Genomic DNA, 246,715 nt, shown 5'->3' with positions numbered 1-246,715 from the left:
GAGTCTTCATGGGGTCCGGGCGGCTCCCCTACTGATCGGAAGGTCGCTGATCCCAGTCTGGCGCAGGGGAACCACTCTCTAAGATCTGTGGTGGGTGAAACCCTGGGTCCTGCCCCCTTTTCCGGGAAGGGGAGTTGGGCTGACCTCCAGGGCCAGTGGGGCGGAGGTGCGTCTCTGGGTTCCCTGCTTGGTCGGTGTAAGCTGTGAGGTTCTTCCAGCAGGAGTCTGAGCGCGAGGCGGCAGCGCTCCAAGCAGGGTAGTACGGCGCCCTCTCTCGGGAGTCCAAATCAAGGAGTGCAAGGTATGCCCCCAATATCTCTGGGAGGGGAGCACGAGGGATGTGGGGGTAGCGCTCCGGTCCCTCTAAATCTCCTTCCTCTTTTCTCCAACTACGCACAGAATCAACATAAAGAGCTGAGTCCTACCGCGCCTTCCAGTGTGATATCTGCTCTGGAGGCCCCTTCCCACCCCGCCCCAGCAGAAATTCTGCCACTTTTTTTCCCGGGACCAGAAAGCATCCCAGTCAGTTAATAATACCCGTCGTTATTTATAAAGTGCTTATCATGTGCTCTCAAGGGTCCAAGTGATGTATAATCACAGTCTTACCAATCCTTCTCCTTCTCCCCTACCAAAGACCCTGTGAGGTGGCTACCATCATTACCCCCAATTTACAGATGATAACTCAGAGGCTCAATGAAACCCACATCACAAGGCTAGTAAGGGGTAGGGGCAGTATTTCAGTCACTGTCCCTCTGACTCCAAAACTATCTGCTTGTAGCACTTCCTCCTGTCTCCCCCACACCCCTAACCTGCTGCTAATTCCCATTTATCCCATGTTCTAGTTAATATGTCTATTTATTGGGCAAGCGTAATGGGATGAATGCTACTTAGCAGAGCAGATGCCTTCTGAATCATCACCCCTTAAAGTGTTTATACGCTTAGGGAAGCTTTAAGAGTTAAGCTTTAAGATTATCATTTAATCTTCTGGAATGTGATGATCCATGTAGGAACAGAGTTAAAACAAGAATATAGAAATAAACAAGAAAATTCCACTGGCCCAATTGCCCGGTTATGACAAATTGATACTTTGCATTGCATTTCTAAGTTAATTTGTTAAAGCCACTTTAATTTACGCGTAAAACAAATTTAATTTTTGTGAAACAAAATTGAGTTTTACCAGAAGGAATTTCTTTCATTACGTTCCTAATTTTAAGAGAACCCTCACAGGCTTTTTATACCAGTTGTATTAATTACAACAAGCCAGTGAGGTAAAATCAGCAAGTTAATTATCACAAAGCCAGTGCATAAAATCAATCTTCTATGACAAATACTATTTACAGAGGACTTCCCTGGTGGACCAGTGGTTAAGAATTCGCCTTCCAATGCAGGGGATGTGGGTCCAATCCCTGGTCGGGGAACTAAGATCCCACTTGCTGCAGTACAACTAAACCTGCTTATAGCAGGGAAGACCCAGCGAAGTCAAGAAACAAATACTCTTTACAAATTGAATGAACTGTGTTCTGCAACAAATATTCAAAAGTGTGTAACTGTCTATATCAAGCATTTATAACATCAAGGACACTAATCAAATGAAGTGCTTGCTCTTACCAGAAAACTCCTCATACCTTTTGAAGAAGCAGAAATTCAGAACATATACTGATATAACTTAAAATACTCTTGGACTTCGCTGGTGGCACCGTGGATACGAGTTCGCCTGCCAATGCAGGGGACACATGTTGGATCCCACCTACTGAACTCGCGAGCTGCAACTACTGAAGACCTCAGGCCTAGAGCCTGTGCTCTGGAATAAGAGAAGGCACCACAATGAGAAGCCTGAACACCACAACTAGAGAGTAGCCTCCACTGGCTGCAACTTAGAAGCGTGTGTGCAGCAATGAAGACCCAGTGCAGCCAAAAATAAATAAACAAAAATAAAGTCATAATAAAAGAATACTCTAAAGAATTTGCATCAGGCCAAAAGAAAGTGATATCAGATGGAAAGTCTGAGATGTAAGGCATTATAAAGAGCAAAAAAAGTGGTAAATATATGGACGAATGTAAATAAATATATAATGATAACATTATGAAAGCAATGTGAAGCCAAGGGGCAGAGTCCATATCAGCTCACCCTACCTTATGACACCAAATATAAGTTTGGGGGTCTCCAAGACCACCCTTTGGTTTGATAACTTGCTAGAAGGACTTGCAAAACTCGCTGAGAGCTGTTACATACTCACAGTTGTAGCTTATTACTGCTAAAGGATGCAGACTAGAATCAACCAAGGGAAGAAATGCCAAGGGCAGAATCAAGGGAGGTACCAAACACAGAGCTCCGGTTCGTCCTCTCCCCATGGAGTCGGACAGCATGACTTTCCGTCGTTGAATTATAATGATATTCGTGGAGGACTGCCAATGAGGGGAGCTTACTCAAGCCTTGGTGTTGAAAACTTTTTGCAGGGGGTTCCATCACATAAGTATGGTTATTGCCCTTGTGGCTGATCTCAATCTCCAGATCCTCAAGAGATCACATTGATATCACATGACCCAAAGTCCCTACGTCGAATCATGTTGTTATTATATGGCTGGCCGAAGGCGAAACAAAACAGAACACTCCTATCAGAAGTGATATTCCAAGGGCAAAGGATGACTTCCCAGCAGCCCAGGGTTAAGGTCAGACTTTCCTTTGGGCAAGTTAAATTATTTTCAACACAAATGTCTAACAGGTTTAAAATTTTCACCAGCATGGCAGGCCCCTGAATCTTTGTAGGGCTTAGATCTCGCCTTCTGGCATGTATGTGTCCTACCAGGGCATCTAGAATACCTGGAATTTCTTACTCAGTGGGTGTAGATAGCATGATGTTATCAACAGTACCCCAGTGGGATGTTCTGCATAACATCCAGACAATGAAGTGTTCTTTGGACCTATACTGTCCAACATGGTAGCCACTAGCTACGTGCAGCTTTACAGCACTTGAAATGTGAGTAGTTGAATTAAGATGTGATGTGCTGTAAGTGTAACTTATACACCGGATCGCAAAACTTGAAATGAAAATATAATGTAAAATAGCTCATTAACATTTTATATTGATTTCATGTTGAAAAGATAATATTTTAGATATATTGGGCTAAGTAAATACAGGTATTATTAATTTTGCTTGTTACTTTTTGATTTTTATTATTATTTTTAGTGTGGTAACTGTTAAAATTAATAATAAAAGGAAACCTAAAATTGGAGTTAGGAAGGCCTGCAGAGCGAGCTTTCCCACCTTGCCCCTCACAATTAACTACCCCAACAGGAAGGCATCAGTTCTTAACTGGGAGATGTAGAGAAGTACTCCCAAACAGGAAGTGTAACTACCCAACTACCCTGTTGCTGCTGCTGCTGCTAAGTCACTTCAGTCGTCCAACTCTGTGCGACCCCATAGACAGCAGCCCAGCAGGCTCACGCGTCCCTGGGATTCTCCAGGCAAGAACACCAGAGTGGGTTGCCGTTTCCTTCTCCAATGCATGAAAGTGAAAAGTGAAGTCGCTCAGTCGCGTCCGACTCCCAGGCTCCTCCGTCCATGGGATTTTCTAGGAAAGAGTATTGGATTGGCTTGCCATTGCCTTCTCCGAACTACCCCTGCAGGAGGAAGGAAGACTTTCTTCTCACCCAGCAACAACCCCAGCCAATGGAAAACACAGATGAGGAACAAGCTCAGCCAATGAGAAGCTGCCATCCTCTGAACTTTTTGTTTGCTCCAGTGAATTTTGATTTTTCCCTTGCAGATTTGGTGTCTGCTGAGAGCCAGGTTCCTGGTTCATAGATGGCTGTTTTCTCCTCTGTGTCCTCACAAGGCAGAAGGCACAAGAGAGCTTTCTAGGGTTTCCTTTACTTATTTTTTAAAAATGTTTTAATATTTATTTAGTTAGTTAGTTCAGTCGCTCAGTCGTGTCCGACTCTTTGCGACCCCATGAATCACAGCAGGCCAGGCCTCCCTATCCATCACCAACTCCCGGAGTTCACACAAGCCCACCTCCTTCGAGTCAGTGATGCCATCCAGCCATATCATTCTCTGTCGTCCCCTTCTCCTCCTGCCCCCAATCCCTTCCAGCATCAGAGTCTTTTCCAGTGAGTCAACTCTTCACATGAGGTGGCCAAAGTATTGGAGTTTCAGCTTCAGCATCAGTCCTTCCAATGAACACTCAGGACTGATCTCCTTTAGAATGGACTGGTTGGATCTCCTTGCAAGAGTCTTCTCCAACACCACAGTTCAAAAGCATCAATTCTGCGGTGATCAGCTTTCTTCACAGTCCAACTCTCACATCCATACATGACCACTGGAAAAACCATAGCCTTGACTAGATGGACCTTTGTTGGCAAAGTAATGTCTCTGCTTTTTAATATGCTATCTAGGTTGGTCATAACTTTCCTTCCAAGGAGTAAGCGTCTTTTAATTTCATGGCTGCAATCAGCATCCGCAGTGATTTTGGAGCCCAAAAAATAAAGTCTGACACTCTTTCCACTGTTTCCCCATCTATTTCCCATGAAGTGATGGGACCAGATGCCATGATCTTTGTTTTCTGAATGTTGAGCTTCAAGCCAACCTTTTCACTCTCCTCTTTCACTTTCCTCAAGAGGCTTTTTAGTTCCTCTTCACTTTCTGCCATAAGGGTGGTGTCATCTGCATATCTGAGGTTATTGATATTTCTCCCGGCAATCTTGATTCCAGCTTGTGCTTCTTCCAGCCCAGCGTTCCTCATGATGTACTCTGCATATAAGTTAAATAAGCAGGGTGACAATATACAACCTTGACGTACTCCTTTTCCTATTTGGAACTAGTGTGTTGTTCCATGTACAGTTCTAACTGTTGCTTCCTGACCTGCATACTCCTTATTGTCAAATTCAGACTTAAATGGAAGAAAGTAGGGAAAACCACTAGACCATGCAGGTATGACCTAAATCAAATCCCTTATGATTATACAGTGGAAATGAGAAATAGATTTAAGGGACTAGATCTGATAGATAGAGTGCCTGATGAACTATGGACGGAGGTTCGTGACATTGTACAAGAGACAGGGACCAAGACCATCCCCATGGAAAAGAAATGCAAAAAAGCAAAATGGCTGTCTGAGGAGGCCTTACAAATAGTTGTGAAAAGAAGAGAAGTGAAAAGTAAAGGCGATAAGGAAAGATATAAGCATCTGAATGCAGAGTTCCAAAGAATAGCAAGGAGAGATAAGAAAGCCTTCCTCAGCGATCAATGCAAAGAAATAGAGGAAAACAACAGAATAGGAAAGACAAAAGATCTCTTCAAGAAAATTAGAGATACCAAGGGAAAATTTCATGCAAAGATGGGCTCAATAAAGGACAGAAATGGTATGGACCTAACAGACACAGAAGATATTAAGAAGAGGTGGCAAGAATGCACAGAAGAACTGTACAAAAAAGATCTTCACGACCAAGATAATCATGATGGTGTGATCACTGACCTAGAGCCAGACATCTTGGAATGTGAAGTCAAGTGGGCCTTAGAAAGCATCACTACGAACAAAGCTAGTGGAGGTGATGGAATTCCAGTTGAGCTATTTCAAATCCTGAAAGATGATGCTGTGAAAGTGCTGCACTCAATATGCCAGCAAATTTGGAAAACTCAGCAGTGGCCACAGGACTGGAAAAGGTCAGTCTTCATTCCAATCCCAAAGAAAGGCAATGCCAAAGAATGCTCAAACTACTGCACAATTGCACTAATCTCACACGCTAGTAAAGTCATGCTCAAAATTCTCCAAGCCAGGCTTCAGCAATACGTGAACCGTGAACTTCCAGATGTCCAAGCTGATTTTAGAAAAGGCAGAGGAACCAGAGATCAAATTGCCAACATCTGCTGGATCATGGAGAAAGCAAGAGAGTTCCAGAAAAACATCTATTTCTGCTTCATTGACTATGCCAAAGCCTTTGACTGTGTGGATCACAATAAACTGTGGAAAATTCTGAAAGAGATGGGAATATCAGACCACCTGACCTGCCTCTTGAGAAACCTGTATTTTATTATTTAAGTAATTTATTTGTTTGGCTGCATCAAATCTTGTGGCACTCGGGATATTTGTTGCTGTGTACAGTGTCTTTAGCTGCAGCATAAGAACTCTTAGTTCTTTAGTTTCAGCATGCAAATTCTCGGTTGCGGCATGTGGGATCTAGTTCCCTGACCAGTGATTGAACCCAGGCCCCCTGCTTTGTGGAGTCTTAGCCACTGGGCCTGGAGAAGACAATGGCACCCCACTCCAGTACTCTTGCCTGGAAAATCCCATGGATGGAGGAGCCTGGTAGGCTGCAGTCCATGGGGTCGCTAAGAGTTGGACACGACTGAGTGACTTCACTTTCACTTTTCACTTTCATGCATAGGAGAAGGAAGTGGCAACCCACTCCAGTGTTCTTGCCTGGAGAATCCCAGGGACGGGGGAGCCTGGCGGGCTGCCATCTATGGGGTCGCACAGAGTTGGACATGACTGAAGTGATTTAGCAGCAGCAGCAGCCACTGGACCGCCAGGGAAATTCCTGGGATCTCCTTTATCTGGGCACTGATCCCAGTCATGGGGGCTCTCAGATGACCTAATCACATTTTAAAGGTATCTTTTCCATGATGGCTTATCTCACCACTTTGAATACAGTCCCCTGTGCTATACAGTAGGACCTCATTGTTTATAATAGTGCTTTTATTGCTGTTATACTAGTGAATAATCTAACTCCCACATTTCAACCATAGAAAGTGAAGCTTGTGGCAGAGGGCTCCTGGCAGGGCTGCGTAAAGGGCCCCTTCCTAGGGGAGGAGTGAGGGGTGGGGGAGTAGGTGGGAAAGGAGGCAGAGCCAGTGGGGGACAGTGTTCCTGAGTGGGCTGCCTGTGATCAGGAGGGCCTGCTGGGTCTGTGGGGCTACACCCTGAGAAATGTATGAACTGCACCCACGGCTCCCAGTCTTCATAGGTCAGGGGTTCACTCCACAGGGCATTGAGTCTCCTGCACTTTAGGCCTGTGGGGACAGACCACAGGGCATGATCAATATGGGAGCCCAGAGCAGGGACAAGAGCACAATTGGGCCAGGAGGTGAGGTGCTGTCAGTGACCCCTGCATGAAGCTGTCCAGAACCCATGTGGAACTGACAAGGGAGCCAGTGGAGAAGAGAAAGGTCCAGAATGGCCCAAGTCAGGGATCAGAGGAAACTGGGCAAACACCACATGCACCACTCTACTCCCCATGCCAGACCAGCCAGTTCAGAGTGACCAGGAATGCAGCCAAGGGAATGGGTCTATAGGGTCTCACAGTTGCACAGATTCCGGAGATCTGTAGGGCCTGGAGATTTGACTGCCTGTTTCTTAAACAAGCTAATTTAAGGTGATCATTTCAGTTCTCATCTTTGAGCACCTACCAGACATACTTTTAAAAAATTTAATTCCCATAGGAGCTCTTATTTGGCAGATGAAAAAAATCTCAGGGACTTCCCTGGTGGTTCAATGGTTAAGAATCCATCTTGCAATGCCGGGGACAGGGGTTTGATCCCTGATCTGCAAAGGTTACACATGCTGCTGGGCAGCTAAGTCCGAGTGCCACAACTACTGAAGCCTGTGAGCCCTAGAGCCTTTGCTCTGCAAGAAGACTGAAGCCACTGCAGTGAGAAGCCTGTGGACCTCAAGCAGAGAAAGCCTGAGCACAGAATGAAGACCCAGTGAAGCAAAATAAATAAATAAAACAAATTAAAAAAAAAAAGAAAAAGTCTTAGGTAGGCTCTAATTCAACCAATCTGAATGATTCTAAGGACTATAATGTAGACTGGACATTTAATTCCAAATTGTTTGTCTCCCTCCCACCAAAGGGCTTCCCTTGTATCTCAGCTGGTAAAGAATCTGCCTGCAATGCGGGAGAACCCAGTTCAATTCCTGGATCAGGAAGATTCCCTGGTGAAGGGATAGGCTACCCACTCCATTATTCTTGGGCTTCCCTGGAGGCTCAGCTGGAAAGAAGCTGCCTGCAATGTGGGTAGACCTGGGTTCGATCCCTGGATTGGGAAGATCCCTTGGAGAGGGGAAGGATTACTCACTCCAGTTTTCTGGCCTGGAGAATTCCGTGGATATCCATGGGGTTGCAAAGAGTCGGTCATGACTGAGCAACTTTCGCTTTCACTTTCTCCCACCAAAAGGAGACTATGAGCCCAAACCTTTAATTGTCCCCTCTTGTCTCCCTCCTTTAATTTCCTGTGTACCATCAAACTTATTCATTTAAAATGAATTTGAGTGGCATCTCTCTCAAATTCTGCTGCTATGAGGATCCATCCTCAGAGGCTCAGGATCTAGATGGAAGGATGGAGATGAGACTGCAATGTATTCAGTGTGCACTGAATGCCAGATATTGTCCAAGGGACTTTTTATTCCAATAAAGTAATGTTACATTTAATTCTCACAGCAGCTTGAGATTATTGTTGAGGTGCTTTATTTGCCTCATTTTGCAAATGAGTGAATGAGTCTTCAGAGAGGGTAAATGAATTGCCTAAAATCTTTCAGCTCTAAACGCAGAGTGAAGGAGTGGAACACAGTTTTGCTGCCTCTAATGCCCCCTTTCTTCTTACTACGCTATGTAAAGTTTTCGTTTGTCAAATATGATATTCAGTTGACTCAAAAACAATAATCAAATTTTGCATGGGTGTCTTTTTGAGAATGGGAAGTGACTGAATGGTTTTTCAGTTCCCCATTCTCTTTGCCCTGACTTGAGAGAGTCAGAAAGTAAGTATAAACCCTGGGTCTGTAGCAGATATGCAAGCCACCCTCGGACAGCGTTCATTTCCAAGTCAGGCAGAGCCACAAGTGGAGGATGAAACCTGCCTGATCTGGGATTCCTCAGACCAAGGTGCTCAAGGGTGGGCTTTGCATCTGAAGACTCCTCAAGCCTGCACATGCTTTTGGGCACAGATGTTTGTAAGAATTTTTTCTTTCTTTTTGGCCACACTGCATGGCGTGTGGGATCTTAGTTCCCTAATCAGGGATAGAACCTGAACCCCCTGCAGTAGAAGTGTGAAGTCCTAACTACTGGGCAGCCAAGGGAGTCCCTCTAAGAAAATTTTTTATAACGGATGAGTGTACAGAGAAGCTGAGATTTGCCCTTGCTGTGTCAGACAAGTCAACCGCACTGCCCAGCAGAGAAAACAGCTAGCAGCCCGGTCTTGTGCAAATCTGCTGTTTGCAGGCTTTTGGAACCCAGCTGGCTAACTGTGCCACCTGGGAGCTGGGACGTTCGAGGACCAGAGATGTCTTGCTCCCAATGCAAGGGGAGAAGAGGGGTGGTGAGGCCAGGTCCTTGAAAAAGGAAGGCCCTGTTTGGGAAATGATGCTGGGAAACATTGAAGGCAAGAGGGAAGAAGGGGATGACAGAGGACAATATGGTTGGATGATATCATGGACTCAATGAACATGAGTTTGAGCAAGCTCCAGGAGATGGGAAAGGACAGGGAAGTCTGGCATGCTTCAGTTCGTGGGGTCACAAAGAGTCCGGCACGACTGAGCAACTAAACAACAAGGGGCCACCGGCAACTGCCGGGCAAAGTGAGTCCATCTCTTAACTATTGGTTTTATAGTGGCAACCATCAGATTATGAAGGAAGACTGACTCCACCAGTTCCTAAATGTTTCCTGAGGGTCTCTTTTGTCTGTTATGTCATACCAGAAAGAACGTAAGTCTGGGAAGTGATTTGGACATCTACCCCAGCCCTATATTTGTCCTTGGGTCAATTATTTACCCTTGATGAGTAACATCTGTAAAATGGAAATATCACCGACCTCATGGGTGGTTGTGTATTTAAAGGAATATATTAGAAGTGCCCGGGCTTCCCAGGTGGCACAGAGTAAAGAATCCCCCTGCCAACCCAGGTGATGCAAGAAATGCAGGTTCGATCCGTGGGTTGGGAAGATCCCCTGGAGGAGGAAATGGCGACTCACACCAGTGTTCTTGTCTGGGAAGTCCCATGGACAGAGGAACCTGCCGGGCTACAGTCCATGGGGTTGCAAAGACTGAGTGACTGAGCAGACATTAGAAGTACCTAGGGCAGAGTTGGGCCCATAGAAGTTACTTAACTGGTAGTAGCTGTTGCTGCTGCTGTTACTATTGCAATGATCCGATTGCTTTTTTTTTCCTGTTTATGCTGAAGGTCTAGGTCCGGGGGCATGACAAGGAGCTCATCCTGACATTCACGGGAATTCAGGGCAACTGGGGGCAGAGACTGTGGCTCCCAAGAAGGAACCAGCAATACAGGGGTCCCTGTTTTGGAGGAAGGTCAGGGAGGTCTGGGGGCTTAACTCTACTAACCATTGGCTGCCCACTTGACCACCATCCCTGACCTCCTATTGCTCCGGCTCCAGGTACATCACCCTGTTCTCTGCAGGTGCCAGCAGCTCGTCCATAGCACAAATCCAGAGGGAGTCAGCCGCCTGCTCCATGTGCTGTCCAGGGCTATGATCACCCAGAGAAGAGTCTGCAGAGGCGGGGAGAGAGGGGCATGGCTGCTTGGGAGCACAGAGGCTCTGAGAGGAGCCTGTGGCCAAGGGGTGTGAGGCGGGAAGCTGGCACCTGCAGAGCTGCAGGACTTGAGGACGCTGAGGAGGAAATCCTGGGCAGGTTTCAGAAGACTGTCCTGAGAAGGGAGCACAAACCCACACGCTCCCAACACCATGTGATATAAATACACAAAGTGTGTTGGGGACTGGGGCTTCCCTGGTGGCTCAGACGGTAATCTGCCTGCAGTGCGGGACACACAAATTCAATCTCTGGGTCAGGAAGCTCCCCTGGAGAAGGGAATGGCTACCCACTCCAGTATCCTTGCCTGGAGAATCCCATGTAATCTGCCTAGCAGATTACAGTCCAGGGGGTCGCAAAGATGCAGACACAATTTAGCGACCAAACAACAACAACATAAAAACATCCAATGTGACATGCAGGAATGTGTCCCCATGTGAAAAAAATCTGAGGTTGTAGTCAATTCCCACATAACACAGAGATTCTTAACTGGAATCGCTGAACCTGGCGATTGTCTTGGTGGGGGGCAGGGGGTGTCCCAGGATCTTTGGAATTATATAGGATTGGTTTGTGCATTTATCCAAGAGTGTTTATTATTTCATCACATCTTAACATGAGCCCGTGACCCAAAGTGCTATGAATTCCTGCATAAAACATCTATAAGTTTATATTAAAAATTCCAAATAATTTTGCTTTGTTCATTTAAAAGCAGTCACCACTTTGGGGCCCTGAGTTTCAGAGCACTTGTGTGTGTGTGTGCTTATTAGTGGCTCAGTCCCACTCTTTGCGATCTCCTACTTCAGTACCAGATTAATCCTCTAGGTGGCAGCAAAACCCTCAAATGGATTTCGTACTCCGTAGTTCTGCCGTGTCTGACCAGTTGCGTCTCCATGGGCTGCAGCCTGCTAGGCCCCTGTCCATGGAATTTCCCAGGCAAGAATACTGGAGCAAGTTGCCATTTCCTTCTCCTGATTTTTGAATTATATCACTTTTGTTTTCACAACAAGGATTGAACCCAAATCCTGAGCTTGTTTCAGCTCAGTGTTTCATCTTCCGTTCCGTCGCTCAGTCGTGTCCGACTCTTTGCGACCCGGTGGACTGTAGCCTATCAGGCTTCTCCGTCCATGGGATTCTCCAGGCAAGAATACTGGAGTGGGTTACCATTCTTACCAAAAGCTAAATATACTGAGGTGCCTACTACTGTGATTGCTGGAACCAAGTTCTGACTGCTGGATTAAAAAAATTTTTTTATCTGACTGTGCCAGCTTTTAGTTGCAGCATGGGGAATCTAGTTCCCTGACCAGTAAAGTAAATCTAGTTCCCTGAACCTCCTGCATTGGGAGTGCAGAGTCTTAACCACTGGACCACAAGAAAAGTCCCCTGATTACTGGGTTGATTAGGTGACTTGATAGTACAGATGTGGAAATCCAAAGTACAGATTTTCCTCCAGTTAACGAGAAGCACCCTTACTATGCCTTTGACATTTGTATTCTCAGTCCTTGGAGCAGAGCTAGTTAAACAAATGAGTGAGGGTATGTTAGGCATTGCCTGGCTAGGAGACTCCCTTGTGCCAGCCAAGGTCCTTGCTGGTAAGCAACAGAGGTCACTTCTGGCTGTCTTAAGTAGAAAAGGAATTTACTGGGACAATATGGGAATTGATCACAGAGTCACGAGATAGCAGTCAAAATACAGACTGTTGCCTCACTTTGCATCACTTGTTCCAGACTTTTGGCAGATGGTCCTTTGATAGACCCGCTGCCAAAGCGGGAAGACAGGAAGAATCCTCTTGACACAGCATCTCAGGGAAGCAGGGCCTGTGCCCCCTCATAACATGCTTGGCGCCCCAGCCTCACCCAGTGGAGTGTCTCAGGGCCTTTGCCAGCTTCTGCCCCATCTCAAGTGTTTTTACTACCACTCATTTCTTCTTGACTTCTTGGAATAGCAGTGAAGACTGAAGACACTCTCGACTTGACTTTTCTTGGGAATGCTTTGAATGTTTCACCATGGAGTGAACATTTAATGAGGGGCTCAGGTAGCTAGATTTTCTGTCTGGCTTAGGAATTTCCCTTGTGTTCCCAGTTTGCTAGGAGTTTTTGAAGACTGAAACTGGTCCTGTATTTTGTCAAAGAATTTCTGGGCACAAAATCCTTCTCTCAGGTGTCTCTACAGCGAAGGACACACACAGACCTTTCAGTGTTTAATCAGCCTCTTCGCCTTGGGGAGATTAACTCATGCAACCATCCATCCATTCTGCAAGTCCTGCATACCTGCCGTGAAAAGCAGTGTCCTCAGCATTGGGTGTGGACAAAAATGACAACAAAGTGCCTGCCTGCAGGGAGCATGCACTGCAGCTGGAGGGAGACAGACAAGTTTTTGAAAACACAACATGTAAAGTATGTCTGAGAGTGATGAGTGTCCCATGATCTGCAAATCCCTCTTTATCCTCCTGTACTCTGGGCGTCTCCACATCTCCACCTCTGCCTGGATGGAAACACTGCCCGGCCTGAGAACCTCTGAGGACACCTGATTGAATCTATTCTTCTTCAGAGCACCCTCCTGTGCCTCCCCTGCACTCTTATACAAGCTTTCAACTGTTTGCCTTCACCGCTCACCCCTCTCCTCTTCCTGATGTCTCTCTACTTTGTTATTCGCTGGAGATGTCATACACAGCAGTGCACGTGCAAGGTGTGCAGGTGGTTTGAACATCCAAGTGCATGACCTTGGTCTCTGGTTCACTCCACACCTCCCCCTGGTTGTGCAATTGATATAAGGGTACTCAGTGGTCCTGCCTCCACCCCATCCATCCTCACATCTTGACCTGGGCATCTGAGACCATCGTATTTCCTTACCAAAAACTCCTCTCTACCTTGTTTTTTCAGTTACTCCAATAAGACAAATAAATCACTGACCCCTCCTCAAAACATCCAGTCTGTCCGACCCACTGCTTAATCCCAATCATCCAGCTTTCTCTTTTCTACTATTTTTCTGAGTATGATTTGCTTTATTTCTCTTTGACTATGTTTAAAAAAACTGAAAAAGCTACTGTGTTAACTGATTTCAAGTAAAAAAGTATCCAGAAGGAAAGATAGTGCTTGAGCTCTTTTATTTATCAAATGAGGAAAAGTGCAGAGAAGAAGTGACTAATGTGCCTAGTCACTGTACATTTAAATTTGATTTTTTTAAAGAAAATTACACTAAATTTATGAGTATTAACAAAGTTTTAAATCTGAACAATTTTATAAATATGGGCAGCAGTTAATGTTTCCTTTGTAAAGTGTTGACTTTTAACTATTTATTTGAAAATAAAACAGCAGGGCAGAAGGCATAATGAAATGGCAAAAGAAAAGGACATCTTTTAAACATATTTTCTGTAATAATACGGTTGTTGTTGTTATTCAGTGGCTAAGTTGTACGCTAGTCTTTGTGACCCCATGAACTGAAACATGCCAGGCTTCCCTGTCCTTCCCTATCTCCTGGAGCTTGCTCAAACTCATGTCCACTGAGTCAGTGATGCATCCAACCATCTCATCCTCTGTCACCCCCGTCTCCTCCTGCCATCAATCTTTCCCAGTGTCAGGGTCCTTTCCAATGAGTCAGCTCTTTGCATCAGGTGGCCAAAGGATTGGAGTTTCAGCTTCAGCACCAGTCCTTCCAGTGAATATTCATAATTAATTTCCTTTAGGATTGACTGATTTGATCTTGCAACCCAAGGAACTCTCAAGCATCCTCTCCAGCACCACAGTTGGAAAGCACTGTACATGTGCAATATGAAGCACATTTTGGGAAAAAAAGAAGAGGAACAACTCCCTCCTACTTCTCATCTTGCTCAGTTTAGATTTGGCATCTCACACACACACACACACACACACACACACACACACCTGTCTGTTCTCACAAACAACTTCCTCTCTTCCTTTGTCAGGGCTTCTCAGCTTCCACACTTTTGGCACTTGGGTCAGATCATTCTTGGTGGTGGGCCCATCCTGTGCCAACATTATATGTTGCAGCATCCGTGGCCTCTACCCACTAGATGGCGGTGGCACCCCCCAGTGTGAAAACCACGATGTGTCCACCCTGGTGGGGGTGTGGGACATATGGCCCCTGAGAACCTCTAGTTCTGGCTCATTTCCCTACTGATGCTGAGACTCCACCTGTACCATCGCATACATACAACTTCTTAGGCATCATTTGTGTGAGATCTCTTTTTCTTTCCTGTGTAGCCCACAGCTCCATCTTAACTGGATTCTTCATAAATACTTAAACATCTTCAAACAACCCTCCCTCAACAACATTTCCAGGGAACCCCTAAGGCAGCACCTGTCTTTCTGTTCCATCCACGTGTTGAGGGGTTTGTATTTTCCTGGCTTCATTTCTTTCTCCTCTTTCCATCCTCCCTCCCTCAAGTATGATTCAGGGCCTGCCATTTGGCTCCTGAAGCTTCCACTAAGGTCTTAGATGACTCCCCAGTGGACAAATGCAGTGTCCATGAGGCTCACTGGAGCAGAACCAGATGGAGGCAGTGTGAGTGTGGTGTTGACCTTGCTGAGTTTTGGCTTTTCAGAGGCATCCTCGAGGAGACGTTGGGTGGACACTGATAGGTGAGGGCTGGTGTGAGAGGGGTGGCCTGGGCCACCAGTGCACCTGGGGATGGACCAGTGTGTGTGTACATATATATGTACCTGATGCCACAGGTGAGATGAGGTCCCTTGGAGAAGAGTAGGTGCATGGGACTTACAGCTGCTGCTGCTGCTGCTAAGTCGCTTCAGTCGTGTCCGACTCTGTGCGACCCCAGAGACGGCAGCCCACCAGGCTCTCCTGTCCCTGGGATTCTCCAGGCAAGACCACTGGAGTGGGTTGCCATTTCCTTCTCCAATGTGTGAAAGTGAAAAGTGAAAGTGAAGTCGTTCAGTCATGTCCGACTCATAGCGATCCCATGGACTGCAGCCTACCAGGCTCCTCCATCCATGGGATTTTCTAGGCAAGAGTACTGGAGTGACTTGGACTTACAGCAGATGTTCTCAAACTTAAGGGAACTTAAGAATCAACTGAAGGGCTTGCAAAAGGCAGATTGCTGGGCCCCACCCTCAGAGTTTTTGATACAGCAAACCCTATGTAGCCGCGGCGAGGGGGCGTTTGAGTTTCCAACCAAGTCCTCCCGAGATGTTGAAACTGCTGGTCGGCTACCACGCTTGGCGGTCCAGGTACCAGCTGGGAGGTTCCGGTACCGCGCTGAACGGTCCTAGTACCGAGCTCTGCGGTTCAGGCACCGCGCTTTGCGGATCCGGTTCCACGCTTAGCGATCTAGGCACCGAGCTTTGCGGTCTAGGCACGGCGTGGGCGGGATACGGCGCAGGGCCGCGGGACTACATCTCCCAGGCTGCCGTGCGCCGCTCGCGCGCGCCCCCTGCAGGCGGCTCGGGGCGCCGCTCAGCGGCTGGGGCCCCTCGGGAAGTCCGTGAGGGAGCGCGGGAGCCGCGGCGGCTACTGGCTGCGGAGCGGAGGTGGCGGGTGAGTGGGGGCGGCGCCGACCACTGTCGCCTCGCGTCTGAGCCGCGTGGTCATCTCGGGCGGCGGGTCCCGGTCTAGGTCCGGAATGGGGGTCCGGGGTGCGGGGTCCGGGGTGCGGGGTCCGGCGCGGGTGGCGGGGCTGCCCCTCGCAGAGGCGGCGTCCGGCCCGTCCAGCCAGGGCGGCCGGACCCGTGTCGCAGGTGGCGCGGCAGGAGACCGGCCTCCCCTCCGGGCCGGGGGTGTCCAGGAGCGCTGGACGGAGCCCGGCGCCGCGGACACGGGGCCCCAGAGGCGCCCCCGGCGCGGCCCCGCGGGCGCTGTCCCGGGTGCTGCGAGGCGGGGCGGGCCCCCCGTGGGGTCCGGGCCCCTGGGAGCCGTGGGCCCCACTGCGCTGGCCCGGCCGCGCGGCGCACCTGGACCCAGGCGCCGTTGGGATGCCCGGTGGCCCGGGATGCGCAGCCTGTCAGGAGCGCAGGGGGACGCCTCCTCCCCGCGCATCCGGGGAACGCCGTTAGTTTTGGAATTTTTTTTTAAAAAGGGAATTCGGACCCTGAATATCTCATTTTTGAGGTGTGGGCACTGCGTTTGCCAGCAGGTAAGTTTATATAATGAGAGCTGCTCGCTTGGAGAGACGCGTTCCCGGAGGCTGCTCGCCCTTGCCCTCTATCGGGAGCATTTCGCCCGCCGTGACGCGCTTATCCATCAGCAGCAGCTGCGGGCGCTGCAGGCAGCAGATAAAGCGCCGCTGAGTCGTCACAAGTCAAATTTTGGTTTCAGAAGATTTCTGTCATCTAGTTTAAAACAAGATGCTGTTTCATTTAAGATGGGAGACGAGGTTGGGGGTGGGGACAAGCCTGTCATCCCCGATGCTTTACTCTGCAGAAAATAGATTTGCGGGACTAAGTCTGGAAGCAAACTAAGTTTGATTTGGTGCCCCCAGCTAGACCTGGAGCCTCCTCTCTGAGGTCTCTTCGTTTTAATCGTTTTTTTCCAGATGATTTGTCTGCTTGTTGTACATGGACATTCTTCTTTTCTGTTAAACAACAGAGGTCTCTTTCTAATGTTTGTACTCATTTCTTGTTTTCTATGGACCACCTCTCCAGAGCCTTGACTATTAAATAGGACATTTTTGTCTTGGGCTTGGTTTTAAGGGAGTGTTGCCAGTGTTTCCTCACTAAGGATCTTCTTTATCAGATTAAGTCAGTTTCTGTTTTGTGGATTTCCAGCCCCTCCCCAAATGCTTCTGTATAGCATGTATTGATATGACCATGTAGTTTTCCTCTTAACATTGTTAACATCACAGGAGATTATTTTGCTAGTTTTTTCTGTCACCAAAATCCTGGGATAATTTAAAGTGCACGTATGGGTTGTTTGATAGAGTCTGTTAGCTGACATTTTATTTAGGATTTTGGGATCTGTATTGATAAGAGATTGGTATTATGTTTTTTCACCCTCCTCCCATGTCTGACTTCATAATCAAGGTTATGCTGTCCTCAGTGGTAGAGAGGGGAAAGTTTTCTTCGTGCTCTGAAGCAGAAGAATGATCTGATCATGAAGTCTGGCAGAATCTGACTGCAGACCGCCTGGATTGCTGGTGGTGGTTGTTTTTGCTTTTTTTAAAAAAGAAGTTGGTGTTAGTATTTAACTACCTTTCCGTTTTTTCCATCATTGGCTTTTCTAAGGTTTTCTGCCTCTTCAATCTAATACTTTATGTCCTCTTAGAAAATCATTAGCACTGTTGAAATTTAACATATGTTAACGTAATGTTATGTCTAGTAGTCTGCTATAAGAGAAAAAGTCTTCCATGTCGGCAGTGCACTGTTTCCTGTTTATACTTACTTGTGTGCGTGTGTATGCATGCATGTGCGTCCACCTTTTCTCTTTTTTAATTGGCCAGACTTGCTTAGTGCTTGCTTACTTTTCAAATAACCAGCTTTTGGATTTATTGACTAATCCTATTGATTTTTTCCATGTCATTAATTTCTGTTCTTTTTCTTTCTCCTTAACTTGGGTTTATTTTATTCAGATTTTAGCCTTTTGAGTGGAAAGATTCAATCATATAATCAATCAGTCCTCCTGATGGAGGCAAGGACCCTCTTGTTTGGCGTTGGCTCTATTCTTACTTTAACTCTTCGAAGTAGACATTATTGCTGTTATTATTTTCTAGGTTAACATTTATTAAATTTATCTATATGTTTACCATTGTCCTCACTTTTCATTCCTTCCTGACCACAGATGCCTTTTTTTGGATCACCCTCCTTCTCCCTGAAGTACCTTCTTTTTGAGTTCTCTCAGTGATGATACATTTTTCTGTTTTTATAATATCTGAAAATGCCTTTAGTTTGCCCACATTCTTGAATTTTGGCTTCAACTGTTTTCTCTAATCCAGTGAGTCCAAAGTTTCATATATGTGTGTGTGTGTGTTTAGCATTTTTAAAAGATAGTTTGTAGGTGGAAGGTTTGGGGACTTCATTTCTGCCATAGTGCTGAAACATGAAAAATAGAAATTAATCTGTAGTCTAACAAGCTGTCAATTTTAGTGACTTTTCCCTGTACAAAATTATGTGTTCATCTCACATTTACTCAGTATAGTTTATATTTTCTGGACCCTTATTTTTTGCTTGACCTATTGATTCTGAGAATTGTGTTAGGAACTTCCACTGTGATCCCTAGTGGTTTTCTTTTGTTCTATTCGTTTTTGTAATATTATTAAATATATACATTTATGAGCCAGCCATAGCAATGTTGTTGCTTAGTCACTAAGTCGTGTCTAACTCTTTTGTGACCCCATGGACTATAGCCCACCAGACTCCTCTGTCCATAGGATTTCCCAGGCAAGAAGATTGGAGTGGGTTGCCGTTTCCTTTTCCAGCGGATCCTGTGTTGACAGGTGGATTCTTTACCACTGAGCCATCTGGGAAGCCCTATAAGCAATGTGTATGCATGCCTTGCTGCTGCTGCTGCTGCGTCACTTCAGTCGTGTCTGAATCTGTGTGACCCCATAGACAGCAGCCCACCAGGCTCCCCCGTCCCTGGGATTCTCCAGGCAAGAACACTGGAGTGGGTTGCCATTTCCTTCTCCAATGTGTGAAAGTGAAAAGGGAAAGTGAAGTCGCTCAGTCATGTCTGACTTGTAGCGACCCCATGGACTGCAGCCTACCAGGCTCCTCCATCCATGGGATTTTCCAGGCAAGAGTACTGGAGTGGCTTGCCATTGCCTTCTCCGATGCATGCCTTAGTGCTAAGTTATTTCAGTTGTGTCTGACTCTGTGACCCCATGGACTGTAGCCCTCCAGGCTCTTCTGTCCATGGGATTCTCAAGGCTAGAATGGGTTGCCATGCCCTCCTGGAGGGGATCTTCCCGACTCAGGGATCAAACCCAGATCTTCTGCAGCTCCTGCTTTGCAGGCAGATTCTTTACTGCTGAACCACCAGGGAAGCCCTTTATCTGGCATATCTTCTAGTAATATTAATTTATTTTTGATTTTCTGTATTTTGTTTTAGGTGTTACTAATCATAATCACAGGAAACTAGTTGATCTGATCACATGGACCACAGCTGAATGTGGTCCACTGGAGAAGGGAATGGCAAACCACTTCAGTATACTTGCCTTGAGAACCCCATGAACAGTATCAAAGGGCAAAATGATAGGATACTAAATGAGGAATTCCCCAGGTTGGTAGGTGCCCAATATGCTACTGGAGATAGTGGAGAAGTAACTCTAGAAGGAATAAAGGGATGGAGCAAAAGCAAAACCAATACCCCGTTGTGTATGTGACCGATGATAGAAGCAAGGTCCGGTGCTGTAAAGAGCAATATTGCATAGGAACCTGGAATGTTAGGTCCATGAATCAAGGCAAATTGGAAGTGGTCAAACAGGAGATGGCAAGAGTGAACATAGACATTCTAGGAATCAGTGAATTAAAATGGACTGTAATGGGTGAATTTAACTCAGATGACCATTATATCTACTACTGTGGGCAGGAATCCCGTAGAAGAAATGAAGTAGCCATCATGGTCAACAAAAGAGTCCGAAATGCAGTACTTGGATGCAATCTTAAAAACGACAGAATGATTTCTGTTTGTTTCCAAGGCAAACCATTCAATATTACAGTAATCCAGGCCTATGCCCCAACCAGTAACGCTGAAGAAGCCGAAGTTGATCAGTTCTAGGAAGACCTACAAGACCTTTTAGAACTAACACCCGAAAAAGATGTCCTTTTCTTTTTTTTTTTTTGTCCTTTTCATTATAGGGGACTGGAATGCAAAAGTAGGAAGTCAAGAAACACCTGGAGTAACAGGCAAATTTGGCCTTGGAGCACGGAATGAAGCAGGGCAAAGGCTAATAGAGTTTTGTCAAGAGAACGCACTGGTCATAGCAAACACCCTCTTCCAACAACACAAGAGAAGACTCTACACATGGACATCACCAGATGGTCAACACCGAAATCAGATTGATTATATTCTTTGCAGCCAAAGATGGAGAAGCTGTATACAGTTAGCAAAAACAAGACCAGGAGCTGACTGTGGCTCAGATCTTGAACTCCTTATTGCCAAATTCAGACTTAAATTGAAGAAAGTAGGGAAAACCACTAGACCATGCAGGTATGACCTAAATCAAATCCCTTATGATTATACAGTGGAAGTGAGGAATAGATTTAAGGGACTAGATCTGATAGATAGAGTGCCTGATGAACTCTGGACGGAGGTTCCTGACATTGTACAGGAGACAGGGACCAAGACCATCCCCATGGAAAAGAAATGCAAAAGAGCGAAATGGCTGTCTGAGGAGGCCTTACAAATAGCTGTGAAAAGAAGAGAGGTGAAAAGCAAAGGAGAAAAGGAAAGATATAAGCATCTGAATGCAGAGTTCCAAAGAATAGCAAGGAGAGATAAGAAAGCCTTCCTCAGTGATCAATGCAAAGAAATAGAGGAAAACAACAGAATAGGAAAAACGAGAGATCTCTTCAAGAAAATCAGAGATTCCAAGGGAACATTTCATGCAAAGATGGGTTCGATAAAGGACAGGAATGGCATGGGCCTAACAGAAGCAGAAGATATTAAGAAGAGGTGGCAAGAATACACAGAAGAACTGTACAAAAAAGATCTTCATGACCAAGATAGTCACGATAACGTGATCATTGACCTAGAGCCAGACATCTTGGAATGTGAAGTCAAGTGGGTCTTAGAAAGCATCACTAGGAACAAAGCTAGTGGAGATGATGGAATTCCAGTTGAGCTATTTCAAATCTTGAAAGGTGATGCTGTGAAAGTGCTGCACTCAATATGCCAGCAAATTTGGAAAACTCAGCAGTGGCCACAGGACTGGAAAAGGTCAGTCTTCATTCCAATCCCAAAGAAAGGGAATGCCAAAGAATGCTCAAACTACCGCACAATTGCACTCATCTCACACGCTAGTAAAGTCATGCTCAAAATTCTCCAAGCCAGGCTTCAGCAATATGTGAACCGTGAACTCCCAGATGTTCAAGCAGGTTTATTTTTTTTTATTTTATTTTTTTTAGGTAATTAATTTATTTTTTATTGGAGGCAAATTATTTTACAATATTATATTGGTTGGTTTTGCCATACATTGATTTGAATTCGCCCCGGGTTTACATAAGTTCCCCCTCCTGAACCCCCCTCCCACCTCCCTTCTCCCTTTATCCTCCCTCTGGGTCATCCCCGCATGCCAGCCCCGAGCATCCTATAACATGCATTGACCCTGAACTAGTGATTCGTTTCACATATGACAACATACGTGTTTCAATGCCATTCTCCCAAATCATCCCACCCTCACCCTCTCCCATAGAGTCCCAAAGACTGTTCTATACATCTGTGTCTCTTTTGCTGTCTCGTATACAGGGTTATGATTTGCATCTTTCTAAATTCCATATATATGTGTTAGTATTCTGTATTGGTGTTTTTCTTTCTGGCTTACTTCACTCTGTATAATAGGCTCCAGTTTCATCCACCTCATTAGAACTGATTCAAATGTATTCTTTTTAATGGCTGAATAATACTCCATTGTGTATATGTACCAAAGCTTTCTTATCCATTCGTCTGCAGATGGACATCTAGGTTGCTTCCATGTCCTGGCTATTATAAACAATGCTGGGATGAACATTGGAGTACACGTGTCTCTTTCAATTCTGGTTTCCTCGGTGTGTATGCCCAGGAGTGCGATTGCTGGATCATATGGCAGTTCTATTTCCAATTTTTTGAGGAATCTCCATACTGTTCTCCATAGTGGCTGTACTAGTTTGCATTCCCACCAACAATGTAAGAGGGTTCCTTTCTCTCCACATCCTCTCCAGCATTTATTGCATGTAGACTTTTGGATAGCAGCCATTCTGACTGGTGTGAAATGGTATCTCATTGTGGTTTTGATTTGCATCTCTCTGATTATGAGGGATGTTGAGCATTTTTTCATGTGTTTGTTAGCCATCTTTATGTCTTCTTTGGAGAAATGTCTGTTTAGTTCTTTGGCCCATTTTTTGATTGGGTCATTTATTTTTCTGGAATTGAGCTGCAGGAGCTGCTTGTATAATTTGGAGATTAATCCTTTATCAGTTGCTTCATTTGCTATTATTTTCTCCCATTCTGAAGGCTGTCTTTTCACCTTACTTATAGTTTCCTTTGCTGTGCAGAAGCTTTTGATTTTAATTAGGTCCCATTTGTTTATTTTTGCTTTTATTTCCAATATTCTGGGAGGTGGGTCATGGAGGATCCTACTGTGATTTATGTCGGAGAGTGTTTTGCCTACGTTCTCCTCTAGGAGTTTTATAGTTTCTGGTCTTACATTTAGCTCTCTAATCCATTTTGAGTTTATTTTGGTGTATGGTGTTAGGAAGTGTTCTAGTTTCATTCTTTTACAAGTGGCTGACCAGTTTTCCCAGCACCACTTGTTAAAGAGACTGTCTTTTCTCCATTTTATATTCTTGCCTCCTTTGTCAAAGATGAGGTGTCCATAGATGCGTGGATTTATCTCTGGGATTTCTATTTTGTTCCATTGATCTATATTTCTGTCTTTATGCCAGTACCATACTGTCTTGATGACTGTGGCTTTGTAGTAGAGCCTGAAGTCCGGCAGGTTAATTCCCCCAGTTCCATTCTTCTTCCTCAAGATTGCTTTGGCTATTCGAGGTTTTTTGCATTTCCATACAAATTGTGAGATAATTTGTTCTAGTTCTGTGAAAAATATCGTTGGTAGCTTGATAGGGATTGCATTGAATGTATAAATTACTTTGGGTAGTATACTCATTTTTACAATATTTATTCTTCCAATCCATGAACATGGTATATTTCTCCATCTATTAGTGTCCTCTTTGATTGCTTTCAGTAGTGTTTTATAGTTTTCTATGTACAAGTCTTTTGTTTCTTTAGGTAGATATATTCCTAAGTATTTAATTCTTTTCGTTGCAACAGTGAATGGAATAGTTTCCTTAATTTCTCTTTCTATTTTCTCATTATTAGTGTATAGGAATGCAAGGGATTTCTGTGTGTTGATTTTATATCCTGCAACGTTACTGTAATCATTGATTATCTCTAGTAGTTTTCTGGTAGAGTCTCTAGGGTTTTCTGTGTAGAGGATCATGTCATCAGCGAACAGTGAAAGTTTTACACTGTTCACTTTACAATAGACCAGTTAGACCTAATTGATATCTATAGGACATTTCACCCCAAAACAATGAATTTCACCTTTTTCTCAAGTGCACATGGAACCTTTTCCAGGATAGATCACATCCTGGGCCATAAATCTAGCCTTGGTAAATTCAAAAAAGTTGAAATCATTCCATGCATCTTTTCTGACCACAATGCAGTAAAATTAGATCTCAATTATGGGAGAAAAACTATTAAACATGCCAACATATGGAGGCTGAACAACACGCTGCTGAACAACGAACAAATCATAGAAGAAATCAAAAGAGAAATCAAAATATGCATAGAAATGAATGAAAATGAAAACACAACAACCCAAAACCTCTGGGACACTATAAAAGCAGTGCTAAGGGGGAAGTTCATAGCAATACAGGCACACCTCAAGAAACAAGAAAAAAGTCAACTAAATAACCTAACTCTACATCTAAAGCAACTAGAAAAGGAAGAAATGAAGAACCCCAGGGTCAGTAGAAGGAAAGAAATTGTAAAAATTAGGGCAGAGATAAATGCAAAAGAAACAAAAGAGACTATAGCAAAAATCAACAAAGCCAAAAGCTGGTTCTTTGAGAAGGTAAATAAAATTGACAAACCACTAGCCAGACTTATCAAGAAACAAAGGGAGAAGAACCAAATCAATAAAATTAGAAATGAAAATGGAGAGATCACAACTGACAACACAGAAATACAAAGGATTATTAGAGAATACTATCAGGAATTATATGGCAATAAAATGAATAACCTGGAAGAAATGGACAAATTCCTAGAAAAATACAACTTTCCAAAACTGAACCAGGAAGAAATAGAAAATCTGAACAGACCCATCACAAGCATGGAAATTGAAACTGTAATCAAAAATCTCCCAGCAAACAAAAGCCCAGGTCCAGACGGCTTCACAGCTGAATTCTACCAAAAATTTAGAGAAGAGCTAACACCTATTCTACTCAAACTCTTCCAGAAAATTGCTGAGGAAGGGAAACTTCCAAACTCATTCTATGAGGCCACCATCACCCTAATCCCAAAACCTGGTAAAGACCCCACAAAAAAAGAAAACTACGGGCCAATATCACTGATGAACATAGATGCAAAAATCCTTAACAAAATTCTAGCAATCAGAATCCAACAGCATATTAAGAAGATCATACATCATGACCAAGTGGGCTTTATCCCAGGAATGCAAGGATTCTTCAATATCCGCAAATCAGTCAACGTAATACACCACATTAACAAACTGAAAAATAAAAATCATATGATTATCTCAATAGATTCAGAGAAAGCCTTCGACAAAATTCAACATCCATTTATGATAAAAACCCTCCAGAAAGTGGGAATAGAAGGGACATACCTCAACATAATAAAAGCTATATATGACAAACCCACAGCAAACATTATCCTCAATGGTGAAAAACTGAAAGCATTTCCCCTAAAGTCAGGAACAAGACAAGGGTGCCCACTCTCACCACTACTATTCAACATAGTTCTGGAAGTTTTGGCTACAGCAATCAGAGCAGAAAAAGACATAAAAGGAATACAAATTGGAAATCAAGCAGGTTTTAGAAAAGGCAGAGGCACCAGAGATCAAATTGCCAACATCCGCTGGATCATGGAGAAAGCAAGAGAGTTCCAGAAAAACATCTATTTCTGCTTCATTGACTATGCCAAAGTCTTTGACTGTGTGGATCACAATAAACTGTGGAACATTCTGAAAGAGATGGGAATCCCAGACCACCTGACCTGCCTCTTGAGAAACCTGTATGCAGGTCAGGAAGCAACAGTCAGAACTTTACATGGAACAACAGACTGGTTCCAAATAGGAAAAGGAGTGTGTCAAGGCTGTATATTGTCACACTGCTTATTTAACTTATATGCAGAGTACATCATGAGGAACGCTGGGCTGGAAGAAGCACAAGCTGGAATCAAGATTGCCGGGAGAAATATCAATAATCTCAGATATGCAGATGACACTACCCTTATGGCAGAAAGTGAAGAGGAACTCAAAAGCCTCTTGATGAAAGTGAAAGAGGAGAGTAAAAAGGTTGGCTTGAAGCTCAACATTCAGAAAACGAAGATCATGGCATCTGGTCCCATCACTTCATGGGAAATAGATGGAAAAACAGTGGAAATAGTGTCAGACTTTATTTTGGGGGGGCTCCAAAATCACTGCAGATGCTGATTGCAGCCAGGAAATTAAAAGATGCTTACTCCTTGGAAGGAAAGTTATGATCAACCTTGATAATATATTAAAAAGCAGAGACATTACTTTGCCAACAAAGGTCCGTCTAGTCAAGGCAATGGTTTTTCCCGTGGTCATGTATGGATGTGAGAGTTGGACTGTGACGAAAGCTGATCGCCGAAGAATTGATGCTTTTGAACTGTGGTGTTGGAGAAGACTCTTGAGAGGCCCTTGTACCGCAAGGAGATCCAACCAGTCCATTCTAAGGGAGATCGATCCTGGGTGTTCATTGGAAGGACTGATGCTAAAGCTGAAACTGCAATACTTTGGCCACCTCATGTGACGAGTTGACTCACTGGAAAAGACCCTGATCCTGGGAAGGGTTGGGGGCGGGAGGAGAAGGGGACGACCGAGAATGAGATGGCTGGATGGCATCACCGACTCTGTGGACATGAGTTTGAGTGAACTCCGGGAGTTGGTGATAGACAGGGAGGCCTGGCGTGCTGTGATTCATGGGGTCGGGGAGAGTCGGACACGACTGAGCGACTGAACTGAACTGAACTTTGTGATTAGCTAACAGCAAGATTTTGTTTTATTCCTTAATGTTTGTCTTTTTTAAAAAGTTAGGGTCAATACACATATCATAAAATTTACCATCTTAGTCATTTTTAAGTGTACAGTTTACTAGTAGTAAATATATTCGTGTTGTTGTGCAGCCAACCTGCAGAACTTTATCATGTGCAATATCTAAACTGTTCCCATTAAACAATACATGTCCCACCCTGCCCCCAGCTCCTGGTAACCACCACTGTACTTTCTGTCTCTGTGAAATTGCCTGTTCTAGGTACCTCATGCAGAATTTGTCTCTCTGTGACTGGTTTATTTGTCTTACCATCGTGTTCTCAAGGTCATTCCATGTTGTAGCAGGTGTCCTTTCTTTCTTTATGAGACTGAATACCGTTCCATTGTGCGTACAGACCACATTTTGCATATTATTTCATCTGGGTTGCTTCCACATTGCAGCTTTTGTCAGTAATGTTGGTCTGAACATGGGTGTACAAACACCTCTTCAAGACCCTGCTCTCTGTGCTTTTGGGTATTTACCCAGACATCAAATTTCAAGATTGTATGATCATTTTGTTCTTAATTTTTGGAGGTATCACTGTATTATTTCCCCAGCAGCTTTACCTTTGTACATTCCTGAAACAGTGCGCAAGTTTCAGTTTTTTCTTATCTTTTCCAATGCTTGTTATTTTCTGTTTTTTTTGTGTGTGAAAGTAGCCATTTTAATGGGCATGAAATCTTTATCTTTCAATCAATGACTTTAACCTATTTATATTTGATTAATGTTATTTTGGGTCCTATTCCTGCCGTCTTGTTTTATGTTTTCAATTTCTTGTGCTTATTTCCTGACAGCCTCCGCCCTTTTCCTATTTTTTGTTGGGTTGACTGAGGTTTTTTATTTTTTTTTTCATTTTGTTCTATTTTATCTCTCTAGAGACATGGAAGTTACAAATACTGTTCTTACTCTGCTTATGTTTGGTACCCTTGAATTTGGAGACACCTTTTTATTGTGGTATAACATGAACATGTAAAGGTATACACATCTTACAGCTTGATGAATTTTGACCGACTAAATACATGTATAACCAGCAGGCAAAACAAGAAAGAAACAAACAAACAAAAATAAGAAAAATCTTTCCCACATTCCGGATTCCGTCCTCCTGCTGCTCATTGCCAAGGATAACCCATGCCATTTCTGACAATAGATTGGTTTTCCTGTTTCTGTACTTGCTAGCAATAGAATTGTACAGTACGTGCTCCTTTGTATTTAGCTGCTCTCTGTCAGTATTGCATTTGTGTTATTTATAGGATTCTGGAGTGTGGTTGTGGTTTGTTCATTCCATTGCTGTATACAGTCCACTGTTTGTATGTGTCACGATGTGGCTATCCATTCTACCTCGACTGGATTTAGGTGGTTTGTAGTTTGGGGTTATCATGAATAGTGCTGCCGCGAACATCCTAGTACATGTCTTTGCTGGATGAATGTGTGCATTTCTGTTGAGTATATTATCTAGAAGTGAAATTGCTTGGTCATAGAATGTGCATATGCTCAGTTTTTACAGATGCTGCCAAACAGTTTGCAATAGTGGTTGCGTCAGCTTATGTACCCAAGAAGCATATGTGGTTGCCTCACATCCTTGCCAACTCTTGGTAATTTCTTTTTTATTTTAGTCATTCTGGTGGGTATGACATTGCGGTTTTAACTTGGCTTTCCCTGATGATAGATGAATTTGAGCTCTTTTGGTATCCTTAAGTTTTCACACATACCTAAGCATTTTTCCTCTTGATGTTTAAAGATAATCTGTATATATGAGATTTGGGGGTTTTGTACATTATGTGTCAACAGTTATAAGTTTAAGTGATTATTTGTTCATCATTGACTGTTTTATCTTGTTTTTCTCATTTTTGGAGTCATTAGTTGTTTTGATTGCATGAGTCCTTCAGTAAATATTTTTTCCATAGAGATTCTATGGATGGTAAACTTTCTGAGCCTTCATAGTTTTAAAAATATTTAAAAATTTTGCTTTTCCCTGTGAATACTCTTGACTGGGTATAGGATTCTAGGTTAAAAATGTCTGAGTTTCGAAGTTAATTCTTTATTATCTGCTGGCCTCTAGTGTGGTTGATGAGAAGCCTTTGTAATCTGATTCTCACTTTTTTGTTTGTTTTTTTGTTAACCTGTTTATTTCTCTGAAGTTCTACAATTTTTTCTTTTTTCCTAGTATTCTAAAATCTCACCACTATTTGCCTTGGGGTGGATTTCTCTTGTTCTCACTTAGTTCTCGGTGGTCCCTTTCATTCTGTAGATAAATATAATATTTCTTTGGCCCTGGGGAAGTTTGAATGAAGTTTCCCTGCCTCCTCCATTCTCTTCATTTTCTGCTTCTGGAATTACTGTTAAATGGGTATTAGAATTTCTTGGGACTTCTCTGGCAGTCCAGTGGTTAAGACTCTGTGTTTCCAGTGCAGGGGGCACGGGTTTGATCCCTGGTTGGAGAACTAAGATCCCACATGCTGTGTGACCAAAAAATAAAATAGTATGAAAATGGATATTAAGATTTCTTAATTTATCCTTCATGTTTCTTGACTTTTCTGTCAAATGTTCTATCATTTTTGGGCTGCATTCTGGAATTCTACAAATCTAGCTTAGCTTTGTCCCATCAACTCTTTAGCCCATCTGTTGAGTGTTTGTTTTTTTTAATCATGTATTCAATTTTCAAGGTTTCTACTTTTTTAAAATTTAATTTTTAGAATAGATAAGACATTCAGTGTTCAAAAATTATACTGTATTACAAACTATAAGTAAAAGGTGCCCCTCTGTCTCCCCACTAAGTTCTCTGTCACCTCAAAAGCAGGTAACCATTGTTATTAGTTTCTTATATATCCTTTCAGAAACTCTTTATGAAAATACAAGTAAATATGAATTACATTCTTAAGTCCTCCTTTTTTTGCACAAATAGACTGCCTTTGACCCTCCTTTTTTTTTGGCTATACCCCAGGGCTTGAGGGATCTTAGTTCCCTGCTGCTGCTAAGTCACTTCAGTCGTGTCCGACTCTGTGTGACCCCATAGACGGAAGCCCACCAGGCTCCCCCTTCCCTGGGTTTCTCCAGGCAAGAACACTGGAGTGGGTTGCCATTTCCCTCTCCAATGTGTGAAAGTGAAAAGTGAAAGTGAAGTCGCTCAGTCGTGTCCGACCCTTAGCGACCCCACGGACTGCAGCCTACCAGGCTCCTCCATCCATGACCAGGGATCAAACCCGGACCCCAAGCAGTGAAGGCATCGAGCCCTAAGCACCAGGGAATTCCCTTGACCAAGCTTTATTTTTCTTTTTTAATCTTGTTTTGATGTGGACCATTTGTAAAGTCTTTATTGAATTTGTTACAATATTGCTTCTGTTATTTATGTTCTGTGGTTGTTTTTTTTTTTTTGGATCTTAGCTCCCCAAACAGGGATCAAACCCTCACCCTCTACATTGGAAGGCAAAGCCCTAACCACGGGACCGCCAGGGATGTCCCTGACTGTACTTTTTAATTTCACCATGTAGAGATCTTTACCCATCAGTTGGCTCTTGCTTTTCATAGTCATGCCTCCCTTTCATTGTTCCAAAAACATTTAATAATTTCTTCTACATGCTTCATTGGACTTCCTAGGTGGCTCTGCGGTAAAGAACCTACCTGCAAGGCAGCAGGCGCACGGGTTCTGTCCCTGGGTCAGAAAGATCCCCTGGAGAAGGAAGTGGCAACCCACTCCAGTATTCTTGCCTGGAGAATTCCATGGACAGAGGAGCCGGGCAGAATACAATCCACGGGGTCACAAAAGAGTCAGACACGACAGTGACTGAACAACAACAGCGTGCTTCATTAACTCCTCTCTCAGGCATACGTCTTCCTGTTGACTTGGTGTCCCCATTTCATGACATTGAGTAAAAACCTGGGGAATCTGCCTTTAGGTGCTCATACTCGAGCATGAGGGTTCCTGTTTGCCTGCCTGTCTCTTTGCTGCCTCTGGTGATTGCTGGAGGCTGACGTGCTGCTACGTGGAGTGTGTGGTCCAGGGCAGGGGCTCATGTCACGGCCGCTCACTGTGCAGGGAAGAGTCCCAGGGCCCTGGCCATCCTGGCTGCTATGCCCCAGTTCATCTCCTTGTCAGATCCCACCCCTGCCCTTCATTCTCTCTGCTGATCTTGAGCCTGAAACCCTGCATGACGGGCTCCTCCCAGGCTGGTGCCGGGCTGTGGTTCACTCGGGAAGTCTGACCCTGAGTATGCTATGCCTCTCAGAAGTGTCTTAGGTACTTTCGTTGGCCACTGGTCTTGTTTCTTGTTCCCCAGGTCTCTTATTGATTTAGTGGTTTAAAAATATTTCTGTCATTCCAAAGAATTTTAGGATAGGAAAGCAGAAGTATGTATTTAGTTCAGTTTCCCCCACTGTTTCCACAAGTCCACTCTCCAATATTATCTTTTATCTTGAATTAATTTCTGTTGTTGAGGGGGTCCCAAAGACTGCCCCCAGGTTCAGAGATTGCCTGGAAGGTCTCACGGGACTCCTCACATTCTCACATTGTCATTCCCGTGGCTGTGACTTATCACTGTGAAGGATACAAAGCAAGACCAGCAAAGGGAAGAGCCCAGAGGGGCTAAGCCCTGGGGACCAGGCTCAGGTTTCTGAGAGTCCTCTCTTGGGGAGCCACCCGGCAACGAGTTGTGCAAACCCAGCTGAAGCACTGTCTTCCAGGCAGCTCTACTGAGACTGGGCCCCAGGGTGTTTTCTGGGTGCTGGCCACACCGGGCACCCTCTGCCTAGCATCCACCCAAACTCCAGGCTCCCGGAAGGGAAGCAGGTGTTGAGCATAAACCACAGTGTTTGCACAAACAGTTTAGGGGCAATCAGAGCCTCTCTTATCAGTCCTGCAAACATCAGGAAGCAAAATCCAAGTTCCCAAATGCCAGCCAAGGGCCCACTGGCTCAGGCCTGTCTTAGGCCTGCTCTGTTAACCCTTTGTTGTAAAATGGCCCTCTTGTTTTCCACAGGAAAAAATGAATACTATACCTGGAGATGACTTCTCCCAGCCAAATTACCAAGTGCCTTTTGCCCTCTCTCGGGAGAGAGAAGCATTTCTGGAGTATTATGGGTAAAGCACTGTTTTCTGGCTTTGGAATAAGCTGAAGTTTGTTGCATGGCAAGCAGCCTTGAGGGGCAGAGCATGGGATGGCCACTGGGCTGTTAAATGATTGGCTGTCTTGCTGGTCTTTGGTCACCAGTTTCAGGGCAACTGGTGCAGGGCATGTGACCATCCCTAGTGTCATGCGTATCTTTTCCTAGATCATTCAGGTCACCTCGTCCACCACAGGCTCTGCTCCCCAAACTCTGGCCATGGCTCCACCCATGGGGCATTTCATCCCTTACTTCTCTTCCGTGACTGTGTTCAGTGGCTTTTCTTGCTTCACTTTGTGTCTAAGTTTAATCTCCCACAAGACTGAGAATTCCCTGAGGACCAAACAGCAAACCACATGTAGCTATAGACCCAGAGCCTCGCTGGCAGGGTGAAGCACTTACGCTGGTATCTGTTAGTGCTTCTGGAAGGAGCAGCTGCAAGGACATGGAAAGGCATCTCTTCTCCTTCCTTGATCCACACATCGCTGACTTTGTGTTCTGTGACGAGGATGGTGTTGTAAACCTGTGTGTGTATGTGTGTGTTTGTGTGTGCTCAGTTGTGTCCGACTCTTCGTGACCCCATGGACGGTAGCCCACCAGGCTTCTCTGTCCGTGGGATTTCCCAGACAAGAATACTGGAATGGGTTGCCAGTTCCTTCTCCAAAGGAACAGCTTCTCTGTCCAAGCCCCTATCTTGTCTTGTGTGCTTTTTTGTGCTTTCATTGGTTTATAGTTTATAAATTTATAATTTATTCCTTTTTCTTCTGTGTAGCCCGCTCTCTCATTCTCTCCCCCCACCCCCGCTGTGGCCCACTATTCTAGTATGTTTAATACACATGCTTTTGTTGTATATATTCTTTTTTTTAAGCATCATTGTAGTTTTATTTGTTTGAATTTGCCCAAATGTAACTGTTATGAATTAAGTCTCTCGATGTCATCATGACATAACGTGCTCACATCTTCCCAAAATACTTGCATTTGAGTGATGATCTCTACCCTACCAAATATCTCCATGTCTTGTGTGTATGTATTCTTAAGAATGTATTGTGTGCATGTTTTTTCTTATTTTTTTTCTTTTAAAAAATTTAGTTTGTCATTTCCTTTGTTTCTTCTTTCTTTGTCTATGTGGACTCTTAGTTGCAGTACACAGGATCTTTTGCTGTGGCACTTGGGCTTAGTTGCCTCGAGGCATGTGGGATCTTCATTCCTCACCAGGGATCAAACCTGCGTCCCTTGCATTAGAAGGCTGGTTCTTAACCACTGGACCTCCAGGGACGTCCCCATGGGAGGATATTTTTAATTTACATAAATGGTGTCATGTTAGACTTTTCTAGTGTTATCACTCACCGCCATGTTTCTGTGACTCATTCCTGTTGCTATGGTGACTATCCAGTTTGTGTATCCACCACATTCTGCCTCTCTTCCTCCTGGTGATGGACACCCATGTCGATTCCTATGCCCAGACACTACAAACAGTGCTGAGGGAACCTCTCTTACATGTCCCATATGGACTTCTGGGAGAATCTCTCTGGACTTGGGCCAGGAGCAGAACTGCCTGCTCACAGTGTGTGCCTGTACTTAGTATTTAGGACCAAGTACCACTGATTGCTTCTGAGTGAGGCCACACCATTCTGCATCTCCCCAGAGTGCATTGGATTCCAAAGACCTTTCTCTCTGCAAACACTTGGCATTGTCCAGCTTTCTAATTTTTAGCAGTCTTACTCTATTTACATTTCTCTGGTTACTACTGAGTGTATGCTAAGTCGCTTTAGTCGTGTCCAACTCTGTGCAAACCCATAGACGGAAGCCCACCAGGCTCCCCCATCCCTGGAATTCTCCAGGCAAGAACAATGGAGTGGGTTGCCGTTTCCTTCTCCAGTGCAAGAAAGTGAAAAGTGAAAGTGAAGTCGCACAGTCGTGTCTGACTGTTAGCGACCCCACGGACTGCAGCCTACCAGGCTTCTGTGTCCATGGGATTTTCCAGGCAAGAGTACTGGAGTGGGGTGCCATACACTTGAGAATATGTATACTTGCTACCTTGTTGTGTTTTCTTTAATGTAAATTGCCTGTTCATGCTGTTTCCCCATTTTTCTTTTTTTGGCCTTGCCACATGACTTGCGGGATCTTATTTCCCTGACCAGGGATCAAACCCTGACCCATAGCAGTGAAAGCCCCAGTCTTAACCACTGCACCATCAGGGAATATCCTCCCCTCAGTTTTCCAGTTGAGATTTCTGACTAGAATATTTTTTAGACATTAACCATTTACTGATTTTTAGACAATGCAAGTGGTTTCTCCTAATACATGATGTCCAGTTTGTTGTTAGTATCTTCGTTGAATAGAAATCCTTAATTCTGTAATCAAAATAACCAATTTGGGGGGAGGTAGGGGAGGGAATGGAGAAGGCAATGGCAAGCCACTCCAGTACTCTTGCTTAGAAAATCCCGTGGATGGAGGAGCCTGGTAGGCTGCAGTCATGGGGTCACTACGAGTCAGACATGACTGAGCGACTTCACTTTCCCTTTTCACTTTCACACATTGGAGAAGGAAATGGCAACCCACTCCAGTGTTCTTGCCTGGAGAATCCCAGGGACGGGGCTGCGGTCTATGGGGTCACACAGAGTCGGACACGACTGAAGTGACTTAGCAGCAGCAGCAGCAGCAGGGGAGGGAAGGATTATGAGTTCGGGATTAGCAGATGTAAACTATTACGTATAGTATGGATAAACAACAAGGTCCTACTGTAGAACATGGGGAACTGTATTCAGTATCCTGTGATAAACCATAAGGGAAAAGAAATATGAAAAGAATATACATATATATATATATAGTGTTTCTGCTGTACAGCAAAGTGACTCAGTTATATATGAGTTTTTTTATTTGCCTCCAGATACCAAGATAAATTCTTGTGTTTGTTAATTGACAACATGTTAATAATCAAGATATTTCACATAAATATCCAGATTTCTAGCCTCTGTTGAATCACCTGTGTTTCAGTGTCAGCTGTAGTAACCGAGTGGTGGACTGTCCCCCACCCGGCGGGCCTCACTTGTTCCTGTGACCTCCTGGTCATGTGGTCTTCTGAGTTTACGATCAGTCCCTGCTGTGTGTGGAGCAAAACCTTGAAAATAAACAAGCGTGATGATAGTTGGTGTCAATGAAGGTGCTATCTGAATGCGATTCTGGGGTGAAGTGGGCTTGGAGCTGAGAGCACGGTGCGGTGGCTGTTATCATGATGGCAGTGAGTGTCAGCACAGGAAAGAAAACCAGCTGCACTAGTAAATATTCTAGGCTTTTTAGGAGTCATAGTGTCTCACAACCACTCCCCTCCCGCTCTTATAGCTCGAGGGGCATGCATGCATAATCAGTCGCTTAAGCGTGTTCAACTCTTTTGCCATGCACTGTAGCCCACCAGGCTCCTCTGCCCGTCAGATTCTGCAGACATGAATACTGGAATGGGTAACTGTGACCTCTTCCAGGGAGGGTTCCATCTTTCTGACCCAGGGATCGAACTTGTGTGTCCTGCATTGGCAGGCAGATTCTTTACCATCTGAACCACCCAGGAAGCCCATAGCTTGAAGGCAGCCATTGACAGCATGTCACTGAATGTGGTCCATTTGTTTGGTCCAGACTTGCCCCGCAGACTGTCATTTTTTGACAACATTTTCTCCTGCTGTTTCTAAGGTGCCGGCTCACAGCATTTGCCTGATCACTGGGAAGCAAGTACCTGCTTGTGCCATTGCCGAGGTGGTACTGGTGATGAAGAACACTTTCAGTCTTCAAGCTCCAGCTCTGGGTAGGGAGACAGACAAGTGAGGTGAACAGGCCAGGATGGATCTATAGCGGAACGTATCAGGAAGACTTTCTGTAAGAAGGAAGGATCGAAAATGAGCGGGGAGAGGAATTAGGCAAGACAGAGGCAGGGCCTTTTGTGCTTCGTCTGTAAAACCCAAGAGGTGATAGTTTCACTTACTGTGGCTGGAAAACAGAGACCCGGTTTTGTGGCGGCAAGGATGGAGGCTTGGGGTAGAGGTAATGGGGGGTGGTAACCAGCCCCAGAGTGGGTAGCAGGAATGACAGGACAGAGAGCGGGTAAAAATTCCACACAAAATCCTGAGTCTTTAAATTATCAGACGTTGATGATGACAGTACCCATGCGATCAAAATGCGTCAGAAAATAAGAAATCACAGAACTTTAAATTCACAAAACCAAAATAATCCTGATGGAGAAGAGTACAAGCCCACAAAAGTCAACCATAGACAAAGATGGCATATGGCTATATGCAAATATCCTAAATAAAACAGCAAGATGAATTCAGCAGAATTTCAAGTAGGTTCTCTTCTGGGAATTGAAGATTGCTTTGATATTAGGACATAGGTTAGTTTAATCCATTGTGTACATAATGAAAGGGGAACGCTATATAATCACCTTAAGAGAAACTGAAAAAGCACTTGATGGAATCTGACTCTGAACCTTTTATGTTTCCTTGAAAAGTATTCACAGTCCTGCCTTCAGGCGTGCAGGCTCCCTGCCTGCCCAACTTCCTCACCTTTTTGTTTCCTTGGCAAACCTCGGCTCATTATTTCTTTTTTCTTTCTTAACTTTTAGCCGCACTGTGTGAGGCATATAGAATATTAGTTCCCCAACCTGGGATCGAACCCATGCCTCCTGCCTTGGAAGGCAAAGTCTTAACCACTGGACTGCTGGGGAAGTCCCTGTATCTTTTCTTCCTTTCAAAATATTTATATTTATTTGGCGGTGCTGGGTCTTAGTTGCAGCATGTGGGATCAAGCTCCCTGACCAGGGATTGAATGCAGGCCTGCTGCATGGGAAGCATGGAGTCTTATCCACTGCACTGCCAGGGATGCCCCCTGCTCATTATTTCTTCACCTTTTCCTTCCCCATGTCCTTTGTGACCCTCTCCTGTGTCCTCGGTGTGGAGTAAGTTACCTCTTCTCTCCAGTCTTGGGAGTACTATGCAGACCTCCTGTCTTGCATTTTTGGTAGTAATTCTGTTTCTCTCTATACTTAGTTGATTTCCTTCTATCACAACGTTGTCCCGGGGTGGGCCCTGGAGATACTGGTCATTTGGCTCTTCACCCCCAAACTGGTCCCCTTGCTTCCCTGGCCACTGCCTCCAGCTAAAGGTACAGGTGGAGGGCCAAGGGGAGACCAGGATGTGAGAGGAGGGGGAGCCAGGGGATTTCTGTCCCCTGTTTTCTGCCTTGGAGGATGTCTCAGGGGTGGTCCCAGCTCCAGCTGAGGGATACTTGCCTCTGACCTTTGTCCCACTGAGACAGGCTAGGACAGGAGCCTTTGCTGCAATGCTTGCACCTGGACACACCTCTCCAGCAACAAAGTACAAAGCAATTATATAGAGCTAAAAATAACTGTGTCTGTGCAGTTGGGGTAAATTCTGGACAAAAGATACAAAGAGACCAAAAAACCCAGCAGCCACTTTTGAAGAGCCTTGAGCAAAAGCAGTGTTGGGAACAAAAGCAGGGTATTGAGCATGCCCCCTGCATTCAACACCACCCTCACCTAACATGAGAAACAAGCTCACCCCCACTCAGGGAGCGAGCAAGGGAACCTATTACTTGCTTTCAGTATCCCCTGCTGCAGCAGTTCATTTCCTTTCAGTCGCTCAGTCGTGTGACCCTTTGTGCTCAGTCATGTGACTCTTTGAGACCCCATGGATTGCAGCACACCAGGCCTCCTTGTCCATCACCAACTCCTGGAGCTTGCTCAAACTCATGTCCATTGAGTCGGTGATGCCATCCAGCCATCTCATCCTCTGTCGTCTCCTTCTCCTCCTGCCTTCAATCTTTCCCAGCATTAGGGTCTTTTTAAATGAGTCAGTTCTTTGCATCAGGTGGCGAAAGTATTGGAATTTCAGCTTTAGCATCAGTCCTTTCAATAAATAATCAGGACTGATTTCCTTTAGGATTGACTGGTTGGATCTCCTTGCAGTCCAAGGGACTCTCAAGAGTCTTCTCTAACACCACAGTTCAAAAGCATCAATTCTTTGGCGCTCAGCTTTCTTTATAGTCCAACTCTCAGTCCATACATGACTACTGGAAAAACCGTAGCCTTGACTAGATGGACCTTTGTTGGCAAAGTATTATCTCTGCTCTTTAATATGCTGTCTAGGTTGGTCATAACTTTTCTTCCAAGGAGCAGGCGTCTTTTAATTACATGGCTGCAGTCACCATCTGCAGTGATTTTGGAGCCCCCCAAAATAAAGTCTGTCACTGTTTCCACTATTTCCTCATCTATTTGCCATGAAGTGATGGGACCAGATGCCATGATCTAGTTTTCTGAATGTTGAGCTTTAAGCCAACTTTTTCACTCTCCTCTTTCACTTTCATCAAGATGCTCTTTAGTTCTTCTTCGCTTTCTGCCGTAAGGGTGGTGTCATCTGCATATCTGAGGTTACTGATATTTCTCCTGGCAATCTTGATTCCAGTTTGTGCTTCATCCAGCCCAACTGCAGCAGGGGCTCTAGCACAGCTTTGCCTGAATTTCTTGTCTGGCCTCTGGTCAATTTCTATGGACTGGAGAAGGCTAAGAACCTTGATTGGTATCACCACCTCCTTTCTTTGCTCTTCCAGTCTTATTAAACATGCTGGAGGGCTCCAACTGTTGTGAATCTCTGGTTTGCTCTCCACCCCACTTAGTGTTTTAGTCATTCCCCAAACCTTTTGGGGCTTCCTTGGTGGCGCAGTGGTAAAGTACCTCCAATGCAGGAGGTACAGGTTTGATCCCTGGGTTGGGAAGATACCCTGGAGTAGGAAATGGCAACCCACTCCTGTATGCTTGCCTGGAGAATCCCATGGACAGAGGAGCCTGGTGGGCTACTGTCCATGGGATTGCAAAGAGTTGGACACGATTGAGCATGCATCACTTGCTTCACTTGCAAACCTTGTGACCAGTTCCCATGTTAAATTCCCTCCGCTGAGCTTGTTGTTGTTGTTCACTTGCTAAGTCACATCTCTTTGCAACCCCGTGGACTGCAGCACTCCAGGTTTCCCTGTCCTCCACTGTCTCCTGGAGTTTGCTTAGACTCATGTCCATTGAGTCGGTGATGCTATCCAACCATCTCATCCTCTGCCGCCCCCTTCTGCTTTTGCCCTCAATGTTTCTAAGCATCAGGGTCTTTTCCAGTGAGTCAGCTCTCTGCACACAGGTGGCCAGAGTATTGGAGCTTCAATTTCTGCTGAGTTACAGCTCTTGAATTTTGTTTTCCAGATCGGACCCTGCCCAGTATAGAACAAGAACCCCACTTCTAGATTCCCACAGTCTTACAGGATAGACATAGAAACGACTCTGACTTTTGTCTGTTTCTTGCTGCTTTCTACCTTCTTCTGGAAGTAGACCTCACCTTGGGCACAAGGATTGGCCATCACACAGACTGACACCATCATAGGACTTCACACTCCCTGTTCACAGAGGCTTTTCCAGGGGTCATGTCATGTCCCCAAACCAGGGGACACTTTCCTCTGAGTTGTTTGAAATGGGTCTGGTGCAGCCAGAGCCCCCTCCCCTCTTGGGAGTCGTAGGAGGTGTGAGTTCTGTGGAAACTTGGTCTTTGGTGGTTTTGTTTGTTTTTTTAAATTTATGAGCTTGATCTTTGTTTGGTTAAGTGTATGTCTCCAGTGCATAGTGAGTGCCCTGTCAACCCAATTTCATAAAATCTAAGGTGCCATCCGTTTTCAAACAATTATTTTGTGTTCTACTAAGAAAGAAAAAAATACTGTTAATTAAACCATAACATAGTTTTTTATGTGCACTTTTTATTTTAGACATATGAAAAGATTGTTTGGACATATTTAAGACGGTTTATATCATATAGTTTATATCATCCAGTGTTTTTATTTGTATATAAACAGGAAAGTGTAAGTGCTGTTAGCTGCTTAAGGCATTTCTAAAACCTCTTCTTTTTTAATTTTTTCATACTAAAAATTTACTAACTTTTAATACCAACAAATATCCAGTTACCAAATTCCTATTAAACCCTCCTCTTTTTTAAAAATTTATTCATTCATTCTTTTATTTTTGGCTGCACTGGGTCTTCGTTGCTGTGTGCGTGCTTTCTCTAGTTGTGGGAGCCGGGGCTACTCTTTGATGCAGTGTTCAGGCTTCTCAGGTGGAGCACGGGCTCTAGAACATGGGCTCAATAGTTGTGGTGACTACCGGTTGCCCTGCGGCATGTGGGATCTTCCTAGGCCAAGGATAAGAACCAGTGACTCCTGCTTTGGCAGGCAGATTCTTAACCTCTGGAACCCCAGGGAAGCCCTAAAACCTTCTCTTCTAAGTCACTTTTGACTCCAGGTCGTTTGTGATTTTTCACAGATGAAGTCCCCTCTGCCACCAAGAACACTGGTGACATGTTGTGTGTGGTTGTGAAAGTGTTCCACGTTGTCTCCAGGGTTTTCTTTTGAGCTTGTGACACCCATTCTGTGAATTTGATGCTGGCCCTTCCTTATCTCACCTAAAGGGATCTGCAGACTGAGTTGATAAAACAACCAGGACTCACACTGCTCCTTCGATGGTCCTCTTTGGTGTGAAGCCTGAAATAGTGTAGGACTGCGGTCAGCTCTGAGGCCACCTGGAGTGAAAGCCAAGTTACTGTGCTTTTCAGAGAGTTTATCCTGGACTGAGCAGTATTGATCAGCCAGTGGCGACCATATGAGGTGTGCTGACCTCAGGGATATTAACATGGATGTCTTAGCATTGATGGATTGTGATATTTGCACAATTAATTAATCAATGAATCTGGTTGGGCCTGAACCCACCCTCACTGAGAGACAGGCAGAAAGACATGGGGAAAGAGTCTCCCCCGGTCCAGTGGTTCCTTGGGCCACATCCACCCATGCACTTTCCAGGGTTTATTTACGAAATCTGGTCCTCCTTTCCTTTTCTTTTGTGAAACTAGTTCAGATTAGTTTCATGTCACTTGCAACCTAGCAAATTCTGACTAATCCAGAAGCTTATAAAATGATTATAAACAGTGTGATGTGTGCAGGAATTAAGTGTATTCAGGCTCTGAAGTAGCATCAAGGAGAGAGAGAGACCTGCTCCGTTCGAGGAGGTCAGGCCGCGACTCTAGACTCTCTGAGGTGAGGCGGGGCCCACCTCCTGGGTGCCTCCCAAAGACCCCGTGTATACTCCGGCTTCCAACCACTTGCTCCCACTGTCTTTCTCACCACATAATTAAAAAAAAATCAGTTCAGAGGAGGATGAAACCTGTGTTTTTTACTCCCATTTATAATTGCATAATTACCTTTACTTCTTGGATTTTTGTGTGTGTGAATTTGAATTTCCTTCTGGGCTCACTTGCTCTCACCTTGAAGAACTCCCTCCGGCATTTCTTGTAAGGCTAACAACAAGTTCTCTGCAAGATGGCAGACATTTTATTGGCTTCTGCGTGCCACCATGGCTATAATAAGATCTGAGGCTGGTCTTGCAGGTAATAGTAAAGCAGTAGAACATGACTCACCTGGAATGAATCATTCCATTGCTAAAGGTTGACTTTTGAAACTTTACGGCTCACCCTAAAGGTGATAGTACACCACTGGTGTGTCTAGCCACCAAGCTATAGATGAACTAGGGTTTTCTTTTCTGCCAGACAGTCTTTCTGTATTGCTTTGTGACTCCCCCCCAACCCCGCCACTTGCCCTGTTTCAAATGTTTATCTTTACCATCTTTATTTATGTATTTCTGGCTATACTGGGTCTTCGTTGCTGCGAGTGGGCTTTCTCTAGTTTTAGTGCTTGGTCTTCTTATTATGGTGGCTTCTGTTGTGAGCGGGGGCTCTCGGATGCAAGAGGCTTCAGTAGTTGTGGTGCATGGGTTTAGTTCCTTTGTGGCTGGTGGGATCTTCCTGGACCAGGGATCAAACCCATGTCCCCTGCATTGGCAAGTAGATTCTTAACAGCTGGACCATCGGAAGTCCCTGCTTTGTGACTTTTAAGTCATTTGTTCAATTTCTCTTATTTTTTTCTTTAAATTTATAGTGCAGAAAATTTCAAACATTCACAAAAATACACAGCCTCATATGGTACATTTTCATGTACCCATGACCTGGCTTCAGTGATGATTTAACTCACAGCCAAATTTGTTTTATAAACTTCCACCTAATCATCCTCAATATTATTTTGTAAGTCGCTCAGTTTCTTTTCCTCATTTTTATCCAGGAGAGAGTGTGACAGTATCCTGAACAAACTGAATTAAGGTGTAAAGAGAAAACCCTGTAAAACCCTTTGATGTGTAGTGAGCAGATGAAAGCTGTATTAAAAGTGTGGGACTTAGTCACTCTAAGCAGCAGCAAAGGATGCCTAACACCATGTGCTGGGTTTGTTTTTCTTTAAAGGAGCTGTAGTCTGGCATTTTAACAAGAGTTACAAATGACAGGGTGGTGTAGACTGAGTATAGCTTTGAGACTGTAATGATACAGGACTGTAAGCTCACAGCTTTTTCAGTTGACTGTGTTAGACATTTGAAAATTTAGGGCTTCCCTGGTGGGCGAGTGGTTAAGAATCTGCCTGCCAATGCAGAGGATGTGGGTTTGATCCCTGGTCTGGGAAGAGCTCACATGCCTCAGAACAACTTCATAAGCCCCTGCGCTGCACCTACTGAGCCCAAACGCTGCACCTGACTGAGATTGTGGGCCGCAACTACTGAAGGCTGCACACCCTAGAGCCTGCGGTCCTCAGTAAGAGAAGCCGCCACAATGAGAAGCCTTCAAACCGCAGCTAGAGAAAACCCACATGCACCAATAAAGACCCAGCACAGCCAAAAATAAATTAATTAAAATATTTTAAGAATGTAGTCTTATAATTTAAAAAAATACTAATTTAATAAAATTATTTGGGAGAGAAATCATGTTGAAAGATTTTAGTAGTATGCTCAGAATAAGATGTTTGAAATGGTTCTTCTGGACATAACCTTCTATTCATTGTGAGGACATAGGTTTACTTACTAGCTTCAAATTGATTTTTCTGAGAGAAATAAGGCCTTTGGTTGGTCATTCTACATTCTCTCACCTGTCTCCTCAGTGATATAGGAAATGCATTTGCAGGGTTGGCAGAGGAAATTAGGATTTTTGTTGTTGTTGTTCTAGAGTATATTAACACTTAGGCTCATACTTGATAGCTTCACTTCAGTGAGCATCCTCCTTTAGTTAAACTGGCCTTGGGTTTTCTCCAGGGAAAAATAGATTTTTACATTTTTTTAAACACAAATGTGTGCATGAATTGGTGAAGAAGAACTTCCTTTAGTCACAATTTCAGAGTTACAGAAGCACATGTTTGTTATTATGATCTTTCAAGTTTGCTAACTGCTTTACTGAAAATAGTACATGGAAAAATACAGCACAGTATGTCCCAAATAAGCCCGTGGGTATTTCTTTTTAAAAATTATAATTTAAATTCTGTCTTGAACTTGTCAAATGCTTTCTTTTACAATACATGTTTATATAAGCATTTGCTTTAGTGCTTTTGTGATTGAACCAAAAGGGCTTCCCTGGTGGTAAAGAATCCGCCTACCCATGCAGGAGACTTGGGTTTGATTCCTGGGTTGGGAAGAGTCCCCTGGTGGAGGAAATGGCAACCCACTCCAGTATTCTTGCCTGGAGAATCCTGTGGACAGAAGAGCCTGACGTGCTGCAGTCCATGGGGTTGCAAAAGAGTTGGACGTGACTTGGAGACTAAACAACAGTTGAGCCAAACAGCAAGGAGAATGGGCAGCTTCTGCTCAAAAGACCAAAACTCCCCCAGGTCTCTCAGGGAGGGGTTTTTAAAGACAGTGTTAGTGGTGGGGATTGTAGGGGGTGTGATCAGCTTGTACATAATTCTCTGACGGTTGGTGGCGAGGTGACCAGGAGTCAACATCCACAACCTTCTGGTTCCAGGGGGTCTGAGGGCTATGTGCCGGTGGGTTGCATGCACTTAACTCCAGCTGGTGGGGGTGTCAGTCTCTGCGCCACTCAGAGGACGTGGCTCAGTTGCTATCTAGAGCCCTCGAGGAGGAACTGAAGGTCCGGCACCTGTGCTGTGGCTTAACTATTATTATTTTGTCTTCAGTTCAGTTCAGTCACTCAGTCGTGTCCGACTCTTTGCGACCCCATGAATCACAGCACACCAGGCCTCCCTGTCTATCACCAACTCCCGGAGTTCACTCAAACTCATGTCCATCGAGTCGATGATGCCACCCAGCCATCTCATTCTCTGTCATCCCTGTCTCCTCCCACCCCCAATCCTTCCTAGCATCAGAGTCTTTTCCAGTGAGTCAACTCGACGCATGAGGTGGCCAAAGTATTGGAGCTTCAGCTTTAGCATCAGTCCTTCCAATGAACACCCAGGATTGATCTCCTTTAGAATGGACTGGTTGGATCTCCTTGCAGTCCAAGGGACTCTCAAGAGTCTTCTCCAGCACCACAGTTCAAAAGCATCAATTCTTCGGCGATCAGCTTTCTTCACAGTCCAGCTCTCACATCCATACATGACCACAGGAAAAACCATAGCCTTGACTAGACGGACCTTGGTTGGCAAAGTAATGTCTCTGCTTTTCAATATGTTATCTAGGTTGGTCATAACTTTCCTTCCAAGGAGTAAGCGTCTTTTAATTTCATGGCTGCAATCAGCATCTGCAGTGATTTTGGAGCCCCCAAAAATAAAGTCTGACACTGTTTCCACTGTTTTTCCATCTATTTCCCATGAAGTGATGGGACCAGATGCCATGATCTTTGTTTCCTGAATGTTGAGCTTCAAGCCAAACTTTTCACTCTCTTCTTTCACTTTCATCAAGAGGCTTTTTAGTTCCTCTTCACTTTCTGCCATAAGGGTAGTGTCATCTACATATCTGAGGTTATTGATATTTCTCCCAGCAATCTTGATTCCAGCTTGTGCTTCTTCCAGCCCAGCGTTCCTCATGATGTACTCTGCATATAAGTTAAATAAGCAGGGTGACATATACAACCTTGATGTACTCCTTTTCCTATTTGGAACTAGTGTGTTGTTCCATGTCCAGTTCTAACTGTTGCTTCCTGACCTGCATACAGGTTTCTCAAGAGGCAGGTCAGGTGGTCTGGGATTCCCATCTCTTTCAGAATGTTCCACAGTTTATTGTGATCCACACAGTCAAAGGCTTTGGCATAGTCAATGAAGCAGAAATAGATGTTTTTCTGGAACTCTCTTGCTTTCTCCATGATCCAGCGGATGTTGGCAATTTGATCTCTGGTTCCTCTGCCTTTTCTAAAACCTGCTTGAACATCTGGAAGTTCACGGTTCACATACTGCTGAAGCCTGGCTTGGAGGATTTTGAGCATGACTTTACTAGCGTGTGAGATGAGTACAATTATGCGGTAGTTTGAGCATTCTTTGGCATTCCCTTTCTTTGGGATTGGAATGAAGACTGACCTTTTCCAATCCTGTGGCCACTGCTGAGTTTTCCAAATTTGCTGGCATATTGAGTGCAGCACTTTCACAGCATCATTTTTCAGGATTTTAAATAGCTCAATTGGAATTCCATCACCTTCACTAGTTTTGTTCGTAGTGATGCTCTCTAAGGCCCACTTGACTTCACATTCCAAGATGTCTGGCTCAAGGAGAGTGATCACGCCATCGTGATTATCTTGGACGTGAATATCGTTTTTGTACAGTTCTTCTGGTATTCTTGCCACCTCTTCTTAATCTCTTCTGCTTCTGTTAGGTCCATACAATTTCTGTCCTTTATCGAGCCCATCTTTGCATGAAATGTTCCCTTGATATCTCTAATTTTCTTGAAGAGATCTTTTGTCTTTCCTATTCTGTTGTTTTCCTCTATTTCTTTGCATTGATCGCTGAGGAAGGCTTTCTTATCTCTCCTTGCTATTCTTTGGAACTGTGCATTCAGATGCTTATATCTTTCCTTTTCTCTTTTGCTTTTCGCTTCTCTTCTTTTCACAGCTATCTGTAAGGCCTCCTCAGACAGCCATTTTGCTTTTTTGCATTTTTTTTCCATGGGGATGGTCTTGGTCCCTGTCTCCTGTACAATGTCACGAACCTCCGTCCAGAGTTCATCAGGCACTCTATCAGATCTAGACCCTTAAATCTATTTCTTATTTTGTCTTACTTAACTGTTTTCCTTTGTTTCTGCATTTTCTCACTTCTCTGATTAACTTTGGAACTCAGGGAAGACCTGGGAAGCTATAGTTTTTCTGCAGACAAGAGGCAGGGGACACGGTGGGATGGGGTGGGGTTTCTGTTCCTGGGAAGCCTCTGCAGAGTCCTGCTCAGTTTAACTTTTCCTTTGAATTTGCTTTATTCGTCTGTTAGTTCAACAAATATTTGCTGATTCCCTGATCCATGCTAGATAATGTTCTAGCTACTGATGATGGGTCGGAAGTGAAGCAGACACGGACCCTGCTCTCAGTGAGTTTATAATCTAGTGGGAAGATAGGCAGCCAATAAGAAAACTTCAGGCTGTGGTCAGCCTGTGTGGAGGACACTGAGCCACCAGTAGTGTGAGAGTGAATGAGCTCGGTGGCAATACCTGCTCACGGTATTTATACTTTAGTTGCTGTTTATCAAAGCAGCAATATTGGAGAATGGAAAAACCATGGACTTTTTCTGTGTAAACCTTAGGTTTTCTAACTCACGTTGTGTCAACTTCAGAAAATTACATAATCTGTCTGATTCCCAGTTTCCTCAACTACTCCAAGGGTAAAAGAATACTACCTAGTTCAGAGGGGCTTTTTGAGGAATGAATATGACAATTTAAGAAAAAACCCTAGGAAAGTGTTTGGTCTCTAACAGTTGCTTTATAAACAGTAGCTAACATATTACTTGGAGAAGGCAATGGCAAGCCACTCTAGTACTCTTGCCTGGAAAATCCCATGGATGGAGGAACCTGGTGGGCTGCAGTCCATGGGGTCGCTAAGGATCGGACACAACTGAGCGACTTCACTTTCACTGTTCACTTTCACACATTGGAGAAGGAAATGGCAACCCAGTCCGGTGTTCTTGCCTGGAGAATCCCAGGGATGGGGGAGGCTGGAGGGCTGCCATCTATGGGGTCGCAGAGAATCGGACATGACTGAAGCACTTAGCAGCAGCAGCAGCATATTTTTAGAGGCTTCCCTGGTAGCTCAGCTGGTAAAGAATCTGCCTACAATGCAGGAGATCCTGGTTTGATTCCTGGGTCAGGAAGATCCACTGGAGAAGGGATAGGCTACCCAATCCAGTATTCTTGGGTTCCCTTGTGGCTCTGCTGGCAAAAAGAATCTGCCTGCAATGTGGGAGATCTGGGTTTGATCCCTGGGTTGGGAAGATCCCCTGGAGCTTAATTGCTTTCTTCATTAAAATTAAAAAAATAAGTTCCCCCATGATTTCATCTATTTTTGTATCTGGTGCCTAATGAGATGTTTTAGAGAGAGCACCTTAAATAGCCATTCATGCCCATGGTCACCATGGTAACTGCTAGCATGGGAACTTGCTTCTATAGGCTTATTCATTTCCATGAATCGTCACAATTTAATGTGCATCTTCTGTTGGTCAGATTTTGTTGAGGTCATAATTCACAGGAAGGGAACTACATTTGTATTTAATGCAGCAAAGTTTTGTAGAATTGAAAGGTAATAAATACATCAAGAATCTGGACACCAAAGCAGGGCTCTAGTGCAGAAACAGCAGCACCACTGCAGTTTCTTCTGTGGGAATACAACACATTGTGATTCAGAGGAGTTTTACTACCCCATCCAACTAGGGGTGCAAGCCACAGACTGGGAGCAGGCAGAGACCCCAAGATACCAAGTCTCTCAGGGCGGCTGATGGGAACTTTCCATAGAGGAGATTCCAAGGCCAAGGTGGTCATCTTCTTAGATAGACAGCCAATTAAACACCTTAGAAGAGCATAGGGCACAGGGAAGCAGGTACATCAGAACAAGGAAGCCTACAGCTAGCCCAGGAGACCTGGCAGGGTCTGCAAACAACAGCGAGAAAAGGTAGGACAGCTCAGGGAGCTACTAAGCTGACTTGAGAGTTTCTCAACCTGCGGGCACATCTGTGTTCCTAACAACACATTTTGTCCTGGGTCTACTTGTCCTGGAGACAGGATCAAGCTAAATAGCACCCTTTCTTCCTTTCCTTCTCTCTCCGGTAAGGAGGTCTCTCCTCTGTCCCAAATCAGTGGTCAACAGGTCCGACCAAGACCTTGGTCAATTACTCCCTCCTCATTGACACTCTGACTTCTCTCTCTGTACTGATTTTTTTAAAATAGATTTATTTATTCTGCCGTGTCAGGTCTTATTTGTGGCCCTTCGGGATCCAGTTCTCTAACCTGGGATCGAACCCACGCCCCCTGCATTGGGAGCGTGGAGTCTTGGCCACTGGACCACTGCTAAGTCCTTCTACTGATTTCTTCTCTCTCCACCTACAAACATGCTCAAAAGTTTTCTATCTTAAAAGGGAGTCCACCCAAACTCTCTACTCTGACCTTTAACTGTTGACTTCTTTCATGGCTAAGTTTTCAGGAATCGCTTGACTTTGTCTCTCATTTCCTCTTTAACTCTGTGACTTTGCTTCTTTTTGAAAAAAATTAATTTTGGCCACAATGAGTCTTCCCTGGTGCATGTAGACTTTGCTCTAGTTGCGGTGAGTGGGGACTAGTTGTGGCGAGTGGGGACTAGTTGCGGTGCTCGGCTACTCCTCCTGGGGGCTTCCCTTGCTGCAGAGCATGGCCCCGAGCGCAGGCTGAGTAGTTGTGGTGCACAAGCTTCATTGTCCCATAGCATGTGGGCTCTTCCTGAATCAGGGATCAAACCAGTGTCCCCTGCATTGGCAGGCGGATTCTTAACCACTGGGCCCCCAGGAAAGTCCTGTGACCTCGCTTCTAGCTCTGTCTTCTGTAGACTTTGTTCTTGCTACGTTCATCAATGGCTATGTCCGTCCGTCCTCTGTACTCTTCCAGCTGAGTGTCTCTGCATTTCAAATTCAGCAAGAAATGAACTCATCATCTGCTTCAGTGTTATGATGGTTTGAAAACATACCTGCAAACTCTTTGATACTTTTCCTTTCAAGTGAAAAAGTGAAGTCGCTCAGTCGCGTCCAACTCTTTGGGACCCCGTGGACTGTAGCCTACTAGGCTCCTCTGTCCATGGGATTCTCCAGCAAGAATATTGGAGTGGGTTGCCATTTCCTTCTCCAGGGGATCTTCCCTGACCCAGGGATCGAACCCAGGTCTCCTGCATTGCAGGAAGATGCTTTAACCTCTGAGCTACCAGGGAAGCCCTTTCAAGAGGTGGGGCTTAATGCCCTGTCCATGAACATGGCTGGAATTAATCACTCCCTCCTAATGAGTGGAATAGGGCAGAAAGGATGTGTGAGACGTGAGGGTCATTAAAAACATTGTGGCCTCCTCCTTGCTCTCTCTTGGGTCACCTGGTACAGGGGACAGTGTGTACCATAACTGAAGGATATTCAAGCCACCTACAGAGCGGTTCACTGGGCAAGAAACAGAGGTCTGTCAACAGCCAGTGGTTACTTGCCAGCCATGTGATTTGAACTCCTCGGAGCTCCCCTGCCAGTCAAGTCTTCAGATGGTGCAGCCCCAGCTTAAGTATAATCCAGCAAAGCTACTCCTTGATTCCTCACCCACAGAAACTGTGAGATGATAAATGATAAATATAATAAAATTTAGCAAGCTGCTAAATGTTATGGGTATTTTTTACATGGCAGTAGATGAACAGTGCACATGGCAAACCTTGTCTTTTCACAATCTCAATGAATTGTTTTCAAACCAGAACACCTCCTTCCTCCTCAAAATTCAACTGATACCCAAGTTCTGTTATTTATATTTAGGTATCTATAAGGTCATGACATCTGGTCCTATCATATCATGGCAAATAGAGAAAAAGTGAAAACAGATTTTAGTTCCTTGGGCTTCAGAATTACTGTGGACGGTGACTACAGCTATGAAATTAAAAGACACTTGCTGCTTGGAAGAAAAGCTATGACAAACCTAGACAGTGTATTAAGAAGCAGAGACGTCACCTTGCCGACAAAGGTCTGTCTAGTCAAAGCTATGGTTTTCCCAGTAGTCATGTATGGATGTGCGAGTGGTATCATAAAGAAGGCTGAGCACCAAAGAATTTATGTTTTTGAGTTGTGGTGCTGGAGAAGACAATTGAGAGTCCCTTGGACTGTACGGAGATAGAATCAGTCAATCCTAAAGGAAATCAACCCTGAATATTCATTGGAAAAACTGATACTGAAACTGAAGCTTCAATACTTTGGTCAGCTAATGTGAAGAGCTAACTCAGTGGAAGAGACCCTGTGCTGGGAAAGATTGAGGGCAAAAGGAGAAGGGGGTGGCAGAGGATGAGATAGTTAAATGGCATCAATGACTCAGTGGGTGTGAATCTGAGCGTACTCCGGGTGAGAGGGGAGGACAGAGGAGCCTGGCATGCTGCAGTCCATGGGGTCGCAAAGAGTCGCACACGACTTCACAACTGAACAACAGCAACAGTTTGTTGATTCAGTCTCTTATGAATTTCTCTTTCACTCTCCATGTATAGTATCTCATCTAGACTGTTTAAATTGCCTGGAAGCGGGTTTCTTGCTTCCAGCTTTACTCCCTTATAATCTGTCCTCCATGCTGACATCAGAGCAGTTGTTCTAAAGTATGAGTTTTATCTCCTTGCTTCTTTGCTTAAATCATCCTCATTGACTATACAGTCCGTGAATTTCTCCAGGCCAGAATACTGGAGTGGATAGCCGGTCCTGTCTCCAGGGGATCTTCCCAACCCAGGGATTGAACCCAGGTCTCCCACACTGCAGGCAGATTCTTTACCAGCTGAGCCACAAGGGAAGCCCCTCACTGACTAGGGCTTATCAAGTTCGGACACCTTAGCCGTACAGGTAAAAGCCATTTGAGGTTTGAGTGCTTCTTCCTCTTCGCTATGGCATGCCATATGTATTCCTTGAAATTCAGAGCATGATTTGATAGAGGAATTCTGCTAATAACATCTTGTTCTGTTTTCCCTCTGGCCAAAACATGTATCATTAACTTTGGGGCAGTTCTAAAAACACGTTCCGTTAGTGTGTGTGCTATACCGGTTTTATCTCTGAGGGGTGCAGCAGTAAATGAGGCCTCTGTTGTTTTCCTTTGAAACTCATAGGATTTTTCATAGAGAAACATTATTCTACCCTTGAGGAAGAACTTGGTTGGTTTACCAAAGAGGCCATGGTGCTTTGTCTGAAAGTCATGTGGGAAGCATGCATGGTTTTCTGCCACTATTTCAGGAGATTCATAAAAACTTTGAAGTGTTCTAACCCTTGGGAACAAATGCATCAGGGGACCAATAAACTCCCGTTTTTCAGTATTTACTGCTGTGCTTCCTGCCTGCACATCCCTGTTTAACTGGCTGTCTGGCCACATAAAGGACACACCATGAAGGACACGTACCTCTCCAGCTTACACTTCATTCCTGTTCAATATGACCCTTCCAATCAACTATACAACAACCAAAAAACTGATTAAAAATAGAAAATAAAAAAAAACGAGCCTTCTAACTGTCGAGTCATATTTATACTGTCAGCATGACCTTTATGTTTCCTTGAACCACTGTCTCTGGGCTTCCCTGGTAGCTCACACGGTAAAGAATCTTCCTGCGATGAGGGAGACCTGGGTTCAATACCTGAGTCGGGAAGATCTCCTGGAGGACGGCATGACAACCCACTCCAGTATTCTTGCCTGGAGAATCCCATGGAGGGAGGAGCCTTGGTGGGCTACAAAGAGTCAGATATGACTGAATGATTAACACTTCACTCTGCTCTATCAATTTTTCTAAACTGATGTAATGCTACAAAATAGTAAAAGAGGAAAACTGTGAATTTTAACAAATATGAACACCAGCATACAAATATTATTAAAATATTTGGTGAAAATATAGTAACAGGCTAACTAAGATGAACCACATCTCTTTAAAAAAAATATTTATTTACTTATTGGGGCTTTCCAGTTGACACTAGTGGTAAAGAATCTACCTGCCAATGCAGGAGACCCTGGAGATATGGATTAATAAAAAAAAAATTATTATTTTGGACTGTGCTAGGTCTTCATTGCCGTGTGGGCTTCCTCTAGTTTCGGTGCACTGGCTTCTATTGTGGAGCATGGGCTCTAGGGTGGGTGGGCTTCAGTAGTTTCAGCCCCTAGACTCTAGAGCACAGGCTTAATAGTTGTGGCGCGCGGGCTTAGTTGCTCCAAGGCATGTGAGATCTTCCCGAACTAGGGATCGAACCTGCATCTCCTGCATAGGCTGGTGGGTTCTCTACCACTGAGCCACCAGGGAAGCCTGAACCACATCCCTGTAACTGAAGGTTAGATGCAGAAAAATAACCAAAGTGTAAATTTCAAACTTAATGGTTATATGAAGAATGTAACAGGATTTCAGGGAAAAGAATAATCTTGCATTTCAAGATAATAAAATACTTGGGCTTCCCTCATAGCCCAGTTGGTAAAGAATCTGCCTGCAATGCAGGAGATCTGGGTTCAATTCCTGGGTTGGGAAGATCCCCTGGAGAAGGAAATGGCAACATAGTCCAGTATTCTTGCCTGGAGAATCCCATGACAGAAGTCTAGCAGCCCATGGGGTCACAAGAGTTGGACATGACTTAGCAACTAACCCACCACCACAATTAGTAAAATACACTTGAGTAAAATTGTTGCACTTTTTTCTTTTGAAGTTGAAATTCCCAAAGTAGCTTTGGATATATGAATCCCATTTTTCTTTCATGTATTCAGCAAACACTTACTCAGTGCCCTGTGCTGGGCTCTCAGCGAGGGGCAGAAGGAAGAGGACAGGGCTTCTGCCCTCACGGAGCTGGGGTTTGGTTTTCTTCTGCATCATATCCAGTCTGTACTCTGCTGCTTATTTTTCTATTTCTCCTTTTTCTTACCTCTTATGTTTCAGATCCATAAACTATTTTAAGTCTATGTTCTCATTTCAAAGAACTTTGTTCTCCAATCTAAACAGATAGTAACAGTTGTGGTATTAGTCCTTGTGTGTACAGGCTTAGAAATTCCATGTTTAAAGCACATTCTTATAAAAACTCGTGGAAGTGCAGAGAGTAAAATGTGAAAGGTCTCCCTTTATTCTTTTAATTAAAAATAGATATATTTATTTGACTGAGCCACATCTTAGTTGTGGCATGTGGGATCTTTGGTTGCATTGTGCAGACTCTTAGCTGTGGCAGGTGGGATCTAATTCCCCAACCAGGGATGGAATCTGGGTGCCCTGCATTGGGAGCGTGCAGTCTTAGCCACTGGACCACCAGGTAAGTCCCAAAAGTCCCCTTTTACAATCTCCTCTCCAGCTGCTTCCCAAGATCCATGCATACAAGTATGTGAAAGTCATATTTCCCACATTTTTGCTGACACTGTTATCCCTTTAAAAAATATTAGCCCATATGATGGCTTTAAAAGTATCTTATTGCTCAGTCCATGCCTGCTGGGCACTGGGTAGATGAAGCATCTTGTCATGTGTTTATTAGTCTTTAGTATTTCTCTGAATTGCCTTTTCCTACCCTTTGCCTTTTTTCCTCTGGAACTGTTTTGTTTCTTCTTGAGTTAATTTTGGTAATCTGTGTTTTCCTAGAAAATTATCTGTTTCGCCCAGTTTACAAATCCATATATATAATTATGTCCTCTTTCTTGTTTCTAATTTGGATGCCTTCTTTTTTTCTTCCTTGATTAAATTTGTGTGAAGTTCTATCTTGTTAGTCCTTTTAAAACACCAGCTTTTACTTTTATTAGTCTTCGGGACTGTTAAAAATGTTTTTGGTTTCATTAATTGCTGCTTTTTCTTTATTTATTTCTTATTTGTACCTTCCTTTTTTATAATTTATTTATTTTTGGTTGCAGTGGGCCTTCATTGCTGCATGAGGGCTTTCTCTGGCTGCAGCAAGTGGTCTCCTTGCAGTGGCTTCTCTTGTTGAAAAGCACAGACTCTAGGCACACAGGCTTCAGTAGTTTTGGCACGTGGGCTTGTTAGTTGCCCTGTGGCATATGGAATCTTCCTGGACCAGGGATTGAATCCGTGCACCCTGCGCTGGCAGGTGGATTTTTAACAGCTGGACCACCAGGGAAGTCCTCTTCCTTGCATCTTTTGTACCTTTTTTGGGAGCAAAGTTTCAAAAGTTGTTGCTGAGTGTTGGGAGAGGGGCATCAGCCCTGTTCCCTGCCCCCATCCCCCATCACCAATACAGAAAGTTCAGAATCAGGAAGAAACAAGTCAGACGTCAGGTGGAGATCATGTAGGCTTTGATAGTAGTAAGGCTGGCTTGAAGAATAATGCCTGACCTGCAATTAGTCAGTCTAATGACCTTTCCCCTCTGAGTTAACAAGAAATTATTAGAATAAATGCTTTTCGGGAGGTTCAACATGAAAATAGTTAGAGCTGAATAAATCAATTGCTCAGTAGCAATGATGGCTTTCCTGGTGAGGTGGTTCAGATGGTAAAGAAATGCAGGAGACCTGGGTTTGATTCCTGGATTGGGAAGATCCCCTGCAGAAAGATGTGGCAACCCACTCCTGTATTCTTGCTGGAGAATTCCATGGACAGAAGAGCCTAGTGGGCTACAGTCCATGGGGTTGCAGAGTCAGACATGACTGAATGACTAACACTTTCAGGGGCAATGAGGGCCATGTTCCCTCGGGGGAGTTCAGTCTTCATAGTTCCATCCGGAGACCCAGATTGGAAACAGAAAGGTGGTGATGTGTCAGATCCCAGTTGGTGGCTGGCTGAGCAGGGAGCTGATGGGGAGCCTGGTGGAAGGAGGTGGTCTTGGGATTCAGACTGGATGGGGAGTCTTTGGGAACCCGAGTCTGGGAAGGGTGCAAGGGTTTCAGCTTAACCAGCAAACCAGGCTGGGAGGGAGGAGGTGAAGGGCCGCTGGACTTCAGAGAGGGCCTTTCGGTGTCAGAATCCCTATGGTAGGAAAGTCAGGTGGACGGGTACATCCCCAAGAATGCTGGGAGCTGTGAGGGACCAGGGCTGAGTCATCCTGCAGGCTCTGGGGCTCTTGTTCTTCCCATTTAGCTCAACATCTGCTTTGAAGCCAAAAGATTTGCTGCTTTCCTATTCCTGGCTAATTAAACAGTTCAAACATATGCATCGCCTCCCTCAGCATCCTCACACAGGAGGTGCTGTGTGGGTGGCAGGTGTGTGGTCCTGGCAGCAAGGGGTGGTCGGGGTGGGGTGGGAGGAGAGTGGGGAGGGGCCAGCCCTGGAGCCACACTCGCCTCATGGCAACCTGACCTGTCAAGGCTCCTTTGGGGCTGTGAGTTCATCTGACCCTCCAGGGGTGTTTTTATGACAGTATATCAAGGCATAAACTGTAAGCCAACAGGCCTATGTTCCTAGCCATGTGTTCACAGAAGGAGTTTGATCTTCCTGTTTCCTCAGGGAGGGTGCAGTGACCCCTGTCCAGAGCTTGTTCAAAGGGCAACCTCACTAACCATCTCTCTCCCTATGCGGTGTGTCTCCCTCTGTAATTACTTCTCTCTATGTAATTTCCTACAGTGAAATTTGATGCTTTAGAACTAAATTAAAAAGTCATCTAAGGAGATGGTTGGGTTAACATAAAAGTCAAGTTCCTTTAAGGAGGAATGATTTTTTACAGTCAGGTCACACAGATATTTACAAAGAAGAGCAGTGTACTGGGTTGGACAAAGTGTTCATTCGGGATTTTCGTAAAGATCTTAGGAAAATCCCAAATGAACATTTTAGCCAACTTCGTACTATCTCACATGCTGATGTCAGGTTTCAGAGTCTATGTATGCAGGGAGGGCTTCCAGCGTGGCTCAGGGGTAAAGATTCTGCCTGCCAAAGCAGGAGACACAGGCTTGATCCCTGGGTCAGGAAGATCCTCCGGAGGAGGAAATGACAATCTACTCTAGTATTTTTGCCTGGGAAATGCCATGGACAGAGGAGCCTGTCAGGCTGCAGTCCACGAGGTTGCAAAAGAGTCGGACACAACTGAGCGATTGACCCACCACCATCAGCACATCACGTAAACGGTTTCTGTTTATACTCATTTTCCAGCAATAAGCGCATCTGTTCCAGCTGCACGAAAGGTAGAGACTGTGAAGAGTTTGCAGCTGTTTTTGCCACTGGGAGGGTGTCCTTTCATGTATTTCATCACAGGTCCTTGAGGGCATGTCTCCACTATAATGCAAGGGTCCTAAGGACTCTGACAGTCTTTGCAAAGATTCATCAAACATCTCTTTGAAACCCACTCAGAGTCATTTTCATCTTTTGGCTTTGTCCTAGGTATTTTTAGGGTTGATAGATTTATTTTTTCCAAGAGCAAACAGAACATTTTAAGGCTTTGATTTTTGGCTAAGGCTTAGTAAATTCTGTTCCATGGAGAGTGGGCAGGTTTCCTGCTGAGGCGCTTATGAACTTGGCTGGCACAGAGATCTCCTCTCAGCGCTAACTTGGAGTCATGGACCCAGCCCAGGAGGTAGACCACCCTTGTCTTGTGCAGCTTCTGCGCCTGTGGACACCTGGACACACTGTCATGGTCCATCACCTCCCTCTGTTCTGAGGTTCCCTGTCCCGACAGAGGACATCTTGTTCAGGGTTCTACACTTAAGAAAGCCTGCCTGGGATCATGTTGAACTTAGTCTCTGCAGAATAAGCCATCAAGTCATAGAGTCTGCTGCTCTCAGAATGCCTAATGGTTATTGTGCTTAAATAGTATTATTAAAATGATAAAACAAGCCATGTTCATCTCAGCTAGTGTCAAAAAAATCTTAAGAACATAACAACAATTAGAACCTTCCATCATTTCAGCACCCAGAGGTAATATCCTCTTTTTTGTAATTTATTTTCTAAACTTTTATTTTACTGTGATAAGAACACTTAACTTAAGATCTACTCTCTCTCGCTTTAAAAAAAAAATTATTTGACTGTACCAGGTCTTGGTTGCAGCATATGGGATCTAGTTTCCTGACCAGGGATTGAACCCAGGCCCCCTGCTTCGGGAGCATGGAGTCTTAGCCACTAGACCACCAGGGAAGTCCCAAGACCTACTCTCTTAAATGTTTAAGCATACAATAAATGATCGGTGATTAGAGGTACAACACTGTACAGCAAATCTCTAGAGCTTACTCATCTTGTTTGACTGAAACTTTATGCCCCATTTCCCCTCCCCCAGCCCCTAGCAACTGCCATTCCACTCTTTAATTCTGTGAATTTGACTATTTTAGAGTTCCTCAGATATGTGGAGTCAGGAAGTGTTCTTTCGTGACTGGTTTATTTTACTCAGCATAATGTCCTCAGGTTCATTCATGTTGTCACATACTGTGGACTGTCCTTTTTTTAAGGCTGAATCACAATCCATTGTATATACGTACCATCTTTATCCATTTGTCTGCTGATGGACACTTTGGTTGATTCCACATCCTGGATATTGTGAATAGCACTGCCGTGAACAAAGGAGTGTTAATGTCTCTTAGAGATCCTGATTTCAGTTCCTTTGAGTAAATGCCCAGAAGTGGGACCATATGATATTTCTACAGTCGACCCTTGAACAGCTGGGCTTGTACTGCATGGGTCCACTTACACAGAGATTTTAAAAAATAAATATACAGTTGACCCTTTGTAGCCATAGGTTTTGCATCTTCAGTTCAGTGCTGATGCAAGCTTAATACATAACTATATGTTCCACTAAATATATGGTCATCTTTGTTCTACCTCATCTAATATTTTACAGTATCACTTGTGAAATTTATATAAATCACATCATAAAATTCACTATTTTGAAGTATACAATGCAGTAATTTTCTTGTGTATTGACAAAGTTGTGCAACAGTCACCACTATCAAATTCCGGAACATTTTCATCACCCCAAAAGGGAGTCCTGGAGCGATTATCAGTCACTCCCCATTCTAACTCCTCCCTTCATCCCACGGCTACCACTAATCTACTTTCTGTATTTATGGATTTGCTATTCTGGAAATTTCATATGAATGTATTCATACAATTGTGACCTTTTTGATGTGGCTTCTTTCACTCAACATAATATTTTCAAGGTTCATCTATGTTGTATCATGTCCCACTACTTCACTCCTTTTTTTTTAAACTTCATTCGTTTTTACTGATGAATAATATTCCATCGTATAGATCTCACATTATGTTTATCCATGCATCACTTGATGAAGATTTTTTTCCTACTTTTTGGTTATTGTAAATAATACTGCTGTGAGCATTCATGTACAGATTTTTATTTGAGCTTCTCTTTTCAGTTCTTTGGGGGTGCATACTTAGGAGTGGAATTAACTGGATCAAAGTGGTGACTGTCTTTATCTTTGAGGAAATGCCACATTTTTTTTCACAGATGTCATGGCATTTTATTGGAGAAGGAAATGGCAACACATTCCAGTATTCTTGCCTGGAGAGTTCCATGGACAGAAGAGCCTGGCGAGCTACAGTCCATGGAGTTGCAAAGAGTCAACATGACTGAGCAACTAAACAAACAACAATACCATTTTACATTCTCACAAATAATGTATGGAAGTTCCATTTCTCCATATCTTTGCCAAAACTTACTATTGTCTTTTTTTAGCTGTAGTCATTCTAGTAGATGTGAGGTGCTATCTCATTGTAGCTTTGATTTTCGTACCACTGCTGCTGCTAAGTCACTTCAGTCGTGTCCGACTCTGTGCGACCCCATACACGGAAGCCCACCAGGCTTCCCCGTCCCTGGGATTCTCCAGGCAAGAACACTAGAGTGGATTGCCATTTCCTTCTCCAATGTGTGAAAGTGAAAAGTGAAAGTGAAGTCGCTCAGTTGTGTCCGACCCTTAGCAACCCCACGGACCACAGACAACCAGGCTCCTCCATCCACGGGATTTTCTAGGCAAGAGTACTGGAGTGGCTTGCCATTGCCTTCTCCGTTTTGTACTGCTAATGCCTAATAATTGCAAATATCTTTACATGTGCTTATTGGTATGTTTCATATTTTCCTTGAAGAATTGTCTGTCTGGCTCCTTTGCCCATTTTTCAGTTGGGTTGCTTGTCCTTTATATTCTGGATAATAGACCCTTATTAGATATGTGATTTGTAAATATTTTCTCCCATCATGTGGATTATCTCCTCACTTTCTTTTTTTTTTTGGTAATTTTATTTATTTATTTTTGGCTATGCTAATTCTTTGTTAGGTCCATACCATTTCTGTCCTTTATCGAGTCCATCTTTGCATGAAATGTTCCTTTGGTATCTCTAATTTTCTTGAAGAGATCTCTTATCTTTCCTGTTCTGTTGTTTTCCTCTATTTCTTTGCATTGATTGCTGAGGAAGGCTTTCTTATCTCTCCTTGCTATTCTTTGGAACTCTGCATTCAGATGCTTATATCTTTCCTTTTCTCCTTTGCTTTTCACCTCTCTTCTTTTCACAGCTATTTGTAAGGCCTCCCCAGACAGCCATTTTGCTTTTTTGCATTTCTTTTCCATGGGGATGGTCTTGATCCCTATCTCCTGTACAATGTCACGAACCATGGGGTCAGAAAGAGTCGGACACGACTGGGCGACTGAACTGAACTGAGCTGAAGTCTTTGTTGCCATACAGGCTTTTTCTCTAGCTGCAGTGTGTGGGGGTTACTCTCCAGTGGCGGCGTGTGGATTTCTCATTTTGATGGTTCCTCTTGTTGTGAAGTACAGGCTCTGTAGCACTTGGGCTTCAGTAGTTGGGACCCTAGGGCTCAGTAGTTATAGCTCCCAGGCACTAGAGCACAGGCTCAGTAGCTGTGACACACAGATTTAATTGCTTTGTGGCATGTGGGATCTTCCTGGATCAAGGATCAAACCCGACTCTTCTGCATTGACAGGTGGATTTTTTTTTTTAACCACTGAGCCACCAGGGAAGCCCTCACTTCTTGATAGTGTCCTTTGAAGCACAAACATTTCTGATTTTTACGAAGTCCAACATATCTGGTTTTTCTTTGGTTGCTTGTATCTCGTGTGTGATATCTAAGAAAACATGGCCTAGTCCGAGGTCAAAAAGTTTTATACTTATATTTTCTTCTAAGAATTTTCTATTTTTTAGCTCTTACATTTTGAGGTATTTTTTGCATGTAGTGGGAGGAACTTCATACTTAGTAGAAGTCTAACTTCATACTTCTGCATGTGGATGTCCAGTTGTCCCAACACCACTTGTTGAAAGACTATTCTTTCCCCGTCAAATGGTTTTGGTGTCCTTGTCCAAAATCAACTGCCCATAAACGTAGGAGTTCAGTTCTATTTATCTGCGTATGTCTAGCCCTGTGCCAAATATCACATGGTCTAGATTGCTGTAGCTTTGTAGTAAGTTTTGAAATTGGGAAGTGTGAGTCCTAACTTGTTCCTCTTTTTCAAAATTGTTTTGGCTATTCTGGGTCCTTTGCATTTCCATATGAGTTGTAGAGTTAAGAGTCACTGCCAAGAGCCACAGACTTTGTCAGGGGAGGGGCCCTGAGGCCTTGCTGACAGAGGTCCGTATAGTTAAAGTTATGGTTTTCCCAATAGTCATGTACAGATATGAGAGTTGGTCTGTAAAGAAGACAGGACGCTGAAGAATTGATGTTTTTGAACTGTGGTGCTGGAGAAGATGCTTGAGGGTCCCTTGGACTGCAAGGAGATCAAACCAGTCAATCCTAAAATCAACCCTGAATATTCATTGGAAGAACTGATGCTGAAGCTGCAATCCTTTGGCCACCTGATGCGAAGAGCCGACTCGTTGGAAAAGACCCTGATGCTGGGAATGATTGAGGAAAGGAGGAGAAGGGGGCAGCAGAGTATGAGATGGCTAGATGGCATCACTAATTCAATGAGCATGAGTTTGAGCAAACTCTGCGAGATGGTGAAGGACAGGGAAGCCTGGCGTGCTGCAGTTCATGGGGTAGCAAAGAGTCGGACTTAGCGACTGAACAACAACACCTCTGCAGAGCAGACTGGCTTTTTTTCCCCTTCTTCTTCTGTTTGATATCTCAGGGAGCAATCAGCAAGAAAGCAGTCAACCTACCTCTTTAAATCCTATGTTTCAGAGACATTCAAAGGAAGCGCTCAGGCACCAGTAGGGTAGAAGTGATTTTGCAGTTTATGGGAGGGGGTAGAGGGGAGGGAGAGGCAGGGGGAGAGGCCCAGGAGAGCAGAGCCCGCCTGCTTCCTGAGCAAAGTGTTGCTCCAATGCTCGGCGCCTGGCCCCTCGAGTGTGGTTTTCCTCCCGCCAGCACCAAACCCTAAAATAGTACCACTGGCTTGCTGATGAGGTCAGCCGCTCCCAAGAAGCAGGAGAAGGTTTTGGAGTAAGTACCTAGCTGGTTATTATTTAAGGTGGGGGCGGAAACTCTCAGAACAACAGCGCTATCTGGGGAAAGAGGTTCTTCTGCTGTGGGTGTAACATCTCAAGTCTCCAGTGACTCCTGACGTTATTAACACATCTTCATGGGCTGGGCAAGTGTGTGCTACATGCTTGTTTGGGGGCTGACGATGGATTTCCAACATCTTCTGACAGCCTGAAAACATTGTTTTTTCTCACTGCCTGTCATTTTTCTTATCTTGCCAAGTAAGGATAATTAATACTGCTGCTGCTGTTGTTTAGTTGCTCAGTCGTGTCCGATTCTCTGCGACCCCATGGACTGTAACCCACCAGGCTCCTCTGTCTGTGGGATTTCCCAGGCATGAATCCTGGAGTGGGTTGCCATTGCCTCCTCCAGGGGATCTAACTTTAGGTTCAAGTCTAAAGGTCTTTGGAAACGGACTTCTCCCCCTGGGTACTAGTTACTGGCAGCGTGGAGATGTGTTCACAGCCGTGGTGCAGAGCCTGCTTGTGTGCGTGTTGTTGCCAGGCATGGGAAATCTGAAGTCCCATGGCGGGGGACCTCCCACTGGACCGGTTCTAAGGCTTCTTCCCTGGAATCCAGCTCTGGGGAGTGCCCCCTCCCTTCCTTGCAGAAGGCCAGATAATGTCCCTATGCACAGTATCTGGGCCAAGCGCTGTGCTTGCGAGGCCTAGATGGCAGAGTCTCAAAGATATGACAGAGATAGAGGTTTTTCTAGGAAGTTACTTGCTACGTGGTTTCTGTTTAGACGTCTTTTGTCCCCACCCCCTGGGCAAGGGGCTCAAGTTACTCTGCATCCTCTCCACCACTCTGGTGGCTGGAAATTCAGTTCTGGGGGATTCCCCCTTTTCTTCCACTGAGTCTAATCTCTTATTAGAATCAGACCGTTAGCTCTGTTTCGCAGGACGTTCGTCCTTTAAGTTGACTCAGAAATGGGCTTGCCCTCTCATTAGGACACAGAGATAGGCACACATGTGCTCCTCTGATCCAGTTCTGTCCCTCCGGCTCAGCCCCACAGACTACATCTTCTGTGGCTGTGCTCAGAGCAGCCGTTTCACTTCCCTTCATCTCTCCTCTGCCACATGAGTTTCCGTGTGTCCGTGTCGTCTCAGCAGGAGACACCCATGAAAAGTCTTGCAAAACAGGCAGACTGTACCTTCACTGGGGAAAACCAGTGCATGGAAAGTATCTTTTCCCATGGCTTCAGTTTTCTTTTTCAAACATGTCGATGTCTTTTAAAATGATGAACGTGAGACTGTGGCATGCCGACTGCGTGGCAAATGAAGCAGTCCAGTTCTCCTAGAGGATCGTTTCCTCTGACTCCCACGAGGCACCCACATGCTCTGCCCTCTCTTTCAAAGTGGGGAAACTGAGGCATGGAAAGGTGACCAGGAGTTGCCAGAGGAGGCTCTGGGAGAACACTGTGGCCAGAGAGGTGGCAAGCATGCAGGCCTAGAGCTGTGGTGGTGCTTGTGGGGAGCCGTGCACAGTCCAGCCAGGAGCGGGTCTGAGTGGTGGGTGAGAAAGAACGCAGAGAGGCACGTGGCACTTTGTCTTCACCCTGGAAGGGGTGGAGGTGGGTGGTCTGTGATCAGAGGGATCTAAATAGGGGTTCGAGGTGGGGCATGATCGGTTCTGCGTCTGAAAAGCCTGTTGGCACAGGTGGCCGTGGCCCTGAATTCTGGGCAGGAAGACCAGCAGCAGTTCTGCCCCTGGCAATGTTGCCAGGCATTGGGAGTAATGAGTGGGAGGAGGATCCAGGAGAGATTTCCGAATCAGAAGACAGAACATGGTTACAGTGTAGCCACGCGGGTTGGAGGACAGCGGCAGCATTCCCGTTAGGGTCCTGGGTTCCGAGTCTCAGCACATGCCCTCTTGTTGAACACATATAACTCGGTGACTTTTGATAACTGCACACACCCACAGAACCGCCACTGCCATCAAGATACTAAGCATCTCCTTCACCCCAAAATTTTCCTCAGTGTCCCTCTAGTCCCGTTCCTAGCCCACCAGCCCCAACCCCACCACCATACCCAGGCAAACACTGATCAGCTTCCTGTCACTTTGTTTTGCTTCTTCTAGAACTTCATATCTATGGAACCATACACTCGTAGTATTTTGTGTCTGGTTTCTTGTCAGATTCATCCATGTTGTTCTGTGTGTCAGTACTTTATTTCTTTGTATTGCCAGGCATGGATGTATCACAGTTTGATGATCCAGTCACATTTCTGTCATATGTATGTGTCGCTTCTGTACAGATTCTCAGAGCTGCCCTTTTTTTAAAAATCATTACCTGTCAATGAGTCTCCTGCTTTATGGCTGTTTAGGCAGCTAAGTCTCAAGCTTGGTTGCTCAGAGACACCCTGGGAGTTTTATTAAAAATATTGGAAGCAAGGGACTTCCCTGGCAGTACAATGGTTAGGACTCCGAGCTTTTCACTACCAAGGACCTGAGTTCAATCTCTGTCTGGGAACTAAGATCCCACAAGTCACACAGTGTGGACCCCCACCAAAAAAATATATATATATATACACATATATGAAGCAAAACTTACCCTTGATGGGATTGAGTCAGGGTCTCAGGGAGTGAACCCCAGGCCTGCATGTTTTTAATCAGTCTGTCAGGTGGTTTTGATCAGCTAGGTTGGGGAACTACAAGTGACTATTAGGAGAACACACTATTAGGTGTGGAGTTTTAACCCCCATAGTCCTGTTTGCTTATCACCAAGAAACCATCTCTCTGAACTCCTTGGTGATGTTCTATTTCCCAAGTGCTGACCACACCCGCTTCATTGGCCACGGATCACTGTGCCTGCTCATTTCATCATTAATTCATCAAACAGAAGAATCCTGAGCTCTTACCACATGTAATGTGTCCCTCGAGATGCTGTGTCTGTATGTAAAACCATATTTTCTGCTTTCAATCCCTTTGAGAGGCGTGGTCTTCCCATACCCAGTCAAACAAGAGAAGGCGGTACCTGTGAGAGCGCATAGACAAAGTGCCTGGGCTTCAGAGGCACATCCAGTCATTTCCAGCTTCTTATGGATGTGGGGAGTTGGCAGTCAGATAAGGTTCCAGGGAAGAAGTCACATTTGATCTGGGGCTGGAAGGATGGGTGCAATTGGTGTGAAAGGAGTGAGGGTAGGAAAGGCAGCCGAGGAGGAAGGAACAAGAAAAAAAGCGGGAGCTGGACATCCTGGCTGCTGGGGGCCAGGGCGGCCTAGTCTGAGACGGGCAAGGAAGTGAGGTTGAGGTCGGAGCAAGGAGCCCACGTGAACTCGCCCAGCGCGTGCTCAGTGTGATCCCACCACGATCTCCCCCAAGTCTCTGGTTCGTCTTCGTACTCAGCCTCTCTGACGTGTCTTCCAGCCACCACTGAGCCGTGAAGTCAGTCCTGGTGCTGTCTGCCTGCACAGAGTGTAAGGCATAGTCCCACAGGGCTGGCTTTTTGCTGTTATGAACTGTTGATGAAAAAATTAATCAGTAGTCAATCTAAGGAAATGGAAAGTTTATTCGAGCCCCCCGAGGATTGCAATGTGGGAGATAGCCTCTCAGGTAGCTCTGAGGACTGTTCCCAAGAGGTAAGCAGGGGAGGCCAGTACATGTGTGGTTTTGGTGAAGGGGGTGCATGCAATGATCACCCATCTCAGTAGGAGGTTGCTGCTGGTCACGAGGAGCAGACACCTCATTCAATGCTTTTTTATTTTTTAAGTGCTTTTCTAAATACAGGAAGATACAAGAATCCAGGTTCATAAAAATTTCTCCTGAAAATATCTAACTGTCTGAGGGCTGGTTCTGCCAGTTTTCCTAGAGCACAGAGTGGTTCATCCTGGTCTTTGCTCAGAACATTCTTCAGGGTGTCCTGTAGGTCATCATCAGCAGTGGCTGATGACTTGGTTCTTATGGAACTGGATAGTGGGCAATGTTCTATATTTGACAAGCCTCTCCCTTTTGGTGTTAGTTTTGACCAAGGTTTGGTAGGCATTTAGTGACCAATTTGTCTTACGGCGGTAGGAATGCTTGTTCCTAAGTCAGGCAAGGATTTCATTGATGGGCCACTCAGTATGCTATTAGTGGACCAGGCCCTGTTAACAGTACACCAAAGCCTCTGGATCCCCGTCTTAACAGTCTATTAGGTCCAGGAAACGATTTCCTCTTGTTGCTCCCTCCCACATCTAGAGTTACACTTAATAGGACTGTATATTTGGTCAATTGTTTCAGACCACCTAATCATCATTTATTTTATCTGAGTCTCAGTCACACATCATTTGGTGATGTAAGAAACAATAATTTTGTAAAAAGGCAGAATATAAGTAATATAGCTAGTGATACTAATATAAGGTCATAAGTAAGCGTTTAAGCGGAGAACTTTCTCCAAGTGGGGCCCGTTATCTCCCTAGGTCATCTGACCATTCTTTCCTGCACCAGTCACTGTCTGGTGCAGGAAAGGGAAGTACTGTAGTGGCCTTGTCCATGAAATCCGCCACCAAGATGTCTGCACAAACAAGGTGAGTGGTGCTCATTGTGTTCCCAGCAGGACTGAGAATGGAATGTTACCTTCTAGAGTTACATGACTGGTACCAGAAGGAGAGGGGCTTCCCAGGTGGCTCAGTAGTAAAGAACCTGCCTGCCAATACAGGAGACATGGGTTTGATCCCTGGGTTGAGAAGATCTCCTGGAGAGGGAAATGGCAACTCTCTTCAGTATTCCTGCCTGGGAAATGCCATGGACAGAGGAGCCTGGCGGGCTACAGTCTGTGAGGTCACAGATTTGGACATGGCTGAGCAACTAAACCCAAAACAACAACCAGAAGTAGATAAATTTTGTTTTGTTTTTTAACTTTTTTTAGATGAAGCCCTAATGGCTCAGCAGGTAAAGAATCTACCTGCAATGCAGGAGACACAGGAGACACAAGTTCAATCCTGGGTTGGGACGATGCCCTGGAGAAGGAAATGGCCACCCACTCCTGTATTCTTGCCTGAAAAATCCCATGGATGGAGGAGCCTGACAGGTTACAGTCCATGGGTTGCAGAGTCGAACACGACTGAGCAACCAAGCACATAATTGATTGACAGAATTATGTTAGATTCAGGTATACAGCAAAGTGATTCAATTATACATATACATTCTTCTTCAGATTCTTCTCCCTTACAGGTTATGACCAAATGTTGAGTATAGCTTCCTGTGCTACACAGTAGGTCCTTGTTGTAGGAGGAAAAATGTTGATTTTATGGTTGAGCAGGTATTTCTGCCATTGGTGGTGGGGAGTGCAGGGGTCTGGTTAGTGTAGACGCACATGTACAGTAGTGGGGAGGGAGGAGGCAAAAGTAGAGTAAAATTATGTTTAAATTTTTCTTATCTTGCTTTAAAACATGAATTTTATTTTATCAGGACAAAGCCTATGAATTACTTCCCACTCAGACACCCTTTCATTTCTCTTGGGCAAATACCAAGGAGTGGGATTATTATATATGATCAGTGCAGGTGTAATTTTATACTGTTAAAGACAAGGGGCCCCAAATGGAGTCACTGATGCTGAGCCCCCCATCACCAAACCAAGACTTCACTACAGTTTCATCTTATCCCCAAAACAGATTCTTAAAACCAGTGAATCAGGAATTCCCTGATCAGCACTGGCTGAGGTCACTGGCCTGGTGGACTCCCACCTCCCCTAAAGGGAAGTGACTTCGCAATAACCACCCCTATTTTCTGCTGAGCATGGCTTCCTGTTCCTGCCCATTCTCCCTGTGAAGATCTTGTCCTCTGTACACCTCCTCGAAGCTCCTTTCTCACTGCTGGCTGGGCTTCTACCCCATTCGTGAATCATTGAATAAAGCCCATGAAGTTTACAGTTACCTTTTTTGTTTACTTTAACAATAAGAAATGACTAAATTGATTTGCAAACCTGCTGCACATTTTGTATTTGCACCAACAATGAATGGGAGTTCCAGTTGCCAGCACTCATTTTTATGTTTCTAAATTTCAAGCCATTCTAATTAGATATATAGTAATGGGCTGGAGGAGAAGGGGACGACAGAGAATGAGATGGCTGGATGGCATCACCGACTCTATGGACATGAGTTTGAGTGAACTCTGGGAGTTGATGATGGACAGGGAGGCCTGGCGTGCTGTGATTCATGGGGTCGCAAAGAGTCGGACACGACTGAGTGACTGAACTGAACTGAACTGAATGTCTCCCTGTGGTTTCAATTTGCATTTACTTAATGACTCAGGATGAGATGGTTATATGGCATCACGGACTCAATGGAAATGAATTTGAGCTAACTCTGGGAGATAGTGAAGGACAGGGAAGCCTGACATGCTGCAGTCCATAGGGTTGCGAAGAGTCAGACACGACTTAGTGACCAAGCAACAACAATGACTCTTACATTGAGCATCTTTCCAGGCGTTTATTTGCCATCCAATTATCTTCTTTGGTGAAGTGTTTGAATCTTTGATCATTTTTTATTGAGTTGTGTGTTCTGTTGTTGTTGAGTTCTATGTGTTTCTTCATAAATTCAGGAATCAGGTCCTTGATCAGTTTTGTGTTTTGTGGATACTTCCCTTCCAGCCAGTGGTTTGACTCTGCACTTTCTTGACAATGTCCCCTGAAGAGCAGAAGTTTTAAATTTTGATGAATTCCAATTTATCTATCACTTTAAAAAATTTTTATCTATGAATCATACTTTTGGTGTTGATGCTAAGAAATCGTTGCCTACCTGAAGTTCACAAAGATTTTCTCCTGCATTCTTCTAGGAGTTTGCTGGTTTTACTGAAATTTCTATCTGTCTTTAACCAACATTGATGACAGACGGGACAGTGGTCCCAGAGCTGTGGAGCCAGAGGAACGAGGCAGTCGTTTGCTTTAGGGTGCTCTGGGTTGAAGAGCTGGAATGGGGCATGAGTCAGCAGGGAGTCAGCCCGGTTAGGGAGCTGTGGACGCTTCTTGTGGTGGGAAGACAGGACAGGACTGTAGGGGTCAGGTTGAAAGTAGGAATGGGGGTGGGAAGCCATTGTCCTGGGTGTAGAGTGGCTGCGGGGAGGCCTGGAGGCAGGTGACAGAGCAGCTGCCTGTCCTTCAGGTCTGAGTGCAGGGCACCTGGCAGTCGTGGGCAGGGCTCTGGGTGGGCCTCACCCCAGAACAAAAACGAGGTGGGGGGCAGCTTGGTGAGGGCGGGGGACTGTCGCTTTGCACTGAACCGCTCCAGTCAGACACATCTGTGTCACAAAGAACACATCCTCAGGGGGAGGCCACAGTGCTGTAGCATCATTGTGCCTGGGTTCCACCCTGGGGACCAGTCACAAGCCTGCTACTGTCCTGTGGTTCCTTGTAGACCTGCTCCTGAGGTCCCTGCAAGGCCCCGCGATGACAGGGCTGTCCCGGGAGCAGCCTGGACGTGATCCCTCACGTGTACAGCTATTGTGTGTGTGTTTAAAACGCGATCCGAGAGCATTGTGTGCTGGAGCGAGATAGGGCCTGTTCCAGGCGCTGAATAAATTAACCCTGCCAAGTGCAGCAGTTGCTTTCATGAGCCAGCTGGCGCTCCAGGAAGAGCTGAAGCCTGTGGGTTAGCAAAGAACATTTCAGGAATGTGAAAACAAAAAAGAAATCAGCACATTCAGTGGTTTCACTTAATCTGGTAACAATAAGAAAATCCATAGTGATGGCCGACTCGGCAGCTGGTTGGAAGGCTGGACTCTGCCTACTACCCAGAAGGGGTGTCCTCCAGGCCCTGAGGTGGCCAGGGTGCCGGTGCAGCCCTGAGGCTGGCCCTGCACACTCTGTACCTGTGGAAGTTCCAGGAAAGTTCTGTCTCCCCCTCATTTCCTCCAGTGGTCTAGGAGCCAACACAAATGCTGACAGGCTTGATGGCTATGTGGTCCTCCCCTCTGTCCCTCTGTCCCTCCCCACCCTGGGGTGGCTGCTGCTGTCATGTCCATGCACTGGAAGCCTCATTGCCCACTGTCCTCAGACCTGGCTCCTGGACCCACAGATAGGGTCTGGCCCACCGCTGGCCCTCCTCCATCACCGCCAGGTCCCCCAAGGCTTCCATCTGTCCCAAAGACAGAATGTAATGAAAGGGCCCTTTCAGTGCTTCTTCTTGGCCCAGTTCCTGCCTCCCCGCAGCCCAAAGAATCAGTTCTCCCAGGAGGATCTTTAGTGCCTTGGAGAGACCTACAGACAGACTGCCAAGGGCCATCCTGCCAGCCTCCAGATGCCTGGGCCACAGTGCCCAGCATGGCTATGATCCAGCTGAGACCCTGCTTCTCTGACCTTTCAACCAGACCCAGGGCTGCCTTTTCAGAATACAGTCATCATTACAGAAAACCCACAGCCACTGCTGGGGTCCTTGGTGAGTCTATCAGGGACCACAGGCTTCTGAAGGTACCCATTGGGGGAGAAGCCTGCCCGCTGAGCAAAAAGCAAGAAAGAACCGGAGTCCGTCATAGTTTCTTCCCTCCACAAGGTCTTTATTTTGTTGAGCTCAAGATTTACTTTGGCTTTTAAATTGAGTGTTCCCAAACTCCTATGTTCACCAACTCAATGGACATGAATTTGAGTGAACTCCGAGAGATAGTAAAGGACAGGGAAGCCTGGCATGCTGCAGTCCATGGGGTCACAGAGTGGATATGACTTAGCAATTGAACAACAGCAACAACAAAACTCCTAAGTTAGGAGCTTGGGGCTAACATATACAGACTGCTGCTGCTGCTGCTGCTAAGTTGCTTCAGTGTGTCCAACTCTGTGCGACCCCACAGACGGCAGCCCACCAGGCTCCGCCGTCCCTGGGATTCTCCAGGCAAGAATACTGGAGTTGGTTGCCATTTCCTTCTCCAGTGCATGAAAGTGAAAGTGAAGTCGCTCAGTCGTGTCCCACTCTTCACAACCCCATGGACTGTAGCCTACCAGGCTCCTCCGTCCATGGGATTTCTTTCCCAGGCAAGAGTACTGGAGTAGGGTGCCATTGCCTTCTCCACATATACACACTACTATATATAAAATAGATAGGGCTTCCCTGATGGCTCAGCGGTAAAGAATCCACCTGCAATGCAGGAGATGCAGGAGACTCGTGGTCCTCCTGGCTTCTGTTTCCCGTTGGACTGAGGCCTTGTGGCTGAAGTTTAATGAGCCTGGGGGCGAGGCGGGGGGGCAGTGGGTGGGGGAGGGGACTTGTGCACCCCCCATGTCTGTAGGGCAAGTGCACTGAAGTGAGTGGGTGGAGGGCATGGGGTTTTGCTGGGGGCCTGAGGGTGGAGTGGCATGCCCTGTAGTGTTTGCATTGTTTCTGGAGGAAACAGAACAAAATGAGTCAGAAGTGGCCACTGGTTTCCTTGGAAGCTGTGCCACTGACATCACAGGGTTTGCCCCTTGTCCCACCTGGCAGAGAGGGGGCCCCCAGAGGAACACAGAAACAGAAAAGGTTGCACAAAAGGTACTTAGATTTGAGACTTTAAATTCTTGGGCCCCTAACCCAGTGGTTGCCATTGGCTGCTACTTAGCAAGGCATCGAACATAAGTTCCTGTATTGTGGTGTTTCAGTTAAGATGTCTGAAATCTTAAAGCATAAAATTGTAAAATATTGTTGACCATTACAGTGAAATTGGGATTATAGCACACATTTTTTTTTTTAAAGCCATCCTTTGGGAATAAAGTCAGGAATGGAGATGAATCAGTAGATGGTTTTAGAGATTTGGTGTAGAGTGACTTCAAGAACTATTTTCCCATACGTTACAAGTTAGTGAGATTAATCTCATAAGGCTGATGCTGATACATCCACTTGAACTCCGTTTTCAATATACTGGTGCTGGAAGGCTCTACATCAATATCCATGGGGTTCTCATCCTGAGAGCCTTTTTAGTTTCCTTGGTAATTATTTAGAGGTATCTATAGGTCTTACAGGAGGAGGACTATCATTACTTTGTGGTTCCATTTTGTTGTTGTTATTGTTTAGTCACTCAGTTGTATCTGACTCCTTATGACTCTATGGACTATAGCCCGCTGGCTTCTCTGTCCATGGGATTTCCCAGCTAAAAGTAGTGGAGTAGGGAGTATTTCCTTCTCCAGGGGGTTGTCCCACCCCAGGGATCAAACCCGAGTCTCCTGCATTGGCAGGCAGATCCTTTACCACTGAGCCACCTGGGAAGCCTCCCTCCATTTTGTATTCTCCAATTAATTCAGCACTGATTTTGTGAATCTAGGCACCTGGCTAATAGTGGACGAGCAAAGAGACACTTGCACACGTTTCTTCAGTGAAAGAAGGGCTCTAGCATTCATTCCGGAGAAGGCAATGGCAAGCCACTCCAGTACTCTTGCGTAGAAAATCCCATGGACGGAGGAGCCTGGTGGGCTGCAGTCCATGGGGTCGCTACGAGTCAGACATGACTGAGCGACTTCACTTTCACACATTGGAGAAGAAGGTGGCAACCCACTCCAGTGTTCTTGCCTGGAGAATCCCAGGGACGGGGGAGCCTGGCGGGCTGCTGTCTATGGGGTCGCACAGAGTCGGACACGACTGAAGTGACTTAGCAGCAGCAGCAGCGTTCATTCACCAGTGTTTGCTGAGCACCTGCTCTGTGCACCGGGAACACCGCGATGAACTGAGAGGTGAGCTGTGTCGGGTGGGTGAGGCAGATGATCAGTGAAGGATAGACAGTGGCACCCAGAGTCTCCGTCTAGTGGTAAATCTCTGAAGAAATGAGTGGTAAACTCATGCAGAGATTTGAGGGAAAAGGCCTTTTGGAGGAAGACCCTCCCACCCCGTGTGAAGAGGTGGGGGACCTTCCAGGTGTGACGCTCCTCCAGGGGATCCAGTTGGGCACGTCCAAGGTGGGGCCCTCTGACAGCACAGACGGGGTCTCTGGACAGAGGTCTCAGACCTGGGGGTTGTGACAAAGGTCTTGGATTTTTATTCTTAAGTATAGTGAGAAGAAGCCACAGGAAGGTTCTCCACAGGGAGGGACATGGCCTGACTTCTATGTTTTTAAAAAAATAATTTTAAAAATTTAAATTGTACACATACCATAAAGGTTACCATCTTAGACATTTACATGCTTTGTGTTTTTAAAAAGCCCTCTGGCAGCTGAGTGGTCTTAACTGTCCTGGGCAGGATGGGCAGGAGCTGAGACCGTCTGTCCTCTGCGGGTCTTGGCAGCGAGAGGAGGGGGTGGGCCGGGGCAGGGGAGTGTGGGGAGAGACACTTGGTGTGGGGCGGTGAGTATTAGAAGGCCTTGTTGGCAGAGCCTCACAGGAGGGACTGGAACATTCATAGAGGGAGGTCTCTGAGGAGGGTTGTGGGGACTGCAGGTGCATCAGTGGGGCCTCACTGCCCCTTGGGGTGTGGCTGGCCTGGCTGGCAGAGCCCAACTGGGCTGTCCCTTGATTGGGAACAAGGTCGAGCCTGGGTCCGTCCCGGGAAGCGCTCAGGCTCGGGCACATCAGCAGAACTATGGATTTGTGTGGGAGCAGCGGCCCCAGCCAAATGCTGAGGCTGAATCGGGCAGGAGTGCGGGGAAGGGAAAGCCAGGGCTGCACCCAGTCCACCAAGAAGGAGGCAAGGAGCGTGGGGATCCACACAGGAGCTGGACCCCCAGGCAGCTGAGGATCTGAGGGGCAGCTCCGGGCCCTGGGGGAGGGAGAGCGGGAGGAGGCCCAGCTGACAGTAGAGATGGGAAGTCAGGAGAAGCTGCTGACTCAGGCCAGTCTGTGCTGGGGCTGGCGACTCCCTGGAAGGCGACAGGCCAGCTGCCCAGCAAGTCGGTGGACAGACGAGGGTGGGGCCCTGAGGAGGCTTCTATAGGGAGACCCCTGAGCTTACTCTGTTTGTCCCTCCACATCACCAGTCTCTTGCAGATGCTGCATCTGTACCCCGCCACCACCCCCAACCCCCCACCCCTACTTCTCGGTGAGCCCTGAGCAGCAGTGGAGGTCAGGAGTTGGGGAGAAAGCCCTTCTGTCCCCAGCTCCTCCCCCATCCCAATCCTCCTGAGTGGTTGAGTTGGCTGCACTTCTCTGCTGGGGGCTTAGCTTCTCCTCTGGTCCAGCTCCCTCAGGGGCTCGGCTGCTCCATCCCCAACCCGGCAGGCTGGGGGTGATCTTGTCCTGGCCTGGCTTCTGCACCTCCCCTATACTGCTTTTCAGACAAGCCACTCCCCTGTAAAGGGTCCTTTCTGAGCTCTCCTGTTTCCCAGCTGATGTCCCAGACAGAGGCAGGGGCATGTGACTGAACAAAGATTATGACTCAAGATGTGTGTGTGTGTGTGTGGGAGAGTGTGTGTGTGCACATACATGTGCGCTTGCATGCTTAGTCGTGTTTGACTCTTTGGGACCCCATGGACTGTAGCCTGCCAGTCTCCTCTGTCCATGGGATTTCCCAGGCAAAAAGACCGGAGTGGTTGCCATTCCCTCCTCTAGGGGATCTTCCCAACCCAGGGATCGAACCCTTGTCTCCTGCATCTCCTGCTTTGCAGGCAAATTCTTTACTGCTGAGCCATGATTCAAGATGCTTCTGCCTAAATTGAGATGAATCCAGTTCCTTCCTCCACTATAATTTTTGCTTTGTTTTGTCTTTCTTATCACATTTTTAAAACTTGTTGTGGTGAAATACACGTAATATAAAGTTTACTGTCTTCACCATTATGAAGTATTCAGCTCAGTAGCATTAAGTACATTCATGCCATTTTGTAACCATCACCACCATCCATCCACAGAACTGTTTCTTCTTCAGAACAGAAACTCTGTCCCCATCAAACAATTACTCCTGTTCACCACCCCCACCCCCCACAGCCCCTTGCAACCACCATTTTACTTTCTGTTCCTATGAATCTGACTGCTCTAAGTACCTCACATAAGTGTAATCATACAAGTGTTTCTGTCTTTTTCTGCCCGGTTTATTTCACTGAACACAATTTCCTCGAGATTCATCCATGCTTTTTCTTTCTTTTGAAGACTGAATAACATTTCGTTGCATGCATAAACCACTTTTTGTGTATCTACTCATCCATCAGTGGACGTTTTGTTCGCTTCCACTTTTTGGCTGTTGTGAATAATGCTGCTGTGAACATGGGTGTGCAGTAATCTCTTTGAGACCCTGCTTTCAGTTTTGGGGGGAATGTACCCAGAAGTGGAATTGCTGGATCATACGGTAAAATCTGTTTTTTATTTTTTTTCAGGATCCACCATACTGTTTTCCATAGCAGTTGCACCATTTTATATTCCCAGCAACAGTTCATAAGAGTTCCAGATTTGTCCACATCCTTGCCAACACTTGTTATTTTCTGGTTTGGCTTGGCTTGGCTTGGTTTGGGTTGGTAGCAACTATCCTAATGAGTATGATATTGTATCTCAGTGTGGTTCTGATTTGCATCTCCATGATGCTGAGCATCTTTTAGTGTACTTTTGACCATGGGTATATCTTGTTTGGGCTTCCTGGTGGCACAGTGGTAAAGAATCTGTCTCCCAGTGCAGGAGACGCAGGAGGCTGGGGTTCAGTCCCTCAGTTGGGAAGATCCCCTGGAGAAGGAAACAGCAACCCACTCCAGTATTCTTGCCTGGGAAATCCCATGGACAGAGGAGACTGCGGGTTGGAGTCCACGGGGTCGTAAAAAGTCAGACATGACTGAGCACACACGCATATCACCTTTGGAGAAGTATCTATTCATGTCCTTTGTCCATTTTAGTTTTTGTTATTGAGTTGCTGTTGTTGAGTTCTTTGTATATTCTGGATGATATCCCTGCCTTAGTCTGCCTGGGCGCTCATAACAGAATACCATAGACTGAATGTCTTAAACAGCAGAAATTGATTTCTCACTGTTCTGGAGGCTGGGAAGTCCAAGGACAAGGTGTGGCCAATGGGTTCTTGGTGAGGGGTCTCCTCCTGCCTTGCAGGCGGCCGTCTTCTTACTATGTCCTAGCGTGGCTTTTCATCAGTGTGTGTGCAGCAGAAAGGTCTCTCTCCCCCGCCTCTCCTAATGCACCAATTCTACGGGATTAGGACCCACCCTTATCACGTCATTTAACCTTAATCCACCCTCCAAAAATCCCTATCTCTAAATGAAATCACTTTGAGAATTAGGGTTTCAACATATACATGTGGTGGCAGGAGGGGCACAATTCAATCCACAGCAAACCCTTGCCAATGTTTTCTTCCATTCTGTGAGTTGACATTTCACTCTGTTGCTTGTGGGTTCTCTGATGCATCAGTTCAGTTCAGTTCAGTCGCTCAGTCGTGTCCGACTCTCCGCAACCCCATGAATCACAGCACGCCAGGCCTCCCTGTCCATCACCAACCCCCGGAGTACACTCAAACTCATGTCCACAGAGTCGGTGATGCCATCCAGCCATCTCATTCTCCGTCGTCCCCTTCTCCTCCCGCCCCCAACCTTTCCCAGCATCAGAGTCTTTTCCAGTGAGTCAACTCGTCGCATGAGGTGGCCAAAGTATTGCAGTTTCAGCTTTAGCATCAGTCCCTCCAATGAACATCCAGGGTTGATCTCCTTTAGAATGGACTGGTTGGATCTCCTTGCAGTATAAGGGACTCTCAAGAGTCTTCTCCAACACCACAGTTCAAAAGCATCGATTCTTCGGCGATCAGCCTTCTTCACAGTCCAACTCTCACATCCATACATGACCACGGGAAAAAACATTGCCTTGACTAGACGGACCTTGGTTGGCAAAGTAATGTCTCTGCTTTTTAATATACTATCAAGGTTGGTCATAACTTTCCTTCCAAGGAGTAAGCGTCTTTTAATTTCATGGCTGCAATCAGCATCTGCAGTGATTTTGGAGCCCAAAAAAATAAAGTCTGACACTGTTTCCACTGTTTTTCCATCTATTTCCCATGAAGTGATGGGACCAGATGCCATGATCTTTGTTTTCTGAATGTTGAGCTTCAAGCCAACCTTTTCACTCTCCTCTTTCACTTTCATCAAGAGGCTTTTGAGTTCCTCTTCACTTTCTGCCATAAGGGTAGTGTCATCTGCATATCTGAGGTTATTGATATTTCTCCCAGCAATCTTGATTCCAGCTTGTGCTTCTTCCAGCCCAGTGTTCCTCATGATGTACTCTGCATATAAGTTAAATAAGCAAGGTGACAATATACAACCTTGACGTACCCCTTTTCCTATTTGGAACCAGTATGTTGTTCCATGTCCAGTTCTAACTGTTGCTTCCTGACCTGCATACAGGTTTCTCAAGAGGCAGGTGAGGTGGTCTGGGATTCCCATCTCTTTCAGAATGTACCACAGTTTATTGTGATCGACACAGTCAAAGGCTTTGGCATAGTCAATGAAGCAGAAATAGATGTTTTTCTGGAACTCTCTTGCTTTCTCCATGATCCAGTGGATGTTGGCAATTTGATCTCTGGTGCCTCTGCCTTCTCTGATGCATAGAAGTGTTTAATTTAAAAAAAAATTTTTTTTCTATTTACTTGACTTTTTGTCTGCATTGGGTCTTCACTGCTGTGCATAGGCTTTAGTTAGTTGCAGTGAGCAGGGGCTACTCTCTCTTGCAGTATATGGGCTTCTCATTGCGATGGTTTCCATGCTGTGGAGCACAGGCTGTAGAGTGTGAGCTCAGCAGTTGTGGTGTATGAGCTTATTTGCTCCATGGCATGTGGGATCTCCCCGGACCAGGGATTGAACCTGTGTCCCCTGCATTGGCAGGCGAATTCTTACCCACTGGATCACCAGGGAGTCCCAAGTGTTTAGTTTTGTTGTCATCTAGTACATCTTGTTGTATGCACTTTTGGAGTCATGTTTAAGAATCCATTGCCAAATCCAATGTCATGAAGCTTTTCCCCTGTGTTTTCTTCTGAGAGTTTTACAGTTTTGGCTCTTACATTTAGGTCTTTCATCCACTCCAAGTTAACTTTTGCCTATGGTATAAGGTAAGGGTTCCACTTCATCCTTTTTGTGTGGATGCCCAGTTTTCTTAGCACCATTTGTTGAAAAGACTGTCTTTCCCTCTGAATGCTCTTGGCACTAGACAACAGTTTATATTCTTACTCTTTCAATAGACCTTTTGAAACTGTTCCTATAGAAAGAGCTCTTGAAGTACTTTATTTCCATCTCCTTTTGTATGGCCTTAACTCTTTCCTATAGTTCTTTGATGTGAAGCCACATTCTAGGTAAGGAAACAACTACTGGTTAGTGGCCACCAGCTCTGTGGGACGCTGGCTTCTTGGTTCAGCTTTGGAGACAGAAGGATGGCCCAGGGCAGTATTTCTGAGGGTTTGATCTCAATATAGCTCCCAGATTATAGCCTCTCTCCAGGATCTGCGTTTCATTTTTAAAGTCCAGCGCCTCCTGTTTTTTGTTATTTTTGAGTTCCAGATGATACCCTATTCGTTACGGTCTCCACCTTGTGCCAGTCAGTCATAGTTTCTGCAAGTCCCTATTTCATTTCCAGACTGTTTTCAGCTTGAGATGGTAGGGCCAGTGCTATGCAGTTGTCCTTTTCTGTTCAGTTTTGTTTCACCCCTTCTTGGTTCTCATTTTCTTCCGATGACTTCTGCTGATGGGATCAATGAATTTTTGTTAAAATTTTATGTATTTATTTATTTTTGGCTGAGCTGGGTCTTTATTGCTGTAGGCATTGTCTAGTTGCGGTGAGCAGGGGCTGCTATTGATTGTGGTGTTTGGGCTTCTCTTTGTGGCGGCGTCACCTGTTGGGGAGCACAGGCGCTAAGCTCACAGACTTCAGCAGTTGTGGCCCAAGGGCTCTAGAACTTGGGCTCAGAAGTTGTGGCTCGAAGGCTAAGTTGCCCCGCGGCCTGTGGAATCTTTCCAGACCAGGGATCGAGCCTGTGTCCCCTGCATGGGCAGGCGGATTCCTATCCTGCCTCTGTACCACCAGGGAAGTCCTCCATGTGAATTTGCCTTTTCCCTTCTGATGCTGTGTAGAAATTTGTTCTTTATATACTGGGAAGGATTGAATCTAAACAAAATGGGATGACTTTTCATCTCGAGACCAACAGGAAATAATAAGCTTTGAAGAGCTTCCTTTGGCCTCCAGCCGGAGTCTGGGATTCCCTTGGCTGCTCCCGGGCCAGGTTTTCAGCGTAAACATTCCCAGGTTGGGTGGGAATCAAACCAGGTGCCGGTTGAGGAGCCTGGCTCTTCCTCTGAAACTGAGTTTCTCAACCTGGGGTCCTGACAGCTTAGGCAGGATCATTCTTTGGTGTGGGGCTGCCCTTCGGGTACTGGGGTGTCCAGCAGCATCTCTGGATCCACCCCCAGCACCACCCCGCCAAGCTGTGACAGCCCAGAACAGCTGCACACACTGTCAGATGTCCCCCGGGGGCAGAATCCTCCGCCCACCCCACTGCAGAGGTCAAGAGCAAGCCCAGCGCGGGTTCTAGAAAGCTCTTGCTGGATATTTTCAGCGTGCCATTCACTTGCCTTCTGTTTCCTGCCGAGTCCCCTGGTAGTTGAGCTATGTGAACATGCTTATTTTGTTCGTTCTCAGACTTGAATGCCTCCGCTCTCGGCTTCCTGGGGCTTATTGTACTTGGAGTGCAAAGCTGAATGCCCTCTCCCACCCCCAGACACTCCTTATTATTTGCGATGGTCCAGAATGGTTTCCTGGCTGCCTTTCGATTTTCTTGCCTTAAAAGGGTAACCAGTCTGAGGCCCGAGACACCCGCCCCCCAGCACAGCTCTGAAGGCGGCGCTGAAGCAGCTGAGCCGCATGCTGTCTGACCCTCCCGCTGCATGGACCATATCGTGCTCCTGACTGTTCTCTTCCTCTCCTTCTCTTCTATCTTTTTTACTCAACTCCACTCAATTTATGAGTTATGGTTTAAATAGAAGTCTTACACCATTCTAGAGAGGAAAGAAGCTTGATAAGAATATAAAATGAACAATTTAAGGAAAACAGCCCTGGGAAGACCCTCTCCCTGCTCTTGTGGAGTGAGTTCCTAAGTTTAAGTGTACCTCGGATCCTTAGATAACAGGGGTTTGAACTGCATGGACCTACCTACAAGTAGGTTTTTTCCACAGCGGATCCTTCAGTACCTCTCGGTACATGGTTGGTTGAATCTGTGGATACCAAGGCACCACAGACTCGGAGGGACCACAGATGTGGAAGGACCACAGATGTGGAGGGAACCACAGACATGAGGGATCACAGACATGCAGGGGCCCAGACATGGAGGGCCGACTATAAACGATGGATAAATTAAGCCCCACTTTGTTCAAAAGTCAACTGTAATTTCTTGATCAGTTGATCCTTTTGAGTTGGTTAGAAGAATTTTTAGGAATCAGGGAATTAATCATAGAAATCTATTTTTTTTTCATCATCTTGTGCTTGGCTAGAACCCATCTGTCTGTTTTCTGTTATGAACTCATAACCCTAAGAGAAGTATCGTTCATCAGCATGCACACGGTGTTGCCTTTCAGCCGCTGGGGCCAGTCCTAGTGACTGTGGGGTGTCTGCGTGTTGTTCACGCTCATCTGCACTGTCCCTCTGTCGGGTTTCCAGGTGAACACAGGCTGCTCTGTGAGCAAGGAGAGACCTTGCTTACGTCTGGAGTGTCTGTCTGGTTCCAGCCACTGGACGTTGAGTCCGTGGATCCATCCCTGGGTGTTGCTGAGCCGATAAAGCCAAGCAGCTCTTGGCTGAACACCGTGAGCATTTGTGAGTAGGCTGCTGGTGCTCATTGAGTGTCTTCTGTTGTCTGATGCAGGCACCAAAAATTCCGTTTATCAGGTGAAAATGTTGGGAATCGTAGTGTTTTGAAAAGCATGCCTGAGCCTGTGCAGTGAGCAGTGGAGGTGGAATCGGACCAGGAGCTCTGGATCCGGAAGCCTGTGTGCTTTCCTCAGAACCCTACCCAGGGAGGCCATACCCATCCCTGGTGTGTAAGAGCCAATGAAAACTGGATTTGAACCCTGGCTGTATCGTAAACTCTTGGTTTGGGCAAGTTCCTTAACCTCCTAAACAGAACCAAGTGTCTGCATCTTAGACTGAGGGTGATGCTACCTTATAGGGTTATGATGAGGGCTTGATGACACATGAAAAGGGCTGAGCAGTGCCAGGCCACGGGTCAGGGGCGAGAGGAGGGTCGGAGAGGAGGCAGTAGGAAGCGGATCGGGTGAAAGTCTGCAGAAGCTGGGAGTGGACATGGTGCCCTGCCCAGTTCCAGCAGGAGGATCCCGGGGAGTGGACAGCGAGCAGGGCCAGAGCAGGCCGAGCACTGTGGGTGGATGGCTCCAAGGATGTTCCTTTTGGGGTCCATTCCTGGAAAGCCCAGGGCTGGATGTGGGCAGAGCAAAGGAAAGAGGAGGCCTCGGAAGATTTGGGGAACACGAGGACAAGCCGGTCCTGCTGGAAAGGGCAGGGGATGCTTGACGAAGTCCTAGACGTGGAGAGTGGGGAGCAGGGCGCCAAGCTGGCCTTCAGCCCGGCTGGAGGCTGAAGCGCCCCCACCAAGCACCCTCGTCCTCTCCTCATCCCAGGAAACTGGCACTGCTCTGGTGAAGCCTGCTACCCCTCAGGGTGTATTCCCCCCAGCACAGCAGCCACCCTAGGACCCCTCCCCCGGCACTCTCCCTACCAATAGGACTCTCTTCCTGGTTCAAGGGGAGACGTTACTTATTTCATTTCTGTATATTTTGAATTCTGGAAGAAGATGGAATTTGAAGAGTCTGGCTGATGCATGAGTACAATATAGATGTCTCCATCTGGGAAAATGAAGGAAAGACGTGTGAAGGGAGCCAAGGATGAAGAGTCAGGCAGTGTGGAGGGGCCTAGGGGAGGAAGGTCCTCTGTGTACCTGCATCTGGGAATAATCAGATTGGGCTCAAGGTTCTAGGAGAATAAAGATGTGATGATGCAAATGAAGGAACCCTGAGAATTTTGCCTCAGAGCAAGCAATCGCAACCTTCGAGAAGTGGCTGCAGGTCTTTCAGGGGACTGTCTGGAGGGCTGTCAGGTTTGTTGCCAGAGATTAAGAGTTTAGATCTGGAATTTTGACTGAGATGCGTTTTCCCGCTTTCCTTTCTCTTTTCTTTCTCCCTACCCCCTCCCCTTTTTCCTCCCTTCCTTTTTTTTTTTTTTTTAAAGATTTATTTATTTTTGGCTGCTCTGGGTCTTCATTGTGGTGCACTGGCTTCTCATTGCTGTGGCTTTTTTTGTTGTGGAGCACGAGCTCGGTAGTTGTGGCTCATGGGCTTAGTTGCCCTGTGGCATGTGGGATCTTCCTGAGCCAAGGATTGAACCTGTGTCCCCAGCACTGGCAGGCTAGACCACCAGGGAAGCCCCCTTCCTTTCTTTTCCTTTCTTTTGTTACGCCAAGGACTTAGGGAAACATTGGGAAGATTTTCTATCACCTTCCTTCTGCTTTTCCTCTTCAAGGTCTTATCTTTTTTCTGGGGAATGAGTACGATGCCTTTCATTTCTGGGTTGATGGGTAGATTTTGGAAAGCACAGATGTGGTATAGAATCACCTATGTTTTCACCAAGTAAGTCCTGCAACAGTCATCTCTAAGTAGTTGCAATCATCACCTGAAAGGATGCCTTGATTAAAAAGATACTTTGTTTTTTGTCTCCATGAGTCAGATTGACATGTCAATGGTTGGTTCTGCAGTCATGGGTAAAATTCATCAGTAATTCTCTCCAAGAATCATTCAGGCCATGTTCATTCATTTTATATTGAGAGTCCTAATAAAATGAGTTGCTATATAGGTCTTTACCTAGGAATTCTTCCATTGTTGCTGTGGAAACAAGCATTAAAAATTGTGGGCCAAGAAAGAAAAATAGCTGGTGCTAAACATTCGTGAAATACACAAGAAGTGGTTGTTTAAATACAGAATCTTAAAAATCGTGATACCTGGAATCAAGTTGAGACTAATAAACTATTGAACTAGTCATATGACTGAAATCGTGAGTAATTTTTCTAAGAAATGCTTTAGAAAGCAAATCGCTGTCTTAAAATATTATTTTCACCTGTAGTCACATTGGCACAGCTGCCAGGATAGCAGTGCTCAGAACGAGTGCCAGGTATAGTCTTGGACACTGGCCACCAGCTAAGCTGTTTAAGTAGGAGCAGGGGCTGGGTGGCCCCAGCTGGGAGGCCATCGGTTGGAATGGTGTCCCCTGGAAAGGAGACAAGAACAGGAGGATGTCCCCGCTGCGCCAGGCTGGGGGAGGCAGCCTGTTCCTTTTCTCGGGGGCAGAACGGGGTGTCCTGGGATGCAGTGAGGGGAGAGGTGGCCCAGGGCTGCTGAGCACCAGCTACAATCTGGGAGGTGAGCAGTTAATTAGACCCGGCTCCTGCAAGTGCTGGGGCTTCCTGGGTGGCGCAGTGTTAAGGAATGTGCCTGCCAACGCAGGAGCCACAGGAGACGAGGATGCGATCCTTGAGTTGGGACGATCCCTTGGAGGAGGGCATGGCAACCCACTCCAGTATTCTTGCCTGGGAAATCCCATGGACATAGGAGTCTGGTGGGCTACAGTCCATGGGGTCACAAAAGAGTTGGACATGATCGAATACCTGGGAGTGCAGTCACTGGCGTCACTGTCATCTGGTGGGTGGTTGTGGTTTAGTCGCTCAGTTGTGTCCAACTCTTTGTGACCCCACGGACTGTAGCCCACCAGGCTCCTCTGTCCGTGGGATTCTCCAGGCAACAGTATTGGAGTGGGTTGCCATTTCCTCCTCCAGGAGATCTTCCTGATTCAGGGATCAAACCAAGGTCTCCTGCATTGCAGGTAGATTCTTTACCAACTGCGCCACCAGGGAAGTCCAGTCACCTGGTTGTGTTTTTTTAAGTGCATTTTCCAGTTTATTTCTTATCTGCAGTTTTGGTCCTTGGCCTCACGTCCCTGGTCGTGAGCATCCACAAGAACAGGCAGAGTTGGAGTCCCGTTGTGATGCTGAGAGGGAAATGAGCTCAGAGGTTCATAACCAGCTGGCCCACGTCCTCAGCAGTGATGGCAGGACACAGGCCACCTTCCTCGCCTTTGGACATGGGTTTCCCCCAGGTTTTTAACCACATCCTGCTCCTTTGCACCAATTGTCTTTCCTAGAATATTTTAATTGAGTAACTGTACCCTATAATGGCGGGTCTGCCTGATCAAAATCTTCCCAATTAATTTTTAATTGATACCATTTTTGTCCAAAAGAAGAAAAAAAAGCTGTGCTGCTGTGAAATTGAATTTTCAAGTAACTCATTTATGTCTATTTGGAAATTATGTAAGTTGCTCGATTGTCAACCCTAAAATGGCAAGGTTTACAGACATAGTGTGTCTCGACTCCAGCTGACCTGTTTTATGTAGGGAGATACATGTATTTCCACGTTGCTGAAGAGTAACGTCATAACGTTTCTCTTGTAGCTCAGTCAGTAAAAAATCTGCCTGCAGTGCAGGAGACCTGGGTTCGATCCCTGGGTTGGGAAGATCCTCTGGAGAGGGAATGGCAAGGCACTCCAGTATTCTTGCCTGGAGAATCCCATGGACAGAAGAGCCTAGTGGTCAGTACATGGGGTTGCAAGAGTCAGACACGACTTAGTGACTAAACCACCACAGCCCATGTCAGAACATCGGTAATGGTCCACGTGTGTTTTCAGTAGTTCAGTGAGAGCTGTTGTGAAGCTATAGAAAGGAACCTGGTGGGAAGGTACCATCTCAGGAGGAAGGTGCTCTCTGTGCATCCTCATCTGGAGGCTTGTTCTCCATGACAACAGTGATGCCCATGGTGCGTGGGGGTGAAGCTCTGTCAAGTGTGGACACACGGGTTTTCTTTTCTACTCTTTGTACAGAAGGACTCCCTGGGACAAACATGAGGAGTGCAGCCAAGCCCTGGAGTCCAGTGACCAGGGCAGGGAGCCATGCGGTGGACCGCCCCCGGCCCCTCCCCGCCCTCTCTCCCGGCATGAAGAGCTCCAAGTCTTCTACCTCGCTGGCTTTTGAGTCCCGACTCAGCAAGGTATGGATGGAACACTGGGCGGGGCTGCTGGGTGCCCTGAGGCAGTGAGCAGGGCTCCAGGAGGGCCCCAGCATAGCTTGACCTGAGGCACAGAGCAAAGGGGGTGTAGTCGGGGTGCCCTGGGCTCGAGAGGAAATCTGTAGTTGGACAGAGATGGGGACCCCCCTCCATGGACCATGTGGACTCTCCAGCCAGAATCTGACCCCAGCGTCCACTGGACGGGCTCAGGGTCACCACGGTCCTCATAATCCAGGTGTCACTGCCCCACTGGCCTGCATCTGGGCTTCTCCTCTCAGGGTTCCCCTCCCCCAACCAGGGCAGCCCCTGGGGGTCTCCCCTGCTGGCTCCTCCTCACCCCTGGGGTTCCTAATGTAAGTGGACTGGGGCACCTCCTTACACCCTGAAATGAACTCAGAGACCTTGTCACTGACCTACACACACACACACTCTGCAGAAATCAGTGTAGCATCATAACTATAGAAGAAACAAAAGGAACATCATTTATAATTAAATCATCACATTTCTACCCGCAACTGCCCGTGCATGGCTCCACTGAAGAACCTGTGATGCTTCTTGGTGCCCCATGGATGTGGCCTCTCTGGGCAGACAGATTCAGGGTTATCGTGTTGATGACTCAGGCACCAGGAAGGCTGGGGTGATGGTTTGAATGCTGAGCACTCTTGGTGAAGTTGTGAACCCAAGTGCAGTCTTCCCTTGTTTTTCTTAGAAAGCCAAGTGTATCTTAAAGTCTTACAAGAAATACATTGTCTTTATACGTAAAACAAAGGGGTGTTCTCCACTCGGATAACAATCAAAGATGCTCCAGCTCTGTGAGTGTCTGAGGGATCTGTGAAGCATGTGAATGCAGACAGTTCCTTGTCTGTCAGGCTCTCAGAAGGACGTCTGGGGTCTCCATCCTCCCACCCGGTAGACGCCAGTAACGCCTCCAATCACAGTGGCAGCTAAAGACGCACCCACAAAATTCTGACACACTCCCTGAGGAATGGCACTGTTCCCGGTGAGAACAGTTCTTGTAGTTGACAGCGTCCACTCATGAATTCTGACACTGCATGGGGATGACACATGGATCTGTGTCTGCAGCCAGCGCTCCTCCGGCTGCCTTTGTGACCCACCTCCTGGGTGTCTGGAAGGCCTTGTGAAGGTGACATACTCAACATTGACTGCTCTCCTTCCCCTCTGCCTCTCCCCACCTGCAAACCTGCTCCTCTAGACTCTCCCCATTCCAGTAAATAGCAACTCCCTCCTGTCTTCGCTCAGGGAGAGCCCTGACATCATCCCCAGACCCTCCTTTCCTCACATCCCATGGTCCACCTGCAAAACATCCCAGGGACCACTTGCCTGCTCTTGACTTTGCAGCCTATGCTCCATTCTCAACAGAAGCCGGGTGGTCCTTTCAACAGAAGTCAACACAAGTTGCTCCTCTGCTTAAAATCCTTCAGGTTCTCCCCACCCATTCAGAGGGGAGTAAAGTGTCCTCCCACCCCGCCAAGCCTGGCTCCCTGGGCTGTGTGCACACAGCTTCTGGGCTCCCCCTGTGCTGTCCTGTTGCTCCCTGGCTTTGCTCAGTGTGGGCTGAATGCCCGGCAGGGAAGTTGGGTGTAGGAACAGCTCACTGAGGAGGGGGTCAGACAGGCCCCAGCTCTGCCCACTCCTGGCTGTGGAACCTCAGGCAGGCTGCGTAGCTGCTCCGAGATGGGGTGAGGACTGTATCTGCCCTGAGACATAAGTGTGGATATTGTCCTGCACATAATTTTGTTTATCATTATTCTGTTATCCTGGCCCTGACCATTGTTTCCATCGTTTTAATTTTTATTGTCTTTGACCTATTGGGAAACATCTTCAGTGTGGATTTTAAATGAATACATACATTTCCCCCATAACTGACCCTGAGAACTTCTGGAATGTATTAAAATATTTTCAAGCAGCGTTTAATCACAGGTGAAGCTCAGGTGTGTCTCCTACTGATGATGAACCACTACAATGGTTCTGCCTTTGATGGATGTGTGTTTTGGAAACTGGTTCCAGTGGGAGGATGTGGGGGGAGATGCAGATACTCCTCTGGAGGCTCTCGGCTCATATCCTGGTCCTTGGGGTCGCCAGGCCTGAACCTGTGAAAGAGGGTGATGGGTTTGGGGGAAAGAATAGCCGAGAGCTGCACCCCCGTACTCTTGGACCCTCCTCTCCTCTCTCTGCCTCTGTGGGTGGAGGAAGAAGACAAAACCCAGAGTACAGACGAGAAAGAGGCAACAGACAGTGACAGAAAAGCAAGTGGCTTCCCCCTCGAGTATTTTACTGCTGAAATCTGAGCATTCAGAGAAGCTGAATTATACACTGAACACAATGTCCCACCACCTGGACGCCATGGTCAACATCTCACTACAGCTGCTTTACAGGACTTCCTGGGTGGCTCGGTGGTAAAGAATCCACCTACCAGTGCAGGAGATGTGGGTTCAACCCCTGGGTCAGGAAGATCCCCTGAGGAGGATCTTGGCAACCCACTCCAGTATTCTTGCCTAGGAAACTGCATGGACAGAGGAGCCTGGTGGGCTACAGTCCGTGGGGTCACAAAGAATCAGACTCGACTGAGCACGCACACATTACCTACGACTGCTTTGCAGGAGATGGACACATATAAGTGTAGACAGATATGTTTTCACTGGCCCAAAATAGGAAAACTAAAACACATGCACCAAAAGTAGAATGAAAGACCCTGCTTCAGATGCTGGCCTGAGCTGTGAAGCCATGAAGGAGCAGATATGTGTGGGGAGGAACAGGAGCCTGGATGGGATGGTGGGGGTAGGGGGACTACTGTGAGTCCTCCTCATGTCACTGAGCCCAGCACAGGGAGGCAAGCCCCCCGAGCTCCCTGATGCAGACAGGCCACGTCACACCAGCCACTAGAAGGCCCATGTCTATTAGTCGGACTCTCTGAGTCACAAATGACAGAACATTGACTTGAACAGAAGAGAAATCTATGGAAGACATCTGAGATTCCGGGTCACTGTGTGCAGGACAAAGGTGCAAGACCGGAGCATAGAGAGACCGGGACCATGGACCGGGACTCCCAGGGACTTCACGTCACCTTTCTCTGCTTCTTTGTCACGTGGTGTGAAGTCTGGCTGTCAGTCCTGCCCATGCCTCCCCCATTCCTTGGAGGGCCCAGCTAATGCTTGCTTCTGGATGGTTAAAAGAAAGCAACAAGCAAAGTATTGGGAAAGGTCTCTGCTTGGTGAGCACGAGTCATGTGTTAACCCCATCCAGTTTCCTGTGGCCGGGGCTCAGGGTCCCTGTAAAGCAGTCTCATGGTTTATGTTCTCCTTGAGTCCTGGGGACTGGGTCAGTCCTGTTGTTGTATTCAGGAAAGAATGCTCCACAGTTGCATTGCCTGAAGCAGGAACCACCAGCCTGTGTGGTGGTGATGAGCCCTGAAGTGTGTTGTGAGTGCAAGACACACATCAGGTTTTGAAGAGCGAGTGCAAAAAAAGGAAAAGACCTCATTGACGTGTTCTACATTAATTGCTAATATTTTGAATGTATTGTGTCCAGAAATATATCACTAAATTTAAGGTTGCCCATTTCATTTGTTTTTTAATATTCCTCCCAGAGCATGTAAACTTAGGTCCATGGCTTGTATAATATTTCCACTGACAGTGCTACTCTAAAACTTTTTGGTTCTCAAAGTGTGGAACACACAGTGGCAGTATCAGCATCCCTTGGAAACTCATCCGAAATGCAGCTCCTCATGCCCCACCCAGACCTAGGGGATCAGAAGCTTGGTAGGGGCGCTGGGGCTGGGGTGCAGGGATCCGTCTGAGTTTTAACAGACCTTAGGATTCTGACAGACCCTGAAGTTTGAGAACCACTGCTCCAACTGTTGACATGTTTTCCACAGTGAAAGACCAGATTGTGTTTTGTGCGATTATTTGAGAACTTTGACTTTCCCCGCCCCCATCTTTGTGAAATTGAAGGAATATCTTAGCTACATGAATCTGTGAGCTGTTCATACATTTTCCTTTTTTAAGCTTTCATGTACAGGTGCTCAGCAGCTTAAATATCAGTGGAAGCGTTGGTGAAAATACTTATTAAACACATCAAAGCAAGACCGATGCTTTCGTAGGGATCTTGTATAACAAACCAGAGATCTCAGGTGGTGCCGAAGCTGCATTCGATGACCAGGAAACAAAGCCAAGAATGCAGCCATGAACAGAGAAAGATGAATTAGTAACCTCACTCCGGCGGTGTGGCAGGCGTCTCCTGGCTCATCTTAGGCTCTGGCCCAGTGGAAATGTTCTGTCTGATATTGCCTCCAAGAAATAATAAGAGAGGCTTCGGCTGTTTGCCTCAGAGGACAGGAAGGATCAATCTGGGGTCTCTATGTCCTGCCTCTGGGGAAAGTACTAAGCAGTGAATCTTTATCCAAATGAATTCCTCATGGAAGGTGCAGGAGAAATGAAGGACTCCCTGTAAAAGCTTTGCTGCCACCCAAACAGGCCATACTGCATTAGGGAGACAGCATGCCACTGGCCTGGAGCACGTCTGTCTTATCCTTTTGCCAGAGAAGGATGGAATCAGATCTTTTTATAATACAGGTTGGGACCCTGAAGTCCAAGAAGAGGCCGAGGAAGTTGGGTACAGCTGGTAAAATGGAACTCAGAAGTGGGCTTCAGTGTTCACTCAAATCGTACCATGGCTTGATCTGTTTATCAGGTGAAGAAACAAAAGCACAGAAAAAAAAAAGCACAGAGAGGTAAAGTGATTTGCCCTGGGTCACACAGCCAGTAAGAGGCAGAGCCAAGATTCCAACCCAGGATTCCAAGTCTGGACTTAGAGCTGGTGCCCTAAGCTGCCACCCTGTGCCGCCCACGTGACATGGCTTTCCTCCAGCCTGTCCACAAGCCCTGGTGGTGTGCCTGGCGTCTCCTGGCTCCTCTTGGGCTCCAGCCCAGTGGAAATCTTACAGGCCTTGGAAGCGCACTCCTGGGCCTGCCTCCCAGTCCTGCCTCACCCACGCAGCCTCGAACGAGTTAAATAATGCGCTTCGTCAAGTCCAGTGCAGTCGAGTTATGCTTTGAATCAGAAGTAAAATGTGAGTCAGGGACCTGGAAGGACCCAGGCTGCCGCATGTCATCAGCTCCTGTCTGTTCCCTTAATTCTGACTCTGACCCTCCAAACAGGCTTACCGCCCAGTCTTCACAGCAAAAACTTGACTTTCCTCCCACCCTTGCCTGCCCTTCCAGCTGCCTCCTCTCTCCCCTCCCCCACCCCACTCGATCCCTCCTTCACTACTGCTCAGAGGGGTCTCAAGCAGACTCAACTGGATGGCTCACCTGGCTGGAACACATGGGTTTCCCTCTTGTCTGCTCATCACGTCCGAATCCTTGTCACTGCTTCTCCTCATCCTTATTTCTCCGGGGAGCCGGGAGGGTCCTGCCCTGGTCCCATGTGCTCCCCCTTCCTTCCCCACCCTGCTCCTTGCCCCCAGCTTTTAGCATATACCTGCAGCCTCAGGGACACCCCATCCACTTGGTCCTCCAGGCCTGGTCCAGGGCACCTGCTCCATGAGGACGCCCACACCTCCTGTTTTTGTTTTCTTCACTGTTCATGACGTGTTCTGAGTCACTGCACAGGAACAAGCCCCTTTGCTGGTTGTTGACCCTAAGAGCAGGCCGCCCACTCTGCTGTGACCTGGTGCACCCTGGCCCGTGGATTCATCACATTGCATGCTCTGAGGGTGGACACCCAGAGGCCTTCGGAGCACTGTGTCCAGGATGGTGGGAGCAGCTCTAGGGGCTGTGGTGAGAGGGGAGGGGCCCCAGGCTCTCTGTTCCACCCCCTCCCTGTTCTCCCTCTCTGGGCTCCTTAACCTTCAGGAAATGGCCCTAGAGCAGGATGGAGCCCCTGACGAGTGTGGTGGCCTGGGCCTCCTGCTCCAGGTCTCCGTTGATTCGAGGGAATTTTCATGCTGTTTCTCTGAGTGTCGTGTGTTTGCGGAGGCTCCGGACACCTGTCTGTCTTCTAGAAGGATCCCCTTCACAGCCGTCTTTAACCAAGACTCTGTGGTTGGGAGAACTTATTTGTGGTTTTTCTCCTTCAGCTCAGGTATTGCTTACCTGGGCCAGAGAGCGAGTTCATTTAGGGCTGCCCCCCCCTAATACTTCAATACCTTTCAGCAAATGTTTGTTCTCTGCCTTCCCTGCGGGGGAAGAAGGCAGACAAGGAGCAGGGGTCCTGCTGTCTTTCTGCCATCCCTAACCATTCTTCTAGCTCCACAGAAGTCCCTCTCCTCCATCTGAACACGGTGTGTATGGGGTCACCTGCCAGCGCTTGGGGTGGGCACCTGTGGATGTTCACCTGTTTGTATCTTTTCCCTCTGAGAAGGGAAGCACCTCCAGAGGTTTTTGTGCTACTTTTCATTGTCTTTGAATTTATTGTGTATCGCTCTATCCTGACTTCTGTGTGCCATATAGTTATTTTTTCGTTGGTTCCCAGTCTTTTAAGGAAAAAACAATAATACATCAGGACCATCCTGGTGGTCCAGTGGTTGACTCCCTGCTTACAATGCACAGGGCATGGGTTCCATCCCTGGTTGGCCTGCATGCTGGGGGCAGGGGGTGGCGTGTCTCAGCCAAATAAATACATAAAAATACACATCATATTTTAAAAACTTCATTATTTGAATGTGATCGATGGGTGGTGACCACCCACGACCTTACACGGATCTCTGAAGCAGTGCTGGAGGACCGCGCCAGGACCAGAAGGCATCCGGGTTTGTCCACTCCGCGCTGTTCCCTCCGGCCCCGCCGCTGCCCGAGGAGCGGGGTGGGCAGGTGGGGCTCGCTCCCTGCTTTGCCGGTTTATGGCGCTCCTTCCTGAAAACGCATCTCTTCACCCTCTCTCCTCCACCTCTCTCAGCTCAAGCGGGCCAGCAGCGAGGACACACTCAACAAGCCCGGGGCGGTCGCCGCTTCCGGGGCGGCAGCTCGGCTGAAAAAGACGTCCACGTCCGGGGCCATCTCCGAACTCACCGAGAGCCGCCTGAGGGGCCCCTCAGGTAGGCGGGATTGGGGACAAGGAGAGACTCAGGCAGCGGGGGCGGGCAGGTGGGAGGGTCTCAGGGAGGTGGGGGCAGGTGGGCGGGGCACGTGGGGGCAGCCCAGGGCGGGGTGGGGAGGGGGAGCCCAGGGCGGGGCACATCGGGGGAGCCCAGGGCTGAGGAGCCCAGGAGGCCCTTTCTTGTCCGTTTGAAAGCATCTTAGGGCTTCACTCTCCCTTCCCCGTCAGGTCTATCAGGACCACTTTGAGTCAGGAGCTTTTAGGCGACAACATTTCATAGCGGGGGGCGGGGGGGGGGGGCGGGGAGCGGTTTCTGTGTCTCGAGGAGACAGACACAAGGGGACACGGAGGCGGTGGGGAGCCCTGTGTGTCTCTCCTCCCCTCTGCTTGTCCGTCACTTTGCACGTGTGGCCTTCGTGGGGATCCAGGCACGGTGGTACAGGCTGTGGGGCTGTCTTGGGGTCTTGGTGCTGCAGTGTAGAGTGCGTGGGCCCGCAGGTCCCTGGCCAAGCTGCCCAGCCTTCGTCCTGGGTCCTGTGAAGACCAGGAAGATCTCAAGGCTGCTTACAGTCGCTCAGACACCGGTGGGCGCTGAAAGACGTGGGCATTCTCTGTGTTAGCAGTTTCTTGAGAAACAGAAAAGGTTTTTTTTAAAATACATTATTCAGAGCATTGGAAACTTAAAACATCAAAGAATATATTTCATTTTCTTTTGCAGCATGTAGGTAAGAAAACGGAGCTTTTCGTGGTCCAACTCACGATGCAGGCCCATAAATAATAGTAATGTATTGCCCAGTCGTCCAAGATGGGAACAGCTGAAATGTTCATTTATGATAGGGGTTTAATGGTAGCCTGCTTATGACTTTTTCACTTTTACGTAAAATATCACAGATTAGCTTTCCAAAGGTATATTTTAATTTACTCAGTTTTCAAAAAGTTGAATCTGTAAAGAATATATGTGACTTTTTTTATGATGTGGGAATGGCCTCATGTTTCTCTACAACTGTTTTACTTTTCAAAAGACTGGTTTCATACTAACTATACACACATTTGATTTTTCTAAATAATTTTATTTATTAATTTTCGGCTGCACTGAATCTTCACTGATGCTCAGGGCTTTACTCCACTTGGGGTAAGCAGGGGCGACTCTAGTTGCTGTGCTCAGGCTTCTCCCTGCAGTGGCTTCTCTTGTTGCAGAGCACAGGCTCTGGCATGGGCTTCAGTAGTTGTGGCTCCCAGGCTCTCGAGCATAGGGTCAATAGTTGTGGCTCACAGGCTTAGTTGCTCCACAGCATGTGGGATCCTCCCATATCAGGGCTGGAACCTATGTCTCCTGCATTGACATGTGGATTCTTTACCACTGAACCACCAGGGAGGCCCTCACACATTTGTTTTTAAAATACAGCATATGAAAGTACAATATATTTTTATCAAGCCAGCCTAAGACTGTTTTTATAAGTTAACAAAGCACCACTAAAAAAACTAACTGACTGACCTCACTCTCAAATATTGATGTAAAAACGTGAGGTGAAAATTTTAGCAAGTAGAATTCAACAAATTAACAGCAGTAGTGCATATCAAAACCAAGTGGATTTATGCCATCCAAGATTGGTTTACCGGGAAATTCAGGAATATAATCCATCACACAATATTAATAGGCTAAAGAAGAAAAACCATGAGGTCATTCAGATAGAGATGGAACATGCCTTGGACAAAAAGAGCAGTCTTTGATTTCACTTTCACTTCTTTCTGATTAAAAAAAAAACTCTTGGTAGATTACAAGTGTATGGGTACTTCTTTAGTGATATGAAATGTATGTATCTCCAGCCAAAACCAGCATTATGCTGTATGGTGAAATCTTAGACGTATTTCCATTAAAATCAAGAATGACTTAAGGTTGCCCATCACCAATTTTTTCTGCAAGTATTAAGCCAGGCAGTGAGACAGGAGAGCTATAGGAGGGTTTTCATGTTAGAACATAATGGTGATTTTATGCAGACAATAACATTGTATGGTTCAGTTCAGTTCAGTCGCTCAGTCGTGTCCGACTCTCCGCGACCCCATGAATCACAGCACGCCAGGCCTCCCTGTCCATCACCAACTCCCGGAGTTCACTCAAACTCAAGTCCACAGAGTCGGTGATGCCATCCAGCCATCTCATTCTTGGTCGTCCCCTTCTCCTTCTGCCCCCAACAATTGGTTAGACTTTCCTGAAAGTTGTATCATTAGAAAAACCTTATCATGTCCTGAAAATCTGTTAGGTATGATAGGAGTTCAATGTGTGGCTGATTATAGAATGTGAAATACCAATAGCTTTCTCATCAGTAACTAGTTAGGAAAGATAATAACGTAAGAAATAATCCCATTTATAAAAGAATGAAAAAGGTAAAATACCTAGTAGTAAGCTTAATATTGGGACTTCCCAGGTAGCGCAGTGGGTAAAGAATCCACCTCTAATGCAGGTTTGATCCCTGGGTAGGGAAGATCCCCTGGAGAAGGGAATGGCTGCCCACTCCAGTATTATTGCCTTGAGAATTCTGTGGACAGAAGAGCCACAGTCCATGGGGTCGCAAAGAGTTAGACACAACTGAGCATGCATGCACACAAACAATATGACCAGGGCCTATATTTTAAAAAATCTTAAAACTCTTTTTAAAGGACATAAATGAAGGTGTGCATAAGTAGAAGGTTATATACCTGGTTCTTGGATAAGACTAAATATAACAAAGATTAAATTTAGTAGATATGTTAAACAAATGTCTGAGGTATCCTATGAATTTGTCTTTATCTCAGTTATAGTATCAGTGGGAATTCGAGAGCAGAAACACTGATAAAATGAGACCGATGTATATGAAACAGCAGTTCTCAACCTCAGGCGATTTTGTCCTTCACCCCAACTCAGGGATCCACTGGCAAAGTCTGCAGACAGGTTTGGTTGGCATCACTGGGGGTGATACTGCCATCTAGTGGGCAGAGGTCAGTGGTGCAGCTGAACTTCCTGCAAGGCACAGGATAGCCCCTCACAGAAGGGAAGGGTCCTGCCAGAAATGTCAGTAGTGCGCTGTTGATAAACCCTAATCTAGAAGAATAAATACTCTCGGATAACCAGAAAGTTTCTGAAACATCAGTGATCGGGGAGGACTATTCAGTGGAGCAAACAGTCCACAGGATCGGAGGATTCCGTGTAGGATTACAGTAGTATTTTCTACAAGTAATGACTGATTGGGTCTTTAGGAAAAAATAAAGCTGGATCCCTATCTCATGCCTCTCATCAGAATAAATTCCAAGTACATTAAAATTTAAAACTTAAAAAGTGAAACCATGAACGTGCAGAGAGAAAACATCAGAGAATCAACTTGTGGTCTAGGCCTTGGAAAGAACAAGCACAAAAGTCATAGTCAAGCACAAAAGTCAACTGGTGAAAAAAAATCACATAAATATTAAAAACTGCTTTGTAAATAAGGGGAAATTATTTGCAATACATGTAACACGGGGGCTTATTTACAATGAGTTTCTGTAAATCAGTAAGAAAAATAGTACAAAAGAAAAATGGGTAGTTCATATAAAAAGGAAATACAGATAGCCACTAGAAAGATGCTGGGACTTCCCTGGTGGTCTAGTAAGAATCTTCCTGCCAATGTAGGGGCACAGATTCAATCCTTGGTCCTGGAGGATCCCACATGCTGCGGGGCAACTAAGCCTGTGCCCCATGACTACTGAGTCCGTTAGCCCTGAGCTTGAGCTCCACAAAAAGACAACAGCAACGAAGACCCAGCACAGCCAACAGAAAAAAGATACTAAGTCTCACTTAGAGGTAAAAAGATATAATTTGGAGCAATGTTTATGATATGTGATTTCCCCAAACAGATTAGTAAAAATTAAAATGATTGAGGAACTTTCTTGGTGGTCCAGTGGTTAGGACTTTGTGCTTCCACAGCAGGGGACACAGGTTCAACCCCTGGCCAGGGAAATAAGATCCCACATGCTACGCAGCACAGCCAAAATAAATTTTAAAAAAGAACTACAAAATGATAATTTTTGATTTCATTAAGGGTGAGGGGAGCCACACCACATATTGCTGATGACAAGGACAATCTGGTAAGATCTATCTACGTTTGAAACATGTATGGTCTTTCACCAAGGATTTCTACCACTTAGCATTTAGCATTACTGATATACTTGAAAAAGAATGCCTATATACATGAACAGGATGTTCGGTTGTGGCATTATCATAACAGTAAAACACTGGAAATACCCAAGTGTGTATCAGTCCAGGGCTGGTTGCATAGTGAGGTTTTGGTATAGCCGAATAGTATTCAGCCATGAAAACGGACACGGTAGATTTGTATCTACTGACAGGGAAAGATTATTACTAAGTGGGGAAAATAAGATGGTGTGTATAGTCTGACCTCATGTGTTTTGATTTTTAAATACATGATTTAATTTTTGAAATCATAACTGTTTTCCTGGAAGGATATACGGCTGTTACTTTGAGGAGAGTATTGAAAGTGGTGGGGGAAGGAGACCTTCCATATTAGATCTATCTATACTGTTTCAAAATGTTAAAAACACCTGCAGACATTGCTTTAAAAATTAAAAACAGAATCATTTCAGTTCAATTGCTAAGTTGTGTCCGACTCTTTGCGACCCCATGGACTGCAGCACACCAGCCCTCTCTGTCCATCACCAACTCCCGGAGTTTACCCAAACTCATGTCCATTGAGTCGGTGATGCCATCCAACCATCTCATCTTCTGTTGTCCCCTTCTCCTCCCGCCTTCAGTCTTTCCCAGCATCAGGGTCTTCTCCAATGAGTCAGTTCTTTGCATCAGGTGGCCAAAATATTGGAGTTTCAGCTTCAACATTAGTCCTTCCAGTGAACACCCAGGACTGATCTCCTTTAGAATGGACTGGTTGGATCTCCTTGGAGTCCAAGGGACTCTCAAAAGTCTTCTCCAACACCGCAGTTCAAAAGCATCAATTCTTCAGTGCTAAACTTTCTTTGTAGTCCAACTCTCACATCCATACATGACTACTGGAAAAGCCATAGCCTGGACAAGACGGACTATAACCTAAATTTTTTTTTTTTTTGCTTTAGCCCAAACCTTCCTCTTCTACTTACCTTTTAGTGTGTGTCCTAACCATTTGTTTGTCAGTAATTTAACTGCTTAATCACAGCACATGTTCCCTTTATTCAGAATTCTAGAGAAAGACTTCGTAAAACCAGTTTTGCTGGTTTCCACACTCCATGGGCTTTAGTTTTCTTATTTTCACATTGAGGAAATACATACAGATCTTCAGCTCAGTGATGTCATAGCAAAGGTCTGTGAATACTTCGTAAACTGTGATGGGCTATTTGGAACGTATTCCAACAGTTATCATTCAAATTCATGAATGTAATGAGATTACCTTGATTGTAATGAAATTACATCCTTTGACTTAATCAAGTTGGATTAAAAAATTGGCTTGTCTCTGGAACTTTTGGGTTTTAAGTGCGGGTAGTCCTCAATATTTTCATATCAGCTTTTGTACAGCTGGCACTTTTGTACATGGTCACATATCCCCAAACTGCCTTATTCCTGTGAATTCAGACCCATGCATCAGCTGACAAACCGGCCATTAGGAGCACTGGCCGGCAGGTCACCCATCAGCAGGTCTGTCTCTGTGGCAGGTGCCAGCACCCCTGCCATTGTGCAGTCGTGTTAGGTGGTTCTGTGAATATCAGCTCACACTTTGTCTTTATTTTACATGCATGAAAACCAAGGGAATGAGAGCACTGGCACTAGTAATAAGTGTGGGTTTTAATATCTCAGTACCATTGAGACAAAGAAGGAGGTGACTCACTGTTAGAAAGGGCATCCCCATCAGGAGCTCACTGGAGTCACCACCACTCTATAGATTCATCTGTAAAGACAAAAATGAAACTAAAGAAAAGAAGGAAAATACTAGCAGTTCGTGATTGATTTCCTCCTAAAGGAAAGATGTAATTATAAACTGTATGTAAACACTTAGGGGACAGAATTCTTTTTATGGCCGTCAACATTTGGCTTTGGGACATGTTTTCGGTAATGGCGTGGGATGGTATAATTTGTTTTCTTTCACGTATATTAATTTTGGAAGGGATCCTGTCATGAAACAATTATACAGTGTTGTAGTTTCAAATTCATTGCAGTTAAACCTGTGATCAGCCTGTATTGTACCCTTTGCCGGGAATTGATCTGTCCTTGGGGAGGAGCCCTCAAACCTAGCACAGAAGAAGATACTCACTCTTTAGGTAGTATTGATCATATGATAGCAACTGCTGCCAATGCACTGTCTAACCTGGGTGCTGGGGGAGCTTGGCGAAGGGGCTGGATTGTCTCCGGGTTCTGATGTCCAGGCCTGAGCATCCCCAGGGCCCTGTCACCATCTGCAGTACCCAGAGCAACCACTGGAAGGCAGGGAGGGGTGTGGACAGGGCAGGTGGTCCAGCGCTACCCGGTACCCTCCCCCACCCCACCCCACCCCGTGCCAGGTGTTGGCCTTGCTCAGCCTCACCACAGCCTCCAGGAGAAGGCAGTGTTTCATCCAGATCACGACACTTCAGGGAGGTCACACGAGCATTACTTTGTCTTCTCCATGCCCACCCACTTCCACACTGAACACTTGCTCCTCCCAACTGATTTTGAGTCAGTATTATAACATCTGTGTGGTAGAGTCCAGCCCAGACACCTGCTTCTTCCTTTTCTCCCTCCAGTGTCTGTGATGCAGATCTGGTCTTAACTGATGGGCATGGACTTAGAGAATGGGGTGGCCCCTGGCGGTAGATGGCTGTCCTCCCTGATACCCCCTCACTGCACATCCCAGGGCCCTGAGAGATGCTGAGCCTTTTAGGTACCCCCCTGCCAAAGCTGCAAGGGGGTCCCACCACTAGATGGCAGCCTCGTCCACACACTGACTTACGTTCTGGGAGCCCCCACTCTGACTAGAGGTCCTTTTGACATTCATGCAATTAGGTTAGCAAACATTTTTGAGTGCCTGCTGTGTGTCTGACACTGTTTTACGCAACAGGGCAACTTCACGGGGCAGGGCAGAGATCCCCCATCCGTGGAGCTCCATGAATAAACATGGACGAGAACAGTGCGGGCACATGGCTACAGCCAAGGTGGGAGGGGTGCAGGGCAGAGGGCTGGGGTTGGGGGCTGAGGGAAGGAGGAGTGACTCACCTGACCTCATTTTATTTACTTTTTATTTTTATATTGCAGTATAGCCAGTAACGGTAGCTATACTGGTGGTTCAGACGATAAAGAATCTGCCTGCAACACGGGAGACCTGGGTTTGATCCCTGGGCCGGGAAGATCTGCTGGAGGAGGGAATGGCTAGCCACTCCAGTATTCTTTCCTGGAGAATTCCATGGACAGAGCAGCCTGGCGGGCTACAGTCCATGGGATTGCAAAAGCATTGGATACCACTTAACAATTAACAAAGACTTAAAAAGAGTTGGATATCAATTAACAATGTTGTGTTAGTTTCAGATGGGCAGCAAAGGGACTCAGTCATACATATACGTGTATCCACTCTCCCCTAAACTCCCTTCCCATCCAGGCTGCCACAGAACATTGAGCAGAGTTCCCTGTGCTATACATTTTAAATATAGCAGTGTATACATATCGATCCCAGACTCCCTAGCTATCCCTTCCCCCCACCCTGGCAACCATAAGTTCGTTCTCTAAGTCTGTGAGTCTGTTTCTGTTTTATATCATGTGTTAAGATTCTACATATAAGGGATGTCATACGATATTTCTCCTTCTCTGTCTGACTTATTTCACTCAGTATGACACTAAATCCATCCATGTCTCTGCAAATGGCATTATTTCATTCTTTTAAATGTCTGCTGCTGCTGCTGCTGCGTCACTTCAGTCATGTCCAACTCTGTGTGACCCCATAGACAGCAGCCCGCCAGACTTCCCCGTCCCTGGGATTCTCCAGGCAAGAATAAATGTCTGAGTAGTGTTCTATTGTATATGTGTACCACATCTTCTTTATCCATTCTTCTGGACTTGACCTCATTTTAGAAGGAACATTTTGGCTGCCTGTGCAGACTGGACTAATGGATGGGGGGAGACCCAATCAGAGGCTATGGCCAGGCCCTAGGAGAGAGTCTTTTCAAGGCTGAATAATATTCCCTTGTATGTAAACCACATTTTCTTTATCCCTCCGTCACTGACTGACCAGGAAATAGCTTTAACTTTGGCAGTGTCCAGGGTGATGCCACTGTGAGGAGGTTCTGAACTTGGTACTGCTATTATAAAGTCTTGGATTCTTTGAGGGTACCTGGCAGTTTCATGACCCTGTACTTCCCATAGGTACATGGTCATCAGGGTTTGGTGGCTTTCAGGCTTCCTTTCTGGGAACCTGTGGTTCAGAGGAGGGCACTCTCCCTACTTGTCCCTCCAGAAATACTGATTTTTTTGCAAAGTCTTTCTGTCCAGAAATGTGGCCGCCTCTCTGAGCCTTCCTTTTTGTCTTTCTCTATAGTCCACATATTTCTTCTCCTTTTTCTTCTGTTTGTTGAGTTTACGCCCAGGTTTATACTTTTATTACTTTTGTGGGTGGGATTGCTTTTTCTTCTTTTTTAACGTGGAAAACTTCATGAACGTGCATGTCATCCTCCACACTAATCTTCTCTGTGTCCTTCCAATTTTAGGATGTGTGCTGCTGAGATGAACATTCATTGTATTTTTTTAATTAGATATTTTTTAAACTATCTAATTTGTAACTGACCCCTTTCCTCCCTGGTACTGATGGTTTTCAGTTGATTCTCCCATGATCTCCAAGTGGACGATTCTGTCAGGTGCAGATAGCAAAGCCCTTTGTCTCCTTCATCCCTGTGGCTGTGTCTTTTCTTTCTCATTCCTGCTGTGTCGTGTGTGTGACGCTCGGGTTGTGTTAAATGCTAGTGATGTCCTTGTTCTCATTTTACTGTGATTGCTTTTGATCTTTCCCCATTAAATCAGATGCAGAAAGTTGGCTTGAGATATTGATTTGCAGGTTCAGTTCTTCCTTTTCTCTTTTGCTTAAGAGTGTCTAGATTGGGTGGTAGATTTATTGAATTCCCTCAAGGCATTCTGTTATGACTTTAATTATTGGTCTTCTCTTTACCCTGGAGCCTCCTTCACGGAATTCAAATATGTGTATATTCTGTCTCCTGAGTATGTCTTCCCCATCACGTATTAATATTTTCTTTAATCCTTTTGATTACTTTCGTGCAGCCTCTGATTTTTTCTTTTAAAGTTTATCATCTAATGTGCTTCGCTTTCTTAACTTCAGCTATTGTGTTTTTCATCTTTTGTCTGATTTATCTGATCTCAAATTGTTTCTTCTTCATAACCTCTTGCTGTAGCTTCACAGCTGTAAAAGCTCCTTGAATTTCAATGAGGATACACATTAGAGATTTTCTAAAATTTCCTATTTCTTCCAGTAACTGTTTCATAGTTGCTTATTTATCTGGATTTCTCAGTTGTTTCCCTTCTTATGAATGGCCAAGACTTTCCGGATAGATCTAGTGATTTTCTAGAATCATTCATCTTCGCAGAGGGAAATCTGTTGTATCATGTTCTGGGGGCTGTGTCCACACAGGTGACTTTCTCTCACGCTGAGACTCAGGGTAAACTTCTGAACAGTGACTCAGTTTTCTCCCATCGGTGTCTTTACTCATTGGGGGATCAGACCCTCCCCCTTGGAGAAGATTCTCCAGTTTCCTCACCCATGGGTCAACCACACCCATCTCAGGAAGTGGTGAGAAGGAAGTGCAGTGGCCTCTGTGAGGAAGCAAGAGTAGAGCCTAACATGGAGCTGTCTTTATGAAATGTGCTTTTTTCCTCGAAAACCGTTTTGCGTGACAGGACCTTAGAATCAGGAATTATGGCGATTAGATAAACCCACCTGCCGTGGGCTCTGTCTGGCACATCTTGCCCAGGAGCTCTCAGCTCTGCATTACGATGTGCTTTTTTTTCCTTCCAAAGCTACCATCCCTTGCACTTGGTCAACAATTCCTTTTTCAGTCAAAATTAAAGTTATCCTTTTTGGTTTGAAGCAATAAAATTTGGGTCAGGTTTTGACTGAATATATGAAAGAATGGGCTTCCCAGGTGGCACTAGTGGTAAAGAACCTGCCTGCCAATGCAGGTAGATGTAAGAGACACAGGTTCGATCCCTGGGTCAGGAAGATTCCCCTGGAGGAAGGCACGGCAACCCACTCCAGTATTCTTGCCTGGAGAATCCCATGGACAGAGGAGCCTGGTGGGCTGCAGGCCATGGGGTCACAGAGAGGACATGACTGAAGTGACTCAGCACACACACACACACACACACACACACACGCATGGAAGAATGTTCCAGCAGCCACAGCACATCGGAAGTGCTCAGCCCCAGGAAATGAAGAACTCGCGGTTACTGAAGTGAAGGTTTCATTCCATGCCGACTCCTTGATGGGGATGTTGGAGGGTGATTGAATCAGATTCTTACTGACGTCCTTCCTGACTTCAGGAGGTTGCTGTTAAGCTCACAGACCTCCTCCTGCATATCTTCTTTTGTCCCCTCCCACATGGGAGACACTCTTTCGGGCCCTCAGGCCAAACCTGCGTTTCCACCCCAAAGTGAACCTGCCTTCCAGAAACGCTACCCCAACAGCCGACACTGTCTATCCATTCGTTCCTTCATCAAGTGATTGTGTCTACTGAGTCCCAGGCATCTTTCCAGGTGCCAAGGAGGCAGCCATGAGCAACACACAGAAAGCCCCGGCTCTCCTGGGTCTTCTGCTGTGTTCTCATTCTCATGGGATTTTTCTGAATGGTGCTCACTTCTCACTGCATGGGCTTCCAGCTTCCTCTAGCGTCTGACTCCTCCAATGGCAGTCACCCAGATCAGCTGTCCTGTTTTCTGTCAGCTTCCTTTCTTGAGTGTGTGACTGTCTTTGTCACCACATTTGCCCACTTTTCATTTCCTCTGGGTTCCCCTGGACCCAACCTGGCCTGGCATCTCTCACCTGAAAAGCACAGAGGCTTCTTGATTTGGGTTGGGCTGCAAAGGGTTCCCTCATAATTTATATAGCAACTTTGAACATTTTTTTTTCTTTTTTATTGGAGGCTAATTATTTTACAATATTATCTTGGTTGGTTTTGCCATACATTGACATGAATCCGCCCCGGGTGTACGTATGTTCCCCTTACTGAACCCCCCTCCCACCTCCCTCCTCCCCTTATCCTCCCTCTGGGTCATCCCCGTGCACCAGCCCCGAGCATCCTGTATCATGCGTTGAACCTGGACTGGTGATTTGTTTCACATATGATAATATACATGTTTCAATGCCATTCTCCCTGAACATTTTTTAAAATTGAGGTTTCTTGGGCTCCAGTATCACTGAGGATGGTGACTACTGCCATGAAATTAAAGACATTTGCTCCTTTGAAAAGAAAGCTATGACAAATCTTTTTAGATAGTGCATTAAAAAGCAGAGACATCATTTTGCCAACAAAGGTCACTAAAGTCAAAGCTATGGTTTTTCCAGTGGTCATGTACAGATGTGAGTTGGACCATAAAGAAGGCTGAGTGCCGAAGAATTGATGCTCTCAAATTGTGGTGCTGGAGAAGACTCTTGAGAGTCCCTTGGACTGCAGGGAGATCAAACCAGTCAATCCTAAAGGAAATCAACCCTGAATATTCATTGGAAAGACGGATGCTGAAGCTGAAGCTCCAATACTTTGACCACCTGATGCGACTTATTGGAAAAGACCCTGATACTGGGAAGGATTGAGGGCAGGAGGGGAAGAGGGCAACAGAGGATGAAATGGTTGGATGACATCATCAACTCAGTGGACATGAATTTGAGCAAACTCTGGGAGGTGGCGAAAGGCAGGGAAGCCTGACATGCTACAGTCCATGGGGTTGCAAAGAGTTGGACACGACTGAGTGACTGAACAATACCTCCTGTCTTAACAGGAGGGTTTTGAGGAAGCAATGTCTCTCTCTCTTTCTGCACTCCTGTTTCATTGGTTTACAGAATAATTAAGTAATGTAACTAAGATCATTGGTACAACTAGCATGAACAGGGTTGAAACAATCTACCTACTCTCAGTATGCTGATGTCCCAGGTGGAGGGGCTGAAGTGCATGCTTGTTCTGGGAGGAGCCTCCCAGCTGCCAGTGCCCAGGACACTGGTCAGTGCGCCCTGTTCAGATGGGCGCCTCAGTGATCTTGGTGGGTTGGCTGTGGGTCAGTGCTGGAAGAGGGTGGATGAGAGGGCAGGTTTTGCATTAGCAGGGCCCTTGTCCTGAGCTGCAGCTTTGGCTGCCCCAGCCCCATGCTCAGATACCTCAGACAAGATCTCCGCCTCGGCTGCATAAGGGACTTGGGCAGAGCTCCTGCCTGGACCCAGTGCAGTCCCGCTGTAGCCACGTCCCAGTCCTTTTCTTGCCTTGACTCCAGTCCTGGGCCACAGAGGGGCTGGTTCTCCAAACACACTCAGGACTTGGCCACAATCAGGCCTTTGTCCTGATGAGCCAGACCTGGCCCTGCCGCTGGGCCTGCTCCTCCATGCCTGGAGCGCCTACCCTCTCTGCTGCCACCCTCCTGCCACACTGGATGTTGACAGTAGTTCTATCACCAGGAACAGACCGGCTTGTAAGCATCACCTCCTCCAGGAAGCCTTTCTGGATCCCTCGGTGGGCTGTGCTTTTTTCTCTTTGAAGGACACGCTGCTTGTGTCCTTCTGTCCAGCCCTCCTGAGTTCTGCCTGGTGCTGATGCTCTGTCCTTCCTCCTCATTCTATTCTGCTCCCGGGACCGTGTGTCGGACCCGCTGGCAGCACTCAGGAAGAAGGCCCATCCTGCTCGGGGGTGAGGCCTCTCTCTTCCCTTTTATTTCATCTTCTTCAAAGTGTGTATCTTTCTAGCCTTGATTCTTGGTAGCGAGGCACCCCTGGACTTCAGTCACGCTAATTGATTCACAGTGAGGACGAGGCTCTTTTTAGTTCAGAAATAATTCATAGAGTCCTGAAGGCTCATCTATTTATCTCCCTTGACTTAAAAACCCAGCCTTATGGAAGTATAATTTACATTCTCAAATTCACCCATTTAAGATGTGCAGGCTGATGATTTTTATGCAATTTTCCGAGTTACAACCATCCACCACGACTGGGCTTTAGAACATTCCTGTCACACTGGAAAGATCCCTCACGTCGTTTCCAGACAATTCCTGTTTCACTCCAGCTGCAGGCAACTGCTTTCTGTCCCTATAGAGCCACTCTTAGCTTCGCGTGCTGCCTTCTGGAGCATTCTTCAGACCAGCATATACGCTGTTTGCCTTAGGAGTTTCTTCTGATTCAATTACTACACTTCATTCATCACCCTCTCTTTGACTCTCCCCATGTTTGAGTTTCTCTTGGTTTCTCTTTGTATGAACCTTGTTGGCCTTTGACTTATTAGGAAACCCGAGTTTCCCCCTTTCCTTTAGAAAATGGAAAACTTGGAGTGTCAGGTATAAAACACGTACTGGATAGTATTGACTGAGTAAAGCAACCTTAACCCCTCAATCCTGGGACTTCCAGAAACCATTGAGGGGAAGTTTGAAGTGGGGTGAAGTCAAGTTATAGTAATAAGTGAGCTGTGATACCCTGTGATCTACCTAGTCTTCCTCACCTTTCTTCCTTCAGACATTGGCAACCGCTGATCTTTTTACTGTCTTCATAGTTTTGCCTTCTCCAGAATGTCATATGGTGTTTCCCAGGTGACTCAGTGGCAAAGAATACGCCTGCCAATGCAGGAGACACAGACTTGGGTTTGATCCTGGAGATGAGTAGGGCAACCCATGCCAGTATCCTCGCCTGGAGAATCCCATGGACTGAGGAACCTGGTGGGCTACAATCTATGGGGTCTAAAAGAGTCTGACATGACACAGAGACTCAGCACACACACACAGAATGTCTTATGATTGGAATCATTACGGATGTAACCTTTTCAGACTGTCTTCTTACACTTTGCAATCTACATTTAAGGTTCCTCCATGTCCTTCTGTGGTTTGACAGCTGGTTTAACTCTGAATAATAATATGGATGCACCACAGTTTGTGTATCCATTTATCTATTCACCACCTTGAATTTGGATAAATATCAAGGAGCTTGATGGAGTGGTGAGGATTTGTTTACTTTTGTAAACTGCCAGGTTGTCTTCCCAAGGGGCTGCACCATTTTGCATCCTCACAAACAATGAATGAGAGTTCCTATTGCTCTTTATCATTGCCAGCATTTGGTGTTGTCAGTGTTTGGGATTTTTGCCATCCTAACACATGTACTGTAGTATGGATCAAGATTTTTAAAAATCTTGGTACAAGCAGAAATTTGAAGTTTGATTAGGTATTTGCTAAGAAATTATTGTCAGCTTTTTTCAGTTGGGATAATGGAACTGTGGTTTGGTTTTGTTTTTCTGCTGCTGCTGCTGCTGCTAAGTCACTTCAGTCGTGTCCGACTCTGTGCGACCCCATAGACGGCAGCCGACCAGGCTCCCCCATCCCTGGGATTCTCCAGGCAAGAACACTGGAGTGGGTTGCCATTTCCTTCTCCAATGTGTGAAAGTGAAGTCGCTCAGTCGTGTCCGACCAGTAGCGACCCCATGGACTGCAGCCCATCAGGCTCCTCTGTCCATGCGATTTTCTAGGCAAGAGTACTGGAGTGGCTTGCCATTGCCTTCTAAAGCGTCCTTATCTTTGGAACACAAATTGAAACATTTGCCAATGAAATAGGGTGTCTGGGATTGCTTCACATTACTTGGGAATGGGGGGAGGAAATGGATGATGGTATTTGAAACAAAGTTGACTGTGAATTGATACGTTGAAACTGGGTTGATAGAGGATCATTATAACATTGCTTTCTATTTTTCATATGTTCAGTTCAGTTCAGTTCAGTCGCTCAGTCGTGTCCGACTCTTTGCGACCCCAGGAATCAGAGCACACCAGGCCTCCCTGTCCATCACCAACTCCCAGAGTTCACTCAAACTCGTGTCCATCGAGTCGGTGATGCCATCCAGCCATCTCATTCTCTGTCGTCCCCTTCTTCTCCCACCCCCAATCCTTCCCAGCATCAGAGTCTTTTCCAGTGAGTCAACTCGTCGCATGAGGTGGCCAAAGTATTGGAGTTTCCGCTTTAGCATCAGTCCTTCCAATGAACACCCAGGATTGATCTCCTTTAGAATGGACTGGTTGGATCTCCTTGCAGTCTAAGGGACTCTCAAGAGTCTTCTCCAGCACCACAGTTCAAAAGCATCAATTCTGCGGTGATCAGCTTTCTTCACAGTCCAACTCTCACATCCATACATGACCACTGGAAAAACCATAGCCTTGACTAGACGGACCTTTGTTGGCAAAGTAATGTCTCTGCTTTTTAATATGCTGTCTAGGTTGGTCATGACTTTCCTTCTAAGGAGTAAGTGTCTTTTAATTTCATGGCTGCAATCAGCATCTTCAGTGACTTTGGAGCCCCAAAAAATAAAGTCTGACACTGTCTCCACTGTTTTTCCATCTATTTCCCATGAAGTGATGGGACCAGATGCCATGATCTTTGTTTTCTGAATGTTGAGCTTCAAGCCAACCTTTTCACTCTCCTCTTTCACTTTCATCAAGAGGCTTTTGAGTTCCTCTTCACTTTCTGCCATAAGGGTGGTGTCATCTGCATATCTGAGGTTATTGATATTTCTCCCAGCAATCCTGATTCCAGCTTGTGCTTCTTCCAGCCCAGCGTTCTTCATGATGTACTCTGCATATAAGTTTTGTATGTTAGAAATTTTTAATAATAAATGTTTAAAATTAAAGTAGCTCATGTTATTAAAATACGGTGGACTCTTTGGTGTTTAGTAAGAATTTCAGCCTGTCTTCTAGCATCACCTTCAGAGTAAGCTCAGTCCTTAATGGCATCATGGAGAAGGAAGGGATATATGTTCAACAATTGTACATGTACTGGGTTAATATTTAAAGGATCCTCCTAGAAACTAAAGAATCCTCTGGTAATATACACAATTTTCAGTTCAGTTCAGTTCAGTTCAGTCGCTCAGTCGTGTCCGACTCTCCGCGACCCCATGAATCACAGCACGCCAGGCCTCCCTGTCCATCACCAACTCCCGGAGTACACTCAAACTCATGTCCACAGAGTCGGTGATGCCATCCAGCCATCTCATTCTCCGTCGTCCCCTTCTCCTCCCGCCCCCAACCTTTCCCAGCATCAGAGTCTTTTCCAGTGAGTCAACTCGTCGCATGAGGTGGCCAAAGTATTGCAGTTTCAGCTTTAGCATCAGTCCCTCCAATGAACATCCAGGATTGATCTCCTCTAGAATGGACTGGTTGGATCTCCTTGCAGTATAAGGGACTCTCCCTGACATTATTTAGAGAATATATGTGAATTTTTTAAATTACAAAAGTAAAAGCAGTACAATGTGCACTAGAGCCAAATAAAAAACATACGGAGAAGCAAAAATAATAATAATAAAAAAGAACATAAAGGACATAGAATCTCACCCACTGCATTCAAAGAGAGCCACTCATTCTTCATCAGAACCTTGAGGTATAGCTTTCCATCTGTGTGTTTGTGTCCAGATGTTTTTTGTTTGTTTATAAACAAAAAATAAGATTTACGTCCTTGATATATGTACCGTTTCACTTTCTAGGGTAGCACATCTGACACATTGTTCAGGGGCTGCATAGGCACAATTGTATGGTTGTGCCATCATTTATTTAACCATCATTTATTAGCCCCAGTGTAGGACTTCCTTGGTGTCTCAGATGGTAAAGAATCTGCCTGCAATGCAGGAGACCCGGGTTCTGATCTCTGGGTCGGGAAGACCAGACTGAACGACTTTTCTCTTACCATGTTAAACACTGAAGGTTTTTCCCAACTTTTTGCTGTTAGAAACAGAAGGGGTCTTTATATTCAATGAAGATTCCTAAAAGCCTTTTCCCGTGCCCCCCCCCCGCCCCGTCTTCCATAAATAACCATTTCAAATAGAGATAAAATAGAAAATACATAATTCCAAGGGGTTTTTTTGGAGACAATTCAGGAAATTTTAATATGGACTGTGTTGTTTAGTCGTGATCAAACCAAAGTTGGCAGGCGGATTCTTTACCGCTGAGCCATCAGGGAACCCCATGGACTGTGTACTATACACTATTTTGAAAGTACTATTTTGTGTAGGTTTGATCGTGGTATGATAGGAGTGTTCAGGAGATTGTGCTGGAACTGGTTGGAGGTGAAATGTAATGATGTCATGTTGTCTGCAACATACTTCAAATGAGTCAATGAAGAAGAAAATGGAGAGGGATCAAGATAGAGGCAAATGTGGTAAAATGTTTCTAGTGTGTAAACGAGGTGATAGATATCGAAGGTGTTCAGTGTAGTTTTCCCTTTAGTGTTCACTGTAGTGTTCTGGCTGAACCTGTCTATGAATCTGAAAATGTTCACAGTGAAAGTTCGGACAATAGAGAAGGCTTCCCCCCCTTTAATTTTATAAAATATTCATCCATGTTTACTTCCAGAACTTTTATATTTTCATAGTTTACACTTAAATTTATATTGAATTGGAATTTATTTGGGGCATAAAGAGGGAGATATGGCTGTCACTTAATTTGAAGTGCTGATGCTGCTAAGTCACTTCAGTAGTTTCCGACTCTGTGTGACCCCACAGACGGCAGCTCACCAGGCTGCCCCGTCCCTGGGATTCTCCAGGCAAGAACACTGGAGTGGGTTGCCATTTCCTTCTCCAGTGTGTGAAAGTGAAAAGTGAAAGTGAAGTCGCTCAGTCGTGTCCGATCCTTAGGGACCCCACAGACTGCAGCCTACCAGGCTCCTCTATCCATGGGATTTTCTAGGCAATAGTACTGGAGTGGCTTGCCATTGCCTTCTCCGATTTGAAGTGCTACTTTATGTTTAATTCTTTTGAGAATTTCTGTTCTGTTGTAACCACACTGTTTTTCTGATGTAATTTTATGGCATATTTTTCTTTCTTTCTTTTTTAATTATTTTTTTCTTTTTGGCTGCCCTAGGTCTCCGTTGCTGCAAAGACTTTCTCTAGTTGCCGTGAGCAGGGTTCACTGTTTGTTGCAATGCTTGGGCTTCTCATTGCAGTGGCTTCTCTTGTTGCAGAGCACAAACTCTAGGCAAGTGGGGTTTAGTAGTGGTGGCGCATGGGCTTCATTGCTCCATGGCATGTGGAATATTTCCTGACCAGGGATTGAACCGGTGTCCCCTGCATTGGCAGGTGGACTCTCAACCACTGACTACCAGAGAAGGCTGCATGTTTTTATTTCTAATAAGGCAAATCTCTCCTCTTTATTCTTCCTTTTGCAAACTTTCTTAGGCTTTCTGATGCTTTATTCCTCCAGGTGAGTCTTGGAATAAACACATCAAGTTCATGATTCATTTGAATTTTGATAAAATTATATATTTTAACTATTTGGGCAGACTTGATGTCTTTATAATGTTTATTCTTTTCACTTCAATGACATAGTATTTCCGTGGAGAGCAAAGAATCCTTCAGAAGCTAAGTGACCATCACAGAACTATTTTGTTTGTTTGAGAAATTAGTGGCATATTATAGAGTAAGTAAATATGTTATTTACTTCAGTACTTATTAGATGAGGATGCAAAAAGGAGTAAGACAGCATCCTTGCCACTCGTGGAGTTCACAGTATATAAAGAATAGTTTAAGTAACGTGGTTCTGTGGGAAAACACAAGCATTTCCAAGGACAGCAGCACCGAAAGGGAGTATTTGATGCTGGCTGGGGTGAGCAGGCCCCCAGGGGAAGTGATACCTGACCATGAATTTAGAGCAGAGAACCCACATTTTCCAGGTAGCCAGGTTACAGCAGAGTTAAACCAGAGTGAAGAGAGCATATAGGAAAGCATAGGGGCTGAGACAGGAGGGTATGTGCAGGGCACCACAGCTGGCTTCATGATGCTGGGAGGTACAGGGAGGCTGTACTATTATTTTATTTTTAATATTTATTTATTTGGCTACCCTGGGTCTTAGTTGTAGCATGAGGGATCTTTAGTTGTGGCATGTGAGATCTAGTTCCCTGGGGACTGAGCCCAGGCCCCCTGCATTGGGAATGAGGAGTCTCAGCGACTGGAGCACCAGGTAAGTCCCAAGGGATGGTATACTTTTGAAAGTTATTTTGAGGCCGGAGTAACACAGTGGGAGGGTGCAAGATGATACCATGCAGGAGAACTGGGGACTTTATGCTACCGGTAGAGGAGAGCCCCAGATGGCTCGAGTGGTAAAGAAACTTGCCAATGCAGGAGACGTAAGAGCGGTGGGTTTGATCCCTGGGTTGGGAAGATCCCCTGGAGAAGGAAATGGCACCCCACTCCAGTATTCTTACATAGGAAACCCCATGGGCAGAGGAGCCTAGCGGGCTATAGCCCATGGGATTGAAAAAGAGTCGGACACAACTGAAGCGACTTAGCAGAGCCTATAAACTCACTCATCCGTTCATTCGCTGCTCTCGTGATGTTTGCACTCTGCTGGAGAGACAGTAAACAAGTCCACTAAACAGTGGAAATTGTCACAAGGTCCACAAAGCCAGGAAGTGTGTGTGTTGAGGGTCTGATTTACTCTTTCAAGTGACAAGAGAAACCCCTCTTAAGTGAACAAATGGTATTTGACCAGAGATCTAGGAAGTGAGAGGTCCGTGTAATGTTGGAATGTGGGGGAAAGCATTTGGGTCAGAGGGAACAGTGAGTGCAAAAGCCCTGGGGTGGGAGCACCTTGGCTGATCTGGGGAACAGCAAGGAGGTGGTGCAGCAAGATTGGGGCGGGGGGGCGGAGGCAAGTCCACAGTGGAGGGACAGGGAGGGAATTCAGGGCCTTGGAGGCCATGGTAAGAGCTTAGCTTTTCCTCTGAGAGACAGAAAGAGTGTGTAAGTCGGGGGACTTGACCTGGGTCTTAGAAGCGTCTCTCTGTCATGTGAAGGTCAGACCGTAAAGGGGCAGGGGCAAAAGAAAGGAGGCTGGACTGGAGGTGGTGGCAGAGATACTGGTGGGAGGTGACTATGGGCTGGACCGGGTGGCAGCGGTGGAAGCAGTGAGCAGTGCTGAGATATGGTGGCATTAATCACGTACATCCTGACACATCCAGTTTACGGAAATGAGGGAGGCTTTGTGAGACACTGATGGTAAAAAACCTAGAATTGGGTTTTGTTCCCATTAAACTGAGGAACCCAAGTTGGAGGCATCAAGACTGTAGTTGGGTAGATGAATCCAGAGTTCAGAAGGCAGGACCAAACTTAAGACACACAGGCAGGACTTAAAAGCCACAGCTTGGCTGCAAAGGCCAAGTTAGAGGCCCCGAGCAAACTGGACGGAGGTGACCAGCCATTAGAGTACTCAGAGGTCATGGAGATGAGAAAGAAAGGAAGGGGATGGAGAGGAGGATGTCAGAGGAGGCAGAAAACTAAGTGTGCTGTCCAGGAAGTGGAGGGAATAAACTGTTATGAGGATTCAAGTGACCAGGGCGACCTGAAATGCTGAATGAGAGCTGAGGTGAACCAGTGTTCAGGGGATGCAAGAGCTGGAAACCGCCATCCTGCTTATGATTTTTTTCCTATTATGTATTTTCACTGCAAGAATTAGCGAGTTCTAAGTGTTTTCACTGCAAGGCTGGCTATGAAAGTCATTCAGGGTGAAAAGTCGTTTAGGGTGATTTCCGTAACTCAGTCATTTCAGAGAGCAGATCCTGCTTGTGACTGACATGCATTTTTATTTTTAGTGGCAGCATTCATCGTGGAGAATGTTGTTAAAGTGTCTTCCTCACCACCTCCGCCTCAAAACTTGCTTGTTGGTCTATTCATTTATCCCAAAACTTAAGTCAAAACATACCCAGAAATACTTAGGAAGCGCCTGTCGTATGCAACCCCAGGTTTTTCCCCATGGTCTGATATCTTAGACTGTGCCTTCCTCGTGACACCTGGCCTCGGCCTCCCCGCAGTGGGGTTTTTCCAGCCCGCAGTATCCAGCTGCAGATGCCAGCGGCCGCCCCTAGAGGCCGGAAGTCGGTCGTCAGGCGCGTCCCTCCCCCGACCTGGGAGTAAGACTCTGGGAGCCCCAGAGAGATATGCAGATAAGGGGGCGGGGCAGCCCGAGTCGAAGCGGACGGCCTACCGGGGGAGGGGCGGTATGCAGATGAGGTGGGCGGGGCGTGCGGGTGCACGGGACGCGGGAGTCGAGGTGGGCGGGCCGCATGCAGATGAGCGAGCGCGGAGCGGCCGGCGGCCGCGGGGACTGAGGCGACGGCCCTTTCTTTGACTGGAGCGGACCCGCCAGACGCAGCTGCTTCGTCAGCCCGAGCCGGCGCGAGCGGCCGCGCGGTGGACGCGCCGTCCGAGGCGGCCGGCCGGCCGCTGCCCGAGGCGGCCGAGCCATGGGCAACCACTCGGGGCGGCCGGAGGATCCCGAAGCAGGTCTGTGCTGCGTGCCGGGGGTCGCCTCGCCCCCTCGCGGCCGGGCTCCCTTCCCCCACCGCCCCGGGCCGGGCCGCGCTGCCCGCGGGCGCCGGGGGGCGCGAAGGCGAAGTTCCCGGACGTGAGTCCAGTCTCTGGAATGCGCGGCGGGGGTGGCAGGCTCACCTGTGCCCGCGCCGCGACCGGGGAGCGCCGCCGGCTCACCTGGCGGCCAGACGGCGGAGAGGGGCCGCGGGGAGGGGATCGGGGGCGCCTTCGAGCCGGCGGAGGTCCGTGCGGACGTGTGGGCCCCGGCCGCGCCCGTGTCACACACTTTCCAGAGCCCAGTGGCCGGTGCGGGAGGTCAGCAGGTCTGTTACTCACCCTCAAACGGGGGGCCGGACGGTGACTGTTGCTCACTCAGAATAGCGGGGGCCGATTCCAGCACCCGTGCCTCCGGGCCTCACACGGGCACTGCTCAGAGACGGCTGGCTTCGTCCTCAACCCCTCAGGTCAGCCTGGCCTCCCGCAGACCTAGACGCTGCTGGCCACTGGGTCGCGTTTGCGGACGAATAGGATGTTTCTGCCCTGTCACACATGCAAACGGTTTACTTCAACGTCCCCAGTGCGTGCTGGCCGGCAAAGGAGATGGTCCATCTCGGACTGGAGTCTGGGACTGGCAGGTCACCGGTCTGTAAATCTGGGACAGAGTCAGAAATCGAAACTCTTTTCCAGGGGGTGATTTTTAAATTTGAATTTGAATGAGGAAATTGCCCCGGCTTGTCCAGTTGACTTGTCCCCAGATCCAGATCCGAGGCAGGGCTGTCATTAAGACCTGGGTCTCTTAGCCTCGGTTCACTGGTCTCCACTCACCTGGGCAGGGAGGCCAGGCAGGGGCAGGCAGTGTCCTTGAGGCTGGGAGGAGGCGGCTCTGGTACATTGGACTGGTACAATCAGGATGGGAAACTTGGCCAGAAGTGGAAACCATGGAGGAAAAACTATAGAGATGGGGTTACTGCATTGATTATGACAGGGTGACTTTCTAAACTGCACAGCACTCATCCAGCCTTCTTTGGGCAAAATAGCCAATATTTGCAAATTAACGCATGTGTGCCTGTGTCATAAACAGCCCTGCGATAAACTATTAGGTATGGGCTTCCCTGGTGGCTCAGCAGTAAAGAATCCACCTTCCAGCACAGGAAACTCAGGTTTAATCCCTGGGTCTGGAAGATCCCCTGGAGGAAGAAATGGCAACCCATTCCAGTATTCTTGCCTGGGAAATCCCATGGACAGAGGAACCTGGTGGGCTATAGTCCCATGGGGTCGCAAAGAGCTGGACATGACTAAACAAGAAAAGAATATGTAACATTTTAAACACATCTCATTAATATCCACTTGCCCTGTGTATTATTTCCTTGGTGTCAAAACTATGAAGAGACTGTGCCCCTTGTTAGTTTTTAAGTGTTATTTGGGTGCTTGTGTTCCAGTTTCTAAGTGACCTTGCTTTTCAAAGCAACCTAATGAATAGCGGATGAAAAAGACATTTTTATGACAGTGACTTATTTTATCGCACTTTTCCGAGTGCATACAATTTCAGTATCGGAACTCAAGTCTGATTTGCTGCAAGTAAAGATACCCAGTTAGAAAGTCTTAGGAAAGACTGTCTTGCTAGACTATTGTCAGCTGAAAATGTGCGTATAACTTTAAGTGATCTCTGTGCTGTGATGAAATGCTATAGAATGCACCAATGAGATCCCGGAAATGAAAGTTTTGTTAAAGATTAACACATCCTCAATCTGTTTTACCACCTTGCATGAGACTGGGAGGGCAGGGCCTCCCACTGGCAGGTGTGGTGCATTGGACTAAACTCAGAGCAGGTGCTTCGAGGGTCTTCAGAGGAGGGGGCCCAAAGGTAAGCGGTGGAGGTGAGGAGGAGACAGGCACAGCAACACCCACACCTGATTTCTACACCAGTCCTATGTCAGCTTTGTCCTCTGAGGCGCAGACCCTTAAACAGAATCGGGAATGAAGGAGGGTTCCGTTCCGTTCCGTCACTCAGTCGTGTCCGACTCTTTGCGACCCCGTGGACTGTAGCCTACCAGGCTTCTCCGTCCATGGGATTCTCCAGGCAAGAATACTGGAGTGGGTTACCGTTTCCTTCTCCAGGGGATCTTCCCGACCCAGGGATTGAACCCGGGTCTCCCGCATTCGAGGCAGACACTTTAACCTCTGAGCCACCAGGGAAGCCCCTGAAGGAGGGTTATTAGAGGGTAAAACCCCTGAGAAAGAAGGGGTGGGAACCTGAATCAGGCCGGGAGAGCCATTGGACCAGCACCCAGAAAAGGAAAAGGCAGCAGCAGTTTTGGGCAGAGAACCTGCAAGTCTGACCAGGTCCTGCCAGGGAGCCCCTGAGAAGACTGCCCAGTAGAGGAGACCTGCTCGGGCGGTGAGAGCCAGGCTCTAGTCCTCTTGCTGGGTCAGGCCTTGCTGAGGCTTCCTGGAGACATGTGCCTTCAGCTCAAAAGCCAGGCTGAGTCCCAGTGGCACTGGCCACTGGAGTGTCAGTTCATACCTGTCCTTGCAGCTGAAGCCACAGTCTTTCTCGGAGGGAGATCCAAGCGGCACATCTCCTGGCTGACCCCCTCGAGACCTCAGTTGCTCCAACAGGAAGGGGCCATTAGAGGGTAAATGAAGCAGAATCCCCATCTCCACCCCCCATTCCACCCCATGACCCTCTGCAGGCAGGCCTGAGGCAGAAATCAGGTTCTCAGCTGCGGCTACCTTTCCAGCCTTGAAATTATCCGCCATGGCAGCAAGAATTCTCTCTTGTGGGGGTACAGTCCTCGGAGTTGAGTCACTGTGACTGACTGGCATTATGGGACGGACGAGAGAAATGAATCAAGCAAGAGACATGAGAGTCTGCGTGAATGAGGGCAGCTGGAGTCTGAACCTGTCAAGGGCCACAGCCCTTACTTCCTCAAAGGTCTCCGTTTCCAGCCAGGTTTTCAGTGCTTGCAGATCAGAGAGGGCTGCTGGGTATAGTCACGCAGGTTGTGCACTGCTCAAAGGCAGCTGGGGTTAAAGAGTGAGTGGACCAGGGATTGTATTGCTCCAGAGGAATGGTGCCATTTTATATTCACACATAGGTGCCCAATATGCTAAAGAAACCTTATTTTCTGCTTAGAGTTAAAACCGTAGAAGGCTTTTCCCAGTGTCACCATGAGCTGACAGCTTCTTAGTCTTGCTTTAAATCTGTGTGTGTTTTTAAACAGTGGATACCAGTGATAGGAAACAAAAGTCAAAGCTTCAACCCCCACTCCCTCGGATTCCACTCCCTGTTGGTTATAGTTAATGCTAACTGTGGCTAAAGACGAATCCCAGAATAGCCTCTTAAGACATTAAAAGTTGATTTCCCTTCACGCCCTGGTCCAGGGTGAGGTGGGGCCCTGTGAGAGTCATATGGTTGTTAGAGGCTCAAATTGGTGAACGTGTCTTCAGGGTCCAGCTCCCGGGTTCTGCTGGCTCTGATGGTGGTCAGGAGAGGGGAGAGGACATGAGGGTCCTGGAGGGGCTGGGCCCGGACAGGGTGCCCGTCATCCCTACAGCATTCCATCTCCCCACCCCTACCAGGCTCCGGCACCCAGCTCCACCCGGTGTGGAGCGGCTAAAAGGAGGCTCGGCCAGTGCCGTGAAGAGGCCAGCACGGATGTGAGGTCCACTCTCAACCACATCTGTGTCAATATTTTCTTAGGAAATTTTAGTCAGAAAAATTGAAAGGTATGTATAGCTAGCACCCATAGACCTACCACAGAGTCTACAGCTAACATTCTGTTCCCGTTGCTTTATCCTTCTGTTCATCCTGCTGTCCATTTGTCAGTCCCTCTTATTTTTGATCCATTTCAAGGAAATGGTGGTTATCTCTATAATTCTACATAATTTTGTCTGTCTGTACTGTTTCCTGATTTATTAGTTTTGAAGGTTGTGTAGAGTGAGGAATTCAGTGCATTTTTAGTACTGTATTTTTCTCTTCCTCTTTTCCTGCAAGCCATACTAAAAATTTCCTGAATTTATTGTTCAGTTCAGTTCAGTTGCTCAGTCGTGTCCGACTCTTTGCGACCCCATGAATCACAGCACGCCAGGCCTCCCTGTCCATCACCAACTCCCAGAGTTCACTCAAACTCATGTTCATCGAGTCGGTGATGCCATCCAGCCATCTCATTCTCTGTCGTCCCCTTCTCCTCCTGCCCCCAATCCTTCCCAGCATCAGAGTCTTTTCCAGTGAGTCAAGTCGTCGCATGAGGTGGCCAAAGTATTAGTAGTAAAGTGTTAATGGTCGGTTACAGTTGTGGGTGTCTAGTTGTTCACTGTAAAACTTTGCTATATGAAATTTTCATTCAAAAAACAAAAATACTAAGGAAATCTTTTATTATTTATCACTTGTATTTCTTGACTAACCAGTTTAAATGGTGTCCTTGGCTCAGTAAAAAAGGATATGCTATCTCTACATTTCTTCTGCCATTTCCCCTACCGACTCCATACCCTCTTCCCAGTCTACTGTCAACCTTTTACATGGCAAGAACATTCTGTCTCCTAATTAGTATCATTAAATCTCTGCGTGTTTGTAGGTTGATTCTAAAAGTTGAAAACCAATCAGCATATAAAATACTAGGCTTGAATATGTATCATGTACTGGAAAATCAGGTAGTGCATCTAGAGGTAGAAGAGAAGGAAATTCAGGCTTACATGATTTAATTTATAATCTGTGACAGGCAATATTACTTTAAAAGAAAATAGGGATTTCCCAGGTGGTCTAGTGGTTAATTACGACTGTCTTCTTCCAATGCAGGGGACTTGGATTTGATCCCTGGTCAGGGAATTAAGCGGAGAAGGCAATGGCAAGCCACTCCAGTACTCTTGCCTAGAAAATCCCATGGATAGAGGAGCCTGGTAGTCTGCAGTCCCTGGGGTCGCTAAGGGTCGGACACGACTGAGCGACTTCACTTTCACTTTTTACTTTCACACACTGGAGAAGGAAATGGCAACCCACTCCAGTGTTCTTGTCTGGAGAATCCCAGGGACGGGGGAGCCTGGTGGGCTTCCATCTATGGGGTCACACAGAGTCGGACACGACTGAAGTGACTTAGCAGCAGCAGCAGGGAATTAAGATCCCACATGCCATGTGGTGTGACAAAAAAAAGAAAATTAAAGGAAATATAGAAGGAGTAAGGTGATGCAGTGGTAAAGAATCCACCTGCCAATGCAGGAGACGCAAGAGATGTGGGTTTGATCCCTGGGTTGGGAAAATCCCATGGAGAAGGAAATAGCAACTCACTTCAGTATTCTTGCCTGGAAAATTCCATGGACAGAGGAGGCTGGCAGGCTATATAGTCCATGGGGTCAAATAGAGTCAGACACGACTGACTGAGCCCATAGTCACTATAGTTTTTTACTCCTAAAATGATCTTAACCTGCTTTTACCCTCTAATCCGGCGTCTTAAGTCTACAGATTGTTGTAGAGATTCATTCTCTTCTTAAACACAGACGGCATGGTGGTTAAGAGTTTTAGCTCTGGAGCCACACTGTGTTCACATTCCCAGTTTTGTCCCTTAGTTGCTCTGAGGCTTTGGGCATGTGAGTTAAGCTCCAAGAAAGAGGAGAGTAGTACAGCCTGCCTCATAAGGTTGTCGCAGTTGTTAATAGCTTGAAGCACATGATGGGTTAGAATAGGCTCACGCATCACAGAAAATGCCAGGTAGCTTCACTAATGACTATTCCTGTCCTTCTGACTTAACGTTTCCCGTTCAGACTTGGTTGCCTTCTGGTCTGGCTTTGCTCTCAGGTGAGCTCCCTGCTTCTTGAAGCCTTTTTCTCTTTTCGTACATTCCCTTTTCTCTGACTGGAGTATTTCCTGTGATTCTGTCTGGCGCTGAAGTTTTGTGTATTCTATCATCTCTGTGATCCAACCAGTCCATTCTAAAGGAGATCAATCCTGGATGTTCATTGGAGGGACTGATGCTAAAGCTGAAACTGCAATACTTTGGCCACCTCATGCGACGAGTTGACTCACTAGAAAAGACTCTGATGCTGGGTAAGGTTGGAGGCGGGAGGAGAAGGGGACGACGGAGAATGAGATGGCTGGATGGCATCACCGACTCTGTGGACATGAGTTTGAGTGTACTCCGGGAGTTGGTGATGGACAGGGAGGCCTGGCGTGCTGTGATTCATGGGGTCGCGAAGAGTCGGACAAGACTGAGCGACTAAACTGAACTGATCATCTCTGTGCTCACCTTTTTCTTCCAGCTTTTCTTATTGACTTTGAAATTTTCATCAATTATATTTTTTATTTCCAAAATATCTTTTTGTGCTTTGTTTTGTCTTACTCATAGCAGTTCAGAGTTTTGAGTTAAGGGGAAAGGGAGTGGAGCTGGTTGGTGGGCTTGAGCAAATTAGTTAATGGGCTCTCTTGTCCTTAGTTTTAGATTTCAGGGATTCATCAGAGTTTTGACAGCATTCACAAAGAGGAGAATATAGCATGTATTTTTCTCAGATGTATTTTGTTCCATAGAAGAATTTTAGAGTGAGACTAGTGTCCTGAGAGACATACTTGGAAAATGCAGCCTTTTAGGATTAAAAAAAAAGATGTATGTTAAAGATCAGTGATAACACATAATAAAAAAAGTTGAGAATAATAGATATATCTGTTACTATAATAAATGGGTTAAACTCACTTAGAAGAAGAGCCCCCGCCTCTGGATTAACACAAAAAGCAAAATATATAAGCTGCATAAAAGTATATTCAGATGGTAGTTTGATTTTTAAAATTAAGTTGGTTAAAGTTTTGAATAATAAAAATCTAGTTCTAAAGAAAGCTTTCAAGTTCAACATCAAGTCCAGTTCTTATCTTATAAGTCTTTGTGCTTGTTGTGCTAACGTGAATTATTCTTAAAAATATAGTGATTCTTAAGTCCTTATATACATCCCCAAACATTCATACATTCTCTCTTGTGTGTGTGTGTGTAAACGCACACTGTCAATTACATACTTTAAATTAGAATCATGAGGCTGCTCTTCAACTCTTGGAAGATTCAGTTCTCTTAAACATTAAAGTAACTCCAAAATACAGGTATTTCTTAATTTATAATACTGTTGATACTTGTTTATTTAAACTACTTCTCTACTTGATTCTAAACCTTTCTTGAATTAAAAGATGTTTACTTACATGCTTTATTCCAAATAACAACTGGTGTTGGAATTTTATCCCATATAATTTTGGGGTTGCCTTCTCAGTTTGATGAGGTTTTTTAACCAACAGAGATTTCCGGCAGGAACAGGATTCTTACCTGACACCATACCAGCAGAGCACCGTTTGCTGCAATTGGGGCACAGTCTGGAGCAGCTGGGTTTGCACCCATACAAAGATCATCCATGCGTGATGCTGTGTCTCACCCTTGATCTGACGATCTCTCTCTTTTGCCTTCAGCCTTACTGATAGTTTCCCTGGGCAGAGAATTGTAGGTTCAAAATCCTGGTAATCTCTCTGTGACACCGACTCCAGAACTTGGTCTGAAGAAAGTGGTCATGATGCCCACGTCCCTTAAATTCAAACTGCATTTGATCTTGGAGCTCATGATAGGTGTCTGAGACATCTGTTCTAACAGCCATATCATTTGATGAGGGTTTTCACTTCTTTGGCACTTAAAATATGTAACTGTCTTCCCATCTGACTCAGAAGACCTTTGACTTGATAGAACACTGCCTGCTTTTCTTAAACATTCTGTGTGGTAAAGCAGTATCTGTCTTGATAGTGAAGAAAATGTGATTTAATTGTGACTATCTGTCTCTCATGCCTTTGTCTGACTACTGAAACAATCGTACTAGTTAAAGATACATACCACAAAGCACCTTAAATCAGACAGGACCTTCAGTATTGATAAGAATACAATTCAAGAAGAAAAAGTAGCAGTTACAAAATGAGTACACTAACTAGACAAACCGTGGAAGTGCTTAAATGCGAAAACTATTAAAACTGCCTGAAAAAACTCACATGTGAAATGAGAGACTTCAATGTGTGTTTTACTGTTTTTCTAGGTTATTCGTGAAATGGTTAAAACATTGATCTCTTCTAGACCAGAAAGAAAACCTTGTTACAGTCTCTTAAGAGAAATTTTACCGGTCACTGTGTGTCACAATGCAGTAAAACTGTAGGAGTAGAAATTGAAATTTTAAACAGTTAATCCATCTTGATACAGCATGGTGTGGCTGTAGCTAACTGTACTGTATTGCGTGTTTGAAAGTTGCTGGGGGTGAATCATTTTATAACTGCACTGTGACCGACGGTAACCATGCTTATTGTGGTGATCACTTTACAGTGTATACAAATATCTGTACATCATTATGTTTTAAACCTGAAACAAGTATAGTGTTATCCATCAATTATAGATAAAGAAAACTGTTTGGAAATTTTGACCCAAATAGGGTCTGAAAACTATGATTATGGGTCATTTAGAAAAATAATAGTGAAATACTTTAAATAGTTACCAATAGCAAGCCAGTTTAGTTCTCCAAAAACTTTTATCATAAATACAGTAAGTACTAGACATAGAAAATCAGAAAATAAAGGACAAAAGAAATCTGGGGAAACAGGAGGGAATTTTATACGTGTATGTAATGTATTTAGTCTTGGCTGTTCTGGGTCTGTGTTGCTGCGCGTGGACTTTCTCTAGTTGTAGAGAGTGGGGGCTGCTCTCTGTTGCGGTGCTTGGGTTTCTCATTGCGGTGGCTTCTCCTGGTAGAGCACGGGCTCTAGGCTCGAGGGCTTCAGTAGTTGCAGTGCATGGGCTTGGTAGTTGCGGTGCATGGGCTTAGTTGCTCCTTGGCCTGTGAGATCTTCCCAGACCAGGGATCGAACCCCTGTGTCCTGCATTGGCAGGCGGATTCTTGTCCATTGTACCACCAGGGAAGTCCGGGAGGGAGTTTTTTTTAAAAGGGGACGGAAATTAATGAAGTAAATTTTGACAGCATCTGTTTCCTTGCTTCTACTCTCATCACCTGGCCTGTGACCTGGCACATGGTTCACAGTCAGTATTTGTTAAATGAATATATGAAAGAAGAAAAAAAGAAAGAAAACTCACTAGAATTGAAACATGTAAGAATAGACCCTTTGTTAAAACAAGGAACTAGATAAAGCTGTAGTTAAAGAAAAAAAAAACAACCCACAAATATTCCAAATAAGCAATACAAGAATGTGTGTAATCAGAGATGTGGAGATTTTAAAAAATAGAATAAAAATAAAAATTTTTGATGAAATTTCCTAGGAGAAAGAAACTGCTAAATTCACGAAGTAGTGAAACACTTGGGCAGAATATAAAGTGACTAAGGAAAAAATTTCAGAATGGTGAACTCAGATGGTGTTATATGCAGAGTTTTTCAAAGATCAGAAAAATAGATTTCTGTGCTATTTAAAGTCGTCAAATGCATCGTTTCCCAAAGATTATTATTGCATTACAGAGGGTGCACATAATGGTTTAAGGTATATACCAATGGCTAGTTCTTATTTTAGTAATTAAATTAAGCTGTGTTAGAAAAATAGCAAGTAGCTCATTGAATCTGTGTTGCTCAGGACAAGATTAGGTTTTAAAAAATGAGTCAACATTTAGTTTATGCAGAAAAATATTAAAGATGTAACAGGACATGCATGCTCAGTTGCTCAGTCATGACTGATTCTGCGACCCCGTGGGCCGTAGCCCACCAGGCTCCTCTGTCTGTGGGATTTCCCAGTCAAGAATACTGGAGTGGGTTGCCAGTTCCCTCTCCAGAGGATCTTCCTGATTCAGAGATCAAACCCGGGTCTCCTGCATTAGCAGGTGGATTCTTTACTGCTGAGCTACCAGGGAACCCCCAGGTAATAGGACAGGTAAATGCAAATATAGCCAAAATTGTAAAGTGTTAGTCACCCAGTTGTGTCTGACTCTTTGCGATCCCATGGACTGTAGCCCACCAAGGTCCTCTTGTCCAGGCAAGAATACTGGAGTGGGTTGCCATTTCCTTCTCCAAAAATTGTAAAGGTGATACTCAAATAATAGAAACTTGAAAAACACTCCAGAAGACAAAAGATGAAGGACTTTGCAGTTTATTTTAGCAGAGGCAGTGCTAATACTGTTAACACTACCCCTGATACCAAAGCCTTTCAGAGACAGAGGGGAAAGAAAGCCAGAGGATAGTGTGGCAGTGCACATCCTGACTGAAAGATAAGCCACATTTACTCCAGTCAGGCCTTTTCAAAATATTACACTCACTTGTTACAAAAAAAATGGTTCATTCCAAGAATGCAATAATATTATAATACAAATTTACAACATCAGTACATTTAAAGAGAAGAAATTCATCTTACTGTATATGTCAGTAGTGCATTAATAACACTTAACATCTACCTCATAAACATTTAATAGGAATGAATGGATTCTTTCAAAGATAATAAATAAAATGGTCTGAAAGCCACATACACCATGTTTAACAGGAAACTAAAAACATTCCTGCAGAGGTCAGGAAAAAACAGGTGCCCACAGAGGACATTGTTTTCAGATAGACTAATCAAGGCAGTAAGATTTTTTTTAATGTTTATTTTAAAAATGAGTCAAAATTAGCATTATTTATAGACTGTGGGCTTCCTAAGTGGCAACAGTGGTAGAACCCATTGCCTGTGCAGGAGACATAAAGACCTGGGTTCAATCCCTGGGTTGGGAAGATCCCCTGAAGGAGGGAGTGACAACCCACTCTAGTATTTTTGTCTGGGAGAATCCCAAGGACACTGGAGCCTGACTGCCTGTCGTCCATGGGGTCGCAAAGAGTTGGATGTGACTGAGACGATTTGGCATGCACACGTAGGGACTGTAACTCTCCTGTTAGAATAGTTAAGAAGATCAACTGAAAAAACTGTTAGAACTAGTGAGAATGCAGTAACCAGCTTGGTAGTACATATGTATATTCCTATATGTGTGAGCATGCATATATATGCATGCATGTGTGTTTGTAGATGTATGTAGAACAGTAGCTGTAAGTGATCACCAGAAACAAGGGTTAGTTTATTAAAAGGTCACATTCTTAGCGTGACCACAGTGGATGAAGCCTGGGGAAAATGGGGTGTGTGAGGCCGTCTTTGATTAGCTGTGAGCTTCCCATGCAGAGCTGGACGCCCAAGATCACGAGATGGATGTACCCTGTTACACGGAGGAATTATCCTTCATATGTTTTGGGTTTTTTAAGTCAGAAATGGTTGCTGAATTTTGTAAAATGCCTCTTGGGCCTCCCTCTCGAGATTATGATTTCTCTTTTTAGTTGTAGTGATGTGATGGATTTGAAATGTTTCACTGTATAATGGAATTTTCAATCAGGTTTTTCTAAATCCTCTTTTTGGAAAATAATTTTAACACGAGAGCTGAATTTCCAGTTACAGTTTTTCTTGGTCTCTTGTTGCTTTGTATGTAAAACAAAAAAAAGGAGGTGTGACTCTGGTAGACTTTTAAATGACTTTCTCATTCAGAGAAGAGTTTGGGGGCAGAGGAGACTGGGCTTTCACTTGGGGAGTGTGTTACCTGAATGTGCTTTATATATGAGAGTTCTAGTCTGTTGAATCTTGTTTTACTTTCTCTAAGTGTTGATATGGCTCCAGTCAGCTGAGACCAGCCTGAATAGTGGTATCATAGAAGCAGCATTAAAACACGGAGAATTTCAAAGGTTTCACTGTGTCCTTATGAAGACCGTGAAGGCAGCTGTCCCTTGTATTACCAGGGAATTTTTGAATTCTTGAGAGACAGTAGGTTTGATATTTCAAAATTAATGTGGTTGGCCAAATATTTAAAAGTGAGATTAAAGCAATCATTTAATGTTATGAAATTCAGAAAAGCTTGTTTCACAGAAAGAGTTTTCCGCATTCCAGGCCACTGGAGAGATAACCCCGATATCCTGGGCTGGGGACTCCCTGCAGGAGCTTGGGTCATCACCCCTCACCCACTGTCTCGTTCCCTGCCTGTCACCACACCACCCCCAGGTCATAACTCTGATCTATTCATGACAGCTTTCTTTCCAGTGCCCTTCTGCTTCTGCTCATTTAAAAAGCTCTTGCTCTGTTTCTCTAGAAAAACTAGTCTTTTCTTCTTCACTCTTTGTCCTCCCTCATCTCCAGCTGCTTGTTCCAAATTAAACCTAATTACAGATGAGCGTTAAGATTAGGGGTTACGATCAACCTGGAAAGTAAAGTTGTAAGTTTTGACCTGAAACTCTATTCAGCAAGAAACCAGTGCCAGCCACCTCCAGAGCCCTTGAAAACACCCTTTGTTTTATCTGCCAGAGAATTCATCTCCTTCCTCTAATTGGTCCTGCTTTTCTCTCTGGCCTCGGCAGCCACGTTAAAAACAAAACAAAAAAACTTGGAAGGTTAAATTATCAGCAGTCTAACCTTCTCTTCTGATTTATAAACAGATAAACAGAGAGCCTATTCACGGGCTCATGTGGGCATTGAACTGTTAGGAAAATTATGTTTATAGTTATATTTTGGTCTCTTCTGCTCTCATTTCAATCTGAGGACATTACAGTGTGCCACAGTTGTGTGGAATGACATGCTTGCAGGCTGGACCAGAGATGTGGTAGAATGGTGTCTTTGTGCAGGTTAACAACATGGGGGGAGTGTGTGCCTTTGTGTGTGTTGTTTGTGTTTGTCCCTCACAACTTCCCTGACATCTAATCTTCTGTGGCTTTCTGCTTTTGTGCTTTATGCCTTGGTGGGGACTTCCAATCAGTCATTGTAGGTGATTAAAAAAAAGAAAAAATGCAAATAAATGGATAACAGTGATTCCATTTTAATGTAATCTGTACATTAAAATGGAGAAGGAAATGGCAACCCACTCCAGTATTCTTGCCTGGAAAATCCCGTGGACAGAGGAGCCTGGTGGGCTGCTGTCCATGGGGTTGCACAGAGTCGGACACAACTGAAGTGACTTAGCAGCAGCAGCAGTACGTTAAAATGACCTCTTCCTTGTAATAAATTCTGGAATACAGAGCCTTACACTAACCATTTCAGATACAAAATCATCCTGAAAGTCTGACCAGCGTGCTGTTTTTGTTTACTCAGTTCATCACTGTTCTTGTCAAATCTGTCACCAGCCTTGACTCTGGGGGGTGCCCTGGGGCTTCTCAAAGGTTGTGGTCAGTCTGTGTGGGGTCATATGCTGCTCACATTACAGACCCCCCCCCCCCACTTATCTGTTGCTGCCTATCTGTGCCCATGTGCCTGGAAACCAGTAACCAAAGCTGCCAGGTGTGTCTAAACCAGAGTTTCTTCTTCTAACAGTGAAAGAGTGTGATGTTTGGAGTACAGCTTGTGTATTAGCATCTCTGGACATCTCTGCCTGTTAATGACAACATCGTATGAGGCTAAAGGGCCGGCAGGTGAGCTTAGCCAGCTATCAGGGCGCCCCTGTGTGTCACATGCCATTCCTGAGTCAGGTGTGTCTTCTGTGTCCCATGACCCTCCTCCCTCTTGTCCTTGCCCTGTTCCTGGAGTGCTCCTCTAAAGGATTCACAGCCACCCCACTGCAGTTGTACTGTAAATCTGTCTGCCATCACCCCCTTCACTCCTGTCACCAGGTGGTTTATTCCTGTTACGTAACTCTCAAAAGTGCTGCCATGTGGAAGATAAACGATACCTTCAACCCACTCCTCATCCTCCCAGGCCTCAGCTCCTTCCCAGGGATGGGATGTCACCTCCCCAGGGGGACCTTTCCCCTCCAGCCCGGGCAGGTTCCCTTCTCTCTGGGGGTGAGATTCATTGTCCGGCTGAACGCCTCCTACAGCCGGGCTTTCGGAGAAGTAGAGAAATTTCGGCTTCTTTCCATGACAGGACTGAGAGGACGGAGCAGGGCCAGCCTTGGAGGAGGTGAGAGAGGAGAGGTTTTAGGTGGCTGGGCGCTGGGGGGCGGAGTGAGATGGAGGAGGAGAAAGGGCAGACGAAACATGGGGACGTGGTCTGTGGGAGCCACTGATGTCATGTGAGTTGTCCCTCTGTGAGAGGATTCTTATCCCTTCTCCCCAATGAGGCTGTTGTGTCAGATTTGAGGGTTTAGAAATGAGATAGGAGTGGGCACGATGCAGGGAGAGACTTCCCAGAGGTTGATTACACACAGATCGAGTGAAATAAACAAACTGCATCTTTTCTTGGTCATCAGTCAGGATGAGAGACAAAGCCCTGGATTCAGAGACAGACACTGAAGGTTTATTGCTCCTTGCTTGATCTCGGTGGGTTTTCACGTTGGTGAAATGAGGGCCTGGACTGTCTCCATGATGTCCCTTCCACCTTTTAATAGTGCGGGATTCCATGGGAAGCTTGCATTTTGCGTTTCTAGGGTACTTTTTTTGTCCCCAATTGCAGGCCAGAAAGGAAAACTTCCAAATAAGGGTGTATGAGCTACTCTGGGAAACAAAGGGAAACAAGTAAAATACAAGTCTGGCCTTTGCCCTGGCATGAAAAGAATGCAGACTGCCGACTGACCTAAAGGTTTCTGTTTTATTTCATATTTAGGTGAAATGGTCAGCTTTGACCATTACTCCCAAAGAAGTTTCTATTTAGTCTCTAGGGATGTTTGTATAGCATGGAGTGGGTTATGTTATCCTCGAGAGCCGTGTGGTCACTTTTATCTATGAAGCTACCCTGCTCCATCGTGTATGTACCAGGAGCAGTGCCTGGAAACCAAATTTAGAAAAATTAGTCTAGGCCCACAAATGTTGACAGTAGACATTCAGTCAACACCCCTATCAGATTCTGTCACAGGCGTCACTGGGTCATGTCCTCACAGTGCTGCTGTCTAAACAGAAGGAGTGGTTCAGTAATCGTGATTGGACTCACTGGATAGCACCAGACATCGTTCAGACAGAAGGGTCAGGATCACATCCAAGGTGGAGAAGCCTGCCATGTAGAGGGGATGAACAAAGCTGAGTGCAGAGCTGTATGTGTGCTGATCTCGTCTGTGCTGACTGGAGGACCAGCCTCCTTCTCTCACGGCACATCTGGAAGTTACAGGCTGGTGCCTGAGCACTACACATGCCGTTTCCCTTGCTCACTCTGGCTCCTTTCTGACATCTGTTTATCCATGTGGATCTCTTGGCAGTTGAGTTTTTTATCTCTGATTTTAAAAAAATAGACTTATTGAAATGAAATAAGATAAATAAAGTTTATTTTAAGATACAGTAATTCATGGGGTCGCGGAGAGTCGGACACGACTGAGCGACTGAACTGAACTGAACTGAACTGAATCTTAAATGGAGTGGGTTGCCATTTCCTCCTTCAGGGGATCTTCCCAGTCCTGGAATTGAACCCTAATCTCTTGTGTCTTCTTCATTGGCAGGCAGATTCTTTGCCACTAAGCCACCTGGGACGCCTAAGAAAGATTATTTTAAAATAAAAATAATTAAACGAATATACTACAGATGTATCATGAGGTTATGGATTATTGTGGTGGCTTCCTGGGGAAACTGGCCTCGATCTGGTCAGAGATTTGTGGGCAGTAGGTTTCTGGGGTGGGTCCCTGTGAGAACAGTACCTGTGAGGGAGCGCATGGGGTGTGGTGCAGTCACAGGTGCCAGCCATCTGTCCATCAGTCCCTAGAGAGCTGGAGCTGGGACGTCCCCACACAAGTCCTGCATTGAGGCGGGGGGCAGACCTTTGTGTGTCCTTCTTCAGCCAGGGATGACCTCAGGGAGACTGTTTCCTGGGTTGTCCAGCAGTCTTTCCTTTTCAAATTCTGCCCTGAGGGGGCTCCCGGATGGGCCTGGTCATTCCTGGGCACCTACCTCCACTTCTGCTCTTGCTGTGGGTCCATAGCACTTGGCGGCACACCGGTGGTCCTTGTAGTTGGTGATCCCTGAGGCTGGCTCACCCCTGTTCATATCTCAGGGTAAACTTCTCCATGGCTGTCTTCTGCCATCTGGCTTTACCACCACAGCCACGTTGTCCTTTCTGATCTTCCTCTGTGTATCTTAATTTTAAAACAAACTTGTGTTCATCTCATCCCTCTTTTCTCAGAATTCTGAGTGAATTTCCTTAATTGGTTTTCTAACTTATGGACTGATTGCCAAGCATCCATGTTTAGCATCTGAAAGCAGTCTTTCCTGATGCCGGGTTTTACCCTTTGATGAAGGTGTTTTTCTATCACGTCTCACTAAAAACATGAATGGGAGACTTTTCAAAGCTGTGTTTACTCCACTGGTCTAGGAACTGTGACCGAATTGCTCCTGGAGGGTCAGTGCTGCCTCTGGCTTCTGGTCACCTACCTCCCTTCCACCAGTTTTCCTGACCAAGAAGAATGCTTCTTACAGGTCCTGTAACTTGTCTGACCACTGTCAGCACAGGTCCTTGTGTGGAGAGCGTACTCTAAACCGATGGACATGGTGGACAGACAGGGCAGGGGTGAGAGAGAGGGTCGGAGGCCGGGAAGGATAGACCCCAAGCAGCGTCCCCACAGCCTTCAGATGCCCCTTCTGCATCTGGCCATCGGGTGTTGGGCAGGTGTGAATCAGACCATGCAGAAACAGCAACCCAGAGCTTGGCACATCAAATAGCGACTAGTCCTTTAATAAGTTCAGCCTGATTTAAACTATTTTTAGTCCTTGTGGCTCATGCAAATGTACAAATTCCTGCAGGTCTCTCAGTGTATCCACTGTTACTTCTTAATATTTACCAGCACTGGCTCTGGAGGAGAATTCCTGCATTCTTATTCTGGCTTCCCTGTTCACCAACTGGGCAGTCCTGCGCCAATTGCTTCATTTCTTGTTTTCCTTCTCTATGAAATGGGGATAATAGCACTTCCTTAAAGGAATTCTCGGGCTTCCCAGGTGGCCCTAGTGGTAAATAACCCGCCTGCCAATGCAGGAGACAGACAAAAGTTTGATCCCTGGGTCGGGAAGATCCCCTGGAGGAGGGCGTGGCAATCCACTCCAATATTCTTGCTTGGGAAGTCCCACGGACAGAGGAGCCTAGCGGGCTACAGTCCATGGGGTCACAAAGAGTCGATACAACTGAAGCAACTTAGCACACACGCACACACAAAGGAATTCTCAGAACAACGTAACGTTCTTACAATGCCTGGAAGGGAATGAGTTCTCAAAAAATGTTAATGACTGTCTAATTAGCAATAACCTTTAATGTTGTGGTGAATTAACCCCTTCTTCTCTTTCTCCTCCTGCCTCTCATTTTTCTAGTTTTTTTTTTTTCTGTCATTTTCCTTGAGGTAGACGACGTTTCATTTATCGTCAGGTATTGTCACAGTGCGTCCTCTGCCTCCCTGTCCCCCCCTCCCATCCCCTCCTGAGCCTGCCCTGAGGTGCTTTTGGTGTCGTCCCTGCCTCCAATGTCCCCTGTTTCTGCCTCTCTGACCACCCCCATCCCCTCCTGAGCCTGCCCTGAGGTGCAGTGTAGTCAGTGTAGTCAGGAGTGTATTAGTTTCTTGTTGCTGCTCTAACAAATCCACACACTTACTGGCTTGAAGATCCAACCAGTCCATTCTAAAGGAGATCAATCCTGGGTGTTCATTGGAAGGACTGATGCTAAAGCTGAAACTCCAATACTTTGGCCACCTCATACGAGTTGACTCCTGGAAAAGACTCTGATGCTGGGAAAGGTTGAGGGCGGGAGGAGAAGGGGACAACAGAGAATAAGATGGCTGGATGGCATCACTGACTCTATGGACATGAGTTTGAGTGAACTCCGGGAGCTGGTGATGGACAGGGAGGCCTGGTGTGCTGTGATTCATGGGGTCGCGGAGAGTCGGACACGACTGAGCGACTGAACTGAACTGAACTGAACTGGCTTGAAAGAGAATAGCTTTACTTCCCTACAGTTCTATAGTTAGACGTCTAAAATCGAGGTGTTGGCCAGGCCTCTTTCCTTCTGGGTTTTTCAGGGAAAATCTGTTTCCTTGCCCTTTCCAGCTTCTAAAGGTCACCTGCCATTTTCCTCCATCTTCAGTGTTCATCCTCCAACCTCTGGCTCTTTGGTCACATCATCTTTTTCCTGACTTTGACTCTCCTACCTCCCTCTTATGAGACCTTTGTGATTATATTGAGCCCCCTAGACATTGGGCTTCCCTTGTGTCTCAGCTGGTAAAGAATCCGCCTGCAATGACCTGGGTTCAATCCCTGGGTTGGGAAGATCCCCTGGAGAAGGGAAAGGCTACCCACTCCAGTATTCAGTTCAGTTCAGTTCAGTCGCTCAGTCGTGTCCAACTCTTTGCGACCCCATGAATCACAGCATGCCAGGCGTCCCTGTCCATCACCAACTCCTGGAGTTCACTCAAACTCATGTCCATCAAGTTGGTGATGCCATCCAGCCATCTCATTCTCTGTCGTCCCCTTCTCCTTCCGCCCCCAATCCTTCCCAGCATCAGAGTCTTTTCCAGTGAGTCAACTTGTCGCATGAGGTGGCCAGAGTATTGGGAGTTTCAGCTTTAGCATCGGTCCTTCCAATGAACACCCAGGATTGATCTCCTTTAGAACGGACTGGTTGGATCTCCTTGCAGTCCAGGGGACTCTCAAGAGTCTTCTCCAGCACCACAGTTCAAAAGCATCAATTCTTCGGCGATCAGCCTTCTTCACAGTCCAACTCTCACATCCATACATGACCACTGGAAAAACCATAGCCTTGACTAGACGGACCTTGGTTGGCAAAGTAATGTCTCTGCTTTTTAATATACTATCTGGGTTGGTCATAACTTTCCTTTCAAGGAGTAAGCGTCTTTTAATTTCATGGCTGCAATCAGCATCCCCAGTATTCAGGCCTGGAGAATTCCATAGACTGTATAGTCCATGGGGTTGCAGAGAGTTAGACACGACAGTGAGTCTCATTTTCACTTCACTTTCAGACCATCCACGATAATCTCAAGTCAGGACCCTTAATTCAATCCCTTCCGCAGAGCCTCTTTGCCAGGTAACATGTTCCCACATCCCAGGGCATCACTCAGTCTGCCACAGAGAGGAGGTTGACATGTGGTCAACCTGAAGCTAACGTGCTTCCTCCACAGGGCTGCCCTGAGCCAAGGGGTGCAGAACCCACACCAGGAGGCAGCATTTCTCCTGGGGTCTCTGGGGAAGGGTTTGAAGAGGGTCCTTCAAGGGAGTCTTACAGGTTGAAGAGGCCTTTGCTGGGGGTGGAGAGAAGGGTTTTTCGGCAGAGGAAAAAGCACCTGCCAAGAGGTGGTGCTGTGCGAGAATCCAGCAGCAGTTGAGGACTGGTTAGATCTTTGATGTTGCTGGAGCGTTAAGGAGGGCTGGTGGACAAATATATGTAAAAGGACAGTGCACTTCCTGTGACAACACGTCTAGAAGGTGTCCTGGGAGGAGAGGGGAGTCAGTGCAGCTGTCGCAGTGTTTTCTTTACTAAAAGTATTTTGTCTGATTGCAAAAGTAATATGTGCTCATTTTATAGAAATGAAGAAACTAAAGAAACACACCCAGAGAATAAAAATGACTCATAATCCTGCCACTTGGAGATCACAACGCTTGACATTTCTGTGAGGTGTGGTTACTGAGCCTTTTTACATGGACTTTCACATAGTTAAACCATACTGTGTATTCAGATTCATATCATGACTTCTTTAACAGTATCATAGGGCTTCTTTAGATGATTGACTATTCCTGAATTTTCTTAACATCTCTGTAGTATTCTATTGTACATATTACTATAGTATTTTTAGTCTTCCTATTGTTGAATCCAATATTTTTCTCTATTTTAAACAATTTAAATATGTAAATCTGTGTTTAAGTTTCTGAATATGTCCTTAGGCCAAATTCTAGATAGATAGTTCAGTTCAGTCGCTCAGTCACGTCCAACTCTTTGCGACCCCATGGACTGTAGCACGCCAGGCTTCCCTGTCCATCACCAACTCCCGGACCTTGCTCAAACTCATGTCCATCGAGTCAGTGATGCCATCTCATCCTCTGTCGTTCCCTTTTCCTCCTGCCTTCAATCTTGCCCGACATCAGGGTCTTTTCCAATGAGTCAGTTCTTCGCATCAGGTGGCCAAAGCATTGGAGCTTCAGCTTCAGCATCAGTCCTTCCAATGAATATTCAGGATTTACTTGGCAAAAATATAATTCATTTGTAAACCTTTTGATTTGTAAGCCTCTTCTGTGTTCATTTTGGAAGAGTTATAAAATACAGCTGTGTCAGAGAGTATTGTTCTCATGGTAGCCTTGCCAGCGTCAATATGATCGAAAATGATTTCCCCTAATTAGGCAAAAAAAGTATTTCATTGTTTTAATTTGAGTATGTATTGAATTTCATATATTTATTGGTCATTTTTTTCCTGTGATTTGTCTGTTCCTCTCTTTTCTCAATTTTCTATTCAGTTCAGTTCAGTCGCTCAGTCGTGTCCGACTCTTTGCAACCCCATGAATCATAGCACGCCAGGCCTCCCTGTAGAGTTTTAATAATTGTTTTTGTTTCTTTTCTGGTATGTTAACACTATCAATCCATTTCCATTACAGATAGTTTGTCCTTTTTTTTAGTAGAGTATTCAGTTATTCAGGTTTTTTTTTTTTGAAATATAGAAGTCTAAGACTGTTATGAAGCAGATTTATTTTTTCCGTTGTGATTTCTTACATTGTTTCTAGGCTTAGAAATATTTTTCCTTCCCAGAGGTCAGATGTTTTGGGGTTTCATGTTCCCATTTTTTAATATTTGTGTCTTTAATCCATTTGGAATGTACTTTAACATGACGTAGGAAAATGTATTTAGAACACTTGCCAGTTATTCCTACAACGTTTACTGAACAAGATTTCTTTTCCTTAGTGGTCTGGATTTGCCTTTTTTTGGTCTGATGTTAGATGCATGTATCTTGGATGTATTTGCTGCTCTCGGTATTCTGCTCATTGATTGTATGACTTAAATTGTAGCCTTGCAGTACTTAATATCTGGCAAATCAAGTTTTCTTCATTGTAATTTTTAAATTTTTCTTGTTTATTCTTTCAAATGAGTATTTGAGTCACTTTTTTGGTTTCTAAAAAGTCCAGTTTGAATTTCAGTGAAATTTCAGTCTTCTGGGAGGGAATTAGCACATTTTCCAGGGTAGAGATTTTCCTTCTAGAAATGTGATAAATATCTTCATTAATTATTTTTTGGACTATCTAGTAAAAAATTTAACTTCCTTCCTGTAAAGGGAGAAATAAATTCAAGGCGCTGTATGAAGAGAGTGATTGGGAAAATGGTGCTGTCGAGAAAGAGAGAGAGAGAGATGCCAAAACCGGGGGAGTTAGGATGAGGGTGTGAGAGACAATAGGAAGCATTCACTTTTAGGGATTTTGAGGTTTAGCCCATAGGCACATCTGAATGAATCTGCTATCTTCTGTTGAGCTTCCATTGATTTGTGGTGGGGAAGTGGTTGCTGGGTCAAAGGAGAAGGTCTAAATACTTCCCACCCAACCCCCTGGGACACCTCTTTCCACCAGGTGGTGGTGGACATGGTAATAGCATCTTCCACAGTTCATTGTACAGGAGTGCGTTTGCTGTCATCTCTGTGTCACTGCCCCCACGCATCAGAGAGTCCTTTCTCCTCTTCACAGCTCTCTCAGGATGACACTTTTCAAGATGACTGGTGAGTCGAGCTCTCTCCTTTGCTTCTGAAATGCTGGTGTCTTCTTTGTTTATTTCGTACATGTTGCTGATTTCACTGGGCTTGTAGCTTCATCTCTCTGCTCCACTTCTTCATCCGAAAGTCCAGCTCTCTGTCGGGATGACCTGCCTCTGAGCTCTCACTGGTGTGCCCTCAGCACCCAGCTTAATTGTGATCCCTTCCCTGACCGCCTTCCTGATCCCCTGGGCTGGACACAGTGTCCGTCTGTGTTCCCAGGACTCTGTTTGCTGCACTGTATCGAAACCACCTCCTTGGCTGTCTGTGACATAAGTTCCTACATCAGTACCTTTTACCACAGTGCTTATCATGTACATGTTCTTCAGGAAAGCTTTGTTAAATGCAAGTACAGATCTGAGCTGCATTCATGGCAGGATGTAGATGTGGAGAAATTACACAGGTGGTGGAGATATTAGAGCTGGGGATTAATATTTGGGAATCATTCTTGTGGCATGTCTGCTGGAAGCTTCAGAGGCAGTTATGGAAAAGGTGCTGAAAGGGAGGAGTGGAGTCAGCACTGCCCCCGCCCACCTTCCCCCACTCTCGGCCCCTCCCATCTCCAGGTGAACCTTATTTACCTCCAGAGTCTGATGGGTGGAGACAGTGTGGCCCAGGCCTGGTCGAGTCCTTTCCCACTGGTCAGGACAGAAGCAGTTTTCAGCACAGGGAAGTGTGTCAGGTGGAACAGCTTCCCCCACCACTTCAGTCTTGAAGGGCCCCAGTCCCATAGATCCCAGGAGCCTGGAACAGGAGGAGCTGGCAGTTGGAAAGGACTGCGTCTCCTCTGTTAATTTTCAGAGACCTGTGCTCAGAAGAAATGTTCCCCGAGGCTGAGTGGAGGGCATCTTGGTGTGCCAGGCCATTCACAACTCTGCTTGATGATATCCACTGCCCAAGAAATGTGGCTGTGTTTGGATGCAGGGGGGCCAAACCCATATTTTACAGAAAACAATTCTGATCCACTTTCAGAGAGATTTAATTTCTTGAGCTGGGAGAACTGTAGCTGAATGTTTAGAATAAACAGACAGAAGAAAACGTTCACCAAAAAAAGTGACAGCTCTCGAAGAGTTAGTATTCCTAATGAACCTTTTACAAGATGAAATACAAAGGATTGCAACCCCTCAGAGAGCTGAGTGAGTTTTCTGGAAGGAGTGTCTTGTAAACACAAAGATGTCGATTGACATCATGAGCTTAAGAAGGGAAGATGCTTGAGGTCCATCCGGGAAATCTAATCACTGGACACTAGGATTTCTAGCAGGAAAAAGGAATAGGTGGAGGAGACATCACTAAATAAAAGGAGGAGGCCTTTGGAGCTGAAGATGATCTTAGATGTCAGAGGAAGGGGGCTCACAGAAATCTGGAAGAAGACATAGCTCAGTGGCTAGGCTGCAGCAATAAAGATAAAAATCCTCCAGGCTTCTCGACAGGAAGACCAGTCTACCTTTGAGGAGTGAGGGGGTGACACTGGGAAGCTAGCCAGAGTCACATCACGTCTGTAGGGACCGTTGACTCTGAAGAGCTCTGAGTCTCTGTACCAGCCCTGTTCACCTGGGCTCAGCCTTGTAGACCCGGAAAGGTGCTTTTGGTAGCTTGAGGAAGAAGATGAGTTCTTAAAGGCTATTGAGTTGTTGTGGAATAGTCCCAAGGGCTGATGAGCAAGGCTTAGGGATGCTGCAGCTAGGAACAGTGCCTGGAATCGCAGGCAGGGGTGGCTGAAGCTGGACACGCCACTGTGTGTGTGCAGGAGCGTGGCCAGTGCACCTGCCCACCAGACACTGTAGCCACCAGACACCCTGGCACTGGGGTCACAGCATGCACCCAGGCTACCACCTGCCAGTACCTGGGTCTTGCTGCAGCCAACACAACTGTGTAGTCCTCGCTGTGCAGCGGGAGTTCCCAAGTCAGGGTCCAGAGCAGGCGCACACAGTGGCAGGTCAAGGGGCCTCCCTGGCTACAAAAGGAAGGGTGGCAGCTGAGAAAGCAAACATGTGATGTTCTCAGCTTATTTAAGGGTAGGTGGGCCCTGTCTTCACTTGAGCAAGAGTCATCAAGCGTGGACATCCCCAAGCATACAAGGGAAACGTTGACGAGCCGGTGGTCGGAAAGGATGCCAGGTCAGTTTCTCCTGCCAAGATGACTCACCCCAATGACTCCGGGCAAAAGAAGGGTGTTTGCAGACGTGAAGAATTTTTGTTCCCTATTTGAGCAAATGCTCACATGTCAAATGAGACATTGGCCATTGGATCAGTAGGAAAAGAAAGGAGGAAGGTGAAGAATTTAGGAAATAGTAGTGAGCATGAATCTGGCAGCAGGAAACACAGTGTACACAAGTAGAGTATACTAATGTGGCTGAAAATGCATGAAGTGTAAAGTAGGATTCTTGAAAAGAAGGATTATTCTCTCAGGGAGAATCTAGGGAACAGCTCAGAACTAACTCTAGCCTACCTCAGCAAAACCCAGGATTGCGGCTGGGGGCATTCAAGACATTCAGATGTAAAATTACTGTGAAATGAATTTCGTCTTTGTTGGCATGTGATTAGAGGCATAGTTACTTAATTTTGATGAAGGTGTGGTTAGGACTGTTAACGATGACTGGTAATCACGAACACAATAGAAAAGCTAGTATTCCCCCAATAACAGGGATTGAGTATGATAATGAGAGGTGAGCAGGCCACAGAGGAATAGAGAGAAGCAGTACTGGAAACAATAAAACCACAGAAACAGCCTCAGTAAGTATTCTTAAGCCAAATCCATCTATTAAAAAGAGAGAGAGAGCAATATTAGTGTCAGACATAGAGGAATGCAAGAACAAAAGGGTTGAACAGGACAAAGAGTGATATTATATGATAAAAACTCCAAATATGTGACCATCTTTAATCTTTAAGCAACAAAATAGGTAGAACAAATACTGGGGATAAAAGAAGAATTTAGTTTTAAAAAAAAAAACATGTTATGCCAGGAGATGTTAATTATGTGTCTTTTCTAACGTGAAGGACCATGGGGATGAGGTTGTTGATTTGGATGCCCATGGGAACAGCTGGGCAGCGTGAATATGTGAGTTCCTGGTGTAAGACAGCAGAGAAGACAGAGTTACAGAGGAACTGGAGAATGCATGCCTTGCCTAAAGGCATTGAGAGTCATACATTTTAAAGCACTTTGCCAGCCAAGCAAAATGTATCTGTACCTTGCAGGCTGCCAGTTTTCAAGCTCTGAAACAAACAAAAAAACCAAGCATATAGGTTTTAAATAACACACTCAGCAAGTATATACATTCTTTTAGACCTGGGATTGTTTACAGAAGTTGATCATGTGCTTTCTCACAGAAAACAAACAGTAGAGTATAAACATTGTGATTGTATTTGCAATAATCTGTAGTCTTAACCCAGTGCAATTAGTGGTTTTTAAAAAAAAGATGATTATTTTAAAAACTGCCTTGGAATTCAAAGACACTTTTAAAATATTCTCTGCACCAAAAGGAAGTCAAGCCAGAAATGACGAATCATCTAGAGATAAACGGAGGGAGGAGAGTATTGTAGCAAAAAGCAGGGATTAGAACTAATGCCGTACTCAGAGGAAAATGTATAATCATAGATGCTTTTATTAGTATATAAAGAAGACTGAAACTGTGTGAGTGAAATGTTCAACTTATAAATGGGAAAAAATAAAAGAGAAGTAAGTTAATAATGATAAAAGTTAATAATGATTGAAATAGAAATCATAAAATGGTAAAGAAGATAAGGCCAAACACTAATTCTTTGAAAAGGAAAATAATGGAAATATCTCTGATTAAACAAAAAAAGAGGAAAAATATTAAAAATGAGTAAAGGAAAAAATAAATAAAAATGAGTAAAGGTCTACTGCTATACGTATGAAAATGAAAAATTCAGTCTACATTTGAAAAACTGAGGGAAAAAGATGAATTTCCCTCAAAATATAAATTCACAAAACTGTTTCTAAAAAAAAAAAAAATAGAAAATTTGAAGTGTTATCATTAGTATTTAACATTGTTTTGGTATTAATGCAATTAAGCAAAAACATCTTTTGGTTTAAATATTAAAAAGAAACAAATTAGGACTAAGAATAAGGAAATTTGTAAGTGATTGTATATAAGATAAATATAAAAAGAATAATAAGTTTTTTCTATACTAGCAGTAACTGATTAGCCCTGGAAATTGAAAAAAATAAATCACAGGTGCCATAAAATATCTAGGATTAATTTTATCTAGAATATTATAGGCCATAAGATAAAAAGTATTCAGTCTCATTGTAATTCATGAAATAAGATTTGATATAGAAACTATGCTGTGTTCCAGGGTAGACAGATTTAATATTATAAAATTATTAATCTCTCAAGCCTGGATATGAGACTAATTTCTCCCCAGAATTGCTTCTTAGGTAAAAAAGGAAGCTCCTTACTCTCAAACCTTACAAAACATCACTTTTAACTGGGCATATCCTTAATTATTTTGTTCTGAATTATTAGGTACTATTTGGGGAAGACAGACTAAAATAACCTCAATCTGATTTAATTCTAAATTTATAATTATATAGGTGGCTTAGAAAACAAGGAGACAGATTTAGTATTTATGCCATGAGATATGATCTCAGAGTTACAAGTGTTATAGATTGTTGAGGCCTTGAAAGATTGTATGACAGTACAGTAAGTGCTTAGGTCGTAGAGGTAAACATATACTCACAGGAAGAATTGTTTTTTAAGAACTGACCTGAGGGTCTTCTCTGGTGGTCTTCTGGCTAAGACTCTGAGCTCCCTTTACAGGAGGTCTGGGTTGAATCCCTGGTCGGGGAACTAGATCCCACATGCCACAACTAAGACCTGGCACAACCAGGTAAGTATTATTTTAAAAGAATCGGCCTGATGTCATGCAAATATGTATTAGTATAAAATTTTCAGTGACAGCATGATACTGTTACTGGATTCAAAAAGCACTGAATCTCAAATGGCTTTGATGGTTCTCTTGCAAATTGGTATAGATGGTTGAGAAGTAGCTCTAGTTGTGATGGAGACAGTGATACAGAACATGCTTGTGACGAATCTGGACAACCTTTTTCTTGAAATGTGAATATGGGGTCAGTATTTCTGGATGAATATATTTTGTTTGGGGTTTTTGTTTCTTTGGCTGGGCAGCATAGCATGTGGGATCTTAGTTCCCCGAACAAGGATCGAACTGCTTGTCCTGCATTGGAAGCACAGAGTCTTAACCACTGGACTGCAAGGAAGGTCCCTGAATGGAGATATTTTATATAATATGGTTTTAAATACGAACATAAAATAGAAGTTTAATGTATTCATATGTATTATATAATTCAATTAAGCATTATATATAATTATAACACATTATAATACAGTATTAGAGGGTTGGACTTCCCTGGTGGCTCAGCGCTAAAGTAAATGCTTGCCAATGCAGCAGACATGGTTCGATCCCTGGGTCAAGAAGATCCCATGAAGAAGGAAATGGCAACCCACTCCAGTGTTGTTGCCTGGGAAATCCCATGGACAGAGGAGCCTGGCAGGCTACATTCATAGGGTCTCAAGGAGTCGGACATGACTAAGTGACTAAACAACAACATAATACAGTAACACGTATAATAAACATGTAAAGGACATTTTATATAGACATGGAATAAATACTAAATATTAAATATTTATAATATATGAATTAAAGATAGGGATCTGCCTCCTTTGTCTGCAGCAATAAAAGCTTCCTCAAGTTGGTCAAGAAGCTTGTATTCTGTCTTTTGTTTTTACTCTTTGGGACGTGGGTTTCTATCACCTTATATTCAGAGTCACTCTACATTAGAATTAAATTTGACTGTAAGGACAAAAGACCAGCCCCCCAAATAATAGAGGTTGATACAGTCCTGAGTTTATTTCTCATGTAATAGTCTGGATGAGGGGGTCCAGGCTGCCATGAAACTTAGGGTGCTGGGTCTTGGCCTACTGTGTGAAACCCTAACCTCATGGTCCCAGATGTGACACTCACATTTCAGGCATAAGGATGGAGGAAAGGGGCGTTAAGGAGAGCTTCCAGAAAATGCTTCGTCCATTGTCCAGAATCCAGTCACCCAGCCACACCCAGCTGCGAAGAGGTTGGAAAGCCCTACTTCTGAAGCCACGTGCCCAGTAGAAAGTCGAGTTACCGAGGAAGAGAAAGGGAAGGACTTCTGGGGCACAGCCAGCCTCTACTTACAGATATGTTGTAATTTGGAGGGATAATGCAGGATGCCCTGTGTACCTGAGGTCAGCCTAGAAACGAACAAGGAAGAGCCAGATGCCAAAGGAGGTAGTGGTCCAGATCAACCGGAAACAGCATGATCAGCAAATAAAGAACAAAAGGAAAGAAAAGAAAAAACAAAGATATTGAACATCAGTTGCACCAGAGAATGGAAGTCAAATGCAACCGTTTTCCACCCATCCAGAAGAGTTATAGCTTCCTGTGCTGCACAGGGACTAGAGAAACAGTTCAGTTCAGTTGCTCAGTCGTGTCCGACTCTCTGCGACCCCATGAATCACAGCACGCCAGGCCTCCCTGTCCATCACCAACTCCCGGAGTTCACTCAGACTCGTGTCCATCGAGTCGGTGATGCCATCCAGCCATCTCATTCTCTGTCGTCCCCGTCTCCTCCCGCCCCCAACCTTTCCCAGCATCAGACTCTTTTCCAGTGAGTCAGCTCGTCACATGAGGTGGCCACAGTATTGGAGTTTCAACTTTAGCATCAGTCCTTCCAGTGAACACCCAGGATTGATCTCCTTTAGAATGGACTGGTTGGATCTCCTTGCAGTCTAAAGGACTCTCAAGAGTCTTCTCCAGCACCACAGTTCAAAAGCATCAATTCTTCGGCCATCAGCTTTCTTCACAGTCCAACTCTCACATCCATACATGACCACTGGAAAAACCATAGCCTTGACTCGACGGACCTTGGTTGGCAAAGTAATGTCTCTGCTTTTTAATATACTGTCTAGGTTGGTCATAACTTTCCTTCCAAGGAGTAAGCGTCTTTTAATTTCATGGCTGCAATCAGCATCTTCAGTGACTTTGGAGCCCCAAAAAATAAAGTCTGACACTGTTTCCACTGTTTTTCCATCTATTTCCCATGAAGTGATGGGACCAGATGCCATGATCTTTGTTTTCTGAATGTTGAGCTTCAAGCCAACCTTTTCACTCTCCTCTTTCACTTTCGTCAAGAGGCTTTTGAGTTCCTCTTCACTTTCTGCCATAAGGGTAGTGTCATCTGCATATCTGAGGTTATTGATATTTCTCCCAGCAATCTTGATTCCAGCCTGTGCTTCTTCCAGCCCAGCGTTCCTCATGATGTACTCTGCATATAAGTTAAATAAGCAAGGTGACAATATACAGCCTTGACGTACTCCTTTTCCTATTTGGAACCAGTCTGTTGTTCCATGTCCAGTTCTAACTGTTGCTTCCTGACCTGCATACAGGTTTCTCAAGAGGCAGGTCAGGTGGTCTGGGATTCCCATCTCCTTCAGAATGTTCCACAGTTTATTGTGATCGACACAGTCAAAGGCTTTGGCATAGTCAATGAAGCAGAAATAGATGTTTTTCTGAAACTCTCTTGCTTTCTCCATGATCCAGCGGATGTTGGCAATTTGATCTCTGGTGCCTCTGCCTTTTCTAAAACCTCTTGAACATCTGGGAGTTCACGGTTCACATATTGCTGAAGCCTGGCTTGGAGAATTTTGAGCATGACTTTACTAGCGTGTAAGATGAGTGCAATTGTGCGGTAGTTTGAGCATTCTTTGGCATTGCCTTTCTTTGGGATTGGAATGAAGTTTTGGATTGGAATGAAGTTTTCCAGTCCTGTGGCCACTGCTGAGTTTTCCAAATTTGCTGGCATATTGAGTGCAGCTTTGCAGCCAAAGATGGAGAAGCTGTATACAGTTAGCAAAAACAAGACCAGGAGCTGACTGTGGCTCAGATCATGAACTCCTTATTGCCAAATTCAGACTTAAATTGAAGAAAGTAGGGAAGACCACTAGACCATTCAGATATGACCTCAATCAAATCCCTTATGATTATACATGGAAGTGAGAAATAGATTTAAGGGACTAGATCTGATTGATAGAGTGCCTGATGAACTCTGGACGGAGGTTTGTGACATTGTACAGGAGACAGGGACCAAGACCATCCCCATGGAAAAGAAATGCAAAAGAGCGAAATGGCTGTCTGAGGAGGCCTTACAAATAGCTGTGAAAAGAAGAGAGGCGAAAAGCAAAGGAGAAAAGGAAAGATATAAGCGTCTGAATGCAGAGTTCCAAAGAATAGCAAGGAGAGATAAGAAAGCCTTCCTCAGTGATCAATGCAAAGAAATAGAGGAAAACAACAGAATAGGAAAAACAGAAGATCTCTTCAAGAAAATTATAGAGATTCCAAGGGAACATTTCATGCAAAGATGGGCTCGATAAAGGACAGAAATGTTGTGGACCTAGCTGCAATACTTTGGCCACCTCATGCGATGAGTTGACTCACTGGAAAACACTCTGATGCTGGGAAAGGTTGGGGGCGGGAGGAGAAGGGGACGACAGAGAATGAGATGGCTGGATGGCATCACCGACTCTGTGGACATGAGTTTGAGTAAACTCCGGGAGTTGGTGATGGACAGGGAGGCTTGGCGTGCATTCATGGGCTCGCAGAGAGTCAGACACGACTGAGTGACTGAACTGAACAGAACTGAACAGAAGCAGAAGATATTAAGAAGAGATTGCAAGAATACACAGAAGAACTGTACAAAAAAGATCTTCACGACCAAGATAGTCACGATAACGTGATCACTGACCTAGAGCCAGACATCTTGGAATGTGAAGTCAACTGGGCCTTAGAAAGCATTACTACGAACAAAGCTAGTGGAGGTGATGGAATTCCAGCTGAGCTATTTCAAATCTTGAAAGATGATGCTGTGAAAGTGCTGCACTCAATATGCCAGCAAATTTGGAAAACTCAGCAGAGAAACAGTTACTCCTGTGCATTGGCAGTGGCAGCATGAATGATGGCAGTTTTTTTGGAAAGCAGTCTGGCAGTAGCTGTTGAGATTGAAAAATATACATTTCTTCTGACACAGCAGCTCTGTTTGGGGGGTTTTGTCCTCTAGAAGTAAAAGCAGCACTACTCAAGTATGCAGAGAATGTATTTAAAGTTTGTCAATTGCAGTACTCTTTTTTTTTTTTGTAGTGGCCCAAGTCTAGAAACAGTGAATAAATTGCAGGACATCATTCTTAGGATGTATTATATTATTAAATAGAGCAGCGAGATGTCTTCCCACTGTCCTGGAAGGCTGTAAATGCTTGTATTCTAATGAGATGAAATAGAATTCACAAAAGAGCGTTTGCAGCTTTATGTCATGTATGTGCATATCATGATCCCAAACAAGAGACTAAGCTCTTTTGTCTCCACATGAAAGAATGCATTCTTTCCATGTCTCATATTTCATGTCGATGGCTCAGGAAAGTAGGGAGTTTTGGTTATTTCAGTTTTAGAAAGAGCATTGTTTTCTCTGTATGCCCTTGCATGTGTTAATAGTAAGGAAGTGGGACTATCTTGTCCAGGAAAGTGCAAGCCACCCAGAGTTGTGTGCCTAGCAGAATGGACTTTACCAGAGTCTTCTTGTGCCTTAGGGGCTAGCGGACCGTCAGGAAGCCGGTTGTTGGCTTCACGTCTAGGTGGCACAGTGAGCAGTTTGGGGAACAGGTGCACAGTTGGTGTGTTCCTCTTTATAAAATGCAGCTCTGTTTCATCTACCTGCTGGGGTGCTCCGACCACTAGATACAACAGAAGTGACGCCGTGTGACCTCTGTGGCTGGGCTACAAGAGGCCGTGAAGGTCCCCTGTTTTCAGAAACAGGGATGCTGGGAACCCTGAGCCCACTATGCCGAGAGGCCATACCCTATCGGGACTCCCGCCAGACCCAGCCGAGCTCCCCGCTGCTGGGCCATGGGACTGAGCCAGCCCAGCCTCAGCCACCACCCCTCCTGAGTTCCTGCCCACAGAACCACAAAGTGTAATGGTTGTCTAAAGCATTGAGGTTATGGGAGACTTGTCCTGAACAGTGGCACAAGCTAGAATCAAGATGCTGGGAGAAATACCAACAACCTCAGATATGCAGATGATACCACCCTAATGGCAGAAAGTGAAGAGGACCTAAAGAACCTCTTGTTCAGAGTGAGAGAGGAGAGTGAAAAAGCTGGCTTAAAACTCAACATTAAAAAAACTAAGATCATGGCATTCGGTCCCATCACTTCATGGCAAATAGATGGGGAAAAAGTGGAAACATTGTGTGAAAACATTGACATTGTGTTTTCTTGGACTCCAAAATCATTATGAACAGTGACTACAGCCATGAAATTAAAAGACACTTGCTCCTTGGAAGGAAAGCTATGACAAACCTAGACAGCGTATTAAAAAGCAGAGACATCCCTTTGCTGACAAATGTCTGTATAGTCAAAGCTATGATTTTTCCAGTAGTCATGTACGGCCCTGAGAGTTGGACCATAAAGAAGGCTGAGCACTGAAGAATTGATGCTTTTGAATTGTGGTGCTGGAGAAGACTCTTGAGAGGCCCTTTGGACTTCAAGGAGATCAAACCAGTCCATTCTAAAGGAAATCAACCCTTAATATTCATTGGAAGGACTGATGCTGAAGCTGAATCTCCAGTACTTTGGCCCCCTGATGCGAAGAGTTGACTTATTGGAAAAGACTGATGTGGGAAAGATTGAGGGCAGGAGGAGAAGGAGGGGACAGAGAATGAGGTGGTTGGATGGCATCACTGACTCAGTGGACATGGGTTTGAGCAAGCTCCACGAGTTGGTGATGGATAGGGAAGCCTGGGCTGCAATCCATGGGGTGGCAGAGTCAGACACAACTTAGTGACTGAACAACAACAAAGTATTAAAGTTATAGGAACACTGGTCCGAAAACAGCAGTAACTGCAGCATGAGGGTTTGGTAAATAGTAGCTTAATTGACAGTGGTCATACTCTCAGGGCACATGAACCTTCCTGGATCTGATCCCAGCTATGTGTTGGATGCAGGTAAATGAAATGGCTCGGTTGTGTCTGACTCTTCGCAACCCCATGGACTGTAGCCCACCAGGCTCCTCAGTCCATGGAATTCTCTAGGCAGGACTGCTAGAGTAGATTGCCATTTCCTTCTCCAGGCAATCTTCCTGAGTCTGAGATTGAACCTGAATCTCCTGCATTGCAGGCAGATTGTTTACCATCTGAGCCACAGGGGAAGCCTGCATGTAGGTAAACCATCAGTAAACAAGAAAGGTTTGCCTAGTTATAATCAGTACTCTTAAAATTGACTATCTCACTTAGTCTTTTTTCATTTAAAGTTTTAAGTATTATGTATGCATGCATATGTGCTGAGTTGCTTCAGTCGTGTCCATCTCTTTGTGATTCCATAGACTGTAGCCTGCCAGGCCCTTCTGTCCATAGGGTTTCCCAGGCAAGAATACTGGAGTGGATTGCCATCTCCTCCTCCAGGGGATCTTCCCAACCCAGGGATTGAACCCTGGTCTTCTGCATTGGCAAGTTTATTCTTTAGCACTGCATCACCTGGGAAGCCCAGTGTTATGTATATGTATTATATATTACACATTATATGTGCTAAATGTATGGCAAACAGTATATATTTTAAAAAGTTTTATTGAAGTATAGTTGATCTACACTGTTTTGTTAATTTCTGCTATACTGCAAAGTGACTTGCGTTGTGTTGAAAGTCGCTTAGTCATGTCCGACTCTTTGCCACCCAATGGACTGTAGCCTGTCAGGCTCCTCGGTCCATGGGATTTTCCAGACAAGAGTAGTGGAGTGGGTTGCCATTTCCTTCTCCAGGGGATCTTTCCGACCCAGGGATCGAAACCGGGTCTCCTGCATTGTAGGCAGACGCTTTACCATCTGAGCTATCAGGAAAGCCCTTAGTGACTTAATTATACATATATATATATATTCTTTTTCATATTCTTTTCCACTATGACTTACCCCAGAATATTAACCATATTAATAATAGTTTCCTGTGCCGTACAGTAGTACTTTGTTGCTTATCCATCCTATATGTAATAGTTTGCCTCTGCCAATCCCAAACTTCCCCTCTCCCCACTCCTCCCTCTCCCTTGACAACCACAAGTCTGTCCTCTATGTCTGTGGGGCTGTTTCTGTTTTGTAGGTATGTTGACTTGTGTTGTATTTTGGATTCCACATGTACGTGATACCGTATAATATTTGTCTTCCTCTGTCTAACTTCACTCAGTATGACAGTCTCTAGGTCCATCCATGTCGCTGCATATGGCATTATTTCCTTCTTTTTATGGCTGAGTAATATTCCATTGTGTGTGTGTATATATCTCTCTCTCAATCTTCTTTATCCGTTCCTCTGTTGATTCACAATTTCCATTCTTAATTGATGCCTACTGTCCCCTGCTGGGGTCTGAAGCCTTTATTGTTTCTTTGAGTTGGAATGAATTGTGCCATTTTCTCTATGTTGTATTCCAACATTAGTGTACTCTACCAGGAAACTTACGCAGCTCTGCTCAGACCATGGTACAAACACTTTCTGAAACTTTGGTGTCTGCGCCCAGCATCTCGTTCCCTCTTCTTTGAGGCATTCTCCTTGCCTGATTCACCATTTCTCCACTTTCAGCAGGTCAGCTGATACCTTGGCCTCAATGAGTCAAGGATGGTTCAGACCCTCAGATCGAGATGTGAGGAGACATTGTTGGGGCTTCTGGGAGAGAGAGTGTTCTTCATTGGATTTGGGATGTGCAGACATGAGGCCTGGAGCTGCCTGAGGCATCCTGTGGCCACAAGGCCAATGCACCTGTCCAGGAAGCAGATGTGAAGGCTGGAGAGAAACAGGCCCCAAGGACATTTTCCTGCTGAGCCGACCTGAAGACGGGCCGCGCCTTGACTTCCAGTTCTGCAAGCATTTCCTCTCTTCTTATGACTGCAAGCCTGAGTTGAGTTTTCTGCTATGAAAACTCCGAGTGACCACATCTGCAGCGTTTTGAGATTTTTAAAACAGCAGAGGGACTTTGCTCTCTCAGATGCAGAACTCAGTCTCCAGGCAGTTCATCCAGTGACTGGCCCCAGAACCTGGGAGGCTGGGCTGGAAGGGTTAAGGATGTCCTGCTTCAAGAATAGAAGGCCAGGGGGGATGAAAAGTGGCTCTCAGTGTTCAGACATCATGGGGGACAGGAAAGCCGTTTGTTCTTCATGGTTCCAGATTGTTTCAGAACTGGAACCCATGTGTACCATGTGAACCAAGACTGCGTTCAGCCAGTTGGAAAGAAAGAAGGATTGTTTGGCTCTTTGAGCTGCTCAGCAGTGGAAGCAGCTGATGCCGAGTTCAACGTAAGAGTTTAAAATAGCAACAGAAGCTGGATGCTGTCGATACTGCTGCTGCTGCTGCTGCTACTACTGCTGCTAGGTTGCTTCAGTCGTGTCCGACTCTGTGCAACCCCATAGACGGCAGCCCACAAGGCTCCGCCATTCCTGGGATTCTCCAGGCAAGAACACTGGAGTGGGTTGCCATTTCCTTCTCCAATGCGTGAACGTGAAAAGTGAAAGTGAAGTCACTCAGTCGTGTCCGACTAGTAGCGACCCCCCATGGACTGTAGCCCACCAGGCTCCTCTGTCCATGGGATTTTCTAGGCAAGAGTACTGGAGTGGCTTGCCATTGCCTTCTCCGGCTGTCGATACTACTTTGCATGAAAGACCAGGCCGCATGATTTCTGTGTCTTCCGGTTCTGAAATAACACTGTTTCGTGCCTCCTTAGGGCTTCTCACATGGCTTGGCTTGTAAAGAATCTGCCTCACAATGCAGGAGAAGTAGGTTTGTTCCCGGGATTGGGAAGATTCCCTGGAGGAGGGCATAACAACCCACTCCAGTATTCTTGCCTGGGAATCCCATGAACAGAGGAGCCTGACAGGGTATAGTCCAGGGGGTTGCAAAGAGTTGGACATGACTGAGCAACAAGAAAAGCTGTCAGAAGACATACTTATTATGTGACCCTTGGGCAAAATGTGAGACCTGTCAGACTCTCCTTTTTCTTGTCCGAAAAGTGAAGATAGCAATATGTTGCCAGCTGACTTTTGTGAACCTCATATTATGTAGAAAATGCTTTGAGAACCAAAGTGCCCCACAATGTAAAGAACTGTTGTAACCGCCTGCGTGGTGAACTCCAGTTTAAAGAATGTGGACAGCGCTTTAAAGTTCTTTGTATGTTTTGACCTATGGGTGGTTTAAAAAAAAAAAGAATAGAAAAGAAAAAAGTGATGCTAATTCAAGTAAATAGGATTCAGCTTGCCCAGTTGACCTAATTCTCTTGTTGCTCCACTCGCAAATTCAGGTAAATTTCATCCCTTATAATGGTGGAACTTGGAAGTTTCTCAGTGACCACTGTGAGATAGAGCCACATGTCTCATTTCAGAGAAGTATTAGTGTTTAGTCACTCAGTCATGTCAGACTCTTTGTGACCCCCTCCCCTCCAAGGACTGCAGCCCACCAGGCTCCTCTGTCCATGGGATTTCCCAGGCAAGAATACAGGAGTGGGTTGCCATTCCCTCCTCCAGGGAATCTTCCGGCCTAGGGATCGAACCTAGGTCTCCTGCATTGGCAGGCAGATTCTTTGCTGTCTGAGCCACCAGGGAAACCCCATTTTAGAGAATTAGAGTTAAATAGTGATCCAGGATGGGTCATTCTGCTCTGTGTCAAGCCTCATGCTGCTGCTGCTGCTGCTAAGTCGCTTCACTCATGTCCGACTCTGTGCGACCCCATAGACGGCACCCCACCAGGCTCCCCCATCCCTGGGATTCTCCAGGCAGAACTGTGGAGTGGGTTGCCATTTCCTTCTCCAGTGCATGAAAGTGAAAAGTGAAAGTGAAGTTGCTTAGTTGTGTCTGACTCTTCACGACCCAATGAACTGCAGCCTACCAGGCTCCTCCATCCATGGGATTTTCCAGGCAAGAGTACTGGAGTGGGGTGCCATTGCCTTCTCCGGCATCAAGCCTCATAGAGTCCATCTTTTTCCATCTCTGCTGTCCAGGGAGGGGCAAGTCTTTGCTTTCACCAAAGCTCCACCACCCCCGTCCTCCTCACTCAGCATTTGCTGCCTGGAGACACCAAGGGTGCTGGGGGATTCCTGTGTGGAGTTGCCAGCCCTCAGGTCAGGTGGGGAGGCTGGCATTTGACCTGCACTGTGGAGCCGGAGGCCCACTTGGCCTGCAGAGCAAATCCCGGGCCACTTGGGTCTCAGCGAAACCAGATGCCTCTGCCCCTTTCAGCCAGCCTGCTGGAGCAGCCCATCCAGCGGTGGTTTGCATTCTGGCTCCTCCTGGAGACAACGAACTGAGCGTCATGTGGGCTGCCTGCAAGAAGCTCTTCTCCAAACACTGCTGCTTTGTCTCCTGCCCCATCTCACTTTGAACCCAGTACAGAGCAGCCACTGTACAGGCCAGAGCCCCCTCTTAATGTTAGGGGTCTTTTGTTTGGAAGCCACCTAGTTCTGGAGCTCTATGTGTGGTGGGTCTTTGGGAAGGAGAAGAACGCACATTTACGGGTGTTTTTTATTTTTTTTTAATATTTAAATTTTTATTTTTTTCATCTTGCTTATTCAACTTTTTTTTTTTTTTCAAAAACAATTTTAGGAATCTTTACTTAAAAACAACCTTATCTTAAAATGGAGTAACTTTGGTTTTACGAGCAGCAAGCAAAGTACAGAAGCAAAAATGCATTACAGGAGCATTAAGTTCTACATTAGGTCACAGCGTCTAATCTGAAATCACACCCATAATATCATTTTTCAGGATATCTGGGAAATAGTTATTTCCCAGGATGTCTGAACCATAGCTACTGTATTTTGACTTTTAATTGTAAAAAAAAAAAAATTTTTTTTTAATATCCAAAGCAGATTTCACCATTAATGACGTCAGTGTTTTTCTAGGTATGAGAAGATGCAAGAATTGGAACTCAAAACCTTTTTCTGAAAAGATCTATCTGAAGGCCTGTTCTGCCAGTTTTTGTTTTTGTTTTTTTTTCAGAGCACAGAGTGCCTCATTCCTGATTTTCACCCTGAACTTCTTTCAGGGGGTGTTGAAGGTCAGCAACTTGCAGTGGTCATGATGTAATCTTTGTAGAGGCAGCTGGCAAGTACCAACTTCCAGTCAGCAGGGTCCCTTCATAGCCACATATCTGACCATGTGATACCATTTCATGGCCATTGTGTCCCGCGGTGCTGGGAAGGCTCATTCCCAGGTCTAGGGAAGTGATGGGCCACTCAGTGTGCTAAAATTGGACCAGGCCTTGCAAGTAGCAAAAGTCTCTGGACCACTGTCTTACTAGCCTCCTGGTCCAGGAAAATATTTCCTCTTGTTGCTTTTTCCCATACCCAGAGTCACATTATTACAATTATTGATCTCATATGGAACTGTCAGTTCAGCATTATATCATAGGCTCAGTGAAACAAGTGACATAGAAAATAATATAGCCATCAGTCAGTCAGTCAGTTCAGTCACTCAGTCGTGTCTGACTCTCCGCGACCCCATGAATCACAGCACGCCAGGCCTCCCTGTCCATCACCAACTCCCGGAGTTCACTCAAACTCATGTCCACAGAGTCGGTGATGCCATCCAGCCATCTCATTCTCTGTCGTCCCCGTCTCCTCCCGCCCCCAACCTTTCCCAGCATCAGAGTCTTTTCTAGTGAGTCAACTCGTCGCATGAGGTGGCCAAAGTATTGCAGTTTCAGCCTTAGCATCAGTCCTTCCAATGAACACCCAGGATTGATCTCCCTTAGAATGGACTGGTTGGATCTCCTTGCGGTACAAGGGACTCTCAAGAGTCTTCTCCAACACCACAGTTCAAAAGCATCAATTCTTCGGCCATCAGCTTTCTTTACAGTCCAACTCTCACATCCATACATGACCACGGGAAAAACCATAGCCTTGACTAGACAGACCTTGGTTGGCAAAGTAATGTCTCTGCTTTTTAATATATTTTCAAGGTTGGTCATAACTTTCTTTCCAAGGAGTAAGCATCTTTTAATTTCATGGCTGCAATCAGCATCTGCAGTGATTTTGGAGCCCAAAAAAATAAAGTCTGACACTATTTCCACTGTTTTTCCATCTATTTCCCATGAAGTGATGGGACCAGATGCCATGATCTTTGTTTTCTGAATGTTGAGCTTCAAGCCAACCTTTTCACTCTCCTCTTTCACTTTCATCAAGAGGCTTTTGAGTTCCTCTTCACTTTCTGCCATAAGGGTAGTGTCATCTGCATATCTGAGGTTATTGATATTTCTCCCAGCAATCTTGATTCCAGCTTGTGCTTCTTCCAGCCCAGCGTTCCTCATGATGTATTCTGCATATAAGTTAAATAAGCAGGGTGACAATATACAGCCTTGATGCAGTCCTTTTCCTATTTGGAACCAGTCTGTTGTTCCATGTCCAGTTCTAACCGTTGATTCCTGACCTGCATACAGGTTTCTCAAGAGGCAGGTCAGGTGGTCTGGTATTGCCATCTCTTTCAGAATGTTCCACAGTTTATTGTGATCCACACAGTCAAAGGCTTTGGCATAGTTAATGAAGCAGAAATAGATGTTTTTCTGGAACTCTCTTGCTTTCTCCATGATCCAGCGGATGTTGGCAATTTGATCTCTGGTTCCTCTGCCTTTTCTAAAACCTGCTTGAACATCTGGGAGTTCATGGTTCACATATTGCTGAAGCCTGGCTTGGAGAATTTTGAGCATGACTTTACTATGCTACTGGAGATCAGTGGAGAGGTAACTCTAGAAGGAATAAAGGGACCAAGCAAAAGTAAAACCAGTACCCAGTTGTGGATGTGACCGGTGATAGAAGCAAGGTCTGATGCTGTAGAGAGCAATATTGCATAGGAACCTGGAATGTTAGGTCCATGAATCAAGGCAAATTGGAAGTGGTCAAACAGGAGATGGCAAGAGTGAACATAGACATTCTAGGAATCAGTGAATTAAAATGGACTGGAATGGGTGAATTTAACTCAGATGACCATTATATCTACTACTGTGGGCAGGAATCCCTTAGAAGTAATGGAGTAGCCATCATGGTCAACAAGAGTCTGAAATGCAGTACTTGGATGCAATCTTAAAAACAACAGAATGATTTCTGTTAGTTTCCAAGGCAAACCATTCAATATTACAGTAATCCAGGCCTATACCCCAACCAGTAACGCTGAAGAAGCCGAAGTTGAACGGTTCTATGAAGACCTACAAGACCTTTTAGAACTAACACCCAAAAAAGATGTCCTTTTCATTATAGGGGACTGGAATGCAAAAGTAGGAAGTCAAGAAACACCTGGAGTAACAGGCAGATTTTGCCTTGGAGCATGGAATGAAGCAGGGCAAAGGCTAATAGAGTTTTGTCAAGAGAACGCACTGGTCATAGCAAACACCCTCTTCCAACAACACAAGAGAAGACTCTACACATGGACATCACAAGATGGTCAACACCGAAATCAGATTGATTATATTCTTTGCAGCCAAAGATGGAGAAGCTGTATGTTCTGTTCTGTTCTGTTCAGTCGCTCAGTCGTGTCCGACTCTTTGCGACCCCGTGGACTGTAGCCTACCAGGCTTCTCCAGGCAAAAATACTGGAGTGGGTTACCATTTCCTTCTCCAGGGGATCTTCCTGACCCAGGGATCAAACCCGGGTCTCCCGCATTGGAGGCAGACGCGTTAACCTCTGAGCCACCAGGGAAGCCCCTTGGAGAAGCTGTATACAGTTAGCAAAAACAAGACCAGGAGCTGACTGTGGCTCAGATCTGTTCCGTTCCGTTCCATCGCTCAGTCATGTCTGACTCTTTGCGACCCCGTGGACTATAGCCTACCAGGCTCCTCCATCCATGGGATTCTCCAGGCAAGAATACTGGAGTGGGTTACCGTTTGATCATGAACTCCTTATTGCGAAATTCAGACTTAAATTGAAGAAAGTAGGGAAAACCACTAGACCATTCAGATATGACCTCAATCAAATCCCTTATGATTATACATGGAAGTGAGAAATAGATTTAAGGGACTAGATCTGATAGATAGAGTGCCTGATGAACTCTGGACGGAGGTTCGTGACATTGTAAAGGAGACAGGGACCAAGACCATCCCCATGGAAAAGAAATATAGCCATAGCTAGCAGTTATTAGTAAAATAAAAATTATAAGTCAAGAACTTTCATTAGATAAAGCCTGGTATACCCCACGTCACCTGACTTCATTTGTTAAATGATTATAGTCTGGTGTTAATCTCCTGGTTGTACATTATGGAGCATCTGACCTTTATCTGAAGATTGGTTACTGAGATAAGCCTTAGAAACTAACCTAGAGTGTCCTTTTTAATAACTTAATTAAATCTTTTAGCAGTATCACGTAACAAGGAACTGTCTCAGCAGTGAGTCTTAGTAAACACTGCTGCTGCTAAGTCACTTCAGTCGTGTCCGACTCTGTGTGACCCCATAGACGGCAGCCCACCAGGCTGCCCCGTCCCTGGGATTCTCCAGGCAAGAACACTGGAGTAGGTTGCCATTTCCTTCTCCTACGGGTGTTTTTTAGACTCACCCGAGTTGCTGACCAAGTAGATCGTGACAAAATTCTGTGTTCTGGAAAAAGAAAAATGAAGATGAGACAAAACATGTATCTGGTTGCAGAAATCATCTCTGAATGTGGGCCGTACTGGTTGCCTTTAGTGAAGGAAGCAAGATGAGCAAGTAGTCTGGCTCACTTGTGTGTATTTTTTCCTGTTTGGTTTGCAAAGGGAGTTTCCGTGAACTTTAATATGAGGAATGTGTGAATCTCTAGGAAACACTCTACTGAGACTCTGCAAAAGGCAGCCCATGGAAATACTTCCTACCACAGGCAAGGTGGAGCTGGAGATGTGATAAGAGACCTGGTTCCTTATGGCTGCACTCGAGTTGCCTCAGGCTTTCCTGTTTTATCTCATTTGTTCTAAGTCCAAAGGACCAGCACTGCCTATAAAACCAGCTGCAGATTACCAGCTTCCACAGCATCCACAAACACTCATTTCTTTTCCTTAAATCTTATTAACAAAGTAGGAGATGCACTGGTTAAATAGTGAAATAGGGCAAGACCTTTACCATGAAAGGGCTTTCCTAGTGTCTTCTCAGTGGTAAAGAATCTGCCTGCAGTGCAGGAGACACAAGAGATGTGGGTTTGATCCCTGGGTCAGGAAGATCCCCTGGAGGAAGAAATGGCAACCCACTCCAGGATTCTTGCCTGAGAAATCCCATAGAGGATCTTGGCAGGCTACAGTCCATTGGGATCACAAAGAATTGTAGATGACTTAGCAACTGAACAACAACAACAGGGAACTTTAGATCCTGCATGCTGCAACTGGATACAACTAGATCCAAATAAATAAAAATCCTCCCTGCCCTGCCTATTCCTACCCGCTTCCTTTAAAATCCTGGCAATCACTGATCTTTTCAGTATCTCCATGCTGCTGCTGCTGCTAAGTCACTTCAGTCATGTCCGACTCTTTGTGACCCCATAGACGGAAGCCCACCAGGCTCCTCCGTCCTGGGATTCTCCAGGCAAGAACACTGGAGTGGGTTGCCATTTCCTTCTCCAGTGTGTGAAAGTGAAAGTGAAGTCGCTCAGTCGTGTCAGACCCTTAGCGACCCCATGGACTGCAGCCTACCAGGCTCCTCCATCCATGGGATTTTCTAGGCAAGAGTACTGGAGTGGCTTTCTATTGCCTTCTCCATAGAGGTTTTTTTTTTTCCAGAGTGTCATATGTTAGTGGTTGGACTCACACAGAATGTGGCCTTTTCAAATTGGCCTCATTCACTTAATTGTATGCATTTAAGGTTCTTCTGTGTCTTTTTCGCAGCTTGACAGCTCATTTCTTTTTAGTGCTGATTAATGTTCCACTGGCTGATGTACCATAGCCATTCACCCACTGAAGGACATCTTGGTTGCTTCCAAGTTTTGGCATCTATGACTAAAGCTGCTGTCAGTATCCACTTACAGGTTTTTGTGTGGACGTAAGTTTTCAGCTCATTTGGGGAAATACCAAGAAGTACAATTGCTGAATCCCCTTCATGGATTAATGGATTACAGCCTTATTGTGTTGAAGGGCTTGTGTAACTCCATGAAACTATGAGCCATGCCATGCAGGGCCACCCAAGATGGACAGGTCATAGTGAAGAATTCTGACAAAATGTGGTCCTCTGAAAAAGGAAATGGCAACCCACTCCAGTATTCTTGCCTGGAGAACCCCATGGACGGTAAGAAAAGGCAATAAGATATGGCGTCAGAAGATGAGCCCCCTAGGTCAACAGCAAGAACAACAACAACAAAGAAACCACCTATCTGTCTTTGCAAGTGGCTGTACAATTTTGTGTTCCCACCAGTAGAAGTATGACTTCCTGTTGCTCCACATCCACACCAGCATTTGGTGTTGTCAGTGTTTCAGGCTTTAGCAACTCTAATAGGTGTGCAGTGGTATCTCCTTGTTTTAATTTGCAATTCTGAGGGAGATCGATCCTGGGTGTTCATTGGAAGGACTGATGCTAAAGCTGAAACTGCAATACTTTGGCCACCTCATGCGACAAGTTGACTCACTGGAAAAGATTCTGATGCTGGGAAGGGTTGGGGGCGGGAGGAGAAGGGGACGACTGAGAATTAGATGGCTGGATGGCATCACCGACTCTGTGGACTTGAGTTTGTGTGAACTCCAGGAGTTGGTGATGGACAGGGAGGCCTGGCATGCTGTGATTCATGGGGTCGCGGAGAGTCGGACACGACTGAGCGACTGAACTGAACTGAACTGATGATGTATGAGCATCTCTTCACCTGCTTATTTGCCATCTGTTTATCTTCCTTGGTGAGGTTTCTGTTCAGATATTTTGCCCATTAATTAGGTTGTTCATTTTCTTATTGTTGAGTTCTTTGTGTGTTTTGGCTAACAGTCCTTTATCAGATACGTCTTTTGCAGATTTTTTTCCTCCTAGTCTGTGGCTTGTCTAATCATTCTATTGACATTGCTGTTTTTTAGTTTTTCACATGTAGACATTTTGTTGACCCTCACAATGATAGATGAAAATTTAACTCATGACTTTTTGCCTCCTCCCAGTGTCATATCACTGTTTTTAATTCCTTTCTTGGTTACCTCTTATTTTAATAATGTAGTTCATCTTTTTTTCTTGTTTTGCCAACTATATTTAGTCTCTTTGACTCTCCATTTATGAGATGAGGTTGGAAATTGTTGTCACAACCCTTTCTGCCAGCTTTCTTCACCTGGTCTTCTACCTCTCAATTTCTTCTATTGGTACTTGAATTTATTTTTTATTGACAAGTCAGGATGATAGTATTCCAATGTTCTATAAAACAGTCTTTCCTACTTCGGTATAGGTAAATTTAAGTAGTGCTAATGTTATTATGACCAGTGCATTCTCTTGACAAAACTCTATTAGCCTTTGCCCTGCTTCATTCCATGCTCCAAGGCAAAATTTGCCTGTTACTCCAGGTGTTTCTTGACTTCCTACTTTTGCATTCCAGTCCCCTATAATGAAAAGGACATCTTTTTTGGGTGTTAGTTCTAAAAGGTCTTGTAGGTCTTCATAGAACCGATTAACTTCGGCTTCTTCAGCATTACTGTTTGGGGCATAGGCCTGGATTACTGTAATATTGAATGGTTTGCCTTGGAAACAAACAGAAATCATTCTGTCGTTTTTAAGATTGCATCCAAGTACTGCATTTCGGACTCTTTTGTTGACCATGATGGCTACTCCATTTCTTCTAAGGGATTCCTGCCCACAGTAGTAGATATAATGGTCATCCGAGTTAAATTCACCCATTCCAGTCCATTTTAATTCACTGATTCCTAGAATGTCTATGTTCACTCTTGCCATCTCCTGTTTGACCACTTCCAATTTGCCTTGATTCATGGACCTAACATTCCAGGTTCCTATGCAATATTGCTCTTTACAGCATCGGACCTTGCTTCTATCACTGGTCACATCCACAACTGGGTATTGGTTTTGCTTTTGCTCCATCCCTTTATTCCTTCTAGAGTTATTTCTCCACTGAGCTCCAGTAGCATACTGGGCACCTACCGACCTGGGGAATTCCTCATTCAGTATCCTATCATTTTGCCCTTTGTTACTGTTCATGGGGTTCTCAAGGCAAGTATACTGAAGTGGTTTGCCATTCCCTTCTCCAGTGGACCACATTCGGCTGTGGTCCATGTGATCAGATCGGCTAGTTTCCTGTGATTATGATTTCAGTGTGTCTGCCCTCTGATGCCCCCTCGCAATACCTACCGTCTTATTTGGGTTTCTCTTACCTTGGTCGTGGAAAATCTCTTCACAGCCGCTCCAGCAAAGTGCAGCCGCTGTACCTTACCTTGGATGAGGGGTATCTCCTCAAGGCCGCCCTTCCTGACCTTGAACGCAGAGTAGCTCCTCTCGGCCCTCCTGCGCCCCTGCAGCCACCGCCTGTTGGACATGGGGTAGCTCCTCTCGGCCGCCGGCCCTGGCCTCAGGTGTCGGGTAGCTCCTCACGGCCGCGCCTCTTTGCGTGGTTCGTTCGGTGTCTCTCGCGTCTGCGCCACCTGAGCCGGCGTCTCTCACGTCTGCGCCCCCTGAGCCGGCGTCTCTCACGTCTGCGCCCCCGGGACCGGTGTCTCTCACGTCTGAAGCAGGGCAAAGGCTAATAGAGTTTTGTCAAGAGAATGCACTGGTCATAGCAAACACCCTCTTCCAACAACACAAGAGAAGACTCTACACATGGACATCACCAGATGGTCAACACCGAAATCAGATTGATTATATTCTTTGCAACCAAAGATGGAGAAGCTGTATACAGTTAGCGAAAACAAGACCAGGAGCTGACTGTGGCTCAGATCATGAACTCCTTATTGCGAAATTCAGACTTAAATTGAAGAAAGTAGGGAAAACCACTAGACCATTCAGATATGACCTCAATCAAATCCCTTATGATTATACATGGAAGTGAGAAATAGATTTAAGGGACTAGATCTGATTGATAGAGTGCCTGATGAACTCTGGATGGAGGTTCGTGACATTGTACAGGAGACAGGGACCAAGACCATCCCCACGGAAAAGAAATGCAAAAGAGCGAAATGGCTGTCTGAGGAGGCCTTACAAATAGCTGTGAAAAGAAGAGAGGCGAAAAGCAAAGGAGAAAAGGAAAGATATAAGCGTCTGAATGCAGAGTTCCAAAGAATAGCAAGGAGAGATAAGAAAGCCTTCCTCAGTGATCAATGCAAAGAAATAGAGGAAAATAACAGAATAGGAAAAACAAGAGACCTCTTCAAGAAAATTAGAGATTCCAAGGGAACATTTCATGCAAAGATGGGCTCGATAAAGGACAGAAATGGTATGGACCTAACAGAAGCAGAAGATATTAAGAAGAGGCGGCAGGAATACACAGAAGAACTGTACAAAAAAGATCTTCACGACCAAGATAGTCATGATAACGTGATCACTGACCTAGAGCCAGACATCTTGCAATGTGAAGTCAAGTGGGCCTTAGAAAGCATCACTACTAACAAAGCTAGTGGAGGTGATGGAATTCCAGTTGAGCTATTTCAAATCTTGAAAGATGATGCTGGGAAAGTGCTGCACTCAATATGCCAGCAGATCTGGAAAACTCAGCAGTGGCCACAGGACTGGAAGAGGTCAATCTTCATTCCAATCCCAAAGAAAGGCAATGCCAAAGAATGCTCAAACTACCGCACAATTGCACTCATCTCACATGCTAGTAAAGTCATGCTCAAAATTCTCCAAGCCAGGCTTCAGCAGTATGTAAACCGTGAACTCCCAGATGTTCAAGCAGGTTTTAGAAAAGGCAGAGGCACCAGAGATCAAATTGCCAACATCTGCTGGATCATGGAGAAAGCAAGAGAGTTTCAGAAAAACATCTATTTCTGCTTCATTGATTATGCCAAAGCCTTTGACTGTGTGGATCACAATAAACTGTGGAACATTTTGAAAGAGATGGGAATCCCAGACCACCTGACCTGCCTCTTGAGAAACCTGTATGCAGGTCAGGAAGCAACAGTTAGAACTGGACATGGAACAACATACTGGTTCCAAATAGGAAAAGGGGTACGTCAAGGTTGGATATTGTCACCTTGCTTATTTAACTTATATGCAGAGTACATCATGAGGAACGCTGGGCTGGAAGAAGCACAAGCTGGAATCAAGATTGCTGGGAGAAATATCAATAACCTCAGATATGCAGATGACACTACCCTTATGGCAGAAAGTGAAGAGGAACTCAAAAGCCTCTTGATGAAAGTGAAAGAGGAGAGTGAAAAGGTTGGCTTGAAGCTCAACATTCAGGAAACAAAGATCATGGCATCTGGTCCCATCACTTCATGGGAAATAGATGGAAAAACAGTGGAAACAGTGTCAGACTTTATTTTTTGGGCTCCAAAATCACTCTGGATGCTGATTGCATCCATGAAATTAAAAGACGCTTGCTCCTTGGAAGGAAAGTTATGACCAACCTTGATAGTATATTAAAAAGCAGAGACATTACTTTGCCAACCAAGGTCCGTCTAGTCAAGGCAATGGTTTTTCCCGTGGTCATATATGGATGTGAGGGTTGGACTGTAAAGAAAGCTGATCGCCGAAGAATCGATGCTTTTGAACTGTGGTGTTGGAGAAGACTCTTGAGAGTCCCTTAGACTGCAAGGAGATCCAACCAGTCCATTCTAAAGGAGATCAGTCCTGGGTGTTCATTGGAGGGACTGATGCTAAAGCTGAAACTGCAATACTTTGGCCACCTCATGCGACGAGTTGACTCACTGGAAAAGAGTCTGATGCTGGGAAAGGTTGGGGGCGGGAGGAGAAGGGGACGACGGAGAATGAGATGGCTGGATGGCATCACCGACTCTGTGGACATGAGTTTGAGTGTACTCTGGGAGTTGGTGATGGACAGGGAGGCCTGGTGTGCTGTGATTCATGGGGTCGCAGAGAGTCGGACACGACTGAGCGACTGAACTGAACTGAACTGAACTAATGTTATTATGACTACGAAGATAGGCTTCTGAGAAAGATTGAGGAAAAAAGGAGAAAAGGTAGCAGAGGATGAGATGGTTGGATAGCATCACCTATTCAATGGACATGAACTTGGGCAAACTCTGGGAGATAGTGAGGGACAGGGAGGCCTGGCATGCTGCAGTCTATGGGGTTGCAAAGAGCTGGACATGACTTAGGGCCTAAACAACAGCAAGATAGGCTTCCCTGCAGAGTGCAGTCATGTGCTATGATTTTGTTACCTTTATGCCGTTTCTTGTTTTTGTGAGGTTTCTGTTTTTTCACTATTTTTATTATATCCTCTTTTTTTTTTTTTTTTTCACTCTTCTTCCAATGAGGTGTTCTATTAAAGAAACCTCCCTTCTTAGACACTTTATCCTCTCATCCCAGCATGGACTAGTTCTCCAGACTTGCTCCATGGAAACCATCCGAGACTTCCCTTGACTGCTTTCCTCTGATAAGGCCAGGCTTCCTGGATGACTCATCCTCTTCTGTTTGGTTTGCTTCATTGTTTTCCTGGAGCACATCCTCGAATAACTTCCTCAGAAAAGGTATTGGCAGTTTTAATTTTCTGAGTCTGTGCATGTTTTGACATGTTTTCTGCCTCTCCAATTGATTTGTAGTTAGGTTGGGTGTAGAAATCTAGGTTAAAAATCATTTTCCCACAGAACTCTGTAGGCATTTGCTTTGTTGCCTTATAGAATTCAGTATTGCTAATACTGGATTGGCCAAAAAGTTCATTCAGGTTTTTCTTTAATATCTTATGGAACACCTGAACAAACTCTTTGGCCAACCCAATACATGATGATGGCCAGGCTCATTCTCAGTTCACACCCCTTCCCCAAACTTTTACACATTCTTGGTGTTCTGAAACTTTAAAAATATTTATCTATCTCCTGTGGATCTTTTTTTCTTTTGTTTTGCCTGACATAAATTCTATAGACACCTTTCTCAAATTTGGGGAATTGTCTTACATCAGCTATTTGATTATTTCCTCTGCTTTGTTTCCACTCATCTGTAGTTCTGGAATTTCTGTTAATTGATTATTTGATTGCCTGGTTTGGCCCTCTGTGTTTATCTTTTCAATTTTCATCATTTCCATTTCGTTGTACACACTGAGAGAATTCCTTCATTTTGCATTGTATTCCTTCCATTGAATCTTTTAATTTGACAAACATATTTAAACTTTCTGAGAGCTAGAGCTTTCTCTATTACTTTTTCATAGCATCCTGGCCTTGTTTTAGGATGTGTATAATCTTGAATTTCAATGGTGAGATCTGCCCTGAGCACCCTATGGCCATTAGCCGCCTTTCTCATCAGCCCCTCCATGTACTCCAGGGCCTTTACACATTGTTCACACTTTCCTAGTTTTTCTTTCTCCGTTTTATCTAGTTTGAGATATTTTTGTGATAATTCAATTATGCTTATCAAGTGAGTAGTTTGATATTCAGATGTTGTCAGGGGAGAGATCCATATAAGAGAGTTGATGTGAGTCATCAGAATACAGGTGGTATTTAAGCTCATGGGATTGAGTAGAAGCACCAGGAAAATACTTGTAATAAGAGAAGGGGAATGGCCCAGGACCTGGATCTGAAGAATTCCAGCATGCAGAGAGTGGGGGGAGGGGGGCCACATGGGGTGGCTGCTGAGGTCAGAGAGAACTAGGTCAGTATGACATCAGAGACCCATGTCAAAAAGGACAGTATTGTTCCAGCCCTGCTGAGAGGATTGGAAACACCCGCTGCATTGGATGTTGCAGTGGAAGCCAGTGATAAGCTCAGCAGTGTTTGATTGAGTAATGGGAGTGGGCAGAGGAGGGGATGAGGGGGAAGAAATGCAGACATGCACTGTGGGGCCGGATTCTGCTGGGACAAGTAGGGACAGATCAGAGACTAGCTGAAGGAAGGTGTGGACTCAGATACTCTTTTTTTTTTAATTCTTAAAAAAATTTTTTTTCTTTTATTAGAGTCTAGTTGATTTACAACGTTAGTTTCAGGTGTAAGCAAAGTGATTCAGTTATACGTATAAATATATCCTTTTTCAGATTCTTTTCCATTATAGGTTATTATTAATACAAGATAGTGACTACAGTTCCTTGTGCTATACGGTAGGTCCTTGCTATTTATCTATTTTATATATAGTGGTATGTTTCTGTTAAGCTCATAATTTATTCTTCTGCTCCCCTCCCCTGCTTCCCCCTGGTAACCATAAGTTTGTTTTCTATGTCTGTGAGTCTATTTCTGTTTTGTAAATAAATTCATTTGTAATTTTTTTAAGATTCCACATGTAAGTGATTTTACATGATATTTATCTTTTTCTGTCTGACTGACTTCACTCAGTATGACAGTCTCTAGGTCCATCCATGTTGCTTGTTGTTGCTCAGTTGCTAAGTCATGTTTGACTCTTTGTGACCCCATGGACTGCAGCATACCAGGCTTCCCTGTCCTTCACTATCTCCCAGAGTTTGCTCAGATTCATGTCTATTGAGTCAGTAATGCTATCCAACCATCTTATCCTCTGCTGCCCTCTGCTCCTTTTGCTTTCAGTCTTTCCCATGTTGCTACAAATGGCATTATTTTGTTCTTTTTTATGGCCGAGTAATATTCCGTTGTGTATATACACATGGGGCTTCCCTGAAAGCTCAGTTGGTAAAGAATCCACCTGCAATGCAGGAGACCCCAGTTCGATTCCTGGGTTGAGAAGATCTGCTGGAGAAGGGATAGGCTACCCACTCCAGTATTCTTGGCTTTCCCTTGTGGCTCAGCTGGTAAAGAATCCACCTGTAACGTGGAGACCTGGGTTAGGAAGATCCCCTGGAGAAGACAGTGGCTACCCACTCCAGTATTCTGGCCTGGAGAATTCCATGGACTGTATAGTCTATGGGGTTGCAAAGAGTCAGACACACTGAGTGACTTGCACTTTCACTTTCATATATGCTATTCTTTATCCAGTCATCTGTTGATGGACATTTAGGTTGTTTCCATGTCTTGGCTATTGTGAATAGTGCTTCAGTGAACATTGGGTGCGTGTGTCTTTTAATTGAAGAGAATTGAGTGTGTTTAAATTCTGGTTAGAAGGATCCAGTGGGAAGGGAATGACATTTCCACAAGTCACAGGTGTATTGGGGACCCTGGGGACACTGACAAAAAGCTCAGTGAGGGTTGTGGGGAGCAGAAAGGCCCAAATGATGAGTATGTTTGGCTGTGGTTAGCGATTATGCGTGATCTTGAATCCACAGGAAGAAGTTTGACTGGAAATACGTACAGAGTCTGGAGTAGCAAATGAGAGTTACTTAAGGAATATGGATCCAGAACATCTCACAGGTGGGGGAGGCTGGAACCAGGAAGACCTGTGAGAATGTTTCAGAAATTTCAATGGAAGGTTCCAAGGACCTGGACTAGAGACAGACTGAAAGGAAAGGAAAAACATGGAGACCCTCTCAAAGCTAGTTAATACATCTGTGTGACTGCCTGGCTGGTTAAAAAAGAAAGGGGGAAGGAGGCTTTAAATATGTTCTTCTGTGATGGGGGAAACTGAAAGATTTTTGGTACCACTGTCAGAATATTTTGTGACTGCAGAGAGCAAAGATTCTCAAAAGTGAGCCACCAGCCAAGAGCGGAAACTGATGAGTCCGGGGAGATTAGATTTGACAGTAAAGAAATTACTGGAATTTTCCAAGAAAAAGGTTATGAAAGGACTTCCCTGGTGGCTAAGACTCTGTGCTCCCAGTGCAGGGTGCCTGGGGTCCATCCCTGGTCAGGGAACTAAGATCCCACATACCGCAACTAAGACCTGGCACAGCCAAGTAAATAAAAATAAATATTTTTTTAAAGTGTATTATCTTACTTTTTAAAAAAGGTTATAAAGAGTTATAATACAGAATAACCTGGTAGTTTTAGATTTTTAGAGACAGAATGAGCAAGTCTGCTTGTGTTAGGAGACCAGGCAGGCGGCATGCGATCTTGTGAATTGTGTGTCTCTGCAGAGCAGGACTCGAATCCCTGGTGAATAAATGAAAGGTTAATAGTTTACTTCAGAATGGCACCCTTTCCCCGCACCCCACACATGTCACACAGAGCAGCCCCAGGAGCAGATTCTTTGGGTAAGATGAGGAAATCAGAAAAAGACTGAAAATGTTTTATCTTCAGCTTATGAGAACCACTGCTTAAAACCTTATCAATAATTTAAATGACTTCACTGTTGTTTATTTTAAACATGCTTTTTGTTCTATGGAAAGATTTTTTTCCCACCCCATTTTCTCTCTGTGTATTGTTATGATAGGATTTTTCCCTCTTTTTAAAAACAAAAAAAAGTTTTATTGGAGTATAGTTGCTTTACAGTGTTGTGTCAGTTTCTGCTGTACAGCAAACTGAATCAGCCATTTGTATACATATATCCTATCTTTTTAGATTTCCTTTGCACTTAGGTCACCACAGAGTAGTTCCCTGTGTTCCCTCTTTCTTACTTTATGGCATAAATATAACGTAAAAAAGAATCAGGAGAACTACTCACTGTCGACTAGCTCAGCACTCCCTGTCCTCCGTGTCCTCTTCCCTCCTTGTGCGTGTGTATGTGACACACACTTTGATGCACCGGTGATCAGCCACAAGATAATACAGTTTCTCCTCTGGTGTTGTGAAATGTAACATGTCAAACATGGTTTAAAAATATTATCGTATTAGGCAGAGCTTGCTTTTATTTTTACTTCTTGTAGCTGGACAGCCATCCTCGGCACAAATAAGCAGTGATCAGAAGAGGAAAGACGTAAGGGTGCCCGCCATGCCGGGCCCTACCCATCAGCCTAGGCTCCAGCCACCCCGGCTGTCTCCCTGCTCAGCTCTCCTGTGCTGGGGAACCTGCCCAGGCTGAATGGCTCTGAGCTGACGCCTCTGAACTCAGTTCTTGAAGGAGACTGGGAGGAAGAACCCTTCTGGTTTATGACGTGATAAGCTGGGGGACTGCCCCCATCCTGCCAGTGGCTGTGGTGGGGTTTCTTGATGCAGGTGGGGGAGTAATACTGCTTTAGTTTGGTCCAGTGATGAATTTTAGCAGCAGTCTCAACTCATGCTCAACTAATGATAGTTTCTGAAAAGATGTGTCCACAGATGGGAAGAGCCTTTTAAAGAAGATAAGGAGGCAAGTACACTGATCGTCAAGTGATGAAGCAGTGAGAACCAAAAAAAGAACAGATGTTGTGAAAGTACAGCTGGATTGTGCGCTTTGTAATCCACAACTGGATGTAATTCATAAATGGCCTTGGGTTTGATGTAAACAAATTCCTTGTAGTTTAGATAAGGCGTAAGTAACACCCAAGCAGCGGACAGACTGTCAGCAAAGTGAAGCTGTCACTGCCACGATGGCAGAGGTGGTCTGCTGCTGTCCACATCGTTCTTCCCAGTCAACGAACAGCTGAAAGCAGCCTTACTTTAATGGCGTTGTCAGGAATGCAGATGCCCATGACAGTCAGTCCTGGGTATTCAGTGTTACATGTCCTCACTATCATTAGGTTGAAACTTTAGTCATCCCGTTTTCATTCCGGTCCTTGCCAAGGTTACTTCACTCCAGAAGACTGGTATGATGAAAAGGTTTATTGCTTAGTGATTTCAGTCTTCGCTTTACAAGGATATTTAAACACATCTTTTCTTCACTGAGCATTTATTGTGGTGTACTGGAGCCATCGGGACACAGCCACGCATCACACGTGTGTTACCGTGCTCTTAGCTTTCCAGTAACTTAATTTAGAAAGGTTAACTTAAAACCCTGAGTCTTATTCTATGTGACTGTAACAGCTTAGCCTTCATCATGTCAATGTTTTAGACGCACCAGTCCATCAGACACTCAGCGGTGTCCACCACCTGCCTCCGCATCTCCCCCTCGGATTCCGGGGCACTGGAAGACACAGTTACTCATGACTTAGTGGCTGTCTTGGCAGTGGGTTCAGAGCTGTTTCACCACAGTGGTTCCTGCTTCTGCCTCGGCCGGCTGGGGCCTCTGCCAGGCTGTGGATGTGTCCCTGCCCCCCACCCTCCCTACACAGCAGAGGCCTCTGGTCCACTGTCCATTGTTGTGTAAGTTGCTGCAGTTGGCCTTGATTCATCAAACATCTTTGAGTTTGTAAGACGTCCAGATTTTTCATTTTATACTTTAACCTCTGAGGAGGGTTTCAATTTTGGAGCATTTAGGAGATCGATGCCTGAGTTTTCACCCATAGATTTTTTTTTTTTTTTTTACATTTTCCATAGTAAACAGTATAAGTGAAAATTTAAAATGTAGTATAAGTGAAGGTTAAAAAATAACTGTAGTAGTATAGATGAAAATAAATTCCTTACCTTATTTTCTATTGTAAGTTCTAAATTCTGTATCATTTCCACATTATGTAAATCTGTTTGGCATTGAAAACCGTACTACAGATGAATGTGCTGTGCCTTCATCGTGTTGGTTTTTCTTTCTTTGTGAATACAAATGAGCACAGTATTCCCACTTACGTTAAAAACAATAGGTCATTGAATCAGATCAGCCTGTGCCTAGTACAATATTATTTGGGTCTTCTGATTTCTTCATGGAATTTGTTCAGTCAAAATGCAAATGGTACATTTTTTGAGTGTTTATTTAAGAATTCACAATGATCCTGTATTTTGCTTAGTTGCCAGAACTGTCAATTCAGTTGTATTGTGTTTCAAGTTACAGAAAACCTAGTTTAAGGTGACTTATGAAAGGTGACTGTTGGCTTGTGTGGTTGGAGGACCAGTCTCAGGTTGACTGACCCACAGCTCCACAGCGCCACGAAGAGCTTGGTTCCTTCTTTCTTCTCTGCATCTTCACCTTTCTCCTGTGATGATGGTTCCCAGCCATCCCCAGACCCACCTGTGACCAGTATGTTTATATGCTCACCCAGGAACCTCTCCTGGTGTCTCTTTGACCTTGACTGTGGGGCTGGTGTGTGCTTTGAGCCAGCAGCCATTGCTGGGGACGGGGTGATGCTGAGTACCTCAGCATGGCGTCAGCTCTGCTGAAGCACAGGGCTGAGGGCAGGGGTGCAGAAGCCCCAGTTGGAGCTGGGTAGGTACCCCCGGGAGGGTGTAATGGAGGAAGAGTGGCAGCCATGCTGCCCACGTGCCCTGAGAGCTGAAGCTACTGGGTTTCCTTCATAAAAGTGCTCGCTTTGTTTCACTGGTTTCTTCTCTTCAGGGGCCGTGTCAGCCACCAAGAGGACAGGCATTCCTGCCCCTCGAGAACTTGCCGTCACTGTCTCAAGAGACAGAACTGTGCCACGTGGTCCCTCCAACTCAAGGAAAGCGACGACCAGCCCCACCTCTTCTGGCGCGCCCACCCCCACCAAGCACGTGCGGGCTGCTCCCCCAAGACCCCGGGCGGAGCATGAAGGTGCAGAGAAAGAGAAGGCTGTGCTCGAGTCCCAGGTCCGGGAGCTCTTGGCAGAAGCCAAAGAGAAAGACAGTGAGATCAATAGGCTCCGAAGTGAACTCAAGAAATGGATGGAGAAATGGACTCAGGACAGTGAAGGTGGGGACGCTTTGGACCCCAGTGTGGACAGAGCATCGGTCTCGCCAGGTGACTCGGAACCTTTGATCCGAGTCCTTGAGGAGAAGAACAAGAGCTTCCAGAAAGAGCTTGCAGAGCTCGAGGAAGAAAACCGGGCCTTGAAGGAGAAACTGACTTATTTTGAGCACTCCCCAGATTCAGAGGGGGGAGCAAGTCACCCCGGGGACAGCAGCTGCCCGACGTCCATAACTCAGGAGTCCAGCTTCGGGAGCCCGACAGGGAATGAGGTGTTGGGTGAAATTGATGCATACAGAAAAAACCTGCACGAGGGTGCTCTGCGGACATCAGGCTCTTCCAGCAGTGACGTCACCAAGGCCTCCTTGTCCCCGGATGCCTCTGACTTCGAACACATCCCGCCAGACACCCTGGGGCCCCTGTCCCCTACTGGGAGCCTTGTCAAAAGCTCCAAGTGCTCGGCGGCCGGCAGCTCCCCAAACACAGCGAGCGAGCTGTCCTTGGCGTCCCTGGCAGAGAAGATCCATAGGATGGAGGAGAACCAGCACAGCACAGCCGAGGAGCTGCAGGCCACACTGCAGGAGCTGTCTGACCAGCAGCAGATGGTGCAGGAGCTGACGGCTGAAAACGAGAAGCTGGTGGATGAGAAGACGCTTCTGGAAACGTCCTTCCATCAGCACCGGGAGAGGGCGGAGCAGCTGAGCCAGGAGAATGAGAAGCTGATGACCCTCCTGCAGGAGCGTGTCAAGGGCGAGGAGCCTGGTGCCCAGGAAGGCAAGATCCTGGAGCTGGAGCAGAAGTGCACAGAGATCCTGGAGCAGGGCCGCTTTGAGCGTGAGAAGCTGCTGAGCATCCAGCAGCAGCTGACGTGCCGCCTGCGCGAGGTCGAGGAGGAGCACCGCGGTGCCCTGGAGCTGGTCCGGCACCTGCAGGAGGAGAACGGGGAGCTGACCACCCGCCTGGAGCTGGAGCGACACAGCAGTGGCCCCACAGCCAAGACCCCAGCAGTACGTCAGCTTCCCGTGGAAGGGCTCCAGGTAGAGAATGGGTCTCTGCAGGCCTCCCTGGAGAAGGAGGAGCAGAAAACTGAAGGGGCCAGCCCCCTGGGGCCCATGGCTGAGGGCTGCAATGTCCAGGAAATGCTGACCGTGGCTCGAGCCGAGAAGGACCAGCTGGAGCAGTCGTGCTCGGAGCTCAGGCAGGAGCTGCTGAAGGCACATGGGGAGGTGAAGCGCGTTTCAAGCCTGCTGGCCAAGGTAAGGAGCTTTCTCTCCGCTGGGGTTTGCTCATCCTCATCTGCTTGGCCCTCCTCGGCCTGAGAAGCACAGGGCACAGAGGACCAGGTACTCAATTACGTTCACAATCCAGCACTCTAGCCTGAAGATCTGTCAGAGTCCACGCAGACTGAGCATGCGACAAGATACCCCAATTTCTGGCTACAGTAGTGGAATGTGTCATGGGGATACAGTGAGTCTGATGATGCAGGAATAAAGAACATCGCAGAAGCCAATCCAGAGTCCAGTCCCCAGGGAAGCACCTAGAATAACGTGGGTAAGGGAGGGTAGTGCAGGAGGACTTCCTGGAAGAGGTGGCAGTAAGCCAAGTGTTGAAGAGTGAGTGATAGACATCCAGTTTCCTGGTTACCATGCTTTGGGTACCTAGGAACAGAAAACTTAAAATCACCCCAAGTTTCCCCACCAGGTAATACAATTATATAACTACAATTTTGGCATTTTCTTCCAGATGTACTAATGTATATGTGTGTATGTTTATCTCACAAGTTAAAAAATTGTTCTATACACACTAACTTTTTAAAAATCTGATGTTTTGTGAGCACATTCTCATTGTTCACTATTCTTTGAAACATGATTTTGAAGGCCAGATAGTATGCTGTTCTAGAAATATTTCCTAAGTACTGCTCACCTATTGTTGAACATTCATGGTTTTTTTTCCCAGTCTTTTGATAGTGTAAGTCATTTTTTATCTCTTTGATTATTTCCTTAGGAAAAATTCCTAGACATTGACTCACTATGTCAAGAATGTGACCGTTTTTAAAGACTTTGCATGCATTTAGCCAGATTGGCTGCCAGCAGTAAGACACAGGTGTAATCCCACCAGTGGGGTGGGTGGGGTTCTGGACCCTTTGCTGACATTTTTGTACCTAGCTGTTGGGTAATTCAGATCTGGTCCCTGTTTCCTCTTTTCCCCTCCCCATTTCCACTCAGAAAGATCTTCCCCAACCCCAGATCAAGTAAATGATCATTTTAAAAATAATGCTTTAATCAGCCTGGACTTTGTTCTCTGGTAAAGACCGTTGGTGATTGTATAATATTCTGCCCACCCTCAGAGTAGTGCTGGAAAGGTATAGATAGGTGGCTTCCGATTTCCCAATTCCTCTGAGCTCTGGGTCTGATTTTGGGGTCCCTTGCTGAGAGGGACTAAAAACATCCTCCCGCCTCATTTCAGGGGCTGTCACTCTCTTGATATAAATTACGCCCTGAATTCCCAGAGGGTTTGTCTCTCCTGCTTCATCTGCCTTAAGAATGGTCCATTGCAACCTGATTCTCTGGTCGTTAATGGTGTGGATATCTTACAGGCTTTCTCTTCCTCTCATTTCTTCATCTTCAGCTGGGTTCGAGTATCTTCAGGCTTCCAGCTTCTCTGACCTCCACCCTATAACTTTGTTGGCAGCTGACTGTGTGATCGTACAACCTGCCTGTGCACAGCTTTGTGGGGCTGGGGCAGGGGGGTCTTGTTTTCAAAGAATCCTCAAGTCTTAGGCTCCCGCCACCACACACACGCCTTCCCTAGCTAGCCAGCAGTGTGGAGTTGGACCACATCTTTGTTTTTCCAGGTTATAATGCAGCCTAGGTCAACTTGTCAAGATTACAGTCGTTTGGGATCTTGATTTTAAGCTGGAGAATTTTTATAAGTCTTGGAACCTAGAAGTTTTAAAAAGAAAACACTGATTTTTCTCTTCCCGTGAGGTTGACAACATGTAGGTAGAAATTCAGTTCCTCCTGCAAAGCTCAGGCGTTTCCTCCAGTGGAGTAAGGGGGTTGTAAAGAAGCACTTGCCTGAGTGGCCAAGGAAAATGAGAGGTGACATGATCATTGTGTGACCAGCGTTGTCACCAAGACAAAATGATTAGGGTAGCGACTGGTCACAAATGGCCAGAGCAGAATTTAAGAGAAGATGTGGCAGGTCAATGGCCCCGTCACTGTGACTGAGGACAGGACCCTACAGGGATGGAGAGACCTGGACCCTGGCTGAAATGGCAGGTGGTCCGTGAGCATGACTAGCTGGTGCTTTGGACAGTGAGAACAAACCCTGGTGTTGGGGCCCAGGTTGGCGGATGTGTGTCCTGCTCCATAACCTGCAGTCTGGGGGTCGAGGCTGGTGGTGGGGTCTAGGCAGTGTAATGTCACCGCTCCAGGCTGGCAGCTGAGACCCTCTCTGCCTTCCTGCTGGAGGTGCAGGCGAGCATGGTGCTTTCAGCATCTGGTCCCCACAGTCCTGTGGGAGAACCTTCCCTGGGAACCCCCTTATACCTGGGCAGGACTGGGTCACACCCAGTGACCTGGTGACCCTCCCTCAGGTCACCTTCCCTGAGACTACAGGATCACAGCCTGATTTCTGAACAAGTTAAGGGGTCTTAGTAAGAAGAGAAGGGGGAGTGGCATCTGGGCAGGTGAGAGCGCCATTGGCCACAGCCAGCAGGACTCCGCCTGGTCGGTCACTTCCCCACCCCATCTGCTTTCCCCTCCAGCCCCTTCACTGCCCTCTGCCCCCTCTGCCAGGCCCAACCAGGCCCGGTTCTTGCCCTCAGGTGTCTGGGGGGCCATATCTGCCCCCCTTACCTCCCCCACAGGTCCTGTCTGAAGCTTTAGGTCTCAACCTCAGTGTTCCTTTTTCAGAGACGCTGACCCTCAGCTCCAGAAGGGCTGTGGGCTTGCGGACCCAGGAGGCCACATCCTGGATGGGCTGGGACTTCTTGGCTAGCCCAGTGCCTTGGTGGTGCTGAGTTGGGCCTGAGCTCCAGTCTCTTTCTTAAACTTGACTACAGGACTGGTCTCTGGGGCCTCTGGCTGCCCCAGCATTTGTCTCCTGGTTGAGACCTTGGAAAGCACCTCAGGGAACATCACAGCCCTGCCCCGAAGTTGTCCCAGAAGGCCTCAGTGAGATACAGATGTTTGCCCTCTTCCTTGAGTTTTCCGTCCCATCTTTCTTTTTCCATAACAAAAGTGTAAACTGAACTAGCATATTTCCTCCCCTTTGGCAGAGTAGTATTGTAAAAAAGATAGTGCAGATGGAAGCTGGCATGAATGAATCATGGCTCCATCAGAACAGGGACAAGGATTCAGCAGAAGGGAATAACCAAATTAGATGTAAAACAAACATAACAGAGACTTCCCTGGTGGTCCACTGGGTGAGAATCTGCCTGCCAGTGCAGGGGACACAGGTTTGATCCCTGGTCCAGGAAGATCCCACATGCCTTGGAGCAGCTGAGCCCCGACTCTAGGGCCTGAAAGTCACGACTGCTGAAACCCATGTACCCTAGAGCCCGTGCTCTGCAACAAAAGAAGCCACTGCAATGAGAAGCCCGTACACCACAACTAGAGAGTAGCCCCTGCTTGCTGCAACTAAAGCCTGAGCAAAGCAACGAAGACCCAGCCCAGCCAAAAATAAAAAAAAATTTTTTTAAACATCTGCTGTCCAATGCAGGAGATATGGGTTCAATACCTGATTGGGGAGCTAAGGTCCCACATACTGCAGGGCAGCTAAATCCACATGCTGCAACTAGAGAGAGCCCCTGTGCAACAGCGAAAACCCAGCACAGCCAAAATTTTAAAAATAAAACACACACAGCAAGATAACGCACACTCACTCATGGTACAGTTACTTAAGTATGTACATCACAGTATGTACAGTCTTCAGTTCAGTTCAGTCGCTCAGTTGTGACCGACTCTTTGCGACCCCATGAATCACAGCATGCCAGGCCTCCCTGTCCATCACCAAGTCCCAGAGTTCACTCAAACTCATGTCCACAGAGTCGGTGTTGCCATCCAGCCATCTCATTCTCTGTCGTCCCCTTCTCCTCCCGCCCCCAACCTTTCCCAGCATCAGAGTCTTTTCCAGTGAGTAACACGTGACAAATAGCTATGAAAAGAAGAGAAGCGAAAAACAAAGGAGAAAAGGAAAGATCTACCCTTCTGAATGCAGAGTTCCAGAGAACAGCAAGGAGAGATAAGAAAACCTTCCTCAGTGATTAATGCAGGGAAATAAAGAAAAACAATAGATGGGAAAGTCTTGCGATCTCTTCAAGAAAATTAGAGATACCAAGGGAACATTTCATGCAAAGATGGGCTCAATAAAGGACAGAAATGGTATGGACCTAACAGAAGCAGAAGATATTGAGAAGAGATGGCAAGAAAACGCAAAAGAACTGTATAAAAAAGATCTTCATGACCCAGATAATCACAATGGTGTGATCACTTACCTCAAGCCAGACATCCTGGAATGTGAAGTCAAGTGGGCCTTAGGAAGCATCACTACGAACAAATCTAATGGAGGTGATGGAATTTCACTTGAGCTATTTCAAATCCTAAAAGATGATACTGTGAAAGTGCTGCACTCAATATGCCAGCAAATTTGGAAAACTCAGCAGTGGCCACGGAACTCTAAAAGGTCAGTTTTCATTCCAATTCCTAAGAAAGGCAATGCCAAAGAATGCTCAAACTACTGCACAGTTGCACTCATCTCACACAGTAGTAAAGTAATGCTCAAAATTCTTCAAATCAGGCTTCAATAATGTGAACCACGAAATTCCAGATGTTCAAACTGATTTTAGAAAAGGCAGAGGAACCAGAGATCAAATTGCCAACATCCGCTGGATCATCAAAAAAGCAAGAGAGTTTCCAGAAAAACATCTATTTCTGCTTTATTGACTATGCCAAAGCCTTTGACTGTGGATCACAATAAACTGTGGAGAATTCTGAAGGAGATGGGAATACCAGACCACCTGACCTGCCTCTTGAGAAATCTGTATGTAGGTCAGGAAGCAACAGTTAGAACTGGACTTGGAACAACAGACTGGTTTCAAATAGGAAAAGGAGTACGTCAAGGCTGTATATTGTCACCCTGCTTATTTAACTTATATGCAGAGTACATCATGAGGAAAGCTGGGCTGGATAAAGTAGAAGCTGGAATCAAGATTGCTGGGAGAAATATCAATAACCTCGTATACAGATGACACCACCTTTATGGCAGAAAGCAAAGAAGAACTAAAGAGCCTCTTGATGAAAGTGAAAGAGGAGAGTGAAAAAGTTGGCTTAAAGCTCAACATTCAGAAAACTAAGATCATTGCATCCAGCCCCATCACTTTGTGGCAAATAGATGGGGAAACAGTGGCAGTCTTTATTTTTTGGACTCCAAAAATCACTGCAGATGCTGACTGCAGCCATGAAATTAAAAGATCCTTACTCCTTGGCAGGAAAGTTATGACCAACCTAGATAGCATATTAAAAAGCAGAGACATTACTTTGCCAACAAAGGTCCGTTTAGTCAAGGCTATCGTTTCTCCAGTAGTCATATATGGATGTGAGAATTGGACTATAAAGAAAGCTGAGCACTGAAGAACTGATGCTTTTGAACTGTAATGTTGGAGAAGACTCTTGAGAGTCCCTTGGACTGCAAGGAGATCCCACTAGTCCATTCTAAAGGTGATCAGTCCTGAGTGTTCATTGGAAGTACTGATGTTAAAGCTGAAACTCCAATACTTTGGCCACCTGATGTGAAGAGCTGACTCATTTGAAAAGACCCTGATGCTGGGAAAGATTGAAGGCGGGAGAAGAAGAGGACAAGAGGGGATGAGATGGCTGGATGGCATCACCGACTCAATGGACATAGGTTTGGGTGGACTCTGGGAGTTGGTGATTGACAGTGAGGCCTGGTGTGCTGTGGTTCATGGGGTTGCAAAGAGTCTGACACAACTGAGTGACTGAACTGAACATGTGACTTCTTCCATGTGTTAAGCATCTGGTAAATGCTTGTTGAGTAAATTGAATGAAGGAATGAATGTCAGAGAAACTTGCAGCGAATTAGGAGAGAAAGGCTGCTAAAATTATATCAATATGTTAAAAGTTTATCATATTTTAATCATAATAGCTACTGTTCTAGTGCTTTATATGTGCCAGACACTCTTGCTTCCTTTAGGTCATTTAATCTCACTTAGTCTGATGCTGGGAAGGATTGGGGGTGGGAGGAGACGGGGACGACAGAGAATGAGATGGCTGGATGGCATCACCGACTAGATGGACATGAGTTTGAGTGAACTTGGGAGTTGGTGATGGACAGGGAGGCCTGGCGTGCTGTGATTCATGGGGTTGCAAAGAGTCGGACACGACTGAGCGACTGAACTGAACTGAACTGTCATAATTGTATGCTTCCCTGGTGGCTCAGAGGTTAAAGCATCTGCCTGCAATGTGGGAGACTGGGTTCGATCCCTGGGTCGGGACGATCCCCCGGAGAAGGAAATGGCAACCCACTCCAGTGTTCTTGCCTGGAGAATCCCATGGATGGGCTACAGTCCACGGGGGTGGCAAAGAGTCGGAGACGACTGAGCGACTTCACTCAATTGTCATAATTTTAGGGTACAGATACTGTTTTTATCTAGTTTTTGTTTTTTTTTTTTTCCCGTTGACCCATCTCAGGGTTTATTGAGGGGACTGAGGCAGGGAATGGTTAAGTTACTAGGCTTAGTTCATTAACTAATGAAAGCCAGGGGCTGACCCCAGAACTCTTCTTGGTTGCTTGTTTGTTTTTGAAGAGGCAAATTTTGTTGGACCCTGTTTGCAGTTTTTTTTTTGTTTGGGTTTTTTTTTTTTTTTTTTTTGCTGTTCTATGCAGTGTGCAGGAATCTTAGTTCCCCGACCAGGGATCTAACCTGTGCTCCCTGTGGTGGAAGCACAGAGTCTTAACCACTGGACCACTAGGGAAGTCCCAGAACAGGTATTCTTCATCCCTGATTTATGCTGCTTCCTGGCTACATGAAAATAAAGAAGGGAGAGAAAATCATCTAAAGCAGATGCAAGGGCTCAAATACATAGCAGTCTTAGAGCCAGGGCCTTTAGGTTTGATAGAAAGCAACCTGCCAAGTCTCTTTGAACTAGGAAAGATGTTCCTGCTTGTCTACAGAGTAGGGAAATTCACAGCGAAAACTCATGTCATCAAAACACGTCCTCTTGTTTGATTTAGAACCTGAATCTTGAGGGGGAGTCTGGGTTCACCAGGTGTGTTGGTGGGGCAGGACAGCAGGAATGTCATGGAGAGACAATTGCAAGTTCTCACCCGTCAAAGAAGTTACCAGTGGTTTGCAGTTTCTGGAGTGCACAGCAGCTGCTTACAGTCGGGCTGGAGGAGACCCCATCAAGAACTTTGAATTGTACCCTCAAGCCAGTGGGAGCCTCTGGAGAATTTTTTCACTACCAGCTTTATTGACGTAGAATTCATTTAAAGTGTACAGGTAAGTGGTTTTTAGTATATCCACAGAGTTGTGCAGCCATCACCACAATCAGTTTTAGAACATTTTTATCATCTTGTATCGAGAAGAAAGGGCTTCCCAGGTGGCTCAGTGGTAAAGAAAACACCTGCCACTGCAGGAGACTCAAGTTTGATCCCTGATTCAGGAAGATGCTCTGGAAAAGGAAATGGCAACCCACCCCAGTATTCTTGCCTGGAAGATTCCATGGACAGAGGAGTCTGGCAGGCCACAGTCCATGCAGGGTCTGTTTTCCTGGGGACAGGCAAATGACGATACCATTCCTCAGATTCAGTGTCTGACCAGCCAGAGGAAAGGCAGTGACCTTTTTTAGATCCCAGCCCCTGTTGGCTCAGGCAAGCCCTGCAGGACAATCCCTCCCAAGTGGTCTCTGCTGCCACCTGCCTTTAGTGCTTGTCTGAGCATTGGGACTGGCTTAAAGCACCCCACTCTGGGGAGGACTGGGGCTCCCAGGAATTATTTGACCAATTCGTGATGCAGTTCTGCATGGCCCATTTCTAGAGAAAGTTTACTTCTGAAGAGGAGATGTGCTTGATATGCGTGAGAGTGATTTCTGTTTTTAAAAGGGAAGCCTTGCAAACCATGTCGCTGCTTGTCAGTTCTGTTCTTGAACCAGAGAAGCTGGACCCTGGTGACCTGGCCCAGGGAACAAGGAGCCAGGGGTCAGCTGGCATCCTGTATTCATCAGGGGCAGGTGCTGGGCTGAGCTGCTGGCCGAGCTGCTCTTTTCTAACGATCTAATTTCTCCCTCCATTAGTTACTCTGAGAGATGAGCCTAAAAATACCTCCCCAGCCCCTACCGGAAGCGTGATAAAGCTAAGTGTTTTGTTTTGTTTTTAATAAAAGAGCTTTTCCAGAATGCATTGCTAAACTTGAGAGAATGTTCCAAAATCAAGAAGGAAGAACGTCATATGTAAGTGGACCCTCGTGCATTGGTCTGTGTGTTTACCCACTCAGCCGTGCACGGCACCCAGCACAGGCCCTCCCATACCCGCGCCTGTGCTCACGACCCCAACATGAAGAACGTAACGCAGGCCAGAGCTCCTGAGAGGCCGGCAGCCTGAGCTGCACGCGGAGACCCTTGGGTCCTCAGCCATTCCTCACCTGCTCGCATCCTCCCATTTTAGTCCCAGTCAAGCAAAGGACATGTTTCTAGACCCCAGGGAGTGGCCCTTAACCTGAGGGTCTGTGAGGTGGAGCCTGGTTGCTCTGCAGAAAGCCACGATCTTCGAGAGGCAAGGCCCACAGGTGTCTTCTCTGACTGCTTGTTAAAGGCTGTCAGACGCCAGCCTTCCAGGAGCTAAAATGCAGTGGCTTTTTCTCCGTAAGAGTTGTCTGTCTTCTGTTTATTAAAGTAGCTATCCTAGGACATAAGACTTTTGGTCTTTTACGTGTGTTGTAATTTTCTTGAACTTACATACTTGGAGACAGAAGTGATAAACTATGTAAGTATTAAGTTCCATTTAATTGTTCAGATAAGGACACCAGAGCAGGGAGATGGATGGATGCAGGGCTCAGTCTGGTAGAACTGACATTTACACGCCGCAGTCTGGTCCAGGTCCGTGGCCCCACCCCTAAGTGCGACTCCTGCCCCTCTCCCCCGTCCCCCCACAGGCACCTGCACCCTTTCCCCTCCGCAACACAGACACTCTCATTTTCTCCCTCAGTCCCTTCCTTCCTTATCCTTGATCAAAACCTCCCAATTGACAAACAGTGCACAGCTTCCCTGGTGGTTCAGTGGGAAACAATCAGCCTGGCAGTGAAGGAGATGAAGGATCAATGGCCAGGAAGATCCCATGTGCCTCGGGGCAACTAAGTCCGTTCACCACAATTACTGAGCCTGTGTTCCAGGGCCCAGAAACCACAACTAAGAAACCGCAACTACTGAAGCCCCCTCACCCTAGAGCTCGTGCTCTGCAGTGAGAGAAAAGCCACCACAATGAGAAACACTCGCACTGCAACCAGAGAGTAGCCCCTGCTTGCCGCAACTAGAGAAAAGCCTGCACAACAGCAAAGACCCAATCCAGCCAAAAATGAAATAATTAATAAAACTGTAAAAAATAAGAATGTTTTACCCAGAGTAGATATTTTAATAAAATGCAGTACCGTCCTCAAATACCCACAGATTCTACATATGAAATGCAATTGGGAAAAAAATTGGAGACTTCCCCTTCCAAATCTGGAAAGAAACCTACTAGGTGTCATGCTTACATAACCTGCTAAATATACAGCTGTTAATAACAAAGGGCTGTAGAACCAGGATACAGCTTAAAATAGTAAAGTGATTAGTGTATTCAGGCAGTAGGATATTATGCAGTATTTAAAGTAATGACCTAGTGAATTCTCTGGCAGTCCAGTGCTTAGCACTCAACGCTTTCACTGCCAGGGGCCTAGGTTCAATTCCGAGTTGAGGAACTAACAGCCCACAATCATGGTGCATTAAAAAAAAATAGTAAAGCTTTTATTTTTCTAAAAAAGGTACTGACTAGAACAGTGTATATCATGAATATTTCTCAAAAACATAGTTGAAAGCAAGTTACAGAAGTGTAATCAACACAGTATATACAGGACACAGAATAATAATACAGGACGAGAGCATCTTACATAAGATACAATGCAGTATATCGTACAGTGCCCTGCAGAAGCCTAAGACAGTGTGATATCATTTTTGTAAAAGTTTTAGAGCATCCAGAACAACACTGTGTATTGTCATGGGCACATCCACACACAGTAAACGTGGGAAGCTCTTCAAAGAACAACCACATGCCAATTTCTGGACACTCTCTGGTGTGGGAAGGAAGGTTGAGGCTTTAACAAATCTTATTAGGGTAAAAGAAGATTTAGCAAACATGGCAAAAATTAACAGTTGGTTTGCCCGTTTTGGCACACGGTTATCTCGTCCCCTTTGGTGCTTTTCTGTGTGTTGAGAATGTTACTGATTAAACTTGAACTGGTGAAGTGAGTGTGCTGTGCACGTGTCTGTGTCTGGTGTGTGCACATTTCTGCTGTTGCTGTCCCATTCAGTTCAATTCAGTTCAGTCGCTCAGTCGTGTCCGACTCTCCGCGACCCCATGAATCACAGCACGCCAGGCCTCCCTGTCCATCACCAACTCCCGGAGTACACTCAAACTCATGTCCACAGAGTCGGTGATGCCATCCAGCCATCTCATTCTCCGTCGTCCCCTTCTCCTCCTGCCCCCAACCTTTCCCAGCATCAGAGTCTTTTCCAGTGAATCAACGCGTCGCATGAGGTGGCCAAAGTATTGCAGTTTCAGCTTTAGCATCAGTCCCTCCAATGAACATCCAGGATTGATCTCCTTTAGAATGGACTGGTTGGATCTCCTTGCAGTCTAAGGGACTCTCAAGAGTCTTCTCCAACACCACAGTTCAAAAGCATCGATTCTTCGGCTATCAGCTTTCTTCACAGTCCAACTCTCACATCCATACATGACCACGGGAAAAACCATTGCCTTGACTAGACGGACCTTGGTTGGCAAAGTAATGTCTCTGCTTTTTAATATACTATCAAGGTTGGTCATAACTTTCCTTCCAAGGAGCAAGCGTCTTTTAATTTCATGGCTGCAATCAGCATCTGCAGTGATTTTGAAGCCCAAAAAAATAAAGTCTGACACTGTTTCCACTGTTTTTCCATCTATTTCCCATGAAGTGATGGGACCAGATGCCATGATCTTTGTTTTCTGAATGTTGAGCTTCAAGCCAACCTTTTCACTCTCCTCTTTCACTTTCATCAAGAGGCTTTTGAGTTTCTCTTCACTTTCTGCCATAAGGGTAGTGTCATCTGCATATCTGAGGTTATTGATATTTCTCCCAGCAATCTTGATTCCAGCTTGTGCTTCTTCCAGCCCAGCGTTCCTCATGATGTACTCTGCATATAAGTTAAATAAGCAAGGTGACAATATCCAACCTTGACGTACCCCTTTTCCTATTTGGAACCAGTCTGTTGTTCCATGTCCAGTTCTAACTGTTGCTTCCTGACCTGCATACAGGTTTCTCAAGAGGCAGGTCAGGTGGTCTGGGATTCCCATCTCTTTCAGAATGTTCCACAGTTTATTGTGATCGACACAGTCAAAGGCTTTGGCATAGTCAATGAAACAGAAATAGATGTTTTTCTGAAACTCTCTTGCTTTCTCCATGATCCAGCGGATGTTGGCAATTTGATCTCTGGTGCCTCTGCCTTTTCTAAAACCTGCTTGAACATCTGGGAGTTCATGATTTACATACTGCTGAAGCCTGGCTTGGAGAATTTTGAGCATGACTTTACTAGCGTGTGAGATGAGTGCTGTCCCATTAGTGTTCCTCTAAAGAAACACTAGCCCCAGGTACTTGATGACAGAGGTTTGGGGCATGTCGTGTCGGTTAGCCTTCTGGCTTCCCAGCAGAGGGCGCTGCTCCATTGTGGCTGTGAGGCGAGTGGCCACTGTCCTGGCACAGCTCCAAGGAAGGGGAAGGAAAGAGGGGTACTTAAGCAGGTGCAGCTTTCTTTAGGGGCTTCTCAGGTGGCGCTAGTGGTAAAGAACGTTCCTGCCAGTGCAGGAGACATGAGAGACTCAGGTTCGATCCCAACAAGGTTTCTTTGACGCCGCAGGAAGGGGCCCAGAATCCATCCATTCGGCCACTGACATCCATCACACTTCTCTGCCTTGGCTGTTTTTGAGGCCAAAAACACAGAGACGGTGCCAGGCAAACATGTTCCCAGGGATTCCTTTGCTGTTGCATCAGTGAGCCCAGCGTGGACATAGGGGGAGCTCTTTCCTGTTCAGGTGACCATGGCACCTTGCTTTCTTTCTAGGTGGAAAAGGATTACTCTTACCTAAAGGAGATCTGCGATCACCAGGCAGAGCAGCTGAGCAGAACCAGCCTGAAGCTACAAGAGAAAGCGTCAGAGAGTGACGCAGAGATCAAAGACATGAAGGAGACCATATTCGAGCTGGAGGACCAGGTGGAGCAGCATCGCGCTGTCAAGTTGCACAACAACCAGCTCATCAGTGAACTGGAAAGTAAGTGGACCCAAGTCCCGTGTGAGCATGGGTCAGGACGGAGGTGGGGACACTGGTTGCCAGGTCTTCCTTCTGAGCGCACTGTGGTCTCCCAGGAAGAAAGGCCAGTAGAAGATACAGAAACATCGGTCTCCTGAACTGAGCCACAGAACAGCTGATGAAGAAGAAAGGCTGTTGGTCGTGGGTGGAGCATGTGGGGCGTTAGGAACACATGGCAGGTGCCAACAGGTGTTACCGTTGGGATCTGCCTGGTAGAAGGTTGGGGGCCGGGGGTCGACCTCAGGAGAAAACAGCCCCATCATGGGTCCCCTGGACAGTAGGATCAGCTGACTTTGAGACATCACCCACGTGTTCCTGAAGAGGCGCTTGTGTGTTGCTAGCTCTGAGTAGGGAGGGATGTTTTTCAGAGATTAGGTAAACACTGCCTGCTTTGTCCAAATAAGCTTTATCAAATGATCCCATCTAATGTGTTTTCCTTGAGTAACAAAAGACTTAGTGTGCAAGCTTTTAGCAGCACCCGCTTTGCTGAACATAGCACAGTTGGTGGCCTGAAAGGTTCCCCAGTGGGTACAGTCCCTCCATCCTATTCTTGGAACTCTTACTGGTGGTGAATCTACCTGCTTGCCAAAACTTTCTTGTAAACCCCATCCCCCCACCCCCACCCAAATCAACACCGTGCTGCCATAGCTGCTGGTGCCCTGCAGACAGGGAAAAAGTCTGAGTCTCCCAGAGGGCCTCCCCAGCTTGGGTGGGACAAGGTGACCCCCCCTTTTCTGTTTCAGCTTGGACCATCCACAGGTGTCTTTTACAGCTGATTCAGTGCCATGTGTTTTGCATTTTTGTGCTTGGATGTTGGTGATGCCTCTGTTTAAAATGTGCCCCAAGGGACTTCCCTGGTGGTCCAGTGGTTAAGAATCCACCTGCTAAGGCAGGCGACATGGGTTTGAGTCCAGGTCGGGGAAGATCCCATGTGCCATGGAGCAACTAAGTCTGTGCGCCACAACCACTGAGTCTGTGCTCTAGAGCCCATGCACCCCCACAACAAGAGATGCCACTGCAGTGAGAAGCCTTCGCTTCATAACAGATTAAAATGGCCCCAAGTGTCGTTCTGAAATCCCATCCACTGTCCCCGGCACAGGAGAGCCGGGACACATCACGTGCAGGAAATCCAAGCCACGGGGGAGCTTCATGCCAACCAGAAATGCAGTGCCCTCGTGTGGACCAAACCTCCAGAGACCAGGAGGGGACCTTCCCAGTCTGCCCCCGAGCCGCTTGGGAAAGTGCTGAGTGGAGCAGATGGGAAAGTAGTGACATTGGTAGATTCATGAGATTTAAAAAAGAACCAAAACATGGAACAACATGTGGTTGTGAACCCAATCAAAGAAGCGTATAGTCAGATTCCCAGGAAGGTGTGAAGCCCTCTCGTCCAGCGCTGGTACCCACAGGAGGGAAGTTCCAGCCCAGCAGAGTAGGCAGTTCTGAGTGCCCCGGGCTGTAGAAGTGTCTTTCAGATGCCTGCCAAGTGTTACATGGGAGAAGGATTCTGGGGGTGAGCAGGTTCCAGAACCCATGGGACGGACTCTTTTCCGCAAAGATATCGACCAGCAAGCTAGTTTAATGCAGACAGCATTAAACTTTGATGAAAACATTGGGATCAGAGGCTCAAGGGAGCATAACCCGTCTTTGCTCCAGAAGCTGATCCTGTGTGCCTGGCAGCTGTCTGTACCTGCCTGGACTATAGACACCCCCAGACCCTGTCTCCCTGGGAAACCAGATTCCATGGGTCAGGAGCTTGAACATCTGTACTTCTGAAAAGTTTGCGCAGCTGATTCAGAGTTTTAGCTGCAAGTCAGTTCCAGACTCTGGAAGCTGGTCTAAATATCACAGTAGTAATAACCATCCATTCCTGCTGTTACTCAGAACCCCTCCCTCAGGGAGGCTGAAGAGGAAGGGAACACATGTACACTTGTGTCTGATTCACATTGTTGTATGGTGAATTGTACGGTGTATGGTGTATAGCAGCATTGTAAAGCAGCTATCCTCCAGTTAAAAATAAATTTCAAGAAAAGCTGTTCTTCCACATCACAGCAGTGAAGGATGTTCAGATTGCCGTGCTCCTTCCAGGCAGTTGGCGTGTGAGCGTGAGTGACTGTTGGTTCTCTTCCTGTAGCGCTGTGAGTTTGTGCAGCCTGTCTCTGAGGCTGAACCCTGACTTCACATCACTTACGTTCCCACTCATCCTGTCTCTCTTGGAGGAACCCTTTGCCTCTGGCTCCCATGCTCTGGGCACTAAGCTGGGAAGCCCAGCCACAGGGGCAGGTCTCGGAGCCCGTGGCAGGACCTGAGGATGCCCGGCTCCTGAGCTCAGCTCCCCAGAGGCTCAAGACATTTCTAACTCCAGTCTGCCTGTTCCTTTCCAGGCAGCGTGATGAAACTGGAGGAACAGAAGTCAGACCTGGAGAGGCAGCTGAAGACTCTGACAAAGCAGATAAAGGTGAGATGCCGTCAGAGCCAGAGAGCATCATTCTACCTGAAGTATCCCCGTTAACTGAGATGTGGACACCTTTGAGACACACCCTGATGACTCTCTGGCCCTGCTTTGTATAGTAAATTTGCAGGGCCTGGAACCACAGTTTGGCCAGGAGGGAGGTTCAGGCGGCCTCAATTTCAGGGCTGGGACTCCCGCACCTGCAGGTACAGCCCCACTGTGCCTTTTCCCAGCACCAAGATCCCAAAGCCCGTCTTTCCTATGGACACCCCTGGGCCCTGCAACCATGGCTGGGGGGTCAGTCTGAAGAGGGCACCAACCTGGCTCTTCCAGGACGAGACGGAAGAGTGGCGGCGCTTCCAGGCTGACCTGCAGACGGCAGTAGTGGTGGCCAATGACATCAAGGTCGAGGCCCAGCAGGAGCTGCGCGCTGTCAAGCGGAGGCTGCTGGAGGAGGAAGAGAAGAACGCCCGGCTGCAGAAGGCACTGGGGGACGCACAGGCCCGCGGCAGGTGGGTCCCGGCTGCTCTCCTCACCCAGGCTGCAGGGGTGTCTCTGCCCTTCACCTTCCTTCCAGGTCCCTCTGCTGCTCTGTCCCCGCCCATGCCCAGGTTATAACTTAACTCTGTGGCCAGGTTATAACAAATCCCCTGGCGAGGTTATAGCCAACCCATAGCTGGTGAATAACTAACCCCATGGCCAAGTTATAACAAGCTTCGTGGTAGGAACAGTCCACCTAGCACCATGAGTGCCATTCCTGGTGATGAGGAGCCTGGTTACCGTGAGGACAGAGCTCCAGCCAAGTCCTCTCTGGGGTTTTGAGGAGCGGCTGCTCTTCCATCTCAGTGTTGGTTCAGCACCTCATGTGGGTCATCCTCCCTCAGTGGGAGAAGCTGGCCCGCTACCCAGCCTGGCTGGTGGGTGCATACGCCACCCACTGTCCTAGTGCAGGGTGTGCCCTTTCTTAGCAGCTCCTGTATGCTCCCTGCAGAAGAGCATGAAATAACTCACTTTATTTCAAAGGGTCAGCATGGAAAACACACATCGGGCCGATAAGAGATTCCCTTCTTCTTTTGGGGGGATGGTCAGGGGAGGACATCACAGACCGCGTTTTCCCAACAAGCCCGTCCTAACAGCAAGCTTTCAGGTGAAGCTGTTCACAAAGTGAGCTCAGAGTTGCTTATTGTTTAAAGTTTAAATGATGTCCAGGCAAGATTGTCACAGTGTTTTAGGCTTCAGCTCATGCATTGCTTTCTTTTTGCTGTCAGGAATAGATGTCCTTAACATTGAGGTTCTTGGTTATTAGAAGTTATTTTGAATTTTCAGATGTCTCTCAATATAAAACAGTAGAATTTAAAAACCCTTAGTAGGTTCTGGATACAGATTTGTACAGCTTGCACTTTATAACTGTTTTCCAGGGTTGCTTGAGGCTGGATTCCCAGCCTCTGGATCTGATGTAGTGTCATGAATTTCATCGCAGTGGAAGGGGTAGATTTCTGCTCAGAATTCTGTTTTGATTCTCTTAACAAACTTGCTTTAGTCAATCTCGTGGCCCTTTGTTTATGAAAATCAAGATTATGATTGTGTAGTGAAACCTATACTTTCTGGCCACCAAAGTGCATGAATTTTCAGTTCAGGGAGCAGCCAAGTAGGAAAGCAGATTTCGTGGTGTTCCCTGTTGAAATGACTGTGGGTCGTTCTGGTTTGCTGTGGTGTCTGCTTTTGTTTGCTTGTCCACGTGTCTTGGTTTTCTATTGTGTGTCTTTGGAGGAAGAACCACATCATAACTTGCATTGCTTCATATATACGTCATCTCACAGATAAACAGTGAAAGACAAGCCCTGAGTGTAAGATGTGGCCCTCAATAAGTTATTGTATAGATTCTAAGAAACAGGTCAGATTATATATACAAGCCTGATGTCACAGGATGCCTACATGTCACATGACCATGTAGGGCCCCCTATTTGCTCCACCCAACATTTTCAAACTTAGGGGCACTGTTTTTAAAAACGTAGTACATTCTCTTTTGATTTTCCAGTGATTTGCAAACCTACCTCCCAAATACAGCAGTTTAATCCCTTATCACACAGTATTTCAAAATTCGAGAACTGACACATTACTGAATCTGTGCCATCAGTGGGTTTCTTGGCCGTCATTGCCTCAGGCCACCCTCCAGACACTTGCCAGAGTGGTTTCTTACCTGGCTCTGGCCACCCTGACCAGCCACCTCTTCTAAGTGTTGGCCTTGAAAAAGTTACTTGCCAGCGGCCCCGCCTCTCCCTGAACACACCACCTGAGCCAGACCTGGAACCAGCTCCCACCCTCTGAGGTCCCGGATCAGCGTAGTGCTTCCATCTTCGCTGCCTGGGTTCTTGACTTTGATAGTCATCTAACGAGAACTCAGAAGTCATCCTTGGCTCAGCCACGGCCAAAGAATGTGCAGAAAATTCTGACGAGGTCCTCCAAATATTAGTAGAAGAGAAGGTAAGAGCGTCGTAGGAGAAGCACCTCCATCGTGACTCCAGGTGGACTGATTCGCCTTCTCATCAGCTGGCTGCCAAGAGAACACAGGCCAGCAGGCAGGTGGGCGGCAGGCCTGGGTGTGCAGACAGGTTAGCGTTTGTTCCCAAGAACTCAGTACCTAAAACAATGGAACATTTTACTTAGCATACTATTTTTAGATGACTGAAACTTAGCTCATTAGCTGTCTTCAGCCCTGTGACGTTTTCAGAGGTATTTTTATTTTGGAGTCAGAATAATTGATGTTAAGATACATGGCACAGTTAGGCTCTGATCTCACCTTTGCAGGTTTTCTTCCCAGACCAAGCGCCTTCGCCTCTTAAATGAGGAGGTAAGAGTAGGTCAGGTTTTAAGGCCCCTCCCTCCCAGGCTCTGCTGTTTTCTGAGATGAGTTGATGGGCTGACCTTTCTCTGATGGGGAGTCGTGGACTTGCATGCCCACTGAACCATCTTCCTGACAGAAGCCTGGGGTTTCCCTTACATATGGCACCTCCACGCAAGGTTGTGGACCTCATCTTTCTCTTCCAGAAATCTGAACAAGCTTGTGTAGTTTTTGAGGACCTGAAAGTGGGCAGTTTTGCCAGACACATAAATTATTGGACGAAAGGATCATGAGTAACTTTCAACTCTGGCTGTTTCTTGTTTTGAACCATTAAGAGAAATACAATGAAATTAAAACTTTCATCAAAATTGAAAGAACAGATATTCTTCCTGAAAAGTTGAGTCCTTGGACCTGGCAGTTTCAGAGAACACACATGCAACTCAACTTACTGCCTCAATGGGCCACATGCAGCCTCTCTAACAAAAGACCCTGTCAGTGAGACATGCATGACGTCGGTGTCTCAGACCAAAGCAGGGACAGACCTCTGTGTGTCTGATCTTACTGTGAAACTGTTAAAACCATTGTTTGTAGGGGACTTACTCGATTTCTGCTGTAGTTATTGTGTGACACCAATGAACAACCATGGGAAACATCTTAAAAGAGCGAAACACGCTGAAGGTCTGTGCATAATTAGCTGTGCCAGCTTCCAAACTAGGACATTTCAGGTGCACGATGCATCAGGCTGTGCTGCTGGTTCTTGCATTGCCGCCCCTGAAGCCAGCAGCATGCGGCCTGTCACTGCCAGCCTCCCTGGGGTCGGCTGTTAACTCTGTGTGTGCACCTGCATTCTGACGTCGGTTGTGTGCCTGTGTGCGCCCTGTGTTGTTCTCACAGCTGTAACATGTCACACCGCTCGCTGGGTGTCTGGGGCTGTCACTGGAAGGGAGGTGGGGCATTGGAGGTGTAGCTTCCTGGGTCCCTGGGATTGTCAACATGTCCAACCCCCTCCCCATCCCCATCTTGGAGAGAGACCAGTTCTCAAGGGGATTCCCGCACACTTTCTGAGCAGACCTCACATATGTACCTCCAACTGTTGGGCTGCTGGCATTTTATTTGGCCCTCAGGGCAGAAACTGGTCCTCCAGTATCCCGGCAGGCATCACCCTTTGACTCGCACAGACGTGCATTTTCATAGCTTAGCTTCGCACGGTGGCATCAGAGAAGCCGCCTGTAGTTCTGCAGAGCTGCATCTGCTGGCCTGCTGCCCGGCCCTGTCTACAGATTCACTTTGCAAAGTGGGCCGAGGATATGTGCCTCCCTGAAGCCTTTAACACTTGTGTGCTGTGCCAAGTCACTCAGTTGTGTCCGATTCTTTGCAACCCCATGAACTGTAGCTCACCAGGCTCTTCTCTCTGTCCATGGGGTTCTCCAGGCAACAACACTGGAATGGGTTGCCATTTCCTTCTCCAGCACATGTGTATACAGCACATGTGTATCATAAAAGAAGTCCTTTTTCTTTTTTACTCTTAACTGTAGGACAGTAGAGGGACCCACAGGCCATTCTGTCAGTCACAGGGGCCTGATGTGATTGGTCTTCGTCATCTCTGCCGACACCTTTGTCTTATCAGCGAAGGTCTAGTGGGAGGAGCCTGTTCATGGCATTCTTTCTGTCTGAAGACCTCTTGACTTCCACAAGGGATGGGAAAAGTCAAAATCCAAGCGTGCTGATCCTGTTCTGAGTCTGAGCTGTCCCCCCGGACACTGCCAGCTGTCAGTTCTTAGGTGTAGACTGCGGTCGTGTTACGTGGAGTAACCCCTTTACCAGCCTGTGCCTCCTGTTTCTATCTTCCAGCTCCATGGTCTCTGTCAGCTAGCAGAGCAGGTGGAGGAGGAGAGGCCGCCCAGCCCTGCCGTGATGGGGAGCCACAGCCATTTCTGTGTGAGAGGGGGCATGTGTAGAGGAGGAATGCCCTTTTCATAAAGAACCAAACGGTCTCCTTAGAACAGCCATTGTCTCGAACAGTCATTGCCAGCAAGTCTCTCTGCCTTTTTTTTTTCTTTTCTTTTTCTGCATTTTGGAATCAACTCTGCACAAAGATGATCCTTCCCTCTTATTTTACCCCTCTTTCTTCTCAGAAGATTCAGCAGTCTTTGAAGCACAAAATGAAGTTGTTCTGAAGACAAAAGACAAAAACCACAAAGTATGAGTCTGTCATGAAAACATTTTTTTAGATGCAGCCAGAGTGCTGAATGAGGTCCGTGGCTTTGCATGAGAACACAAACCAGGCCACACTTTACTTTTTGGAGTTTATTTTTATGCTTCCTTTTAAATACGGTATCCGATAAGCTTGGAGTTAACACTAGTTTAGGTGAAATAGGAAGCTGTCCACGTGACGTCTCTGAAGAAGTTAGAAAGCCCTACTTCCCCATGTTAAGCCTTGATTTCGCCTCTTCAAGCTGAGGTCAGACTTCCTCACCTAGTCCAGAAAAAGCCACTGCCACGTGTTGGGCTGACTTCCAAAATCTCTTTGGGGTTCTGTTAGATGTTTGCTTGATCATTAAAAGCTGTGGTTGAATCAGAAACTTCCACATGGTGACAGTGCTGATCAGAACTGCATTGAGAACTCACGAGCATTGGCAAAAGCCTCGTGAATCTACTCACCTTGGAAACTAAAAGACTTTTCCAGTCCAGAATTGTGTAACTCAGAGGGATCTAAGGTTCAAAATGAGACAGTAAACTGTTGGAAGTGCATCCATTTGTGAAGATCTAAGTCCAGGTCAGCAGCTTCTGCCAGGCAGAGACCACTGCAGCCCTCGTATGAGGAGCATCTGGACCATCAGCTATCATATAGGAGATGAGATGAGAAAGGACTTCCTTTCTACTCCGCAGAAACTTAGGCAAGCTGATCAATTCAGGAAAACGTTGTCGGGGGTCAGGCCCGAGAGCCCAGGGTCACTAGAAGACTCAACTTGAGAGGTCACTGTCCTCTCTGTAAGAATAGTTTCGATAGCCGCTGTAATTGTCCTTGTGGGATAGAAATTGATATATCTGTAAGTTTACCTCAGATTGAAAGTCCTTACGATGATATAAAATTCACTTGCCTGGTGTTTTCAAATATAAACAAGAAAAACACAACCTCAGCTTCAAATGCACAGCTGTCTCTGCCCCACATATTTTGAGCTGTATTTCTTGGGAGACTGTTGACTATTTTTATATGTAAGTGTTTATGAAGTGCTAAATAAATATGTAATTATTTAGAAGAGTCTGTTGCCTGATTTTTCACGCCTGGCAGGACCTCCAGGTCACTTTATTCCCAGTTTTCTGGCATGTGAAGTTTCAGAACTTAAAAGCCACACAGATGACTAGAACCAAGGCAGAAGCAAAGCTGCATTTTCAGTACACTTTGTAGACAGGAGGTTGACTTTTAAGTGCAAATGTTATTTTTTAATGATTTCATTATTGGAAATAAGAGGGCACAGAGGGAAGATACTAATTTTGCATAAATGAGTTTTTTAATTAAAAATTCTGAAGTATCGGAAAATACAGTACATGGAATTTGAGGTCCAGAGTTGTCTTGTTGAAATCTAAAAACAGATTGTTTGGTGATTGACTGTATTGGATTTATTCTTAATTGTGAAGTATTATTTAGGTGAACTGATAATTAAATGAAAGTGTTAAACCCCTCTGGTATCATCCTGGAAGACAGTCCGTGTCAGCAGCGTTCTCCACCCATGGAACTGAAATCCCACATTGACATCGTTCATTTCATTCATTTTCAGAAAGACTTTCCCAATATGCCCTTGTTCCTTTTTCTCTTAAGCTGGTTCCCCTTGAAAATATTTTCCTGCCCTTACGAGACTGCTAATTTTACAGCCTAACATTTTGCATCAGCCTTTCATTTTACATTGTCATCTTTTGTTTATTTTCTTGGTTTTATTGCATTCTCAAGGCAGAGGCTTTTCAGTGTCTGAGTCTGTTTCTTGTCCTTTATTTACACATCTGCTCTCCCTCACGTGCAGTGAGTCTCTTCATCTTACGCCATGAGATCTGTCCGTGCAGCAGGGCCTGTTTTGGCCCATCTTGCTTCAGGGAATCCAAGTGTGTCGGGACCTGTTCTCTGCTCAGGATCAGTGTCTGGATTCTGCCTTCATCTGTGCTCACTCTGCCCAACCACTCTTGAAATCTTCCTGTATCTTAAGCTAGAGGAGAGGCTCTTTAAAGTAAGTCTCTGCTGAGTGTCAGAGATACAGGCACTGAAAGAAATGCAGCAGAAAAGGTGTCAGTGAGGAAATTCACCAGTGTCCAGTTTTTTCTCTGTTTGTCGCAGGTGGCATGCGGGACCCAGCTTTGGGGGTCTGTTTTGCTTGGTCATTATCCATTTTAGGCATGTCCTGTGGCTTTTTGTTACCGTCCTTTGTGCCGTGGAACAACCACCCTGGCCTCCTCAGATGGTCTTGTCCCAGTGTTCCTGACCTTTTGTGAGAGGAGTGCTCTGCATGTCCTCCAGGTGCCGCTCCCAAGCTGGCCCTCCCTCCAGGACCAGGGCTGTGAGGGACTCGGTGGGCTGTCCTGCACCTTCACTCTCCTTGCAAAGGAATTAGGGTGAACTGGTAGTATTTTCTTCTTTCCCCACTCATTCTCTGTGTAGCAGAAATTCTTCACAGTCTGAGGCCTGTTCATGCCGTCTTTCAGTAGCTTCAGGGGCCAATGCAGGATTTTTACAAAATGTTCCTGTGGTTCTTAAATCGCCATGTTACCCTGGTGGTTTTTATTGTCCTAGAAATGCTTATGTTGCAATTCAGAAGTGAAATTCAGAGGACACTTGATACCTGAGACAGAGTGCTTCCCGATTCCTGTCTCATGTGGATCAGCAGACTTCTTTCAGAGTGTCTTGTGTATAACTGAAGACACAGTTTGGGAAGAGTACCTTACAGGTAGAGATATGGAAAAGCAAAGACCTGGAGGAAGGACAGAGGAATAGAGCTCCAGACATCCAGGCTTTGGTCCAGAAACCAGGCAGGGTGCAGGGAGTCTGTGCAGCACCAGGAGGGCCTGGGCTGGGCTCCGTTCAGTAGCTGAGAAAAGAGCCATCATGAGCAGATCATCAATGTGCCCAGTTGGTCTTCTTTACAAACCTTGATCTGGTGATTGTGAAGACAGCAGTGGTATAATGCGATGTTTCCCAAAAGTCATTAACGTTTGAATATTTTAGAACTAATTGCACACAAGAACTCACGTGTCCTTGGAGCAAAACTGACAGCAACGCCAAGCAGTGACACAAGCTGCAGAAAACCAACAGTGCTGAAAGATCCTGTTCCGAAACCTAACAAGGAAAGTAGTGCATTAGGGGGGTTGCTCAGTCCTCAGTCATGTCTGACTCTTTGTGACCCTGTGGACTGTAGCCCACCAGGCTCCTCTGTCCATGAGATTTCCCAGGCAAGAATACTTCCCAGGTGGTTCAGCAGTGAAAAATCTGCCTGCCTCTGTAGATTACAGAGTTCTTACTCTTCCTCTGAACAGTGGAGAGATCATGCTTTATTGCTGGACTTGTTGCTGGTTGATCCAAAACCATCTGAAGACAGGCTGGTGTCTCTGCTTAGGATTAAAGTGCTAATGAGATCAATAGCATTCTTAATGATTGTGTTCTGTAGTTCTTCATTTCAGGCTTTGTTTTGTGGCTCCCAAGACACACTCACACATGTACACACCCACACGCATGCACACATGTGCAAACACACGCACACACATAGCCGTTACATAATGGGGTGGGTCTTTAGTCCTATAGCATCTCTAATCTGCTTAAACTCCTTGCAGGGTTTCCTCACCCTACTTCTCCCAGCCCAGCAGACGGAAGGTGTGGAGTGTTGCCCATCGTTCCTGCAGGCAGGCGAGGTGGGAGTGGTTCCAGCATCCTTGCTACTCTCTTAGGCTTTGAAATGAGTCCTGTATTATCTGATGTTGTGAATCACATAGAAGTTTAAGTAGTTGAAGGGAACACCTCAGCAGAATGTTGGATTCCCCATTTTATTCTTATTAAATTATCAAGGAGTGAAATGAACATAGGCTTTTTAAAACAACCTTCCTTTGTCGGGTGCCCTAAATCTCCCCAGTCCCTGAAGGCAGATCATGTACCTGGACGGCTAAGAAGGTGCCCACTTTCTCACATTCCTGAGAATGGCCAGGACAGAAATGAGAGGTTTTCCTCTGCCTGTACCTAACCTGATTCCACTCATTCTGCATATTCACCATCTGATTTGTCCTATATGATATAATAGGGAAAGTAACCAAAACCAACCCTATTTGATGTAAAAAAAAAAAAAAAAAAAAACCCTTACCAATTTCTGAAACACCTGATGTTGTTGTTCAGTTGCTCAGTCATATCCAACTCTTTGCAACCCCACGGACTGCAGCACTCCAGGCTTCCCTGTCCATCATCATCTCCCAGAGCTTGCTCAAACTCATGTCTATTGAGTTGGTGATGCCATCCAACCGTCTCATTCTCTGTCACCCGCTTCTCCTCCTGCCCTCAATCTTTCCCAGCATCAGGGTCTTTTCCAATGAGTCGGCTCTTCGCATTAGGTGGTCAGAGTATTGGAGCTTCAGCACCAGTCCTTCCAATGAAAATTCAGGACTGATTTCCTTTAGGACTGACTGGTTTGATCTCCTTGCAGTCCAAGGGACTCTCAAGAGTCTTCTCTAGCACCACAATATGAAAGCATCAATTCTTTGGCACTCAGCCTTGTTTATGGTCCAGATCTCACATCCGTAGATGACTCCCTGATACTAACTTCCCAGAAAAGTCATTCATTACTGATCTTTTTTTTTAACCTCAAAAGAAGGTAAATACAAAAGTGTAGGGCAGTGTGATTTAAAGCGTGTTTTAAGTTCTGTTTTTCCTAAATTTATCCTACTCACGTTGATTACAGAGCAACAGGAGAAAGCTTTGAGAATCAAAGACAAGTCAGTTCAACCATGGAAGCTTCCGAGTAGCCAGATTTCTTCTGAAAAAGATCAGTAAATAAATATTTTAAACTTCCATTGACCTTATTAAAATATGCTGCCAGAAGTATTCTGAGCTATTCTCATAAATTAGTCATCTTCTTGTAAAACAGCTGTAGCAATTTTATATAATAAAAAGAGCAGTGATTTAGAAATTGGAAGTTGGGCAATGTCTTGGCTCATGCACAAGGAGCTTAAGTGACAAGCTAATGTCCCCTGGATGAGGAAGGTTGACCCTGATGGTCTGTCTTTAAGAGGCTCTTCCATGAGTCTGGGGGCTTCCCTGGTAGCTCAATGGTAAAGAGTTCACCTGCAGTGCAGGAGACCTGGGTTCGATCCCTGGGTCAGGAAGATCCCATGGAGGAGGAAATGGCAACCCACTCCAAGATTCTTGCGTGGGAAATCCCATGGACAGGGGAGCCTGGAAGGCTACAGTCCACGGGGTCACAAAGAGTTGGACACGACTGAGCAACTAAACAAGAGTCTATGAGTCTGTGCTCCAGCTTGGAGACCACAGGGAAGACTGACCATGATTGTGCAGGAGAGCTCAGGAGAACCACTGCCTCACAGGGAATTGCGGTATTGTTCCAGAGCATGGTTACCATTCCTGTTCCTAGGGGTGGGATGGTTCACGTGTGAGTCAGGACTCTGATGTTCCTGAGAGATGGCAGCCTTGTGGGTTTAAGCAAAAGGGGCTTGCAGGATTGCTGGGGGACCCTCTGGAGAAACAGACCCAGGCCGAGCCTCCAGGAACAACTCTGAAAGTTACACACACAGCTGGGTTTCTAGGAGAGTGGCTGCTTTTGCCCTGAATGGGAATCTGACACCAGGAAGCTGCCGGCCCGGTCTGAAGCTGCCACTAGTTTCCAGCAATGGGAGCACCTTGTCTTTGCTTCCGTCCATCTCAGCGTAGTGAATGCCCTGTGCGCTGCCTCTCCCCAACTCAGGAGTCTACATCTGGCCCAGTCTTCCTGGCCAGTGGGGTCTAAACCCTTATCTGAGATCCTCCCTGCAGGGGGTGGGCTCCTGAGGTGTCGTCTTTCCAGCCTCTGTGCAGCAGGTGGGGGTTGGAATTCACACTAACTCACCAACCTGTTGTATCCACTGTAGACAGTAAAATAACTATTTCATGATAAATAACATTTGTTTTTTTTTACATATTTATAGTTTACAGAGTAGACATACATCCTTTTCATTTAGAGCTCACGTCAAGTCACTCCACATATAAAAATGCTATCTCTGGCCATTCCCGAGAAAATGTTGAGTGGTTACTGATATAAGTTGAGTGGTTACTTCCTGGAGATGCAAAGCTAATACAGAGAGCAGGATTTTCAGTTTGGGTTTCTCCTCCCAGACTCATTCTTCTTCTCCACGTTGGCTGTTTCCATCTGTGTCCTTCCCCGAATGGGTACGTCCTCCGGCTTTTCAACCTGATTTGCTCTTTGCTGTGCAGACCAGTGAAGGAAGAGCCCGAGCCCTCGGAGGCAGACACTCCTGGCCGGTGGCCCATTGCCTACGTGAACAGGACTTCTCCAACACCTTCAGAGTCTGTAACCACCGTGAAGTCCCTCATCAAGTCTTTTGACTTGGGAAGACCAGGTATTGTGTCATTTTGTTTGATAAGCAAAACTCAATTTCAGACCATAGCCTCATGGATCCAGCCTGTCCTCTGCTGCCCTGGCCCCACATTGGTACAACCAGGGGGCCGTTCTCAGACTGTCCATGTGCAGACACGGTGTGCAGTGCTCGCTGGGGCTGCCTGAGATGACAGAGGGGAGTTGGCTCTTCTCTCCTCCCAAACTTCCCTTCGGTTCCTGCTGGACCCCTTTCCTTTTCTTCCTCTCTGTCCATTAAATCCAGGTCACCACTGTTTGCCTTTTTACCGTCTCCTGAGGATTAGCAGGGTTGGACAGAGGCTTGTCTCCCGGAAAAGGAGGCGCTGGTTCCATGCATTGGGCTGGCTGGCTGGCACCTAATACAATCTGTCATTCCTGATCGTGGGACATTCCCACATTTCCTGGAAATGTCTCACTGATCCACAGCTCACTTTTGTTTGCCATTATCTGCATATGAGAAAAATGGATCTCTACCTTGTCTACTCTGAACTTCCATGAGCACTGTTCTTAGAAGGAACCTATATCTAAAACACGATGTATGTGTTTCCTTGATTGCAACAAATATGTCCATTGTACCAGGGGCCAGAGTAACAGCCAGTCCTAGGACATTGTCTCTGCTGAAACAGTTTGCGGCTGAATTGGATTAAGATGAGCCCGCAGAGACAGAATAATACGAAGGCCCAGTGACAACGTTTGGTTGTGAAAGTGGAAAAGGAAAGAACAGTGTGGTTTGTCTAAGAGTGTCTTCTTGCTGTGGCTGCCTTGTTACCTGTACGTTCTCCTGCTCCTCGTGTGTCCTTGTCTAAGACCAGCCCCCATCTAGTTAACCCCCGACTCACTCCCCAGTTCAGCATGAGTCCAGACCGGAAGAGGGTGAAAGAGCATCAACAAGGTAGGAAGTATTATTTGCTGTTTCGAACTGGAACAGCATAGAAACATCCTGTCTCTTTTCTTGGCAGGTGGAGCTGGGCAGAATATTTCTGTCCACAAGACCCCCCGGAGTCCCCTGAGTGGGATCCCTGTGAGGACGCCCCCAGCTGCTGCTGTTTCTCCAATGCAGGTATTGGTGCCCATAGGGTGCGGGTGGGAGCCTGGGCAACAAAAGGGATGTGGAAACCAGCTTGTTTATTTTTTGAGGTACAGTGATCATATTTTTTGTTTATTTATGTATTAATTTTTGCCATGCCACATGGCACGTGGGATCTTATTTCCCTGACTAGGGATCAAACCCAGGCCCCCTGCAGTGGAAGTGATGCGTCTTAGCCACTGGACTGCGAGGGAAGTTTCTGAATATTGTTTTTAATAGGCCTAAAATAATAATAATGAAGCTTTCGTCAAAAATTCCACTCCAGTGCCTGGTGAGGGTCTGAGAGAGATGCTGTAAGCATCATACAGTTTTGTTGATGCCTCTTTCTTGGTTTTCCATAAGATGACACTGTCAAAGTTTTCAGTTAAGTGAAGATTGCATTTTTTATATTAGAGTGGGCTTGATCTTTTTCTCAAGAATTTTTTTTTTAAATGCTCAGAGAGAGTGCTTGCAATTTATAAATTCTTAAGGGTTCACTGTATGTAACCCTATGTCGTGTTTGCCATCTCCTAAAGGTCTTAGACCAAAACCCCCTGGCATTTCTGAGACAAGGGCTTTTTTCTTGCCTGGAGAGTCCCAGGGACGGGGGAGCCTGATGGGCTGCCGTCTATGGGGTCACACAGAGTCGGACACGACTGAAGTGACTTAGCAGCAGCAGCAGCAGCAGCAGTAGCAGCAGCAGCACTCGGCATTCTGCCTCTACGGAGCTGAGGTTGATGTACTTGCCAACAAGCTCTGTTGTCTGACATCCTTGGTAGTTATGTGTATTGTTTGGAATCTCTTATGCTTTAAAAGAAAATTTTTATTTTTTTTTACTTTTTCATCCTTGAAGGTAATTTCTACCACCTTCTATGTAAAACCAAATACAAGTTATTTATTTTTTATGATAATCATTGTTTAATACAAGTGAAAGAGGGCATGCTTCATTTTCACCTATTTGTATTGAGCTATAACACAAGTTTGCTGGTAGATGTTTAACAACTGGCTGTTTAGGAGAAAGAGCCCTGATTTGTGGCGTTTGCCAGTTTCTCTGATGTCAGTGTTCCCATCATTGTCAATTTCTTTATCCACTCATCTGTTAATAGACATTAAGGTTGTTGCCACATCTTGGCTAATGTGAATAATGTTACAGTGAACATGGGTGTGCAAATATCCCTTCAAGACCCTGTTTTGTGTTCCTTGGGTAACCACCCAGAAGTGATATTGCTGGATCACATGGTAGTTCTGTTTTTATGTTTCTGAGGAACCGTCCTGCTGTTTTCCATATCACCTGCATGGTTTTACATTCCCACCAACAGTACACAAGTGTTCTAATTTCTCACATCCTCACCAATGCTTGTTTTTCCTATGGTTGTTTTCTGCAATGACCATCCTCACAGGGGTGAAGTGATAACTCATTTTGGTTTTGATTTGCATTTTCCTAATGACTAGTGATACGGAACATCTTTGCATGTGCCTGTTGGCCATTAAAAAACAGTATGTTTACACACGTCCTTAAATATACATAGAATATTCCAGGAAGATGTTCACAGATGTGATGAGTAATAGTTGCCCTGGGGAGAACGGGGTGATGGGAATGAAGGGGAGACTGTGCTTTCACTCCATGTCCTTTCTGTTCCTTTTGAGGATCCTGCCAATTGCGTCTTGGCCCACTCCCATATCCTTGCCTGGAAAATCCTGAGGACAGAGGAGCCTGGCAGGCTACTGTCCATGGGGTCGCAAAGATTCAGATATGACTGAGCAACTGAGCAAGCTTGCATGCGTGCACACCAATTGCAATTATTACCTGTCCAGTTAAAGCAGTTGTTTTAGAAGGCCCCGCCTGGTGATTCTAATGAGCTTGAGAACTGTTGTATGTACACACACAAGCACATACACACACCACATGTTCCTGGTGTGACCTGTGTGATGCCCTTCGGTTTCAGAGGCATTCTGCCTTCAGCGGTGCTCGGCCAGCCAGCAAAGGAGTGACTCAGCGCTTGGATCTCCCAGACCTTCCCCTCTCAGGTAAATCACTGTAACACATTATTGGCTAGAGACATATTAATACATCTTTTGTTACCCAAATGTTATTGACCAGAGTGTTTCAATATTCACTTACATAACAAATCACCCGCCACAGGCATTAGTTTCTGTTTCTGTGAAAATCCCCCAGTCACTAAAGAGTTAAATAGAAAGTGCTTTCGACTTATGTGTTGTAAGGTTAACTTTTCTTCGCTCCTTTGCATGAAACTGAGCTTAGAAAAAGAATCAGGGGTGTTTGTTGCAAATGATTCAAACTCTGGATATGTATATTATGGCTGTGAGATCCCAGCTGTGTCCTGCTGGCTACAGGGTGCCTGAGTCTGGGAGAAATGTCAGGCTCTGGAGGTCTTTTGCTTGTTTTACTAAATCTCAAGAGCATATCTCATCTTTAAAAGTAACTATTTTGAGAAAAAATTCTTATCTGATTCTGAAGGTCTATTGCTCCCACAATTCCTAATATATGCCTGAGATCTTTGTCTTTGAGTGTAGACCTTTTCCTGTTGCTATGCCTTGTTTTTAAAAATTTAAATCCCCATGATGAAGCACCGCTGTGTCGGCACGCCTCACGTGTCACATTTTTGCTCCTTCTGCATCTGCCATGCTGATGGCTGATGTGAGGGAGCCTTGGAGGGAGGACTGGGGCAGATGGCTTGGGCTTGAATCTTGGCCCCGCCACTTACAGTCTGAATCTGGCCTGGTAATCCCAGTTCCCGGTGCTGTGGTTCCCTTGTCTCTGAGACAGAAATCCTGTAGTCTGCCTCTGGGATGGCTTGGAGGATTGAGTGAACCCGGCCAGGCTGGTGCCAGAGCCTCAGAGGGACTGACTTTTGCCACCTGCCAGAGCCCCAAGGCCTTGGCTGGGGTTGCCATCATCTAGAATGTGCACATGTGCGTGAGGTCACTGCTGTGAGGAAACACGGAAAGAACACTGACTACCTGGTTCTTCGTGCCTGGAAGAAGGAGTTGTTCGGTTGCTAAGTTGTGTTCGGCTCTTTTGACCCCGTGGACTGCAGCATGCCAGACTTCCCTGTCCTTCACCATCTCCCAGAGTTTGCTCAAACGCATGTCCATTGAGTCAATGATGTCATCCAACCATCTCTGTCACCCCCTTCTCCTCCTGCCCTCAATCTTTCCCAGCATCAGGATCTTTTTCAACGAGTCGGGTCTTCGCATCAGCTGGTCGCAGTATGCCTCAGCTTCAGCACCAGTCCTTCCAATGAATATTCAGGGTTGATTTCCTTTAGGATTGACTGGTTTGATCTCCTTGCAATCCAGGGAAGAAGGAGAGAAAGCCAGAAACCTAGACCACATAGAGAGAAATCCTTTATTTCTAACTGTAAATGTTTCTGTGACAGTGAATAAAAAAGGAAACCCCACTCTTCTCATTTTTGATCATGGTCGAGCACAGATTTATCCCGTAAAACGGTTGTTTCTGTGACTGTAAACTCTTTCACCTCACCAACTTATTTTTTTCCCTTCTGAATTTTGTTTTCTTTTTTCTTGGACTTCAGTTCAGTTCAGTTCAGTCACTCAGTCGTGTCCGACTCTTAGCGACCCCATGAACCACAACACGAAAGGCCTCCCTGTCTATCACCAACTCCTGGAGTTCACTCAAACTCATGTCCATCGAGTCGGTGATGCCATCCAGCCACCTCATTCTCTGTCGTCCCCGTCTCCTCCTACCCCCAATCGCTCCCAGCATCAGAGTCTTTTCCAGTGAGTCAACTCGTCGCATGAGGTGGCCAAAGTATTGGAGTTTCAGCTTTAGCATAAGTCCCTCCAATGAACACCCAGGATTGATCTCCTCCAGAATGGACTGGTTGGATCTCCTTGCAGTCCAAGGGACTCTCAAGAGTCTTCTCCAGCACCACAGTTCAAAAGCATCAATTCTTCGGCGATCAGCTTTCTTCACAGTCCAACTCTCACATCCATACATGACCACGGGAAAAACCATTGCCTTGACTAGACGGACCTTGGTTGGCAAAGTAATGTCTCTGCTTTTCAATATGCTATCTAGGCTGGTCATAACTTTCCTTCCAAGGAGTAAGCGTCTTTTAATTTCATGGCTGTAATCAGCATCTGCAGTGATTTTGGAGCCCAAAAAAATAAAGTCTGACACGGTTTCCACTGTTTTTCCATCTATTTCCCAAGAAGTGATGGGACAAGATGCCATGATCTTCGTTTTCTGAATGTTGAGCTTCAAGCCAACCTTTTCACTCTCCTCTTTTACTTTCATCAAGAGGCCTTTGAGTTCCTCTTCACTTTCTACCATAAGGGTGGTGTCATCTGCATATCTGAGGTTATTGATATTTCTCCCAGCAATCTTGATTCCAGCCTGTGCTTCTTCCAGCCCAGCGTTCCTCATGATGTACTCTGCATATAAGTTAAATAAGCAGGGCAACAATATACAACCTTGACGTACTCCTTTTCCTATTTGGAACCAGTCTGTTGTTCCATGTCCAGTTCTAACTGTTGCTTCCTGACCTGCATACAGGTTTCTCAAGAGGCAGGTCAGGTGGTCTGGTATTCCCATCTCTTTCAGAATGTTCCACAGTTTATTGTGATCCACGCAATCAAAGGCCTTGGCATAGTCAATGAAACAGAAATAGATGTTTTTCTGGAACTCTCTTGCTTTCTCCATAATCTAGCGGACTTAATAAGATTTTATTTTAGCCTTAGATAAACACTGACATTGAGAATTTAAAGATGACCTTGGCCTGTTCCTTGCATTTTACAAGTGAGAGGCTCAGGCCCTAAAGAGCTTAATCAATTTACAAGAGCCACACTGCTTGTGAGGAGCTCGGACAGGAAGGACTTTCCCTGACTCTTTTTGCCACATTGCCTTCTGTTGATGAGGCTGGTGATCACTCCGATTAGCAACTTCATAAAGAAGTGTGCATGGTTCATATAGGACTTTGGGTTGTCATAATGACCCCCAGGAAGAGGGAAGTGGTGACCAAAGACCATGGGTAGTCCAGGGTCAGAGGAGTAAGGAATCCAGAGAGGGCATCCATATTGAGTTCTTCATACTTGCTATATAATGTGAAGTAGGAATAACTTGGTTATAAGCTCAGTGCTGCCCCTGTTATTTTTTAACATTGTGATAAAATATCTGTGGCTTCTCAGATGGCTCAGTGGTAAAGAATCCACCTGCCAATGCAGGAGACGTGGGTTCAGTCCCTGGGTCATCAAGATCCCTGGAGGAGGGCATGGTAACCCACTCTAGTATTCTTGCTGGGAAATCCCACGGACAGAGGAACCTGGTGGGCTACCATCCATGAGGTTGCAAAGAGTGGGACATGACTGAGGGACTATACACACACACACACACACACACACACAAAATACCTGTAAAAGAGGTTTACCATCTGAACTGTTTTTAAGTGTGTTAGGTGATCTTTTGTTGTTAGTATTGACATCTCTGTTCCTCCAGCTTTAGAATTTCCCTTTTGTAGAGAAACCGTTCTTTCATCGACAAGATAAATACTGACACTGAGATTGCCCAGAAGTAGTAACTCATCCTCAGCTCCCTTCTTTCTCTCCTCCCTCCCCCCGCCCCACAGGCACCTATCCACCTGCAAGATTGTTTACTTGGCTCAGAAAGGCCTGCACCCTGGAAATTGCCTATTTTCCAGCCAACCGTGCAGCATCATGTCCCTGGAAGCTACAGGACCTGGGGTTAATGCACTGTTTTTTGTTGTTCCCTTTAGTGATGTAAATGCTGTGATTCTTTGCTCTTCCCAGCTCGTTAGCCACACTCCCAACCTGACCACCATAATTGATGCTAATAGCTGTACAAGTGTTGTTTTCCCCACTGTTCATGGTGTCGAAGGAGGGGACCGTGGGCTCGGCCTGGTCACTGGCTGCTCGTGGCATCGAGCAAGTGACAAGGTTCCCTCTCCCCAGTCATCTGTATGTCCAGCTGGACAGTTGCAGGAGTCTTCTCCTGATCTGTACCTCAGTGGTCCTCTAGTAAATAGCTTCAAGGCGGTTCAGCCTGTTTCCTTAGCTGTTTTGCCTCAGACTACAGTGACAGCAGAGATGAGCCTCGGAAGAATTGTTCTCACTGATTCCTAGAGAGCTGGGACCTATGGCTGGTATGGTGTCCTGTCCTGTGAAATGGGCCTCATTCCTGGTGCCCAGCATTTCCGCCTGATGACCTACCAGGTGTCTTCCTGCCACACTCTCCCCCAAGTGCCCATCAATAGAACATGGGCTTTCCCTGGGGACAGGCTGGTCTGGTGGCCCTGACTTTGTGCACCTGTGGAGGCTCTTAGGAGCAGGGCCTCTGATCAGTGCATTGCTGGTGCCATCTTGAAGCTCAGAGTAACTGTTGAACAAGGGCAGCTTGGCATTGGTCCCTGTGAATCATGGAGCCAGTCCTGCCTGAAGAGTGCTTTCTAGAAAACACCATGTCCCTGTTCGCATTTTTATCACCCAGTCCAGAACATGTCATTTGTATATCTCTATCCGAATCTGGGGTGTGGTTTTTTTTTATAGTTTTACTGGAGTAGAGTTGATCTTCCCAGATGGCACTAGTGGTAAAGAACCAGCCCACCAACAATGCAGAAGACAAGAGACGTGGGTTCATTCCCTGGGTTGGGAAGATCCCCTGGAGGAGGGCATGGCAACCCACTCCCATATTATTGCCTGGAGAATCCCATGGACAGAGGAGCATGGAGGACTACAGTCTATGGGGTCGCGAAGAGGCGGACATGGCTGGAGTGACCCCACACACACAGAGATGATTTACAGTGTTGTCTTGGTTTCAGGTGTGCTGCACAGTGATTCAGCATCTGTTGTGTGTTCTTTTATACAATTTTAGTGGAAGGTAGCTGGTGTAAAAGAGATGGGAATCCCAGACCACCTGACCTGCCTCTTGAGAAACCTGTATGTAGGTCAGGAAGCAACAGTTAGAACTGTACATGGAACAACAGACTGGTTCCAAATAGGAAAGGGTGTACATCAAGGTTGTATATTGTCACCTTGCTTATTTAACTTATATGCAGAGTACATCATGAGGAAAGCTGGGCTGGAAGAAGCACAGGCTGGAATCAAGATTGCTGGGAGAAATATCAATAACCTCAGATATGCAGATGACACTACCCTTATGGCAGAAAGTGAAGAGAAACTCAAAAGCCTCTTGATGAAAGTGAAAGAGGAGAGTGAAAAGGTTGGCTTGAAGCTCAACATTCAGAAAACAAAGATCATGGCATCTAGTCCCATCACTTCATGGGAAATAGATGGAAAAACAATGGAAACAGTGTCAGACTTTATTTTTTTGGGCTCCAAAATCACTGCAGATGCTGATTGCAGCCATGAAATTAAAAGACGCTTGCTCCTTGGAAGGAAAGTTATGACCAACCTTGATAGTATATTAAAAAGCAGAGACATTACTTTGCCAACCAAGGTCCGTCTAGTCAAGGCAATGGTTTTTCCCATGGTCATGTATGGATGTGAGAGTTGGACTATGAAGAAAGCTGATCGCCGAAGAATCGATGCTTTTGAACTGTGGTGTTGGAGAAGACTCTTGAGAGTCCCTTGGACTGCAAGGAGATCCAACCAGTCCATTCTGGAGGAGATCAATCCTGGGTGTTCATTGGAGGGACTGATGCTAAAGCTGAAACTGCAATACTTTGGCCACCTCATGCGACGAGTTGACTCACTGGAAAAGACTCTGATGCTGGGAAAGGTTGGGGGCGGGAGGAGAAGGGGACGACGGAGAATGAGATGGCTGGATGGCATCACCGACTCTGTGGACATGAATTTGAGTGTACTCCGGGAGTTGGTGATGGACAGGGAGGCCTGGCGTGCTGTGATTCATGGGGTCGCGGACAGTAGGACATGACTGAGCAACTGAACTGAACTGAACTGAGCTGGTGTACAGTGTGTACTGGTTTCAGGTGTGCTGCACAGTGACTCGGTACCTGTTGTGTGCTTTTACATGACACTGACGTGAGGACTGAGTGTACTGGACAGTGTGACCTTTTGGGTCTCTCCTCCTCCAGGAAAATAATCGTATTGTCGTCCCCACAGATCTCCTGAAGGGAAGAACTGAGGACATGAAGCCAAACCCTTATCTCCGCAAGAGCCCCTCTCTCGAGTCTCTGAGCAGACCCCCTTCTTTGGGCTTTGGGGGCTCCAGGCTGCTGGGCACCTCCCCTGGGGGCTGGAAGCCTCAGAGCAAACTCAGGTACCCATCAGAGCCTGTACCTCCCACCTTGGCAGCACCACACCAGCTATTCTGACGACTTACAAGGCTCCAGCAAGAACTATCTTCCTTCTGTCCTTCATGCTTCTCCTCCTCAGTCCAGCCTCCCCTGAGGTTGCAGCCCTGCCCGACAGCACAGACACCCCGTTTTTTGCCTGTGCTGTCTGACCTCTGTTTGTGTTTAATTCCCTGCTGTGCACTGTGTGTGCTTTTGTCCTCACTTGGGCTGTAATTTAGTGGACAGCAAATACTTCATCCTGACGCTCGGATCGCTCTCAGGCCCTCTTGTTGTGCTGCACAGAGCCGCTTACTCAGTAAATATTTACGAATAGGCAGGTGGATAAATGCGCAAAATTGGCTACTTGAGGAGTAATGGCTTTTTAACAAACATTAGAACTACCATTATGAGTATTAGAAAAGGGTTTTATAAAAGTCTGAACACCTCAGTTCAGCCGTTGTCAAATCTTTGGGTGTGGTCTGTTTCTGGACCCAAATAGATGAAGTCATATCTTTCAGAGGTTTAATTTAAAGCCCCAGTTGTTACATTTCTGTCTTGTTTATGTGCAGGGGATTTAAATAATTAAAGCAGGTTTTCAGGACCAGAATTAGTGCTATCCCAAAATTATTCTTTTCTTTGTACCAGAAATGCACACAATGTGTATTTATCGTAAAAGGTCAGATTAGTGAGGTTAGTTTATTATTTCATTTTTATATTCATGTCATTGAGACAAGACAATAATAGAAATTTACTTTGGTAATTTTTGTATTATTATTATTGCAGCCATGTCTGTTTTTTTTTTTTTTAAAGAAAACTGGTAAATGTTTCATTTATTGAGAAACTCTTTTCCAAGCCTTCATTGTAGCCTTCCCTAATTTGTCATGCCTAGAAATTTGTTGAATTAAGACCAGACATAGTGAACACTTGCAAAGTCACAATAATTTCATTGTTAATGGTAACGCTGACCATATAAACTCCATTCCCATCACCTCCCATAAGCAACTAGTCTGGTGTTTTTAAAATGCTCTTCCAGTGTACCTTATATATGTTATCGTAGAAATAGGTGTAGCTTTGGAACATGTACTGTTTCATATATGTGTTTTTAATTTAAATGATGCTGTACTTAATAAATAAAAGGCTAGAAGAATAGAGAAGCAGATGGATTAAAATAAACCCTCACCAGACTCCTGAAAGCCAGGAAGTACAGTTCCCTTTCTGCTTCATACCGTGAAATGTAATAAAAATGTGCTGTTAATGGTACTGGTGGATGATTTCTTTAGAGTCTGGTTGGGCAGACCTCGACTTTTGCTTTTCTCATCTGGTTAGTTATTTCCTGTGTATTTGTGGACTCTAAATGTCAGCATCTCTGCTTTCTAACTAGTGTGGAAAGAAGAGACCCTCTGGCGGCCCTGGCCCGGGAATACGGCGGCTCCAAGCGCAATGCTCTCCTCAGGTGGTGCCAGAGGAAGACAGAAGGCTACGCGGTAAGGCCAGGGGCCATCAGCGTCCAGCAGGCTTGGGCGGGTGGCAGCCTGTGTCCTGTGTGTGCACCAGGCTGGGTGGGCCCGTGTGCCTGTTGGTGTCAGCTCTGTTCTCCCAGGCGGGGCTGCTGGTGGGTGGGGGTGGGGGCAGGATAGGATCCCGAGGACCCATCACAACTTCCAGCAGACATGACCTCATTGCGGGCCTGCATCCCCTAGGCTGTCCCCTAGGATGGACTCTTTATTTGCTCAGAGGATGAATAAACCCCCAGCAGTGCTCCCGACCGGCTGCTCCGCCCAAGGAGGCAGCTTTCACTAGATCATCTTCAGAAGATGGTGCCTTTTTCTGATTCACACAAAGGCCCCACATGGTAGGCCTTCAGTCTCTTCTGAAGTTAGGAGTTGCTCATATTTAGCTGGAGAGTTTCCGTTTTTGTTTTCTGTGGAGGTTGAACAAGGAAGGAGTACTTGATATAAGTTTGGTTTTTTATAATGAAATGTCATACACAAAGATAAAAGTGTGTAAATCATAGTTTATCGAATGACTGTGGACGTGAAAACCCATAGAGTCACATCCAGGAGCGGAGCATGGCTGAGCCCACACCACTCATGTGACTTTCCCTTCGTAGCCCCCATGACTTTCACAAGTGACTCTGTCACTAGTTCTGTTTCTGCTGGTTTTCTATAAAACTTAGGGTCCCTAAATGCCATATCCATTTTGCCTGCATTTGAACTTTATGTAAATGGAATTAAAACCTGTAGTATTTCCATCTTTGTTTTTAAATTGAGATTTGCCTGTGAGTATGGTTTATTCATTTTCTTCTCCGATAGTAACCTATGATATGATCACATCATTGTTTACTTACCTGTTCTGTTGTCAATGGGCAGGTGAGTGACTTCCAGTCTGGGGCTCTTAAAAATCAGGTATGTTCTGTTGGTGTGTTCTTGTAACACCTCTCAGAACCCACATGTGTCCATTCCTTCTAGGTCTACACCTAGAAATGGACCAGGTGGGCCACAGGTTGTACGTGTGTTCCAGTGTGGTAAACCGTGCCAGACAGATTCCCAAAGCAATTGTACAGTGTTATCACCCACCAATGGCTTGTGTGATTTATGTTTTCTCTACTTTTGCCACAGCACTTGCTGCTGTTGGTTTTGTTGCTTCCAGTCACTGGGGCGTGTGTGATGAGAGGTCTCACTCAGGCTGTGGCTTGCTTTCCCGGCTGGCAGGTGAGGTCGAGCTCCTCTCTTGTGCCCCTTGGACGTCCTGCTGTCTTTCCTTGGATGCCTGCTCAGGCCTTTGCCCATTTTTAGAATCAGATTGTCTTTCTTTGCTTGTTGCTTTCAGGGATTCTTTATACATTCTGCAAACAGGTCCTTAGTCAAATAGACAATATCATCTCCCAGGGTGGTTGAATTTTCACTCTTCCTTTAAACACAGTTCTTCATTTTAATTGCTGCTGCTGCTGCTAAGTCACTTCAGTCGTGTCCGACTCTGTGCGACCCCATAGACGGCAGCCCACCAGGCTCCCCCGTCCCTGGGATTCTCCAGGCAAGAACACTGGAGTGGGTTGCCATTTCCTTCTCCAGTGTGTGAAAGTGAAAAGTGAAAGTGAAGTTGCTCAGTTGTGTCCGACCCTTAGCGACCCCACAGACTGAAGCCTACCAGGCTCCTCCATTCATGGGATTTTCTAGGCAAGAGTACTAGAGTGGCTTGCCATTTTGAGTCTAATTTATTAGTCTCTTCTCTGATGATTAGTGCATTTTGTTTCTGTTTAAGAAATCTTTGTTCCACGGTCATGACACATGTCCTGTGTTTTCTTCTGGAAGTTGGACTGTTTTACCTTCCTATTAAGTAGGTGTCCTCCTTAAAACTGCCACCTCCTCCACTCTCCTTATTCAGGCTCAGCCCCCTCCCCCACATTTTTACCCTGTTTTTCTACAAATCCTACAGTTGGCACCGTGACACTCCTTTCCCAACATCCCGCTTTGAGGGGCAAGAAGACCAGGTCTCGGCTGAGTCAGCCCAGACGGCCAGGCAGAGCCAGGTTCTCTGTGCAGCAGCAGTCAAGTATCTCCAACTCAGACTGCACCCAGGAAAAAAGTGGCCCGTATCTGAGTCTCCATTTTCTGTTAAAAATGTAAAGAAAAAATCAGGGTCATGACCAACAGTAGAGGCCCCCCATGTACCAACGTGCTTCTGGCCCGTCATTCTCTTGGCTCCTCTGTCACTCTCTGCATCCTCCCTTTCTCAAGGTTCAGACACCCTGCAAAGGCAGGTGCCTGAGTGACAGCATCCCCACCAGGACAGGAGTCGGGGATGAAAGCTGGTTACGGGAGGTTTCAGGGTGAGGGAAGTGGGCCTGGTGACCAAAGTGGAAGACGGGTAGGACTCATCAGCCAGGCACAAGGTCTGACGGCAGTGAGCCCCACGAAGTCATGGTGGTCAATGGCAGTATCGTTTCTCGTTTTACAGAAACGGGTGAGGGATGTGCTGGAATGGTTATGAAAAGAATATTAAAAATTTCAGAAGGAATCGGCCCTTGAATGCAGAAGGTCATTGTAATTAGGTCACAAGAGGGTTAGACAAGATATTTCCAGCCCTGAGAGTGAGAATGATGTTTCTTGCTGTCTTGCTTTCTTTTGCTTTGTTTTCTTTTGTGAACTTCTTGAACTTGTTTTTTAAAGCATCTCACATTGGATGAAGCCCAAACTTATTTTGCCTGAAGAGTATCTTTCATTCATTGTTAAATCTCTGTAAACTTAGAGAGAAATACAAATCATATGTGTCTGATTTATCTACTCTTCAAAAAATATCCTCTGTCTAGACCTGTTTGTCTAAGACAGCCCTCTAAAGCTTGTTCTCTCCGACTTGGGAAGCCATAAATAAACTGGAAAACTCAAAATGGTTCAAAAACCATCCTTTAAAAAACCGATAACCATGTAATTTTGACTGAAAATGATTTATTTTTACCAAAGTATAGTGTGATAGGTTAGATCAGAATCCTTCTTATATTAATTCCGTGGGTCTTTATCAAGATACCAGGTTGGTGCCACATAATATTTAACTGCTGGGAAGTCATCCGTGAATGAAACAGGCGACACCTCTGCTCCAGTGGAAACTACATTCTCGTGGGGATGACAATTAATTAAAATTTAAATGTGAAACATGTACCAGATTGGAAGATAGAACGTGCTAGGGAGAAACATAAAGCCAGGAAAGAGGATTGGGAATGTCAGGTGTGGGGGTGCAGTCTTAACAGGAAGGTGGGAGAGGTGATGGTTCAGCTCACCTGGAGAAGGTGAAGACTCATGTGTTTATCTCACACCAGGCTCAAGAGGGCATGGCCTTAGGGATGTGTCAGTTGGAGTTTAATTAATGCCAGGTGGCTGCTCTGTACAGCAGCACCGAGGGTTAGATGAGCAGGCACGGGTCACCCCACATGAAGTCAGGCAGTAAACAGGCCTGCACTGTGGGGAGGGGTCTGCACGGAGCCACTCTTATCAAAAGGAGACCCTTCCAGACAGTCCACTAAACTCAGATTCCTTTGGGCCTTTTTGAAAAAAGCCAGACTCCAGGAAGGCCCTGCAGGCTCCTCCCCACGGGTCTGGTGCTGGCTGTGCCTTCAGCTACATCCCCACCCCACCCCTACCCATGGAACCCCCAGACTCTCTCTCTCTTCATCTGCTTTCCCTTCCCTCTCTGGGGTGTGACATAGAGGTTTCTGTCTCTAAGGTCATTACCAGGAAGCCTTCTAAAGGAGCAGAAACTGAGATGGTATATAGAAGAGCAGACTTCTAAGAAGGACGCCCAGTGCCCCTCACCCTGTGGACTTGCCCCCAAGTGTGACAAAGGGGCTATCACCCAGGTAGACCTAACACATAAACCTGTAAAAGTCAAGAGTCTCCTCTGAAGCATAATGACCCACGCACTTGGTGGATTTGAAGGTGAAAGCGATGTGTGAAGAGGAGCTGACGGCTAGAGAGGAAACCAGGACTTCCCAGCATGAAAGCTGTGGAGCACCGAGGTCCTGTGACATCCAAGAAGCGCCGTGGGGGCCCCAGCAGTTGTGAAGTGAACAGGCTAGTCCTTCTCTGCCTATCCTGATGCCCTCAGATCTCAGCCAGGCTGAGGGTGTACAGCTTGCTGGGCTTTCTGCTGTGCCTCAGCCGAGGGACCTTGACCTGAAACAACGATGAGTGCGTGGTCCTGGGGCACCCCTCCAACCTGCCAGGAAGCATGATGAGGCCCAGCCACCCTGCCCTCCGCAGGTGGCACCTTGGCTGTGCTCCCAGGCCCTGGACTGTGTGGCTCACACTGACGAGTCAATCCGGGTCATACAGCAACACCACGAGTCCACCTGTGAGTGGATTCCCTCCCATGGCCTCCAGGGCGGAGCCTAGCCAGACTGACACCTGGACGTCTGACATGAACATCCGGGTGGGGCTCCCCGGACTTCTGACCCACCAGACACCAGCCGACAATTAATGGGTGTCATGCACACTGCCGGATTTACAGCAACAGAATTCTAGTCAAGCGAAGTTACTGGGGTCTGGAGGTAACAGAGAGAGCCCCCGATTCTCCCATAGTTCAGATTGTTTGCTTTTCCTATGACCAATCAGGGACAGGCTTTTCCTCTTTGGGTCATTAGTGTATCACTCATTCCTGTTCCTGCGTTTCTGTCTACAGCCCACTGGTTCAGGCTCAGGCGTGACTTTCCCATTTGAGGTTTCTCAGTGCTGCCGGGGCCCCTGCCTGTGGGGTCCTGAGTCCTTAGGTGTGTTCGGGATCAGGCACAGCACTTTATAAATGCTCCTGGTGATGAATGTGTAGTTGGCACTGAGCACCCAGGTGGGGTGGCAGAATTCTAAGACGTCCTGTGATCTCTGTTCCCTGGCGTTTCTCCCACAGTCACGCTGTGTTCGTGGCAAAAGGCATTCGACAGCATAGTTAAAGTTGCTAATAAATTGGCCCTAGAATAGGAAGGGAGATTACCTGTGTGGGCCTAACCCCATCACATGATGTCCGCTGCTGGGTTGGAGGTGGGAGGGGAACCTGGGGAAAGGAGCTGAGAACAGCCTCCAGTTGCTGACAGCCAACAAGGAAATGGGGAACTTGGTCTTACAGATGTAGAAACCTGTCTCCAACCTGGACAGACCTGCAGGCAGATTCATCCCGGAGCTGCCAGGTGACGCTCAGCTGACAGTGGATTTCAGCCTTGGGGAACCCTGAGTTGAGAATTGGCTACACTGTCCGACCCCTGACCTTCAGGAACCATGAGGTCACAAACAGGTCACTGGGCCCCGGAATTTGTTACACAGCAAAAGAAAACTAATACAATGGCTTAGAAGGCAGTAAAAATGCCTGGCCATCGGAGAAGGCAATGGCAAGCCACTCCAGAACTATTGCCTGGAAAATCCCATGGATGGAGGAGCCTGGTAGGCTGCAGTCCGCGGGGTCGCTAAGGGTCAGACACGACTGAGCGATTTCACTTTCACTTTTCACTTTCACACATTGGAGAAGGAAATGGCAACCCACTCCAGTGTTCTTGCCTGGAGAATCCCAGGGATGGGGAAGCCTGGTGGGCTTCCATCTATGGGGTCACACAGAGTCGGACACGACTGAAGTGACATAGCAGCAGCAGCAGCAGCAGCAGCATTCCTATCTAGACTATTTTCAAATTATGTTTCCCATAAGGGTGAACTTGGGTATCATTTTACATATTTGCTTCTACATCAGTACTGCTCTAATGTTTTGACACTTGAAGTCTGAGGCCTTTAAAACTTTAAAACTCAACCTGTTAAAACTTGCTGTGTCCTGCCTCTGTCCTTGACCAGATAAATCACCAGTGTCGGCCTCCCAGTCAAGGTGCCACCCATGGAATATACCCTTTAACACAGAAACTGTGTTTATTGGTATTTATTTCAAGGAAATAGTCATGGATGCCTATGAAGATACCATTTCAAGCAAATTTATCATGTTTTATTCATTTAAAATTATTTTTCAAGAACTGGAAGTTATACAAATATCTAATAATAGGGTAATCAAATAAATTTTGGTATGTGTGTACAGTGTAATATAATAGAACCCTTAAAAGTCATACTTTGAACAAATATATTTAAAAGCAGTGGGGGAAAATGTACCCAATGCATTAAGTCAAAAATCAAATTTTAAAACTGTCTAGTATGATTCCAATTCTATAAAAAGAAGTTTATACAAATGTTAACAGTGATTATCTCTAGGAGAATACTTGTCACTTCAGTTGTGTCTGACTCTGTGCAACCCCTAGATGGCAGCCCACCAGGCTCCCCTGTCCCTGGGATTCTCCAGGCAAGAACACTGGAGTGGGTTGCCATTTCCTTCTCCAGTGCATGAAAGTGAAAAGTGAAAGTGAAGTCATTCAGTCGTGTCCAACTCTTCGCGACCCCATGGACTATAGCCTACCAGGCTCCTCCGTCCATGGGATTTTCCAAAGAGTACTGGAGTGGGGTGCCATCGCCTTCTGTTTTTTGCTATGAACGTATAAATTTTTAAAAGAAAAAGTTATTTTTAAAATTGCATCTTTTTAAAGAAAGAAGTGCTTCCCAGGTGGCTCAGTGGTAAAGAACCTGCCTGCCAATGTAGGAGACCCAGGAGAAGCGTGTTTGATCCCTGGGTCAGGTAGATCCCCTGGAGTAGGAAATGGCAACCCACTCCAGTGTTCCTGCCTGGAAAAATCCCATGGACAGAGGACCCTAGAAGGCCACAGGCCATGGAGTCACAAAGAGCTGGACACAACTGAGCACACACTCATCAAAGGAAAGAAGCCAGATGCAAAATTCTACTTATTATACGTATGAAATGTCCAGAGTAGGGAAATTCATAGTCAGAAAGCAGAGTAGTGGTTCCCAGGGAGTTGGGGGAGGTGTTACTGAACTGAACTTGGTTCCACTTGCCTGTCGAGGCAGACAGTCTGCTGACACTGGGTTGTGGTGAAGGAAAGTCCAATGTTTATTTGCAGGGCATCAAGCAGGGAGAAGGGCTGCCCTCATATCTCAGTTAGTAAACAACCCCCCTGCAGCGCAGGAGACCCCTGTTCAATTCCTGGGTCGGGAAGATCCCCTGGAGAAGGGATAGGCTACCCACTCTAGCATTCTTGGGCTTCCCTTGTGGTTCAACTGGTAAAGAATCCTCCTGCAATTCGGGAGACCTGGGTTCAATCCTTGAGTTGGGAAGATCCCCTGGAGAAGGGAAAGGCTACACATCCAGTGTTCTGGCCTGGAGAATTCCATGGACTCTGTAGTCCATGGGACCACAAAGAGTCGAACACGGCTGAGAAACTTTCATTTTCAAGCGGGGAGAACAGGCATTTCATGCTCAAAAGGCCCAAAGTCCTCCCATGACTTTCAGGGAAGAATTTTTAAAGATGAAGAGAGGGGAAAGGTTAGGGGTGTGTATCAGCTCCTGCACATCCTTCCTGTGGGCGGGAGATGAGGTAACAGGTGGTGTTTCAGGAATCTTAATCGTCCACCTTCTGGTTCCGGCCAGTCTAGGGTCTAGTGCTTGGGGTTAGCCTGTCATCACCATCCTCCACCTGGGCCAGGCTCTTATTTCTGCAGAACAATTCAAAGATATACATCAGAGTGTTCAGTATGCCCCTTGGGAGGAACTTGCACTCTGTTTTATTGTTGAACTATTGTTTCTTGACCCCTTGTCTTGTCTTTCCACATTCTCTGACTTCCCTGATAAATAACTGCTCGAATCTGCTCTTTGGAACTCAGGAAAAGCCTGGGAGACTAAAGCCTTTTTCTACAAATAAGCAGGGGACAAACAGAAGGACTTTTGTGCCCAGGAAGTCTCCATGGGGTCCTGCTCAGTTTCAGTCCCCTCTCTTCTTCAGTAAATTTCTCTGTCCTGAGGGGAACCAGGCGGGACAGTGAAGGGAATAGAGTTTCAGATAGAGGGGTTGATGATAAACTCCGCAGGGGAGCTTGATCTTAGGGGTAATCCAGTTTCAGAGGGAGTGACCCGGCACAGAGTTTCTTTTGCAGGTGATGAAAATGTTCTGGAATTAGGCAGTGGTTATACAACCATGTAAGTGAATGAATAAGCTTCCGAATCACATTTTATAAGGGCAGGCTTTATGGTGTGTGAGTTATATCCCAGTAAAGCTCTCATTTGTCTTTAGAAAAGGCAGTTAGGAGAGCTTCCGTAGAGAGATCAAGGAGAACGCGGTTGGTGGGGGTGGTAGAAAATAGTACCTAAATGATAAATCTTATCAAACTATAACTTTAAATGATGTAACTTTAATACACCGTGTATTACTGTGTATGCTAAGAAATAGTTGGAAAGTAAAATGGAGAGATGCAAGGTATTAGTCTTCTAGTTTTATTTAGGAGGTGGGATTCAAGGTGTTCACTTCATTATGATGATTCATAACTCAGATGTGTCTTTTGTATTGATCGTCATGTTATGTATGACATACAATTTGGGGGTGAAGTCTGAGGAAGAGTGCCATAAAAATGTTTTATAGTCAATGATTAAACCAGATCCTTTCTGAGAAAAACACAAAGTGGAAGAACAGAGCACCTAAGAAATGATAGTACAGAGAATGGGCTGGAAGGGCCGTCAGCGTTGCGTTCTGTTCTTATTTCTCAGTGCCATTTCAGAGCTATGTGATGGTTAACAATTTGATTTTTTTAAAAACCCAAAAAACCTGCATCTTTTAAAAACCAACATAAACTTGAAAGATTGATAAAAACATTTTTCAGAAAAATAGCTGCTTCTCCCTAACCCTGAATTGCACATACTATAACGCAGAATTTACTCATTTTGGCCTGGCCTGTCTTGTTTTTTCACATTTTATCTAATCAAAGCCCTTGCCATTTGGAATGGTGATAATGTAGTAGGTCTGATCCTGTTACACTGAGTAACATGTAAGTCTAGATCAGTGTTCAGCCAACCATGGCCCAGGGGCCAACTCAGGCCCACCATGGGGTTTTGTGGATAAAGATTTACAGGCACAGGGTCACACCCGTTTATTTACATGTGGCTGCTTCTGTGCTGTAACTGCTGGAAAAAGCCCTTCACCAGGAAGGTCGGCTGACCCCTCCCTTAGATAAAGGTGTACATTTAGATACTTAGATAAAAAGTATCCCCCATTATTCAAATCATACTTGGCTGTTGCATTTCAGATAGCCAGAAGCCTCTGTTCAGATGGCAAGAGGTTTACTTGAAGATGTGCCTGAATCTGTGGAGTTTCTGGTTTTATACTGCAGGAATTGAGACAGCAAGGAGACAGCTGTGCTGTCATGAAGGCACAGACATCTTTGAACCTGGTGTTTTATTGTTTTTTTAATTAGAAAGTGGAAGTGAAAATGTTAAGTTGCTCAGTTATGTCCGACTCTTTGCAACCCTATGGACTGTAGCCTGCCAGGCTACTCTGTCCATGGGATTTTCCAGGCAAGAGTACTGGAGTTGCCATTTCCTTCTCCAAGGGATCTTCCTGACCTAGGATTGAACCCATGTCTCCCACATTGCAGGCAGATTCTTCACTGTCCAAGCCATCAGGAAAACCCATTTTTAATTGAAGGATAATTGCTTTACAATATTGTACTGGTTTTCTGCCATACATCAGCATGAATCAGCCATAGGTATACATATATCCCCTCTGTTTTGAACCTCTCTCCTTCCTTCCCTGCAATCCCACCCCTCTAGGTTGTCACAGAGCACCGGGTTGAGCTCCCTGCATCATATAGCAAATTCCCACCAGCTATCTGTTTTACATATGATAATGTATATGTTTCAGTGCTATTCTCTGTTTGTCCCACCATCTCCTTCCCCTGTGGTGTCCAAAAGTCCTTTCTCTACATCTGCGTCTCTATTCCTTCCCTGCAAATAGGTTCAAATTTTTCAGATTCCATATATATGTGTTAATATACAGTATTTGTTTTTCTCTTTCTGACTTACTCCATTCTGTGTAACAGGATCTAGGTTCAATCCACCTCACTAGAACAAATTCAAATTAGTTAACCTCTTAGCCAGCAACTACGTATTCTTCTATATTAAAGAAAAAAGCAGTCTTCCTATTGTCCTAAACAAACTTTAATTTGTCTTTGGAAAGAACACCCACGTTGCTGGCAAAGTGTTTTTCTGTCTCTGGTTCCCAGACAAGCGCCAGCACATGCCTGACCAATAGCGAGCAGTCTGCGATCCATCAGGCCATTTGGATCTCTGCTGGTTGTTTTCTTTTTTGAGACAGGTCTCTTGAGAGCTACAGGCACGATTCAGAGAATGTATGATGCTTTGACTTATTTATGTCATTAAAGTGGCTCCTTTCCTGACTTGATTATAAAGATTGACCCCCAGTAGAAAACCAGTGCCATTATTGGCCTGTGTTCTGTGGGGGCCCCTTTTCACCTGCTGTCTCCCTTCTGCTGCTGTCTATGAAACACTGTGGTTTGTGAAGACACTTTTTTACGTTTTCAAAAATCTAACTACAGTTGGTTTACTGTAGTGTGTTAGTTTCAGGTGTAGAGCTTCAGATTCCTTGCCATTACAGGTCATACAAGATATTAAATATAGTTGCATTGCTATACAGTAAATCTTCATTGTTTATTTTATATATAGTGGTATGTATCTATTAATCCCAAACTCCTAATTTATCAACCCCCCTTTCCCCTTCATTAATCCTAAATTTGTTTTGTCTATGAGTCTCTTTCTGTTTTGTAAATAAGATCATTTTTATAATTTTTTTAGGTCCCACATACATATGATACATATTTGTTTTTCTCTCTCTGACTCACTTCACTTAGTATGATAATCTCTAGGCTCATTCGTGTTGCTACAAGTGGCATTATTTCATTATTTTTTATGGCTGAGTAGTATTCCATTGTGGGATTTCCCCGGTGGTTCAGCAGTAAAAAAATCTGCCTGCAATGCCGGAGACGTGGGTTCAATCTCTGAGTTAGGAAGATCCCCTGGAGGAGGGCATGGCAACCCACTCCAGTGTTCTTGCCTGGAGAATCCCAGGACAGAGGAGCCTGGCAGGCTGCAGTCCATGGGGACACAAAGATTTGGATACAACTAAAGTGACTGATGGACAGGGAGGCCTGGTGTGCTGTGATTCATGGGGTCGCAAAGAGGGACACGACTGAGCAACTGAACTGAACTGAAAGTGACTGAGCACACACTCACAGTATACACACACAATGAAGTACCATATATAGATAGATGTAATATGTTTATATGTAAATATAAATAAGTAAAATATATAAATTTACATATACTTATATGTATATGTAATATATATATATAGAGAGATATTTAGGTTGCTTCCTTGTCTTGGCAATTGTAAATAATACTGCTATGAACGTTGGGGTGTATGTGTCTTTTTGAATTAGAGGTTTCATCTTTTCCGGGTATGTGCCCAGGAGTGGGATTGCTGGATCACATGGTAAATCTATTTTTAGTTTTTTAAGGAGCTTCTGTACTGTTTTCCCGGAGAAGGCAATGGCAAGCCACTCCAGTACTCTTGCCTAGAAAATCGCATGGACAGAGGAGCCTGGTAGGCTGCAGTCCATGGGGTCACTACTAGTCGGACACGACTGAGCGACTTCACTTTCACTTTTCACTTTCACACATTGGAGAAGGAAATGGCAACCCACTCCAGTGTTCTTGCCTGGAGAATCCCAGGGACAGGGGAGCCTGGTCGGCTGCACAGAGGGTCACACAGCGTCGGACACGACTGAAGTGACTTAGCAGCAGCAGCAGCAGTACTGTTTTCCATAGTGGCTGCACTAGTTTTCATCCCCACCAGCTGTGTAAAAGAGTTCCCTGTTTTCCACACCGTCTCTAGCATTTGTTGTTTGTAGACTTCTGATACTGGCCGTTCTGACCAGTGTGAGGTGGAACCCCATTGTGGATTTGACTTGCATTACTCTAATAATTTAGCATCTTTTCATGGCCTCTTGACCGTATGCATGTCTCTGTGTCTCTTTCAGTTTCTATGTGGTCATCACTAATTCAGTCCCAACCCTCATGGAGATCCCCTTAGAGTCCTACATGCGAGGGGTTCCACCCATTTCCCGCTGAGGGGTCTCTCTTGAGTCCTCGGCCGCCTCCGTCCTGGCTTGTCCTTGCTCCTATGTCAGACGCTTCACTGTTATATTTCTGTCTCTCCCTTTTTTTGACCTTCAGGTTCCCATATCCTTTTTTTTTTTTTTTTCTTGTTTTGGTTCCTCCAGTATCTTCTGAGCAGGAGTTCATGGAAGGTAAAATTTCATCACCTTGCATCTGCACATTACTCTGACACTTGGTGATTTCATTGGGTATAAAATTTTAGGTCTGGGCATAAGTGGGGATTCGGCATCTGGAATTCCCAGCCTCTTCTGCTGGTCTGGTTCTCTCTGCCACCAACAGCTGCTGTGCAGAAAGATGGAAAGGCGATGGGGAGGCGCTTACCGTGTGTGGGGCCGTGGGAAGGGAATGTCCACTGTCGTCTTATTAGTCACAATGTTGGCATCTCATTTTCATTATTTGGTGGTATTAGTTGATTTTCTAGAGTTTTGAGGCAAACCATTGCAAGAAAATATTTTTCCTTTCTTTTTAATAGTCATACCTCTTGTACTTTTTTGGTTTTATTCACTTGTAGAAGTTCAGGAAATGTTGACTAATAGTGAATGGTGGATAGTCTTGTTTTCCCTGCAAAATGAGTAGTATCTTGCCTTTAAATATGACTTTTGTGTTATTTCTTGATAAACACCATCCATTAAAGTAAGCCTTGTCCCGAGGTTATTACTGAGAGGTTTTTCTTTCTTTAATCCAGAAAGAGATAAGAATTGTTTCAAATTCCTTTTTGGCATTTGTTGAGCAATACATACATCAGATGTTTTTCTCTTTCAACCCATTTATGTAATTCACATAAATATATTATGTAACAGGTGTCCTAGTGGGGACACATTCTTATATTCCTGGGGGTAAAATTCCAGCGTGACCAAGGGTGTCTGGTATTTATTCATATAGTGTATGCCTGGGGGAAATTTCTGCCTGATAATGGCTGTTTTCTAACATGAAGCATATTGTGTTCTGTACTCTATTCATAATAAAGGACATTTGTCTTGTTGCTTAGTTTAGGCATAGATGAAGTTTTGTGTTAATAAGACCTGGTTTAAAATGCTAACAGGCACTTACATGTACATATCACAAATACAGTAGACCAGCTCAGATCCCCAGAGGCCACAGGCCGAGGGACCCACATCCTGTCCGTTCCAACCTTCTGCATTCCTACAAAATGCAGGAGAAGGAGAGGGGACAGAAGAAGGTGGGCTTTGGGGGATAGCGTTCAAGGATGGTTAGAACCTCTCCTGTGAGTTAGCAGAGTCTTATGGCTTTACAGGATCATTGGAACGAAAGGCCTGTGTTCATACATTGCCAGGGCATACTCTTCTCCATACGTGTAGAGATGTCAGGTGTCCTACCAGCTTCAGGAAGCAAGAGCAGGATTTTCAGAATGGTGTGAAAATGTTTCTTGCTTTCTTCTCCCCAGGGGCCATCATCCTGCTGGGTGGGGAAAGGAGGTGCTTCTCAGGATCTGATATACCAGCAGCTGGTGTGGCCACATGGCACCACCAGACACCAAAAACGATTAACCTGCCTTCAGTGAGAGCTGAGGCCCGGATGCCTGGATGTTGCTGCTCTTCCCTCTCTGTCCCCCAGGGCTGCTCATAAGTCTGTTTAGACAATAACAATCCCCAGTGACTCTGTGCTGAATATTTTTTCCGTTCTTTTATTCATGAAATGTTCATCTGGGAAAGAAACACTCTAGCCACAAGAAGCTTATGATTTCGGAGACTGAATTCAGTCTTCTTGGAGATGGAAGGTTAAGATGTGGTTCAAGATTGTTTGTTGAGCATAAATTAAACTTGGTCTTAGAATGAAATTCCTCAGAGCAAGTTGTTTAGTTATTATATTTTGTGGGGTTTTTTGGTAAGCATATCCAAAAATACACAAGTTCCATTTTCCCTTTAAAAAAACAATGGTTTTCTTTTTCCCCTTACTAAAAATATTCTGTTTAGAGTACTAGAGCATCTTAGGATGGACGGAATCACATTGTTCCCTGAAACCTTGAAGATTCTTTTAGGGATGTGTGGAGAAGTCACTCGTATGTTATGGGGTAGGTATGGGAGGAGGGAATAAGATAGAGAAGGTCTCAGAGGGCAGATTGGCAGAATCCATCGTGGTTTATTCCACATGTGTGCAGAGTGATAGCAAAAGGCTGGAAACAGCCTCAGCATCTGTTGTGTTCATCCACATTGTAGGAAAGAACAGAGCTGAGAATGAGCTGGTGTATAGTGAGTATCATACGTGTGGTGGACATTGTTCTGCGTGCTTACGTGCCTGGACTGTAATCCCATGAGATATCCCTTCCAAATCCTTAAAAAGGATTTGGAAACCAAGGTGCAGAGAAGTTGCCTAATTGCTTAGTCATGCCATAGTAAGTGACGGGCTTCTGGCTTCAGAATGCACTGTCTTGGTTTCTATACTGTAACTGTTATCCCTGTGTGGTGTAAGGACCTATCTCTGGATCCTGGTGAGTAGGGAAAAAGCCAGGATTTGGAACTATCCACAGCATGCTATACTTGCATAAAAGGAGGGGGAATAAACCTTCATGTTTGTGTGGTGCAGGGCAGTGCTGTCCAGGAAAACTCTGAGTTGGTGGGAATGTTCTAGATCTGTGCCAGCGAGCACCTTACCCACTCAGCAGTTAAAAGGTGGCTAATGTGGCTGAGAACCACATTTAATTTTAATTTTAAATAATTTAAGTAGCTACCTGTGGCTACTGCCTGTCGTGTCGAATGATGCAGCACAGAACAGACATGGGAGCTGGTGAGAGATCATGTCATCTTATGGTTTTCAATCTCTAGAAAGAGCTTCTGCATAAATTTTTGTTGGAAGAGCAGGTTCCATAGCCATTCATTTCAAAACCATGAATACAGGGACTTCCCTTGTGGCTCAGTGGTAAAGAATCCACAGGCCAATGCAGGCAACTTGGGTTCAATCCCTGATCCAGGAAGATCCCACATGCCACAGAGCAGCTAGACCATGCACCCCAACTAATTGAGCTTGTGCCCTAGGGCCTGTATTCCGTAACAAGAGAAACCACCACCATGAGAAGCCCGTGCACCCCAACTAGAGAGCAGCCCCTGCTCACTGCAATTAGAGAAAGCCTGTGCAGAGCAGTAAAGACCCAGCACAGCCAAAAATAAATTACTAAATAAACAAAACAAATATAATCTAACCTAATCTAAGCTAGTTATTTGGAAGGTGGGGAAACTGAAAGACAGAGAAGTTGAGTCATTTGTCTTAAGTCCCAGTTACACAGCTGCTATAGTGACAGAGAAAGACCTGGGCCTCAGAGCTGCTTGCAACTTGGGCTCGTTTTTCCTCCTTGGAGTCATTTATGTTTTGGTTTCCAAGGTCCCTGTTCAGTCTGATTTTCAGTCACAAAAGAAAACAAGAGCCAGACTTTTGTCTCCAGTGTTCCCAGAACCACAGGGGGATCCTGTTCATGACTTGCTGGTTCTCTGTAGCCCAGCCACCAGGGGCTGCCCCCATGTGACCCCAGATCATGACATGTCTGCCCTGCCTGCTCTACTGAACGTGGTGAACCTTTTGAGGTGGGGACCACGCTTCGTTGTGTGTGTGTCTCATGGCAACCAACACACAGAGGGGCTCAGTAAGCATTTACTGTCATTAGACTTCAGACTGTGAGCTGAGCTCCCCTTCCAGTCTGGAAACTTGACCCGTGAGTGCAGATGGTTCATGATGGGAACACATGCATAGTGAAGCGTACAGCTTGTTAAAATGACAGAGTTTGCATCCAAACCCAGAATCAGGCTCTGGAGCCTGGTCTCTGAAACACTGTACTATTCTGCTTCTCTTTGTAGAGGGTTGGAAGGACACATAAGATTTTGAGCAATTTCCTAGGCACCAAGAAACCATTTCTGTAACTTGTCCTTGGTGGATACAGATAAGCTCTCAGCTAGAGGCATGGGGTTTAGGGGTGCAGACAGATGACAGAGCCTGGAAAGGGGGCAGTTGGACCATTCTAGGATGAATGGAGCCACCAGGGCTACAAGTAACGGTCTCCCTTAGAAAGAGTAGGTCAAGATGAGTGAAATTAATGAAAATGAGGTGATCAACTCAGGAGAGAGTCACTAGAGGACTGGAAATGAGGGTGATTCCTGAAAAGTGCTTTTACAGAGACCCTGAGCATGGGCTGGGCCTGGGGATGGGACACGGCAGGGAGTTGTTTCAGAGCCAAGCTGAGCGGTAGAGGAAAGACCTGGCAGGAACTAGAAGCAGAGGAACTAGTGCCCCGTGATGCGCTGGGGGTGTGGCGAGAGGGGCCGCTGTCTTAGGGGGCGGAATGGGACCACCTGTCATGATGCCACGGTCAGAGAAACTCAGGGAGGGACGTCATGGGTGGGGACATTCTAGCACTTGTTCAGTGAGAAAGGAGGAAGCAAAAAAGATAGGCTCCAACCATGCTTCTGATGTGTCAGTATCCTTTCAGCACTGTCTCTAGGGGAAGGTGGTGCATATCTGCCTACACATCCCTGGAGACACAGTAACCCTCTTATCATCAGAAAGCCCTCATCCTCAGTTGGTCCTGTTCTCTTTCCCCTGTAACTTACCCTTGGTTCTTGCCATGTAAGTCAAAGAGCGTTCTTCCTAGACCTGCTGCTCTGAGCTCCTCTGTCCCAGGTTTTAAGCCCTCAGTTCCTTACGAATCTATCTGCTTGTTATTCTGTGTGTCTCCTGGATTTCAACTAAGTCAGCGATGACATAGAGAAGTCCAGGACCAACCTTTTAGGTTGACATCTAGTAATTGGTGAAAAGTACAATTATCTAGAAATTACTGAGTGTAGCAGACATATTGAAAACCAGAATGGCTGTGGTTTCCCACAAGCTTCCTAGGAATGTATTCAGGTCAGAAAACTGAGTTATAGATTTTTTATTAAGGTTTTCAAAAGGAAAGTTTATTTAGCTTAATTGGTAGGCAACTGGGGTATCGCCAGTTCCCAATTCTGAACAGTAATATTGCAGTAAACATTCTTGTAGGTGAATCTTTGAGCAGATAGTTGCGTGACTATTTCCTCTAGAAAAGTTGCCTAGAAGTGAAATGACTTGATCAAATCATTTGTATTTAGCAAAGCACTTCCGGTTGCCTTCCTGAAAGTCTGTACCAGTTTGTATTCCTATCAGCCCATGTGGGCTTCCCAGATGGTAAAGAATCCACCTGCAGTGCAGGAGATCCCAGTTTGATTCCTGGGTTAGGAATATCCCCAGAGAAGGGATGGGCTACCCACTCCAGTATTCATGGGCTTCTCTGGTGGCTCAGATAGTAAAGAATCCACCTGCAATGTGGGAGACCTGGGTTCGATCCCTGGGTCAGGACAATCGCCTGGAGGAGGGCATGGCAACCCACTCCAGTATTCTGGCCTGGAGAATCCCATGAACAAAGAGGAGCCTGGCAGGCTACAATCCATGTGGTCTCAAAAGAGTCAGACACGACTGAGTGACTGAGCACACACATCAGCCCATCAGCCCATATAAGATTATACCCACTTCCCCACATCTTTGTTGACTCTGTGAATTAACCATCTGTTTCACTTTTGCCAATTTGATGAGTAAAGGTTTTATTTTCTGGTGAGACTGAAGCCCTCTTCATGTGTTTCTGACCGGTTGTGTCTCCGGGTATTAGTCACTTACTGTGTGTATGCAAGTACTTTTTTTTAAAATGTGTGTCACACAGAAACTTAACTTTATGTAGCCAGTTCTTTTATGCTCGTTGCATTTTGTGCCTCTGTTTCCCCAGGATGATAAACCTGTTCATCTGTATCCTCATGTTTCATGTTGGCTTATAAATTAACCATCTGATTAGATATACTTATCTCCAGGCAGCTGATCCCCGAGAGAAGGGATATTCACGAGGTGATCCCATGATCACAGCTCTCTGCTAGGGAACAGTTTCTGTCATGGTGCAGAGCTGGTGTTGGGTGGGGTGGGGTCACAGCTGCCCTTCCGAGACGAGGACACACTGATCAGAGTGGGCACCCGAGACAGCGACCTTCAGTGAGATGGGGCCTCAGAAAGGAAGGGTGTACAGAGAGTGTTCCCCATGGTCCACTGGCGCATCTGCGTGAGTCCATGGCCAAGTACTGCACGTGTGCAGGGCCAGGCCACTTGACAGTCACCGGGTAGCCTGGGATTGGACTGGCTCCTGGAATGGGAGGCGTGGATAGGTGCAGACGTGCGTCCAGGCAGGGAGCGAGGCTGGTCACGTTCCGAGAGGGCGTGCAGGCCGCCTTTGTGGCGATTTCCCCTCCCCTACCCCTGCATGTGCACATGCTCTTCTGTACTTTTCTCACCAGATCTTCAAAGGAAGTTCTGTCTCCCCGGGGCTCTTCCTACCCAAGCTGCGCCTTGCCGAGGAATGAGCTACTTTTATCCTCAATGATCTATAAATTGTTACACGCCCCCTCCCCCCCCAAAAAAAAAGAATCTCAGTCTGATTCTCCAGCTGTGACAATAAGACGCCTTCAAAACAGGCCCAGGAAGCTTCAGGGTGAGGGTGCTAAGGCCGTCCTGCGCCCAGGACAGCTGATTCCTGAGGCAGAGGACTGACGGTGATTTCTAAACGGTCTGCCGTCTTCTTCCCAAAAACTTCCTTTTTTTTTTTTTTAACTTTTTAAAAATCTTGTGCATTTAGTGCACACAGAGTCGATCCATTCATTGAAATCCATTATAACAGCCTACGGAGATGCTGAGGGGTGATGGAGTTTCATTGGAACAGATCACAGCCATGTCCTTGGTGGCTGTATGCACCACAGAGCGGTTCATGTTTTCACCAGATATCAGCATTTCCAAGCAACAGAAGACAAATGAAATGAACCTTCTAGAAGCAAATGCTGTGGTTGTTGGGTTTTGCTCTGCTCTGTCAGCCATGTTGTTTGCAAGCTTCATCCCCATTCACCCTCCTGGAACTTGTCTACAATCTAAGCTGCTCTGATCATGTTCTCAGATATTCACCAATGTCGTTTTAGCTTCCTCTGTGCCTGTCGGTTTTTGTGTGTCTCAAATGACTTCTGTGGTCCTAGGGACAAAAATCTGTTATCTTACAAAATTTTCTCCTAAGCACTCCTTTTTGGAGATGCTCAGAATGTTACCTTTTTTATATCTGAGCCTTCCTCTCCCTGGAACTTTCTCTCACTTGGGAATGTCTCTGAAGTATTTATAGCCCAGAGAAAGTTGAGGGTAATTTGCAATGAGTAATTACCATTCCCCTTGGGGAAATAGTCAGCAAGTTTCTTTTTGGTTGTAGCTCTGCTTTTTCCTCCAGTAAATCTTACGTAAATTCCAAAATCCTGGCATTCTTTCAGACAGCCATGGTTCAGACCCTTAAGATGATCAGGGTCCCTGTTTGTCTTCCCTTTCTCCTTCTTAATCAATCCTCTTCCCCGACTGCCCCCCTCCCTCACCCACCCCTCTTCCTGCTCATCTCCCTCCCTGGCCTCCGTTCGTTTCTTTCCTCTTTGTTGATGTAGCTCTTACTGCACGTGCACGTGTACAGCCCAGTGAGTTTTCATGAAGCACATCTATCCATGTCAGCAGCATCCAGCTCTGGACACTCAGCCTCCCAATATGCTCCCTTCTGCCTGCTGACTTGCAGTCAAGGCTAACAGTGATCTCAGGCAGTTTTATTTGGGAATAAGTAACAAGGAAAGAGTTGAAGATCCATCTTGTAGAGTGCCTGGTTGACTGATTCCCACTGCTCTGTACGTTATTCTCTTGATGCGGCCCTAAGATTCAGTAGGATGGTCTCTGGGGAAAGGAAGGCACCGTATTTACACCCTTGGGGTGCCATGTTCTTGTCGTTGGTCGGTGCAGCTATGAGCACTGAGTATCGATGCCCACAGGCTACACAGGCCTCACCTACACCAAGGCCGAGCTGATGCTGACCGTCCCCAGCTGAGGAGAAGGCTTTTAATCCGTCCTGGGGTCGGGGGTCAGGACTCATCTTGTTCCTTGGCTCAGCCACCCTGCCCAGGACACTGTCTTCTCTCTGCCCTCACCTGGCAGCCCTTTCCCGCCCAGGAGTACCTGCTGCCTCCCCCATCTACGAGCTGTCTGCACAGTTCACTCTTCAGGGCCTCTGGGAAGGCTATTCCACCACTCCCTGCTTGGCAAGGCCATCCCCATGCATCCTCCACATCCCCTGTGCCCCCTCTGTCCGCTGACCAGAAACCCAAGGAGTACTGGGCTACAGTGATCTGCGGATGGGTCCACAGTTGAACAGGATTCAAGTGAGAGATCCCAGAGAGATTGGTCAACTCACCCCTTTGCTGTGATTCTTGTGAAAAACATGGGCATATCAAGCTGTGCCACTCTCAGCTCACCTTTCTCTCACCCAGATATACCTTGGGGAACAGTAAGGAAGCCCTTCGGGGTGACAGCCACAGGGCGACAATTGGAACTCAGTGCCTCTGCCCGCTGACTCCCACCTCTGACCTGAGGGACCAAGATGCACACCCGTGCTTAGTTGTCCCGCCAGCGGTGCTGAGGGGGGGATTGTTGATAGTCTCGTTGTTCACATGGAACCAAGGACAGTTTCAGGTAGCATTCAGGAAACTAGAGCTGTGTTGTTCCCCCCAGAGAAGTGAAGGGTAAGATTTATTTGAGCACATCATGTTCTTGGAATGAATGTAATCTTAACAGGTCACAGCTGGATGCCCTCCATCTCTGCTGGAGACAGAACAGTTCAAAGTCTGAGACCTGGGAACTTCCCTGGTTGTCCAGTGGTTACGAACCTGCCTGCCAGTGCAGGGGACACAGGTTCGATCCCTGGTCCGGGAAGATCCCATATACTACAGAGCAACTAAGCGCTCTAGGGCCTGAGCTGGAGCCCTTTTCTGAGCTCTGCAACAAGAAAACTACCCCAACAAGAAGCTTGTGAACTGCAGCTAGAGAAAGCCCTCGTGCAGCAACAAAGACCCAGCGCAGCCAAAAAAATAATAATAATAAATTTTCTTTTTAAAAAATTAAAAGATTAAAACAAAGTCTGTTTCCCAGGTAACCTGGGAAATAAGTGACACAAAAGACAAGCCCTTCCTGACCCACGTGTTGGATCTTGTAAGCCAGCTGGATTTAGGATTTACATAATTCCTTGTTTTAAAAGATGCCTCCTTGGTCTGGGGCAGTGTTTAAGTCCTGCTGCTGAGAAGGCAATGGCACCCCACTCCAGTACTCTTACCTGGAGAATCCCGTGGACGGAGGGGCCTGGTGGGTTGTAGTCCATGGGGTCACGAAGAATCGGACACGACTGAGCAACTTCACTTTCACTTTTCACTTTCATGCATTGGAGAAGGAAATGGCAACCCACTCCAGTGTTCTTGCCTGGAGAATCCCAGGGACGGGGGAGCCTGGTGGGCTGCCGTCTATGGGGTCGCACAGTCGGACACAACTGAAGTGACTTAGCAGCAGCAGCAGCTGAAGGGTGAGGGTCCATGTGTGTCTCATGATGCCTGATGGCCCAAGAGTGGCCGTCCATCCGGTAGTGACCTGGCTGCTGATCTGTCCTGAGGGCCTGAGTCATTCTGATTGACTCTTCACTCCTGGCTTTGATGGCACCAGATTATTACCCCCTACCCTGGCTCAATAAATGAGGATGTTTGCACTTTAGATCAAAAGCTGTTCCTAAGTGGTGTTCAGTGAGCTGAAATAGAGGGCAGCATCTCAGTTTGTTAGATGAGTGGCATTGTTCCCCTTCCAGGTCCCCTTTGGCCTCTCAAATGCCTCTGAAGATAGTACAGATGGAGAAAAATGATGTTTTGTATCATAAATGGTATGAGTGAAGTGTAAAAAAAATGTTTTCATGTTTCAGAAAAAGATCTACCAAGTGTTAAATGCTTTTGGTGTAAAGTGAATTTATACAGGAAGGAAGTCAGGGAGGAAGGGAGAAAAGAGAAGGAGGAAGGAAACCCAACAAGAGAAACGGGAGCAGTGGCCATCGGGTGGAGCTGGACCAGTAGGGTTTGGTTTCACTTCAGCTTTCTCACCTGTCAAATGGGCATGACGCTGCTTACTTACAGGTGTGGGTGTCCTGGGAATTAAATGAGAAAATGCACAGTGACCGGCACTGTGTAGACACTCCGCCAACCGTCCTCCCTTCTCACCCCTTAAGTCTGGAAACCCTCCCCTCTTACTGATGCCAGGTTTCTCTGCAGCTGACCCCCCTCCCCAGGGTCTCCCAGCCCAGCATCAGGTTTGAAAGCTGAAACTGAGTGAACTGGATGGGTTGTGCCTGCCCACCCTGGCTCTTCTTTCTGCTTGTTTCATGCGCAAGCCTTTTCAGAAGGCATGAAATCAGAGTGCCTTCATTTCCAGCACAGCCCCCAACTCCCATCAGGTAGCTGCAGGGTCGTCAGAGAGACTTTTGAGACAAGAGATTCAGATGATATGCTTCTCAGGGGTCCAGCCTGAGCACAGACAGACCTTCCAGCCGGGCCTCTCAGACTTGTATGTCACACTAGTTCCTGTCTCTCCCAGGGGCTGTCCTTGTGGATCAGACTGAGAGCTTAAGGACACCCAGCTTACGGTGGCTCTCTGAGGGGAAGTCCTTGGGTCTTCCCTAGGAGATGGTGGCGATGGTGATGATGGTGATGGAGATGGTGATGTGATCATGGTGGTGGTGGTGGTGGTGGTGGTGGTGGTGGTGGTGATTCTTCTTTGGCCAAATAAGGCTGGGAAGTACTAGGATGTACAAAGCTAACCAGGTGGTTAATCTGAGTACAGTGTCTGAGAACCTTTGACCTACCAGCAGGCCACCAGAAAGTCCCCACTGTTTTTCACTCCAGAGTATTTTTTTGTGCTTTTCTGTGAATGGACTTAGGCAACATCAGACCACCATTCCTGACAGCAGAATTATTAACGAATGTACTCCCAGCAGACGTGGGTGGTAGTTGGTCTCATCTTCCTGCAAACCCAGAGATAGCTACACACATGGATCGCAGCACAGCCCTGTTTAGTCATGACTCAGCAATCTGGTGATTAATGCCGCTCTCCCCACAGAACATCGATATCACCAATTTCAGCAGCAGCTGGAGTGACGGCTTGGCCTTTTGCGCTCTCCTCCACACCTACCTGCCTGCCCACATCCCATACCAGGAGCTGAACAGCCAGGAGAAAGTAAGTCCCCCGTCCCCACCCTGGTCACATTCCTCACACTGTTGATGCATCCCAGGGAGTGTGGGGTTTGTGGACTTGAAGAGGAAACTGGGGTATGACTCCAGCACAGATCACAACGGAGGGCAGGTCCCACCCTCAGTAATGTCCTCAACTTCCCTTGTTACCTAGGAAAACGCAGCAGACCAGTTGACTATGTCTGCTGAAAACTTCCTATCACTTATTTTTCAGAGGAGGCCCTGACGGACTCTCACCTTCATGGTTTTAAGACCTTAGGCCAGCATTTTTAAAATCTTTTCCAAAGAACCAGAAATCCCTGGCTCAGATAAGCTGGGGAAGCTGTTTATCATAGCACATTTCTGGAGATTCCTGATGCCGTAAATACTCTAGAAAGTCCTTCATTAGAGAAACCTGTGTGACTCATTTTAGGCCAACCTACGTCAGAGCCACAGAACCTTTTTAACATTTAATATAATTACCCATAACAGGAGTTGGCAGACTTCCTGTGTCAGGGGTCAGTGGTAGGCTTTGTTGGTCGGTGGTCTTTGTCAAAGCTACTCAGCTTTCCCATCAAGGCACCCAAGTGGCCATAGATGTTTGTTAATTAATAGGCTTGCTGTGTTCTAATAAAACTTTATTAACAAAAACAAGCTGCAGGCTGAGTTCGGCCTGTGGGCTGTGGTTTGCCAAACCCTGCCCTAGAACATCCTAAAAATCATACTCCACAGAGTTACTCCGGAAAATGCTGTCCCAGGCCCTGGACTCATTTACTCAACAGATATTTCTTGGTAGCTGTCATGCCCAGTAATAAAGGCAGCAGTGGTGGTATGGACAGGTTCTTTGTCCTCGGGAGGTGGATGGTCCGCAAACAAGTGAGTAAACTTGTAACAAGTAGCACTGTAAGTAAATAACTATAAACTGTGGAAGAACATGAGAGAAACACAGGGCGTGGGGTGAACACGGGACCTGACTTTCACCAGGAAGGTTGTGGATGTCTCTGAGGTGGAATTCCAGTGAAGAGCCCACATGAGGGAACCAGTGATGCACAGAGCGGGAGAGCCTTCCAGAGCCAGTGAACATGCCAAAGGCACGCCCAGGGGAGCAGAGACCAGGGACACCGGGAGGCCGGTGGGCCAGATGAGGAAGTCCGTAGGACGAGGTCTAGGGGAGGGGTCCTGAGCAGGGGAGCTTCTGTCCCCTTGGAGTCTGCAGTGTGCCACCCTCCCAGCACATGGATGCTTCACTTAAACCCATCCTTTGGGGTTTTACTGGCAGCTTCATTATACAGATATGACTAATTAAATCATTGGTCATTGATGACTGGTTCAGCCTCCAGCCCCTCCCCACTCCCTGCAGGTCAGGGGGTGGGACTGAATGTTATAACCTCTAATCCCACCCTGTCTTTCCAGGGGTTTTCAAAACTTGAGTCATTAACATAAACCCAGGTGTTGTTGGAAGGGGTTTGTTATGAATAACAGAAGACACCTTTTTTGGAACTTCCCTGGCAGTCCAGTGGCTAGAAGTCTGCGCTCCCAATGCAGGAGACCCAGGCTCAATCCCTGGTTATGGAACCAGATTCCACACACCGCAATTCAGAGTTGGCATGCCTCCAGTAAAGACCCCACGTGCTGCAACTGAGACCTGGCACAGCCAGATAAACAAGCGAATAAAAAGACACCTGTTTCACCTTTATTTCTCTGAAGCTATCTTTAGAACCAAGGACAGAAAACAAATATTACAAAAGATGCCTCCGTGACTCCTACATAGAAAATTACAAAGGCTTTAGGAGCTCTGTGCAGGAACCAGGACAAAGACCAAAGGTGTATTTCTTATCATAAATCAAACTTCACAGAGGTACCAAGAGAAGACAAGGAACAAGCCTTGAGGACTCTGTCCTTGTTGCCAGGGCAGGGCAGAGTGGCCCAGCAAAGGTACCAGGAGGAGCAGCCACGAAGGTCAGCAGGGGCATATGGGGTCCCAGGATCCACAAAACCTGGGCACTGTCGACAAAAAAGAATTCATCAGTCGATCAAGGAAGAAAAAGAAAACTTTTATTCAAGCCAAACTGAGGATTATAACCAGGGAACAGCCTCTGAGAAAGTTCCCAGAACTGTTCTGCCTGTTAGAGGTCGAAGCACAGTTGTACAAGGTTTTGAGACAAGAGGGCTGTGCATCAAGGGATGTGGCTGATTTACACGATCCAGGGCTGCTAGTACAGAGTGAGCATCAGATCATGGGTCGTCAGGGCCCAGGGAAGGTCAAGAAGGAAGGTTGTCTCCTGGGAGAGTCTGATGGTGCTGGCAGAGTACTGCTCCTCATGGTTGAGCAGGTATTGAATGTTTCTGCCGATGGGGAGGTTGGTCGAAGCCTGCTGCAGATAGGTCCTCAGGGTGTGAAGTCTTTGACTGCGGCCGTGGCGCTTTGTCCTCCCATCAGTGGACGTGTTGGAAAAGAATGGAAAGTGTTTGCTTTCACCCTTCAGATCATCTCATTGCTTCCAGATAACGAAAACCACATCATGTCACCTGGAAGCCAGTGATCCCTGAGATTCACAGCCAGCTGCCCAGATCTGGAAACTCACAGAACAGTCGAGCATCACAGCTTGGTCTCTCTGTTGTCCTCAAGATCCGGGGGCCCAAGGTTCCAGCATGCGGGTTGCCTTTCTTCTCCCTGCTCCTGCTGTCCTGGGGAGGAGGCAGGTCAGGCTGTGAGATGCTGCAGGTTCATGAGGGGTGAAGGACTCAGCTCCAGGTGCATCCTTTGATGCACAACCCTCTGTCTCAATATCCTGTACGACTGTGCTTTGACCTCTTACAGGCAGAACAGTTCTGGGAGCTTCCTCAGAGGCTATTCCTGGGTTATAATCCTCAACTTGGCTTGAATCCTCAACTTGGCATGGAGTTTTCATTCCAGATCGTGCAGCGTCACAGCCTCCCCTGATGACCGCTGGCCTCCTGCTTCCTAACTGCCGCATGTGGAGGTGCTCTGGGTTTGGCCCCTGCACTGGGAGACCGTGTGTTCAGGTCTGGGGAAAGAAACTCGTATCTCAGAGTTACCGATGAGGGTTCTCAGAATAATGTGTTAACACAGGCAAATCAAACCAGCAGAGTTTAAAGCTGAGCACGTGTGTGACACTCAGTCTGGGGGGTTCTTGCTGGAGGAGAGAGAGGGTTGCAAGCAGGGAAGGCTTCCTGGAAGGGATGAGTTTGAAGTTGAATTTCAAAGGGAAGGAGCTAATTTGAATAAAATGATGCCTTTGACCTTCAGGATGAGTGAACAGCCCTCCTCAGTTGGAGCCTGGGTCTGGGGAGCTCTCAGTGCAGTGTATTTCTTGGGTTTTTTGGTGAACAGCAGACATCGAAAAGGGCACCAAGAGAGGCCTGTAATGTTTATATGCATGTTAAGTCACTTCAGTTATGTCCAACTCTGTGCAGCCCACTGGACTGTAGCCCGCCAGGCTCCTCTGTTCATGGGATTCTCCAGGCAAGGATGCTAGAGTGTGTTGCCATGCCCTCCTCCAGGGGATCTTCCCAACCCAGAGACCGAACCCATGAATCTTGAACTGTTGGGCAAGTTCTTTATCAGTAGTGCCGCCTGTAAAAACCTATCAAAATCAGAATCTGAAAAGTCACTTTAGTACAAAGAGAATATCATGGATTATAAGCCATAGGAAGATAAGAAACCAGAAGAAGAGAAGGATACACAGTTCTCCTCCAGCAAGAAAAGTTCCAAACAAGCAGAACTGAAAACAGACTTGAAGAAAGGCAAGGTCCAGGTCTGGAGCACACTGAAACGTGGTGTGGTTCTGAGCTGTTGGTTGTTACAAAGAGGAAAACCCTTTGGAAAGTTTTGAGTGGCACAGCATCACAACCGTGGAACCCAGGGCGAGGAATGTGATCTCAGTTGCTGTGCCAATACCCCTTGTTATTTTCAACCTTCAGAGTCATCATGTTAAGAGGGCGCCGGACACTTCAGTGTAGTTGAGGAGAAGGAAGCCAAGTGTATCAGCTTGAACAGTTCAGAACATGACCAGGTGGAGGAAAGGCAAGGGAAAGTCCTCCTCATCACACCAAGTGAAGTCAAAAACTGTCATTCATAACTGATGGGACAAGAAATGATGGTTTGAGGACACTGGTTAAAGTCACAAACGTAACTAATAAGGGAGCGAACGTGAGCTGTGTGACTAGAATGAAGGGAAGAGAGAGGCGCATGATTCCTGAGTCCTCATTTAACTGAGGAGGAAGTTACAAGGTCATGCCTCTATTTTAGAAATCAAGAAAGTCGAGGGACTTCCCTGGTGGTCCGGTGGCTAAGATTCCAAGCTCCCAAAACAGGTGGGCCCGGGTTCAATCCCTGATCAGGGAACTAGATCCCCCATGCTGCAACTAAAGATCCCAAGTGCTGCAACTAAGCCAAATAAATATTTAGAAGGAAGGAAGGAAGAAACAGTGATGTAAGCAGTACAGAGAAATGAAGGAAGTCACTGGAATTAAAGAGAGAAACAAAAAATCATTCTTCCAAGGTCCAGGATTGAGGCAAGGAAGTCTTTCGTGTGATTATGTTTAACTGTGTGCACATATTACTTTGATAATTTTTGATACAGCACCATGATTAAACAACTTGATACACACAGAATATATATGTCCTAAATATTGACAAAGTAAAAAATAACTAACAAAAATGTATCTTTGATGGTCAGGAATCAATCAATAATGTTATTTTTTAGTGACAGTGGTAATCTGTTAATCTTCTTTTTTCCCCTTTAAACTGAGACCGCTGTCTACATACTTGACTTCAACACTAGTGTTTTATAAATAGTAGCTAATCTATACGGGAATGTCAGTTCAGTTCAGTTCAGTTCAGTCGCTCAGTCGTGTCCGACTCTCCGCGACCCCATGAATCACAGCACTTGGTGTTTATTCCTAACAAAAGCTATATATTCTTGGCTGATAAGTTCATTCTGTTTGTCTTTTAACCTAGAAAAGAAATCTCTTGTTGGCATTTGAAGCAGCTGAAAGTGTAGGCATCAAACCGAGCCTGGTGAGTGTCCCCTTTTGTATTCTATACTCTAATCCCGTGAGAAAGAACTTTTATGCCATCTACTAAATAATCTTCACAGCAATGAAGTCCATTACTCATGATTCCAAATATAAAAGTGTCCAGTTGGTCTGATCACATGTGATTTAGAGTGTTTTCAGTGAAGATTTCACTGTGGATAAATTTCAGTTCTAGACTGCATTATTAAAGCCATGGAAATATGAATACTTTGTAATTTAAAAAATATCAATACATAGCCAAACTCTGAAGAAGGAATGGGAAATAACTAGATGCTAGAAATTAAAAAAGGAGTGAAGACCAGAGTCCTGAGGCATGTGCTGGACTATGGCCACCCCAGAGTGGGACTGGGGTGGTGGGAAAGGGCCTCCAATGGGTGCAGGCTGTGGTTCATGCTCATGCAGGGGCAGGAGACCTTTCACTGAGCTCCTATAACCAGAGCATTGGTCCTGAGACCCCTGCATAGAACCAAGGATCCCCAAGTGCTCATTTTCTTAGTGAAGGGGAGATAAAAATTGCCACCTGCCAGTTCAGGGAGGTGATAAGGAAGCTCAGTCTCCACCTGGGACTTTTTTGTGGCCAAAAAAAAGAGAAAATTTCCTGTAGGGGAGGAAGGAAAGCTGGGCCAGATGAGGTCTGGAGTCCAAATTTATAAGATCTGCTGCAAGCAGTGACCAATTTATAGTGTCTCTGCTGCCAGAAGCTCTGTGGCCCAGAGGACAGAGGCTACTGAAAATACACTCACAACTCAGAATTACAGAGCAGTTGGAAAAAAATAAAAGCAGTTGGGAAAATGATCTACTTGACAACAGGACCTGCTGTACAGCACAGGGAACTCTACTTAGTATTCTGTGATAACCTATATGTGAAAAGACTCTGAAAAAGAATGACTGTATGTGTATGTATAACTGAATCACTTTGCTGTACACCTGAAACTAGCACAACATTGTAAATCAACTAGACTCCAATCAAATTTAAACAAAAGAAAATTATCTACTTGAGCTAGTCAGCAGGCACCATGAACAAGAGGACCATCTACCAGAATTTGAGATAATAAAACAATAAGAAAGAGACCTCAAAAGACTATGTTTAAACGTATTAAAGAGATCAGAGAAGGAATAAAAATCATAAGGAAGGAACATGGTTTTATTCTTTTTTAATTTCGAAAAGAGCCAAGTGGAAATTTAAAATTTGAAAGTAAAAACCACAGCTGGATTGAAAATTGATTGGATACAGCAGAAAGGAGAACTGCTGAACCAGAAAATAGATCACAGGAAATTACCCAGGACATATAACAGAGATTTTAAGATGAAAATGTGATAGAGGGGTTTTATTAGTTAATAGGTTTTCAACTTTAAGAAATGGAAAACCTAACCAACGGTTGCTTCAACCATAAAGATTTTTTTTTTTTATTTGATAGTTTCAGGAATGGTTCACTGCTTAATGTTGTAATCACGGCCCACAGAGTGTCTTCACTCTGTTGGCTCTTTGTCCTCCTATTTGTCTCTCTATGGTTGAACATGGCTGCCAAGCTCCAGACATCACTCCCATCTGTTGGGCCACAAGAGGGGAGGAAGGGGTACAGCGAGTGCCTGACATCGCCCCCTTTGATAAGAAAACCCTAAGGCTTCCCAGAGCTCCTCCAGCTCTGTGGCAGTTCTCTGTTGCGTGGCCACCCCAGCTGTAAAGGGATTTGGGAAGGTAAACATAGAACGTTTCTCATCCTCTTTAGTGGGAAGCCTGCAAGGGAAACAGAGGTTGGGACCAACTGATAGTGTCTGTCACAGCTTAAGAGGCATAGAAGATAAAATCAGACCATGTCCAACTCCCATGGCCAGTGGGAATTCCAGAAGTAGAGGAAAGAAAACATGAAGAGAGATAATATTTGAAGAAGTGGCGCCTGAAATTTTTCCAGAATGACCAAAGACCACAGATTCTTAATGGAATCTCAAACAGGATAAATAATACAAAACATCCATCCAGACACATTATAACATAACTGTAGAAAAAGCAAAGACAGATAATCTACCAATAATTTGTACTAACCAATAATAAAAGAAACCTAGTAGAAAACTATCAAAGTGTGGAATAGGCAACTCACAAATGGCCAATAAACATTTAAAAACATGTTCAGTGATTAGGAAAATCTCAGCAGCAATAACAGTGAGAGATATACTTGTGTAACCCTCAGAGGGTGAAATGAAAAGGGAAAAGACAAGGGGCTTCCCTGGTGGCTCATCAGTAAAGAATCTACCTGCCTATGCAGGAGACGTGGGCTTGATTCCTGGGCTGGGAAGATTCCAGTGCTGTGGGGCGACTAAGCCCATGCGCCACAGTAACCTCAGCTACTGAAGCCCGTGCACCCTAGAGCCGGTACTCCAGAGCAAGAGAGGCCACTGCAACGAGAAGCCTGCATTTGGCAATGAAAAGGAGCGCTTGCTCACCACAACTAGAGGAGAGCCCTTGTGACAACAAAGACCCAGCACAGCCCAAAATTAAAAATAAATAACATTTTGGGGGGAAAAAAGGGGGGAAAAGACAACTATCGTAGGAATTTTAATACTATAGTTATAACAGTGTTACATTAACATGTTTGACAGAGTGGACAGTTTTTAAAATATGTACATAAAAATATTTCTTCAAATAGTAAATGTAACTATTTCTCCAAAACTCACAGAGAAAGAACTAGAACTTTAGCTGTTAAAGAAGTGAAATTCGTTTTAAATATAGTCACACACACACGTAAACAAAAAAATACTAGTCTGCCCAAATTCCACTGAACCTTTGAGAAACAGATGTCCCTATTGTGTAAATTCAAGTCTAGAGTATTTAAAAAGAAGTGGGGGGACTTAATGTCTGGCCAGGATGGAATAACAGGAACCTGATTTATCTTCTGAAACACTAAACAGCTAAGGAGTTGTCATTGTTCAGTCACTAAGTCATGTCAGACTCTTTTCAGCCCCATGGACTGCAGCACGCCAGGCCCCTTTATCCTCCACAGTCTCCCAGAGTTTGCTCAGACTCATGTCCACTGAGTCAGTGATCCCTTGCAACCATCTCATCTTCTGTCATCCCCTTCTCCTTTTGCCTTCAATCTTTCCCAGCATCAGGGTCTTTTCCAGTGAGTCAGCTCTTTGCATCAGGTGGCCAAAGTGTTGGAGCTTCAACTTTAGCATTAGTCCTTCCAATGAATATTCAGGGTTGATTTCCTTTTGGACTGACTGGTTTAATCTCTTTGCTGTCCGAGGGCCTCTCAAGAGTCTTCTTCAGCAGCACAAATCAAAAGCAGCTAACAAATAACCACAGATCATTTGCTTAAAGATATTAATATAATGAGAACTTGTTGGAAGATGATATTCTATACAGAATACGGGTTTCTTTGTATGCTTGCATGCTAAGTCACTTCAGTTGTGTCTGACTCTTGGTGACCCTGTGGTCTGTATCCCGCCAAGATCCTGTGTCTGTGGGATTTCCCAGGCAGTAATACTGAACTGGGTTACCATGCCCTTTTCCAGAGGATCTTCCCAACCCAGGGATCAAACCTCCGTCTCCTGTGTCACCTACATTGGCAGGCAGGTTCTTTACCACTAGAGCCGCCTGGGAAGTGTTACTGTTAGTATTTGCTTTTTTAATTTAATTTTTTTTCCTATTTTTTCGTCTCATGTACTATTGAAGTTAGTGAATGCTGGGAAGCAAATGAGGTCATCTTGTTGAGCTAATCATCAGAGCCAGCAATTTTATTTGTACAGAAGTCTCTGAGGAGCTACTGACAAACATCACTGTGGATCTCACAAACATTTAGGAATGTTTGTGAGCAGTTTAACCAGTTCATGCCATCAAGAAAATAGAAGCTTCCTACATTATTAAATTTGCTTTCGTATCATGAGATGCAGTGAAAAATAATTTATTTAATTACATGTGACATTTTAAAACTGTACCCAATCAGAACTGGCAGCAGTAACAATCCCAAGTCTTTGGTCAAGTTCTATTATTAGATTAGTCAGGAAAAAAATTCCTTATATGTTTATATTCTAGCAAATATAGGCTTCTGCATTTAGCGGATTAACAACGATGAGAGTTTTTCCAAGTGAAAACACCAGAGTGTTCCCCCGAGTTAAGAATGCATTTCTTCCCCGCCACAGTGTGAGACAGAAGTTTCACCCGCTGCATCAATCACAGGAAGGGTGGAGAGAGAAGAGGCATGGACTTGTTGCCGCCACTGTCAGAGCAGCCAGAACGGGTGCCCTCCAAGTGTGGGTGTGTTTGCACTGGTAAGGCAGACATGCCCACACCAGGTCATGTGGTCTGTGAGGGTGTCACTTGCTCGCTGAGCCTGTGTGTCCTCCAGAACGGTCACTCCTCACATAGACTAAGGTCTTCAGGTCACCTGGGAAGGGAGGTCTTCACAACTCAGGGTTTTATAGGGAGGTTAGAAAGATTCCTTAGGTGAGGCTGAGCCTGTGCTGTCACATAAACTTTATAGAGGCTATTCTGTGCCAGGCACTTTCTGTGAGTTGACTCATGGACCCTCTCAGAAGTCCTATGACATAGATGCTCCTTACATGAGGAGCATCTGCACTTCGTGGACTGCAATTTCGTGGAAGGGCACATAGCTTGTGAATAGCCAAGACAAGGCTCGAGGAGGCTCTCCAACTCCAGAGTCCACATCTCACCCCTCCATGACCCTACATCTGAGCAGCCATGCCAACCTGGACTCTTAAAGCACAATATACTCATAGTCTATCAAGTGCATATGTGTTATATTGTAACTTATCTGATTATAGGGCTTATCTCTGGGCTTCTCTGGTGACGCAGACAGTGAAGAATCCACCTTCAACGTGGGAGACCTTAGTTTGATCCCTGGGTTGGGCAGATCCCCTGGAGAAGGGCATGACAACCCACTCCAGTATTCTTGCTAGAGTCCTAAGGGCAAGAAGCCCTATCTTTTTTTTTTTTTCAATTACTTTTATTGTAGTGAAATACACATAACATGGCTTCCCTGGTAGTAAAGAATCTGCTTTCCAATGCAGGAGACATAAGAGATGAGGGTTCAATCCCAGTGTGGGAAGATCTCCTGGCGGAGGGCATGACAACCCACTCCAGTATCCTTCCCTGGGAAATCCCGTGGACAGAGGAGCCTCGCAGGCTACAGTCTATAGGGTCAAAAAGAGTCGGACACAACTTAGCGACTAAACAGCAACAACTATGAATAAATTTGATTGATTGACGGCTGTTGAGCCAGGCTTGCATTCCTGAGATGAACCCACTTGATCATGATTCAATTTGCTAATATTTATTAAGGATCGTTGTGTTTACATGTTAGTGAGAAATTGGTATTCTTGTAATGTCTTGTCCTGCTTTTGGTATCAGGGTAGTTCCAGCTTCACAGAATGAATGAGGAAGTGTTCCCTCCTATTCTGTTTCCTGGAAGAGATTGCATGCTGCTGCTGCTGCTGCTGCTAAGTCACTTCAGTCGTGTCCGACTCTTTGTGACCCCATAGACGAAAGCCCACCAGGCTCCCCTGTCCCTGGGATTCTCCAGGCAAGAACACTGGAGTGGGTTGCCATTTCCTTCTCCAATGTGTGAAAGTGAAAAGTGAAAGTGAAGTCGCTCAGTCGTGTCCGACCCTTAGCGACCCCACGGACTGCAGCCTACCAGGCTCCTCCATCCATGGGATTTTCTAGGCAAGAGTACTGGAGTGGCTTGCCATTGCCTTCTCCGAGAGATTGCATAGAACTGGTATTATTTCTTCCTGGACTGTTTGATAGAATTAACCAGTGAAACCATCTGGATCTGGTGTTTTCTTTTTTTGGAAGATTTTTAGCTACTGAATCAAGTGTCTTACACTACTGGATTTTTATTGATCCAACATATTCTGTCTTCTCCTGAAAGGTGTTAACTGATTTCTTCAAACATGTTCAAACATTATGTTGACAATGCACTAAAATAGTTTAAAATTTAATTACTATTAGGTTCAAGCTTGTAGGACAGTCTGAGTAAAACTGAATATTGATCAGACTTCAGAATCCTCTCTGAGCAGGAAGATGTGTCCTTGCCCTCTAAAGGGGGTTTGCCATCCCTCCAGCCTCTCAGAGCTCATCTGCCTCCCGAGAGCTCGATCCCTCATTGCTTCTCTCTGTGTCATCATGTTAGCAGCCCTTGTATTATAAGAATTTCAGCTCTTTGTGCGTCTATCTGTGCACACAGACAGAAGGAGGCTTTTCCTCCTTGTCTTCTGTGAATGCATTGTTTCTCTTTTCACATTGCTGTAGGTTCCTGTGTGGGGTGTTCCATACACTCCTTTTCCACCCTTCCCTCAGACCAATGATAACGCTGATTTCTCAGCCTCACTAGGGAGCAAAATCAGTAAAATATATTTAGATGCTGAAAACAGAAGCTAAATGGCTGGTTGCAGGCCTCAGCCAGTTCTGTCTCCACCCAGGAACAGATGTTTTGATCTCAGCCTGCTTTTCTACAATGTCTCTGCTTCCAGCTTCATGCCAGGACCTTCCCTACTGTTCTCTCATGACCACAGAAGAATCCGCAGTCAGCCCCAAGGTGAATTATTGAATAGTTTGGTGACACAAATTTCAGGAAAGCCTGGCTGAGCAGTGGATGGAGCACCGTCCTGCGGCCATCAGTCCCCGGCCTCTGCCCGTGCTTGCTTGGGGTCGATGAAATGAAGGGAAACAATAAAATGTGGACTGGTGACCCTTTTACCACTGGTGACCCTCTGGTCAAATAGCTTTCAGCCAGTGCAGGGCTTTTGTGGCCCAAATAGCAGAAACAGTACCACACAGATGCTCACTGGAGAGAAGTGACCACAGTCACACACTGCGCTGTTAGGACGGAACAGCTGTTTTCCTGGACAGTGTATATCCCCTAAATGATGCAGCACAGCTGTGTGGGAAATTGTGTATGAAAAATGTTCAGGGAATGCAGTGACAACGTGGGAGGACATGAGTGTGCGTGCAAATGCAGCCAGGAGAAGTGGGAATCCTTTTACAACAGTGGAATCATGGTGACTCTTTTCAAAACTTGTTTTATTGAAGTAGAGCCGATTTACAATGTCCTATTAGTTTCTCCTGTACAACAAAGTGATTCCATATTCTTTCCCATTTTTGTTTATCCCAGGATACTGAATACAGTTCCCCATGCTGTACAGTAGGACCTTGTTGTTTATCCATCCTGTATGTAATAGTTTACATCTGCTAATCCCAAACTCCCAGTCCTCTCCTCCCCCACCCCTTGGCAACCACAAGTCTTCTCTATGTCTGTGAGTCTGTTTCATAGATAAGTTCAGTTGTGTCATTTTTGAGATTCCATGCATAAATGATATCATATGCTATTTGCCTTTCTCTGTCTGATTTACTTCACTTAGTGTAATAATCTCTAGTTGCATCCATGTTGCTGCAAATGGCATTATTTGATTCTTTTTAATGGCTGAGTAATACTCCATTGTATATACGTAACACGTCTTCTTTATCCATTCCTCTGTCGATGGACATTGAAATTATTTCCTTATCTTGGCTACTGTGACTAGTGCTGCCTAGACCATTGGGGTGATGTATATTTTTGAATTAGAGTTTTACCCATATATGTGCCCAGGAGTGGGATTGCTGGATCATATGACAACTCTTAGTTTTTGTTCAGAGCTTTTCTTTTTTCAGAACTTTTTTTTAATGCTCATTGTTAAAATAAGAGAGGGGCAGGAGATCATGTCTAATGTTCCTAAACGCATAGCATCTCCTGAATAAGCGGGAAGGAAAAACTTTTCTTTTCCCCACTGAGCACCTTTAGCACTGGCTGGGTGTTGCCTGCACCTGCCGGCCACATGGGAAGGTCCGGCGGCACCTTGTGACCTCTGCCCTCTCCCACAGGAGCTCAGTGAGTTGCTGCACACGGACCGGCCTGACTGGCAGAGCGTGATGCAGTATGTGGCCCAGATCTACAAGTACTTCGAGACGTAGGTCCTGCATGTCCCACACCCACTGCGTGTCCTGGAAGCACCTGGTCTGTGCTGTCAGCTGCTCACCGTCTGGATTTCCAAGGCAGGCTCCACCTGAGTCCGACACACAAAGAAGAAACAGCTGGGTTCACCGCACCCACCCTGAACCCTGACACATATGGACTGTAAGTCGGGAGTCGTGCTCCCAGGGGCCCCATTCTCCTGTGGGAGCCCTGCGATGTGTTCACTGGAGCTGCCCTGAGTCTCATGACAAACATCTAAACCCATCATCTTTCTACCAAGAATCCTGGCTTCTGCCTTCTAAAAACTCTGCACTTGCCAGTCCAGCCCCTCCAGAAACACCCAGCAGGACACAGAAGAACAAAGTCAGCTCTCGAGCAGCTCTGAGTCACGTGAGCCCTGCCTTTCGGGGACAGACTTGGTTCCCAGGGAGGATTTTGCCACCGTTAGGTCTCCTGTCCCTTACTTCATTCTCTGGGTGGGACACCAAACGTTTGAGATGAAAGGAGCCCCTGGGTGTGTGCTCGGTGCCCCTGGGAGGGACAGGAGGGGGTGTGTCTGGGGCGCGGTCACACCAGGACTGGTGCTTGGCAGTGGACAGAAAGCCTCTGTGACCTCACCTCCTCCTTGTGTCCTGCACATGTTCACACTCGTCCACATCCACATGCTTGTACACGCAGAACTTGACGGAGTCCCTCAGACAGAAGGGACGGGCCTGTGTTGGCCAGGGTCCTCCTGCTTTTGCACAAGTAGGCTGAAGACATGTCTTTCTTGGGGTGTTGGGCAGACAGCATCTCAGCTCTGGCTTTGGCTTAGTCCTTCCCCGGGCCTCTTAAATTTGCATGGACAGCAGGCCCGAGCGAGGCAGGGAGGGCTCGGGTATGACTGGATGAAGGGCATCGGCTTCCCCAGCATGTGCAGTCGCCCCATGTGGCTGCAGAACACCCCCACAGAACAGCCCTTCAACCAGAGCATACATATGCCCCTCCCAGAGCAGCCCCTCCCTGGGTCGTGCAGGCATGGGTGCAGGTCATCACCTGGGCAGATACATGCACATTTCATGGCAAATGAGGTCCCCGCTGGCCCAGGGGGCTCCCACAGCTGCTGACATCAGTGCCCTCTGACCCAGGTCCGTTGACACTCCCTGAGCCCAGGGCTGCCCACCCTGCCCAGTATACCCTGTGAACCCAGGGGGCAGGCGGGCCCTTGTGCACAGTGGGGTCCTGTTGGTCCCTGTCCTGGGAGGTGTGAGCTCGGCCCCCCTGCCCAGTTGCCTTGGAGGAGACACTGGGCCCCTCCAGGGTCCGTCCGTCGTCCTCAAACTGCAGAGGTGGCCTACTGGGGCTCTCATATAGGGGCTCCCTGACAGCACACACCCCTCACCTGCCCTGGCCTGGGGTCAGAATGTCAGGAAGGCCACCAGCGTCATGTTGTGTGTATTTTCAAAGTCCCCGAGAAGCGCTGGAAGGGGAGTCTGGTGACGGTGACCATGTGGGGTGTCTTCACATGGAAAGTGGCAGTGCCTTCCTGGACAGTCTGCTGGAAGTTCCCCGGTGTCTCCTCCCAGGTGTCCTCCTCTCTCCACTGCACCTGCCTTGCTCACCCCACAAGGGGACGTCACACCCAAGAGGGGTTGAGCCGTTGATGGCTGTGTTTACTCTGGGTTCACTGCAGGCTCTGTGGGAGGGGTTGCCGATGCCTGGTGCCCTGTGGTTCCTGAGAGGGTCTGGGATCAGCTCCTGCAGCAGTCTCTCAGTGGGGGGCTCACTTCAGGTTAAAAAGAAGAGAGGGGGCCATGTGAAGTTTATTTTTATAACTCAGAGAGGTTGCCCAATTCCCCTTGCTGCCCAGTGGGCAGGCTAGAGCACAGCATGCCTGTGTCCTGCCTGAGGGACCAGGCCGTGTAGGGCTGGCCCTGGGAATCCTGGTGTGGGGTCAGGTCTTCCCGTACTGAAGGGGCGGGGGGTCACCTCGGTCCAATTTTAATTGAGGCGCTCAGAGCACAAGGTGAGTATGGAATGTTTTTAAAGTTGAGAACACGTGGTGGTTACTGTGAGCGCACCCCACCCTCCCTGGTTCCCTGTCCTGAGGTTTTCAACGGCCACCGTATCTGTGTTTCTTCCCATCTTCCTCCACCTAGCACTTCGTCATTTAAAATTATTTGGTGGTTCTGTAGATCCTTTTTCCAAAAAAAATCTATGATTTTTATATGTAAGATAGACACAAAATGCAAGATCCCCAAGAGGGGCAGAGTCATTTTAAGACACAAAGAGAAGCCCTTGGCTCTTTGTGTGCTGAGTTGTTTCCTGGCTGACGGTGGCGTCATAGCCCTTGCCCATGGGGCTGGCCATCTGGGGAGCCGGGGGAATCCACACCTCTCCTGCCCTGTCCCTCCTCACTTCAAAAATGACGGTGGTCTTTGGTTTTCGCTCTTCACTCAGCTGTTGTATAGCTTTTGTTGAGACCACCCAAGGATCCCAGCGGACCCACACCTGGTGTCACGGTGTCCGTGGGTCTCAGCCCCAGAATGGTGGGCTGCTTTCCCAGCCCCCTGCTGTCCCTACCAAGGGGACAGGCCCCTTTCTGTGCCCTGCCTGGGATGGAGGACTCTATCATCAGATACAAGCTCCTTTGCATATCCAGCCCCAGTCCTCCCCAGCCCAGAGCCCGAGGGCCATTTTAGAGGAAGTGAGAGTGGCATGCAGCAATGGACAGGACTCCGAAGCCCTTTTATAAAGGATATTTAATATTGTGGCCCCAGCTTTGTGGCAGGTTTCATTTTTCTGGCCAGGTTAAAGTTTGGCTGGGCCCACGCTGCCCTGAGCAGCTCTCTGACTGTAACCGCACGAGCTGAGTGCAGTGGATGAATGCGGCCTCGTTGCTGCCAGGAGTGCAGAGTGCTGAGCGTGGCCCAGACACAACAGATGCGTGTACAAATGTGGACACGACCAAGTGTGACATATGACTCTGTAATATTTCTAATAAATATATTTTGTTTCTGTCTGATTGTGAATTTGTCCCAGAGACGTTTATTGTTACTGTTTTCTCAAAATGCCAGACTTCCATTCAGTCCATTCCAAACAGGCACCTCCAGGCCCCTGTTCCTTGCTGGGCGTGGTCTCCACTGCAGCTGCCGTGAGTCACTGCAGAGGTCTGGGCCCTAACGCCCGTCAGCCTCCTTCCCTGCATGGCTGCCTTGTGGAGCCCTCCCTCCAGGGCCACACAGGATGCTGTAGGCTGCATGGATGGGCCGCCAGGGATGGGGAGCAAGCAGGAGGGGGTCATACCAAGATTGTGGGGGCAGGGTGAACATGAACTTGAATGGACAGGGGCTGCCGCAGTGTTCTGACACCAGGATGCTATGCGAGTGATTCGTCAGGTGATGTGTGGTCTTCAGATGTCTGGGGACCAGGCCAGCCCACAGGAGAGGAGAGAGGACACAGGAAGAGCCTCATCGCTTCCTCCTCCTTCCAGGGAAACCCCCTCCTCACTTCCCACCCCGGCAGGTTCTGGCCTTTCCCTCCTGGGGGCCTCCCTCTTCCCAGAATAGCACAGCCTCTGATGCAAGTGTAACAGACCCTGAGACAGGATGGCAGCCACCACCCGCTTCCTCTGCGCAGTCAGGTGCCAGGAAGCTGTACCCAGAAGACACCAGGGTCCCCGTGTGATGATCCGCCATTGTCCTAGCTGCTCAACCTGTGTACATGTGTGTGCATGCACACACGGGCACATGGACATTTGGTGGACAGCTAGTGTCTAAGCCATGGCCAATTGACCCCTTCCATGGTTTGGGGTCCAGCGGGGAGGTTCCTGATCTATGGGCCTGGACCCCTCTGTGGATGAAGCTTGGTCCAGGCATACTGAGTTGGGTCTGACGCATGAGCTGCCCAGAAGGGCCTGACCCACAGCCCGGGCCCCAGTGGTACTTTGTGGCTGTGCCTGTGGTCAGTGGCTCTGTGCTGCATTGAAGGCCTGGGGACTCTGGCTGCGGGGTCTCAGCCAGCCGTGGGCACCTTCCCCAGTGCCTCTGTTCCTCCTGCCAATGAGTGCATGGCTCCCCAGGGCAGAGCCAACAAGATCAGATGTGTACGGGGCCAGGGATGTTTTCAGTCTGAGCTTGCAGTCCTGGAAGCCAGGGTTTTAGACATTACCTCCTGTAGACCAGCACACCCAAATTGCCCCTCAGGGTCTCAGGACAGGCTTGAAGCTGTGCACTGTGACTTTTTAGAAGTCTTTTATTTTGAGGGCCTAAATTTTTGTATTTGAAGTTTTTAAAATGTTGAGAATTCTACATTCCCTTCCTAACAGGTCATATAAAAATGTTGACGTTTCTCCTAAAAAATGTTTGAGTAGTATCAGGACGTTGGTTAGGAAGATTCATCACCTCCTTGTAGAGCTATATCCCCTGGCGTGAAGAACCCATAGGCATGCCTGACCCTCGGGGCATGAGTCCAGCTGGAGAAGTACAAAA

The 246,715-nt window shown here is 46.0% G+C and overlaps 1 protein-coding gene and 1 pseudogene across 5 annotated transcripts; one reads left to right on the top strand and one right to left on the bottom strand.

Moving 5' to 3' along the window:
- Positions 1-15,971: 15,971 nt before the first annotated feature.
- Positions 15,972-245,257, top strand: SPECC1 (sperm antigen with calponin homology and coiled-coil domains 1). Of its 5 annotated transcripts, XM_055407385.2 has the most exons (15): positions 15,972-16,041; positions 83,706-83,872; positions 90,806-90,944; positions 167,341-168,923; positions 181,038-181,245; positions 183,666-183,739; positions 184,067-184,245; positions 195,028-195,173; positions 196,150-196,250; positions 198,203-198,284; positions 204,339-204,495; positions 205,893-205,995; positions 229,106-229,222; positions 234,200-234,259; positions 242,156-245,257. In XM_055407385.2, exons 2-15 carry the CDS (start codon positions 83,726-83,728, stop codon positions 242,243-242,245), a joined length of 3,186 nt encoding a protein of 1,061 aa, XP_055263360.1. In that variant the 5' UTR covers positions 15,972-16,041; positions 83,706-83,725; the 3' UTR covers positions 242,246-245,257. The 5 variants fall into 5 exon arrangements, with proteins under 5 accessions (XP_055263360.1, XP_088685062.1, XP_088685063.1 ...); XM_088828936.1 differs by lacking the exons at positions 234,200-234,259; positions 242,156-245,257 and adding an exon at positions 229,948-230,434; XM_088828937.1 differs by lacking the exons at positions 15,972-16,041; positions 234,200-234,259; positions 242,156-245,257 and adding exons at positions 60,757-60,914; positions 229,948-230,434.
- Positions 99,559-99,655, bottom strand: LOC148774708 (U6 spliceosomal RNA; annotated as a pseudogene).
- Positions 245,258-246,715: the final 1,458 nt, after the last annotated feature.

This window comes from Moschus berezovskii, chromosome 20 (assembly GCF_049115385.1).
Source record: "Moschus berezovskii isolate FMDL1 chromosome 20, NW_MosBer_1.0, whole genome shotgun sequence".
In the NCBI taxonomy this organism is placed as follows: Eukaryota; Metazoa; Chordata; class Mammalia; order Artiodactyla; family Moschidae; genus Moschus; species Moschus berezovskii.
The sequence above is the reverse complement of the archived record's forward strand: the minus strand, read 5'-3'. Positions and strand labels throughout refer to the sequence as shown.

What these genes read in the sequence shown, in the direction of transcription:
- SPECC1 (XM_088828936.1), top strand. Translation starts at nt 83,726, where the DNA reads ATGAGGAGTGCAGCCAAGCCCTGGAGTCCAGTGACCAGGGCAGGGAGC. An exon ending in CCGCCTGAGGGGCCCCTCAG is followed by an intron (nt 90,945 to 167,340) that starts GTAGGCGGGATT and finishes TCTTCTCTTCAG; the next exon opens with GGGCCGTGTCAGCCACCAAG. An exon ending in GGAAGACAGAAGGCTACGCG is followed by an intron (nt 205,996 to 229,105) that starts GTAAGGCCAGGG and finishes CTCTCCCCACAG; the next exon opens with AACATCGATATCACCAATTT.